General features: G+C 41.7%; 2 protein-coding genes, 2 long non-coding RNA genes and 1 pseudogene across 4 annotated transcripts; 2 read left to right on the plus strand and 3 right to left on the minus strand.

Annotated features, from left to right (window-relative positions):
• Positions 1-7270: 7270 nt before the first annotated feature.
• LOC118550512 (uncharacterized) lies at positions 7271-10764 on the minus strand. The gene is made up of 2 exons (XR_013447031.1): positions 9673-10764; positions 7271-9144 (listed from the first exon to the last, which is right to left on the minus strand). It is a non-coding gene; the product is annotated as an uncharacterized LOC118550512 (long non-coding RNA).
• Positions 10765-143986, plus strand: WWTR1 (WW domain containing transcription regulator 1). The gene is made up of 7 exons (XM_036115647.2): positions 10765-11046; positions 11476-11909; positions 89323-89459; positions 119260-119462; positions 134607-134740; positions 135879-135991; positions 140523-143986. Exons 2-7 carry the CDS (start codon positions 11479-11481, stop codon positions 140705-140707), a joined length of 1203 nt encoding a protein of 400 aa, XP_035971540.1. The 5' UTR covers positions 10765-11046; positions 11476-11478; the 3' UTR covers positions 140708-143986.
• A 15891-nt stretch (positions 143987-159877) lies between these two features.
• Positions 159878-185374, minus strand: TM4SF4 (transmembrane 4 L six family member 4). Its single transcript, XM_036115644.2, has 5 exons — positions 185002-185374; positions 184194-184283; positions 173690-173826; positions 164783-164972; positions 159878-160510 (listed from the first exon to the last, which is right to left on the minus strand). The coding sequence occupies exons 1-5, from the start codon at positions 185173-185175 to the stop codon at positions 160493-160495; spliced, it is 609 nt and encodes a 202-aa protein (XP_035971537.1). The 5' UTR covers positions 185176-185374; the 3' UTR covers positions 159878-160492.
• An 815-nt stretch (positions 185375-186189) lies between these two features.
• Positions 186190-189654, plus strand: LOC118550507 (uncharacterized). The gene is made up of 2 exons (XR_004924598.2): positions 186190-186340; positions 188683-189654. It is a non-coding gene; the product is annotated as an uncharacterized LOC118550507 (long non-coding RNA).
• A 15971-nt stretch (positions 189655-205625) lies between these two features.
• Positions 205626-207041, minus strand: LOC118550504 (elongation factor 1-alpha 1 pseudogene; annotated as a pseudogene).
• Between the last annotated feature and the right edge of the window lie 46615 nt (positions 207042-253656).

A 253656-nucleotide genomic window follows, 5' to 3' on the forward strand; every position in this document is an offset into this window, starting at 1 on the left:
TGGAGGCTGTAAAGGTTGGCCTCCAAACTTATTTGGCCAAGCTGTCCAGAAAGTCAAAGGGAGGATTCATTAGCAAGAATGAAATTTCCCACCAGATTGTGTCTGTCCTTTGAGCCAAACAGACTGAAACTTACTTCTTGGCAGTCTCTTTGTGGGGTGTTCAAACACTAACACAAAAAAGTTTTGAAAGCCCTGTGATGTCTTTTGGTGAGTAGAGTGTCTATAGGAGCTTATGTGGAGGAATCAATGTAACTGTTGCTCCTGAGTTGTCAGATAATTCATCAAAAGGGTCCCCCTCTATTAGGGATGAATTTTGTTCCAAGAATGGAATCCATCACTTCTAACTCAAGACCTTAGCTTGTGATGTGACATAATGAAGCACTCAGGTCTAGTGATAGAGAAGAGATTTTCTCTTCTTGAAGAGATAGATTTCTCCCTTGAGAATGTGTTTCAATCAACATCACAACTTTGTCCTTTCTCATTGAAAGGTCTACGTTGCCATATTTAATTAGTTAAGGCAGCCTTGTAATAATTTTTTTAAAAGATTTTATTTATTCATTTAAGAGAGAGAGAGACAGACAGAGCACAAGCAGGGGGAGAGGCAGAGAGGGAGAAACAGGCTCCATGCTGAGCCGGGAGCCTGATGTGGGGGCTCCATCCCAGGACCTGGAAATCATGACCCAAGCCAAAGGCAGACGCCCAACCATCTGAGCCACCCAGGCACCCCTGTCTTGTAATAATTACAAGAGAAGTGGAAGACTAAAATTCTAGAGGCTTTTTTCCTTGAAGGCCATTAACCAGTTTTATTTTTATAGATGCAATGCCAACCAGCCAAAGTCTAAATTATTATGATCTCTAATATTGAACTCCTGGCCCTGCAATCTACACAAGGGAACAGCCTCGACTGACACTTTCACAGATAGTAGTCATGGATTTTTTTTTTTTTTTTTTTTTTTTTTTTTTTAGTAAAGTGGTAGCTAAATCTCAGGGATCTTCTCATTCACTTTTTCTTTGCCATTTTGTCAAGGTGTTTTAAGTAAAACTCTTCTCAAGTATCTGCAGATTATTTTCTCTTCTGTGAAACACAATTTTGACAGGTGGGAGGAAATAAATAGAATGAATGTCTCTTGCCTGAAATCTCTGCTCAAAAAGTGGGAGATGATGATTTAATAGAATTACAATGTGCAGCCTCTAGGTTAGTGCCCAGGTAGCCCTAAAATTGTTTAGCTGTCAAGAGCATCATGTGGTTCCTCCAAGGATTTTGTTGTGGTTCATTTCTAAAAGGCAAACAGCTGAAAGACTTGTGTTCATGCTAAGAAACACCAAGCATATGAACTCAGGCAGTTATTCCATCTCTGGGGTTCTCTGCCTGGGCCTTCTTTTCTGGGAGCTTCCTGTCTTCCCTTTAGGGTTATGCTCATTGTACTTATTCTTGACCTTGATCATCCTCCTCCTCCACCATCAAAAGTGATTGGTCCAAAGATGGACACCTGATTCAAACTAAACCAATCAGAGACCTTTCCCTGGGGATTTAGACCTGAGGCAAAAGTCCGTTTCTCTTTTAGGAGGAACTGCTTGTAGGGGCACCTGGGTGGTTCAGTCAGTTAACGTCTGCCTTTGGCTTAGGTTGTGATCCCAGGGTCCTGGGATCAAGCCCTACGTGGGGCTCCCTTCTCAGCAGGGAGTATGCTTCTCTCTCTCCTTCTCCCCCCACTTGTGCTCGCTCTCACCCACTCTCTTTCTCTCTCAAATAAATAAAATCATTTAAAAAAAGAAAAAGAGGAACTGCTTGTAATATGTGAAATTGTGAGGCATAGAAAACGATGTACCATGTAGATTGAAGAGCAGAAAAGGCTCATTTGTCCAGAAACAATGAAGCAGATAACATAGAGAGAAGCAGAGACAAGAGACAGAGAGGCAGAGGGAAAGAGAAGGAGAGGGAGGGAGGTATGCACTTCCTTATGTTCCATGCAGTATCCTTATAACTGCTCCCTTTGGCTTATGTGAACAAAATTTTTTACCTGCATCCAAGAGGAGTCTTAACTACTTTTCCTCCCACTTCTCGAGGATGTATGATACAGAAAATGTGAATTTGCCCAACCAAGTAGTCCTGAAGTCACAGGATATGTATTGACCCTTCAAGAGCCTCCTCTTGCTGCTATTGTAGAACAAATCTGCCTGCTTTCTGTGTTCTCCTTCTCCGACACCAGTCCTCTAAGGGTCTAGAAAGACTCAACTTGAGGACCAGGACACACTGAAATTTTGGGGCTCCCAAGGATGGCTGTGGTGCCTAGCCATCATTTGTAATATATTTTTTTCCTCTAACAAAACACATTCTGAGTTTCAAATGACCAATTTATAAAATAACTCTAGAAATAAAACCCTTAAAAAAAAAGTTGGGACTGACTGCTCCATATTAATTAGTAGTGAGGCTTCACATGACAGAAGGGTTCTTTAATACACGCAAGTACTCCATTAATCAGAGTTTGATTGCATTTTAAGTATGCTCCAACACATTTGAGTTTTCATTTATTTAATGAGAGGGAGGAGACAACTAGAATTTAAATTTTAGGAGCCTCTGTGCACTGAATGGCCATTAGATGACAAAGCAATTGTGAAATGTTATTAGAGGGATAGGTCAATGGAAGAAAAAGAACTAAAAATACCCTCTCTCTCTCTCTCTCTTTCTGAGGGACAGAATTCTGGAATCTCACAAAGGAGGAAGCAATTAAGACTCTGATTCAGTTAAGAAGTTATGAGAGAAATAGGGGAGCCTGGGTGGCTCAGTCGGTTGAACATCCAACTCTTGATTTTTGGCTCAGGTCATGATCTCAGGGTCATGAGATTAAGCCCCACATTGGGCTCTGCACTCAGCAGGAAGCTTGCTTGAGATTCTCTCCCTCTCCCTCTGCCCCTGTACCCCCCTCTAAAATAAATAAATAAATCTTAAAAAAAAAAAAAGAAATGAATGAAATGGGGTCCCTGGGTGCTAAGATGGTTAAGCATCTGCCTTTGGCTCAGGTCATGATTTTAGGGTCCTGGGATTGAGCCTCACATCAGGCTCCCAGCTCAGTGGGGAGTCTGCTTCTCCCTCTCCCTCTGCCTCTCCCCCTGCTTGTGCTCTCTAGCTCTCATAAATAAAATCTTTAAAAAAAAAGTTATGAAAGAAATATAATATGAAAGCCTAGAGGCACTACAGGGTTTGAGTTCTGGCTCTCTTGTTATAAGTTGATGACATTTGGCAAGGCACAAAGTTTTCTGAACCTTGTTTTCTTCTGTATAATAGGATGCCTAGTAATGCTTGTCTGCCAATTCTCAGAGTTACTGTAAGATTCATGTATAATTGTACAGGTGAAATTGTTTTATAGTCTGTAAAATATATAAATATTATTTAATATTACCATGATAATTGAAGTACTAACAACTTTTAATTATTATGACTAGGTGGAAATGTCTATGGTCAAATGGTCCAATTAGGACTTATGTGGCAGACACTACATGAGAATAAATTCACTCTTTAAGATTATCTGTAAATATATATCTTTAAAGAAAACTTTTGTCATTTTTAAGTGTGACTTGAACCTATGTCCATCAGGTCAGTGCTCTTGTGGAGCAGAATTTGAGTCCTGGGCCCTCTCTCCATCCCACATTGGTTTGACTGCTCCTCTCCTCTTCTTGGCTCCAAAAGGCATTGACCTTTTCTGACCAGGCATGAAAGGTGGCCTCCCTTGAGTCTGGACAATGCTGAGACAGAGGGATAAGAGTAGAGCTTGTATATCCTGGGCTCCTGTCAACGTGACAAATAAGACCAGAGAAGGGCAGTGGCTTGAACAGCTGGTGTAACCAGATCTGGGACTTATTTGGGTAGAGGGAGGAGTTCAATGACATCGTCAACCAATGACTATCCTATCAGGTGGCAGACTCTTTCAAGTTTAGCTTGAAAGATCACTTCTGTGTTGCATGCAGTGGGCACTCAAACAATATATATATTTCTTGAATATATAAATAATGCTGAGAACCTTGAAATTTACCTCCAAACACTGCTAATTAGTTCTCTCATCATACCCAAAATGATATTAATAATATGGTTTGGGCTTCTGAGAGTGATGATTCAATTTCTCTATCATGTAGATTTACACAGATCTAAGTACATAGAAACATTTAACTTTTTTATTTTTACATTTTATTTTTTAGCATTTAGGTATTATTTTTAGTATCTTTTCATTCATTTTTTTTCCCCATGTTTTTGAACAAAGTTGTAATTATAGTTTTCATAGATACTTGTTTTCAGATATATTTCTTCAAAAATAATAAAAATTATCTTTTTCACATTGGTACATTATCTACAGAAGTTCTATTTCATATTTTAAAAAATATTTTATTTCTTTTTTTTTTTTTTTTAAAGGGGGGCAGTTTGTTAAGTGTCTGGGTGGCTCAGTTGGTTAAGCGTCTGCCTTTGGCTCAGGTCATGATCTCAGCGTCTTGGGATGGAGCCCCACATCAGGCTCCCAGCTCTGCGGGAAGCCTGCTTCTCCCTCTCCCACTCCCCCTGTTTGTGTTCCTTCTCTGGCTCTCTCTCTCTCTCTGTCAAATAAATAAAATCTTAAAAAAATAAAAAAGATTTTATTTATTTATTTTAGAGAGAGAGCTTGCATGCGTGGAGGGAGGGGGCAGAGGGAGAGTGAGAGGGAGAGAATCTCAAGCAGACTCTGCATTTAGTGAAGAGCTCGAAGCAGGGCTTGATCTCAGGACCCTAAGATCATGACCTGAGCTGAAACCAAGAGTCAGCCGCTTAACCAACTGAGCCACCCAGGCACCCTCAGAAGTACTATTTCAGATAGCTACCAAAAACTTCATTAGGTATTAAGCTTTCACAAATACTTAGCCAATCTCTTGTTAAATATTTAGGATACTTCTAATTAAGATTATGTTGCAATTGGCAATATAGCTTTGCAATATAGCTTGATAGCTAACCTCTATTTTTCTTTTCTATTTTTCTTTTTTATTTATTTGACAGAGAGAGACAGCGAGAGAGGGAACATAAGCAGGGGGAGTGGGAGAGGGAGAAGCAGGCTTCCCGCCGAGTAGGGAGCCCGATGTGGGGCTCGATCCCAGGACCCTGGGATTATGACCTGAGCCGAAGGCAGACGCTCAACGACTGAGCCACCCAGGCGCCCCTCTATTTTTCTTTTCTAAGAAAATATGTAGGCAAAAATACTAGAGGACAGACCACTTGCACACAGTACTCAAGTAAAGACTAAATCTCAGAAATCCCCCTTTCCTCTAGTCCAACTGCATTGCTGAAGCAAGAGATAACATAAGGCAGAACAGTCCCATCCATCATCATCATTATCAAAATTATCTTCCTTATGATCATGCCAGTGATGTATTTATTAGGAACACTAGAGTGAAGCCTGACAATGAGACCTGTACCTGCAAAGAATAATATTGTGCAAAAATGTGTGGCAGGACCAACTCATTGTGATTTAAGTATTTGTAAACTTGCTGTGCCCTGGACATTTTGCTAGGCATTTGGGATGCAGTAAATTATGAATACACAAGTGTCACATTTGATTTGTCAAGGAACTGGTCAACGCTGATCCTCCTAGTGAAATAAAGATTAATCTTATGCAACAGTTTTCTGGACTCTTTATTATTCAAACCCTTATCTGTTCAAGGTCCTGGTCTGTTTAGTTCCTCTTCAGTTGCTAATGGTGATCCTGCTCTGAGAATTTTCTCCAGACTAGTTCAGCAAGCCCAGGCCGGTTCTGCCTCAAGGGCTTCTGGGCTGGATCCTCTAACAACTTACCCACCCCACCAAGTTTCTGACCATTCGTCTCAGCAGGAACCAGTCACCCACACCAAGTCAGCAATTCAGAGGGGTAGGGCTGACGAAAGCAGCTTGTGGCTTTCCTGAGGCAAATATGGCAGATGACAAAGTCAAGACAACAGCCATTGGGCTGGGTGACCACCGGTACTGAACCCAGCTGTGTAGGGAACACCTTGTTAGGTGTGGGGAAAAACAGGAAGAAAACGAAGCCCTCTTAGACCTGTCCTCAAAGAGCTTGCAATTCTCTTAGGGAGCTGATTCCATATGAAGTCCCAAAACTGTAACGAATGGTAAGAGGCTACCTTACAAACTGTTAGGAGTATGCCAGTGGGTGCTAAAAGAAGAATGGGCAAAATCATGTAAGGATCATCATGCCCTCAATAAGGAATTATGGGCTTCAAAGGAGCATTTCCATAAAGACATGTAGGATTCTTCTAGCCCCAGGAGGCAAGAGATAACTGAGGTAAAAGTTAGAATATAAGACAGTGTTTTATATGATTATGTGTCAAAGAAACAGACAAGAAAACCAAAAGACAAGAATAATATGAATTTAGGGGAGAGAGACTAATGGAGGCTTGACAATGGAATATGGAGGGTAGTTTTGAGCAGGGTTCAAATAGAGATATATGTAGTGAAGGAATAGGCTAAATATGCTTGGGTCAGAGCCTGGCTGGAGTGGATGAAGACACATTTGTGTAAGAATCAAGGTCAGAAAGCAATGAAGATGGCAGTTTGTTGCAAGTCCTTGGGTGCTAGATTGATAGCTCTGACCTTTATTCATGTGGGCAGTTGTTAAAATCTTGTGAGCCAGGGAATGACACCATGAAAATAGGAGGCCAGAAAGGAGAGACTGGAGGCAGAGAAACCAGGTAGGAGGCCACTGCAAGCATTTTGAGATAAGGTCTTGTTGTGGGAGCAGGAAGGGAAGGATGGTTTTGAGGGACACCAGGATAAAGAATCACTTGCTATTGCTTGGATGGAGACACAGAGGGAGGAGGGATGGATGGCTCAGGGAAGCTTTCAGTAGGAAGTGTGCTGAGGGGAAGATTAGGAAGCCGGAATCAACTTCTAGTGGAAAGTCTTTGCAAGTGGAGAAAAATTTACTTACTCTCAATTGATTATCTTATAAAAACTGTGGAGTTTCCCTATGAGATAGGCATGCAGGAGGTAGCACACTGATTTAAAATGACAATACCAGGGAGCAAATGGTGACTCGCGCAGGATGGGAGAATAGAAAGAGCACTCTGATCTAGGATAAATCCTAGGCTGAATCGGAGGGTTTTTTCATGAATTCATTGTATGTACTTAGACAAAATGCTCTGGAGTTCACTGGGCCAGATTCCTTATCTGTAAAATGGGGATATAAAATATATTATCTATTCTTTGGGCCTCCATGAGGCTTAAATCACTGTCATTTGAGTGCCTTAGTATGTAACAGAATTTGTGTTAAGAACTTTATTTGCATTTTCTTTTTTAATCCTTAGAATGTTCATTCTGCATTAAAAAAAATGCCAAAATTTAGTGGCTTAACCCAATAGCCATTTTATTTGCTCACAGTTCTGCAATCTGGGCTGGGCTAGGCTCTGTGGTTCTTTTATTCATCTAGATGGTAGTCACTAATGTGTTTGCAGTCAGCTGATGGGCCGCTAGGGGCTGGGCTCAGCTCAGAAGTAGGGTGGCTGGACTTCTCCCTCTCTCCACATATCTCAGGGCCTCTCCCTCTCCATGTGGTTTTCTCCAGCAGGGTAGTTGGACTTATCTAGGGACTTAGGTGTTCCAAAAGTACAAAAATAGAAACTTCCACACCTTCTTAGGGGTTAAGGTGGGGGTGGGGTGGGGTTGGGGGAGCTAGCACATATTCAATGCTGTATTTTCCTGGTTAAGGCAAGTCACCGGCCTAGTCCAGATTTACACTGGAAGGGACTCCATAAGGGAGGGTGGTCCGCTGAAAAGCAGCAATGTCACGGACTACCACAATATTATCACCAACTTGTAATGAATAATCTGTGACTTAGGGAAGCTAAGTTACTTGCCCAATGAAAAGAGTAGAGCTAGGCACTTCAAAACTTGTGTTCTATCATGGGTCAATGGATAAAATTTGTAGTGTTTTAACCTAGAACCCCGTGAAGTGGGTACTGTTATTGCACCTAATTTACAAAGGAGGAACCGGGGAATAGAGAGCTCAGGTATTTTGCTCCAGAGCTTATACATTTAGTCACTACACCGTGCGGCCTCACGTGGGTAGTACATGACACATACAAGGCAGCTGTAAACGTTATGGCATCTGAAGCTGCTGTTTTCGAAGGACGGAGCAAATGTCTTCAACCATCCACCATCACATCACACAGGCTACTTGGGAACTGGGGGTTTTCCCTTTGAGTTATCCTGTGATCTGGGCAATTTCCTTTTCAGGCATCAACTTCTCTGTCTTTCACCATCTATTTCTTGAAGCTTGGCAAGGAATGAAGACAGCATCCTTGCCCATCCGATCCCAATCCTGATTCTCACTGGCTGATTCTCATGGCTCCCTCAGCATTTTCTTCTTCTCTGGTAGCTGCCAGATACTCCTTACAAAGCGGGCCCTTCCTTCTTGGGTGAGGAGCTTCCTGGAGTAGGGCTGGACTCAAGTTTCCATCCTTTAATCATCAAGTTAGCCTTGCAGCTTCTGATTAGTAACCACTTGGTCCTGCTACTTCCTCTAGTTCCATAGCTAATTTCCCCATTGTCATAACTGTGGTGGCTTTTGACGATAGCTTGCTGATACTATTTCCAGTGGAGTGACGTGTCGCTTCCCCCTTCCTTCTGCTGGTCCTATGGGCAGAGGGTTTTGCTGCATGGGAAATCCGGGGTTCCAGAGTCTCTGGAGAGGAGCTTATGCTCTGCTTATCTTTGAAGGTGACCCATGTGGCTGTCTTTCTCTAAGGCAGCCCTGATTTTTCCTCTGTGGGGAGTCTGGAATCAGAGCACACCCTCAAGTATAGATAATGGGGTGACAGGTGCCTCATTTTGGTGGGCTCTGTTCTATTGTGGGCATGACAGGGAGTAGCCATTCAGGGAGTGGCCCCGAAATACTCCCTGGCCTTTTCCAAGGCAAAACTATGGGGTGGTCTTGTTTTTTCCTGTAAACTTTTCTCCTTCAAAGTAACTCCAGATTTTGACTTTATTTCACCCTTATAAAAATAGTGAGGTGCAATACTTGCACTTAATACAATTCTATTTTATTTAACAGAGAGGTATGTGGGTGGGCTGGGTGCTGTTCAAAGTGTTTTACAGATCTTTCCCGATTTAGGTAGGATGAGGTCCTGATAAATCCACTGTAAATTGAAAACACCGTAAGTTGAAAATGCATTTAATACCGAACATCACAGTTTAGCCTAACCTATCTTAAATGTGCTCAGAACACTTACATTAACCTACAGTTGGGCAAAATCATCTAACATAAAGCCTATTTTATAATAAAGTGTTGGATATCTCAAGTAATTTATTGACTACTGCTGAAAGTGAAAGGCAATTGTTATATGGTTACAGAATAGCTGTAAGTGTAAGCTGTTTACCCTTCTGATGGCAGGGCTGACCGGGAGCTGTGGCTGCCGCGGCCCAGGCCCAGCATCAAGAGAATATGGCACGGCATATCACTAGCCTGGGGAAAGGTCAAAATTTAAAATTCCAAGTAAAGTTTGAATGTATATCCCTTTTGCACCATCCTGAAGTGGAAAAATCGTTAAGTCCAACCACTGTTAAGTCCCGACTGTGTGTACATATATTGCCTCATTTGACTTATTTCGAAAAACTTCTGTTTGAATCAAATAGCATGGGCAGGGGCTTTGTGAAACGTGACTTACCTCGCAGCCGCTTTCCCTTTCCCTCCAGCGGAGAGGGGACAAGGGAAAAAGGAATTGAGCTGCTCCGAAGGCCAAGGCTGCCTCCCACTTCCCGCAGCTGTCTTGCCAAGCTAGATCTAGGGGCTGGGGATCTCCACCCCTCTCCTAGATCCAGCCGGTGGGAGGGTGGGTGGTTTTTTCCGGGTCACTGGCGCACCCTCTCCTCTCCCAGCCACCTGCTCTGGTTCCATGCCGGCTCCAGGCTCTCTGGAGGGCGTCAGGGACATTCCAATCCTCCCACAACCCGCGCGGATGTCGCGGGGGAGGGGGGCGCGATTGCTCTCCCTTTCCAGTACCCAGCTTTGACCAGGTTTCTTCTCAAGTTCTAGTGACCCGAGTCACGCAAGGAGACTAAAGATTGATGAATGGTGTCAAGGTTGTTTGTTTACAACGCACCCACTGGCGAAGCTGCAGCTCTAGTGACAGAGGCACTTTCTGGGCACCGTCTGCGCTCTAGCAGACAACTGCAAGCCAAACAGCCAAGATGCCTCCTCGCCAGACCAAATATGGTCACAAGCGCTAAGCAGCCTCCCGTGGAAAGGCTGGCCTGTCTCCCTGCGCCAGGGCGGACCCGAGCCCGCCCTCAGGCGGAACCTCGGATCGGCGCGGCGCTCTGGGCGCTCCGGGCCTCGGCACCAAGCACGAAGGGAGGGCGCGGCAGCCAGGACCGGCCCTTCCTCGGCCTGCGCCGCTCACTCGCGTGCCCTCCGCCGCCCCCAGCCTCAGTTTCGGTCCACAAGCCCTTGATTAAACAGGCGCAGGCCACTTTCCCTTTGATCCCGCCCTAAGTCCGCGGTAAACTCAAAGGAATGCAGGTCCAGGGCTCCGCGGGAAAGGCCCGCACGACCGGGAGGAGTGGATGGGGGGCACCCGTCTCCTCTTACCCAGCAAAGTACCTATCACGCCCAGGGCTCTCTAGAGCCGAGGTGGGGGAGGAGAAGGAGGAGGAGAAGGAAGGGGAGGGACGAGCGGCGGCAGGCAGGCTCAGGACTTGAAGGTTATGCATAATTCAACAGCTCAACTTTCGGGCCCGCCTCTTTTCTGGGAGTGGGAGTTCGCTCCAAACTTTGTTTATGGGACAGTCCGGGAGCCGCGGCGGCCTCGCTGTCTGCTTCTCCTCCGCCTCCTTCTCGCGGAGCACGAACGCCTGAGGCCAGTTCGGGGGATGTGAGAGCCGAAGCCCCTCGGCTGCCAGGCACCAAGTCGGGATTTGCCAGCCGGACCCCGGCTACAGCCCTGCGAGCTCGGGACGCACCGAGCGACTGAGGCCCGACGGCGAGTTCGGGCGGGACGGCGGCCGCCGCACGCCCAGACTCGGCTTCGCTGCGCGCCCAGGTAGAGCCCGCTGGAGCGCGCCCGCTCACCCCGTTCCACCCCAGGGCGCCTGGGCTCCTCGGGCTTCCGGAGTCGCGATGTCGTGGAGCTGGCTTGGGTTGAGACTTTGGGGGGGGGCTGCCTGCCCGGGAAAGTTGCGACCTGTCCTTCGCCACCAGCAGTTCAGCCACCTCCCGAGTGCAGTTACTCCCCCCCCCCCCCCGCCCTTCCTTGTCGTCCTCCTCCCGGCAACTTACTTGCTTCAAGAAAGTTGCATAATTCTCCAGGCCAGGAGGGACCCCTCCCCCATCCGGTTGGCCTTACCGCTGCGTGTCTGGGATCCTGAGGCGGACACCTATCTGTCGCCTCTTTTTCTTTTGTTTCTGTTCTGCCCCCGGACCCCTTCCTGCGACTTTAAATAAAAGGCTGATCTGACCTTTCTCTTTGCAGAAGATGAATCCGGCCTCGGTGCCCCCCCCGCTCCCGCCACCCGGGCAGCAAGTGATCCACGTCACGCAGGACCTAGACACGGACCTCGAAGCCCTCTTCAACTCGGTCATGAACCCCAAGCCCAGCTCGTGGCGGAAGAAGATCCTGCCCGAGTCGTTCTTCAAAGAGCCTGACTCTGGCTCGCACTCGCGCCAGTCGAGCACCGACTCGTCCGGCGGCCACCCCGGGCCCCGGCTGGCTAGCGGCGCCCAACACGTCCGCTCGCACTCGTCGCCCGCGTCCCTGCAGCTGGGCACCGGCGCGGGTGCTGCAGGCAGTCCAGCGCAGCAGCATGCGCACCTCCGCCAGCAGTCTTACGATGTGACCGACGAGCTGCCGCTGCCCCCGGGCTGGGAGATGACCTTCACGGCCACTGGCCAGAGGTACTTCCTCAAGTAAGTCAGCCTGAAGTCAGGGGGCACAGTCACGGTGCCCAGGGTGCGCATGCTTGTTGGGGTGCGCGCGCGCGGTGTGGGTCCTTCCACGTTTGTTTCCGAAAGATCTGGGAAGATGGAAGTAGGGAGTGAGTGTCTGGGTGTTGGAATGGTAAAGGATCAGAAGAAGAGCATCTGGTGAGGTTCTTCCAGGGTCCTGGAATTTCCAAGAGATTGGGGACCTGGAAACTCGTAGAAGTAGGAGGAAAAAAAAAAGTAGTTTTGGGGTGATTCTCATGAAACACATAGGTGACTTTGCCCTGAATCTGGAATAGTGACTTCTGGGCACAAACCCTTACGCCCTTACCTGTCCACTCCAACTTAGATGCCCCAGAGCCTGGTCCATTGGGATGTGACATGGAGATAAATTCTAGAACATTTTTGAGGCTTGGGAAGGAGGGGACTCTTGGTAGTGTAGGTGGTCTGCAGTCTCTCCATTCTTAGGAAAAGCAAGCTAGAAAAGTGAACACTGCCTGGTAGGCCTTTCTGCTCCCAGCTGAGTGATGTAATGACCACACAGCACAGTGATGTAATTAGCAACTCCGTGGTGAAGTAGTTGTGGGCTGGAAAATCAATTGTGTGGAAATTGGGTCAGGAGTTATATTATGTCGCAGTTAGTAACCTAAAATACCAACGGATCAGGAGCCTGTTTTGTTGTTACTCTTCCCTTTCACATTGTTAGGGCTTTTCTGATGTGATGATTTTTACATTAGACTGTAAGGGAAAATACATTCACAGACATAAAGACGATTGTTTCAGTTGTGGTACCCTAAGATAATTATGTTCCAGAGGAGAAACGCGCTGGAACTTGAAACATAACCAGTGAGGTCAAGGGGGGTCAGGCTATTGATGGCCTGGCTGGAGGTTGTGCCAGCAGCTGGTCCACTTGGTTCCGGATTGCCTGCACTGACTGGCCATTCATTGCCATGGAAAGAAACTTCTCTTCTTAGAACCTGCCTTAGACTTTATTTTAAAGCCGAAATTGCTTTGATGGAGAAGCCTTAGTTTAAAACTTACGCTAGGACGTTATGTGCTCTTTTAAAAGTATAATCAAGCCTTTCTTTGGCACTAGTATTTGATTGCTGTCAGTTGGATCTTCTAACAAATACACAGTAATGGATGAGGTTTGCTACAGTCAACTCTTTGACTCATACTGGTGACCAGTTATTGCTTCCCCATCCCAATGCTGTTGACATCTTGTGCAAGGAGGAGTTCTTTATTTTGTTTCTGGGGTTGGTGTGATGCTGAGAAGCACTTGTCCTGAAACAGACTTGATGGTCATTCCACAACTGGCCTTCCCCCAGGCTTTGAGTGTTAGTGTGGACGTGTACTCGATGCTTTGACTTCCTAATGGCTGGTGGAATTCAAGTATGTGATGTAATAACATGACATTTTTCTAAATGTGATGATACTGTTCTGAAGGCTGACATTAGTTTCTATGGTACATAAAGCTCCAAAATGATCTTGTATTAAGGTTACTTAGGTAAGTGCGGTTTTGAATATTTATTGTGACTTTTCTAGAAATGGACTTAGTAATAAATGCAAATAGAAAAATGGTCCAATAATTTACAGTAATTTAGGGTTATCTTTTTTGGTCCCAAATGACTTAAACTGTGCTTATGAATATATACTTGCACAAGTATATGATATATGATCAGTATAACTGTGGTTATTAAAAATATGAAATAAGAGGCTTGCCTAATATTGGAGGAAAGCTAGGAAAAAAAGGACCCCCCCAAAAGCAAAAAAATTCCCTTCTATGCACAAGTGCATAATGATGGAATGATTGAAACTAGGGCAAAAATGGAAGTTAGTTTTGGGTTTAGAGAAAGTTGCTCAGATTCATTTGTCCATCCGCCCAACTACAACCACCCTGCAGCCCAAAGCAGAGTACATCTTCTTTCACTTTGGGTAGTCAGTGAAGACCACAGCTGAAAAAATGGGTAGGTAGTAGTCTAGCCTGATTTGATGCGGCCCCTGGAAACTTTCTGGCCAAGTTTAAATTAAGTCATTGTGACTATTGTCTTTCAGGACAAGCAATCTGCCAGGAGTTGTCTGAGCTTTTCGGGGTGCTTTGTTTAAAGTTGGAGTAAGTTAAATGTTGTATGTCATACTTCGTTGCATAGCCACCAAAGGCAACGTATTTTGATGGATTAAATAGAACCTTGAAAAATAGTGGCAACTGACCCTGAATTGATTGTCATAAAATCTATTTTGCTCCATCATCTGTGAAATGGGGCTAACAGTGGCATCCATCCTATCATTGTTTCTGTCAGTCAAGGCTTTTATAAATGAGAAATTAAAAGGATTTCAGATTGGACCAGGGTCAGGTTTGATTTTTTTGTTTTGTTTTTTTTTTTTGGCTAGAAAACCCAAGGCCAGGGAAGGGTGACCGTGTGACTTTGGGAAAGTCATGTGGTTATTTAATGGTAGACCCTGGACTGGACCTCTCCTCTGTTGACAACTACTTACAGAGCACTTTTCCATTTTCCTCACTCCTACCTTTATCCCCCCTGTCACTTCCCCAGCTGAACAATGAGTTTTATGGGAAACAAAGCCGGGCCATTAAGAAGCTTTAAAAAGCTTTTTGTGATTTTCTTAGGTAAGATTGTTCCTATGTATATGATGTAATGACTTTCTGCTACCTCTTAAAGGGGACCTTTTCTGAGCGGTCACACCTTTCATTGCAGTGTTTCTTTAGGGTAGCATACACAAGTGGAGAGGGTTGATGTGAAAACACACGGCCCCTGAAAATTACTGCCCTGTTCCTGCTGCTCTTTAAAGCTCATAAATCAGGCTGGGGGCATGTAGGTGTTGGGCTCTTAGCCACCTGGCACACTGACTTTGACCACTGATCACATTAAAAATTAAAAAAGAAATTCTGGGTATAAATGGGATACATATTTATTACACATAAACCAGAAAACAGAATTATAAAGAAGAAAACAGTTTGGCTTCAGTAGGACTTTATATTCTTACAGAAAAATTTTATATGAGTAACATTCTATAAGAAAAAATACTTTATTCCCATTCCTTTTTTTTTTTTTTTCTTTTTGAAGATTTTATTTATTTATTTGACAGAGAGAGCAAGAGAGCACAAGCAGGCAGAGGGGCAGGGGGAGACGGAGAATCAGACTACCCGCTGAGTAGGGAGTCCGATGCAGGACTCGATCCCCCGACCCTGGGATCATGACCTGAGCTGAAGGCAGACGCTTAACCGACTGAACCACCCAGGAGCCTGTTATCCCCACTATTAAATATAATTTCAGTGATAACATTTGCTTGCCACTCCCAGTTTTTAGTAATAATTTTGGTGTTTTCCCTTTTCTGAAAAGTGTCATAGAAAATTATTTTTGTCAAAGTGATCTTTGCACTCAGTAACAAGTCCAATAGTACAGAAGGACTTTTGTTGAAAAACAATGGTTTCCTTCACCTCCTCAAGGCTCACAGAGGGAGCCTTTTAGGTTTTATTTTAACTGTTTCTGTATTTAATTCTTAGATTGTTACTTCCTTAACCCTACCTAGTATGCTTTTACCACACTTTTTCGATTTATCGACTTTTAACTTCTGATTGAAAATGAGAATGTAGCTCCTTAAACTTTTTTCTCCCCCAAATTTAATATTTTTTTTATTTTTAGTTTGTCTGTTAGATCACCTTTGTTATTCTTTGTCAACTTATTTCTTGATTCCCCCTTTTGCAAGTCAAGGAGGTTTGGGGGCTACCTGTTCTACAATTCATTCTGTCCATGACACCTTAACGGTCCAGGCCCTGAACCCGTAACCAATAAAAGTTTTGTGCTTTGCTCTTAACTTGACCTTCTTATTCATAAATTATTATTAAAGTTGAAAATCTAGAGACAACATTTACATTATTACATTTCTATAAATATAATTCGTTGCCTTTTATATTAAGGTTAAAGTTTAGACTTCCTACATTCAGTCTCGTGTCAGGACTCCTGGGCAATCAAAGGAGGATATATCCAGCACCAAAGTTGAATGGATTCTTTCTTTCCATCAAACTCCTTTTCTGTTCGTTTTAAAGATTTTATTTTTTATTTTAGCGATAGAGAGCGAGTGTGCAAGTGGGGGGGGTGGAGCAGAGGGAGAGAGAATCTCAAGCACTGAGCACAGAGTTGGATGCGGCTCCATCCCACGACCCTGAGATCGTGACCTGAGCTGACTGAACCACCCAGGCACCCCTCAAACTCTTAACCAGTTGTTTAAATTTGTGGCATCATGGTGTGGGGGCAGGAGTACAGGTTTTAGCATCACATAATTCTAATCCCATCCCTGCCACTCACCTGATACGTGTGTGGCAGGGATGGGACCTTCATAATTGGACCTTGACTTTCTGAAACATTTTTTCAAGTATTTCTAATTGCCTTCTTATTTGTTTATATATTATTTGCCTCTCAGAATTTTTTAGGCTCCAAATTCCATCAGTTCTATCAAGTCTTGTTTCCCTAAGCTTTTATGCCCAGATTCCTTTATCTTTCTATGCCATTCTGGATTCTGATTGTTCTCTAGGCCTCCAACAGAGCTGTCATCCTGGCACTTCTCTTTACTTCTCTCCATGGCCGGAAGTAGCATCATTTCCATTTCCTTTTCTCATGTCTTCCTCTTTTGATTTATGCCCTCATTTTGCTGGAGTACATGCTTGGGTAACTTTTTTTTTTAAGATTTATTTATTTATTTGAGAGAGAGAGAGAGGGACGGAGAGGGAGGGAGAGAGAGAACAAGGGGGGAGGTGGAGGCAGGAGGAGAGGGAGAAGCAGACTCCCTGCTGTGCAGGGAGCCCAATGCGGGGCTCAGTCTCAGGACCCCAGTGTGGGCCTCAGTCTCAGGACCCCGGGATCATGACCTGAGCCTAAGGCAGACACTTAACCGACTGAGCCACCCAGGTGCCCATGCTTGAGTAACTTAAGAAGTGTTTATGGGAGGTAAAATGTTCAAATACTTTTTAATTTGAAAATATTTATTTTCTTAAAAAAGAACTGACTTTTTTTTTTTAATTTACCTTTGGGTGGCAATATAATGTAGTTGTTTTCATGAAGGGCCTTTTGTCCTTAAATATTGTCAGCTGCCTTGGTTTCCTTGTCTGTAAAACACCTGTTAGTAAGAGTAATACCTATTTCATGATATTTGAAAGACTAGATGAGATAACATATTTGAAGTGTCTGGCACATAGCAGAATTTCAGTACAAGTTCATTCTTGCCTCCAGTTGCCTCTTTGTCCACACACATACCCTTTCTACCTGGCCAAAATCAGATGCAGAAACCTTGACAATAGAATGAAAGTTGGTTGTGACTCTTGGTTATAGTTATGGCTCTGAATGACAACCTGAATCTGGAATTGTAAGTCAGCTTTTTAAATTTAAAATAAAGACTGAGTCAATTTTCCTGTTAAAAAACTTAAATAGGAATGCCCACTGTGGGTGCCCCGTGACTTAAGCTTCTTGGGCAGAGGATACGGCATCTCTTCTGAAGAGGGTCTACTTTTCGGTGTTTTGGAATCTGGCTCATAGCTACTAGTTGGGCCCATTTTGTGTGTAAGGGGGGAGGGATCAAGAAGTGGAGAGAGAAGAGGAGGGGAGTAAGTGACATCTGTTGATGACCTGCCCTGTGCCAGACGAGGCAGAGAGCTGAGTCAGTGCTTTCCAGAGAGTCAACCCCAGTATCACCTGTGGAGTACACTCCCGACACGTGTGTGTGAAACTTCCTTTTTTTTTTTAATAACCCTAAGTACTTTCACATATATTCTTTTTTTTTTTTTAACCCTCACAGTGACCCTGTGAATAGGTACATATTATTATCTCATTTTGTTCTTGAGGAAACTGAGGCTCAGTGAAGTTGAGTAAGTGGCCCAGGGTCATGTATCAGGTGAGTGGCAGGGATGTGATTAGAATTATGTGATTCTAAAACCTGTACTCCTGCCCCTGCACCATGATGCCTCATGCCAATTACGTGCCCGTAATTAGGCCCTGTAATTAGGTCTCCTTGGTGACCAGATAACTCTGGAGTGGTGGATGGAGCATTGGAGTTTGCTTCTGAGCTCCGTCTGGGTGGTCAAATTTGGAGCTCTGGGTGCTGGAGAGAGAGAGGTGATGAGAAAAACAAACCAGAAGTGGATAGTATATCCACAGTGCCTATTTATATTTTATTCATGTCAAGGTTTCCACCTTTAATAAATGTGTATCATTTTATAGGGAACACAGATGTGACAGGGAAGGCAGATGACCTAATGGATGTCAGGATCAGGTACACTGACGAGGGCTTGTTAAGAGGGTTAATTAAATAATGTTAGTAAAGTAGTTGCAGGGGAAGAAAAGAGCCAGGTTGCTTCTCATTGCCTTTATCATTGCAGAGATTGATGAGAAATAAATTGCTGTAGAGGTTTGAGGCAGTATTGAGTCCTGGTTTTTGTTTGTTGACCAGTTAGGACTTGTAGGAATTACAGCCTTATATATCATTCTCTCCTTTCTCTTCCTTCTTTTCCTTCCTTCTTTATTTATGTATCTAATCACAGGAGAGGGTGATGGAAGTAAAAGAATCAACCAATCCAGGGGCACCTGGGTGGCTCAGTTGTTTAAGCGTCTGCCTTCAGCTCAGGTCATGATTCCAGGGTCCTGGGATGGAGTATCACATTGGGCTCTGTGCAGCGGGGAGTCTGCTTCTCCCTCTGCCGTTCCCTCTGCTCATGCTCTCTGTCTTTCTCTCAAATGAATAAATAAAATCTTAAAAAAAAAAAAAAAATCAACCAGTCCAGGGGATGGTTTTCTTTTAGAAAGGTGGTTTGAAAGACAGGACTGAAGTAATTAGCTTATTAATGAAGGGCAGATTCTGAGAGGGTGGCCCTTTCACTGGTCTGAGGGTGACTGTGCATGTTTTAGTGCATTGAAATATCAGGAGAGCAGGGTTTTCCAAACTGTATTCTTTGGAACCCCAGTCCATTCAGATGCTTTGTGAACATGGGGGTTTCTGGACCAGGAAGTTTGGGATATGTTGCATGCTCTATCCCTCTCTTGGAATTTCACAATATACATTAAGGACTCCAAAGTCACTTATCAGAAAAACTGGTTTATTTTTGTTTAAGCCAGTATTTCACAAACACATGTGATTTGAACATTTTTATTCCAACTATCGTCTGTTGCCATCCACTCAGGAATGTTTTACAGACCGTACTTTGGGAAACCTTTTCTGTGCCTTTTTATAGTTGAGATTTTTTTTTTAAAAAGATTTTACTTACTTACTTGACAGAGAGAGACACAGCGAGAGCAGGAACACAAGCAGGGGGAGTGGGAGAGGGAGAAGCAGGCTTCCCGCCGAGCAGGGAGCCCGATGCGGGGCTCGATCCCAGGACCCTGGGATCATGACCTGAGCGAAGGCAGACACTGAACGACTGAACCACCCAGGCGCCTATAGTTGAGATTTTTATATCTGAATCAAGTTAAAGTTTTTTTTTTTTTTCAGTGTGCTTTGTGGATACGTAGTATATTTTCATTTATATCTCTTGATTTAATAGTTAATTATTAATGCTTGGAAATAAAAAGTCCTAAATATCAAACAAGTGGGATATAACAGAAGAAAACCAACAATTACAATACCTAGTGATAATAGCATAATCCTGATTTTACTTTTAAAGGTGTGTGTGTGTATGTGCTAGAAGGATAGATACCGAAATGTTTTCGATGGTCATTTCTGGAATTCTGGATGATTTTTCTTGTTTACTTTCTGCCTTTCTGTATTTCCAGATGTCCTTCAATAAACATATGTTTCTTTTCTTTTCTTCTTCTTTTTTTTTTTAGATTTTATTTATTTGACAGAGAGAGCGAGAGAGCACAAGCAGGGGGACCAGTAGGGGGAGAGGGAGAAGCAGGCTTCCCGCCGAGCAGGGAGCCCCACGCGGGGCTCGATCCCAGGACCCTGGGATCGCGACCTGAGCTGAAGGCAGCCACTCAACCATATGAGCCACCCAGGCGCCCCATATATTTCTTTTTAAATTGGAGGGTGGGAGAGTTATAAAAACTTCAGGAGAAAGAAAGCAAAGAAGCATGTAAAGATGAAGTCGTAGCGGCGCCTGGCTGGCTCAGTCGATGGAGCTTGCGACTCTTGATCTCAGGGTTGTGAGTCCGAGCCCCACATGGGGTGTAGAGATTACTTAAAATAAAATCTTAAAAACAAACAAAAAAAAGGTGGAGTCGTAGATTTGGGTAGGTGTGGTAGGGTGTGGGGAAATCTCTCAGCCATAGCTCAGTAACTGAAGCCTGGAGCTTATCTTACTAAATGGATGCTCTTTGGGAACTGCTTGTGTTTTTCTTGTTTGGGGTTATTTTTTTTTAGGAATGAACTGACACAGTAATTGCTAAACTCTTAACCCAGAATTCTCCATTAAAGTCACCTCAGGATAAGAGGTAGGATTATGGCAGATCCTTAGGTCACACGAGTTTCCTTCAGCGTATTCTTTATTTGCATGCCCTCCTTCCTGGACTTCTAATGTTCCATCCAGGCACAGCAGATGATAAATAAGAAAGGGAGACATGGCTGGCACAGTAAGCACTGCTGACAGTTTATTTATTACTGTTACTGGTCCCAGTTGAGATGGCGGTGGCAGGGATGTGTGTGCGATCTCCCGAGACCTTTCCTTTATGCCACCAGAAGGATCGTTAGCTGTTTCAGCATCGACAATGAAAAATCACCAGCCTCTCTTGTGTGCTAGCCCTGTGCAGTATGCTGTGAGGGGAGAAATGTGTGGCAGGTTTCCCCAACCTCAGGCAGCTGATGGTCTAGCTGGGGAGACAAGGAGAACACAGACGAAATCAGGCTAAATAGCGGCCTCTGGGCCCTCTGTGGCCGTAGAGCCTAGAGCAGCTGCTCGCTCTGTGTTGGAAGCTCTTGGGAGGGGTGTCATAATAAGGCAATCGTTTCTGTTATGGTTACAGGTCTGAAACTTGCAGCCGTGCTGAACGTCTCTTAGTTCTCTCGTTGGCTGTCTTCCCGCTGGCCCCAGGAACTTGGCACAATCTGTTACCTGTGCCTGGAACATTATTTTCCTGCTTCTTGCCTGGTTAACTCCTATGCTGCTTTCAGGCATCAGCTTCGATGCCACCCCTGCAGGAGGTTTTCCCTGACTCACAGGCCCCCCACACTAGTGCCATATTTCTATTTAGTTATTTGTCTTTTTCACTATATCATCACCTCCATGAGGGCAAGATTGATATTTGTCTTGCTCATCATTGTATAAGTTGAGCACAGTGCCTGGCAAATAGGTGCGTGCTTGATAAGGAAGGACTCCTCTAATACTTTCTGGTGGCCATCTGCATTGCAGGCTCGTGCACTAGAATTCCTCATGGGACTCTGCCATGCTTGGGAATATAATTGCATCATGTCTGTGCCCCTTGGACTACAAGTTTAGAATCCTAGCTCCGCATACTGTGATGCGGTGGAGAAGGTGGACAGCGGGGGAGTGGTTCTTCAGAGAAGTCTCTGTAAAGGTGGTTGGACATACATGGAGCCTTGAAAAATGGGAGGAATGCGGTGAGCAAAGAGGCCTTCTAGGAAAGAGGGGTAGGAAGAGAAGTTCAGGGGCAGAAGTGCTCAGGGTGTGTTTTTGAGGCCCAGAAACATTTGGCCTGACTTGGGTTGAAAGTAAGTGATGTTTGGTGGATGACCTGTGCATCCCATTGAGGCTCTGGAATCTCAGCTAGGATGGGCATTACTGACCTTTTTGCTAGTCAGTGTCAATTTTCTCATCCCCTAATTTTGAGATACACCAGTCCTGGCTTTATTCAAATGTAGCACAAGACCCCACCATTGCCTCCTATGTTGAGATATTCCTAGTTCTTTAAGGAACTAAGGATTTTATACTGATTTAAGAATCTGAAATAATAGAACCTTTCGTAACAATTCATTCGCCCATCTGTCCCTCCATAGATCTATCCATCTGTCATATATTCAATTTAGCATATGCTGTTCCACAGTAGTGGGTGGTCTTTGCTTTCCAAGTTAGTAGGATATGAGGCTACGCTTGAGTCGGGCCCACCCCCACTGAATCTGCCATTTCTGCTTATAAACGAATAGCTTGCGGGTCTGGCTGATTCCAGAATACTTTCTTGTGGTTCTGGATAGTTTCTCAGTTTTCTCTGAGACTGATCAACTGGGCAGAGGCAAAATGGAGATTCCAGAAGCAGTTATTCCACCGAAGCCCACCTAGGTCCTGTTCCCTGAGGGGGCCTGGCTGAGCAGCTCAGGACCTCCCTCTCAAGCACATCCTTCCTGAACTGTTAGGGAAGCCTATCGAGAGCCTTTGCACACGAAGTCACAATGCTCAGTCACGTGTTAATGTTTTCAGATAACTTCTTTAAATTAAAAAAAAAAAGTTTTTGACTAGGTAGTAAATACACATAAATGATAAAAAATATTCAAATAGTACCAAAGCGCATACTGTGAGAAGTTTCACCCTACCCTAATCCTCTGGTCCCCTCCCTAGAGCACCAGTTTCTTTTGTCTTTCCAAAGAAACTCTATGTGAGTGTAAGCATGTGTATGCATATACCCACTTAAACTGTTTTCAGTACAATGCAAATGGTAGTGTACTATACATACTCAGCTGCAACTTTTTTCACTTAGTATTTCTTGGTGGTTATTTTTCCGTACGTATGTATCTGTTTTCTTTCTTTAATGACTATAGTATTCTATCGTATGGATGTAGCATAATTTTTTTTAACTGATCCCTTATTGATGGGACATTTAAGATTGTTTCCGATTTTCTCTTTTTAAAAGATTTTATTTATTTACTTGACAGAGACACAGCGAGAGAGGGAACACAAGCCGGGGGAGTGGGAGAGGGAGAAGCCGGCTTCCCGCGGAGCAGGGACCCCGATGCGGGACTCGATCCTAGGACCCTGGGACCATGACCTGAGCAAAGGCAGACACTTAACGACTGAGCCACCCAGGCACCCCGATTTTCTCTTTTTAATTATAAAAATAATATATGCCCAAACACTACTGGAGGAATGAAATTGGAATGAAGATGGAAAAATAAGTTCTTCTGATCTTCCCTGGATCCCTGGTTATAGAGAACGATTGTTAACACTTTATCCAGAGATACTCTACACAAAGAGCAGCAGTATGGCCCCTATCTAATTAATTACCTATTTAGCTTGCTTGTTATCTAATTTATCTATCATCTACTATCCTAACTATTAATCATTATACCCACCCTTCTTATACAAGGGTGGTGCATGGTCTGGCAAATGCACGCTGGCCAGTTAGATGGATGCCCTACCGATTAGAATGAATGGTATCCCAGCGTGAAGTGGCTGATCAAGTATCTCAGTGCGACTCAAAGTGGGGTCTCTGAACTGACACTAGTGTACAGATGTATGTAACTCACCTGTTACAGACTAGATACAGAAGTCAAGAATGTTTAGAGACTTGTATACAAAATGATACTGCTTCGACATCTAAGCACGTGATCAGTGGGATTGTCTGATGGAACACGGTAACTTGGGTGTGCCACATTTGTGTGATGAGTCATGTGTGGCCCAAGCTATGTACAAGGCATCTACAATAGGACCACATACTGATCTTGACAGATTTTGAAAATAGAAAAACACTGATCCCTTTCCACAGATAGTTTGAGAGACGCTGATATGTTTCTCTTTTTTTTCTGTTTTTTCTCTTCTTTTCTCTTTTCTTCTTTCTTCTCATCCACCATCCATTTACCTAAGTATCATTTTATTTTTCCATCCATCCTTACAACTGCCTTTTGTATCAACCAACCAGTTTATTATACCTCTCATTAACTTCACAAAAATAATTAATCTAAGATGTTGGATATTGAGTCCTAATATGAAAACAAATTCTGTGGCACAAAGAATGATTATCATCTATTTTCTAGTACATAATATATTTTATGTCTTTTTGGCCACTGTGCTCATTGTTTTAAAAATATGCTTTGGCACACTTCAATTCTGAACACTGTGGGTAATCCCAAATCCTGTTCTTTCTTGTGACTAATCTACCTGCAAGCACTGTCAGCTACAGACTCAGTGCAAAACATGGTGAATGGAGAAAAATACACATGCTGGATAATTTAGTAAAAATACATATTCCTTTGGGGTGGCTTTTCTGCAAATACTGTGATACTGAATATTTGTCTTTCTCTCAGTTTGCTCATGAAAAACAGTTCGTGGCCTAGGGTTCAGAGGTTGAGGATGCCATTGATAACCCATCAGAAAGTAGAAAATGCAAACAAATGATAAATGTAATTAAAATGAACAGACATAACCTTTTTTTTTTTTTTTTTTTTTAAAGATTTTTACTTATTTATTTGACAGAGAGAGACACAGGGAGAGAGGGAACACAAGCAGGGGGAGTGGCAGAGGGAGAGAAGCAGGCTCCCCACTGAGCAGGGAGCCCCATGCAGGGCTGGATCCCAGGACCCTGGGATCATGACCTGAGCAGAAGGCAGACGCTTAACGACTGAGCCACCCAGGCTCAGACATAACTCTTATTGACTTGATTTTACTTTTAGGTTTATTTTTAAAAACTGGCTTTAAAAAAATTTTTTTATCTATTTGAGAGAGAGAGTAGGAACAGGGGGAGGAGCAGAGGGACAAGCAGACTTCCCGCTGACATGGGGCTCCAGCCCAGGACCCTGAGATTATGACCTGAGCCGAAACCAAGAGTTGGATGCTCACCTGACTGAGCCACCCAGGCACCCTTAAAAGCTGTTTTTTTTTTTTTAAATAAAAAATGAAGCAGAACTGAAGGATATAAAATGAAAAGTAAAAGTACTCCACCCACTAGTTTTACTCCTCGATGTAACCACTATTCACAATTGCTTGTATATTTTCCAATTTTCCAGGCATTTTATTATGCATTACATGACTTCATTTATAATGGCATCAGTTGGTTGTTTTGGTATTGTGGGAAGCACAGCGTAGGTGGTCTTTGTTCCTTGCTGACCCTCACATAACCTCAGGACTGAGTATAGCTATGGATTAAATTATGGAGAACTAGATGTGATGCCTGATGGAGAGGTCTCAGGATGAAAAGCTTTGTTGGTGTAACTGTGGTTCAGAGCCTGGGATTTAGCTTTGTGGTTCAGGAGGTTGATGTCTTTGGTGCTCCAAAACTGATCAGGTTTTCAAAGACTTTCTGCTGCGGGCCATACTGGGATGAAATGGGGGTAGACATTCTAGCTACAGTTTCAGAATTCAGGAGCAGTGACTTGAATAATCTCCCACTCTGGAATGAAGGAACTCATCAGAGTGATTTAATGGCTGGGAAATTGCTTGGGTGGTTTTAGCAAAGGGAAGAAGTGAAACCATTTAAGGGATATTAAGGAAGTAATTTGACAGGCTTTGGCAATGGATTAAATATGGGGAGTGAGGAAAAGAGGTGAGAAGGAAGATTTGCAAGTTGCTGGCTGTCCCTGGCACGAACAGAGGTGCCTGTAATTGTGACAAGTGGGAAGTAAGTTTAGAATAGGTGGAGAAAATTTTTAACATGTTGAGTTTGAGGTGAATTTCAGATATCCAAGGGAGATATATGTATATTTGCAGACCTTTCTCTCTAATTAGAATTACAGATATATTATTTGTAATATTTGTAATTATTTGTAATTTGTAATTATTACATATAATTATTCTAATCCAGGTGTGGATGAGATCCCGGAGAGAGAGGTTACAGATCGAGTGAGAAAAGTCCAGACTCTGTAAAGGATAGACAGCCAGAGAGGTTGGAGGAAAGGCAGAAAATAGTACAAGAAATCCAGGGAGGAAATTGTCTGTAAGAAAGAGGAACGGTTAAATTCTGTGTCATGTTTCTTAGAGCTCTAGGAAGATGAGAACTGACAGATTTTCAGTGAATGGATTTTTCCACTGAGGCCGCTTTCTTTCCCCAGGGTAGAGCAAAAGCTGGGGCCTGGGGTACTAATTCTACAATCTAGTTTTTGAAGAGGGAGAAAATGAAGAAAAGAAGCATGCAGTTAGATGAGGGGCATCCCCCAAATTCCCGTATACTCTACCACATCCCTGCTAAGGAGCATGGTTCTCTCACTGTGCAGATCCAGTGCCATATGGAAAGACCACACATTTGCTTATTCAAACATCCTGTTAAAACAAGGTTTGAAATCAGTGTTTTATAACTGACTGAGATAAGTTAAAAGACTTGGGTAAAAATATTACTCTAATTGTTATGATAATCCCTTGCCATGAGGAAAATTACAGTCTCCAGTCCTGACTGTGGTAAAACCTTTGCCACGGTTTGTAGCACACAGGACTGTTATTGCTGGGACGTGTCATACTTAATGGTGGCCATAAAAATAGCAGATTATGGTTGGTGAGTATCAGTTAAAAATTTGTGGTTCAGAATATTATGGAACTGTTGTTACAGATAAACGTTTATCTCTCCTATCTTTTGTTTCTCCATTTTCCGGAACTGATTCTGGTACCTGGCAAAGGGGATTCCGAAATTAATGCAGGTAAATGCGAGGCCAGTTTACCCTTTCACAATGTAAGGTAAATAAAACATGTTTGATTGTATCAAACTGGTTTGAGTTGGAGTTTGGGTTTGGATACATTTTGTAGTCAAAAGACCATTCTGGGGGCACCTGGGTGGCTCAGTCAGTTGGATGGCTGCCTTTGGCTAGGTCATGATCCCGGGGTCCTGGGATTGACCCCCCACATCGGGCTCCTGGCTCGGCGGAGAGCCTGCTTCTCCCTCTCCCTCTGCCGCTCCCCCTGCTTGTGTTCTCTCTTTCTCTGACAAAAAAAAAAAAAAAAAGGCCATTCTGCTGCCTTCTGCTAATTTGGGAGTACCTGGTAGCCTTATTACTGGTTTGGGATTTGTATAAACATGTAAAGTTAGTAGCTGGGATTAAGAATCATAAAAGAAGCAACGAACTTTGGTGCTGTTTATAAAAGTACTTAATGTTTTCTGAAGACACATTTTCTAGTGCAACTGTTTCCACTTTCATGGGTCTTTGTTTTATGTACTGTGTGAAATACTAGCCTATGCATATAGAACTTTTGGCAAATACGAATTCCTCTTAAGTAATTATACCATCCAACATGTATTTGTCTTTTTGTGCATTTTAACATAAAATCCAACCATAAATATATGTTGTAGAAAAACTTGAAGGAAGGAAAGGCAGGAAGAGAGAAAGGATGAGCTACTTAAAGGTAAAGCTCTACCCGAGTGTATTTTACAAATATAATTGCTTCTTTACTTAGGCTTTTAAAGTTTAGTTATCTGTGGTCTAAAAAAATTAAATTTGAATTTATTGATGTTGCATTTCTGTGTTAGGATAGCAAGGGCTATGCTTTGGGCTTTGGAAAGCGGAGTTCTCAGCAAAGGTCCAAGGGCTGTAAACCCATACAGTAGACAGTGGATCCATTGTTCTCTGTATTTGTCTGTTGCTTACATTTTAATAACTATTGAGCAGTCAGTGATTATTAACAGATATTTAACAGTAGGAGCAGATTAGATCGTAGGGTCAATAATTATGGACAACTTGGAGTGTCAACATGAAAGAAATGATTTTAAAGGTTAGATCCAGAATTGTTGAAACTTTTGCCTGAAACTTCGTCAGGTGAGCAGTGCAGAGGATGGACCAGCACAGCCTTTTTAAATTATTAGCCATGGTGAAGTGAGTCAGGTTTTGCCACGGTGCTTTTCATTTAACCTAATAGTTGGCCAGCCCTAGTTAATTAGTTGAAAACCATTACAGGACGCAGATTTCCCAGTTGCACATGCATTGGAATGTCCAGCTCATCCCGTGTGTGGATCAGAGGGCCCATGGTGTGGCTAATTAAAGTCATTGTCTATACTCCCCTTAAAGCAAAGCATTAGAAACAAAGTTGAAGAGTTCTCTGAAGGTCCTTCTGAGCCCTGGTCAACATCCTGGTTGACTGGTATGTATCTCTTCGGAGTCTAGTTTCCAGAGCTGTTGAAAAAGAGTATTATACATTTCCAAGTGAGCATGGAGGTGTAAACTGATGCCACAGGGTTGCTTCAGCTGAAGTGAAAGATCGTACTTACTGACACTTATTACAAATGGGTTTTTAAAACAATGTCTGTTTTGTACAGTGAGAGTAAAGTCTGCCAAGTGTAGAACAAAAAAGTTATATTGTGGAATAAGATAAAAGGACACTGCATAATAAATAATGTCTCATACCATTAAAATATAAGGTTTCCTTCCCAAAATGTAAGTATGAGCTTCTAAATGGATGTTTTAAAAGTCTGATTTTTCTTTGATTTGCCTAGTGACTTGATACATAAAGAGATTATGGGTTTGAATGTGTACAGATCTAGACTACTACAATAAATAATACACATGTATAGCATGCAAAAGAGAAATAAAACTCAAATGGCATTGTGTTTTAGTGATACCATAGAAATTGGTTTTTTATTACAATAGGTTGAAAGTAGCACATTGGAAGTAAGCAAAACGTTTTCATTTGTCAGTTTCTAAGACTAGAATAACATATCTGATCCAAAGTGTATTGGTTCTAACCTTTATTCATAGACAGAATCATTGGTTTATGAAAATCAATGAGGAAACATAAGCAGAGGGGTAAGCTGTAGAAACACTGAATAAATCCTTTAAGATGTGAGTGTGTGGATCTGATAAGTAGTTCAGATTGTTTGCTCTTGCCCTGAATGGATTTTGAACATGAGGAGAGATTGCATGGAATTAAAAATTGGTGTTTTTTTTGTTTTTTTGTTTTTTTTTTGAAACTCCTGATCCTTCTAGAGAGGCATTTTTCTGAATATAAGGAGGACCAAAAATATTGCTTAAAGGGATTTTGTAAGAAAAATAGGCACAGTTCTTGAACAAAGTGGGCTACCCAAATAAGGGAGATCTAAGGAGTCATGTTAGTGCCTCTGTACAGGTGTAAATTTCAAAGGTGAACTTTTGGGGAGGCGGTTTGTTTAGCGGAGGGAAAGCTAATGGGATAGGTTGAACAAGTGTCCAGAAAGATAAGGGTTTATAAGACACATTGAGATGTTTGTAGATGTTCTTTCCTATAGAACATGGCCAGAAATACTGCCTGAGTAGTTTATAGGAGGATAGAAGAGGTAATTTTAGTCTACTCAGAATAAAAATGAAGAATGATTTGTTCATTTTAAAGATGTTTTGAAGAGGGGCCCTTGGAGACCACCAATAGATCTTTTTTGGATGGGCTGACTTGAAAGCAGAGAGAATGTAACCTGGTGTCTTTAAGTGGCATGTGTGGTGACCCTAAGATAAACTATCTGATTTCATTTAGACTTGGCTGGACGTGCAGTGATACCCAGACCTCTGTTTGAGCTAGTGCCCCAGTGTTTCTGCTCTCAAGCCTGATGGTGGAGTGGCTGGCTTCGATTTGCTTCCTGCCTGAATTAAAAACCTGTTTGTTTCGCCCATCATCTGGCTGGGCCTTACCCATAATTCCTGCACTTTTGATTATGGGGGTTATTATAGGACAAGAGCTTCTTTGTAAAAGAGCATGTTTAATACTCTGGGGTCTAGCGTGACTAGCGGATATAAATTGTATGGAAGCAATTAAACTCGAAGGAAATGTCATGTGGGCTGAATTTAAACGTACAGGCTTGTGGCATTGATTTTTTTTTTTTTTTAACTTACACAGAAAAGGGTGGAGAGAGAAAAATAAAGGAAGAGAAAAGAGCAATGAGCCAAGAGAGTGAGGGAAACACACACAGAGACAAGAGAAACGACTCATTTTGAACATTTGGTTAAAAATCCAAAGTCCAGAGCCAGTATTATGCTAATGCCATTGCCCTTCATATGAACTCTTTTAAAATTACAAACGTCAAGGAATTATATACTGCCCTCTACTTGGGACTTGTATCCCTTTCCAGGCAGTCACCTTCATGTCAAGGCATACGTGGATGTAACTGAGCAGTGATTTTTTTGGAATATGTTAATAAACAGGCCTGAAGGCAGCCCATTATGATCATGAAGGTGCTTCTCTCTCTAGTTTTCTATTTTATGCTCAGGGCCTTTGCATAGTTCATACAGACCGGCTTGTCTTTGGACTTGCTGATGACGAGTAGCGTGTCATTTCTCTCACTGGCCTAGAATGTCTTCTAACATTTCAGCCAACCCCATCTCCTCTCTAACACCTTATTGGACCAACCAGCTAGAAAAGATCACCTGCTACTCCAGATCCCCAGACTAATTTGATCTGTCTGAATAATTTGGCCCTTGATCTTTTCTCTTGTCCCATTAAAATGTCATATAAGGCTTGTCGTTGAATGAATGTGTTTATTTCATTTCCCTAACGAGTCAGCTCTTAGAATATGGACCTGGTGTTGTATTGTCCTTCATGCCTAGCACATATTGGTACCAGGAAATATTTGTTGAGATCAGTACTGATGTTGAGCATGCTGTTAAAATAATCAAAATGTTACCGGGTCGTCAAAGGCAGAAATGGATGCTTTTAGATTAGATGTAATAGTACAACAAGTTTGACATGAATTTGAGCGTTGGAAATAATAAGCAACCCTTGATGTTTTGCCCCAACAGAAAGTGCTTATGCTTTATTTTCATTCTTTAATCTGTGAACTCTTTTTTTTTTTAAAGATTTTATTTATTTATTTGAGAGAGACAATGAGAGACAGAGAGCATGAGAGGGAAGAGGGTCAGAGGGAGAAGCAGACTCCCTGCTGAGCAGGGAGCCCGATGCGGGACTCAATCCAGGGACTCCAGGATCATGACCTGAGCCGAAGGCAGTCGCTTAACCAACTGAGCCACCCAGGCGCCCCTAATCTGTGAACTCTTAAGGACAAAAAAGAAATCTCACCTTGCCTGTAACTCTCCAGTACCTGGGGCAATGCCTGGCACACAGATGAGTTCAGATAGTATTTGCTGAAAGAAATAGAAATGATTTTTTATTTCTTCATTATTTAAGTCATCTGGTACTTCTTTCCTATGCAATAAGCCAATTAATATTTATTGAGAACGTACTGTGTGGCAGATGCTGGTACTGTGCCCACCATAGTGGGTACACATACGGTATATTAGACTTTGGAATATATTTTGTTTTCTGTATTTATCAGTCTTACTATAAATTCTAAGAAATCACTTCCTCAAACTGAACAATGATGATCCAAGAGAGCAAAAGTTGCTGAGAATAATTCAGTATATTTATCTATTCCTAGATTATTTCCACATTGCACTCAGTGCTGGATATATGCCCCTCCCCGCCCCCCTTAAATAATCGTAAGATTGTAACCTTTCCAAACAGAGCTGGAGAGGTAGACTGTTTAGGTTTCAAAGAACTTTTCAGGATGCAAAGTAAATAGGGGAATTTGAGATATCAACAAAACTGTAATTAAGCAGATTAACTGTGTCAATAGTGAGTACAAAGATGTCAGAGGAGCTAGTTGGTTGCAGTTATTTAAACACAGCCTCAAGTTCATTCCTAGTGGTATCACCATCATCCACAAACAAACTTGAAAGGAAGCTTAGCCAGATAAACCCAGGAGAATCATTTCTCCTGGGAACATCACATTCTAAATCATACATCCATTATTAATATATTTTAAGATTTGGCTTGGGGTCTTTTATTCTTTACATGCTCCTTAAGGTCACACAGAACCAGAATTTAATATTACCATCTTTTCAGATCTCTGAAGAGTGGAAAATGAGCCCCCTTCTGACTAGAATAAAGGGAGGAAGAATTTAAAATTATAAACCAGCTTTACTTTATTCATAGACGATAGTATATTTACATGCAACAGTATCTATTGTTTCTTTTCTTTTTTTTTTTTTAAGATTTTATTTATTTATTTGACAGAGAGAGACACAGTGAGAGAGGGAACACAAGCAGGGGAAGTGGAAGAGGGGGAAGCAGGCCTCCCGCCGAGCAGGGAGCCCGACGCGGGGCTCGATCCCAGGACTCTGGGATCATGACCTGAGCCGAAGGCAGATGCTTAACGACTGAGCCACCCAGGTGCCCCTCTATTTTTCCTTTTAAAAAATTACCCAAGTTATACTTAAACACATTCTTGTGTTTTGAGAAATTCAGCCAAAGTGACAGTCTCTCTTACTCTCTATTCCCGATCCTGCCTGTCCCCTCAGAGTGTGAGCCCCCTTCCCAGTTCATGGTCTGTCCTTCAGACATACATACTTCTGCATGTACAAACCTGGTTCAGGTATTTTTTACATGTTACTTTAACATTCTTTTTTTTTTCCTACTTAAAAGCATGCTTTTCTGTAACAGTAGCTAGATATCTATCTTAATATTTATTATCCCATCGTATGTTTGGGATACAACCTTGTCCAGGTTATTGACCCATTCTAATAGTGGGACTGTGATGTTATTTAAACCTCATCTGAAAGACCTAGTATAAATTGAATTCTCACTTCATTTGAATTTTTTTATCATTTGTGAAGGGAGATTTTTTAAAGTAATTATCCAAGGATATGAGACTCAAGTCCAGTTACTAAAAATAGACTGCATTTGTATGATAGTTTAAACGTCTTCCAAGTATGGGCACTATATCCCTTGTGAGTATGCACAAGCGGGGTCCCCGTTGGGGGGACACCACACATTTATCACAACCCCCTGAAGTTGAGGGTAGAATGGAGCCCTGTTCTGATTCGGACCATCCAGGGCTCTTTAGTCAAGACCTCCCCTGCAGAATGTGTTTCTCCCTCCTGTGCAGAAAAGGCATGGGTCCCTCCTTTCTGTCGTCTTCACGCTCTGCCCAGAGCTTCCTGGCCAGCATTGTCAAAGCATTCGGGCTTTGACCTTAGAGTCTTTGATTTAAATTGTGAGGAATAGGCGCCTGGGTGGCTCAGTCATTAAGCGTCTGCCTTCGGCTCTGGTCATGATCCCAGGGTCCTGGGATTGAGCCCCGCATCGGGCTCCCTGCTCAGCGGGAAGCCTGCTTCTCCCTCTCCCACTCCCCCTGCTTGTGTTCCCTCTCTTGCTGTGACTCTCTCTCTCTGTCAAATAAAATCTTAAAAAAAATTAAAATTAAAAAAAAAAAATAAATTGTGAGGAACAGGCATGGTGAGGAGATACCGTGGCCAGGCCCGGAGGGTGAGCCACCAGGAAGCAGGGTAGGGAAGAGCCTCAGTGGTTCCCAGTTCTGAGGCACTTCTGGAAAGGGCAGCCCTGCGGGTGAAGGGTGAATGCCAGCCGAGCCTTACCTCAGGGCACTGGCTGCTTTTTAACAGGAGAATTGCAGGCTTGCGTGTGGAACACCAGCCTGTCTAGTCCAGGGTCTTTCACTTGCTGCTTTGGCTGCCCACCAGGCATGTTTGTTCAACCATTTATTATGCATGGATTTTGGCAGAGAATAGTCATTGTTCTGTTTTCTGGCCTATTTCTCCCTGGAGGCCCACCCTCCAGGGCAGGGAGCATGTTTTATTCTTCCTAGAACTTAGAATCTAGGGATGAATAAATGGGGGAAAGTGAGTGAAAAAGGACGCTTGGTGGGAGATAATGAGGTTTTTCCATGTTGCTGTTGTCATCTTCAGAAGCTGGGTTATAGAATGCTTGATACGCATTTGCATTCTTTGTATAGCACTTACTCAGTCCCAGGCATTGTTCTAAGCCCTGTCCACATTTAATTCTCCCAACAACTGTTTGACAGAAACACTATTTTTTAAAAACATTTTATTTATTTATTTGAGAGAGAGAGAGAAAGAGAGAGATGCACACACATACACACACACACAAGTGGGAGCGGCAGGCAGAAGGAGAAGCAGACTCCCCGCTGAGCAGGGAGCCCGATGGGGGACTTGATCCCAGGACCCTGGGATCATGACCTGAGCCGAAGGCAGACGCTTCACTGACTGAGCCACCCAGGTTCCCCAGAAACACTATTTTTATTCCCACTTTACTGAGGAAACTGAGGCACAGAGCATTTAAGTAACCTGACAAGGCACAGCTAGTAAGGATTGAAGCCCAGGCGGTCTGGGCCCAGAGTCAGTGCCCTGGCTGTCCCTCTTTGTCTTCCACAAGTCTCGACATGGTTGGGTTTTGTTTTTCCCCTGCTTGTCTCCCTTCCGCTCCATTCCTATCGCCCCTACCCTCGTGTGTGTCTTGATAGCTCATTTGCAGATTACAACACACTGGCCCTCTGACCTCAGTCCCTTGCACGCTGTAGCCAGGCTTGTCTTCTGTGAAGACAGCTCTCATCCTGTTGCTTCAGAATGCTCCCTGGCATCCTGTCCTGTCGGGGCTGATCTCCTGCCTATGTTCCCATTCTCCTTGTATTGAGACTGTAGTGTTACTCAAACCTCATCTGAAAGACCCGGTATAAACTGAATTGCTTGCTTGGCAGCTCCTGTCTCACTTCCCTGGAGTGCCCTCACCTCTCTTCTCCAGCCCTCCATCCAGTGCATTCCATCCTGAAGGCCCATCTCAGGTCTCGCCTCCTGCCTGACTACTCAACTCCTGTGGTCTTCACCTCTTCTGAAGCCAGTGCTACCAGTAGGCTGTTGGCTATAGCTTCATTGTTCCAGGCTTGAAAAGGCCCAACCACATTTAAGCTCCCAGTGTCCCTGGCCTGGCCCCGAACCGAGTACCTAGGGGACAGTGAACAGTGGTACTGGAAAGCAGAGCCACTGATTTAGACCCTAATATTGGGCTTTCTGCTAGGTTTCCTTACTTTTAGAAGAGGAACTTGAAGGAGATAATAGCTAAGGGCTCTTTTAATTTGCTTAACATGACACTTATTTTTAAAACAGCTTTATTGAGATATAAATTATATACCATATATTTCATCCATTTGAAATATACAAGGCAGTGGTTTTTAGTATATTCGTAGTATGTGCAGTCGTAACCACAGTCAATTTTAGAACATTCTCATCACCACAAAGAGAATCTCTCACTAGCTAGCTATTAGCTATCATCCCCTACCCCCTGAACACACACACACACACACGGGCTCTCACGCACGCGTGCCTTTATCCTCCCCAGCCTTAAGCAGCCACTAATCTACTTTCTGTCTCTATAGGTTTGCCTCCTTGATATTTCATATAAATGGAGTTATATATTGTGTGACTAGTTTCTTTTACTTGGCATAGTGTTTTCAAGGTTTATTTATCCATGTTGTAGCACCTACCTGTACTCTGTTCCTTTTTTAAGGGTGACTATACTTTATTGCGTGTATACACCACATTTTGTTTATCTGGTTCTCAGTTGATGAGCATTTGGGTTGTTGCCCCCTTTTGGCTAATGATACTTATTTTTCAGGGGAAAATGGTCTTCCCTGCGGCGGTTCCTACAGTTGCCAACTGCAGTTTTCCTCTGTTGCTTTGAAAGCAGAAATCTGGGTCTGCCGTCTGTGTCTGCGCAGTGTGGCAGCCAGGTGGGCAGATACTGGGTCATCGGTGGCAGGAAGCCGTCATAAGGAGTACTCGTGAGCTTGTTTTTTGTCCCTCGTACTCGTGAGCTTTGTAGTCAGACATTCTGGCTTGAATCATGGCTCTGCCACTTAATGAGCTTGCATAATTTCAGCAAGCTCCAGTTTCCTTGTTTGTAAAATGGAAACTACCTTGCCTGTTCCTTAGAGTCAGGGTCACACTAGAAAGGGTATGGAGCCTGGGGCAACTCAACCAGTGCAGAAGGATGTCATTATGCCTAGAAAAATAAATAAGTAAATAAGCAAAAATCATAGTTATAAAAAATAAGTGCTTCCAGTTGCCAATTTTCAGCAGGGTGCAGCGCCTTGCAGCCTTCCGGCCGAGCATGGAGCCCAGGGCCATCACTCCATCTGCAGTCACCAGGGTGGACCTGCTTAGTCTTGTGGGAACAATTAAAAGTCTTCCCTGGCGTGTCTTAATGACCTTTTTTGCTTGTGGGTCTAGATTTGTACTCCCATCACGATTTCATCAGGCCATCTGAGAAGAATAACCATTGGGCGTGAGACCTTTTTAGGCTTTACCTGAAGCTTGTTGTCTCAGAATGTAGCATATATTTGGAGTTTGTGCATGAAGACTGAAAATGCCTTTTTTGGTAACTGGGTGAATAAGGGATAAAATGTTGATATGATCCAGACTTAACTTGGAGGGTGGTGTTCATAATAATATCACTGATTTGGCTGAGTTCTGTTAATTAAGAATCAAGGAGTCCTACCATTCTAGATTTTAGGCATGGCCTGCCTCCACACCCAGAATCACAAAAATATTTTTTATTGTTTTATTTATTTTTCATTTTTTAAAAAGATTTTATTTATTTATTTGTCAGAGAGAGAGAGAGAAAGCACAAGCAGGCAGAGGGAGAGGGAGCAGCAGGTGCCCTGCTGAGCAAGGAGCCCGATGCGGGACTTGATCCCAGGACCCTGGGATCATGACCTGAGCTGAAGGCAGACGCTTAACTGACTGAGCCACCCAGGTGTCCGTTTTATTGTTTTAAATAAGTAGGTTTTAGAAACACATGATTCTTACATTTACAACAGTAGGTCTTTTGAGAGAATTTGGAACGTACGTCATTTTCCTCATCCGAACTTAGCTTCTGCCCCTGTGAGTTTGGTGGGAGGTAGAAAAAATCGATTGTAGGGATATATGAAGCTTCACTCCCCAACTTCCGTCCTGGCCCCAGGTGCATGGGGACAGGTCTAGTCTGAACTGTGCACAGCAACTGTGAACAGGTTGGCATTTCCAGGCTGACATGATGACCACATTTTGTGTGGGAGATCTTGACAAAAGAATATTTGTTTCCGGGGGACTGACGCCCCTTTTTTCCCATTAAGTCTGACCTTTTCATCATTAGATTGTGACTGTTCTCAGAGTTAAGTAGAGCTTAGAAACAAGGAAGGAATGAGTAAAGGAAATTGAGTACAAAAAAATGCAGACTGTGCAAAAAAAAAAAAAAGGACATCATTCCTGGGTGACTACAGGCCCTGTGTCTGCATCATGATCCTGGAAAAGGAGAGTGTAAACATCTGGGTCACTAGTGTTGTGACTCTGTTCCCTGTTGGTCTCAGGGCTCAGGTGCCCTGAGGTACGTGCACTCTGCCATTTGCCGGCCCAACAAGGGCAGAAGGGCTTGGGCACAGGGCTGGGGCCTCACGTGAAGCCACAGGACTTGGCCGTGCCTTTCTGGCTCCTGGCTGCCTGGATTAGTACAGTAAGCTGAGCTGGCTTGAGCTGGTCTAGAGGAAGTACATGAAGAAATGCTGACCACCCATCCCCAAATAGAGCATATGTGTCTATGAGAGTGGAGATAGTAAGTGACCTCTGGAAATTTTAGCTATTTGTGTTTGACTGTGGGTCTGAGAGAAGTTGCTGCCATTTTTTTGTCCTGTGTAGAAAACCTTTTTTCTGTCTCTTTCTGTTCATGGCTACAGCATGAGTATGGTTCACTTAAGTATTAGAATATTACTTTTTGCAGACATAATTTATAATGGTAATTAGAAATTTTTTTAAAAAGGAAAGAAAGGCCCACAGAAAATCTCTTCACTCTAACTTCATGTTTTTTCCTATGTGCTTGTGTATGTGGTTTTTGTATTGTTAAATATTTTCGTCAAATATTCCAGTGTAGATGGGTTGGCTGCTTTGAAAAAAAAAATTTTTTTTTTTTTTTAAGATTTTATTTATTTATTTGACAGAGAGAGAACACAAGCAGGGGGAGTGGGAGAGGGAGAAGCAGGCTTCTTGCTGAAGCAGGGAGCCTGATGTGGGGCTCGATCCCAGGACCCTGGGACCATGAGCTGAGCCGAAGGCAGACGCTTAATGACTGAGCCACCCGGGCACCCCGAAAAGTTGTTTTTCTTTTTTTTTTTTTTTTTTTTAAAGATTTTTTTTATTTATTTATTTGAGAGAGAGAGAGAGAATGAGAGACAGAGAGCACGAGAGGGAAGAGGGTCAGAGGGAGAAGCAGACCCCCCGCTGAGCAGGGAGCCCGATGTGGGACTCGATCCCGGGACTCCAGGATCATGACCTGAGCCGAAGGCAGTCGCTTAAACAACTGAGCCACCCAGGCGCCCAGTTATTTTTCTTTTTTAATTAACTCTGATATGTGTTGTTACCCAATTTAAAACTTACAGGAGCTTTTAATGCATTATTCAGGGTCAGTCTTTTGTCTAAAATAAAAGATACTTCTCAAAGATTATTGTGTTAGGAAGGTTATCTTCTGGCTTTGTTTCAGACCTTACCGAAACGCTGGACAACAAGTTACTGGTATTTGGAAAACAGAAGAGAGACACTGTTTTCTTCAGATTCAGCAATGACAAAGCATAGGCATGATGTTGGGGAAACCACAGGGTGCCATGGGAAGAGTCTTTAGTCCTAGACATTCAAGTCCTAGTTGGGATTAGCTTGGTTTAGCAGGTTACCTAACCTAAGAAATATCGAACTTGATTTTAGATGATCTCTGAGGTCCATCTCTGTAAGGATGTAAATATCCTAAATAAATAGGTAAGGAGTAAAAAATATAAGTATTTTTGTGAGCCCGAGGGACTCTGCTCTAAGATCAAAGACAAATTCTTCAGTTTGATTGTGAGAGAATCTTATTGAACAGCATGATTTATTTAAATACAGGGCTAAGGCTTTCCTAAGTCTTCAGACTTGAAAGTGCTAGAGTAGTTGGGGAATACTTTTTTCCTTTTAAAGCTTTTGCACAATTAAGAAAGAATGTTTTTCTTTTAATCTTCCCTTAAAATATTTGATGGATATCACTGCTAGAAGAATGATCTGTAAGTATCATCAGATTAAAATTTTCCCTTGTGCTAAAGCCTGGAATAGTTGGACTTGGTCTCGATAGTCATTTTTCCAAACTTCCAAAAGCTCACCTGCATTTCCTGTTGGTAGGGATACATACACTGTATCGTGTGGAAAAAGAGACCTTGGAGGGAAGAATTAACCTCTCATACAAAGCAATGAACAATACCAGGAATCAAAATTTGAATAAAGTGGAGGCTATTTGTTAAAACAGTGTTTGTTCATTTTAGCTTTCCTGTTGCAAAGCGGAGTGCCCAAACTGGCTTAATAGTGGGGTTTTTATGCCTTTAGAATTTTTTTCAGAGTAATACTTCCTTTAAAAAAAAAATCCTTCACAGCCTACACTATAGGAAGAATGGGGAAAGACCCACCTTAGAGAGCTTTGTCCATGGATAACAAACTTTGTGGTTCGTAGGCCACATAGAATGGATGTCTCTGGTTGGTTTCATGCAGATTTTGACCAGTTTGATTTTGGGATATCTTCTGTAGCCACAGCTTACTCTGTTCGGCTGTCACCACCTCTCCCTAGTTCCTGGCTCTTCTGGCGTATCAAAGAGGGGCGAGGAAGGGCTAGGTTTAAGGTGGCAGGCATACTTTCTTTTGTCTCAAGCTTCCTCATCCCCAGGAGAATAAAGAATAGTTTTTCCTGTCAACAGTTGGTGTTTCTTTGCTCATTGCATTTCATTGCTCTGTATAAATTCAGGGCTGACTACCCCATATGACACCCCACGTGGCTGAAAATGGGGAGGGTGTTTTCCAGGAAATTTGGATTATGGTTGGAAAAGGAATAGGAATAGATGATGGGTAGTCAGCAACAGATGTTTACACCAGGTAGGGCTGTCAGATAAAATACGGATGTCCAATTAAATTTGAATTTCAGATAAACAGTGGGTAAGTTTCTAATATAAGTATGTCCCAAATATTGTGTGAGATGAATTGTTATCAGAATTTCAGAAATAATCGGGCATTTTGCATTTTTATTTGCCAAATCTGGCGACCCTAAGCCACTAAGACACTTCTCCTGTCCCATTTCATGTTTTTTGTTAGCCTCTAGCTTATCTGGCCTAAATTTGCTTTGGAGAGGTGCTGGGAGTGGCCCAGTGGCAGGATATTACACTAGTGTGAACTAAGAGAGGGCAGGGTAGGGCATAAATAAAGTATTGGCCAAGCAGCTGCTTGGTGGCCTCAGGACAGAGTAGGTGTTCAACTACCTGTTCACTATAGGACAAGGTTGGGCGACACCTTGTTTTTGATACTATTCTTGGATGCACCCCTGTGTTCTCTGGATTTCATCATCCCATCTGAACACCCATTCAATATGGGCAGTGTTCCAACTGATGCTCCTAATGGGCAGACACCCGCAGTACCTTTTCTTGAAATTTGGAAACAGAGGAGTAGAATTTTATATCTAACCAATAATACTGAGTCTGCTTTTAGATTTTTCATGTGAGTTATTTAAGTAAAATAAAATTATTTTCATTTGTATGCTAAACATCTTATTGGTTCTGGTCAATGTTTTTTGTTTTTGTTTTTATTTTTTACACACTATGCAATATGTATATTATTGTATACAAACATTCTCTTTAACTTATGGCTCGAACAAGAGAAGTTATTAGCTTTGTTTTTTGTATAGTGACTGATTTTAACTAGGTGGATTTTAGGGGAGAAAAAACCCATACAAACTATGATCATGACTCATAAAGGATACTTATCTGAGATGGCCTGCCCCTGGATGTTGCATTACTGACTGCTGGTTTTTTTGGCACCCTTCTTGGAGGCTCTGTTATTAGTTAGTAGGCTCCAGTAATGTATGTGGAGGATTGACAGAGTGGGATTGATTTATTTACAATTGTTTGCCAATGAAAACGTCACATGCGCAATTTCTCCAATTTAAGGCCTGTCACATACCTTGGTTTGACTCCGAAAGCCATCCTGTGATGTTTTTATTTCTTGGGCCCTGCAGGAAAACTCATTTGTCATGAGTAACAATGACTTTACAGTCATTATTATAGTTGCAGCACATTTATTGCTAAGAATGGTTTATGAGTGTCACCTTAATCCATGAGCTCAACTGGGTGTCAGACATCTAGGAAGGGAGGGACTTGGTGGGTACTTAAATGGGAAACTAGGGTGCCGTATGGGGGTGTATTAGTGATTAAGGAGGTGGCATTTGGTTTGAGTCAGGGCTTTTAGTGCTGTGCTTAGAACAATTCGTGTCGTCCTTATGAGAAAACTCTTATTTGCATGTGATCCTAATTTCTGCTTCATTAAAAACAAACAGTCAACCCGAGTCACTATAACTCTGTCACAGAAGGCAGGGATAAAACAGGGCAGACTTGTCTATTTCACTAACAACAATTTTTCCTGAGAAGAGAATTCCTATGAAAAATTGAGTGGTTATGATTTATTTTACTAATTTTCGTAAGAAACAGAACAAGCCAGTTCCTTCTCTTTAGCACAGACGCTGGTATTTTAGAAGGATGTGGCAAACTGGATCTTGTGTGACCCACAGTTCCAAGGTGATAACCCAGTTACTTGGAGGGCTTGGCAGGCACTGACTGTTCACATGGCCATGAACGTGGCACAGAATGTAGAGTCCTATCTCTGGCTAGTGTGAGTGAGTGTGGACCAGTCAGGACTATCCCAATTGAAAGTGACAGATGTCCAACTCCTACTAGCTGGTACATGTACCAAGTGAGGCCAAGGTCGACTCCAGATCCAGGGTCTGCCTAGGTATCACTTGGACTCGTCTCTGTTTCCTTGGCATCTCTCTTCCCTGTGACCACATCTCTTCTCCTGTTGGCAGGAGTGTGATCTCAGGCAGAGCGAAGTTTCCCATATCCCAGGTGGGCAACTCAAAGGGAAGAGAGGGCTTCCTTCTACCCTAGCTTCAGTGTATGCCAGTATCTGCTCATCTGCCATCCCCCAAGCCCAGTGAAGCAGGGCACAGGATTGGTCACCAAGGAACACATAGTTGGAATGGAGGAAGAGCAGCTTCTCAGTGGAAGTGGTCATGGTGGTGGTGGTGGGGTGAAAGGTTCTTTGGCCAGAAGAGGGAAAGACATGCCAGGCAGACAGTAACCATTTGTATTTGCTGTAGTGGGAGATAAGGACCCTGGCTTTAACCATGTAGTCTAACTGGGGAGATAACAAGTGTACATGGGCGAGAGCGTGGTGTCACCCAAACTACATAAAGGTAATGAAGAGATGCAGAGGAATGAACTGCATGAACTGTGGTCATTCAGAGAGGACTGTGAAATTTTAGCGTTGTATGCAACTTCCTGTCTGCCTTAAGTAGTAGCCCTCCAGTTCATCAGGATTTTATTTCTTTTCTCTGTGGGCTCTTAGAAGATGATTAGTCCTGAAAGCAATTATATAATTTCTATTTCTACAGGTCTGCATTTACCTGTAGAAATTGTTCTCTTCTGTTCAAGTAAGGTGTCAGAATGCAAGTTCATGAAGGTGAACTTATTCAATGGATATAAGCTTTCATTCATAAAAAAGACAGCATATTTTGCAAACATAAATGGTTTGAAATGCCTTTCACAACTAATGGCGTCATAGCATGACTTTTAGTGACTGTTCAATATCCCATTTGTTGGTTGTACCCTAATTTATTCAGCCCCCATTGCTGATTATTTTTATTGCTTTTTTAAAAAAGATTTTATTTTTTTATTTGAGAGAGAGAGTGAAAGAGAGCATGGGTCAGAGGGAGAAGCCGACTCCCCACTGAGGAGGGAGCCCAGTGTGGGAGTGGATCCTGGGACTCCAGGATCATGACCTGAACCGAAGGCAGTCGCTTAACCGACTGAGCCAACCAGGTGCCCTATTGCTGATTATTTAGATTGTTTCCCATTTTCACACTTTAAGCCACGTGAAAACATTCTTACAGATTTTTAAGGTACATCCATGATTGCATCATTAGAATTAATTCTTAGAAATGCAGTTACTGGACCCAAAGCTACTATTGCTATGGATCTTAAGGGACTAGTGGGGAAAGGATGATGATCAACTCAGAACCATTTTCATTGGTTATTGAATCAAGTGCATTAATTCTTTATTTTCTTCGCTATGTGGGAAAATGGAATATGGAAGTAAATCCCAAAAGATTGTTATCATTATTTTTATATTATTCATATTTTATATTATGCTGTTGATATACATTCATTATTTAATATCCCTAATAAATTGACAGTTGGTTGTATTTTTTTGGTTTTTGAAAAATAAGTCTCTTATTCACATAATAGCCACCTTGATAGAAAAGATACTAGCACTTGGGAAAATAATAACAGCATCATCCCAAATTTGCTCTCACCAACCTAGCTGTAACTAATACTTCATTGTTAGGGAAACATAAGACTGGGCTAAAACAAGCCCCTTGCTGCTTTTGAAGTGAACAGTTTTATATTCACGAAGAAGTTGTTATTACTGATCATGTCATAAGATGGAGGGGGTAGTGAGTAGCAGATAGAGCTATTATTTTTGCAGGCAGAGGGTGTGGGAATTGGATTCATGATTTCTACCAAAGTGGTTTTTTTTAGGTAAAGGTGAGTGAGCGAGAGTTGAAAGAATAAAAATGAGGAACGTTAAATGATTGATTAAGACATTTTGACTCTTTGGGATCCAGAGAAAACATCCTTATAGTTCCAACAAAGAACCAAATACCAATTTTGAAACTCTGCCAACAACATGTTGAAATGATAGTAGAGGAATTCAAAGAGTTTAATGTCAGGTCACTGGTCTGTCTGCTGTGTAAAACTTTTTGAGAACACCTGCAATTTGTAACATCAGACAATAGGACATACATAGTTCTCTAAAAATAGATCTGCAGTGTAATGGAGCATAGACCATACAGTATGACCTATGCCTTCTACTGAATTTATTTGAACTTCTTCCTCTCTTTGGTTTTTGTTCTTCTTACATTTTTTTCTGTCATCTTTGGCAAAAGATGGCCGGTGAAAGGAATTGCACCTGGTTACTTTGGGGAACACATCAAGAGAGCTGGGAAGCCTGGTTGCTAGTCTCCAGACAGTGCTGGCCATGGGGAGCTATAGCAGGCGAGTGTGGGGCCGTGGGCTTTCTCTGTGGGGCCTTAGTTCTTACAGCACTTGCCACCAGCATTAGTCACTTCTGTTTGGGTACTGTGGTTTTCTGCTTCCTTCCAATAACATTACTTGAGTTAAAAAAAAAATCACAGAAATACAGTTGCACAAAGACTTCTGTGATTAGAATTGCTGTCTGGAATTTTAAAAAGTAGACAGTGAAGAAGCAAACTTGAGCTTGAGAAGTTTCAAAACAAGAACCATTTCTTCATAGGAGAGGCCTTGAAGCTGTCGGGCTAGTGTTTTTTTTTGTCCTTATTAAAACGCCATATTTAGTATACCTGAAAATAGTTCAAGCAAGGCGAAAGGCAAGGTAGAAAGGCATGTCATTCTGTGACATTTTCAGGATCATAAAGTTAGAATGGCAGCAAATTTGTTTTCGGGGATCTGTGGTTCATTCAGCCAAAATTCATCCGAGTTCCTACCAAGGGTGACATGGATTTTTTTATGAGGCTCCAGGTTTCTGGTTCTTTGTTTGCGCTCTCTCTGCCTGTGTCATTCGGAGCAAACAGAGTAGTCGGAAGGCACTGAGATCCTTATGTAAAAGGGTGATGTGTGTGGTCTCTGCAGCCTGGAGATTCGGTTTATTCCTGGATGCACGGGGGTAGACGTAGCTGTAATTTTTTGCAAGGGCAGTGCTGTTAGTGGAATTAGACAGATGGGATTTGAACTGGATCTTGGGGTGTGGATAGGTAGGATCTAGATAAAAATAATGTAGACGTTCATTTCAGCTCCTCCGGCAACCTCCTCTGTCTGTCGAGTCCTTAAGAAGCTGCTCTGTGTCACAGGTGGGGGTGTCGGTGTGGTGCAGGAAGGGTGTGAGACACCCTGATGAGCAGTTGCATGAGACCTTCTTTAAGGCATTTGGAGCTGAGTTTGAAAGCAGCTGATCCCTGAATACTTTTCTTTCATCCAGATTTGTCAATCCAGCTAAGCTCTGCAGTTAGACTTACTATCATCTTGGAAGGTGAATTCTGTTGCTTCAGTTTGAGGGCTGACCAAACAGGTTCATAAAGAAAATCCAGTTACATCCTTGGGTGTCATGGCACTGAGGTTGGGATGTCCACGCATGACCTTGTGCCTCAGTTTACACGCTAATGTTGTGCTGCCATTTGTGAGTACCTCTTTAAAAACACAGAGAAACCAAGTTACTCTAAACTGTCTTTAGAGGAGTTGGTCTGGTGAAGTGGATGAGGATATAAGTTCAAGAGTCAGAATGTTTGGCTTCAGTTCTTGACTCTGCCTTTCAAGAACAATGTGACCCTGGGCACATTGCTTAATTTCCTTGTGTCTCCATTTCTTCATCTCTAAGCAGAGATGGTAAACAAAAGCACCTATCCAACAAGGCTGATGCCAGGATTAATAAAACCGGTCTATGTAAAGTACTAGGTAAGTGCTCAAGAGTGCCATACGGTGGAGCCCAGGACCAAAAAAAAATCAAAGTGTAGATGTTAAGTGGAGCCAAGTCCCTAACTGGACACCTAAGGGAAGATGCGGTGATAGAATCCTCGAAGCTTTCAAAGGACCACCAATTTGGAAAACAAAATTGAGAAATCAAATCCCTGATAATCTTGAGAGAACCATACCATTGGTGTGATATGATTGGCAGATTTCACCTATTTTGAGGATTAACCAGCAGCCCGAGCAGGCCGTATTGCTGGGTCATCTTTGGGCGATAAAGGTGAAGTGTGGGCTTCCCTTTGGTAGTCAGTTCAAGCTTGAACAAAAGCACCTTTGACTGCTGCAGTAGAGTGTGGGAATTGAGCACATCATCGAGTACTATACACCTAATTTTAATAATACTGCTGAAAAACACTGTCACGTAGGAACTCCTGTCAATTGGTGTGAAGAGTTTGAGGGGAAGCAGTGCTATTTTCCATCCTTGGAGAAGTTGCAGGGGGCCCCAGATACTGCCTTCAGGAGAGCCCCTGCTCTGTACCACAGGGTACAGCCTCGGAGAGGTGTGACTGACAGTGAATTTCATCTCTTCCTGAAAGGTGCCGTGAAAACAGAGCAGGGCTGTACCTCTTTGCCATTGTTTCTGTCTGTCTCCCAGCAGGATGAGGTCATGACAGAATGGCAGGTTTATCTTGGATTTCCTTGTTTGGCCAGCAGCCTAAGCATCGCTGGGTTTAATGTCTCTGGGTATCGCATAGATATCAATGGCTTGGAGGCCGTGTTGGCTCCTGCAATGCCTCCTTCTGGAGCCTGGTGGCACTTGGGGGGAGGGGGCGAAGGAAAGGGGGCAGGTTTGTATTTCTCAGGTCAAATCTCACCTCTGCGCTTTATAGGGTTTCTCTGCTCTGCACTCCTGAATCCTCCTGTCCTTGCCTTTCACTGATACTCCTCACACCTGACATGAAATATCCCTTGATTTTTTTTGCCATTGTCTGTGAGCTCCAGATGTGTGGGGACCACATCTTTGTACTCCACTGGTTCAGAGCACTTTCTGGAGCCTGACTTACCTGGCTTCCAGCCCTGGCTCTGCCATTTTCTGGCTGTGCGACCTTGGGTAAGTTATCTAGCTTCTTGCCTGCCTTGGGTGTCATCGTGAGGATTAGAGATAAACATGTATGGGGCCTCTGGCACCAAGACTGGCACAGATGGATGCTTCCAGAGGTCGGTCCACCCACTCCCAGCTTGGTACTAGCGCCTAAGTGTCTGCTGACCCCCTAGCACGCCCGGACGTATCTGTCGGCTGCATGACATTGTAGCCCCAGGCTTGTGGCCAACTTGGGCAGGCAGCCTACTGGCTCGAGGAGCCCCTCATACCATTCTTCAGTGCCTGAAAGAACGTGCCTACAACGGACACAGACTTTATCTTTCGAATCTCTTGTTTCAGTCCATCCCTGAGAACTTAATAGTAGCCTTTATAAAGTAACTCTTAAGAATTATTTAAAAAATAATTATAGTGTTATTTAATGAGGGGGGAAATCACCCATAACCCACCATTTGAATATCCATTGTCCACGTGGTATATATCCTTACAGGTTTTTCTGTGTACATGTATCGTCATAATAGTTATTTTCATTTATCCAGTGGTGGAATATTCTACGTATATTTTCATCTCCATGGGAGAGGTTTTTAGAGTTCATGAATAATATTGCTATGATTTATGGAATTTTAAAGGGCTTCCAATAAATCCTTTGTTAGATTGAGGCCAGCAAGAAATATGAAAGCGCCTAATCCGTGGAAACCCATTAGCCTCTAGTAGTTGTGAACTTGAAGAAACACAGTGGAGTTGCATTGTGCGTGCATCAGATGAGGGGACAGAGGAAGTGAAGATGGGTTGCATAGTGTTCTACTCTGGCGCGTGGGATGTATGCCCTGGAGTGAGTGTGAAATGAGATGTGAGTCTGCTTTTCCTTCTGCTCATCTTGGTTCCAAGGAGACCCTCGGCGTGTGACCACAATATGGTGCCTAAATGCAAGACAGTTATCTTCCCGGTTGTCTGTCCTAAAGCTGGAGGGAAAACTGGGTGTGCTGGCTTTATTAAGAGATAGAATGTTTAAAAATGGCACAGCAAACTGAAATGTTCAGTTAGATTTTCAAAAACAGTTTTCCTACATCAGTTTTGCCTTTGCTTGGTGACTTTAGAGCCTCATGCCCTTACTAGACTCATTTCTGGCCTATATGTATAAAGCAACACTTCCTCCCTCTTTCCTTCTTTCTCCTCCTTCCACACTGAGCTGCTGCTATGTGCTGGGACTGTGGAGGGTAATAAATCAATTCATGGCTTTTGCCCTGAATAATTGACAGCGAGTTTTAGAGAGAAATATGAAAATGGCTAATCATAATACATGGCAATTGAAGGAAATTCATTAAAGGAGATGACAGCCATCTTATTGGGGAAGTACAGAGGAGGGAACACTTTGTCCCAGCCATGGAATTACATGGGGCCACAGAGGAGGGTGCTTCCTGAGCTGGGTTTTTAAGGATCGGGTAGTTTTGATAGGCAAAAAAGAGAGGTGGGGAGAGGGCCCTCTTGGTTGAAGGAAAAGTAAGAGACCTTGTAGAAGCTTGAAAGCAGAGCCATTTGAGGAATAGAGTTCATGGATAAATCTGAGATGACATGGGAAAAACAGTCAAAATGGCAGTTGGGGAGTGCAAGACAGTGTAGCTTCCACTGAACGGTGTGGATGTTTATGCTTATTTGAACCCTGTTGGAATATTCCTGGTTTGTTTTATGAAGGGATGTCTCTCACTGAGGATATTGACTCAGGGACATTTCCTTTTACAGTCAGGATGGCCTCCATCAGACTAATATTGTTCTCGGGCCTTTTTGTTTTGTTTTGTTATCTTGGATAAACAGAGAGAGGCTGATTCATTTTTCTAGAAAAACAGGATGCACTAAAATACTGCAAGTGACAATGAAATAGACATGCTCACGTACAATAATATTTATAAAGGGACCAAACAATATGTGTAGCAGATACCTCCATGGTGTGGCTGATCTCCTTCTTCCATCTCGATTGCCTTGGGTCCTTGGCCAAGTTGCTTGTTTCATTGGGTCTCAAGTGTCTTAACATCAAACCAGGACCAATAACACCTACTAAGCAGGCATGTCATGAGGCATGAGTATAAAGTGCTAGGAACAGTGCTGGGCACATAGTAGCCACTCCAGCAAAGCTTAATAATCTTTACACTGGCTATAAAAGCCATATTCATGGTAGGAGTAGTATTTTCACAGTGATTTTAGAAAGACTTCATATTATAAAAGTAGAATAGTGTCATCAATTCCTATGTACTCCATCATCACCCCACTTGAGCAGTTATCAGCATTATGCCATTTTTTTTTTTTAAGATTTTATTTAAGTGTGCATGCATGGGGGGGGCGGGAGGGAGAGGGAGAAGCAGACTCCCTGCTGAGCAGGGAGCCATACACCGGGCTTGATCCTAGGAGGCCGAGATCATGATTTGAGCCTAAGGGAGCTGCTTAACTGACTGAGCCACCCAGGTGCCCCAGCATTCTTGTTCATCAGTCTGTTTTCTCTCTTAAAAATATTTTAAAGTTTTTAATGGTCAGTTGCCAGCTAAATTATTTTAAAGCAAATTCCAGATAGGTTATAATTTTGCACATAAGAGTCTGAGAAATCAGTGGGCCAAAGAAGAAACTCTTAAAAATGGCAGACTCAGTGTCTAAGTTTCCCAGCTGAGTTTTAGGTGTTTCTACATTAAATGAGAAGATATTTGCATCTTTTTTTTTGAAAACATATCCTTGCTTTCCATTTCTTAATGTCTTCTAATAGCAAAAGAAATGATAATAACCTAGAAGTCTTAGAAACAAGCCAAGGCTTTATGACATCTTTGATACTGAGGTTCTAGGTGGCTAATTATTCTAAGAAAAAAACATGCATAGACAGAGGAAGTCAGTCATGGCAGAAAACCTGAATGGTCATAAATTTCATATTTTGGGGGCAGTTGAATCCTGGTGGGTTTTGTTTTTGTTTGTTTATTTGTTGTTTATGTTGAGTGGGTTCCGTAGGGTGCTCTGGTATTGGTAAGATTCCCGGAATATATAAATATAAATGACAGCAGTTTTTTTTTTTTTTTTTTTTTCTTAATTCCCCTTCACCCATTTTGTCAACCCTCCCCACATCCCCTTTGGCAACCACCAGTTTGTTCTCTATATTTATGAGTCTGCTTCTTCTTTGTTGTTGTTTGGCTTGTTCATTTGTTTTGTTTTTTAGATTCCACATGTAAGTGAAATCATGTGGTGTTTGTCTTTCTCTGACTTATTTCACTTAACACAATACCTTCTAGGTCCATCTATGTTGTCATGAATGGCAATATCTCATTTTTTTTTTTTGTGGCTGAGTAATATTCCATTTTATATATACTATATCTTTTTTGTCCATTTATCTATTGATGGGCACTTAGGTTGCTTGCAGATATTTTATTCAAGAGTTGCACTTTGAAAGTAAAAGTTTTGTTTATTTCATTTAGTGTATTTCACATACTAGTCTGCACATAAAACAGTAGGTTTAGGTGCATGTACAAAGCATTTTTTATAATGGAAGATTTCAAACGTAATGTAATACTATTAGATTGGTATAATGAACACTCCCCCCCCCCCACCCCCCGTATCCATCACCTAAGCTGTCACTCTGATGTCTCCTTTTGAAAGATGTTCATGTTGTTTGTAAAAGACTTCTGGGTTAAAATGGCCTTATTAATTTGAAAAAAGGCGTAGAACCAAATTATATTACACTAGATTGAAAGAAATTCTTAGTCATCAATGCTGTTGCCTTTGAGAAGTATGTCAGTGATAGCTCTCAGGAGAACTGATTTTTTCCGGATGGAATAAAAGTAAAATCTGATGTTTGAAAGCAGTTCAAGAAAGACCCCTTCAAAAGACACGTAAGCAAGAATAAGTTTGGAAGACAATACTGAAATACTAGCAGTGGGTTCTCTTGGTGGATTTGCCTTTTTTTTCCCCCCCATCCATTCACCTTTCTCTCTCCTTTTTGTTTCTCTGTACTTTACAGTTTTTTTTCACCATGAGCCTAGATTATTTGATTGCTAAAAAAGTAGTACAAGAGTGTATATTACCAAAGTAAAAGTAGGCGTACATAGAATAGAGACTAGCTGTATTGAGGTGAGTATGTCGGGGTAAGGTAGATACTTTTTTTTTTTTTTTTAAAGATTTTATTTATTTATTTGAGAGAGAGAGTGAGTACGAGAGGGGGGAGCGGGAGAGGGAGAAGCAGACTCCCCACTGAGCAGGGAGCCCGATGCGGGACTCGATCCCGGGACTCCAGGATCATGACCTGAGCTGAAGGCAGTCGCCCAACCAACTGAGCCACCCAGGCGCCCAGGTAGATACTTTTTCTTAACTACTAAATTTTTACCCTTTGTCTTACTGCTTATCTCCAGCCCTGTACTTGGTCCCTGCTCTTGCCTGTTTGCTTGTTACTGATGGTGGAGAGTGATGCTTGCCTTCATGACATCATCTCCTTAGGCCAAGTGGGAGGACCGTTAACCCTGCTTCCCAGGCCAGTCCCCTAAGCTGTGTTTCCTTTTCATACTTGATTCTGTTCTGTCCTCGGCCCTCCCATTTCCCGATTTGCCTTCTGCTCTGGCTTCAAGAGATGGGTATTGGGAAAGGCTAGGAGATGGCGGATGCTGGGAGACAGGACATTTAGCTGAATGCCTGGGACAGGGGCCTCAGAGAGCCGGCTTAGTTCCTTCTTCTATTCTGAAAGCATACAAATGCATCTCTGCGCTGCCGCCAGCCTACCCACCCCGACTTGACAGAATCAAAATGATTTTCGTGTCTGCTTTAGAACTATTATCTATTCTGAAGTTAACTATAAGAGAAATAATTTAGTTACAGAGGACCCTAGACAGGCTTAAGTAAAACAAGTAGTTAAAGAAACAAAACATTGAAGATTGTGTAGGAGGAGGTGTTCCGGGGGATTCGTGGGGGTGGGATCGGAGTGGAGAGACATGAGGAAGGGGTTGAGAAGAGCCATTTATTGATACAAACTCGGTGATTGTGGACCTCTGACCTCTGGAATGACAAATGGTGGGGGAAGCAACTCCACTATTTTCCTGCTAATTTACTCATCACACTGAATATCCTGCTGGTGGAGAAATTCACTGTTACAGCCTCATATCCTCTTCCATAGGAAATACTTAGCGACCTGAGGTATTAGAATCTCTTTTATGGCACTTCCCTGAAAAGAAGGTATTACTCAATTGGCAGGCAACTGGCGTTTCTAAGGGACTTATTCAAACCCTGTTTACTGTGTACTTGCCTATACAGAGTGACGGGAGAAAATAATTATTAACAGTGTATTTCTCTTAAGGATCCTAAGTTTTCCAGTGCAAAGTAAAATGATCCAACTGCCAAGGTGTATATTGGTAGGTGTTTTGTTTTTGTCTGTAATGGGTTCAAGTTAATCCATGTGAACATTTGCCTAGCGCCTGTTGCAACAAAACAATGGGTATTGATCAGAGCTCATTGAAACACAGAATGAATTTACCTCAAACTCTTGATCTTTGATCTAGATTTGGAGTAGCACCAAGCTTTAGTTAATGTGGCTATCAGGCCACGGTTCAGGTGTGGCAAGGAAGTTTCCAACAAAAGCATTTCTCTTTGATCATTTGGCGTTCGATTATTGAACTTCTAGTCTCGAATGTAGTCCATGTGGCAACCTCTCCGGTATTTCAGATAGTATATACGAATATGTGATAGCAGATGGCAAATATTTCAGCTTTGCCCGCTACATGGTCTCCTTGCATCTACTCATCTCTGCCATGGTAGCATGAAAACATTCAGGGACAAAACATAAATGCCCTGGTGTAGCCATATTCCAATAAAACTTAATTTACCCAAACAAGCTGCCAACTGGACTTGACCTGTAGGCTGTAGTTAGCCAACCCCTGGCATAGGTCATTGTCTACTGCGGAGCCTTTATTGGTTCTGCACACATTTTACCTTAACCTGCATTAGTAATTTTCTTTCCTTCTTTTTAAAAAGATTTTATTTATTTATTTGAGAGAGAGAGAGAGTGAGCGAGAGAGAAAGCACAAGCCAGGGGGAGAGGCAGAGGGAGAAGCAGGCTCCCTGCTGAGTAGGGACCCGGAAGCGAGGCTCGATCCCAGGACCCTGGGATCATGACCTGAGCCGAAGGCAGACGCTTAACCGACTGAGCCACCCAGGCACCCATGCATTAGTAGTTTTCTTACTGGCAAAGTTCAGGCCTTTTGGCTCTTTGTAATCCCTTGGATGTGGTATAGGTAGGAGAGTTTTGTTGGCAAAGGAGTGAACGGTGACCGAAGGGCTGCTTGTTTCAGGCATTGGCAACTTTAGTGTCCTTATGGATGGCTGAGCTCTTCCAGACTTCTGGCGTCCTGTCCCCTCTCCCTGCCCTGCTTGGAAAGGGAGAAAAGAGGCCCTTTAAGCTTTGTGTCCATCCCTTGTCTCTGTCTTTCTTAGCCAGCCTTCCCCTACTTTGAGCAACTACTATTTACAACTCAAAGAATTCTTTATTTATACAGTGTTGGAGACTGTTTACCCATGTTGAACTAACATTAGGTTTCTTTAAATGTACTGTTAAAACGGAGAGTGGCCGTTTGTAACTTTAGGAGCATAACAGCTGGGGTCATGATGTAAGAGAACATAGACACCCTTAAAGTTATTTCCAAAGGCCCTGGGAATGGGATTTTCCTACTTTATGCATTGCAAGGCAGTCTTTTGTATATTGGTGGAGGAAAGTAATGTGAAACAAAATCCAACAAAAGATTCATTACATCTTAAATATCATTTGCGACACTGAGCAGGTATGAATTGGGTACTTTATTTTCATCCAGAAAACTGGCCAACTTGAAAATTTTAGCATGGACATTGTAATTTTCAATTTTTAGAAGATGCATAGTATATAAGGGCAGTTTTCACATTTTAGTATTCGAAGATTAGCATCCCAGAGGAAGAGAAAAATGTTTTCAGTTCCAGATAGTAAACATTCTTTTTTTTTTCCCTTAGTGTAAATTCATTTTTGCTAATCTAGCTAATTTTTTTGGTTTTTGTTTCTTTCTCCCTGAATCCTTCATTGTAAAAAGTGAACCACTGGAGTCCTTTGAATTCAGTTGGGGAAAATGATACAGACAAACTTGTGAGTGAAGCATTGCTTTTAACTTCACTGGAAGTGAGGCAGATGCGGACCTTGGAAAAGGAAGGTTATTATTTCCTCTGTGGAAACTTTTATCTTTGTTTTCTGAGTAACTGGTAAAAACAATAGTTTGCTGTGGAGTTTCAGTAATCAAAGAAGAGGAAATAGCATGTGAGTGACTACAGCTGGTTGGCGGACTCATTCGGAAGGTGAAATCTACCAAAGTCACATTAACTATCTCCTCGTCCAAGGGTCGGCAGACGTTTTCTGTACAGGGCCAGATCGCAAGATGTTTTAGACTCTGCCGGCCACCTCGTCTCTGTCCCAACTATCCAGCTCTGCTGTTGTAGAACGAAATCAGTCATAGGCAATATATAAATGAGGGTGGCTATGTGCCGGTTAAGACTTTTATTTGTGGACACAGATATTTGAATTTTCTTTTCTTTTTTTTTTTTTTTTTTAAGATTTTATTCATCCATTTGAGAGAGAGAGAGAGAGCATGAGTGGGGAAGAGGGGCAGAGGGAGCAGAGCAGGGAGCCTGATGCGGGCCTCCATCCCAAGACCCAGAGATCCTGACCCGAGCCGAAGGCAGACGCTTAACCGACTGAGCCACCGAGGCGCCCCAGATATCTGAATTTTCATGTGTCACAAAATATTATTTGACTTTTCTTTTCTTTCAATTATTTAACAATGTCAAAACCATTCCTGGCGGGTGCCTGGGTGGCTCAGTTGGTTAAGCGACTGCCTTCGGCTCAGGTCATGATCCTGGAGTCCCGGGATCGAGTCCCGCATCGGGCTCCCTGCTCGGCGGGGAGTCTGCTTCTCCCTCTGACCCTCCTCCCTCTCATGCTCTCTGTCTCTCATTCTCTCTCTCTCAAATAAATAAATAAAATCTTTAAAAAAAATAAAAAAAAAAAAAAAAAACCATTCCTGGCTCGCTGACTGTGCAGAAACAGGGTGGGTGGGCTTTGGCTGCCAGCCATGATTTGCTGACCCCTATGCTGGTGAATCTGCATGATAATTTCTGGAAGGGGCTGAGAGGGTGTAGTAGTGAACACATTGCATATTCATACTTTTAGGAGATAGTCTGATGTGATTAGTTAACACAAATTTGTGAAGAAAATCCCTGGTGGAATGTGGATAACTTTTTAGGAGTCTGGTGTCCTTGTCCTTGTTCAACTAATACAAAGTCCAGGAAATTTGGGGCCTGATGCCCATCTGGTACATGGTAAGGTTGGAGCAAATGACATCTAAGGCTTCATGGGATCTTAACATTTTAGACCCTTTATCACTTGTGTTTCAGTTATTTTTTCCTGATAATTCTTACAATTTACCTGCCTAAAAATTATTTAAATATTTCTTGAGAAATAGATATGCTCCGGGGCGCCTGGGTGGCTCAGTTGGTTAAGCGCCTGCCTTCGGCTCCTAGGATCGAGCCCCGAGTCAGGCTCCTTGCTCAGTGGGGAGTCTGCTTCTCCCTCTGCCTGTGGGCCCCCCGCCCTCAGCTCATGCTCCCTCTCTGTCTCTCTCAAATAAATAACAATCTTGGTGTTCCAACTGTACAGGGCGCGGCAGCAGCGGTGGTGGTTGTGTATGTAGAGGGGGATGGAGGGCGATGTCAGAACACAAAAATGTGTGTTTTGGTATTCCAAATGAATAATTTTTCTATATTGTATAAAATAGAAAAATAGTCTTTCTTATAGTTTAAAAAACAATACATTGGAAAACATTTATTAAAAATAATAAAATTGTGAATAACTCAAAATTCAACAAAAATATCAGATACCAATATTTGCACTGTTACTTCAGTTCCTCATTTATTCATTGGTGCAGCATGTATTTTGTGAGCACCTACTATGTGCCAGCAGGCACTGGAGTAGGCACTGAGGACCAAATTGTTCACCTTTATATACACACACACACACACACACACACACACATAATTTTTTTTAAGACTATATTTATTTGACACAGAGAGAGCACGCACAAGCAGGGGGAGCGGCAGGCAGAGGGAGAGGGAGAAGCAGGCTCCCCGCCGAGCAGGGAGCCCCATGCGGGGCTTGATCCCAGAGTCCTGGGATTATGACCCGAGCTGAAGGCAGACGCTTAACCGACTGAGCCACCCAAGCACCCCTTGTTGGCCCTTATAAAGCTTAGGTTCTTTTTTTTTTTTTTTTTTAAGATTTTGTTTATTTGAGAGAGAGCACAAGTCGAGATGGGGGGTGCAGAGGGAGAGGGAGAAGCAGGCTCTCCTTCTGAGCAGGGAGCTCCATGCAGGGCTCGATCCTAGGACTCTGGGATTTTGACCTGAGCCGAAGGCAGATGCTTACCCGACTGAGCCACTCAGGCGCCCCTCTTTTTTTTAATTCATTTTTTTTAAATTTATTTATTTATTTATTTTTTTTTTTTTAAAGATTTTATTTATTTATTTGAGAGAGAGAGAATGAGAGACAACACATGAGAGGGGGGAGGGTCAGAGGCAGAAGCAGACTCCCTGCCGAGCAGGGAGCCCGATGCGGGACTCGATCCAGGGACTCCAGGATCATGACCTGAGCCGAAGGCAGTTGCTTAACCAACTGAGCCACCCAGGCGCCCCTTCATTTTTTTTTTTTTTTAGACTATAAAGCTTATATTCTAATGGAATCTTCTGTTAAAGATGATGAGTGGGTGGTTTTATTTCTACTTTTCACAAGAGTCTGCTTACTCACTACTTGTTTTTCAAGTTTTTTTGTTTCAGTTATCTTGGCAAATCTCTGAGTAATGTTTTTGAATTATCAGAGGAAATTTTACAGTCACACAGGTCTTTGTTGACTTTCCTAGTCTCCTAAAGTTGTTAATCATTGAAGATAACTCTGATCCTTCAATGACAGAAAATGAATTCATTCTTTTAAGTTATGTTAGCTAATTTGGAAAGCACTTCAGTTAACTTAAAACTTTAGGGAGGGTTGATCAAATAGGTCTTTTAGAAAGTCACTGTCAAATTCTCAAAGGACTCTTAAGTTAATCCATACAATCAGACTTCTAAGCAATAATAGTGAATTTATATTTGTGGTACACAGTACTCCTTATAAAAATATTCCACATGCATTTATTCAATGAAGACCAAAAAAAAAAAAAAAAAAAAAATTGGGAGCAGAATAAAAGCAACCGGAAATACTTAGTAGTACCTGTTAAAGCTTTCTCATGGCTTTGCCTTGATGTCACAAATTTTGTTTATTTTTATGAGAGGGTGGTGTTCTTGGACTTTACAACTAAAGAAAAAAAACATTATAATAATAGCGTGATAATAATAAAAATAATGAATAACCCAAATACAGTGAAAGCTGTCACTCCCCATCACTTCCCTCTAGACCACTCCCCTTTTGTTCTTCTGGTCAGAGTGGTCATTCTCAGTTTTTCTAATAAAATAAAGTTAAATCTGGCCTCAGACATTTCATACATTCATTGGCCACTCCTTGGGATTCTGCTCACTTTAACCGTACCATCTAGTTAATTCCTGAGAAGTCTCATGCTAAAAGATCCCTGCTACCTAAGCATTCCCTGACCTTCCTGGGGACAGAAGGCTCCCCTTGTTTATATGCCTCTATGTTCCACTTCTTCAGAACAGCTGTAATTATTTGTCATTATCTGACGGTAAGCTACATGAAGGTGTAGACTTATCGCCTGTCTCTCTGTGCCCAGCACTCGCTATGCATGGACTTACGTATATATGTCCATCCTCCCCTCACAGAGGAGACTTTTGAGGCACAGAAACCTAAGTAACTTGCCCAAAGGTTCATCTCTATCTGTGTTGGAGCTGGAATGCCAACCCAGGTTTGTGTGACCCCAGAGCCTGCCTCTCGCCTGAGCACTTCAGTTAGAGAATTACCACTTTTAGCTGCTACTCATGTGATTTAGTGAGAAATCTTGGTGTTTTCTCATCCTGTGGTTCTGTGTGTCTTTTGTGGGTCTCAGTCTTTCATGAAATATATGTAATTACTTGCTGACTAGATTTGTTCAATTACTGTTTGAGGAGATGCCTTGGAAAAACCAGAGGATATACCAGATACTTCCTTGTCTTTAAACAGCTTAAAGGTGGGTGAGACAGGAAAATTTATATGCACGAAATAATTAATATGTGACCAATGACAGTGTCTGTCTGTCTCTACACCTGTCTGATCTTTTCCCCCAATACCTCAGGGATACTGTACAGGCCATTGAGTTAAGGAAGGGAGTCCAGAACAGGAACTGGTGATAAGAAAGCAGCTTTATGGAGTGGTTGAGGCTTGATAGGGTCTCTACGGCATGGCCTTTCTCAACATTTCAGTTGGGAAAAGGTTTAAGCAGCTGTATGGAGACGAGTCCCCAGTGTAAACCCCAGCTTACATCTCTCTTCTGAGCTCCAGGCCCTTATGTGCATTTGTCCATTAGGCGTGTCCACTTGTGTGTGCCACGGTCACCTCAAAGGCAACATGTCCAAAGTGGACACTCCCCAACATGCTTCTCTTCCATTGTTCTGGAGCTTGCACATGTTGCCCATGCCGGAACTTCACCTAGCATTTCTTCCTCACCCATCACATCCAGTCCTTCTGCATGAATTTCCCTGTACTTGTTCCTAGTCTAGGGCACCAGCATCTCTTGCTCAGGCTTCTGCAGTACTTTTCTAACTGATTTCCCTGCTGGTGGATGGCCTTACTCTCTGATTCATTTCCCATGCTGGAGTCAGAGTCATTTTCTTAAAAGACAAGTGTCAGTATCATGCCGTCTGCTTTGAAGTCCTCGTTTGGCTTTAGGATGAAGTCAGATGCCATCACCAAGCTTACAAGGCCCTTGTGACCTAGCTCCTACTTCCTAGCCATATTGAATTTCTTACAGTTCTTCCTACTTTCTAGCCATATTGAACTTCACACAGTTCTTATTATATTCTGTCCAGTCTCTGGACCTTTGCAGTGCTGTTGCCTCTGTCTGAATTACTTGTCTCTTCAGTCAGTGATCCTTTCCTCCTCCATTGTGTAGGCTCGAAAGCCTTTCTGTGAACTCGAATACCCTGAAATCTAGTGAATAAGGTGACCCTGAGCCTCAGCAACTCCAGCCTTCATTGACATTTCCTCATCTGTACCTGGTGGGTGAGAATGCAGAACTTACAGCCTCAGCCTCTGTGTGGGCCTTTCCCTGTGCCTGATGTCTCTTGGCACCTGTCCTCACACCTGCCTTCTGGCCTGCCAGGGTGTCTGATCTAGGAAACATGGGGGGAGGAGGGTGTGAGGGTGGGTCAGTGGCTTCAGCAGGAAGGGCAGCACGTGGAGGCCCAGGAGGCTTGGGCTTGCCTGACATCTGCCCCCCGACACTCCTTACACAGAAGCACGGAGCAGCTGGTCAGCATGTGGGCTGGAAGGAATGGGGCTAGGCTAGGGACTAGGGATTAAGGCAACCCTTGTAGCAGCAACTGTGACAGAGGGAGCACCTGGCGCTCCTGGAAGTCCCAGGGCTCGCTCTTTGACCTCTTCCTTCACTTCCTGCATTTTCTGATTTACAGCTCAAAGTTGAGGAGTTGGAACGGAGACTGGCTTCTCTTTTAGCGAAGGAGCTCCTCTGGATGAGGAGTAGAGAGGCACGCCTATTCTGGTGCCCTTGCAAAGACGTGTGGTAAACCCCTTCCCAAGCTGCCCTGAAACTTACACACGGTGAGCCGTGATGAGGGGCCCATCCTAGGGAGCAGGGTCTCAGCCACGGTCTAGCGGCGTGATTTTACACAAATTATTTAACTTCCAATCCTGTTTCTTCACCTGGAAAGTGGGAATGATAATACTTAATCTTCCAGGGTTGGAGCACGAAATAAGCATTAGGAGGATCAAAAGCAAAAATGCTTCCCATGTTAGGAAATGTGCAAATACTTTGCATATGTTATTTATAGCATTATTACTATAGCAATATGATTATTACGGCTTATAAAGTTTAGAAAAAAATCTGCCCATGAATATGTTTCATGAACTTACTCTCTCTAATTATCCCTGTGTATTATGAATGCCACATAAAACCCATGACTGTGGCAGAATACCATCACTGACCTTGGTTGTGGGAAATGTGTTCCTTACTGAGATGTGTACTGCTTCACATGCTGTTTATATGACATTCATGTGGCACCAGTGAAGCATTTTACCATGGCAGCATTTTTTTTTCATTGACATTATCTCATAATCCAATCATTATTAGGGGAAAATGTCAGTTGATTTTCTGCATTGCTAAGAACATGAACAAAGAAAACTGTGTAACACAAAACTTTCTATGTGGAAGGGAGAAGTCGAATCGCTCTCATGATTTCATCAGTGGGGCAGTTCACAGCTTTAGGGCAAGCTGATGAGCTACACCACTTCACAGTTAACCAGAGAAAGAAGAAACAGCGGAGCATAATGGGGGGCGGGGAGTGTAATTAGAGTAGAGAACAGAAGGAAAAACCCTTCACAATTCAATTATCAGGATTATTATGAAGGAACTGTCTTTTGAATTGTTTTTAAGCAAAAGAAATCACAAAACAGTATTTTTATGTGACCGTTTCTCATTGCATTTGAGGTTTGCATGCCAAAAGTTCTTCATAAATCTTCATTAAGATGTCAGAATTCCTTGTGAAGCCTGTCTTCATTTGCATTCCCTTGTACAGTTAACAAAAGACCCTCTATGTCTCCACCCAGCTTGATTTCAGTCATGAACTCCATTTTCCTTTTATTATTTCATAGAATCTAGTTACTTGACTGAACTTAGTAAATCATTCTTGAGGACTTGGCAAGCCAGCAGAGTGGTAGTGATGAGGGCAGTGTGTGAGGGTGGGGACCCAGAGGGGCAGGTCGCCAGTGACATTGGCTCCTCTGGCTAAGAAGAACCAAGTTATTGACTCAGAGACTCTTGTCGGATTTTAAAAATGCTTGCCCGAAGTTAATAGGTTTTGCAGTTTGAGAATAGATTTCTACAGCTGAAGCCTGGAGTTGGATGAAGCCGGGCAATAATAATAATTCTATTAATAAAATAATATATAATAAAATAATTATTAATAATAACTATTTAAAGTTAGCCATTTCTCATAAATTATCTAAACATCAGCATGGTTGATTTAAGCAAGGAAGAAAATATGACACTCTTATTTAAGGAGTTTCGTGGTCCTTTAAAAGTTGTGTTACAGTCGTGCGCCGGTGCTGGAGTTGAAGTGTGTGCTGAGATCTTGTGCTTCATACCTTTGAAGTCTGTGAGATTGAGTCAGGAGGTCTCCAGGCATTTAGGACACTGTGCCTGCTGGGATTTCAGAGTTTCCCAGGGCTCCGAGTGAAACGACGGAGGGAAGGTTGCTGCTACTGAAAGCATCGTCCCGTCTTGAGCTGCCTTAGTTCACAGCCTTTGCTTATCCTTTAATCCAAATCCTTAGCTCATCCCCAAATAGTTGTTAGCAAAAGTATATGCAAATACTCATTCAAGAATATGACAGGTATATCCTTTTACACTGTGACTTTGGGAATGAAAAATTCTAACTGGACTTTGCCTTGACTTTTCCTAACATTCCTGCTGAACCCTACATAGATGCAGTTTTCTCCTGTGGGAAAACTTTTTAATTTTTCCCTCGCCCCCTCCCCCCTCCCCCCAGCACTATTCTAGTGCCTACAAAATGCATACTGATAATTTTTCTGGTGGAGCCTGGTTTGTGGTTGTTAGAGGTGAATGTGAAGATTAGATGTGGGCCAGGCTCCAAAGGAGTTTAAAATCTGATAGAAATGAGACCCACCACAACCACTAGTATAAATCTCTCTGGATAAATGTAGCTGCAAGTATAATGCACCTCATCTCTCACATCCTGCTGACCTTGAATTCTCTCTGTATTGAGACATCCACACCATTCCATATGCTTACATGGATGCTTACTTGCCATCCTGCCTTTAGGACTGTTTGCTGAGTGTTATAAACATGCATGTCTTATTTCTCAAGTAGACTGGAGGATTCTTAAAAGGTACACAAAGGAGGGGCGGCTGGGTACACAAGGAACAGGATCTTGTTTAAAAAAAAAAAAAAACTACAAAAAAAATTTTTTTTCATATCCTAGGTCATGCCTTTTTGTTTCCAGTGACATTATAGGATGAAGAATTGGGGCATGTATTGGTTTGGGGGTATTTGGGCTGGTTAACTAGATAAGTATTAGGTATTAACTATGGGAAAGTTCTCAAGGGAGGATTGACCTTGCAGTTTTAAGAAAAGGAGAAATAATCATCTCTGGTCCTTTTCTGATTGCTTCTTTTGAAGCAGTGTACCCACCTCTTAAATCTATATATTTTTGGGTTCAGAAATGTTGATTAATTAGAACCTGAGCAGGCTCTGTGTTTTACTGAGATAATGTGATTTTTTTTTTTTTTTTTTTTGGCCTAAAACATCAGTCCTTTATTTTGCTCAGATCTGCAGTTTGGACACAGCTAAGCAGAAATAGCTCATCTCTGCTCCATATAGTGCCAGTTGGAGAGGCTTGATTGGGGGCTCAGGGAATCATTTTCAAGGCAACTCACTCCCATGGCTAGTGTTGGCTGTCAGCTGGGTATATCAGTTCCTTTCCTTTTGGTTCTCGGTTGACTGCTTGAACTTCCTTATGGCATGGTGACTGGGTTCAAAGAGTGAGTATTCCAAGAGACAGAAAGTGGAAGCTGTGAGTTTCTTAAAACTTAAGCTTGGAAACTGGCACCATATTCTTTTGGTCAAGCAGTTTATAATGGGAATTTTAAATAGGCAGTTTCATAACTTAGGGAAATATTTCATTTGAACCTCATTTAATGTATCAAATGGGTACTCTCCAGGTTGGCTCCTGCCTTGGGGAAGGTGGCCTTATTTCTACCAAGGAATAAAGGAAGGAGTCAAGTTCATGAGGTATAGTTAATGCTTATTAGAGGTGAATAGAAGGTCAGGGACAGAGGATGGGGTCCTAGCTTGAGCTTCTTAGAGGGATGAAGAGGGTACACTTGTGTTAGGAGTGGGGTAAGGAAGTTGGCAGGCTGGCTTCTCTTTTCCCTTTTGGCCCTGTGACTTTATTAGCATAGCTAATACTTACACAGTGCTTACTATGTACTAGGCACTTTACATATATTAACTCAATTATATTCCCATAGGAGACTGTTACAGGTAGACTTAGAGTACTGCTATTGATTCTTAATAATGACATTACTTTTTGAAGATACTACTATTAATAATCTCTTTTCCTATTTTATTACTCTGTATAATATATACCTTGTTGCTATTTAAAGATTATTCTAGGATATTTTGAAAATTCTTAGAATTTTGATGTTTTTGAACACATACCTAAATCCTTCCTTGTATTATTATAGTTTCTGTTAACACTAGAATAGATATTATCTTGGTGTATTTTGCATTTAAGTTAAAAAAATCTGATTTAATGAGAATCTGAGTATTTTAGTTTGGGATATTACCAACACTGTCAGAGTTGGCAGGGTCTTCCCTTGATTAAGTCTTATTTCCACTCAACACCATTTAATAGTATTGAGATTGAGTATAATGAGCACCAGTGCGGGACTGTCCCCTCTTTTCAGCCAAGGTCAGCTGGCAGCCAGCATACACTGTTTCTTTATTTTGGAAAGGTTTGCTTGGGCAAAGACTCACTCTTTTAACCAAATCCTGCTTTTCATCTGTTTTTGATGGCAATGGACCATATTTCCCAGCCATTTGCAAACAGTGCCTGTCTGGCGGGATTTCCTGGACACAGAGCCTTGACAACCATTGCGGGCCAACTTTTTTTTTTGAACTTCAGTGATTAACCTGGTTATTTGTTCTGTATTTTCTGCCATGGGAACCAATAGGCTTATCCTTTTGAAACTAGTAAAAGGTCTAAGAATAATCCATTTGCTAATTAGAGCCATTGTCTTTCCCACCCTACTAACTTTGTTGAATGAAATCTTCCTTCCAATACCAAGCTTTTAATCTACAAGTCCATACTATTCAGAGTGATGTTAATTTCTGAACGAGATTCCTATGGTAGACCTTGGTCATTGCAGTTTTGGAATTCTTACCTTATATTATGACATTAACCAAACATGGCAGGAACGGAACATCAGTGGAGTGTGACTGAAAATTGGTTGGTCAGTTAAAGGTAATTTTATAGTGCAAATATCATTAAAATGCTCTTATATACAAACTAATTTAAAAGTCCATATGTAATGAGTTATCCTCAATAATAGGGTGATCATTTTTTTTTTTCACTCTATAAAAATAAGCAAAAACTAAAACTTGGTTGTGGCCACTCCCACCATGATAATGCTGGTCCTCAAAAAGGAGAACAAAGCCCTCTTAACAATGGAAAACTGGACAAAAAGGAGAACAAAGCCCTCAACAATGGAAAACTGGAGAGGTCCACAGGTCTGGCACCCAGAAAACAATACTCATGCCCAAGTCACATTCTCTTTCTTCTGTGGGGTGGGTTGAGATGCTCTGTGAGATGAATGTCATCCTGGTGCTTCTTTATGTCTCTTGGGAATGTGGCACAATGAAGCAGATGACAAATTAACAAGGAGGTTAGATTAGATGGTTTCTAAGGTTTTTTCCATTTCTTCTTCTTCTTTTAAAAGTAGGCTCCATGCCCGATGTGGAGCTTGAACTCAGGACTCTGAGATCAAGACTGGATGCTCTACCACCTGAACCAGCCAGGCCCCTTGGTTTTTCCATTTCTTAACATCCTAGGTGTGTATGGAATGATGCATACATTTTTGTCTCCTAGGAATAAGTTCTTTGACCATAGTGAAAATGAAAGGAAAAAGGTACTTTGATTTTAAAAGTTGTATTTGAAAATAGCTTTTGAGAAGTGCAGCCTTTCTGATAAGTGATGAATTGCTGGATACTAATAATAAAACCATTTATTCAGTGGAGGGAGCCTGCCCCAAAGATACCTGCAAATCTGGTCTGTTTCAGAGGCTCCCTGAGGGCTTTAGGTAACACAAGCAATTCGAGGAACATGGGAGTTTATTGGGAAAACAGAGATGCTGCATGATTTATGGTTGTTGTAGTCGATGACTAGAGAGTTGCCAGAGATATCTGGGATGTATTTTGGGTGAATATTAAAGAATCCTGATATTTTAATTATCAATATATTTACTCAAGTTGTACAAAGCTTGATGGGAATGGGGCAGCTGATCTGTGTTTGGAACATCTTTGCAAGACCCTTTTTTGAAAACAGTGATACTATGGTCTGCATTTGGAAGTATAACTGTTAGTCCTTATATATGGAAAAGTCTATTTAAATGTATTTTTTCCTCAAGGGCTCAAAAGTTAAATATAAGAGTCCTGGCTTTGATAGTCCTAAGTGTCACTATAATGCCAAGAATTTATCAACATTTTATTCATTTTTGTTAATTAAAAAAGCTAACTTCTTGTATATACAAAATTATAGGGACAATATAGGCAAAAAATGTCATGAAGCCTTACCAGCATCCCCCCCTCCGAGGTCGGATCTACCACTGAAGGTCACGGTGATTAAAAACATCATCTCTATTTTATTTTGCTGGGAAAAAAGAAATTCCTGAATGGTTCTGCTCCCAGCAGCTTTCCCCTTTCAGTGGAGTTTTAGCTCCTTGAAGAAGTCTGGAAGAAAGCCTGCCAGTTGGGCGGTAAAAGAGAACAAAAATGTGGAAAACATAAATTTATCTAAATGCAGGGTTTAGAAATTCAGCTCTGTGGCACAAAGGCTGTAGCTACAGTTTGGGTTACTTCTCTTGAACTGCAGCCCAACTTCAGACGCTGTATAATGGCTGTCAACTGCTTTTCTCCCCCTTGCTGCTCAGCGTTGGAATCACATTCCTTAGTGAGAGGGAGCGCTTCCCGCCTTCCTATTTTCCTCTCTCTCTCTCTCTGTGTCCTTCTGTGTCTCTCTGTCTCTGTCTGTCTTTTAATACCTCACCCACCTCCCCAGGTATTACTGGACCTAAGAATGTTCATGTCCAAGTAGGGAGGCGGCCGGGGACGGCCGGTAGGGGACCTGAGGCTGTGGTCACCACTGTGGATGGCCCCACGAACCAGGCGGGAGACAACATGCTCCGTGTAAGCAGAGCACAGGGGCGGGAACCCCGCCGCCTGCATTTGTTTGGAAAGTGATGTCTTGCTCCGTACAGAGCCCATGGGGGAGTTCTTGGACTCTGCTGGGCTTAATTCTTAAAAATATTTATTTTCTTTTAATTTTGGATTCAGATTCTTAAGATTCTGAGTATCTTCTTTTTTTTTCTTCCAAGGGACACTAACAAGAAGATTAAAGAAAATTTCAGGAGTGCTTGGCTTTGGCGCCAGGCAGACCTGGGTCTGAATTCCTACACTATTTATGAGCTGTGGGGCTTCAGGCAAGTCTCTTGTCAGCTTTTCGAACCTCTGTTTCCTCATTCATAAAGTGGGATAATAATTTCTCCTTGCGGGATTATTGTATTAAATGAGATAATGGTGCAAGTGAAATTCTTGAGATTCTATAGGAGACCAACAGCTGGGTGGTAGCTAGTACTCATAGCTTCAAGAAGATGCTCTTGAGTTGTCTTCTTGACTTTGGTGTTGTGCTGTGATTTTTGCCCTGTTCGCTTCTCATCCGACATGCTACTGAGATGAAGCATCTCTTGGGAGAACTTGCCATGATGGCTGTCCTGGTCCACTATAGGTCAGGCGCCAGCACCTGCGTGAGGCACTGTCACATGTTCTGGGACCATCGTTGTGCCCGAGATGGACCAACAGCACCCACCCGAAGGCATGGACTCTTGAATACAGATGCTGATTATTTTCAGTTAAACAGGTACAGAAAAATCTGTATCTACAATAGCATTGATAAGGGGGGCTTATTACTTTAGGGAAAATAATCACTCACTTTCCAGAAACACTTGTGACAAACTTATTTTTCAAAGGATGCTCTCTCTCTGCATTTAAAATGTGATTTTAAAAACCAGCATAAACTTGCAATAGGACAAAGTAAAGTACACTTGTGTCCACGTCTTCCCAGCATCTTTCTCAGGGCAGTCTGTGATTATTCCCAGCACTTAATATTTTATATTTTCTTTTTCTTTTTTTTTTTTAAATTTATTTATTTAAGTAATCTTTACCCCCAACGTGGGGCTCAAACTGAGATCAAGAGTCACACGCTTTCCCTACTGAGCCAGCCAGCCACCCGCTATTTTATATTTTCAACTAAGCTTCAGGATACTTATGCTGATATTCATGAGTACATTCAGATGCTATTTTAGTTTTTCTCTCTCCTTCATGGTGGATCCTGGAGGCATGGAGAATTCTAGGAAGCGGAATGCAGTAGTCATTGCTGTCGGCATGCAACAGAGGGAAAATCATTGAGTCTTTTTGATCCTGTTTCCTCATCAGTAAAATACTAACACCAGCATTGCTTACCTAACAGAGTTATTGGGAAACCCAATAATAATAGCAAATATTTATAAACAATTGTGATGTGCAGGCATTAGGGCTAAAAGCCTTACCTGCCTTAGTAACTTTAATTTCAAGAAGGCTTTGTGGGGCGAATACTCTTGTCCTAATAATAATAGTGATAATGGTAGCTAATGCTTATTGATGGCTTTCTACCTGCCAGACTTTGTTTTAACGTCTTTGTATGTCATGGGTATTGATGGGATTTGGAGTCATGGAGCACTTAAATAACTTGCTCAAGTTTATGCAAGTATTAAGTATAGGAGTTAGGAATAGAACACAGTCTGGTCCCAGATCTCTTTTCAACATTAAAAATTTTTTTTAAATTAAAAGTGGTTTCCAGTTTTATTGAGCTATAATTGACATACACCATTGTGTAAATTTAAGGAGTGCAACGTAATGATTTGATAGATGTATAGCAAAATGATGACCTCACTAAGTTTAGTTAACATCTGTCACCTTACAGTTAAACATTTTTTTTCTTGTTCTGAGAACTTTAAAGATCTCTCTACCAACTTTCAAATGTACAATATGGTCGTGTTGGCTGTAGTCACCATACTCCGCATCCCAGTGACTTGTTTAACTTATAACTAGAAGTCTATACTTTTTGACCACCTTCAGTTGTTTTCCCTCACCCCTTCCAAACCTGTGAACCAGCATTGGATATCTCCATTTTACAGATAAAGAAACCCAAGAAATAAAGAGAGGCTGAGTAACGTGACCAAGGCCAGCTCGTAAGTGGCAGAGCTGAGCTTCAGCCAGATCCTTTCTAGCTCCACTGCCCACACCGTTGCCTGCTCTGCGTTACAGCCCGAAGGCTGAGGCTGTGGGATTAGACACTGCTCCGAGGGCCTTTTGCCCTCTGTTGTCCTAACCACAGAGAGAATGCGTAAGAGGGGCAGGTCCCCCTCCAAAGCCCGTTGCACTACCTGTTGCCTTGTGGATTAAAATCCACAACTGCTTGGTTCCCAGGGTTGGGGAACTACAGAGAAGTGGGCTCTCCTTTTCGAAGGTGATCTAGGTGCTGTCCTGGTAGCAGGTTACAGATCACCTGTGGTGCTAGGTTCTGGGGGTCCGGCAAGGGTATTAGAAGTACCCGGAGCTAATTCCCCAATGGAGAATGATCCAGAAGGATAAAACAGAATTCCTGAAGGCTGCTGTGTTATGAATGGCAGCATCTGAGGGAGCAGGGCAGGGATGTGATGGCTTGTCTTTGGAAAACATCCAGAGAATTTTCAGGTTTCAGAACAGATTTGAGTATTTCCTTTAGGACACTAACCATCCCTTCCCCTAATTACTGTCATAACTGGAGTTGAGAGGGAAGTGTGCTATTTGACTTTGTTTACAAAGAATGAGAATTCTAGGTCCACTAAACTAATGGTGTCTCCCCAGGCTCTACCAATTTATGAAGAACTTTGAAAGTTAATTGGGGAACAAGTCTACTGAAATTTATTATGATAACTCGAGACCAAAAGGATTTGGGGAGGATTTTATTGTTAAAGAGAGGAGGAATATCACAAAACTTGATATTTTTGACATTTTAGTATACAAAATTTCAAACATGCAAGTAGAGAAAACAGTATTAAAGACTCATCATATACCCCTTACCTAGATTTAAGAGTGATTAACATTTGCCACATTTGTTTCATATGTTTTTTAGTGAAAAGTATTTTCAAGCAAATAACTGATATATTTTAATCTTGGATGCTTCAATAAGTATCTCTAAGATATAAAGACATTTTCTTACATAACAAAATTACCATTTTCATACCTAACAAAATTAACATTGATTTAGTCTTTCCTTTTCATTTTGAACATTTTTAAACCTGAAATAGTGTTTAGAAAGTGTATTCTTCCTTCATCTAGATTCAGTGATTCTTAACATTTTGCCACCTTTCATCTGTGTATATTCTTTTATTTCTTTACTTTTTACTAAACCATTTAAAAGCAAGGTACAGGTAACATGAGATTTTACCCTAAATACTTCATCATTCATCTCCTAAGAATAAGGACATTCTTTTAGACAATAACAAATACCATGTTTACACCCAAGAAAATTAACTTTAGTTGAATAATATAACCTAATATGCAGCCCTTACTGAAATTCTCCTAGTTGCAGGTACCCACACCCATGCCTGATTCAGGATCCAGTCAGGGTTCACATACTGCCTTTTAGTTGTTCTGTCCCTCTTTTGATTCAGAACAGTGTCCCTCTCCCCCTTACAATTCTGTTTCTTTTTCACAGCATCTTAAACCAATATCCCCCATGGGTTCCTAATGATGACATTAGGTTAACAATTTTGACAACACAACATAAATCATTTTGTGAATTTATTATTGCATCATATCAAGATACATACCATAATTTCTTAATATCATCTAATACCCAGTTCGTACTCAAATTTTTTCAATTATCCCAGGTGTGATTTTTTTTTGCACTGGTTTGTTCAAACGAAATATTGTGCACTATATATTTTTTTAGATTTATTTATTCATTTTAGAGAGAGAGAGCAGGGGAGAGGAGCAAAGGGAGAGGGAGAGAGACTAAACAGACTCCATGCTGAGCGCAGGGCTCCGGGTGGGGCTCGATCCCACAACCTGAGACCACGACCTGAGACCACCACCCAAGTGGAAACTAAGAGTAGGTTGCTCAATCAACTGCACCACCCAGGCACCCCTATTGTGCACTGTTTTTTTAAAAAACAAAGTCAAAAATTAAACCTAATCCTAGTCCTTGTAGACACCTTAGGCTAACTCTTACGCTTCTGCTAGGTGGTAACGATATCCCTTTTTCTTTTATAGAAATTACTTTTAAAAATTGAAGTAATTTCTCTTAATTACTTTTTTTTTTTTAAAGATTTTATTTATTTGACAGAGAGAGAGAGAGAGCGAGAGCAGGAACACAAGCAGGGGGAGTGGGAGAGGGAGAAGCAGGCTTCCTGCGGAGCAGGGAGCCCGATGTGGGGCTCGATCCCAGGACCCTGGGATCAGGACCTGAGCCGAAGGCAGACGCTAAACGACTGAGCCACCCAGGCACCCTTCTTAATTACTTTTTAAAAAAGATTTTATTTATTTAAGGGTAGGGAAGAGAGAGAGCACAAGCAGGGTTTGGGGCAGAGGGAGAGAGACAAGCAGACTCCCTACTGATCGGGGCCGCAATCCCAGGACCCTGAGATCGTGACCTGAGCTGAAGTCAGATGCTTCATCAGACTGAGCCACCCAAGCACCCCTCTCTTAATTACTTTTAAAAAAATAGGTGTAATTTTTGTAGAAAAGTATACAGATCCTAAGTGTAGTGCTTGATGAATTTTTGCAAATTTTTACAACAGCAGCTTTCAAGAAACAGGACATACTCAGTTCCAAGAAACACCCTTCCTGTTCTCTTCCAGACCCCCCTGTCACCCCCTGAAAGTGCCAGTCTCCTGATGTCCAGTGTCATAGTTTGGTTTCGTTTGCCTGTTGAAAATCACCTCTACTTCTCTGAAAAATGGAGCATAAATTAGAGAAGCCATAAAAGATGCGTATATTTTATTTTATTTTTTATTTTTTATTTTATTTTTTTTTAAAGATTTATTTATTTGACAGAGAGAGACACAGAGAGAGGGGGAACACAAGCAGGGGGAGTGGGAGAGGGAGAAGCAGGCTTCCCGCGGAGCAGGGAGCCCGATGTGGGGCTCGATCCCAGGACCCTGGGATCATGACCTGAGCCGAAGGCAGACGCTTAACCGACTGAGCCACCCAGGCGCCCCAAGATGCGTATATTTTAGTTAGGAGTTATGAAAGCCCACCTTCAATCAAAGATATTTTAAATGATATACTGTATATATTTTCACACAAAATAATTCCCATAACAATATTTTACATAATAGTTTCATTCAGTTGGTTCCCGGATGGGATTTCATCCAAAACCCTAAAGGTTAAGTTATCAATAGAACTCAAAGGGCATTTTGTTTCCATTTGTGTAAGTCGTTTAATGTTTTTTAAGTCCACGCATATGTTAACAATGGAGGCGGTCAATTACAGGGGAGCTTAGCAAGGCATTCTTAGAGTTCTCCTCAGTTGTGAGCAGTGTCAAGGCAAATTCAGGAAAAGAGCAACTCTCTTTACTGAAGGAAATTATTTTAATTAGTAACTCTCAAAGGATAATAAACAGTCAAATAATTCTGAAATCTGGCTTTGGGACAAGTCATTACAATGAGCATGCAGTTAAAAAAAAGAAAGAAAACTACAATGAGGGCATGTATAATCAATTAAATGCAAGTAATTACATTATGAGGGCTTCATGACAATTTTATGGTACATTAACAAAGTGGAAAAGCATGCATCCTGCATTCTAGTAAGAAAGTCCGCAGATGGTGCAGTGTGAGCCAGCCTCCTGACCGGACGTTGGTGTTCATGGTCTTCTAGACTCTAGGCTGTTGGGCCCTGCAGCTGCTAATAGGTAACTTTCTAATGGGTTGAAATGGACGGGGAGAGATGGAGGCCCGCTGGTTTGTAGTGTCTGTCAAGTGATAGTGATGTTTTCTTAGATCACTGGGATGCCCCATGTAAATCGGGTCCCGTGGGTCCTGCCTGCTGCCTCAGCATCTGAGTGTGACTCTGCTCTGTGTGCCTGGAGTTTTTTAAGTGGGGATAGGAATTTACCTTCACTGGTGTGGTTTTCAGTGTGGCATGCCCTAGTGACATGAGTTGCGAAGTGACTTGCTAAAGTTAGAAAGTGAGATTGAACAGCTGGGTTGATGGCCGAGTACTAGGTTCCCACCAGTTGTTTCAAGGGGATGGAGAGGAGCCACCCTGAGTGCTTTGCTGCAGCTGTGACCCTGAGCCAAGGGAAACTACATTTTGAAAGCACACTAAGAATAGACACCCAGAAGCTCCCAATTTGAAAGTAAGGAGGAAGGTTAACAGCTTCTGGGTGCAAACAACTCCATTTACTTTTTAAACACAGAAGTTTAGTTTTAAGCTTCCATTTATGGGAATGCATACATATATGTATATATGTATATATTTTCATATATAAAAGCTTGAAATTAAACTTGTGTTAAACACACACACACACACACACACACACACACACACTTGTCTGTATCCATGCGAGTATATGCCTTTGTCTTCATCTCTAATCTCTGTGACTCTGATTTGGATAAACTTTGTCATTAGGATGTTTGGGATCAGGGCTTCATAGCAACATACTAACAATTGCCCAGTGACTCTTTGTAGGAACTGCCTGGAGTTTTTCACTTCTGGTCATTTGGGTATAAAAATACTGCTGTAATGTCTGAAGCATATCGTGTGTGTTCAGACTGTGCTGCTGAACTGAATTGGAAGTGTGCCTGCAATAAATACCACAAATGGTATATTCCATTTCCTAAAATGTATTCTACAGCATGTTAATAAATTAAAAAAAAAAGATTACACCTAAAATAAATCAGAGAAATGTTGGATTAAGCTTATTCAAATCCAGGGCCTTTTATAATGATGCATGTAATGTGAATTTTAGGAAGGAAATAGAACATTCGGTGTTTCCCAGACTTAATTGGTAACAACTCTTGGGTGCGGGTGTGGGGGACGATGATCTTCTAGGACTAAAATCCTGACTTGAGGCTACCCTGCCCATAACCCTATCTCCTCACAGACAGTGTGACTGAGCCCGAAAGCCTTTGTTACCTGAGAAGTAGGTTTGAGGTTGAAATGCCAGATGATGTCCTTCCATGCAGTGATGAGATTGGCAGATTCAAGTGTCTTTCCCCCTAATTACCTCACAGTGACTTAGTACCCACTACCCCAGTGTAGCACACACTTTCACCTTTTAGTCAAAATAATTGTTGTATTATGTTGTATTACTGGAATTTATATTAGAAGAAACATTTCATTTGGGTTAGGAGTTACATTCATTTAAAATGACTTTCTGAGAAAAGGTTCATGTTTGCATAGTCACACACATAATAAATATGATGTTAATACAGAAGTGCAGGAAAATGTACAAATGTTAGTTATCATATAATGTCAGAAAGGATAGAGACCTTTTAGTACCTGAAATGTAATCAAGAAGAAAATGATAGAAACTTGACTTTTTGTGACTATCTAAATGAACTATATTTTCTTCATTTGCTCCAAAATGTTCCTTTGAACATTTTTTTTTCAACATCTTCCTACAAAAGGAGGCTAAGCCAGGCAAGTGAGCTTTCGTCTGAGAAATTCTGATAAAATTACTGTATGTGTTGAATTATAGTCATAGTCAATTATAAAGACTAGGAACCTAACATTGTAGAATGAACACTTTTATGGAACATCAACCCTATTCAAATATTTTTCCCAGTAATCAACATTAATAAAAACTAAGGACAAGTCAGATTGAAGCTGTTATTGGCAGAGACTGGTTTCTGAAGGAACAGACTTTAAGGAGGGAGGCCCTTTAAAATCATGCCGCCCCCCCTCCCCCGCCCAGCTCTGGCTCAGCTTTCCAGCAGTGCTCATGGCAGGTGCATTCAGTTGCTACCTTTGCATCTCCAAATCTGTCTTCAGGGTCCATTTACCTCTTCCTTTTAAGTCCATTTACCTCTTCCTTTTAGCAGAGAGTTTGGCTTCTGCTTTGTATTTGGTTTAGGTTTTTATTTTTATTTTTTTTAATATTAATTTGAGAGAGAGAGTGAATGAGAGCGCACAAGCAGAGGTAGCAAGAGGCTGAGGGAGAAGCAGGCTCCCCGCCAAGCAGGGAGCCTCACTCAGCACTCGATTCTGGGACTCCAGGATCATGACCTGAGCCGAAGGCAGACGTTTCACTGATTGAGCCACCCAGGTGCCCCGGTTTATGTTTTTAAAGTAGTATTTGTATTTCTTCCTCTCCTTTCACCCTAGCATCAACTCCAGGATCACATGGAGCTAATTTGTTTTACTGTCACGAGAATCCCTTTCCTTGACAGGAAGGGCCTGATTAAAACCAGGCAGTTAAAAGGTCAGCTTGGCAGGCAAGTTTGCACACGACAGTACGTGACTCGAGGGCTTCAGGAGGGACGAGGGGATGGTGGTGTGTTATTGAAGCAAGAGGGGGATGAATCTATCTTGCGGGGCCCTTTCCTCCAAAGGACTGAGTCTGCAGGAGATGTGCTTCCAGGACAGAGTCAAGCTCACAGCAGCACTGAGTGTCCTTACTCTTTTCTTTCCTTCCTAATGTTCTGACTTAATCCACGTCAGCCTTTTTGGTTCACAAGGCATGTTGTGGAAAAAGCCCCAGACCCAACCATGAGAACAAGATTGGACTCTCTAGTGTACCTTATAGAACCTCAAGGAATCTGTTAAGTCATTTAACGTCTCTCAACTCAGTTTCTGGGTCTTAAAAATAGAGATGAATAAATCTGTTATGTGAAGATCAAAATAAGATAATTTTTGAAGCTAGTAAATGCTATATAAATGTCAGTTGTTACCATCGGACATTATTATTGCCATCATTATTGTGAATATTATGAGGTATGGCTAGTATGAATTATTTTCATGACTGTCAGTATTAATGAATATTAATACCAGTTCATTCATTCATTCCACACACATTTATCGAGCGTCTATTATATGCCAGAGGTGGTGTACTTTCAGGGCCCATGGTGGGTGGCACCTGATAGAGGCTCAGTCGGTTTGCTGAATGGAATAGGGATGAACTAATCATTTTCATCTTCTAGAAGATGATGTAGCACTCTCTAGCATTCATGTCCCGGAAGGCGGGGGAGGGGGGGGCAAGTAAAGAACAAATCTTCTGGGATGAGCTTTTTGAATATTTTGTAGATAAAGATATATCAGATATGCATAAGATTCATGTGATACAGACACTGAGAAGTAAAATGCTTTGCTAAAGGAAGCCCATTAGATATATTCATCCATTCCTTTCTTTTTTTCGTCATTTATTCCATGAGTAGTTTTTTAATTCTCTGCTGTGTTATCAGACCTTCTACACTCATTATTCCACAGGGGGAACTACTGAGAAGTTGAAGGCATATTTAGAGTCTCCATCAATTTCAGTGGCATTTTAAGAAGCCTCGTGGAAAGGAAGAATCTAAATGTATCCTGTAAAGAAAATTACATTTCCTCTGACAATGTAGTGATGTGTATCCTGCTCGTGCCTTGCGGAGTTCCTCTCCGAGTCAATGGGCAATTGCGTAAAGGGTTTGCAGGCAGGAAGTGCGTTGCAGTGGGATGAGAAGGAGGCTTGTGGTTGGTCATTAAACTAAATTTAAACCCTTATTTGGAGTGAATATATAATCAACATGGGGCTTAAAAATGAAAAATACAGCCGCAAGGGTAAGTTTCTTCCTTTAAAAAAAAAAAGGAAAAATTCAGGAATCACAAGAAGAAAACAAACAGTTATGTGAGTTATGCATTCTCTTTCATAAGAACAACCAAAGATCGTTTCATTCTGATCTTTCTAGGTATAACAAATGCCTCTCCCCTCTGAGTTAGGTAGATGGCAGCAATAACAGCACTGCAGCTGGGAGTCTCCAAAGCAGACAGGTGCTGGATATAAGGTGCCTCAGATTGTCCTGTGAAGTGTAGATGGTGCTCAGGATGATAGGGCCCGCTTGATCTGCCCAAGGAGAGAGCCGCTCCCGTCTGTTGTCATCTCATTCAGCTTCTCCCCCTTGCTCAAACACCTGCCAGAGACAGCCCTAAAATATTGCTTAATTATAGAATGTTCGTTGATCCTCTTTATCCCTTCCTTCTACTGCCTTCCCCCCTCTCTTGTGCCACTCTCTGGTTCAGAGCCTTTAGGCTAAGCACTCATGGGAGTATTACGATGGCGCCTTTTCCAACTCACAGTTAAGGGACTGACAGGATTTTCAACCCTGCACTCTTAGCTGCGGAATTATTCTCAGAGGCTGTAATTAGCAGTTGTAGTTTCAAATATGGAATGCCACATTATTTTTTAAGCAGGAGGTGAGTTCATTTGGGGGGAGGATAGCTTTTCTCATTCCCTTTTTCTGATTGAAGAAAATCATGCTTATTGTCTAAAATGTAGAAAATGCAAAGAAATCTAAAGATTTGAATAAAGCCTGCTTTCCCCTCATTCATATGTACATATATTAACCAAAACGGGATCATGTTCACATAGCAATGTATTGTGAACATCTTTCCATTTAAACAAATACAGATCTATGTCATTTATGATGTCTGTTCGGTGTTCTATTATCTGACTGAACCATAATTTATTTAACCACTTACTGCATTTAAGATACAAACACAACTACAGTGGGCATCTCTGCTCATACATTTTGCATACTTTCTGTATTGATTTGGAGTTATGTTTGTGATTAACAGGGACATGAAAGGAGATTGCTTATTTATCTCTAACATTAAAGAAATCTGAGGTAAGGCAGTCAAGTGCTGGTTTGGTGGCTCCACATGCATTTATCTTTTTTCTACTTTTTTTGTCCTTACTGTATGGCTTTCATTCCTCATGTTTCAAAAGGGCTGCTATAGCTCTGGCCATCATGTTCACATTCCAAGCTGGAGGAAACAGCAAGGTGGGAAGCAGAAGAGTCTCTCTCTTCCATTTGAAGAACTTCCCCAGGATTCCACTTAGCACTTCTGTTTGTTGTCTAGAACTTAGTCTCATGATACCTAGCACCTGGAAGAAGGGGAAAGCAGATACTCAGAGGCAGGCAGCCACCTCTGCCCTATCTATCACATTGTTTCCTTGGTATAAACTTTGTGGAAGAGGAATTGCCCTATCAAAGCTTTTTCAAGGAACTTGTTACATGTTGACCAACTGCCCTCCAGAAAGATGGTACCAGTTTAAGTGTAGTAATATGCGAGGGTGACCTTTAGTGAGGCTGTGGTTCTTTTGTAAGCATTTTATGGACATGTTAAAAGGTATTTTCCTGGGGCTCCTGAGTGGCGCAGTCAGTTAAGCATCCAGCTCTTGGTTTCGGCTCAGGTCATGATCTTGGGGTCCTGGGATTGAGCCCCCATCGGGCTCCATGCTCAGCATGGAGTCTGCTTGAGATTCTCTCTCTCTTTCTGTCCCTCCCGCTTGTGCTGTCTGTCTTTCTAAAATAAATAAATCTTTAAAAAAGAAATAAAAGGTATTTTCCTGAAGCTGTGTTTTTTCTTTTGTTTAAATCACACATTCTGCAGAGGGCGATATGCAGATTTTTGGTATATTTACAATTTTTTCTTCAAAATGTATTATCTGTATAAGTAGACCATTTATTCCAAATATTGGAAGGACATTTGCCTGAGAACTTAAATGTTTTTCACATGTATTTCCTCAACTTCTAACTTACTTGTAGGTTGAATTAATAAACTAACCAAACTAAGGTGGCTCTCCCTGTTTGAAAAATCTCCTGGCCAGTTTAAGTAAAAAGCATTAGTGAGAAAGCTGCGCTGCCCAAGTCAATGTTTAAACATAAATGTTTGATTTCATTTATGCTGTGGTGTGGCCATCAGCAGCTCAGAAAATAAAGGACTCATCTGCCTCTGGTTTTCTCCTCTTGGGTGGGGTCAATTCTCTCCTTCAGTGAGAGGATATTAAGGGTCACCATTATTGCCAAATTGTTATTGCTTTTGTTTAGATGTTACCAAATCTAGTGTCACTTTGTTTTTTGATTTGGTTATTCAGACTGGTTATCAAAGCTTTTTTCCCATCTTTTTTTTTTTTTTTTTAAGATTTTATTTAACAGAGAGAGACACAGCCAGAGAGGGAACACAAGCAGGGGGAGTGGGAGAGGGAGAAGCAGACTCCCCGCTGAGCAGGGAGCCCGATGCGGGGCTTGATCCCAGCACCCTGGGATCATGACCTGAGCCGAAGGCAGCTGCTTAACCGACTGAGCCACCCAGGTGCCCCAGATGTTTATTTTATATGAGAAATAATGCCAGCTACTTTAGTGAAGAACAGTGGGGTTTGGATGGGGAAATAAGTCATGAAAAATTGAAACAGATACATGTTTCTGTTCTTTGTTAAGTAAAAATTAAAGCAATAGTCTATTTTTTTATTAAACCTCCACCTGTGGGTACAAGGTTAACTCTATCTGGAGTTTGCATAAACATGTTTTGTATAAAACTATAGTACGTTTTAGGCTAAATTTGTTTTTCCATTTGTGGAGTCACAGAAGCTTCAGGTCTTCTTGCATTTCTATAACTGATCTGTACCTATATTTTGGGGTGAACCGTGGGGGCGAACGATTGTCACCTTGTAAATGATTACAAAACTAAATTGGCCTAAAATTTCCTGAGCGTTGCTGTTAGGAAAAAATGGAAAGCCATCAGATATTATTTTTCTAGTGTTCGATCTTATCTTGCTTTTCACTTCAAGCTAAAGTCCGTGGGCAGAAAGTCTTGTGTGCTGACATGGGATGCCCATCACCACCGGAAGTGCCTCCCTGACGAAGACACTACAGCACTGTTAGCTCTGGCTTTTTCTTACACTGGATCTGAGAGTTGATATTATTACAATGCAAAGCAAGCAAACAAACAAAGAAAAACCAAACCAAAACAAAGGTGGAGGAACCACCCGAGGCCTGGGGGTTAACTAGTTCTTTTGTCTTTTGAAAATATTTTTTCTCTAAATCAGTTATTAGTCACTGTATGTGAAATCAAGTATATCTATAGTTTTTAGAGTGAATTGATGTTCACTATTATTTCCCCCATTTTCTTGGGTTCATTGTACCATAGTATGTTTGCTGATGTTTGTGCATTTGAATTCCTCAGATCCCTTTCAACCATTGGGATAGATTTTCATAAGGGATAAAGGGGGAGTTAATATGTATAGTGTCATGGGGCACCTGGGTGGCTCAGTTGGTTAAGCGACCAACTCTTGGTTTCGGCTCCAGTCGTGATCTCGTGGGTCGTGGGATTGAGTTCTGCGCCATGTTCTGCCCCTCACGTGCATGTGCACTCTCTTTCAAATAAATAAATCTTAAAAAAAAAATATTTAGAGTGCCATCTCTGTGTGGCACTGTGCAGGTGCTTTATTTTTGTTATTTGATGGACTATTCAAAACAACCTCATGAAATGGATATTTTTATGCCCATTTTACAGTGGAGGACACTGAGGCCTGGAGATGCTAGGTGAAATTACAGTGTTCCCTTAGCTGTTTAATAGCAGAGGCAAAGTTCAAGAATACCATGGAATGTTCTGCCTCATTTGGGTGATACTTTCAACCAAAGATGCCAAGAAATACATGTGAAAGGATATGTGGGCTGAGTTTATTTTTTTTTTAATTTTTATTTATTTGACAGAGAGAGAGAGAGCACAAGTAGGTAGAACGGCAGGCAGAGGGTGAGGGAGAAGCAGACTCCCCGCTGAGCAGGGAGCCCAATGTAGGGTTCGATCCCAGCACCCTGGTATCATGACCTCAGCTGAAGGCAGACGCTTAACCGACTGAACCACCCAGGCGCCCCCGGGGGCTGGGTTTAAAACACGAAACCTAAGTAGTGTTGCCCGGTGATTTTCTAGGTCTCCAGTGGTCCTCTCCCCTCCCTGCCTCTGAAGCTTAAGTCAGTCTCTTTTAATGCCTCAGTTTTTGTCTTCCATCCTCCAAATCATTTCTTGCAAAATTGGGACGCTGGCTCTGAAAAGCACTCCAGTGTTTCTCCAGATGGGGGTGGGGTCCAGGCCAGTCTCTTCTCCTGTGCCAGCTGGGTCATGTCTCCCAAGCACGTGCACACAGTGGCTCCGATGACCGGAGCCCAGTGTGGCTCATCCTCTTCTCAGAACTTAGAAAAACAAAACCAACACAAAGGAATTGAATCTCTTCGCCTGAATAGAAGCGAAGCTAGACGAATCCAGAAGAATTTTTGGTTTTGAGGAGGCTTTGCCCTCTTCTTTTGGGCAAGTGACATTTAATTCAGTTGTCCCCATTAGAAAGAAGAGAAAGGAGGGCATTTGCAGTTCAGCTGAGCTGTTTTCTGTCCAGAGTGGCTTCGGAGCAGGCAAGCGGTCCATCATCTAAGACACTGGAAGAACAACTGGAAAAACAACACGTCGAAACATGTGCTGGGCACGGAGAGCCTGGAAAAACAATTTTCAAAGTATTTTAGTATTTAAAGTAACTCAGTGGGCTTAAAAACAAACTTCTTTTAAAAAATGATTGCGAGATTAAAGCTGCTCCCCAGATGTCAGACCCAGCTGATATGGGGAGCGTATCGAACACATAGCTATCGAGACAGAATGTCAGGCTCTGGACCATTTGTAATAACAATAAAAACAGGATTTGTGCTCTGTTAACCTCCACACCATTCCTTATTTCTTGGCCACTACCTCCCCGCCAATTTGATTGCCAGCTCCTAGGGCCCACACTGGATCGTCTGCTGATAGGTCCATGTTGGCGCGGAAGATGACAAGGCACTTAGGGCTGTATGCCTGTTTAAGTGGCACGAATTCGACACTACACGCAAATCCCAACATAAGTACTTGGGGACAGCATCACTTCATCTGGAGCTTGGCTGTAGAAACAGTACCATGTCTTAACCCTGGAGGGAAGTGGCTGTCTTGGACTTTTCCTGAAAGTACACAAAGCCTAGTTAGACTGCACATCATGTGCCATTTAAAGGATTTTCAGTTGTTCCTTTCACCACACCCCACATTTCCACATTCTCCAAAACTGATTCTGGGAACTGAGTCCCCATGGAAGTCCCTGTTGTAAGCGCTTGTCGAATGAATAAATGGATGAACGCATTCTACTGCCTGTTGATAATTCTAGAATTCACCATTCATAAAGAACCTCGTCCTTTCTCCACTTCTCATTCCCACCCCGTTTTTGTTTGTGAAAAAGGGGAAAGTGGGAAAATACACTTGGTATCTGGAAATAAAACATAGTGAAATAAACTCTTACATTGTCGTTTGGTTTCCACAGGAGAAATTTAGCGTGATTTATAAATCTTTTAAGAGCAGTATTGATCCTGGGGCGCCTGGGTGGCTCAGTCATTAAGCGTCTGCCTTCAGCTCGGGTCATGATCCCAGGGTCCTGGGATCGAGCCCCGCATCTGGCTCCCTGCTCAGCGGGAAGCCTGCTTCTCCCTCTCCCACTCCCCCTGCTTGTGTTCCCTCTCTTGCTGTGTCTCTCTCTGTCAAATAAATAAATAAATAAATAAATAAAATCTTTAAAAAAAAAAAAAAGGAGCACTATTGATCCTGACATGAGAAGAGGCAAAAATGCTAAGTGTTGATAATAAAATCGCAGAGAAGCCAAACTTCTTTAATAGGGCTCTTCGCCTACGGCAAACAAGCAAACAAAATCCCAGTCCTTCTCTTTTTCTTCTTGCTTTTTTAGGGCACAGGAAAAATAAGGTTAAGGAAGAGTTTGGTTCGGGGCGCCTGGGTGGCTCAGTCGGTTAAGCGTCTGCCTTCGGCTCAGGTCATGATCCCAGGGTCCTGGGATGGAGTCCTGCATCAGGCTCCCTGCTCGGCGGGAAGCCTGCTTCTCCCTCTGCCTGCCGCTTCTCCTGCTTGTGCTCTCTCTCTCTCTCTCTCTGACAAATAAATAAAAAATAAAATCTTAAAAACAAAAAAAAAAGGAAGAGTTTGGTTCAGTTTGCAGAGGTGAAGGCAGGTTTGCCCGTGTTGGGCGATGTCGGGGTACCTCTAACACAGTGGCTCACCGTCTGAGGTGAGGTGGCTGTGTCCCACCCTGGGCCTGTGTTGCTGAGTCACTGGCTTCCCAAAGTGGTTTTCTCCGGGAGGGGCACATTCATCGTGTCCCCTTCCTCCCCACCCCGGCAGCAGTGCTCTGTAGGAACGTAAGACCCCGTGGGAACTGTGCATGTGACAGCCTCAAGTGGGCTCACACTGCACTGTGGGGCTGACGGCAGCGCTCCTTGACTCAGCTCCTGCCCCGACGGAGCGGGTTTGGGACCGAGTCTGCAGAAAAGGCGGCAGTGCTCGCTCGGTGAAGAGGATTTGAGGAGATAGATCGCCGCAGCTGGCTGCAACGGAAGTGCTAGGGGACCTTGTGTGCTGCCGCGGCCACCACTGCTGCTAATTTAAACAAGGGGAGGCTTCTTGGCACGGCCGTGATGGAAGTCGAGGATTAGAGCCTGGTAGTTAAAAATACAGTCCCTGCCATTCATTCAGAATTCCAGAGGACTCAGAAATGTTGTTGAATTGGCAAGTGAATGGTGGAGACCGGAAACATGCACCAAAATAATGCTTCTGGTCTTGTGTCATCTTTTATTAGAGGATCCTAAAAAATCCCCTATTTATCTATGAGTTATTATGCCTGCGTCATAGACTGCAGCGATGTTTGATGAGCTGCCTAAGTGAAAATCTGACCAGAACCTTTCAACTATAAATTCCTTGTGGTTTCAAAGAAGGATGAGCTTTCTCATGAGGCACACTTCCATTATGTGAACAGTCACCTTTATTGTATGGCATGAGGGTGTCTTTATGGCTTTGGGATTTAATCTGGGAATGATACAAATGCTTCGCTAATGGATATGTCAGCGATGTACCTTTGCAGCCTAACTTTTTACCTCTTTGTATCTTTTATTCTAATGCGTTGGACCAGCAAGAGATGGTACTGTTCAGGATTTGGGCAGAACAGAAGAAGAATTGTAACCAACTACAGTGTTATGAAAGCTGCTTTGTAAAGGCAAAGAATCACCGATTAGGGTGACAGTAGGAAGGATGAAAACCTGGGAAGGAGTTGGGTGGCTTTGGAAATGAAATAAAACATCTGTTCAGCCAGGTGAAATGCCAGCACTTTATTTCCGATTGTCAGTGTATTATAGTTCAGAAGCCTGCTCCCCATTATCCAACTGGACTGATAGGGTTGAGCATCGGGGAACAGCTTACTGGATGGCTACTAATCAGGTTGAGTTGCCAGTTGAGAAGTGGGCTGTGAGCTGTCCCGCAGTGGGGCTCAGGGGCTCACATGTGATCAGTTTCCGCTACGTTCTGGTTTTAGGGGACAGCAGAGGAAGTAACTTGGAGAGAATGTACATCTGGGCCTGGGAGAATTAGTAAGTGCGCACGCCCAGCTGTCTTTGTTCTCATTGTTAAGATCCACCTCTGGTGTCTGTCGGAAGAGCTAAGTACCACTGGCAAAAAAACAAAAGGCGCCACTCAAAGAAATGCAAGATATGAGTAAGATATGATGTGTCATTTCCTAGGCCTCGAAATTTAAATAAGAACACACTGCCAGCATGTTGAATGTAATTGAGACACAGGCAGCATTTATTCCCGAAATACAACAAAAAAGTAAACCAGTGTTTTGCCTCTTTGTATTTTTAATTCTAACTGGGGAATATTTTCAGAACTTTAACGTGAGTCTTGGACAAGTCTTCTTGCCATCTGGCACAGGATTAAATATTGGCATAGAGTTTGTTGTCTGCTGACAATGGATCAAACTCACTTGGCAAGCCCCCTCTGGGAAATTATCAACCTCACGGAAATCTGTTTCAATTTCCATTTTTAACACTGATGGGTTTAATTCGACTGGTTCACCACAACAAGTTGCAAAGTTCATTTAGCACTTTTTAAGCAAATAATCCTCAGTGTATGTACATTTGTGATCACATTAAAGAGGGTGGTGAATTGGTCTGGTAAATCAGAAAACATTTTAGTGTCTTGGTTAAGTGTCTGCCTTCGGCTCAGGTCATGATCCTGAGGTCCTGGGATCGAGTCCTGAGTCGGGTTCCCTGTTCAGCCTCTCCCTCTGCCTGCCGCTTCCCCTGCTTGTGTGCTCTCTCTCTCTCTGTCAAATAAATAAAAATCTTAAAAAAAATAAATAAAAAAAGACAGTTTACTTATGCCCTAAATTGGGTTTGTGACTATTATGGGGGTTGCAAGGGTATTGTTTTGCAAATGCTTACTATGTACAGAGCACTTTGCTATGCCCCATAGGGTCATTTCTGTCATCGAAAGAGCTTATGTTCCATTGGAAGAGAAATATTAGCACCCCCCAAAAAGAGAGAGTGAAGGGAGAACTTGAAGAGAGCCTGGGATTGTCACGGGACTGGAACCAAGTGGCATTGAATGTGAATTAAGTTTTGAATCAGTCGGCCTTGGTTTTATAACCCCAGGCTGCCTTTAAATTCCCATTTCATTGGTGTGGTTCTCTTTAACTGCCTAGCTCGTTTGTGGTGGAAAAGAAGAGGCCGGTTGGAGGCTACTTCTAAGTCCCGTCCTAACAGCTCTGTTGCTGGCAGCGAGCCCTGAGTAATGTCTGACGCTAATGTGAAACTCGAATATATTAAAGCAGTGAGGGTGGAGAGGAGGGGGAGTAAAATGGCAAACACTTATATTGAAAGATGAAATCTTTGCCCATAGAAATAGGCGAGCCGCTTATGTTGCTAAGAACTCTAAATTTTTTCAAAAGCAAGCACTCAGAATCATTTCTATTTTTATATCTTTGTATGCTTCCAGCAATACAAAATGTATTACATAGACCTTCTCTATTTCAGAAAGTCTTTGTTGTGTGGCTTCCTTCCATAAAGTTAGTGTAATAGGTCATGGGCTGGAGGATAAATTCATCCAAAAACGCCAGGCCTTTTCCTGGGCTGTAAGAAGCCGGTGGGTTCTATTTTTACAGATAAGATTTTATCTCTGCTTTTAACGGTTCTGCTGCTAGTCAGGGTTTTATATTTACAAAATGCTTTTTATTTTTATACCTGCCTAGCGCATTGTGCGCAATAGGTGTACAGTTCATGCTGGTGAGTAAACTTGAACCCACGTTGTCAGCCTTGGGCTTGTGGTGGCCTTCTATACATTCACTGCTGGGGAGGTGAGCTTGGGAAGCCCTGTGAACTGGTCGTGAAATCTGCACGTGACTTTGGCTGTCATTATTTTCCCTGAAGAGACCCATTTTACCCTTGCAACAAGAAACCGGTGCGTTTGTTAGCTTCTTTTACTCCTATCTCGTGGATCTGGGTGCTGAGACCAGGATGGGCGAAGTGGCTTGTCCAACAGGGTCACATAGGGTCAGAGGTAACATTAAAACTCAGACATGTGTGGGCACCTGGGTGGCTCAGTAGGCTAAGCATTTGCCTTCGGCTCAGGTCATGATCTCTGGGTCCTGGGATCAAGCCCCGTGTCAGGTGACCTGCTCAGTGGGGAGCCTGCTTCTCCCTCTCCCTCTGCCACTCCCCCTGCTCATACTTGCTCTCTCTGTCAAATAAATAAATACGATCTTTAAAAAACAACAACAACAAAAAACCCTCAGGTATGTGTGACGCAAGACTTTGAACTTTCCAGAACACGCAGTGTCGCACCAGTAGGTTGTGTGTCTGGAAGATGCCGATGTGAGTAGTACTTTTATTTCACAGGCAGACCAAGGACCCACGGGTGACTTGGATCCCAGCTGTCCTTGGGATATGAGTCTAGGGGTGGGATGGAGAGCGGATTGTCAGAAGGGGTGGGGGAAGGGACGAAGGTTGGAGGAAAACCAGAAAGACTGGAGGAGGGGAAACCTGGAGGCCCTTGTGCTCATGCTTCAAGGTGAAAGGTCACGCAGGAGGCTGGAGGGGAGGAAATAGGAACTAAGTTAATGATCCCCTGGAGGCTAATGGGAGGGACCAGGTGGAGAGGGGCGGGAGACCTGGAGGGTGGCGAGAGACCAGGAGGGTGGCGAGGCTGCCTTCTCTTCTGCTCATTTCAACGACTTTTCAACCTCACAGAATTTCCCTAGTAAATAAAATGGCTTTCTAAATCTATGTCTCTATTGAAGAACATATTAATTCAAGAAGGAAAAATTATTTCACACAACAGTTTTTCAGCCAAACATCTTAGAGAAGTGTCGACCTTTCCTGCCCCTGAGCGAAAGCTGCAGTTCCTAAACAGCTGAAGCTCTTTTCCGACCTGGACACTTCTCTGAGCAGAGGCTCCCGATGTGGCTGGAGGTGAGGAGTTGGTTTGTTCTTTCTGCGACTGTGGAATGAGACAGTCTGGGAAATGGTGGTCAAAGGGGCCGCCAAAGAAAGAGAAGACCATTCCCATTATCTTTGTTACAGGCACCCAGGGTCTCCCTGTGAAACCCTTAGAAGCTTTATTTATTTTATTTTTTTTTTATTTTTAGCCCAGGAAAGAGGCCTTTTGGTGTCAGGAAAAGTTTTCCTTTTCCTTCGGAACTGGTGTTCTTTTTCCTTATAAACAACATGGGGCCAGGTGATTGATTCCATTTCCTTAGTTCTTTCTTTGCCCCACGACAGTGACAAGCCCAGGCTACAGTTTATCTTCAATCACATTTTAGTACCCTGTGACCTGCATGACCATGCATCATTTTCCTTTTTGTCATGTTGTATCTTCCTGAGTATTTTTGTTTTTACTGCTTATGAAAACAACACATAGTCACTGTTAAAAACCTGGGAAGTACAAGAGAGTTTTGATAAGAAAAAAAAAAAAAAGCACCAGTGGGCCTATTATTTTCATGTATCACCGTCAATAGTTTGTTATCTTTTTTCCTTTTTTGTTCCATTTTCTAATACAAGAATGGTACAGCATATGTATTCATCGAACACACATACGTAGGCAGATTGAAGACACACACACACACATAAATTTTCAGGAGAGAGGAGACTTTTAGAAACAGCAGAGACATTGGGTTGAGGTAAGACTCGGCAGCAAGGGAGTGAAATCGGGGAAGAGGTGGGAGCAGCAGGGCAGTGGGGATTCATCCAACTCAACTGCGGGTCCTGGCAGACAGCAAGGTTACACTGAGAAATCCGAGAAAGGAAATGAGTCAGTAACTCAGAGGGAGTGGAGATGAGACAGCAGTGTGAAAGAGCCAGTGGTTCAGCCTGCCTTCGGGAACGGGGCGACAGCCGCGAAATGATTTGAACAATAGCAGAATGTAGCTTTCAAATCCAATCATGAGCGATGTATCAAGTTCTTGTGAGCAATGCCCTTGCTTTTGGCATTCAGACTGGGAGCCACCCTGGACATCTAGGAGCCGAGCGTTAGAGCAAAGCTGCTGTCGGGTCGACGGGTGGGTGTGCAGAGGCTGGGAATTCCAGTGGCTTTCTGCTCAGAGTTGTTTCTGAGCAATGAGAACTGCTCACTTAAGACTCCCTCTTGTACTCTAGTCTTTGGGGAATACCGTGAGTGACACTTTTAATTAACAAATCTGCTGGGAACAAAACTGCTTTCAAAGCGTTGGCTGGGCATGGGCTTTGAAGGGTGGGCCGAGGAGGCTCCCACGGTCCTGGGGGAGTTCTAGGACTTGGAAGCCGCGGCTGAGTTGTACCTCTTTGGGGCCAGACCTCTCTGAGATGGGGCCAGAGGGTCCTCCCAGAACGCCCCAGCACTCTGTTCTGGGGGATGGAGGCTAGCCAGCTGTGGAGACGTCCTTAGGCAAGCTGGGCTCACTTACCACTTGGGGTGCGGGCCTCTCTGCTCTCCCCAGATTCAGGGGGCCACAACCCACTGGTTCAGAATGAGAGAGGAGAGTGGGGACCAGCATTTGGGAATGCATTGCCCCGGCCCCTGTGTCATTCCTACCACTGACCAGTAGCTGTGTGTCGGACCCCAGCAGACGTGCATCACTCTCTCTCACTGCGGCTGTGCTCTTGCTGCTTCTGCCGAAGCATCGAGATCCATGGTATCAGAGGGTCTAAGAAAGGCTCGTGAAAGAGAGAAGGATTCCTTTCCTTCCGGTACCATGTGAAAAGTATGTAGGACAGACCTACCTAGGAAAAACATGTTTTAATAATGTAGGTCCTGAAGGAATGTTAGTCAAAGGGTTTCTTAGCTCTAATTACTTTGCTAAAGGGAGTTTACTTAACTCTGACATCCTCATCAATTGGTTCCTGACTCTGAAGGACGATGACAAATCCCCTGAGGCTGGTGATGAGTTTCCACTTGACCAGAAGTTGACAAAAGGATTTTATGAAAGCTTTCAACAGAATTATAATCGTTAAACTGAAGGTGTAACTAAGACTATTGTTCCTTTCTTTTTCAACTTTTTGTGCGTGAGTAAGTGATTGTCATCTCTTTAGTTCAGTCTTTCCCCCCTATTTGTGTTTTTCTGAACAGGACAGTCTTGGTTTTAACATTTTTATTCTTCCCCGTTCATTTTGGATTATGTTTTGAAGACTCTTGATAGCTTTTCCTGTATGGAAACGCAACAGTTAAACTTAGTTACGCTTCCTTTACCAAGCCTTTTTTTTTTTTTTTTTAAATCACACTCATTTAAAGGCCTTCCTTGGGAAAACATCCAAATTTTCACTCAAGGCAGTGGATGAGTTCCCCGTGCAATAACTTGCTGTCTAGGATAAAGAAATCTGAAGAAGTTTAGCAGCGGCAGCATTCAAATGCGAGGAAACAGATGCAAAAGAAAAGAAAAATACAACTCCAGCGAGGGAGATTGCACTGATTTAGGATTAAATTAAATGATAGTAATGGTGGTTTGCTATGCTAAAGATTCAAAGGGAGCCATTGTTGTTCAAAATTAAGGTGTGTTTAACTGAAAGAACAATCATGCTCCTTTTCATATGGATCTAGAAGGGTCTGTAGTGTGTGGGGGTTGACAGCGACTATTGCTTTGGGAGAGGCAAACCTAGTTGCAGGGCTTAGAACAAAAGGCTGACATTTAGTTTCTGCTATCAGAGTTTGTTGTCTTTGATAACTATAGAGAGAACTCCGATACAGTTCGTAAAACAAAGTTACGGCACCAGATGATTATGCTCATCTTTAAAAGAAAAATATAGGAAAATCTCAGAAAAGAGTTTATGGCATGGGGTACGTAAAGCACCAGGAATGACGTATGATTTGGTTTGGGAGGAGGCAGACAAAGCTGGAGGTCCTGTCCATCTTTCTAAGGACATATGGAAACTCTGGACAGAAGCTTATGTTGGGCCAGTTTCTCTGAGATTAAGTCACAATAACAAATACTGGAAGTTGTGTATGACCAAAAGTCTAATCATGTCTTTTGCCCTCAGAAACCTTCATGCCTTGACATTTGGGTTTCTCCATAATCTATCTTCCTATACTTAATTCCTGCTATTCTGTATACTCTAGCTACACAGTTGTTAACCTTGCTGAGTCGAACATAAGCTTCTTGAGGGTTTTCTGTATTACCTGTGTGGACCTCACAGTGCCTTCCTTGCTCTTAGTAAGAGCTCAGTCATGTCATGTTTACGAGGTTGGTTTCGAGAGCCCTGTCTTTGGCTGAGCCCGGCAGAGGTGTCCTCGTTATGTCAGTTATATGATCCGGGGAGCGTAGGAGGGTTGGCCGGGCAGGAGAGCAGGGTCCTGCTTTGGGAGAGGAGTTCCCGCCATGGCATCCCAGTGATTGAATGGCAGGGAAGCATCTGAGGAGCTGGGGAGTCAAGGCTCCTTGGCTGGGAGGAGATACACTGGTGGGGCAGAAAACCTTTAAGAGGGGTTTTTGCATCTAGGGGCGGCTGGGACAACTAAGTCATGTGCTTGTATTCAGAGAGTCCCTGCCGGGGCCCTTGGATGGAGGGGTATGTGGGCAAGGGTGACCTTGGATGAAAATAAACAGTGTGTCAGCCATGTGTAAGCAGATCCTACGGGAAGAAGAGCCAGCGTCAGCGTCATTTAACTGTTATTGGTGATGGTGATAATGATAATCATGCTGACAATTAAAAAGATAATTGTTTTCCTTCTTTTAGTCACATAGAAAAAATCACCACATGGCAAGACCCTAGGAAGGCGATGAATCAGCCTCTGAATCCTATGAACCTCCACCCTGCGGCCACTTCCACCCCAGCACCCCAGAGGTCCATGGCCGTGTCTCAGCCGAATCTCGGTAAGCCCAAAGCATCCACTTGGAGCTGAATGAACAGGTGTTTAACCCAGAGGCTCTGGAGCTCAGAAGCAGCTCTGGTTGTCTCGGTGTCGACTTGTGCACCCAGATAGTTCTTGAGTTCTTGGGGTGCATTACCCTTCTGCCACCTTTGCCTTTTTTCATGGCGTCCTTGCTACCAGTTCACATTATTGCTACCTAGGTTCACACTGTGGTTCCAGCATCTCCTTCAGTTGCCTCAGTGGAGTGTTTTTAAAAATCACTTAGGCCTCCTCTCTTCATCCAGGCTAAGGCAAGTACACACCTCCATTCTGTGAATTGGGTTCCTGAAGACTGCCAAAGGTGCAGATCTGATCTCAAATCCCTTTCTTTCCTTCTTTTATTATTATTATTTTGCATAATGTGTGATTGACACCAGGCTAAGTGCTTTCATGCCTTATCTCATTCAACTCACAACAACCCTACAAGAAGTGTGATAGCATTCCCATTTTACAGATGAGGAAGCTTTCTCAAGGTCATACAGCTTGTGGATAGCAGAGTTTGGAGTTTGAACTGAGGCTGCTGTGGTTTAGAAGGCATTCAGCCTTTACCTAATCTGCAGAGGGCTTCTCGAGATACCTGCCCCAGGACAATGCAGCTTACTCTTCACCTCATTTAGAATGTTTAAGTGTGATTTTAGAATTGAGAAAAGATTATTTTCTGCTAATTGCCTTTACTAAAGAAGAACTGAAATTCTGCCCACTAGAGATGATCTGATGTGAATTAATACACTGCAACAATGTAAGTAATCAGCTTCTATTGTAGTCATTCCCCCTGGACTCCCCTTCCAAAGGCTAAGAATAAAGGGTACTTTTAAAGTTTTACAAAAGACGGTGCCGTTTTCAGGTAACATTTCCATTTAAGATCAGATATCCAGATACTGCTTTATACACAGAATAGTTACTTTTAGAGTGAAAAGAATCTCCTGTTGGATTTTTCAGGAATGAACAGGGTAAAAATGGAAGCATTATTCCCAGACACCTTCCCTCACTCTGTGACTTAGCCAAAGTGAGTATGAACTCAAGTAAACCCGAGTCAGCTTCAAGTAAATATATTGTCTGTTCTTCCAGGAAGTCTGGATCTACCATTTTAAAGCTTGCAGATGTAAAATATATCCAGAAGCAAACAACTTGGAATAACTTCTGTCGTGTCCCATATCTAACAGGCAGATCAAGGAAAATGGTACCAATGCTTCTACCAGCAGTGGTAAACCGAAACTTCCCATGACTCATTTGTCCCAAATATATAAGAGCTCAAATAGAAAGCAGTTGCAAGCTTAGTAAAGAAACCACAAATTAGGTAGCATTAGATGAGTTTCAAGGTTTCTTTTAGCCATTTAATTTTCATTAAAAATTCTAAAGACTGATTATTAAAGTATTAACTTTTATAATCCATTATAATTGGAAAAAAAGTCTTCATGGACTTCGTTTAAAAAAATGCAAACACTTCTTCGAAGCATTGTTCAAAAAGTAAGTTTTTGCCGGATCCCCATTCCTGGAGTTCTCTAGTGCCTCCGGTCGGGGGATGCGTATCTTCCCATGAATGCTAGCATCCTCGACCTACTGTTCTGCACCTCTCCTCTTCTGCTTTGGTATCTGTACATACAGAGCTGCCTTATTCTTGTAAAAGATTTCCTAATCGTCTCAACATAGTGATATGCCATGATTAGTGTATTTAACTGGCAACCCCCATCTGATGGATATTTAGGTTGTTACTAGTGTGTTGCTAGTATACACAGTACTGGAATGAATATCCTTGTTTATGCTGTACTTGCCTTCATTTTTAAAAGTTGTGCAGCAAGTACAAAGTGGACTAATTAAATTAAAAGGAACTTGAATGCTTGAAACTTAACACTGAAGGCACATGCGAGTCGGCCTGTGCACGAGGGCCAGCCCCTTCCCTGCAAAAGCACAATTATTGGTAAAGTATATCTAAAGAATTTGGAATCTGAATGTCGGTACCATGTTTACTTGTTGCTGAGTTATACTTTCCAGATTTCTAATAAATCGAAGCAGTCAATTTCTCAAGGCACATTCCGGGTTTTTTCCTAACACTATTTGAATATTTGTCCATTACAAAAAGTGTTCCTAGCCTATAGAGAATCACAGATGTGTCCCAAGGATAGACAGATAACAATGCCAAGTGAGCACCAAAGACTGGGGCTAATTTAGAAAGTCACAATGTGGTCCTAATAATGAGTGATTTATTCAGAATATGTTATTTCAGGCTATATAGCTCTACTGTAGTTTATACTCTTATTATCAATTTTTAAAACTATAAAAAGCAGGTCCTTCTACTTCTTCAATCTGAATTTTGGTCTTTTCAATAGAATATGGCTAACGACTAAGTGAACTTAAGTGGTATGTCTCCTTTACAGGGAGGTGTTTAGGTACAGGTGAGAATGTCAAAATGCAGTTAATATTATTATTATAGTATATAATATATATGTAATATTACTATAACATCTATTATTATTACAAGATGATAAAATTAGTACCTTTAAATAGCTAATTGTATATGTTTCTAGAGCTGTGATATAATCTATGATATTGCTAAATACATTCAGAAGTAAATCTTTTTTTTTTTTTGGATTCTATGTTTTACTGTAGGTTAGGTTCATGGATTTGGGAATCAGACTGTCAGAATTTGAAACCTGGCTTTGCCCATTACTAGCGTTGATGACCCTGTTAAGTTACTTAATTTTGCCTTAGTTTCCTTATATGTAAAATGAAGATTATTATTATAGTATGAAGAGATTATATGAGCTTATATATGTAAAGAGCATAGATCTGGTGCCTGGCACATAACAAGCTATAATTGTTTTATTCTTATTATTGACATTATTCTTTGTGGAAAGAAAAGTTTTATATTTTCTTTTTTTTTTTTTTTTTAAGATTTTATTTATTTATTTGACAGAGAGAGACACAGCGAGAGAGGGAACACAAATAGGGGGAGTGGGAGAGGGAGAAGCAGGCTTCCCGCCAAGCAGGAGCCCGATGCGGGGCTCGATCCCAGGACCCTGGGATCATGACCTGAGCCGAAGGCAGACGCTTAATGACTGAGCCACCCAGGCGCCCTGAAAAGTTTTATATTTTATTCAGTGTTAGATTTGAAGATAATTTCATTGTTCATCCTAAAAGCTCTCAAGAAAAAAAAGATTTATTTTGGGCGAGTTAGAGCGCAAAGTGCTTTAAATTAGGAACACTGTGTTTATTACTTTCAGTGAGTATAGCGCCCCCTGGTGGAAATATTTCAGCGCGTGCCCCCCTTTCCCCCCAAGAAGCTTATCAGTGAATACCTTATTTTTTCAGTGGATCTATTCCTGAAATGTAGCTTGTAAGTCAAATCGTATTTTAACTGGCAGAGAAGAGACCTACTCTTAAAGGTGTCCTTAAGTGAGTGACTTGTAAAAATGGAGTAAACTTTTGTTTGTTACTGCATCAGTATCCAGTGAAAGCCATCTATGTGGGATGGCAGATTTGTTGTGTATCTAAACTCACTAATTTTTCAAATGCCTAAGTAAAATGAGATAGACTCTGCAGGGGAAAAATGAAAAAAAAATTTTTTTTTTAATTTTTATTTCAAATAACATCTCTGGCTTGGTCTAGTTTTTAACTGAGATTTTTGCTTTTGTATTTGCCAAATCAGGTTTTCTGTCAGGTTTTATCCTACTTGATTCTGTCTGAGCAGATTGGTGACCTTTGTGTCTCAGTCTCTAGAGATGCCCAGTGAATGGAAGAAGAAAGGAAGACCTTGGAGAACATCAGAGAGTTAAGAGGAGAGATGATCTCTGGGTGGAAGCCGTATTGCTTGGGGCTGACAACTTGCTTAGAGTCCTCGATTTTATGTAACAGTGAAGGGGGAAAATGACTGTACATGTGAAAGTTGATTTTTTTTCAAACCGGGTAGGACCTTGTATCTTTTAAGTGGGTTGTTGTCTCATTAATCACCATTAATACCCACTGGATTTTTTTGAAGGAGGGGGGAAATGAAACAAACGGGGAGAAAAGGACTCTACACAGGCCCTATTCTAATATATAGGACAGTGGGCTTGGGGGAAAGTGGGGCCTGCTAAGGAAATAGGGTGTTAGGGCGGTAGGGGAGGGGTAGGGTGGAGGCAGGGGACCTTTTTGTCTGGTGGTTCATGGAAGAACTTGGAGTCAGAGCTGAGTTTCTCTTGGCTTAGACATTTACTAGTTTTGTGTGTGATCAACCTCTCTGAGTCTCGTTTTCCTTTTTTGTAAAGTGGTGATGATGACAGCAAACATACCTGGCTATCTCCTAAACGTTGTCTTGAGTATGTGGGTACTTGGCATATAGAAGGCCCCCAAAAGAAGTATATTGTTATAACTGTTCTTGTTAGCTGGTAGCTTGATTTTTCCTCACTATTCTGGCCCCTGTGTACTCGGGAGGAAGAGCTTGTGGTGTGTGCACACTTAGAAAGCCATCCTCCTCCTCCCTCAGGAAAACCCAGCCACGGTGCCCATAACTTGTATCATTTGGGACTTTTGCTTACATGTTGCAAAAATAAGTTGGTGGACCCCAGACAGCAGTCCAGGCATGTGCTCGGGACCCGGCTCTTTCTCCATCAGATCATTAACAGGGAGTTTGTGACGAGCAGGCACACTCAAGTTCTACGTGAGGGACATTTCTGCCCCTACAAGTGTGACAGTGGCAAGGTTTTCCCGTTTCTCAGCACACACGTACTGGAATCCTGCAGCAACTTAAAATATCCCCCTATTTTAAAATGTTATTGCCGAGAGAAAGTGACATGCAGTTTTGCCCTTTTGGTGATAATCCTAGTGATCAGAAACCACGGTGTGCTGGGCTCCTGTCACACATTCACAGACCTCTTTGTTGGCATGAGGCCCCGACCTGGGATGCCAGTATCCTCCCAGACAGAACAGGAAAAATAAAGACGGTATAACAACTTCACCAGACTGCCAGCCCGAGCCGGTTCAGAAACTTTTGGTAAAGTGCAGCCAGAGAGTATTTTTAATGCTATAGGAATTTTAAAAATATCACACACACACACACACACACACACACACACACACACACACACACACACACTTTCCCATTTGAAGATGTGCTGTCCACTAGGAATTTTAAAAATATCTCACACACACACACACACACACGCACACACACACACACACACACACTTTCCCCTTTGAAGATGTGCCGTCCACCAGGCCAGAGTCTAAGTCGTCCTGGTCTGCCTTGATCTGTACCTCAAATTATAAACACATGTGTGTATGTTTTTTTTCTTTTTTGCAGGGCATGCTTTTCAAGACAAGATGGAAAATCTTGTCTGTGCTCAGTTTGGTAAATTGGCTTATTCTTCCCTCTAGGAAGTACACAAAGGCACTTAAAAACATTTCATCAAAAAATAAAATAGCCAAGGGATGCTGCAGCCTAGTATTGCTTAAAGCATGTGGAAAGATATCCTAAGGTTTGCTAAAAGTCAGATTTATATGTAGGCTATCTTTTTTCTCCCCCTAATCAAATTTACGTGGCAGACACCTCTAGCTACTGTGATTTTTCCAGCTCTGATACTCTCTCTACTTTTTGAACTTTTGTGGTTCTGCAGCATAAATTAGCCTGATGTGCATAAGCACACACACACACACACAGACCCAAAGACAAACTGAGAAAGCTTCACACTTTACAGGTGGAGGTAGAGTGATAGGGCTTTGGTAGGAATGTGGTGGTAGAACGTAAGTGTATACGGCAGGGAGGGAAGACTGGTGGGCACGGGGAAAAAGGGAAGGGGTTCTGGTTAAAAAGGCTTTTTTTTTTTTTTCTTGATTAGAAAAAGAAGAAACCGTTTTCTAAATACTGTAGAAATCATTATTTTCGCCTTAGATTTGCAGGAAGCCATCAGTTGTCAAAATTCACTCTATCTAATCAACATTCTTGAAGACTGTTCTTTGGAGTTTCCAAAAAGAGATTCATTACAGTTTTTTTTTTTTCTTTGAAGGCTTTTAAAGATATATGAAATGGGGGCTAAAAACATTATTAAATCAACTGATTGAATTTCTTTCATGCAATAAAGTGAGATGTAATAGTTTATAAAGAAGTGAACTTTGGGTTTCCATGTGTATATTCCATTTATCTTAATGTGGACGAAGCTCTTATCTAGATCGGTTCAGTTGACCTTGAACAACGCAGAGGGGTTGGGGAGTAGCCCCCCTGCACCGTCAAAAATCTGCATATAACTTTGATTCCCCCCAAACTTAACTACTAATAGCCTACTGTTGACTGGAAACCTTACCGTTAATACAGAACAGTCAACTAACGCATATTTTGTATACGTATTATATACTGTATTCTTACAATAAAGTAAGCTAGAGAAGATAAAATGTTGAGAAAATACATTTACAGTACTATACTGTAAATCAGCATATAAGTAAATCCATACAGTTCAAACCCATGTTGTTCAATGGTCAACTGTATTCGTCTGGATGAAGTAAGATTAGGTGGTAAATAGTTGTAGATTTTATAATGTGAAATTTAGAAATGTAGGTGGAAAACCTCCTCCTTGATAGAAAGCCTCAAGAGCCCTAAAAAAATGTTTGATGCCACAATTTTCCTAAGAAAATATTCTCCAAGATAAAATTCCTGTGTAGTATGCTAGATGCACACTTTGGAAAATTGTGTACACAAAGTGGATTATTTATAATATAGCCTCCTCCCCCAAATAAATGCCTGCAATACAGCAATAAATATATTTGTAACCATTAAAATAATAGTTATAAGGACTATGTGGCACATGGAAAACTTTATTATTTCAGTCTAATTTTATAAAGCAGAAAAAATTGTTTATACTATGACTATAATTTTGTTTTTTTAGAAAAGACTGTTTAGATTCTCCTTTCCCACAGACTTTGCTCTCCATCTGTGTGTTTCTAGCCCCTAGCCAAGTGCATGACGCATCACAGGTGCACCACTTTGTAGAGTTAAGGTATTAAGTAAGTCAGTTACGTATTTTTGAGTGTTAATAGTGGTTATAGTAAGCCTTTTTGATTGGGGATGATTCCCTTTATTTTCTCTTTAATGTGGTTATATTACTTTTACAGTAGCCTAAAGGGAAAAAAAGAAAAAAAAAAAGAACCGTTGATGTCTTGAGCTTTTTATAGAGGGAGAGGAGGATGGGGTGTTGGGAAGAAGGCTCCAGGCCCCATGTGCAGTCCAGACAAAACCAGGAATCTTCAAGCTTCTGCAGTTGATTGAGTCTGCCGGCAGCGAGTAAGTTATTCCCTAGTCCGTAAGATCAATGTTTCTCCCAGCGGGGATCCACATCTAGTACTGGTAAGATCCTCTGGGGCATTTGTTAACCAGTCATCCAGTCACCCGATTGCTCCTTAAAGAAGTCTGGGGCTGCTGCTGGAATAATGCCTGGGCCCCTACCTCTGGGAAATCCTGTTTCAGATGATGGAGGTTGGGGTCTTGGAAGGAGGGCTATTTTCAAGTGCCCAGATGACTCTGGTCATCAGCCAGGGGTTAGCATAGTGATTGGAGAATGCCGTCCTACTGAATGGCAGAAACCCACTCAGGTTATCCATTCTTTAACCTGAGTTATCTGAAAAGAAGTCTGAATTTGCTCACCAACTTTTTGACTGGGTTCTTGGTCCAAAATAGACGTTTATTATGGCATTGGGGTTTGTGGTTTATGACCCTTGCTGGGGTTAGTGCACACGTGAGCACTGGGTACCTGATGGCCAAAGCCACTTTCCGGAGAGTTTTGACCCCAGTCATACCATGTAAACTTCAAAAACGAGGGAAAACATTGCTGTTTGGGAATCCAGGTTATTGAACTGTGTTGTCAACATTCACATGGTAAGTGTGTAAGCTCACCTTGAACTTTGCTTGCAGAGAATCAGGCCTCTGCAGGCCTAAAGTCCTGAAAAATTCCAGAGAGGCACCCCATACCCCAAAGAAGAGCAGAGTCTCTTAGGAAGGAGGTAAAAGCCATATCAAGCTTTCCTTAAGTTCCTTCTTTGTGGGAACTACCTCCCTTATTTATTTACTTTTAATGTATTCTAATTTCTTCACCAAGCTGTGGGCCTCTGTTGAGAGTTTTAAAAATAATTCGGACAGTTTTAGTAGTATCTGCTGGCTGACTTCCAATTGTTTGCCCTCAGGAACTTCCTTGTTGTAGGGAATTTCACCCAGTTAGTTTGAGGTGAAGGGATTCTGGGATGGTTTGTCCCTTGGCCACTTGTTCCAAGTTATTAAGTGCTGAGTGACATTTGGACACTATTCTTTGATCTCCTCTTTGGGGCGCCTGGTGATGTCCCTGCCTGTGTGTGATCATCACCTCCCCCACCCCATATCAACTGGAAGATTGATTTCTTCTTCCTTTCTGGAAGTCTAAATTTATTCCCTCGGTGTTCTGCAGTTGCTGGTGGTCAGGGACAGCTGTTCCACCACGCTTGACTCTGGATAATTCTCTGTGATGAAGTCAGCAAAATAATACTGTAAGAGAAGCCAATAAAACAAAAACCTTCATGGTCTTTTCTCCTTAAGTGCTGAAGAAAGGAAGATCATCCCTTCTCCTTGGTTTAAAAAAAAAAAAAAAAAAAGGGCAGGAAAAGATAAGATCCTAAACATATTTGAGGTAACAAGATTCAAGAATGTTCTTTCCCCCCGTATTATATAATTACTATTTGGTCATTATAGAACAGCTGAAAAACACTGTAATCTGATCATTCAAAATCACCCTAATGTTTTCTCATGTATTTGTCTTTTTTCAATATAAATGTGAGCAAAAAAAAGTTGGAAAACCTTCTGTATTCTTTTTTTGTAGCCTGTTTTTCCATTTAACATATCATGAGCATCTTTCCATTTCACTTAATATTTTTCTACAATATTTTTTGATTAGCTGTTTTTATTGGAATAGTAACACACACACACACGGCAAAAAATTCAAACAGTTCCAAAGAATATTCATGAGAAGTAAGTCTCTTTCACACCAGGAACCCCCAGCCCTTCTCTCCTCTTCCTTGAAACCCTGCTACCAGCTTCCTGAGTATTCTGGAAATACTCTACATACATATGTATGCTTGGGTGTATATGTCTTTTTTAAGCTTAACATATCCTAGAGAGCTTTCTAAATTGGTACTTAGAGATGTATTCATTCTTTGCCAGGATTATGTAATATTCCAGTCTATTGATATACCAAATTTATTTAAACAGTCCTTTATCTTGGGTCTTTAGATTCTTTTCTGATTGTTTGCTGTTATTAAGCAATGCTACAGTGTGCATCCCTGTACATAAATCCTTGTGTCTTGTGCTGTTATGTATAAGATAATTTTGCAGAGGTGGACTTCCTGGATCTAAAAATTAAGTGCATTTGAAGTTTTAATAGATATTCTACTTCCCTCCAAAAAGGTTATACCATTTTACACCCCTGCCAACAGTGTATCAAAATGCTCCTTTTCTTCTACTGTGGCCAATGATGTCCATTATCAGGCTTATTAGTCTTTATAATTCTGATAGGTACGGACTAGATTCTCATTGTTTATGAATGGACTTGGGCATATTTCTGTTTACAAACCATTACATCATGTTAATGGCTATACAATATTCTATAGGTTGACTATACTATAATTTATTTAACCAGTTCTTCTACTGAGAGACCTACGGGTTGAGGCTATTTTTCTACCATTATAAGTGATGTTGCAGTCAATACTCTTGTTCATAAATTTTTGTGCCTTCCTTTAGCTTCCTCATTTTTTTCAGTTTCTTTGGAATGTTTGTTAGTCAAGTATAGGAGTTCCTTAAAAAATACAATTTTCACATGGTTTGCTTTTATCAAACTAAACAAGTAATTGTCTGCAGATTCACTGGCGGTGTTGCTGGGGGGTGGGGGGGGGATTGTTTGGGGCACAAGTTTTGTGTGCAATAAATGATTTAAAGTTGTCATAAAGAGTTTATTTTTCACCAGGCACCTAGTGTTCCCACTAGCTTGGTTTTTCAGCTTGCATATCCATATGTTTTTGACTAAGCCATAAATGGAAGTTTCATTTGAAGTTATTTTTTGCTTCCCAGTACATGTCATGCATTTCATTCCATATTATTTTAGTCCTTTTCCTTTCCAGTGTGCTATTTCTCAGACACTAGTGAAGAGTGAGTTGTGAGTTTTCAGTTTTGCCAAGAGTTACATATTTGCAGAACTAGAAGAAAAGAAAGTAAAAAATATTTTTTAATGTGGGTGACTTAGTCCTGGCTCACAAGACTTTTCATTTAGCTGCTTCAAAGCTCACACTTTAAATATCAAGAAAAATATTCCATTTCTACCCCTGTCAACTGCCATAATGCCTGAATTAATTAGAATGGAGCTCTAATCTCTCCCCAGATGGAATTGGATCATCCCAGCCTAATAAAATGAACGCTCAGGGCAGCCGCAAATGGGAAGGCTTCTGAACTCCTCGCCTCCACCGCATATGTAGTTTTTCTGTTGCTACTGTCTTGAGATGCTGCAATTGAGGGTTATTCCTCTGGAGACCCTGCTTCTCTAGTCTACTGCATGTCTCAATCATTTGTGTATCTCTTGTCCTCTGTCTCTGCCCTAGTTTTATTTATTTATTTTTTTTAAAGATAATTTGACAGAGAGAGAGAGAGCACAAGCAGGGGGAGCAGCAGAGGGGGAGGGAGAAGCGGGCTCCCTCCCGGGATGCTGGGACCATGACCTGAGCTGAAGGCAGCCGCTTAACCGACTGAGCCACCTAGGCGCTCCTACCTGAGTTTTAAATGCAAAACTTCTCCCCCTGCAATTTGAAGGAATCCCAGGGCCCAAACCATATTAAAATAGATGGCTTCGGCCTGACGCATTTCTTCCATGTGCCTGCATTCGCTACTGCCTTCTCCAGACTCAACTTCGCCCTTCACGATTATCCATTTTTTCTTCTGTCAAGAAGGCCAACGTGGAATGGTTTCTTCAGCTCCAGTTCTGGGAAGTGAGGGCCTATCACTGAAGGGCCTCTAAGCTTTACAGTCAGTTAACTCTTGAAGCTCAGACTCCCTCTAAGAAAACTTGTAATTCTTTAGTCCGGTTTCTTGTCGTCAGGCACGGTTGTCCAGAACCGTTTCTTCTAAAAGACTGTTCCAACCAGTCCTATATAGAGCAATTCCTTGTCCTGTCTTCCCTGCTGTCTGTTTTATTGAATGTGAGATTTTCTCCTTTTTTAAAAAATTTGAGATATATATATAATTAACGTAACATTCTATTAGCTTCAGTTGTACAACATAATGGTTTGATACATGCACATACTGCTCACCACAGTAAATCTAGTTAACATCCATCACCACACATAGTTACAAAATTCTTTTTCTTGTGATGAGGATGTTCAAGATCTACTCTGTTAGAAAGTTCAAATATACAGTACAGTACTGCTAAGTCTAGTCACCATGCTATACATTACATCCCCATGACTAATTTATTTTATAACCGGAAGTCGGTACCTACTGACGAACTTCACCCTGAATTACTTCTAAGTAACAGGTGGGGTCTGGGGTGGAGGTGGGGAGGCTGGGAGGAACAGTGAGCTTGAGGGACGGGAATCCTTAGCACCTATTACAACTGGGGTTCTCTCCCTGTCAAACTCTGGTCAGTTCTCAAAACCATTGTTTAGTGGGGGTTTCCTCAAAGATAAAAATGTTACAATACAATGGCTCATACAGGACGCAGTTTCTCCTGACCCTGCCAGACTGAGAATTTTCAGTCTCCAGGGAGTTTAGGGTGTGTATAGGGAAGTTTTTCTTTCTTGTTTTTCTTGTTTTTTTTTTTTTTTAATACATCACTTTTTATTTTCAAATAATCTTACAGAAGAGTTTCTAGTACAAGGAACTCCCATATACCCTTTGTCCAGATTTGCCTTTGTTAATTGTTTATGATTTGCCACATTTGCTTATCTCACTTTCTCTGTATGAATATATATCTTTTCCTTTTTTTCCCCCCTGAACCTTTTGAGATTAAGTTGGAGACATCATGCTCTTTTACCCCTAAATACTTCAGAGTGTGTTTTCTAAAAGGACATGTTCTTACGCAAGCACAGTATAGGTATCCAAATCAGGAAATTTAACACTGGGACAATAGTATTGTCAAATCCACATCCGTGTTTGAAAATTTCTTCATTTTGCCACAACAGTGTCCCTTCTGGCGATTTTGGCTTCTGGTTCAGGATCTATCAAGGACCATGCACTGCATTTAGTTGTCCTGTTTATTTAATCTCTTTTTACCTGGAATGATTCCTGGGCCCTTGTGTTTTCGGATTGTGACATCTTTGAAGGGTATAGGCCAGTTATTTTGTAGATCATATTTTAATTTGGATTTGTCTGGTGTTGCCTCATGGTTTAGATTTAGGTTATACATTTTTGGCAAGAAGACACATGATGTCAGTTTGTCCCAGTATGGACGATGTTGGCTTTGATGCCTTGGTTAAGGTAGTGTCTGTGGAAGAAGCGGGGAGAGCAGCGTTTGCTTGGGTCAACTGACTTCTCTACTGAGTATGTTCCACAAAGTCAATGCAATATGATGAGACCTTGTTTGGTCCACCAGGCCTCTGGAAGGTGTGGCCTTAGATCAAGTAAACCCTTCTTGAGATGGTGAGCAAATGTCATTGCCAGCATGCTCAGTTAAGCTTCACAGAACATTATTTAATTAACCAATAATAGTCTCTATACCTCAATACACAGAGATAGTTTTTTTTTTATAAAGATTTTTATTTATTTATTTGACAGAGAAAGAGCACAAGCAGGGGGAGCAGCAAGCAGAGGGAGAAGCAGGCTCCCTCTGCAGGCCAGGGAGCCTGATGCAGGACTCGATCCCAGGACCCTGGGATCATCACCTGAGCTGAAGGCAGACGCTTAACTGACTGAGCCACCCAGGCGTCCCAGAGATATAGTTTTAAAATGAAACAGTGATGCTTGCATTCATTTATTCCCTATTCCTGCCTCTTACAAAACACATAATTCGAAAGGATGCATATAAATAATTGAGTTAAGTTGTGGTAAAGAGAGACCGAGGCTGAGAAAATAGTAAAGCAAGGGAGAAGAATGGATACCCACAGGCCCTATGTGGTTGTTAGAGGTGCATGCACATTTGGCTTTGAGATTTGGGGGCTCTTGCAAAGAGCAAGATATGTTCAGTTATGGGAGTCAAAGCATTTATGAGGTAAAGGTTCGCCTGGTGTTGAGGAGAAACGTAGTTTTTTCATATATAGATGCCAAACAGGGAGTTCTCCCTTAAGTTCCCTGTAAACGATCCAGACACTGTGCTCTAGGTGACAGTCCTCAAAAAATCTCACAACAGTGAACACCAGGAGTTTTAGAGGTTTTTCCTATAACCTCCCTAAACACCGGGTCATGGCATGATCTCAGAGCACCAGCCAGGAATATCTGAAGACCAAACAAGGGTACACCGCATACCCAGTTGGATTCAGGAGAGACTTTGGAGAATCCAGAGTTGTAGCTTTATTTGTTGTTGTGTGTGTTTTATTTATATATATATATATATATATATATATTTTTTTTTTTTTTTTTTTTTTTTAAAGATTTTATTTATTTATTTGACAGAGAGAGACACAGCAAGAGAGGGAACACAAGCAGGGGGGAGTGGGAGGGAGAGAAGCAGGCTTCCCGCCGAACAAGGAGCCCGATGTGGGGCTCGATCCCAGGACCCTGGGATCATGACATGAGCCGAAGGCAGACGCTTAATGACCGACCCACCCAGGTGCCCCTATTTATATTTGTTTTTAAGAATAAAACCCCTTTGGCACACCATCCCAAATAAAACTTAGAGGTGTAGGTGTTGGTTTTGTCTTGCTCAGGATCAGAATCTCCTCTTGGAAGTTTTTAAAAGCAGAGCTGCTTTGGTTTCTAGCTCCCCTTACCCCCACTCCAAAGCTTATTCCTTTCTTCCTCAAGGGTGGTCCTGAACACCTCACAGGGCTGAGAGACAATAGCCCAGAGACACTAATCCCAAGGAGGGTACCCCCCCAACTTTTCCATCTCTGGATTTCATCAGAATTTTTAACTTTACCATAGTGTATGAAACGCCCTGGTGGTTTCCCATGTAGTCTGAGCAGTGAGCCAAAAGGAGATTTCTATCACTCTGGAGTAGAGGTCAACTGCCCTGCTCACCACAGCCATGAGGCCCCAGGGGCCCTGGTCCCTGCCCCTCCGACTCTGCTCAGCCCTGTGGGCCACCCTGTTGCACAAGTATCCAAACCCACTCCAGACTCCCACCTTAAGATCTTGCATTTACTGATCCTCAGCCTAGAATGGCCTCCACCCTGATTTCTGCACTTGATTTAAATTTCTTAGATCACACGTCGCCTCCTCAGAGAGGCCTTCCTTAGTTCCACATTTGTTTGTACAAAGCCCTTATCCCTAGAATTATACTATATTTTAGCTGTTGTCTGTCTCGCTACTAGACTATTACCTCTCAAAGGGCCAGGAACTTTCCATCTTGTTCATCAGTCTTTCCCTCTAGCACCTGGAAACAGTGCCTTGTATCTGTCTGGGACAGATATTTGGTGAGTAAATAATTAAACAAACTGTAGAACACTGGAAAGAAAAAGTCACCTATTGTCCTAACATCCAAACACCACCATTACTAATTCTTTAATACTTTTTCATTCCAAAGGTAATTAACTTTTGGAGGGTCACAAGAAATCCTATAAGATCTAGGGGTACAGTCCTCAAAATGCACACAGACACACGTTCCCAAAATTTGACATATAATTTTACCAGATTTCCTAATCCTGCTATCCCTGGTTAAATTCTTTTCTTTTCTTCCCCCCTGAGTAGTCCTGGCCTGATGTAAAGCACCCACCCGCCTCACATCATTCTCTTTGCTAATCTGATTGCTAAAAAATGGCTCTTAACTTTCATTTGCATTTCTGTGATTCCTTGTGAGGCTGATCATTTTTCCATGTTTGATTTCTAATTGCTTATTCTATTTCATAAATTGTTCAGGTTCGTTGACTATTTCTTGGAGTGTCTGTTGTATGAGCTCTTTAAGATGTTTACTAAAGAATAAAGATGTTTACTAAAATGGTACATTATAGAAAGAAAACAGATTAAAAATTAGCCTTCCACACGGACAGCTTTTTCTCCGCCTCTGGTGGAACACAGCTGTAGATTCATTTTCTGTTATTTTGCTTGGGTTGCCACACTGGGCACCTGGAGTAGTTTTAAAATCATTCAGGAAAGTGAACCAATAAAAAGCTACAATAAACTCTCTCCTGACTAATGAAAATAAATGCATGAATCAGAATTTCCATTTCCTGCTAGGATAAAAGTGTACCTATTGTCTGAAGATAATAAAACAGTTTTGGTTTTGCTATTGCCAGGCCATCGTATTAAATTCAAAGACACAAAGATAACTTTGTGGAGCAGAACAGTGAAGCACCCAATTTCCTCTTTTTCCCAGTTAGGTCATTATTTGCCTAAGTTCACTAGCTTCATAGATGTGCTTCCTGTCACAGGCCACTTTTGATCAGTCTTGTGATATCCCATAAATCAGATGGAATCTGAGCAGCATATGCTGGTGCTAGGCGGAAGAAATATGGTTTCTTTACAGCAAAAGGATCCAGAAGAAATCAGCATGCTAACTTGTTCTGGATATATTACATCTAGCATGTTCTGGATATATTAAAATGATGAAAACTGATGTCTAAATCTTTTAAATGCCAATAAAATATGCATTTTAGGTCATGCATTTGCTAGGAAAACATAAACACCAGTGTTCCAGGCATTTCCATCATGGATCCGAGGAGAGCGGAGTTGCACACTGGTTTGTCACCTACATTACTGTGTAGATGAGCAGACAGGATAGCAAGTAGGAAAATCATCTTCTGGTACTAAAAATTCAGGGTTTCCTGTGAAGTAACTGCAGCTTGGGTTGCAAGTCTAAAACTAAAAGAACCGGGGGTATCTGGAAAACCTAAGGTCCACCTGTTAGATTTGGGGGCACCTGTAAGTTGTTTTAAGGCCTGAAACAAGGAGGTCAGGAAAGTGTGGCTGCATGCACATACATCCCTGAGCTCTGTGCCTTATCAGCTGAGCCAGCTGAGAAATTGCCTTGTGGTTATTCTCACCCAGAATTGGAATAAAGGGCTCAGTGTGAAGTTGGGATAGTACAACTTCTTGGTTTAATACTTTACAGATTTTTGGAACCAAATGCACCCTGCAGTGAAAAGTTGCTTTTTTTTTTTTTTTTTTTTTTTTTGCTGACCTTGTTGGACGGCTAATACTGTTTCTGGGAAATAAGAGAAACAAGCGGCTCATTGTTGGCAGGAGCTGAGAGAGACACAAGAAGGGCGAGAGATGTGTATGCAGCCCTTTTTTCCTCTTCATTGTATCGTGACTGAGTCAAGGCTGGACTGCGGCTGGGTTTTTCTTCCTACCTCTGTAGACATGTGTTTTCCATCAGACAGGGCTGCGTGACACCTGACATTGGCCAGTTCACATGAGTTAAGCCATGTACGGCCCATAAACAGAGAGGAAAAGACCCACAGCTGCACTCAGACACTCTTGACACTGAAATATTTTTGAAGCCTTGTGTGGCTGGGTCTGCACGTATGTCAGAAACGATTTACACCTGTATGTTTTGGCTTCTTCCAGTTGCATCTCATTGCTTTCTGAAAGCCGCTGTTGGTCAGAAGGTCAGTATTGCCTGATGGCGGTACCTCTTCCTGTTTAAACCTTCCTGAATTATGAAATGTAACTTTTTAAAAAAAGATTTTATTTATTTGACAGAGAGAGAGCACGCAAGCAGGGCGAGTGGCAGGCAGAGGGAGAAGCAGGCTTCCCGCTGAGCAGGGAGCCAGATGCGGGACTCGATCTCAGGACCCTGGGATCATGACCTGAGCCCGAAGACAGATGCTTAACCCACTGAGCCACCGAGGAGCCTCTGAAATGTAACTTTTAAAAGTTACCTGACTTACCTTTTTTTTTTTTTTTTTTAAAGACTGAAGAAGAAAGCCCTATACCATTTTCTGTAAAACCAGATCACACCAACAGGGTGTCATCCTAACATGTGATTCATGGTGATTTCAGCATTTTATTTATTTATTTATTTATTTATTTATTTATTTATTTATAATATATTTTTTAAGATTTTATTTATTTATTTGACACAGAGAGAGACAGTGGGAGAGGGAACACAAGCAGGGGGAGTGGGAGAAGCAGGCTCCCCGCCGAGCAGGGAGCCCGATGCTGGGTTCGATCCCAGGACCCTGGGATCATGACCTGAGCCAAAGCAGACGCTTAACGACTGAGCCACCCAGGCGCCCCTGATTTCAGCATTCTATAGTAGTAAAAAAGTTCATTACACTAGTCTGCATTAGACTTTTTCATGAAATAGGTAAAAGGAAACACATCCTCGTCACTGAATTTAACTCAGTAAATACTTTTTGATCACTGAGGGTGAGCAGAACAGGGCAGCGATTGGTGATCAGTGCAGCTGCTGCCAAGCCCCGGCATTCTAGCACATCCCCTGGGCTTCCTACCTTTGTCACAGTCTCTGCCTGTGATTGTGCTGAGTCATTTATCCTTCCAAGGATCATCTTTAATTGGTCTCAGTCATTAGTTTTAAATTGTGTCCCAAGGTCCCAAGCCAGGATTTTAGGGGGATGTGAAGAGAAGCTAAACTTAGTATCCAGACTCCAAAAGCTGTGTCTGTTCAGATTTTAAAAATTTGTTTAGTATTTTCATACAAGAGTTGAGAAATGCCTGTAGGAAAAGCAGAGTGAAAGCAAGACCAAGAGGATTCAGAGAAGAGAGTCAAAGAAGCTGCCATTTAAGTGCTCCCTGACCTACTGGCACCAGCTCAGGCTCTAGGCTTGCTTTGAACTGAACCCCTGCATAGGAGGGTCGCCTCTGCTTCATGCCATACATTGACTCTAGGGAAGGATCCTACTGCTAAAGAAAAGTTTGAGAACCCTAGTCTAAATGGACTAAGGTCTCTTTCGGCTTGAACTTCTATGCTGATGGTACAAAGTAGGGTGAATACATGGCCCCATCTATAATGAGCACTGTGGGGAAATTGAGTTTGTAAACCACTAATGATAAAACAGAGCAAAATGAAATGGATGCCGAGCAGAGAACTATATTCTGGAAGTAAAGAGAAAACAGTCACAAAAATCTGGTATTCATCAAATACTCACTTGTAGAATTATGGGAGTAATGGTTACTATCAGTTTCTGACCCAGAAAGCCTGAAACTGAGTCTAGTATTTCATGTCTGTGCATTAGTAAGGCAGATCTGAAGCGCACCAAGTTATTTTTGTTCTGTGTTTATAAAGAAAATCCATATCATTGGGGTTGGTTCTAAGGGGTTGGGGGAGACTTGGCTCCTTCTCAGGTCTTATTTATAAAGAGCACAAATCCAGCTCTCAGGAAGATGAGAATTAGTTCAAATCACAGAAAAGAATAGTATAGTTCAGTGTTTCTTAAAAGAGCTGCTCTTCAGCAACCAAGAATCCAACAGGAAAGATTTCCTGACATTCAGACTCAATCAAGTGCATGCTTATGAGTGATGCAGTGCAATGTCATAAATAGTGCTCGATCTCCTTAAAAAGTTACAGAGTGAGTGGGGGAGGAATGTTTCCTCTCTGATTATTAGGTAATATGGGTACAGAAGGACAGTCAGCTAGTTGTAATCCATGGAGGACACACTGAGAGCTGGTCCAGACTGCCTGACTGTGGTTCTAAATATCGAATAGCTCCTTCATATTGGCACTGGTTCTCTTTCTAAGGGGACACATTAGAATGGACACAGGAAACTTGGGAGGGGGGTGGTTTCCTACTGCCATGGGTCGTGACAGTCACAGGCCTAGGGTGACCAAACCGCCCATCTGCCTGGGACTCTCCCATCCTGGCGTTAGCCCTGATATCCCGTGTTCCAGGAAAGCCCTCAGTCTCTGTCAGACCAGGACAGTTGGTTGCCCTTTCAGCATTTACAGAGTGGGCACAGAAAATGAAGTGATGGTTAAGCTTTCAATTCTGACAGTCATGATTCAGGAGCCCTTATACCCCCTCTTATAGGGTACTTAGGTTTCTGGAAGGTGTTTCTTATGCAATCTATAGAAGCTTATTAGCCCTGACATCAAATTGAGGAAGTTTCCTAGATCCCAAATCAAGTGTATTCCCAAGGTGTGTATTTAAATGTTGCATATTCACCTGTTTTGAGGAAACTGCAACCAGGTATTCACAGCAATAAGTCAGCCTATTTGACGCTTTCCCCGCTCTGAAGGGATGATGTTGGAAGGCTTCTTTGGGATATTTAATGTTATTTTATCACAGAAGCAAGTAAAAAAAGAAATCCCTAAAATATAGGTTATTTTGAATATATGGAAGTAAAGTTAATGTAACAAGGTTTTATTCATCACCTGTGAAAACTGACAAGTTAAACCATCTTTGAAACTCTCTTGTTAAATCAGCATTTGCTTATGCTTTTTGTGTGTGTGTGTGTGTGGTGCCCCTCCACCACCCCGCAGGGTCCTGGGACACTGTGCGAGATGGGGGAGGTACTGGTTTTTTATTTTTTGTAGAGGTGGTCACTGTCCTCCAGGAGTGGCAGTCTTTTATAACCTTTACTTTCCCTGTGTTTTGTTTTTCTTTGTTTTTACATTACTTTTTATCTTGAACTGCAGTAGGTAGCTCTAGGCAAGTAAAAAAACCACTTTGTTCAATATTCACCAGGCTGCTATGTTCCTTTCTCTGGCTCCATGTTCTACACATCTGCTTAGATGACTTTTAAAGGGCTTAGCACATAGTAAGAGCTTAATAAATACTAATTCGTCTTCAATTCAGTTCAAATTCAATACTGCCAAGACATGTGCTGAGTTGCAGTTGACCAGCATTTCCCAGTGTTCCTGCTCAGGAGAACACTAGTCTTCCAAGTTTGAGAAGTCCTACATTTTCTGTCTTCTTCTTGGAAAGTCTTACTGTCTGTGAGAGCCTTAAAGGCTCTGAGGAAGCCTGCAATAAAATGAATTCTTTTAACTTTGTGTAGCCCAACATTTCCCAATCTTATTTGACCATGGGACCCCTCTGGAAGCAGCTATTATTATATTTTTATTCTAGCCTAATATCTATTTGCTCCCATGTTTTTTTTGGACTATTTGTCCATTTTTTATATACCCTATAAAATGTGTCCATTTTTATGTACCCTATAAAAATGAATTAGTGGTGAGTATGGAAAAGACAGTGTCTTGCACAGTTACTGGTATTTATTGAAAACATGGTTACTATATACACACAGGTTTTTTTTTTAGAACAGTTTCAGATTTACAGAAAAATTGAAAAGATGGGTTCCCATATACACTCATCAATTTCTCATATTATTAACATCTTACATTAGTATGCTACATTTGTTACAATTGATGAACCAATATTGATACAGGGATTTCTTTAGTTTTTACGTAGTGTCTTTTTCCGTTCCACGGTCCTATGCGGAATACCACATTACCTTTACTTGTCTTGACCATGACAGTTTCTTAGACTGTCCTTGTTTTGATGCCCTTGATAGTTTTGAGGAGCACTGCTTAGGAATTTTGAGGATTCCCCCCTGTTGGAATTTGTCTGATGTTTTTCTCTGATTAGACTTGGGATGATGGGCTTTGGGAGGAAGTGCTCTTTTTGTCATATCTTATCAAGGGTCATGCTATCACTATGGCTTATCATTGTTGAGGTTGACCTTGATCAGCTGGCTGATACACAGGAGTTCTCCCCTGTAAAGTTACTGTTCCCCCCCCCCACCCATTCAATACCGTGCTCTCTGGGAGGAGGTCACTATACACAATCCATTGTTAAGGAGTGGAAGTTTTGCTCCCCCTCCTTGAGGACAGTGTATCTACATTAAATTATTTGGAATTCTTCCATTCAGGAGATTTGTCTCTTCACCCTCCATTTATTTATATATTCAGCCATTTGTTTATATGAGTGTGAACTCATGGATATAATATTTTTATGCAACTAATGAACCATAGTCCGTAACACATGACACTTTCTCCATTATTGGTAGAACAGAAGCACAGTTGGGGAGTGGGTGCTGGGGCTGGAAAAAGTCATGGAGTGCTTACAGAGGCCTTCTCGCTCACTTAAATGGATTTTTGCCTTTGACATGTTGACAAAACCATGTATTTTTAAAAGTTCAACTTACGGTGCCTGGGTGGCTCAGTCGTTAAGCGTCTGCTTTCGGCTCAGGTCATGATCCCGGGGTCCTGGGATCGAGCCCCGCATCGGGCTCCCTGCTCAGCGGGAAGCCTGCTTCTCCCTCTCCCACTCCCCCTGCTTGTGTTCCCTCTTTCTGTCAAATAAATAAAATCTTAAAAAAAAAAAAAAAGGTTCAACTTAAAGTGCCAGGTATAGTGCTCTCTCAGCGGAGAAGTTTGTCCGGAGGAGAAAGGAGGCTGAGAATGAGAGGAGAAATGCATACCAGCCACAGGCATTCCTCTTTTCCCTCCCAGACTCACATGTGAATTGGGGAGAAGGATTTGAAGGGAATAAAGTAATTTCTGTGTCTTTCTAGGGCTTTGGGGTGGCTTCTAGCCATCAGCACACTGGTTGTTCTTTCCATAACCTACTCCGAGCCAGCTCTGTCCAGGCCTGTGATGGGTTTCATATTTGAACCTAACCCCTTAAGGTTTTGTTTCTTCACTTGGCATTGTGTGTGTGTGTGTGTTTCTGTATGTCTTTGTGTGTCTGTGCTGTGTAACCAATCCTGTTTTAAAAACAAGGGAAGCAAGCCCAGGACACAAGAATAGCAAGTCACTGAACCTCTCTGAGGCCAAAAAGACGTTTGTCAAACATTCCAGGAGGCGCACTGGGCAGCCACTGATTCACTGGCCTCCCTCATCGTCTGCAGCTCCTGGCTTGAAGAAGCTGCCAAAGCACTTTATGAGTTGTTGCTCCCCATTCCCTTGTGCTGCAAAAGGCAAAAAGTTCAGGAGTGAAGCCTTTACCTTTTTTTTTTTACATATTTGTTTCTTAGGTAACAAGTGATGTATGGGCTTAGAACTGAGTTCATGGACCTTCCTGTCCTGAGCCTACTCTTGGGTCTTCGTAGAAGTGACCAAGTGTGTTTGCTGGAACAGTCCCGAGGGTACATCAGTGGACATGGTCTGGGGCAGCATTAACCAAAGGGTTATAGTCAACATGGATAATCACCCCCCCACCACACCCCTTTCCTGTGTTGACTGTTGGTTCCACCAAGGACACAGTCATGGAATCAAAAGGGTGTTCGGATCTCAGATGCTATGGAGTTTGTTTGACTCTGTGTTTTCTTTTATACTGAATAATAGCAGCGAAATGTTTCTGACCACATAGCTGCAGAGCATGGTTTTATTGATTTCCAGAGACAGAAGAGAAAGCCAATTATTGAAGGGGAAAAAAAAAGGAAAAGGAGATGAAAACAATGAAAAAGATAAATGTGGATTTAAATTTAAATTCTAACTCTCTTGGAAGGAAAAAAAAAGATTCTCTGCTTTAGTTTTGATGCATTCCTGCTTCAATGGAGAAATCTTCTGTTTGGGTTATTCCTTTCTGTGGGGACTGGCAAAAGTCTAGAGCTGATGAGGTCTTTAGCCTTTTTGAGGCATTTCATGGCAACCTGCCCTCAACTGGTTTAGCCTCAGAAACGGCATTTGGGATACATGGCCTATTGTTCTGTCCCTAAAATGTTCTGGCATATTATTCCAAGAAGTGTTATATTCGTTGCAGATTTACATGTTTTACCTTCCCGTGCTCTCCCGAGGACCTCCTCTCTGTTTATCTCTGTCTTGGGCCTTCCCTGCCCCCATTTTCTCCGAGTAGCTAGCAAAAGCAGTGGTTTTAAAGAACCTCAACCGTCAGTAACGTTCATGAGCCGCAAGCTCAGAGAAGAAGGTTCAGTAATAGCTGGAAATCAGATGACTAGAGGGAGCAGAGTGGCAGGTTGAATCATGGGCACCTCAGTGGACCCAGGACACCTGGCTTCTAGGCTCCTAGCCATTTTATGACCAAGACCAAATTTACTCTTCCTTTGGGTATTGATTTTTGTCATTTCTACAAGGAGGAGTTGTACCAGGCGGGCTCTCAGCTTTCATGATCTTGATTACAGTCTTAAGCCATATTTGTTGCTTATCAGATCATTTTTGGGGTTACCTCCTTGCCCTCCCATCAAGAAAATACTGAGTTTGATGCATACATGACCACGTTTTTATGTTTTTTACCTCTGTATTTTTATGTTTTATATAAGTAATAAACGCACATAGGAAAGCTTCAAATGGTACAGAAGAAGAAAAGGAAGATCTCCTCCCATCCCTGACACCTGCTTTCCTCCCCAGGGGCGCCCACTGTTACTAGTCTCTTGTATATCCTCCTAGAGAGAATTGCTCTCTATGTATAATATACCCTTCCTTTCTAACTACAAGCAATAGCATGTCCGTACATAGAATTCTATCCCTTGGGTTTTTTTTTTTTTCCTCTCTGATGTTTCCTAGAGATTGTTCCATTTAAGTACCTACAGAGCTCCCTCATTCTCGGGCATGGTTATCGAGAATTTCTGAACAGATGGATCATGATCTCTCATCGGTGGACCCAATTTTTAGTCTTTTTGCTATTATACATAATACCGTGGTGAATCTTCTCATAACAAAGTTCTGTGGGTGTGTGTGCGCTCTCCTTTGAAAACAAAACTATTGTCTAAGTTCCATTCTTTTCTAGTCTCTATAGGTAGTAACTAGAGATGGTGCAGTCTGCATGATCAAATTGAAATGAAGTGAAGGAAAGCAACATTGCCCTCATTCCTCCCTATCCATGTCTCTGTGAGGGCTGGTGTTTTGAAGACTAGCAAGGGTGTGGTGTTAGAACAGTTCCTCTCCAAGTCTCCAACTCCCCCAGATAAGGAGGCAGACGCTAATAAAATCTGCCGAGCAGTATTTGCTTGTTGTGTGGCATCCATCGTGAGTAAACCCGGTGCAGGTTTTGTACACCAACAGGGCAGGCTCTCCACGTCCCTGAAGGTAGTCTTGCTCCGATGTATTTGTCACCTCATTAAGTTACCAGAACCAAGTCAGTTTTTTTTTTTTAATTTTATTTTATTATGTTGTGTTAGTCACCATACATTACGTCATTAGTTTTTAATGTTGTGTTCCATGGTTCATTGTTTGCGTATAACACCCAGTGCTCCATTCAGGACATGCCCTCCTTAATACCCATCACCGTGGTAACCCATCCCCCCACCACCCTCCCCTCTAGAACCCTCAGTTTGTTTCTCAGAGTCCATAGTCTCTCATGGTTTGTCTCCCCCTCCGATTCCCCCCCCTTCAATTTTCCCTTCCTACTATCTTGTTTCAGAGGTACAGGTCTGTGATTCATTAGTCTTACGCAATTCACAGCGCTCACCATAGCACATACCCTCCCCAATGTCCATCACCCAGCCACCCCATCCCTCCCACCCCCCACCATTCCAGCATCCCTCAGGTTGTTTCCTGAGATTAAGAATTCCTCATATCAGTAAGATCATATGATACTTGTCTTTCTCTGATTGACTTATTTCGCTTAGCATAATACCCTCTAGTTCCATCCACGTTGCAAATGGCAGGATTTTTTTAATGGCTGTGTAATATTCCATTGTGTGTGTGTGTGTGTGTGTGTGTGTGTGTGTGTGTGTGTGTATACCACATCTTCTTTATCCATTCATCTGTTGATGGACATCTTGGCTCTTTCCATAGTTTGGCTATTGTGGACATTGCTGCTATAAACATTGGGGTGCACGTACCCCTTCGGGTCACTACATTTGTATCTTTGAGGTAAATACTCAGTAGTGCAATTGCTGGGTCGTAGGGTAGCTCTATTTTCAACTTTTTGAGGAACCTCCATACTGTTTTCCAGAGTGGCTGCACCAGCTTGCATTCCCACCAATAGTGTAGGAGGGTTCCCCTTTCTCTGCATCCCCGCTAACATCTGTCGTTTCCTGACTTGTTAATTTTAGCCATTCTGACTGGTGTGAGGTGGTATCTCATTGAGGTTTTAATTTGGATTTCCCTGATGCCAAGTGATGTTGAGCACTTTTTCCACGTATCTGTTGGCCATTTGGATGTCTTCTTTGGAAAAATGTCTGTTCTTGTCTTCTGCCCATTTCTTGATTGGATTATTTGTTCTTTGGGTGTTGAGTTTGATAAGTTGTTCTTTTTTTTTTTTTAAGATTTTTTATTTATTTATTTGAGAGAGAGTGAGAGAGAGAGAGAGCACAAGAGGGGGGAGCGGGAGAGGGAGAAGCAGACTCCCTGCTGAGCAGGGAGCCCGATGCGGGACTCGATCCCGGGACTCCAGGATCATGACCTGAGCCGAAGGCAGTCGCTTAACCAACTGAGCCACCCAGGCGCCCTGATAAGTTCTTTATAGATTTTGGATACTAGCCCTTTATCTGATATGTCATTTGTAAATATCAGCTCCCATTCTGTTGGTTGTCTTTTGGTTTTGTTGACTGTTTCCTTTGCTGTGCAAAAGCTTTTTATCTTGATGAAGTCCCAATGGTTCATTTTTGCCCTTGCTTCCCTTGCCTTTGGCGATGTTTCTAGGAAGAAGTTGCTGCGGCTGAGGTCGAAGAGGTTGCTGCCTGTGTTCTGGATTCCTGTCTCACATTTAGGTCTTTCATCCATTTTGAGTGTATTTTTATGTGTGGTGTAAGGAAATGGTCCAGTTTCATTCTTCTGCATGTGGCTGTCCAATTTTCCCAACACCATTTGTTGAAGAGACTGTCTTTTTTCCATTGGACATTCTTTCCTGCTTTGTCGAAGATTAGTTGACTGTCCATATCTGGGCTCTCTATTCTGTTCCATTGATCTATGTGCCTGTTTTTTGTGCCAGTACCATACTGTCTTGATGATTACAGCTTTGTAATAGAGCTTGAAGTCTGGAATTGTGATGCCACCAGCTTTGCTTTGCTTTTTTCAACATTCTTCTGGCTATTCAGGGTCTTTTCTGGTTCCATACAAATTTTAGGATTATTTGTTCCATTTCTTTGAAAAAAGTGGATTGTATTTTGATAGGGATTGCATTAAATGTGTAGATTGCTCTAGGTAGCATTGACATTTTCACAGTATTTGTTCTTCCAGTCCATGAGCATGGAATGTTTTTCCATTTCTTAGCTTCTTCCTCAATTTCTTTCATGAGTATTTTATAGTTTTCTGAGTACAGATTCTTTGCCTCTTTGGTTAGATCTATTCCTAGGTATTTTATGGTTTTGGGTGCAATTGTAAATGGGATCGACTCCTTAATTTCTCTTTCTTCTGTCTTGTTGTTGGTGTATAGAAATGCAACTGATTTCTGTGCATTGATTTTATATCCTGCCACTTTACTGAATTCCTGTATGAGTTCTAGAGGTTTTGGGGTGGAGTCTTGGGTTTACCACATAAAGTATCATATCATCTGCAAAGAGTGAAAGTTTGACTTCTTCTTTGCCGATTCGGATGCCTTTTATTCCCTTTTGTTGTCTGATTGCTGTGGCTAGGACTTCTAGTACTATGTTGAACAGCAGTGGTGATAGTGGATATCCGTGCCATAGAACTGAGTCAGTTTTAAAAATTAATAACCTCTGTGCTGCCAACAAACAACCTAACTTTTTTTAAGCTTCTTTTTCCTAATCTGGGGATTTCTGATATTGGAAATATTTCAGTTTACAGATTTCTCTTAGAGACCCAGTTGGGCATCTTTTTTGGTCTACAGCAGTTTTGTCTGACTGCTAAAAACTTCCTTTTTCAGAAGTTCAGAAATGGCTGTCCCTGGAAATAATCACTATTCTTCCATCTAAGCTTCCTTCTGGCCTGAAAGAGGCCTTATGAATTAAGCCCTTCTGGATATCTGGACCTTGTCTGACTTTAATCTGTATTTAAGAGCACTTTTTTTCTGGTGATACCGTGTGCGCACAATCCCTGCCCTCCTACCCAGGCCTTCCAATAGAGACTGTAAAATGCTCTAACCATTTCTGGAATGTCATTTGAAAAATGAAACACTCATTTCAGTAATTTTGCATCAATTAGGACTGTGCTTTTTTTTTTTTTTTCCTGTTCTCAAACTTGAGAACATAAGAGATAGCCAACTGGTTTCATTCATTCGCCTCATCTACTGGGTTTCCCCGTGTGCCAGGAATGCTAGCAGGAGGTGCGCGTTCCTTGTGGTGGGCTGGATTCCGAAAGGAAAGCCTGCACCGGTGAGGCAGATCCCAAACATTCTCACCTCCCGCTCAGGAGCTCGTTACTGAGCAGACAGTTGTCAATCCACCCAGACCCGCCTTGAACGCTTCCTGTTTGTAACGGGAGCGGCTTTGGGCCCCGGGCCCTGTTTTGATGACCTGCTGTGTAAGTGGTAACTTTCTTGCTCTTGAAGGCAAACCACGTTCAGAGGGTTGCTCTCAGTTTCAGCAGCTGTTCTGTTGTTCAGTGTAAGGCGTGACCGAGGGCGGCCAAGGACAGTTGAAAGAGCCAGTGGACGGGATGTCTGGAGGCCTCCCTGGCTTCGGTGGTTCTGCCTGCCCCTAATCAGAGCACACCCCTTTACCTCTCTTAGGTTTCAGTCGCTCTCCCGTAAAATAAAGGGATGGACTAGATCATTTCTAAGAATCCTGACAAAGCCTAACATTCTGGCATTCCACAGCTCCACATATAAATTCACCTCATTTCTTCACACATTCCTTCCAACAGCCTGTTAATTCCTGTGAGGGCAGGAGCTATTTATCCAATGACAAGCCCAGTGGCTGGCACACAGGAAATGCGGTAAAGATTTGAGGGAGTTATAAATAATTTTTTTAAAAAAGAATGTTTTTACCCTACCTCTACCCCCGTCCAGAGGAAGTTCCTGCCGTGAACTCAGTTAATCATTCCTCAAGGAAACCAGTTTGTCTACAGAAAATCCTGTGTTGGTGCTCGCTTTTGAGTGCGTGCGCGTGCGTGTTTGTGTGCGTGTGTGTGTGTGAATGGGGTGTACATGTACATTTAATATATAGTCGATGAGGCTACTTTAAAATTCATTTAAGAAAATTCTTACTTATAAAACATGTTTCCACATGATGTCCATGTCTTCCAAATGCAAGATGTAAAATATTTAACTTTTAGACTTTAAATAAGGTACACCAATGATTTTCTTTTTTAAAGACAGTGATACCAAACATAGCAAAAATTGAGAGTTTTTCCTCAGAAATGGAGTATATAAAACTATATATTGTCTTGGGCCCCGATGTAAGAGCAAATAGACAGAAAATTGTGGTTTTCTTTATTATAGGATATTGCCTAGGCAGAAGTTAAGCAAATTTGACTGGTAAACTGTTTTAAGGAAAACTAGCACTTTTTAAAAATGTTTTTGTGTGTGTGTGTGTGGGAATGCCAATTATAGAATTCATTAAAGGATTTTAAAATTCTTTCCTCAAGTGAAGTACCATGCTAAAATTTAAGATGTTGGTAAGTGCAGATAAAAAAAAAAAGAAAGAAAATCCTTAAAAAGTTTAAAACACTTCTAGAATGTTTTATCCAATCACAAATATGATTATCATTTTTTAAAAGATTTGTTTATTTGAGAGAGAGCGAGGGCAGGAGGGAGGGGCAGAGGGAGAGAGAGTGTTAAGAAGACTCTATACTGAGCGTGGAGTTCCATGCGGGACTCGATCTCAGGACCCTGAGATCTCAACCTGAGCTAAAACTAAGAGTTGGACGCTTAACTGACTGCGCCATGATGATCCTTTTTTTTTTAAGATTTCATTTATTTATTTGAGAGAGAGAGAGAGAGAGAGTGCATGTGCACATGGGCAGGGGGAGGGGCAGAGGGAGAAGCAGACTCCCCGCTGAGCAGGGAGCCCCATGTGGGGCTCCATCCCAGGACCCTGGGATCATGACCTGAGCCGAAGGCAGACGCTTAACCGACTGAGCCACCCAGGCGCCCCCATGATTATCATTTTTATGTAATTTCTTTCACACTAATTTTTCCCTTTGCAGAGAAGCAGACTCCCCGCTGAGCAGGGAGCCCCATGTGGGGCTCCATCCCAGGACCCTGGGATCATGACCTGAGCCGAAGGCAGACGCTTAACCGACTGAGCCACCCAGGCGCCCCCATGATTATCATTTTTATGTAATTTCTTTCACACTAATTTTTCCCTTTGCATAAACTAAAACATCTTTTCCTCAATCAGGTGTTTGTTTCTGAGCTTAGCTCATGCTCCTTTGGGGTACCCTTTTTTAACAAAGCATCAGTGGGGTCCTGCTTCTGTGTAGATCCCTGGTCTAGGTACTGTGTTTTAACGTCCTGCTTGTCAGTCACTCATCATTCTAGGTATTACCGTGCACTGCTGTGTATCTATAATCTCATGCCCTCCTTAGCTCTGACATGAACACGCAGGTTGTCTAGAAAGTGCACACACACCCAGATGTCCTGCTGAAATTACATCATATGTTGTGGTAACCTTTTGTGGAATTCACTTTTGACCACTATGTTCTTAAAGGCTTAAAATGTGCTCTAGACACAGGGAAGGTGTGAAATAATTTTTAACAGAGCACAAAATGCCAAGACTGGATGAGTCAGGAGTGGGGCCAGTGTCTGAGCCTCCATGAATTGAATTAAGGTAATAATTACTTAAACAGTAATGATTAACAGGAAAGTACTTTGGAAGGAATCTCGGGAATCTATACTCCAAAGCACAGAGCATTCTGATGGCCTCTTTTTGATAAGGTATTGTAGGACCTGTTCATTAATCTCCTGCGTGGTCTTCCTTCCTATAGTGATGAATCACCAGCACCAGCAGCAAATGGCACCCACCACCCTGAGCCAGCAGAACCACCCTACTCAGAACCCCCCAGCAGGGCTCATGAGCATGCCCAATGCTCTGACCACTCAGCAGCAGCAGCAGCAGAAGCTCCGGCTTCAGAGGATCCAGATGGAGAGAGAGAGGATCAGAATGCGCCAAGAGGAGCTCATGAGGCAGGTACGGCCTTCTGTGGTGCCTGCTGGAGGCTCCATGACCTTGGGTGCCAAGGCTCGGGGGTAGGTAGCTGCGGGCCATCAGGGTAAATCTTCCTCTAGAAGCATTAAAGACCCAAAGCCTACTCCAAACCATACGAGTAGAATCTCGGTTTTTCTCCCAGAATCTGCCTGCCTTGTCTTCAGAGCCAAACATATGAGTATGAGGACTAGCTATGTTAGCATGGCTGCCTTTGGGTTCTACTGCTGATCTTTAGAAGGGGAGGAAGACCCTGTTCCAATTATCTATTGCTGTGTAACGTCATCCCAAAAACGTAGTGGCTTAAAACAGTAGCCCATTTTATTATATCATACATTTCTGTGGGCTGGGAATTTGGGCGGCGCTCAGGTGGCCTGTTCTTCTGGCTTCCGTGGTGTTGATGAAGACCACTTTAGTAGTATTCAGCTGGTGGGTGGGTTGGTCTGGAGGGTCCAAGATGGCTCTACTCAAGTGTGTGGCATCATGGTAAGGATTGCTGGAAAACTGGGCTTGGTTGGGACTGAAACCTGGAGCATCTATATTTGGCATCTCTAGCTAGCACAGCAGTCTCACTAGTGGGACATATTGCCTAGCAGCTTGGGTCTCCCAGAGAGGATGTTCCAAGAAACAAGAAGTAGAAGCCGCCGGTGTCTTAGGATCTGGTTCTGGAAACTGTCACAGAGTCACTTCTTCCATATGCTCTTAATCAAAGAAATCACAGATTCGCCCTAGATTAAAGCGGATAGCAGAAGGGATGTTCCATGGACAAAGTGACAAAGAATTTGCAACCATCTTTGGTCCACCATGGAGCATGAGAAAGAGTTAGGGAAAACTGAAGGAGAATGAGAAAGGAAAATGTTTGCATGCGGGCTCTGATAGAGTCGCTGTTGGTCAGGTGCCTGTGTGCCATACTGCATTCATTCATTCAGTCAGTCAGTCCATCAGGGGACAGAATGTTGAGCTGCGTGTCCTCTGTGGGTGAGGGTTGATGCAGCACTCCAAAAATTAATAAAACAGAATCCCTTCAGGAACCCACAGTTTTCTGCCTCCCTCAGTGGCTTGGTCTGTGCAAGAACAGAATTATTTCTTCTGTGTTGCTAAACTAATGTAGGCCATGTTTTTAGGTCTCATCAGTTTTGCTGGCTACATTTTAGGGAGGAAAGCTTCAGTTTATTGTTCTAATTCTTGAGACTTTGCTTTGTGACTCACATGAAGTAAGATACGTGAGTAGCTTCTCTTTCACTAGTTTAAGGAAATAAGTAGTTTTAACGTCTCAGAGAGCTTTCTTGCAAGAGCCTGAGGTGTTCCACTAAATGCTACTTTTTCTTTTAGTCACATCTCATACTTTCAAAAATATACATTGATTTCTATAAATGAATAATGTATTTCTCATCAAATAAATTCTAGGATATAAAGTGTCTATCCTGCGTGAGGTTTTAAAAACATGGTGAGTTAAAATAATTCCTTAGACATAGCCTTTGACAATGAGGGAAGTGAATGTCAATTGTGCTTTGTCGTTCAGTGGAACTATCCTGAATTTGAGGAATACAGCTTTATAATATAACTACAGTTGTGCCTTTTTCCCTGAGGATTTATGTCTGAACGTTCATGGTTATTTTAGGGTAACAGTTGTTTATACTGTTTTTAGATATACAGTATCATGTTTCTTAACAGGAAATAATTATATTATTTTTTATCTTAGGATAACAATTCCATTTGGAATATTAATTTTCTGTTTCATAATATCTATAGAGTAAATGTAACAGTATTATAATAGCATTTATGACTTTTCTCTTAGTTTTATATTTAAATGAGCTTTAATGCGTTTTATTTTTCCTTGCACAAAGCTACAGACTGTTCTGTAAAGAATAATTTGTTTCTTAGTTTCTGCCACTTTCTGTGTTTCTTTTTCTTGCCCCACCTCCTTCTTTCCCACAGAAAGTATTTCTGCAAAGGGGTGGGGGAAAGTGCCCCGAATTGTTTCCTTTATTCCAACCATAGGTGCCTTTGAACCAGAATGTGGTATTGATGGTTCATATTACAGAAATGCCAACCAAGTTTATTAAATGCTGATCCCTGGAGGCTGTGGAACTTGGAGCATTTTGCTGCATCATATTGTGCAATCCTACTGTATAGGACAGTGGGAGAAAATGTCCAGATTTGCTCACAGAGGCTCCCATAGTTCAGCTTTGACTGTGTGTGTGTGTGTGTGTGTGTGTGTGTGTGTGTGTAGTTAGGAGGAGGAGAAGGGAATGGAATGGATGGTTCTGATGTCTTTTTATTTTCCTTATAGAATACAGGAAAAAAAGGTCTAAAGGGACTTCTTCATCATGGAAAGTTTTTCCCCCCATCCAGAAGCAACCTGCTCCTCAGTGTCAAAGATACTATTTAAGGCCATATGGTAAATAGTATTAGAGTGTTCTCTGATAGTTTTCTGGGGCATTTGCCAAGATGCCTGGTTGTTCAGGTGTGGATTATGTCTATCATCTTAGTGGTTTTTTTACTTCCCTTTTTTTTTTTTTTTTGGGTGATTTTCTGCCTCACTGTTTGCACTTAAGCCAGGGACAGGGAAATGGACTATCAGTAAAGGTGATATTTGGCTAACCTGTTTAGCTGCCTTTTAGAATCTAGTAGAAAACAGGAATAAGGGTAGAGGAAATGGTCCTGATGAAGTCTGAAGATTTTTTTTTAAAGATTTATTTAGGGGCACCTGGGTGGCTCAGTTGGTCAAGCATCTGCCTTAGCTCAGGTCATGATCCCAGGGTCATGGGATCAAGCCCCAAATCGGGCTCCCTGCTCAGCAGGGAGTATGCTTCTCCCTCTTCCTCTGCTCTTTCCCCTGATCAAATAAATAAATAAAATCTTAAAAAAATTTTTTTAATAAGATTTATTTATTTATTTTGAGAGAGAGAGAGAACACGCGTGTGTGCTTGTGTGTGCGTGAGCTGGGGGGAGGGGCAGAGGCAGAGGGAGAGAAGCAGACTCCCCGCTGAGCACAGAGCCCAAAGGGGGCTCAATCCCACAACCCTAAGATCATGACATGAGCCGAAATAAAGAGGCAGATGCTCAACCGACTGAGCCATCCTGGCGCCCCATGATGAGGTCTGAAGATTATCTGTAGACTTCCATTTCTTCTTCCTGTCCCACTCCCATGCCCACCGTGGTCAACAAGTACCTGAATCTCCTTAGCTCACTGGGCAGTCTGTAAGGAGCATGGCTCTCCTCTTGCTCACAAGGGGGCCCTAGCCATGCAGGCTGTGTTCTCAGGGTCCCCGCCTTGCAGGCAACCTTGACCTGCCTGCAGTTCCATCAAGAGAGAATTTCCAGGAGGCCCCATCCTATTTCTATCTCTGTAGTGGGAAGAGAGGTTGGGAAAATTTAATGAGTAGGTGAATTTGTTGCCTAATTCTTGGGAAATCATCACCATTCTGAAAATTGTTATCATCCTTAAATATATAATAAATGTGAAAGCTCCTTATAAATGAAATACCATGTAAAAATTTGGTTTTATCCCTCCGTCTTCCTTTTCCTTCTTCCATGCCATCATCTCTCCAGGCGTGTCATCTGACGATGTTGCATTGTGGGGAAAGAAGCTCCTCAGTATTGCATAAGCTGACGTACACTGCATAATGCCAGGGGCTCACATGTTAACTCGTGGTCACTGAAATCATGTAGAATATCAACAAATGGATGTAAGGAAAGTTTGATTACAGATCTGAGGTGAACCTTCATTATTTCAGGATGGAAAATTACTTTTTTCATTCTTTTCTTTGTCTCCTCATTCACTTATCCAACCAACATATATGTGGTGAAAAATAACAAACAAAAAGATAAATGGGACTTGGCCGCCTTCGGATAACTTGTATCTTACCAGACAAGCAAAATGATGAAATCAGGATGGTTACAACTAATCCAAATGTGTGGCCAGAAGAGTAAATTCAGACTCTTCCCTCTTTCCATCTTTGGCTTTCATTCCTGGAGCAGAGACCAGACACACCACAGCACAGAGTTCTGTGAAGCGAGCAGAAGGTACTTCTTTTTTTCTCTTCAGTGGGCCCTCGGGCCAAAAAGTTGTTGAAGAATCTGCAACATTAGGATCAAAGGGCCAGTGAGGTTTTTGGTATCTCCTTCAATTAGGAGTCTTCTGAAGTAGGAGAGTTCCATTAAAAATGGTCCCTACAAGTTAGCATTGGCTGCTGTAGCCAAGTTGAACTTCTTGTGTCTGATGAGTTATCTCGGGTTGTGGCAGGTGCTCCAAGCTCAGGGGCGCCCCGAACAAGCTCAGGAGAATTCCAGCTGGGTCTGCAATACACAGTCTTTTAGGAAAGTGGAAGTTTCCCTGCTTTCCACAGGCATCCATCGCAGACATTGTGGAAAATGAATTTTTGTGAAAGACAGTCTCGGTTGTCCGTGATAATGAGAGTTTTATCTTTGTGAAATTTCCCAAACCTGGAGAGGCAGCTTCAAGTTCCTAAGAGAAATGGCAACTCGAGAAAAGAAAGCAGTCTCAGTTGAAGGTGTGCCTCCTGGTATCCTCGTAGTTTTTAAAAAGAAATTTGAATTCAGTTTGTGACAATTTTTTCTTTTGATTTAGAAAAATAAAGTTTTTTTTTAAAAGAGTGGAATTGTTTTATTTTATTTTTTTTTAAGTTTTTATTTATTTATTTGACAGAGAAGGAGTGAGAGCACAAGCAGGGGGAGCGGCAGAGGGAGAGGGAGAAGCAGACTCTCCGCTGAGCAGGGAGCCCAACATGGGGCTCGATCCCACAACCCTGGGATCATGACCTGAGCTGAAGGCAGATGCTCAACCGACTGAGCCACCCAGGTGCCCCAGAAAAATAAAGTTTTTAATTTATAAAAATATAATTGGGTAGGGTTTTGTTTTGTTTTTTTCTGATTGAGATGAAAGAAGCATTTGCTAAGTGAAAGAAGCCAGGTCTTTATGATTCCATTTATATGACATTCTGAAAAAAGGCAAAACTATAGGAACAGAGAATACGTACGTGGGCGCCAGGCTTTGGGGTCGGCAGGGGCTGCCTGCAAAGGGGCAGCACTAGGGAATTCGCGGGGTAGTGGCACTGTTCTGTATCTTGATTGGGGTGGCTGTTTCACAACCCCGTGGATTTGTCAAAACTCAGAAATGTACACTACAAAGAGTGGGTTTTACTGTATATCAGCTAAAATAATAAGAAAGTAAAATTATCACACAAGAAAGACAAAACAAATTCATTGTAAAACAATGTTTAAAATACTCAAAACCAAGAACGTAATAATCACTTAGAGTCTTACCTCAAGAGAGTGGCTGTGAAGATGTTGGTGATTTCTCTCCAGTCTTTGTATGTATCTGTGTGTATGCTTTGTTTTTAAAACAAAATTGGTAGCGTATCATACTTCTGTTTTATTATCTCTTCTTCTTAATATATTGGGACATCATGTATTTATTCTGTATCAGCCATGGAAATTGTGCCGTGACTTTGAATGTATCTATTGTAAGCTGCCTGGGATCCTTCCTACAACAGGGCTGGACATAATTTTTAAAATACCATGAACCAGACATGCCCACAATGACTGTAGAATATTCTGCTGTTACAGCTTAAAAATCAACACAGTATTTGCTCAGTATCATAAAGGGCATGTTTGCGACTTTACCCAATGGAATGGAAAATTTTGGTAACTGGTAAGAAATTGAGAAAGAGGCTTCTCAGTCACTATTTACTCATCTAAAAGAACAATTCCTTGACATGAAAACAGAGTGACGGCTTTAACTGAGCAGAGTATTTCTTTTCATGCGTATTATTCATTTAATTAGGAAGCTGGGGGGCCTTCTGCCTTGAAGATTTTAACCTCAAGGACTTCCCGTCAGCCCCCAAGGCCTGGAAGATTCCTAAGTGAAGAAGTCTTAGCTCCTCCTTGCCCCTTCTCAGGGCCTGTCTTGTTGAGAAACCATTATTATTCTTAGACAGATTCAGCCCTGCTTTTACCCTGGCCCTTAATTGGGGCTCCGTGGACAGGAGAATGCAGCTTGTCAAGCAAAACTGCTGACTAAGCCTGGCCTCTAGTTGCCAGGGCAACAGGATGAGGACAGAGGGTTTGGGCGGGAGGCCTCGGAATTCTTTTGGCAGGTCTCACAGATTTCTGTTAGGCCTGACATCCACTATGGGGTCCGGCTGGCCAGCTGGCCGGCCTCGAGCAGCCATTCCTGACCGTGGGCCCAGGGGGGACACGCCCGGCTGTGAGCAGCGCTGCTCTGGGGGAAGAATCTGGAGTCTGGTTTTTATCATGCGAAGAATAGCTATTTAGAGAGGTTAAAAAGTGTCGTGTTAAAGCAGACCATGAAGCATAAATGGTGGCTATTTCATAAAGAGTCTTTCCTTCGGACGCTATAATTTAACTTCTTGAAAAGCTTTTCATAGAATTAGGTTTCAGGGTTGACTGGGACATAGAGGTCATGTCATCCAACCAATATGTAACTCCATCTATGGTAGGCTGGCTATGTAAGTTCATTCATTGATTTGTTCAACAAATCAACAAATGCCTCAGGTACTAAATACACAGCAGGGAGTGGACAGACTTGGTCTGTACTCTCCAGCAAACTTCAATTCTAGCTTCCGTCAAGTCCCAGAAATAATCCATTTTCTAAAATGTCTTGGTGCTCCCATGTCGTTGAGGAATAATACAAGGACCCTTTTTTAAAATGTTGTAAATTGAACACATTTTTCAAATAGAGGGTCACCATGTTTGCACAAAGGAAAAGCAACTTCATATTTCTGATCTTCATAAGATCACCAAGGTATGAAGAAACACCATTTCAAAATCCATTCAACTATTTTTTTTTTTTTTAAGTGAAGAGAGAATATCTAAATTGTGAAGTTTCCCTTAATGTGATTCTAAGGGATAACAGATTATAGAATAACACAAGATTGTGATACACATCCTGAATTGAAAGAGCAACAAACAGGCCATGGATAATCATTATGGACTCAACAAATGTCTTCCCTCAGAGTGTTCGAGTTTCGACTATTCTTTCATACCAGTGGTCTGGCAGCTGAGCATGTATGATGAGGTATTTGAAAAAGGGAGGCTCCAGGAAATGTGACAATGAATTTCTAGAATCTCTTGGCACAGAGTTAAAAAGAAATTTACATTGGGAATTTTTTCCCCCCAGTAAAGAAGGTACACAGTTTAGTGTTTTGCCTCTGAAGTCCCCAAGGGTTTTGGCAGAGACAGCAACTTTCCTGCACCAGAGTAACTATTTCAATGTTAGGATTTCAAAATACTGTCTTTATTTGATTTGATTTTTTTTCATTTGTTTCTACTCACCCCACCCTTTATAATTAAAACAGTCCAATCCTCCAGTTCTGTGGAACCCCTGGCCACACACGCTTCCATCAGGCCGGCTTCCATCAGGCCGAGCGCCCTCAGAAGGGTTATTGTCATTCCGCTTCTCTTTGAAGTACATTCCAGTGAGGGCAGGAGCCGGCTGGTTGCAGGCGCTCCCTCAGCCAAGGACAGATGGGGCTGCAGGACGCTTTCAACTGCTGTGTGCTTTCTCACCTCCTCTGTTGATTTATTCCACGGGCAGGCTGCAGGCCGGCGGGGAGCTGGAAGGAAAGGAGGTTTGAGGTTTGCCTCCAGGGACATCTTCAACTTACAAATCAGCATTTGTCTTTCACATCCCTCTCGCTATTTTACACCCCACCCCCTTCCCCAGCTGCTAGGGAAGGGGTTTGTTGTTTTGTTTTTGGGGGGTTTTTTTTTGTTTGTTTTTAACCCACATATAATTATTCGTTTCAGAGACCTAGATGGACAACCACAAACTCTGAAAGAGATTCTCAAGCCCTTATTTTGCAACAGTCTTTCCACCCTCAGCTTGGATAGAGAAAAAAAAATACACTTGTGGCAGGGGACGGGAGGGGTGGGGTTACTAGGGGCAGCTTTCCAGATCTTTCTGAAACCGGTCTTTAAAATCTGAACTTACAACTGTGCTTGATGTGTTGTGAATTCCCAGGGCACTAACTCCACCCATATACATTGAAAAGGACCATAGAATATGTCCAATTCAATCTTTTTCCCAATTGGGCAAGGGAAACTGTGTTCAGGACAGCTAAACAGGCTATGTCATCCGGTCCTCCTCCATACCGCCCGAAGGAAGAGGGTTGGTATTTCCATTTGATAGCTGGGAAAATAGGCTCAGAGAAATGAGATAACTTACCCCAAGTCCCACAGCCAGTAGGTGAAAGAGCCAAAAATTTGAGGTCTTCTGACCTCAACCCTTGATTTTCCTCTCTCTGCCACAGTCAGTGTGGTGGTTAGGAGAACAGACTCTGGAGCCAGATTTTGGGAAGAAGTTTGCTTAACTTCTCTGTGCTTCAGTTTCCTCATCTGTAAAATGGAGACGGTTGGGTTGTCATGAGGATGAAATGCTAAAGTGCTTAGAACAGTGCTTCCCCCATAGTGATATGCAAGCTTTAGCTGACAGCTCTGGCTCCTAAAACATACAACACTATCAGTAACTCATTCTGCTGACTGCCTCTTTGGACCAGGTTCTTTATAATAAGCTTTTAAATCTTTATAACAGCCCAGCAAGGTGAGTTTTACAAGCTGTCTGTTTTTTTTTTTCCCCCCAGATAAATAAACCAGCAAGGAAGATTAAGAATTTAGCCCAAGATGTTATAGGTAGGGGGTAACTGAGCTGGGATTTGAACTCCAATCTTTCTGATTCCAGGGATGCTTTTTCTCCTGTGCCAAGCTCTGGACATGTCTAATAGCATTTAACCTTCCACAACTGCTTGAGAATTCCAGTGGCCAGTAGCCCAGAAAATTGAGAGAGCCAGTTCCATCACTCAACAGGACTACTAACTAGAAAACCCTTCATCAGATCTGCCTCAAATCCACGGTAGAAGGAATCTATCTTCCTTCTTCCATGTGATACTCCATTAATAGTTTGAGAACCAAGGTATACCCCTCATGTCTCTCTTCTGGTTAAACAGTTCCCTGCTTCTTCATAAGACATGACACCTGGATCCCTTCCAACCTGATTTTTCTCCTCTGGTCACTCTTTGCAAAGTGTAGAACAGAGACCTGGATGCCGCCTTGCCTGTGGGGGTTGACTAGAGGTAGGCAAGTCTATTGGAATAGCTAGAGAAGCAATGCTGATCTGCTACTTGAAATGGAACAGAGGTTTGGAGCATGGGGATATCAAGAGATAGAACCCACAAGGCTTGGTCGTTGTTCACATCTGTCTCCCTCTCTAGAATCCTCCATGAGGTAGGGCACTATCTGTGTTCATTGCTATATCCCTGCTGCCAAGAGCAGTACCTGGCACCTGGTAGTTTCTATAGTATTTTTTAAAAAAATAAATACAAGTACAAAAATGAGTTGTTATGGGGGCTGAGGGAGTCAGTGGACTTGGATTTTTGCACTGGTGTAGGTGGTGATAGCATTAAGAGAAAGCTTGAAGTTGGTAGGAAGAGATGCTTTGTGACCAGATGAGGAGTGGATTGTGAGACGTGGGGTATCCTACCCCAGCTGGACACCTTTATTTAGGAGTCCAGAGCCAGGAGAGGGGGAAGCTCGTGGCTTGCTATGGTTCTTGTGGTCAGGGAAGGCATTCTGGAAAAGGTGGTACAACAGAACTTGTAAGGGTGGGTGAGATACGGCTAGATGAAGAGGGCCCCAAAATAGGAGGAGTCTAGGAAACTGAAAGCTTGTTTGGGAAGACAGGGTGGGGGGACCCTGGGAAGGCATCTGTGAGTAGAACTACTGGACTAGAGTGGAAGTGGGAGACGAGAGTCAGACCCAGGGGCTCAGATGTGCCTCTAGCTTAGCATCTGTTCTGCCTAGACTAGGGGGAGCTGGCGCCCTGGCAACGGTTAGAGCAGTTGCCACACCCACTCTCTGAGTCTAGTCCTAGACCAGCGGGGGCTGACTGAGCCTCTGTTTCCACATCCGTTTGCTTAGTCCAGTGCCACCGTCTTCTGTCTGTAGTTTAGCCATTTCACCTTCATCAGTCTTGACTGCTGCTTCTTGGTCAGACCAAAGTCAGGCATGTAGGGCAGCCAAAATCATCCTGAGCCTAGGATTTAATTTCATACCTAAATTTAGTTTTTTTTTTTTTTTTTTTTTAAAGATTTTATTTATTTATTTGAGAGAGAGGATGAGAGGAGAGAGAGAGCACATGAGAGGGGGGAGGGTCAGAGGGAGAAGCAGACTCCCTGCCGAGCAGGGAGCCCGATGTGGGACTTGATCCCGGGACTCCAGGATCATGACCCGAGCCGAAGGCAGTTGCTCAACCAACTGAGCCACCCAGGCGCCCTAAATTTAGTTTTTATTTTTGAAAAAGTCCTCCCTTGTTTGGATTCGGACATGTTAGTGATGTTAGTCCTTTTATTTCCAACTCTGGGTTTTGTACTGCTCTTTTTCTCCTTCAATTCATGAGCAGAAATAGGAAAGTATTTTCATTCAAAAAAAAGGTACTTCTAAATATGGAACTATTACATTATAAAATATAATTAAGGGAAGTGAAACTTCTCACTGTTCTCCCTGTATATTAAAATCTAATTCTATGTTATATACAAAAAAAAAAATCTTACAGACCTGTCCTTATTTAAAAAAAGAAAAAGAGGGCGCCTGGGTGGCTCAGTTGGTTAAGCGACTGCCTTCGGCTCAGGTCATGATCCTGGAGTCCCTGGATCGAGTCCCGCATCGGGCTCACTGCTTGGCAGGGAGTCTGCTTCGTCCTCTGACCCTATCCCCTCTCATGTGTTCTCTCTCTCTCTCATTCTCTCTCTCAAATAAATAAATAAAATCTTTAAAAAAAAAAAAATAAATAAAAAATAAAAAATAAAAAATAAAAAAAATAAAAAAAGAAAAAGAAGAAAAGAAAATTGTTTTCTTAGCTTTGCTGACTCATCATGATGAATTTCACACTTGGATTTAATCCTTCCAAGGTGAGAGTTGACCAGGAAGAAATGTCAAACCACTCAGTATGGATCAGTTTCTCATGATAATGCGACTTCTAAGATTGTTTGGTTTTGTTTTGCTTTTGTTTTCTGGGATTGGAATACAGAACATGGGATGATAATATTACTTAGTTCACATTTATTAAATGATTGCGTGTGTAGATGCTGTCATTATCCCCACTTTATAAATGAGGAACAGAGGGGGCCCCGCCTGGGTGGCTCAGTTGGTTAAGCATCTGCCTTCAGCTCAGGTCATGATCTCAGGGTTGTGGGATCGAGCCCCGAGTTGGGCTCCCTGCTCAGCAGGGAGTCTGCTTCTCCCTCTCCCTCTGCCCTTCCCCCCTGCTTGTGCTTTCTTTCTCCATCACTCTTTCTCAAATAAATAAAAAATCTTAAAAAAATAAAATAAATGAGGAACAGAGAGTTTAACTGGCTGGGAGATGGCAGAGCCAGGGTTCACATCCAAGCATCTGGCCCCAGATTCCCTGATTCTGACCACTCTGCCCTCCTGCTTATCTTCTGTCTTAGGAGCAGGGAAGAGAGCAGTGGGATCATTACACGAGGATGGAGTTTGTGCCTGGCTAATTGAGATGTATACATAGGGTGTTATTTTAATTATATTTGTGGTTGAAGATGAGGATTGAATGCTCTTAGTGTATTTTTTTCTTTTATTACTAATCCCCACTTAAAATACTCCTATTTGAATTCCAGTAATACTTTTCATTTATTCATTGGGCAAGTATTTATTGAGTACCTACTGTATGCCTAGACTATTGTAGGCAGTGAGGATATAGTTGTGAACATGACACATAAGATTCCTTCCTTTGTGGAATTTCCTAACATTCTAATGGGAGACACAGACAAAAATACTTAAGTTGCTATGAAGAAAATTTAATGCAATCTCTGAGGAGATAGCGTTTGTAGGAGGCAGACATTAAGTGAGGTATGAATTCGGGAAGATCCGAGGTGTATGTTCCAAGCAGAGGGAACACTTGTGCAGATGCCGGCAGTGGGAGGAACAGCAGGAAAGGGGTGAGTGAGGAGAGCATGTCAGAGATGAAGGAGGGGAGGTGGACAGGGCTGTCACATAGGGATTTGTGGGCCACCATCCAGATGGGTGCAGCCAGGGGGCCACCATGATCTTCCTGTTGGTGGCTGTGTGGAATGATTTGTAACCCAAGAATAATCTTGGAGTGAGTGTTGCTCCCTATGATAACTTTCTAACTCACACTAGTCTGATTTATATTCCAAGGTTATTATTCAGGTACATTCAACACCCTTTCTGTATCCTTTCTCATTTGTTAGTCATTAAAAGGTGGGAAATGATAATGTGAGCCCCCTCCAGAGAGAACATAGCATTGCCTCTTCCTGTGACATGGGGTCAAGCCTTCAAAATAGTTGGGGGAAATAACGATGCTGAGGAATGGAACTTCAGCTATCTTTAATTTAAAATAGCGGGAACAGATGTGAATTGGCAGATGGCACAGTGAAACATTTTCCCCAATATGGTGTAGGTTCTTTCAGCTTTGGTTATTCTAGTCTTCTGAATTTTATTTATATATTTAACCACACACAAGCTTTCTCTTAAAAATATATGTTGTATCTATTTGAAATATGCCAGGAGTAATTTAAATGAAGAGGAAAGTTTAGAACTATATATTTTATAGCTCATTTCTGATATTTTTACTTATAATTTTAAACATTTTACTTTCATCTTGTATGTTATTATAGATGACAAAAAATTAATATATATATAGTGTGTGTGTTTGTGTGTATGTGCATCTGTATCTTTTTATACAGTGAAGTTCCAGAAATAATTCTTATTGTATTTAAATTCAGACTACCTGGATATTAGAAATTCAGTTAGTATTCTTTTTTTTTTTTTTTTTTTAAGATTTTATTTATTTGACAGAGAGAGACACAGCGAGAGAGGGAACACAAGCAGGGGGAGTGGGAGAGGGAGAAGCAGGCTTCCCGCAGAGCAGGGAGCCCGATGTGGGGCTCGATCCCAGGACCCTGGGATCATGACCCGAGCTGAAGGCAGACTCTTAACGACTGAGCCACCCAGGCGCCCCCAGAAATTCAGTTAGTATTCTTAAGACTTACGGTGAAAAAATTTTGTCAGATATAAGGAAATGCAGCAATCTCTTCCACTTTTATGTTTAAAAGAGCATCTGTTTAGAGGAGCATAGGAGAAGGGAGGGAAGAATAAGACAAGACGAAATCAGAGAGAGAGACAAACCGTAAGAGATTCTTCATCATAGGAAACAAACTGAGGGTTGCTGGAGGGGAGGGGGGTGGGGGGGATGGGGTTACTGTGTGATGGACATTAAGGAGGGCACGTGATCCAATGAGCACTGGGTGTTATATAAGACTGATGAATCATTGAACTCTACCTCTGAAACTAATAATACGCTATATGTTAATTAATTGAATTTAAATAAAGTAAAGGAAACAAAAAAAGCATCTATTCAGAAAGTATTACTGGAATTCAATGAAGATTATTGCCCAAAGGATCTCTGCAGTTACCGTTTATAAAGAACTAGAAATTATATCATTGACTAGATGTTTTCAGACTGTGGTTTGTGTATGTGCGTGTGCTTGGTGGACTCCAGGCTTCTCCCACCGGTTCAGTCCCTGTCGTTCTTCTGTATGAGGCCTTCAGGTGACCTTTGGTTGGAGAATAAGGTTTCTAATGCACACTGCCTGCCATATAAAAACATCTATCAGGAAATAATTTAATTTTTCTAGACTTATTCAGAAGGTAGTTTGAAGATTGAAATTATGGACTAAAATTACCTCTAAAAAAATATCCCGTTGTTGTTGTTGTTGTTGTTGTTGTTGTTGTTTGCTTTTTATGGATAACTGAAGAAAATTTGTTAAGTATTCTGGTTATTTGCAACTTGGATGAAGAGAAGTGAGCCAGAAGCCCTTCCTAGACAGGATGTTTATTTCATTACAAATTAACAATGCAGCTTCTTATCAATCAGGAGTCTCACGTTTTGTAAGAGTCATGCTACCATAACTCCTCATAACAGTACAATGAACTCTAGTAACCGAAAGTTTTTATTGCCGATGACTTCACTAGACTTGTCTAGACAGCAGTTACTCTCTAAAATCATAGCATGTTAGGGCTGGAAGAGATCTAACAGAGATACCGTAATTTAAATGGCTTAAATATTCTGTTTGCCATTGTAGCCATGGTTTTGGGGTTTGAGGGATGGGAAGACCAATGACTTCAGGCTGGAAAGTGGGAAACTGATAGGCATAAATATAGGAAGGGCCTAACTTGGGTTTTGGATGCAAGTATAAACATACAAAAGTATTCTTCTCTGGAAAGAGCAGCAGATTTGAAAGGAATTTGATGTCTGCTCATGTTTGTCAAAATGGGAGAGACTCCCTGGAGGTTTTACCTAGAGAAAGTAATTGCAGTCCAGTTCATAACCTTTTGGATTGACTCTCTTTGGCAAAGTCATGCCAGCCAAAACAAAATAATTCTAGCATTCTGATTTTTGCTAATGAAATCCATATGCTATCAGTTTGTTGTTAGTGGGATTTGGATTGGCTCTGCATGGTTCCCCACCCTTCAGCCGTTTTAATCAGGTCAACAAAATGACTAGTCAAATAGAAAAACCGATGGACTAACAAACTTTTTCACTGGTTGTTTTGTTCTCCTGGCTATTGATATAGAACTGCCAGCTATGATCTGATGGAGAGCCTGACTCTGTAATTCGCCGGCTTTATGGGCCTGTTAGTGGCAAAGAGCAGAATGTACTTGCTAGGCCAAAGGAGTTCAGCTGCTTTGATTGATTTAGATTTGGTCTGAGCACCTGGGATAAAAATGTCTTGGAAGAAAGTGTCTTGACACCTTTATGTGACTTGGGTATTTAAACACTTGGATGGGTAGGACAGTTGCTACGTAAGTGTCCTGAGGTAGATACTAGCTGAGCTTCTCATTAACTCTGTGAATGTCAGAAAGTGACTTATGCCTGGAAGACTTTCTCCGGAGAAAGAACAGTAATGATTTCCTGATGATTTTGACTGATTGGGAACACACATGAAGTGCTTTGTGTTTGGTGAAAAGGTTTCATGTGAAATACACTTTGCTCTGATCCTTGTGACAATGAGTGAATAACTTGCCCTCCCTGTGACTGTCATATTTCTATAGGAAGCCGCCCTCTGTAGACAGCTCCCCATGGAAGCCGAGACTCTGGCCACCGTTCAGGCTGCTGTCAACCCGCCAGCCATGACCCCAGACATGAGATCCATCACTAATAATAGCTCTGATCCTTTCCTCAATGGGTAAGCTAACATTTTGGAGCCCCTGACTTATTTTTTGCTTGCTGTCTTACGTGGTCTAGAGTATAATGGGCCTTTGTTTATGTTGGGGAAAGGTGGGGAGCTGGGAGGTTGGGGTGGGGATCGAGGGAAGCTGTCCATTTCCTGATGTTGGTAACTGTACTACGATTGTGTAAGATGTCCTTGGGGAAGCTGGGTGAATGGCACACGGGAACTCCGTACACTTTTCACATCTTTTCTGTGGGTCTAAAATTGTTTTACAATAAAAAATGTAATTAAAACAAAGAGGTATTTTTGAAGTATGAAACATATGAGCAAGAACGAAAAGATAATTTAGCCAGAAATATGTTCATGAGTAGAAGTAGTCAAACCTTAATTGTAGCTTTTTAAACCCTAATAAAGGGCAGTTGTCGATTTCCTGTGTCCTTTCTGCCCTTGCAGAAGCCTGTAGCAAACAAACAAATACAATTATGAAAGTTAGTAAAAAAGAGAGGTAAAAACCAACAGTAACTGAAATAATGAAGAAAGGGAATTTTTTAAATTGTTGATTTAGAAGTATTACAAATACACAGAAAAATAATAAAGAATAACATAAGATTTACCCAGGTATCCAACACCCAGATTTGCCATACTTCCATAGATCTTGTTTTTTTTTTTTTTTAGAGTATTATAGTTAATATTTAAACCATCCCCACCACCACTGAAATGTTTCTCTTTTTCCCTCCCTAGTGGGAGCCACTGTTCAGCAATTGGTGTGTGTCCATCACACGTATTTTTATACTTCCGATTACTTGTTAATGTGTGCATTCATAAGCAATATTCAACACTGTTTTCTTTTTTAAAAATTTACATAAATGGTATCATAGTCTATGTGCAGCACAGTTTTCAAATTATTATTTTGAGATAAAAAGGAAATCAGCGTCAACTTACTGTGAATGGCCAGTTTTATTTGCCTGGTCTTTACATCTCGCTGACATTGGTATGCATGTTGGAAAATTAAAGAGTCGGCCTCCCTCCATTCCCTGGAAAGTTGAGCAGCATGACAGAAGGAGACCAGTTTAGGGGTTTCATGACTGTGTTTTGATTTTGGAATTTCTTGATGTGGGCTCGCGTTGAAGTCTCTCTGTCCTTCACTCCCCAGAGGGCCCTATCATTCGAGGGAGCAGAGCACGGACAGCGGCCTGGGGTTAGGCTGCTACAGTGTGCCGACGACTCCGGAGGACTTCCTCAGCAACGTGGACGAGATGGACACAGGTGGGAGCAAAGCCTGCAAGTCCTTGCAGTGTGTTTGCCTTTTTATATCGTCCCTTCAGTCATCGCAGTTCTTAAGTCCAACCAGAAACACTTCATCTCAACAATAACAGAAAATGACACCTGAAAAGCCACCCAAACCCCAGACACTATTAATAAATTCCAGTCCCTTCTTCTTAGTTTATACAAATATAGTTTTATACACAGGCGCAGGATTTTAAATTCTTTCTCTCCTCCCTCCCTCCTCCTCTCTCTCTTTCTTTCTTTCCTTTGTCCTTGCCTCATATAGCCGCTGCTCACTGTTGCATTCCTGCCATTGTCTCCTGCCATTCTTCCACAGTGGAATATTTATACTGTTCTCCTTTCAGTTATAATGTATGGGCCACTTTTTCTCTTGAGAAGTGGGATGGGTTTATAGTTCTACCCGCATGCAATTTTTTTCATGTCATTCGCTGCATTTGGGAAGCAATTGGCAGCGGGCATTTGGAAAGTTAAGCCACTCAGAAGATTCTAAATTGTCAGCTCCCAAGCAAGTCCCAACATGATAACGATGTCTTCCCTCAGCAATTAAAGAGAAGAGTCAGGGTACTTTTGACCTAGTCCCCGGCCTGCCCCCCTTTAGGCCAGGCCCCGGCTGGCTTCTGGTCCTGTCTCCTCTTCAAGTAGTGAGGCCACCAATTGCAAAGCCAGATTGGGTCTTCTTAGCCACAGCCAGATTTAATTATAAAGTCCTAAACCCCCAGAGGATAGTCTAGAACCAAAAATAAATGATGACTGAGGGGTCCACTATTTGTAAGTATTCATGCAAGTTTCTGCTGTCATCACTGATGACAGAAAAGTAATTGTCCTGTGATGAAAAGAAGTCCTTTTGGGGCGCCTGCGTGGCTCAGCCGTTAAGCGTCTGCCTTCGGCTCAGGTCATGATCCCAGGGTCCTGGGATTGAACCCCGCATTGGGATTCCTGTTCAGCAGGAAGCCTGCTTCTCCCTCTCCCATTCCCCCTGCTTGTGCTCTCTCTCTCTCTCTCTCAGTCAAATAAGTAAATAAAATCTTTAAAAAAAGAAAAGAAAAGAAGTCCTTTCCCCAATGCCATTGTCCACAGTGCCTGTGTGTGTTACACTGTGTTCTTAGATGACTGTCATCTGTATCATAGTCTCTGAAGCTAAACCACTGGTCAGACCAGAGTCAAGAGTCAGCCAGGCGTCTTAGGAGTGCAGTAGGTTGGAGCGGCTGCTTTGGGGTCTCTCTGCAGGTCGTCATTGATGTGTTTAGAGGATAGCACAGACTGTCTTGTGAGGAGTCACACGGGAGTAGTTTGAAATGTTTGTTTTGTTATTCGTCGATTTATTACTTCAGTTTCCTCCCTCCCTCCCGTCTCCCTCCCTCACTTTCTTCATCGCTCTCTTTATTTTTTGGTGTGAGATTAATTTTGTCCTCTTTGGAACAGCCTTATGAAATGGCTCCTTCCTATATTTAATAATTGTTAGCTTTCATCTTTTGAACACTGGGAAGCCAGTAAAGATAAAAAACAAAAGTTAAATAAAAAAAGACTCAGGAGATCTAAATCTAAGCCTGACCATTAAAAAAAAAAAGATGAATTCTATTCTACGGCTTTTTTTTTTTTTAAAGATTTTATTTATTTATTTATTTATCAGAGAGAGAGAGAGAGAGAGAGAGAGAGAGAGCACAAGCAGAGTGTGGGGCAGAGGGAGAGGGAGAAGCAGGCTCCCCGCTGAGCAGGGAGCCCGACGTGGGACTCGATCCCAGGGCCCTGGGATCATGACCTGAGCTGAAGGCAGATGCTTAACGACTGAGCCACCCAGGTGTCCCTATAGCTTTTAAAAATAGCCTCAAAGTAGGGAATATTTTGAAGCCAAAATGTAGAATGAAGTGGTATTCTGGAAAGAACATAGTCTTTGTAGACAGGCAACCTAAATTGAATCTCTGTTTCTCCACTTCTTGGTAGTGACTTTGGGAAAGTGATAGAACCTGCCAAGGCCTTGGATTTCTCATCTATAAGTGGGAGTAACATGCTTACTTCATGGAGTTGTGGGGAGTCATGAGATCACAGAGTTTGGCCCAAAGTTCTCTTCCCCCACTTCTGGGAGGCTGAAGTAATGGACAAATTGAACTTGATAAATGCTAGGCTTCCAAGTTAACCTGGTTAAGTGAGTGTCAGCCTGCGGAGTTTAGGATCATTCTGTGAAGTCTTTCTAGGAAGTAGGCATGAACCTTCTCAAGGAAAGAAAAGTAATACAGTAATAAGATGAGGAAAAGCTGGGGGGTGGGCACAGCTCCAGTGTGGCTAGAAAAGGTCTATTAGATTCACTGACCACATGCTGAATGGAAACAAGCCAGCTAAGCACACTCCCTTTGCAAATCACACATGGAAACAACAGCTGGATATGGTGTGGACTAGAGTAAAGGGAATAGCAAGAGCAAAGGTTGGGAAGTCATCCACTCTTTCAGAATATTCTGCAATAATCATACCCTTTTAAGAATTGCCTGGATTTTTATCTCTCCTGCTTTTTAATGGGTAAAACTGTTAAAGACCAAAAAGATCACTATGCTATTGCAAAGTTGATCCAAAGAGAGATATTTTAAGATTGTTAACCTTAACAAAGAGTCTTATAACTAGTTCTCCTCATGCTTTCCATGTCTGAGGAGAAAGGATAAGAGAAATTCTTTAAAACAGATTTTGTTTGGCTAAAAAAAAAAAAAGTGTTCTTGAGTTATTAGAAAATGTGTATGGGAAATCAATAGAGATGAATGGTTCTAACTGGAGGTGAGGAAAAAAGACACCCAGCACTTGAGATCAGATAGTTTTTCAGGGCAGATACTTTTTTTCAGCCTCATTTCCATCTGTTACATTCTAGTGGGTAGTGAAAGTTATTTGGGATTTCCTCAACATCAAGTTTGATGTTGAGGTCATGTCAAACTTGATTTAATTTTCCAAATTACTGCCTTTTGCAATGAAAATCCTCTAAAATATTTCCAAGAGTCACTGATACTGTATGGGTTGCAGAAGAGCCGTTAAGCTTTGCTATCACCAAAATGCAAGTCTGATTATGTTTCCCTCATCACTTGGAAAGATGTAATTTTTGTCCTTGGAAAATGCATTTGGTTAAAATGAATTTTCTCTGCTTTTGCTCAGAATAATGAAATTTCTATGCACAAGTTCAGGAAGGCTACCATACTTAAAAGACACAAAAGCTAATTTAACAAGTTTCTTAGAAATGATTTCTAGGGTGGAAGCTGGCCTTAGTTACCAATGCTCCTCAGTCTCTGAGGTATATTTTAAACCTTCAGAAAATTGATCAGGGCTATTTGAATTAGACAGTTGTTCTGATATTGGGTAATCAAGAATGATTGAGTTCCTAGGTTTTTCTTTCTTTTAGCACAATCAACATTTATTGTATTTTTGTATTTATATAAGTTTGTATGTATGAGTGATGCCCAGAACCGCGGATGTGTGGCAGACAGTCTATGGTGCTTTACTCCAGTACGTGAAGAAGGTACCTATAATCCCAGTTTCAGATGGGTACACTGAGGGTCAGACAAGTTATGTGTGTCTAAGGTCACACAGCTAAAAAGCCCAGTCCACTGGCACAAGGGTCAGTATGTTTTCTCCTACACTATTATTCATAAAGAACATATATTCTTCATGTCATATCCCAGACATCTCATTTTCCTAGAACAGCATTTTCTCACCTGTGTTCTGTGGACTCCACTTCCATTAGGATATAAATTCTGCCAGAATAGGATTGGATGATTAAGTGGGTTGAGGTAATAGTGGCCTAAACAAAATAAAACAGATCTCATTACAACAAGACTTCTTAGAACCTTCATATGCTCACATACATTGTGACTCGTACACATGGTAAGAAAAGTAGATAGTTGTGGGGTGCCAGGTATATGTGTGTGTGTGTGTGTGTGTGTGTGTGTGTGTGTGTGTGTGTGTAGGGTGATCTGCAGAATTCCCTTTAGAAAATACTTTGAAAATGATCCCTAGAGCCATCAATGAAGATAGCTTTTTAATAACGTGGTTAAAGGAAACTCCTCACTACTGTCTTTGAACATAAAGAGGGATGACATAGGTAAATATAAGCTTCACAATGAAATCCTAAAAGTATAGCTCTGTGTGATAAGGTATTTATTACAGGGAAAGACTCTCTACTCTTTCACAAAATAGCTCTTCATGCATCCGTCATGGGAAGGCGCAGATCACAGGTTGGATCCACAGTGCCTTCGCATGCTTCTTTCCTATCTCCTGGGGTTATCCATTCTGGGACCTGTCTACCCAGGACAAATAAAGATTCACCCGGCATCTCTGCATCTCATATGAGTGAGCATCACCAACTCAGTTTCGGGAACGTGGTAGCTGAAATTTTTCACAGAGATGAACTATTTTAGACCAGCAGCAATAGAATCTTCTGTTTAAATGGAAGCACTGTGGAAATGAAGGTGAGCATTGGGTCAATTCTTCAAGAGCTTAACAAACGGAATTAAAATGGTCATCTTCTGTTCTGTTCTAGGGGAAAACGCAGGACAGACACCCATGAACATCAATCCTCAGCAGACCCGCTTCCCTGATTTTCTTGATTGTCTCCCAGGAACAAATGTTGACCTAGGAACTTTGGAGTCTGAAGATCTGATCCCCCTCTTCAATGATGTAGAGTCTGCGCTGAACAAAAGCGAGCCCTTTCTAACCTGGCTGTAATTACTACCATTGTAACTTGGATGCAGCCATGACCTGACATTTCCTGGGCCTCTTGGCAAAAACCAATGGAGCAGAGTCAGTGTGCAGGTGTACCCCATTCTGCCTCCGTGACTCCATGCTCCCTCCTTCCCATGCGGCCAGTTTCATCATTGCCTGGATTCGATTGACAGTAACTTAAGTTAAACAGATAAATGCTCTATTTTCAGTTTCTGCAGGCCTGCATTCCCGTGATTTGCTATGCAGCGTTCTTCTGCAGAACTGAGGATGCAGAATTCCTTCTCTATTTTTCTCTCTGCTGCCCCATGACTAAGCTTGATGGGTGTTAGTTGAAATTTATGCATCAAATTGATTATAAACCATAAAAGCTGACCACAGGCAGTGACTTGTGACAGGCGGCTCGGTCCAGGAAATGTACACAAAATTAGACCTGATTGACGGTTTCAAAAACTGTGTTGATGACAGTAGTACCGGATGCTTTAAAAAAATATTTAACGCGAGCTTTAAAAATCATTGTATGGAGAGTACATCTCTGCTGTATGGAATACAATGCAGTTTTGAATCCATGCTGGTTCTGATGGTTCTTTTTACTCTGTATCTGCAAAGGCACACGTGGTCCTATTGTAGTTTGTCCTTCATCATTACTTTACTGCGTAGCATCTAGACAACTCGTCCTTCCAGTAGGAGAGGGGCAGGAATGTGAGTCACAGTTCCTACCCTACAGATCTTATGAAAGAGACCAGTTTGGTACTAATTATGAGCATTTATTAAACAAAACTTTTTTTTTTTAATTACAAGTTGGATTTTTTTTTAATTGCAACTTAGAATTTGATGTTTATTTTATAAAGCACTATAATTTTGTAGCTGATGACAAAGGGCAGCCAAATGTTTTTGATAAATCAGTGGCGACTGTATTTTTTTGCCTTTTGAAACCGTTCTGAAAACATCAGGACGACCTAGCTTTCAACCCGACAGCACACACAGTAAACTGTTGCTTTTTTAATGCTGAAGCCTTATCAGTTTTGCTTTCCAGATTTCAAGCGTTTAAAAGAATCTTATCTATGAAACTGTTTGAAGGATGAAGCAGATCTCTGACTGACGTGTAAAAAAAAAAAAAAAAAAAAAAACCCCTCTGAAGGGTGTACGGTGGAGACTTGTGTTTCTGAATTCAGTAAAATTGATTCCTAAGTATATTATCCTAACCCTGTTTGCTACAGTTGGTATAAAAAGGCATGAAATATGTACTCAATACCTCTTATGTAACCAAAAACATTTTTTTATTAGCTTTTAAGGACTGAGAGAGAGCATCAGGTTCACCCGGCGTGCACTCTGCCTGCATTACCCATGAAGTCCTCAATCGTTGAATATTTTGAGCTGACATTATTTATAATCTATGAATTTAATATCTTTCTTGAAAGACATTAATAATTCAGGTCTCTGAGAGGAACCTTCAATTCCCAAGGGGGCTTATCTATTGGGGATCTTAAATAAGATCCTTTTCCATCTACCAGAATAGAGACAGGCAGAATACATTTTATCTGGTTGGAAAGAAGGCAAGTGAAAAGGTCAGAGATGAAGTAGTAAAGTCACGGTCGATAGTGGAAGGATACTAGTTGGGAAATGGAAACAGACAAGTGATAGTACCCCAAAAGCAAGACGAGCAGGATGGTAGGAGAGGTGCCCAAAAGAACAAAGCAACGATTTTCTACTACAGCTTTTATACCAAAAGACTCTGTTGTAGAAGAAAGGGCTTCGGTGCACTTTATGGGGAAGGAGGAGGGGCAGGGCTGGTGTCGCCCTGTCCAAGCTGACGCTGAGCGTGTCTGTGGGCAAGAGCATAAGCCTGCTGTGCTTCCAACACAGGGAAGTGATTTCTTTTTCCTGAAGGACCCATGGTATATGTTCTGATTCCTTTTCTCTCTCTAAGCGCTCTGAGAGAGATCGGGGTAGATGTTTTGTGTTTGCTACTAAATAAGGGAGCACTATTTCTTTTTCTCTTTTGTGAGCAATAATTGCAAAAAGAGTTGTACATTCTTTCTAAGAAAAACAAAAAACAAAAAACAAGGGACCTAACAAAACTGAGCAGTGTTACTGTATTTTTTAAAAATATTTTTATAGACTCCTTTTCAGGTTATTAAGTGTAAAAGAAACAGATACCCCTCTTTTTTAAAGTAGTTAAAACATCGGTGATTTGTATTATCAATTTTTAGAAGTAATTTCCTAGTAAGCTGTGGCATTATAAAACACTAGAAGATTTTTTTTTTAGTGAAATTAGTTGAAACATTTATTAATGAACATAACAAATATTTTTCCAGAATGAAATATGAACCATGACTATGTGTTTACTAATAGACAAAGCCAGATGTAATTTTTTTGTTACGTTTTTAAGGCCATAAAATTTGGCCTTTGTTAAAGAACACTAAAGCTAGAAATCTGGAAGTAAGAACAACTTTTGAAAGGGTTTTTCCTATTATTGTAAGTGTAAAAACCCCTGCCGAATTCATGATAAGGTGCTATTTATATTTCTTATTATAAAAGAACTGCCAGGATATCTCTTCTTTTCAATCCTAAGTCAGTAAATTTCAACATGTCATCTGATAACTTTGCCATGGAAAAGGCATATTAAAAATTGAAATGGAAAAACAATTTCAGAGATCTTTCATGCAAGGTATCGATATCCTGACAGAACACATATTCTTGAAGTAAATACATTGTCAAAACCTGTTTGCAATTCTACTAAGTCCAAGTAATTGTTAGTGTTTCACCAGAGTATTTAGGATGTGAGATGCCATTTCTTTCACTGATTGTACAACATGCGGGAAGCACGTAAGACAGAGTAAAACATTTAGTGCAGGGGGTTGCTCTTGACCCCGGCGTGGTAGAAAAGCTCTCTGTAGAAGGTGAGAGAAGTGTTGCTAATTATAAGTTGTGTTCTTAACAACAAAATTAGAAAGTAACTTCTGAAAGTACAACTTTTATGAAAAAAATAAGCTGTTAAAAAAAGGAAATTGTAGATTAATTTAATTGGGAAAATGGGCGATTGACAGAGACCGTTTCCCTAACACACTACATCATTTATGTGCTAGTACTTTTAACTTTTTAAACAAATTTACTTCTGCGTTTTGTAATATGACATATGTGTGTTTATTTTTAATTTAGAACGGTCCGCCTGCAGAAGGTATGCCGCCAAATCAATCATATCAAACCATTTTACCTGGAGTTTGGTACTGGTTTTTACTTCTCTGATTCTGTATAAGAAAAATAAATACAATTGAATTTCCACTTGGAGCCTTTGTCTTTTCATTATTTGTGTGTGTTCCTTTTACTCAAGGCTTGGGTGGTACTGAAGAAGGGCTTATGTAACTCTCCTGGCAGACAATGAAAGAAAGACAATTTTGTGGGCCAACATTGTTTGGGCTCAAATGTCTGGTCTTCAATATCCTAAATATCCACAGAATCCTGGTTTCCCCTTTATTTGAAGCAACCCACTGAGGTTTTTTTTTTTCTTTTAGTGTGTGTATATATATAATTTACATCTTATACATATGATTAATATATGATTTTTTTTTTAATCACACTATCCTCCCAACACCCTCACAGATTCGACTGAGATGTCAGAACTGTAGGATTCTCAGTCTTTCCTGTGTTGTTAACGTTATAGCGTGGCTTCTTGTTATCTAAGAACAGCTTATTCATTCTGAATTTGGGCTTGTGACAGTGTATTTTCTCTGTCCATTGAGTCCCCTGATTCTCACTGTTGTCATATCTTTGTCCACTCCACAGAAACATTAGGTGAGAGCACTGAGTAAAGAGTGTTTTCAAGCAGGAGCTAAACAACAGAAGAGATGCTGGTGGGAACAGCTTACCAACATTCCGGAGCCTTAAGTCTCACGCATTTGTTTTTAAAAAAATTTTTTTAATTCCAGGATAATTAATGTACAGTGTTACATTAGTTTCAGGTATACAGTGTAGTGGTTCAACAATTCTCTAACTCAGTACTCATCACGATAAGTGTACTCTTAATCCCCATCACCTATTTCCTTCATCCCCTCACCCACCTCCCCTCTGATAACCATCAGTTTGTTCTCTATAGTTAAGAGTCTGTTTTTTTGTTTGCCTCTTTTTTCTTTGTTTTGTATTTTAATTTCCACATATAAATGAAATCATATGGTGTTTGTCTTTCTCCGACTTATTTCACTTAGCATTATACCCTCTAGATCCATCCATGTTGTAGCAAATGGCAAGATTTCATTCTTTTTTATGGCTGAGTAATATTCTAGTGTGTGTGTATACCACCATTTCTTTATCCATTTCATCTATGGACACTTGGGCTGCTTCCATAATTTGGCTGTTGTAAATCATGCTGTAATAAACATAGGGGTGCATACATCTTTTCAAATTAGTGTCTTCATAATTCTTTGGGTAAATACCCGGTAGTGGGATTACTGGATCATAGGGTAGTTCTATTTTTTATTTTTTGAGGAAGCTTCATAGTGTTTTCCACAGTGGCTGTACCAGTTTGCATTCCCATCAACAGTGCACGAGGCTTCCTTTTTCTCCACATGCTCACCAACACTTGTTTTTGTGTTGATTTTAGCCATTCTGACAGGTGTGAGGTGATACCTCATTGTGGTTTTGATTTGCATTTCCCTGATAATGAGTGATGTTGGGCATCTTTTCATGTGGCTGTTGGCCATCTGTATGTTTTCTTTGGAGAAATGTGTGTTCATGTCTTCTACCCATTTTAGTTGGATTATTCATTTTTTTGCTGTTGAGTTGTATAAGTTCTTTCTATATTTTGAATACTAACCCCTTATCAGATGTATCATTTGCAGATGATCTTCTCCCATTCAGTAGCTTGTCTTACTTTTGTTGATTGTTGTCTTTGCTGTGCAGAAGCTTTTTATTTTGATGTAGTCTCATGCATTCTTTTTAAAAACCGTATCTCATCATCACTGCCAATATAACATGCACTGCTTGTTGAAAATGTTATAAATACCAACATGTATAAGGTAAAAAGTGAAACTTCTCTATCCCCCAAGTCTCACACTTTAAAAAAATGTATAAGATTTTTTTCCTATAAGTTGAATTTTTTTAACAACAAAATAATGATACATGCTATTTTTAAGCTTTCACTTTTTCTCCCTCTTTTTTTCAAAGATTTTATTTATCTGACAGAGACACAGCGAGAGAGGGAACACAAACAGGGGGAGTGGGAGAGGGAGAAGCAGGCTTCCCGCGGAGCAGGGAGCCCGATGCGGGGCTCGATCCCAGGACCCTGGGACCATGACCTGAGCCGAAGGCAGACGCTTAATGACTGAGCCACCCAGGTGCCCCTCATTTTTTCTCTTAATAATAATAATGATATTACTAATAGTTACTGATCATTTACTATGTGCCAAGCACCACGCAAAAACACTGGATATGTATTATCTAATTTAATCTGCATAGTGACCCTATCATTTCAATATTATCCTTACTTTATAGATGAAGAATTTAAGAGGTTAAATCTTTTGCATGAGGTTACACAGTAAGCAACAAATATATCCAATGTCTCATGGGTATCTTTCCATGCCAGGACATAGAGTTGTATACTGGATTATTTTTAACAACTAATATTTTATATGGATGTCCCCTATTGCTAGCCAGTTTTTAGTTTTTGCCTTTATAGACAGTGCTACAGTAACCAGCCCATTCTCGTGTGAATATGGCTGGAGGATAAATTCCAAGAAAAAATCATTACATCATGTGATCTTAAATTTTGATAGATTCTGTTAAATATTTTTGAAAGGAAGGACTGTACCAATTTATACTTCCAATAACAACCAATGCAAAGGCCTGTCTCACCACTGCCAATCTGGAGCTGAATATTGCATCTTAGTTTTGTTTTGTTTTGAAGATTGAGGAGTTTTCCTATAAACATGCAATTTCAAAAATAAAAATAATCAAATCTGATTTGAATAAACATTAACATTTTGGGTTTTTTTCCCCCCACTGTACATTCCATAAAATATTTGGGAAGATATGTAGAATATATGAAGTTCAAAAATTGAATGAAAAATGTATTTCCTATCAATAAATATAATACAAATTAGTCTCTTCTGTTTTTCTTCCAGCTTTATCAAGATATAATTGACATACTGTATAAGTTTAAGGTGTACGGTGTAGTGATTTTATGTATATATATATATTGGAAAATGATTACCACAATAAGGTTAGTTAATACATGTATCTCCTCACATAGCTACTTTTTTTTTTTTTTGTGGTGAGAACTTTTGACTAACTCTTAAGTCTGTATAGATAGAAAATACCGTACTGTTACAGCCTGTATTTCCTTTTTTTTTCCAGTTTGTATTTCTTGAATTAATCGTGAAATTGATATTTTCATAATACTGCTGTCTATAGTGAGTGATGTCAGTTCTCCACCCATATCACCTTAGATTCCTTTTTACTGTTTTGTGTACCCCATCTCCCACCCTGGTGTGTTTTGGCTTCCAACAGCTAATATCTGTGACTTTTAAAAAGGATCGCAGTCACTTTGCTCCCACACGTGCAGAGAGCTAGATGCATAGGAATTCACATTCTACAATACAACCTTTAGCCAATGACAGGTGGGTATGTAACTTACATTTCAAAGTCTCCTGTGGGATCAGGCACAGACTGCCTTCTACAGGACTTGGCCTGAGAGCACACGCTTGCTTTGTTTCCTCCCTTTCCCTGTCCTGTTTACCCCACTCTCTTACCAGTTTCCCTTGTAAATACTCAATTCCTTGAAAAATCCTCTCTTAAATAGTACTTCTTTAGTAAATGACTTGTACATGAGTCCTTGATCAGGGTCTGCTTCTGAGAACCAGACCTAAGCTAGTATCTGGAATATACAACAAACTTGCATGTTAATGAGAAAAACAGTCCCATAGAAATATGGGCCAAGGATATGAATTGAAAATGTATAGGACAGGGAACTGGGTGCCAAATAGCTTGCCAACTTCATTACTAATCAGGAAAATGGAGGGGTGCCTGGGTGGCTCAGATTGTTGAGCGTCTGCCTTCGGCTCAGGTCATGGTCCCGGAGTCCTGGGGTCGTGGTCCTGGGATCGAGCCCCGCATCGGGCTCCTGGCTCAGCGGGGAGCCTGCTTCTCCCTCTCCCTCTGCCTCTCCCCCTGCTCGTGCTCTCTCTCTATCTCTGTGTCTCAAATGAATAAAAAAAAAAAAACACTACTAATCGGGAAAATGGAAATTAGATAGTAGTGATCTACCATTTCATTTCTATCAAACTGCAAAATGAAAAAGACTGAGGACACCACGTGTTAGCTAGGATATGGGGAAACGGGAACTCTTAATGCACTGTTGGGGGGCTGCATAAGTTGATAAAGGCACGAAGGGGGCCACTTGGTCTGTTTTGCTGACCACTATATCCCCATTGTATTCCCCAAGTAAGTGAGTAGTTTCAGCAGGGACAGACAGGGAAGAAGGGCTGGCTGCAAAATAGGGGATGAGGAACTTCCTAGAGGATTTGGTTGAGTAAACAAATCTGTCACCAATCAATGGGGTGACAGGCATTGCCACCAAACTGGCTCACAGCTGGACTTGTACATTTAGAGTGTATCCAAGTTCCCTTTTTTTTTCTTTTAGGATTGCAATCTTGAAAATTCATTGATTTGTATTTTCAATTAAAAAATTATAGCTGCCGAATTTAGGATTTTTTTCCTTAGGACACAGGTTTTTAAAAATTACAATCAATATTGTGTGGATATCAAAGCTCCTGGATATAAAATTTACTTATCTTCCATTGAGGACACATATGAAGGTATTATATATGTAAGGTTAAAATCTAGATAATTTCTTTTTTTTAAAGATTTTATTTATTTATTTGAGAGAGAGAATGAGAGAGAGAGCATGAGAGGGGTGAGGGTCAGAGGGAGAAGCAGACTCCCTGCTGAGCAGGGAGCCTGATGCGGGACTCGATCCCGGAACTCCAGGATCATGACCTGAGCCGAAGGCAGTCGCTTAACCAACTGAGCCCCCCAGGCGCCCCTAGATAATTTCTGATATCTGCCTTGTTGCCCAGAATAGTTTAATATATGCAATGGATTAAAATGAATATAAAATTAAGATCAGACACATTATGTCATGTTAGAAAGACTTTCTGGACGACTTTCTGGTCACTAGAGCTAGGTGGGCTGTGAATTCTGGCCCTAAAACAGAATGGATTTATTCCAGTTATGCCTCGAAAGGTCTGGTACATTAGGGTCCTCAAAGCAGAACTCCTTATAACTTTCTCTGGAATGCCCCCAAATTTCAAGATTCACCAAAACAGCCAATGCATTTTATTTTTTCACTGACTCGGATGGCTTTGAGAAACTGATCAAAGCTTTAGGTGTTGTTCATAGTAAGTTGCTCCCATACACATTTTACAGTTAATTCCAGATGGCTCATAGACTCACTGAAACTCTTCCATTGGCCTTAGAATTTGCGATTCTTTCCTATAGGCTGTCCTTTGAAATAGGTCCCTTGTAGTACTTAAAAGTGTGAGATGATAAAGCCTTAACTGTAGTTCACAGAGATATATAAGTTGTGTTTAGAAATAATAATTTGCAGGGGTCACAGAGTTTACCATCAAGTTTTATATGTCCTAAATGGACCCTTCTGCTTGTAAGACAATAGGTCATATTAGAAATTGAACAAAGTGATGCATGCCTCCTATGTTTGCAGTTTGAGGACCAGAAATAGGGTGACCAAGTGTCCTGGTTTGCTTGGGACAGAAGGGTTTCCGAAGACTCAGGACTTTCAGTATTAAAATTGGGGAAGTCGCAGCAAACTGGGAAAGTTGGAAAGTATGCATCATGTGCTCATTGGCAGGACCGGCTACATAATTTGTGGGACCCAGTGCAGAATGAAAACATGGGGCCTTGCTCAAATGTATTAAGAATTGACAGTAGAGCATTAAACTGTGGGGCTCCTGTGAGGGTGGGGCCCTCTGTAATTGCACAGGACATGTCCTGAAGCCAGCCCCATTCATTGCAATCCTGCAAATCAAAGGATTTCCTGTGCTAGTATATCTCTCTGTAAGAATAAGAAAGAAGAGGCCGACGTAAAAAAAAAAAAGGGGGGGGGGTAATTACAAAACTGGGAGCTCAGTGTAGGGAATGAAGAAGAGGAGTGAACAACCTCAAATAAGACATGGAGTGTGAGCCTTAGCTTCGAGGAGTTTCCCAGGCATTTCAGGGAAATGGCATACACGAAAGCCCCAAATTTTGAGTGCTGAGAAGGTCCATGTCTTTGGAGGGAGAGTGTAGGAAGGCCATGAGGCAGGAGGTGAGTAAATAAATAAAACAGATGGAGATAATCCTCGAAGGGGCTCGAATGCTTTGTTCCAGAGTTGGACTTTAGCCTGTATAATGGAAGCCATGGAGAGTTTTCCAATAGTAGAATGACCTAAGGAAAACAGGTGGAAAAGTGAAGATGAATTGGAATGGAGAGAAGTTGGTGGCCCTCTCTGAGGACAAGGGCCTATTTGGTGCCATGAGGATAGGAAGAAATTGATATCATGGCCTCTGCCTCCAGGAAGATAATACCCTACTATGTATTTAGCATCAATGTGTGCTGGCAGAGTTGAGGAGCGAGAGAGATTGCTTGGGGCTCGCTGGTGAGGAGGTAGGACAGGGGGAGCAGGGATGTGGCACTGGTAAATGAAGGCATGGGAGCACAGATGGAAAACAATATACATGTTGACAACCCACTGTGTTCCAGGAACTGGGTGTCACTATTTCCTCCGAGTGTGTATCTGTGTGTTTATGGCGGTACCCTGACACTTTTAGAGTCATTTAGGCAGAATTGAAATCTTTATAATATTGAGTCTTTCTATTCAATTCAATCTGTTTTCTTAACATCCTCAAAGAATGAGAGTTGAAGATGGGTAGACAAAAAAAACAAACAAACTCCCCTAAAACCTCAGTCTTGGAAGTCAGGCGCTAAGGCCAGCTCTATCAGAAATGACAGATACACACTTGACCCTTGAACAACACATGGAATTGGGGGCGCCAACCCCCAATGCAGTTAAAAATCTGCAGAAAACTTTTGACTCCCCCAAAACTTAACTACTAATAGCCTACTGTTGACCGGGAGCCTTCCCAATAGCAAAAACAGCAAATTAATGCATTATTTCATATGTTATATGTATTCTCACATAATGTAAGCTAGAGAAAAGAAAACATTATTAAAGAAAATCATAAGGAAGAGAAAACACATTTACAGTACAGTACTGTATTTATTAAAAACAAGCAGACCATGTATAAGTGGACCCAGGCAGTTCAAACTTGTACTGTTCAAGGGTCAATTGTAATTGTAATCTCTGGAAATCCACTTAACTTTCCTGGGTATCATTTCTTATTTTCCTTAGCTATAAAATGCTCATTTTCTCCTGGCACTAAAATCCTCCCATTCTATAATCTTTCTTAGTGTTTGAACAGATTTTCTACATTGAGGAGATAGGTGGATTTGTGTCATGTACACAAGAACACACTCTTTTTCTTACAGCATTTTTTGAGAATCCAATAGTTATAATAGACTGGAGAATGAGAAACTGATATTTTAACTATGACTCTAATCCCCCAAAGTGGTATAATTTCAGCAAGCACGTTCATCACTGCCCAACCAGGGGGCCTGACATTTCCACCATTGAGATTTAGGGACTATTCCAGAAAAAGGTACCACTCAAGTACCTTACTTGGGTAATGATGATGTGACTAACTGGTCTATAAATGGAGAAAACTAATTTACAGGATTAGCAAGTGATTAATAATCAGTAATCCCGGGGCACCTGGGTGGCTCAGTTGGTTAAGTGTCTGTCTTCAGCTCAGGTCACGATCCCGGAGTCTGGGATCAAGCCCTGCATCGGGCTCCCTGCTCAGTGGGGAGCCTGCTTCTCCCTCTGCCACGGCCCCTGCTCCTTCTCTCTCTCTCAAGTAAATAAATACAATCTTTAAAAAAAAATCAGTAATCCCTTACACTTTGGGAAGAGAATCCATTTATGGAATTAGCATAGAGTAAAATAAGAGTTTGAGAGAATAAGAGGGAAGCCCTAACAGGGAAGGGTGAGGTCCAGCGCATTCCATGCAGCATTGCCAGTCCTGGAGAGGTGGGTGTGTGAGCATTAAGAAAGGGCATGTGTGGGCAGTCTCCTTTACAAATTTGCCGGGGGCTTCATTCCTCCAACAGTTAAGGAGTTCCATACCACGCAGCTATTAATTAACACAGTGGCCTTAGCCAAGTCTCTTACAGTTTTTCTTTACATGTAAAATTGGCTATTATAATAAAAGTGGGGGAGCAGTGAGAGAGAGGCGAAGATTCAGAAAACTGACTTATATAGAATACCCAGTAAATAAATAAATGGTGGTCAATAAATGTTCATTTCCTCCCTTTTTGTGAGCTTTTCCCTCTCTTCTTCCCAGGCCCTGTTTTTCTCCACAGCACTTACCACCATATAACAGTAAGAGATAATTCACTTCTTCATTGTCTCTTCCCATTAGCCTATCAGTGCCGCGAGAACAGGGATTTTTGTTTCTTTTATGACTAGCACCTTGATGGATGCCCGGTAGACTGTTGAAAAATATTTTCAAAATATTTGTTGAATGGAAGAATATGTTTGTGAGAATATTGTTTTTCACACTGCAGCCCTTCCTTTGGACAGTGCCATTTTTGTTGACTTGTTTGCTCACACTTGTGGGTCTTAAATTGATGAGGCTTTTGGAAAATATTTCTTTATGGGGAGATACTTAGAAAGATGGCCGGCCAAACCTGTCTTCTGAGAAACTGCCCACTGAGTGAGCCGTGCGCTGAGCCGCCACTAGAGGGCAGCAGCTGGCTCTGCCAGGGCGTGGTGACCAGCCCCTCTCTCAATCCCCGCCCCCCCGCCCCTCCCCCTAATCACCGTGCAGACTGTCTAAGGGATGGGGTGTCACGAAGGGGAATTAGAAAGACGGGAGACTGCAGTTTTTGTTTCCTCTTTGCACTCATTTATATATACACGTTGCCAGGAAGATCTGTGGCTTTTGGGTGAGAATGAGGGTTTTTTTTTAAAGTACAGAGCAAAAAAAAAAAAAAGAAAGAAAAAGAAAACAAAAGAAAAATTAAGGCATTCTCAGAATAAGATTCATAGTGGAGTCAGTGGATCACCTGCCTCAGAATATCCTAAGATGTTAGTGTAAAATGTGAATTTCTCTGACTTTCCTGAATCTGAAGGAGAGTGAGGGCTGGGAATTTGCATTTACTTAGCAAGCTTCCAGGTGATTCTGGCTCACTCTAAAGTTTGAGGACCACCACACCTGGTGAGTAGTCTCCAAACTTTTTATCATGAAATGTATATATGTTTGCCTGTTTATTTCCTTATTTATAAGCTATATGCATAGATGATTGTTCTAATGTATTGTGTATATTGGAAAACATTCACAAAAATAGAAAATTTGAAAGGATGAAAGATCATATACATTAAAGTTTATGTATGAACTTCCCATGCCACATTTTGAATGAGAGGATGAGTATAACTCATGCAGATGAAATGTTATTTAACTGATCCTCAGGGTAATTGTTATGGCACAACACTCATTTTCTCAAGTTTATGGCCCCAACGTCAATGGGCATGAGACAGCATGATTATCTGTAGAGGTTTTATTTCTGTTTCAATGGTATCACTGGGCATTCTCCCTCTCCCTCCCCACAAACTTCACATTTGCTTCTCAGGAAAGTTGTCATATTTACCCTCTTCCTTAACCTGATGTCCCAAGTGCAAATTTGGGGTGGGAAACCGAGTATAGACTGGTCAGTGTGTTGGTATCTTATAGCCCAGCAATGCCCAGGTAATTCATGAACACACACACACACACACACATACACACCTGGGGCTACATTAAGACTGAAAAAGTTGCAAAATCCTCTCCTATGAAACCCTGCCTACAAAAAGCTTTAAATTTAATGATTTGACTCTACTTCTGGCTCTTAACCTTTCTGGAGTCATGGATTCTTTGAGAATCTAATGAAATCTATGAGCTTTCTCCCCAGGGCAGGGAAAAAAAGTACTCCTCTGACTATATATACCATTTCCGAGCGTGTGGAAACTTTTGGAGTTCTCAACATGTGTACTCTGAGCCAGCAGCATCAGCATTTCTTGGGAACTTACTTGAGATGCCCCACGCCCAAGCCTACTGAATCAGAAACTCTGGGGTGGGAATAAGCCCTCCAGGTATTTCTGATGAATACTCAAGTTCGAGAACACTCCAGAGCAGAGGTTCTCGAACCGGCTTCCTTATTAGAATCACCTGGTGATTTTTTTTTTTAGTTTTTGGAAACCACCAATGCCTGGGCTCCAACCTCCTTTAATTAAATCAGTATTTTTCTGGAGGTGGGGCTTGGACACTGGGATTTTTAAAAGCTCTCCAACGGAGCTAAGCTTTGTGGATCGAGATGTTAATAACTCAGGCTACTACTGACGATCCCCTAACTAGAGCATGATAGCACTAGAGAAGAACTTAGCCACAGCCTGACTCATCACTTTCATTTACTGAGGAGGACGCTGAGAAGTTTTCCATGCTGCACAGTTACTGAATGTCTAGGCACCCGGTTCTCTTCCCCCTGTCCCAGGAAGTGCCACACACCGAAAGAGTGATCCCAAAACACTCCTGAAGAAGCCTGGCTAGAGAAGACACATGTAGTTAAAAGTGGACTAGATCACAGCATATTCAGCTACAGATCATTGACATCAGCTTCCAGTGGTTTCTCCTCCTTGGCTCAACATCTGCCATTGATTTTCATTGAACTCAGTTCATTAAGCTCTCTTCAGAAGGAGCTGAAGCTCTGCCTGGCCAGTGGAAAGGAGCAGAGCTGACGTGGGGCCGCAGCAGAGCCTTCTTCCCCTTGAGAGGTGGGAGGATGGGGCAGGGGAGTGTGCCAGGGGCTGGGAGGCAGCCGGGAGTCCTGGGTTTAATGGCAGCCTTGCCACTGACTCACTCCGTGACCTTGGGCTTCTTGCTCAAGCTCTTCATGCCTCAGTTTCTTCACTTCTCAATAAGGACGATAATAATAGCACAACTACCCCATGGGTTGTGACTACTAAAGGGGTTTGACGCATGTCAAGACTGATTTCCACATCGGGTCGCATGTTCTGCCAGTGTAAGCTCGCAGTGGGTGGCAGCACCAGTGAGTGGTGACTGGAGGGGGGGATGGGGGGTAGCCGCCTTGCTTGCTGCGGGTGAGGCAGAGAGCTCAGGAACCTGCCTTTTCTTTCCTCTTCGTTTTTAACCCTGAGGATTATAGAAATCTGCCTCTGCATTCCGGCTTTTTCTACACAGAGGGGATAATGTCAGCGAGTAGAAAGAAAAAGCAGAGGAGTGAGCAATGGGGGGGGTTTGGGGGGTGCCGGGGGGAGGGAGGGAAGGGACATCAACTGGGTGTGGTTGTCTTCATATAGGTGCTTTGAAAGATTATATAAAAATGCTGATTTTGATTATGATATTTTAATTGATCATTTGCACTAATTCAGGTTAACATGAATGAATGAACAGGAGAAATTGTGACATTTAAAAAAATAACAAAATGCTCATGCTTTCAGTTCCACATAGGAACTTGAGATTAGCATCACAAAGCCTCCCTTCTTGGATGCTGTTAGGAAATTAGTGAGGTTTAGAGCACCGTGGGTGAGAGTGGGACTCTTACCTTCAAACAGGCAGATGATCTGGGTTTAGATCCCAGATTTTTCATTTGCTGTTTATGGGGCTCTGGGAAAGTTTATTTTTTCTAAGCCTCATTTTCTTCTTTCTTACACGCAAGGAGCTAATCATAGTTTCTGTATAATAAAGTTGTGTCAGGTTAAAAAAAAAACCAGACTTAGATAAGGAAAAACTTTATTCAAAAGGACTATTGCAACATGAGAATCTCCAATCTCAGGAATCTGCAGGCGTCTCAGAAACAAACAGAAAAGGCTTTTCTTTTCCAGGCTGGGCTAAGCAGAGCTTGGCAGCGATGGGACATTGGGCAAGCACATGGCATGCTTGCCGGGGTCTGACAGGAAATGTGTCTCCCTGTGGTCAGCCGATTCCCCGGATAAGCTAATAAAGGGACACTTCCGTGCTTGCTCAGGCTTGGGGGCAAGCGGAGGTCAGGGGCCTGGGGGAGGAGAGAAGCCTCCCTGAAGTCTGGTGAAGACAGAGCAGCATGTGAGGCAAGGGCAGTCGTGAGCACTTGGTCAGTTGTTTTGAGGACCAAGTGAAATCATGCATGTATATTACTTACCAAGGTTTCTGGGTATTACCAGTAAGTGCTGGGGTTATTTATTTTTTTTAAAGATTTTATTTATTTATTTGTCAGAGAGAGAGAGAGCACAAGCAGGGGGAGCGGCAGAGGGAGAAGCAGGCTCCCCACCCAACAGGGAGCCCCATGTGGAACTCCATCCCAGGACTCTGGGATCATGACCTGAGCCGAAGGCAGATGCTTAACCAACTGAGCCACCTAGGCGCCCTGGGGTTATTTTTTATGACAAAAGCTTGATTTTCAGCTTGAGAGTGGCTTTTTCTTTGTTCTGAGCAGAATAATTCAGTCACACCTCCATGACAATGATAATACCCTCCAGAGCACAGTTACTGTGTTCCAGGCCCAGGGTTGGGGAGAGGTCTGAACTTTGATAAGATGGAGTTTCTGAGCTCAAGGCGTTCTCAGTCCAGAGGGAAAGAAGGAAGTGTTATGTGGTATAACACGGAAGGGCAACCATTCTGACGTATACAGGATACCATGGGAGAATTGGGGAGGGGCTATCAATTAACTGTGGGGACTATCGGGAAGGAAGAAGCTGGACAAGATGAGCCCTGAATGGAATCTGGAAGGAGAAGAAGCATTTACCCTGATGAGCAGGAGGGAATGAGCATTCCTATACACACAGAACAGCGTATGCAAGAACAGGGTCTGAAAGAGTGTGTGGGGCCAAAGACAAGGATCCCCAGGTTCTGGGCAGAGCGATGCTGGGTCTGCAGGGGCCGGTAGGGGCTGGGTGATGAAAGCCACTGAAAGGGTAGGGGCGTGGTAGGTTCTGTAGTTAGGACAGTCCTCTAGGGTCATTCTCAATTCTGTGTCTGCTTAAATGCAGATAACGGCACTCTCCGAGGCCAGGGTTCCAGGAGAGCCATGCATGGAGGACTGGAAGGGCTCAGGCCGGAACTGTTGCTTTGAGAAGCCCGTGAAACATTCAGAAACAGATATTTAGGCACGCCTGGGTGGCTCAGTCAGTGAAGTCTCTGACTCTTGGTTTTGGCTCAAGTCATGATCTCACGGTCTTGGGATCAAGTCCCACGTGGGGCTCTGGGCTCAATGCAAAGTCTGCTTGTCCGTGTCCCTCCCCCTCCGCTTCTCCCCCTGCTTGTGTGCTCTTGATCTCTCTCAAATAAATAAATAAAATCTTTAAAAAAAAACCCCCCAAACCCAAAAGAGATATTTAGCAGACAGGGCAGTGGTCTGGGCTGGAGATAAAGACACAGGAGTCATGAACATAGTCATTAGAACCACAGTGGTGAAGATTATCTAGGAGAGTATTTAGACCAAACAGAGTAGTGCTCTGAAGCCAGAACTCGAACATTTAAGGAGCAGAGCACCTTCTTTTAAATGTGTATATGTCACTTTGGTGATAGGTAAATATTTGTTTATGCACATATGTTTACATACAACCAGTAATTACTAAGCACTTTCTACATGCAAAACACCATGTTGGCTTCCAGGAAAAAGAACTGATGGTTCTTCTCAAGCAGCACATAATCCAAACCAGTGATTATCAACTATGGGTGAGTTTGTCCCCCAAGGGGATATCTGGCAATATCTGGAGATATTTTTGGTTGTCAAAACTGAGGAGGGAAGGTTGCTAGTAGCATCTCCTAAGTAGAGGTCAGGGAAGCTGCTAAACATCCTTCAGGGCCCAGGACCGCTCTCCCCACTTTGATAAAGAATTATCTGGTACCAAATGTCAATTGTGTAGAAATTGAGAAACCCTGATCTACACTAAAACAGCACACGTACACACACACGAAAACAAAAAAAAAAAAACACCCATTCCTTTCTCTCAGCTGGAGATGGTGGCTTTGTAATGTGTCAACTTGGCTAAGCCCAACTATATTTGCCGAAGTCACTTATTGTATGTTTCCTACTGGGGCACCCGCAAGAACAACTCTTGCAAACTTTGGAGGGCCGAAGGGAGGCAGCAGCGTTTTGTAGCTCGTACAAACTCATCTCATTGACGCAAAGCAGCATCCGGGCCCTACAACTGCCCTACAGCCTTCCCCAGTATCTCCTCCAGCTTCACTGACCCTTCGGGTGGGTAGGATGTGTTTAGCTCCATGACAAAGGGCCCCAGCTTCTGGGGCTGCAGCTCAGGTGGGTTCCAGCTTGTTCTTGCTCTCTCACACTCTATATCCATCTCTTCTTTCTGCTGGCCTGCCCTGTGGACCTCAAGCTCCAGCCTCAGCCCCAAAGACAACACTAGCTAGCTAGCTCCCGCAATTACAAAGGGCAAATCCTTGTGATATGGATTTATATTTATATATCCCTCTACTGACACAACAAATTTATTGATTGCCTACTATGTCCTAGGGCCCCTATTATGCACTGGAGGTGCAGACTTGAATCAGATACTGTCCTTGCCTCAAAGAATTTGTAATCTAAAGTGTGAAGACATAAGTCATGTATTTGTGAAATCAACACAAAGTTGGCAACTCCCAGAGAGAAGTTTCTAGACAGTCTTATGACCAAATGTGTGTGTGTGTGTGTGTGTAGGAGCATCAACCAAGGGAGGGGCCCATACATCTTTACCCTTTGTTTTCTGTCTCTTCCTTTTAATCCCTTTAATCCATGGTAAGCATTTTTCTTTAATTTTATGTTAATTGGATTTGAAAAATGGCCTTTTGTGTGAAAGCTTGTCAAAGAATTGTTTTAATTCTTCATCTATAAAATAATGAGATCAGATTTGATGATGACTATAATTTCTTCATTTTCAAGTTCTGAATCAGTGAAAATCCCTAAATAAGCAATCGATGCCCTTTTATCTACATTCTTATTTCCTTGTCAGAGAACATAGGTGAGTCAGTCCTAATGGCCTGATGTCTCTGAACCTCTGGAACATCATTACCTGTGTCACCCTTTAGGATTTAATGTATAAGGCATCATATTAATATTAATCGGTAGAGCGTGAGTTCCCAATGGGCTGTAATGGGGTCTGACTTATTTTTATCCTTGGTGCCTGTCAGTCTGTAGTCTAAGTCAATGGTTGCTCAAACTGGCTGGTTTTTAGCATCACCTGGTAGGCTTTTAAAACTAAATAACAAAAGACAGGTTTTTATGCCTTATACCTAGATTTTCAGATGCAGTAAGTCGAGGCTGGGGCACAGGAATCATAATAGGACATTTTTTAGGTGATTCTGATGATCATGGTTGAGAACCAACATTCTACATTGACTTGAAACTCTGTGTGTGTGTGTGTGATCTTAAGTGCTTATCTGCTCGCCTTTCTTCCTTCTGCCCATTACGTGCCAGATGGGGTCTTGACCTGATCCCAGACTTCTCCCTGTAGTGAGGGCAGAATCACAGCCTGTAACCTTCATGTCTTCAGTGCCCAGGCCCCATGGCCAGCACTCAGGAGGTGATTGTTAATCGCTTTCCTGACGACTGTGAGAAACGTAGTTTTAGCGTGCCTGACCCACATAGTGCAGCCTCTCAGCTTGGCAGGTCCAGAAGTGAGGCTCTTCTGAGACCCTTTTAATTGTACGTTAGTCATGTTGACAATTCAACGGGCCTCGTTGTTTCACCTTGGGGAACTTCGAATTTCTTGGCTGATGGGTTGCCTTTCAGCAGTAGGGAAATGGAGACTTAGAAAGTAACTCTCCCAGGATCCCCAAGCTGGTGTGTGGTAGAACTGGGGTTTGAACTCAAATCAACAGAATGGATTGGACTCCTTATTAGTGCCTGACTCATAAAACCAAACTTAATGTCTTAATATAACACATGGAATTAATGATACCTATTACCTTAATCCTGGTCATACGCTGACAAAAATTATCACGGAAGCCAACTTTTCTAAAACACTGTTTTTTGTTTCATCAAAAGAAGCCATTTGTAGAGAAGAAGAAAAAAAGTGTGGAAGTCATTCAGTCTTTTCTCCTCCCTCCCAAACACACACAATCTTTATTATATCACCTTTGCAAACATAAGCAGGCTCAAAAGACTAGTCATAAGTAATTCAAATGCAATAGGCCAAAAACACCAAATAAAATTATTTATGATACATCAGTCATTCTGTTTTTTCTCATAAATCTTGAAAACAAAAACTGGTCTTAGTTTCTCATTTTTGATATGCTTTCCTCCGTTGAATTATGTAAAACTTCCAAAGATATAAACATCTCTATATACAAAGAAGCAGTATGGCAGTGTGTGTAACCTGACACATTTTTCCCTCAAAACAAATCATGATAACTCTGCTTTGAACCTGTTCTTCAATTCTAGAAGGAAGCGAGTCTGAAAGATATATAAACCTAACTTAAGTGGCCGAACAATTTTTTATTTGAAAATAGCATAAAAATCTGAGTTGAGCTAAGTTGCTTGGAAAGTGGAAGGAATAACTGCTCTCCCTAAGCTTTGTCAGTTAGGACGCAGATAGGAATTGCCAACCCCAGGAAGAATAAGTCTAATATAATATAATTCTAATAAGAATAAGTCTAATGTAATGTCCTACATGCCGTCGAGTTAGAGCAGCTCATCAAGGAGATTTAAACTGGTCCGTCTCCCTAGAAGGTAGAAAAGTTAATTATGACATCATTCTTTTTTTTTTTTTTTTTTGCTTTCTTCTCTCCTTCCCTTCGCCCTCCCCATCACCCCTCTTCTTCCTGATTACTCCTGCCCCATATTGGTTACCTATTGAATATTTTCAATACTTTTCTGACTGTTTCAGGTCTTTCATCCATCACTTACCTGTGTTTAGGTTACAGGCTTCATTTTATTTTGCATCATTTATTATTATTATTATTTTTAAGATTTTTATTTATTTGAGAGACAGCATGAGCGGGGCGGGGAGGGGCAGAGGGAGAGGGAGAAGGAGACTCCCCACTGATGCAGACTTGATCCCAGGACGCTGGGATCATGACCTGAGCTGAAGGCAGACACTTAACCGACTGAGCCACCCAGGTGCCCCACATCATATATTATTAAAAAATTTTTTGATAAGAGGCACAGAACTCAAGTGATGTATACAAAGTCACAACTAATAAGTAGAGGAGCGAGGATCTGAACCCAGGGAGGTTGACCTCGGAGACTGCGCTCCTTGCTCCTCTCCTTGACGCTCCGCTGCCTCACCAATGTTTCTATCAGTAAATAACAATCGGTACAATGTGCTGAGCCTTCTAACTGTTGGTATGCATGCATATTTATCACCCCATGTCAGACACGCAGCAACCTCAGGAAGTAGGTGTAACAAGCACGTTCTGCAGACAAAGAAACGGTTGCGTGCAACAGACTTGGCCAAGACTGCACAGCCGGCACCCAACCCAGGTCTCACAGTTTGTATTTAAGGCATGTTTCCATCTATTACCTCATGGAAGGCCTGTGCCAGGCTCAGGAATCTCTCAGTAAATACTTTCTGCTTGAATGCGGTAGCTCTGCACACTCTCTGGAAAAGGTCTGCAAGAGGCGGTCGGGGTAACTAAGACTCGGGAAGTGAGGAAGCTTGCTGGGGTCACTCAGCGAGGAGGTTGTGGAACTAGGCTGTGAGCCCAAGTCCCCCCACAGTGTGCCTCGGCGGCAGGGGGTGGGGGGGGGTGCGATGCTGACCAGCTGTAGGAGAGGCAAGCCGCCAACAAGAAAGGAATCCTCAGCAGACCGATTGTTAAAAAATGCAGCTCTCATGGGCACTGAAATATCTGGTAGTGAAGTTTCATGATTATCTGCACATTACTTCCCAGTGGTTCAGAAAGAGAGAGCAAGCAGATGTGAACAGTTTGCGGATCCTAGGTGAAAATATATAGGTGTTCATTGTACTGTTCCTTTAAATTTTATGTAGATTTGAAGTTTTCTAAATAAAAAGTTGGAGAAGAAGGGAGGGAGGGAGGGTAGAAGGGAAGAGGGGAGGGAGGGGGGAGGAAGGGAGGGAGGGAGGGGAATGCAGGAGGTGTACATTCGTCCTCAGATTCTCCGGTTCGCATGCACGGACAACTGTGGAGTCCTTCTACTGTCTTCTGACTATCAAGTGATTTATTCATTGAAATTGCTAAACTAGGGGCGCCTGGGTGGCTCAGTCGTTAAGCGTCTGCCTTCGGCTCAGGTCATGATCCCAGGGTCCTGGGATCGAGCCCCGCGTCGGGCTCCCTGCTCGGCGGGAGGCCTGCTTCTCCCTCTCCCACTCCCCCTGCTTGTGTTCCCTCTCTCGCTGTGTCTCTGTCAAATAAATAAATAAAATCTTAAAAAAAAAAAAAGAAATTGCTAAACTACACGGGCGCCTGGGTAGCTCAGTCAGTTAAGCAACTGCCTTTGGCTCAGGTCATGATCCCAGGGTCCTGGGATCGAGCCCAGCATTGGGCTCCTTGCTCAGCAGGGAGCCTACTTCTTCCTCTACCTCTGCTGCTCCCCCTGCTTGTGCTCTCTCTCTCTAATAAATAAATAAAATCTTAAAAAAATAAAAAAATAAAATTGCTAAACTACAGTCTCTGTATAGATGACACTCACTGACAAGATTCTGTGTGCTGGCACCTATGGGTATGTTTTAAAATTTATAGATAATCCTCAAATTGAATAAACTATCTTCTATTCAAAAGGCAGCTGTATTTGTCATAAATCTTGCAATGAAAATTTGCTTCTTAATTAAATATATGATTCTCTTCTGTGTAGGCAGAAAAGGAAATAATGAAAGTATTTGAAATGAGCTGATTTAGCAAGCATGAATTCATTTTGGATGAATTACAACATTTAGATGCTCAATATTCTTAACTGCTATTTTGAAAATAATTTTGATGGATTGCTAACTGGTAGTTTTCTTTCCTTCTCATTTGTGTTTAAAGACCAAAACATTTAAATACAACACAATAGAATTGAAAATTTATAGCACAGGGTCGCCTGAATGGCATGATCGGTTAAATGTCCTACTCTTGGTTTCAGCTCAGGTTGTGATCTCAGGGTCGTGAGATCAAGCTCCATGTCAGGCATCTGTGCTCAGCATGGAGTCTGCTTGAGATTCTCTCTCCCTCTGCCCCCCCCCAAAATAAATAAATCTTTGGGGGAAAAAAAGAAAATTTATAGAACAAAAAATTCAATAGTCAGTGAAACTTATTTGTTATATACTCATTTTACACTTGATTTTGGGGACCTTTTTATTTATATTTTGTATATTTTAAAATTTATGATTGTTAAACTTTTTTTTTTGAATAATATAAGCTAGAAGGAAGGAAAAAAGTCAAAGTCTTCTTACTGATCATTTGAGTTGAGTTGGATTTCCTTTAGGTCTTTTTAAAACTCATAGCGTTTGTTTTTTCTTATGTACATATATGTTTATTCTATATACTTTTTTTGGTATCTTGCTCTTTTTATTTTTATCTTTTTTTGAAAGATTTTATTTTTAAGTAATCTCTATACCTAGTGTGGGGCTTGAAACTACAACCCAGAGATAAAGAGTCACATGCTCTTCCAACTGAGCCAGCCAGGCACCCCTATGTCTTGCTCTTTTAAAATAACACTATCCCATAAGCATTTTCAGTATTATTATAGTTTTAAAAATATTTTTAAGGTAGGGGGAATAAAAACGATAACAAAATAACTCTGAGAGGGTATAGAAGAAATCAGGTGGAAACTGCGGGAACTGGGTGGATAGAAGACAGGGCAGGACACAGGTTTTCCAACTGAATGCCTTTGTATATTTCTGACACAGAGTTTTTGACCTATATACATATAATGCTTGTTAGAAATTTAGAGAAAATGATTTGAATCATTTAAAATTGGGGCATAATATTATCTTAAGTAGATGGACCACAGTTCATATTTATTTACATAGTTCTTTCTTATGGAACGCTCAAGTTCTGTTTAGTTTTTTCCTCATACACCAATTTGTGTTTTTAAATATTGCCATGTGTGCTTGAACAATTGCCTGATTTGGCTTGGTCACTACTTGAAATAATTGCACCGTCTTACTGTCCACAGGTTTATTTTTGTTTTTTATATTGTTGATAATTTACAATCACATTTGGAGACTAAATCCTCAGTGATTTCCTTTTATCCCCCCTACTTGAGAACCATTTCTCTCTTCTATATCAGCAATCTCATCAAAATATAGGTTTTTGCCAGGGAAAAGACAACGCCCTGACATGAGTTTCACATATTTCTTGGCAACTTTATTTTTATTTATTTATTTATTTATTTATTTATTTATTTATTTATTTAAATATTTATTTATTTGAGAGAGAGAGAGAGCGCACATGCACATGAGCTGGGGGGAGGGGCAGAGGGAGAGGGAGAAGCAGACTCCCTGCTGAGCAGGTAGCCTGACTGGACTTAGGGCTCTATCCCAGGGCCCTGGGATCATGACCTGAGCCAGAGGCCGATGCTTAACTGATTGAGCCCCCTGGGTACCCAATTCTTGGCAACTTTAACCCACTGTCTAGATCTACTTAGGGAACAGTGAGAATATTTTAGGCTGGACCATGACGTGTATTTGTTGTCAATATGTGCTTATGACAAATGTCCAATTCCTGGGGATCTTCATATAAATAATAATGAATATTATTATTGTAAAAGCCTACATGTATTTGGAGTCCTCTTTCTCCAGGACTGTGGTCAACTGTGTGTGAGACTGAAAAGTCTGGTCACCTTCAGCCTGTGTATATTAACACGCACAGAGAGCAGAACCGGGTTCTTGGCCACACAAAGTCTCTGCTCCCCTGAGCCGATAGAGAGGGCCGCCTGGCCTTTCCAGCCTGGGTTTCTACAGCTGCCACCCTCCCCACCCGCTCTCCATCAGCATTGCTGGCCTGCCCTGGCTTCTTGCACGTTGAGAAGAAAGCGCCAGGACCTCAACTTACCCCACAGCAGCCACAACACTGACAGTCCCCACACAAGGTCCCCAGGAGGCCGTTGACCACCTGGATGACACAGAGAAGCATCTGGATCCCTCCTACGACCAGCAGGATGGAGAAGAGGGTCAGATTCCAGGGCACCACGTTGACAGGCTCGTGGCACTTGCTCCATAAGCCCTCATCATTGAGGTAATCCCTGTCGGGGACATGGAATTGAGAAAGGAGACATTTGTAAAATGTATGCAGTACCCTGGGCTAGAAAGATACTGTCACGATTTTCCTTTTACAATACTTTCCATCCCAAACATAAGCTCCATGAGAAAAATATCCCATAATAGGTGCCTGGGTGGCTCAGTTGGTTGGGTGTCTGCCTTCGGCTCAGGTCATGATCCCGGAGTCCCAGGATTGGGTCCTGCATCGGGCTCCGGGCTCAGCAGGGAGTCTGCTTCTCCCTCTGACCCTCCCCCCTCTCATGCTCTCTCTCTCTCTCTCATTCTCACTCTCAAATAAATAAATAAAATCTTAAAAACAGAAAAATGTCCCGTAATAACAATTTTAAAAACAACACCTAACATTTTTATTAAGTATGTACTATGTACCAGCCAGACCCTGTTCTAAACGTTGTACACATATCCACTCATTTCTTCCTATAGAAACCTTATGGTTCTTTTCTTCCATATCACAAATAAGGACATAGAGGCACAGAGAGGTTAAGCGACTTGCCCCTAGGTCACACAGCTACTAAGTGACAGAGCGACTTCTGTGAGCTGACCAAAAGAATGGATGAATCCAGTATCTACTATGGGGCCAGGAAAATGAAGACACTGCAGGAGCGGACTCTCACCACTGTTCATGGCCATTATCTTCCCTATTGTTAGGGACCATTTGGACTTTTGACAAATTTTCTGTCAAGTGTACTGGCCCTCTGAAGCCATGTAAAGTATAATTGTGTCACATAGCTTAGTTTTGAAAGGCCCAATTCTAGCCAAATTGTGAATTTGACTCAACTGTATTTTTGTTAACATGCAAAGATTTAGTTAGTGCCTTAAAATTCCTTAATTCCTTCCTTAAAAAAGGAAGAAATCATCTGCTGCCTTAATACATAGTTTATAAAACTTTGAAATAGGAGAAACTGCAATATATTTGTAATATATATATATATTAGGAGTTCACTACAATATAAGGGGCATTGTATCTTGAAGGAGAAATATGAAGTATATTATCTTTAAGACAAAAACAAGAGTAAAGTAGGTAAATGTTGTGGATTATTATAATTTCTTCTCACATTCTTAGAGCTACAAATTGATCTCTCCCTCTTCCTTTATGTATCTTCTATCCTTTCAAGGGCTCAGTGGGAAACTCCATCTGGCTACTAAATTAACATCTCCCTTATTGTTTCCAGATCTTTTTGATGACTCCTCTTTCTGACAAATTCTCCAGGGCATCAGTACTCATTTTAAATACATTCTGTATTAAGATTTTCAAAAATCTTTGGAATGATGGAAGATACTCTGGAGTTTAATAGAGCAGAAGGAATAAAAGAAAGAAGGGGCACTTTACTCTTGATTTCAAAATTAGACATTGCATTGTTTGTAGCATTGATTTACCTTTCCATAATTCCATAGCTGTGGGACTTGCATACTTACTGTAAAGTGGGAATAACATCAAATCATAGGATTGCTGTGACAATTACATGAATTAATACTAGTGAAGTGCTTAGAACAGCGCCTAGCGTGTAGTAAGTGCTCAATAAACACTAGTATTGTTATTATTTTACTTAATCTGAGCAGTGTGGTCTAAAGGAACGAGCTGGTATTTTGGATTCAGTTGGGCCTGGGTTTGAAGCATTCTTCTTACTAGCTGTGTATTCCTCATACAAGTCTTACCCCCCACACTTAGCATCAGTTCTTCGTTTATAAAATGGGCTGAGAACAACCTCACAATTGTGAAGACTCATGAAGATAATACACCTTATGTATTGTTGTATAAAACTTCCTTTTTTAATTACTTATTTTTAAAAACTCATCTTTCTGTTCTGCATGTTTCTATGTAGCCCTTTCTGTCTTTACAATTTTCCAACTTGATTATAGACAGTCATAAAGGCACAATAATTTCCAGGCACATTCTATAAAGCAGAGATTCTAAGAAGTACTTGGCAATGCCCAGTTCTTTCCCTCGGCAAGAGTCTCTGCAGAGATGGGACGACAGTGCCTCCTGGCGGTGAGATTGGCAAAACGCTCATGGGGGCTCTTGAAAGCAAGGGTTCAGTTTGGGTACCTGGAGAAATCCTCTCAGTCCCACCCCTGCTGCTGCCTCCCCGCTCACAAACCACCACGAATACCCATTCCAGACCCTTCTACTCTCCTCCCAGACTCTCAGGCTTCGAGTCTCTGAGATGCTGGCAATGACTGCTGGGTGCAACTCTCCAACCCCAGGAGAGAGGGGGCCCTAATTTTTCATGGCCCCAGTTGCTAATCATGTTTCTGCATTCTGTGTAGCAAGGAGAGCCGAGGCAGTTTAAAGCCACTTAACTGGAGTTTTCAAGCATCTCATTATTGGGAAGGGCATTTCCTCCTGAGGTGCAGCAATCCCATCCACATCCTGATAGAAAGCGATGGATTTCCTGAAACTCACTTCTTGTGAGCAACAAAGGTAGTGGATGGAAGGAACGGGGAGCCCAAATGCGTTGCCCGGTGTGCTCTGCCTGGCTTATTCAGCGGTGTGCTCTGCCTGGCTTATTCAGCGGCCACGGCCTCCAGAACAGACTCCCTGATGCTCCTCCTGCCCTTCGCTGGCTTTGGTAGCCCTCCTGTGCTTCTCAGCACTCCGTGTCCCTCTGGAACAGAGAACCCCCAAGACCCTGTGCTGCCATTGTCTGTCCGTGTGCCTGTCTTCTTTCCAGGCCCATACACCCACAGGAGCAGAGACCATGTCCCCTAAGTCTGCCCCCGGCTCTAGCACAGGGAGTCGTCCGTCACCACCAGCAGCTGTCGTGTCCTGGTCCTGCCCATGTGCTGGGCCCTGGGCTAGCTGCTCCACAGCATCTTCCCCAATCCCGCAAGGAGAGGCTATTTTACTGGAACAGTGCCGGGCATAGAGTAGCCTTCATGAAATATTCACTGAATGAACGAACATACACAGATTAAGAACCTAGGTCTAGTAAAGGGAGGTGCCGGGATTTGATCTTGGGCTGTCTGACTCCACAGCCAGTGTTCTTCATCATTACACAAACCCCCTCTGCTTGAGTAATTATATCCCTTCGGTATATTTGCAGTATGATTTATTTGTGAAATTTGATTTACACAATATATTTATAATAGCATGTCAATTAAGATTTACCTATACCATGGTAAAGAGAATATTCTCTTTGCACCTTCATGTGGCTGGTTAGAAGTTAAAGCACAAAATCATTATAAAAGCATAACATTTCAGAAAGTTCTAATGCATAATAATGAATTCTGTTCACAGTCATGAGTTCTATTCATGAAAATGAATAATAAGGCTGAATGTTTAGCAAATAGCAAGTGGCAGTAATTGTGCCAAGTGCTTTCTGGACATCAGGTTATTTCATTCTTGCCTGCACCTGTGAAGTAGAGCTTGCTGATACCCCCACCCACCCCCCACCCCCAACCGAGGAAGAGCTGAGAAGATTCATGGATTGCCAAAGATCACACCACTGGTATGTGGCAGAGGTGGGACTGGTCCCCAAGTCCAGTCAGGCCAAGGGCAAAGCTGCTTTAACATCCCTGAGTGTTGCCTGCTCCACGGAACATTGTGTGGCTTTCGGCTCTAGGGTATGTGTTCAAGAGCAGCTCAGGGAGTTCCTTGCTGATGAGTAATCTTTGAAGTACAAATGCAGATGGTCTCAACTGAAAGTCCAGGCTGAACATTTATTGTATTCACTTCCATGTTTTGGTGTGAGAGAGCTCGCCTCACCTCACCTTCCCTGGGGAGCAGGGAGCGTTGCAGCCCGACGGGGGAGTACTGTCCTTGGCCATGTCCCTTGTCCCTCCCCCACTGCTACCCGTCCTTGGCCTTTCCTCTGGCTCTCTCTCCTGTAGTTGCCCCCATGCCCTGTGCAAGCTGCTTCCCTATCAGCAGCTCAGGGTCAAGGTAGAGGGAGCCAATTGTCTCAGAAAGGAAGACCTTGGATGGGAGGAGGTCCTACATCAAAGGAAGCCAGGAGGGTGTATCTCAAAATGTCCTAGGTTTCTTTTTCCTTCTAGAATGCTTCTCGAGTATGGTTCTCATGACAGAAAAAGTTAACTGTCTTTGCTCTTTTAATATGATTGCTAACAAACATTTCTGAAGGAAAAAAAAAAAAAACAGGCTACATTCTATGGCATGGCATTGAAGAGTCCTGAATTTTGTGCCCCAGGTTGGAAATCTCAGAGTCCACCTTAATAACCCTCTGCCCTGTCTCCTCATACTTCATCCTGATGATTTCATCTCAGATGGTCTCTGAAATCTACGTCCTTCTTTTGAGCCCCAATTCCACTGCCTTGCAGGTGTTTATAATCTTATCTGGATCCAACCTCCTACTTTTCTCTCTTCAGTACTGGGCCCTTGTTCATCCTCCATATCACTGTCATCACGATCGTCCTAGAAATCCCAAGTGGTGGTGGCATGTCCTGCTTGAAGTCCTCTGCTGGTCCCTGAGGTCCCAAAGTTCTGGCCTGCCTGTCCATTGCACCCCCATGTGGTGTCCCCTTCTGTTGCTCTCCACCACGTTCAGCCTGAGCTTCAGACTCACAGTGATCGGACATTCTCTGAGCATGTCGGCCTGTCCCGTGATTAATGTCTTAGGACCTGCTCTTCTCTCTGCCTGAAATGTGCTTCTCCTCCTTCTCTTAAGGCACACCTTTGCTCATCTCTCCAAACCAGCCCTTATCACCTCCTCAGAAAAGTTTCCCTCACACTCCTCCATTTCATCCCTCTCTGCACTGTGAGGGTCTGGCCGGTGTGGGCCCCCTAACTAGCCCTGTGCTCACTGGGGCAGGGGCCACATGTCTCTCCTTCCCTGCTCCATGTCTGGGACACCCCTCAGCACAAAGTAGCATACCGGCCAAGTATTTGTTTGCTTTTTAAATTTTCCTTCTACTGATGACTAGCTATGGAGCTCTGGGCCGATTAACCTTTTTGAATTTCATTTTTTCTACTCCAGGGATAAGAATTCTCCTCAGATTTATTAGGAAGATTAAGTGAGATAATGCATGCAAAACCACTTAGCCCCTAAACATGGAGAAGGAGAAGGAGGAGGGGGAAGTGGGGGAGGAGGAGAGAGAAAAGAAAGAAAGAAAGAGAGAGGAAAAGAAAGAAAGGAAAGGAAAGGAAAAGAAGGAAGGAAGGAAGGAAGGAAAAAGAGAAAGAAAAAGAAAGAGAAAGAGAAAGAAAAGGAAGGAAGGAAGAAGGGAAGGTAGGAGTGGTAGTGGCTGCCACTGCCCTTTGGTGATGAGGAAAGAGTGACAGCTGTCCTGGGTCCTTTCGTTGCAGCCCCAACATGCAAGTGATTAATCTGTGCTCCTCACTGGTAACTGTGCATGTGTGTCAGGTCTGCAGCTATAATAGCAACTGCTACAGTGCTCATGCCCTGGAATCCCCTGGATAAGAAGTAGCCACGGAGGCAGAGGCCCCTGAACTATGCTACGTGGAATCTATAAAGCAGATAGTGCAAATCATTATCACTTGTGTTCTAGAAAAGACAGTGTGACTTGGACTCAGAAAGATTGGAGTTGAGCTTCCGTCATTAAGGAACAGCCTATCTCCGGGCAAGCCTCTTGTCCTCTGTGGGCTCAGCTATCTTCCCTCTGAAGGAGAGTTAATCCCCCAGGCTTTTTGTAAGGATCGAATGAAACATGTGGGCAAAAGCACTTTGTTAACCAAAAAACACCAAGTGACAGAGGTTCAGTTATTGTCATAAGAAACTCAGGATGAGCCCCTGCAGGCCGAGGGAAGGTTTGGAGCTGGCGTGGGTGATAAGGTCGTAAAGGGATGTGAGTTCTGGCCTCAGAAGATAGGACACAGGATGTAGGAGACAATGGAATGCTGAAGAAAGCCTGCCAGGTGGCAGAGAGAATGCAGTGTGACACGCTCCACCTAGACAGCCCCCCCCCTCCCCCGAAAGCCCTTCCTGTGCCAATCATGGCTTATTTCCAGCCTTGTACAGAGGGAGGACGTGCAACTTCTGTGGGATTAAATTCCGAAGTCAGGGCGTGAGGATGAAAAACCCATCCGTGGATAGTCTCTTAAATATCCTATAAATCACCTGGGAAGTGTGGTATCCATGGCTTTGTAATAAACCCCTACCCAGTGATATTTAATCACATTACAGTTTGAAGCCTCAATGCAGACCTCGTGGTATGCAAACCTCTCTCCTCTCAGATAATTATCAAAGCCCTGCCGTGCCCAGAGGAGGGTGGAGAATTCTGAAATGCCCCAGCTTGCCTGCCACGTCGACTCTACTCCATTTTTATTATTAAACCTCATCGATCTGGTACCAGTTCATGAGCGGGTCAGTTGGGAGGAGAAGACACGGTAACATACAGGAAAGCATCCATCACAGAGTAACGTGCAATAGATGGCAGGGATGTGCATGAAAACTTGCTTCACCAGCAGGACAGAGGACTTTGAAAAGTACTTTCCTGTCCTTCCCCCACACTGGCATTTCCTGCAGTGGCCCACAGACCAGCTGTCATTCTCCTGACCTTGGGCATCCGTCCCATTCCCTCCCAAGCGGGGAGCGGCTGCGCCCGAGGAGGGTGTGAGGGCCTAAGGCCATCGCGCTGCCTTGGGGTGGTACTATAGGGCTGCAGGCCCAGTGCTGTGTTTCCTTTCTCCCTCCTTTGTTTTGGACATAGACTTATTCTAATTGATTTTATGTTCGTCATTCACGTAACAATAAATAGAAAAGCATGTTTAATACGGCACTGAGGCTGTGGATGGAGATAAGAGGAGAGGGGGCCTTGAAAGGAGACAATCTGGAATTTCATAAATACACCCCTACGGAGGGAGAGAGTGAGCTATCAGGGGAGGAACCTCAAGAAATGAGTCCTGTGTCCAATTTCTATGCCCATGCACGCCAACCCCACAGCCGTTGGACATTTCCAACAGTCCTCTGCAGGAAAAGGGGGCTTTTCCACAATATGATCAATACCTTTGGGAATCCTTGCATGTGATGAGGATACTAGAGGCCTGCACCCCTGTTTAACTCTAGAGTACGGTAGGGATGCTCTCTTACGTGAGACCCTTGTGACCCGTATCATCACAGAACCAGTGCCCTCCAGCTCCCCGTCGGAAGCCTGCTCTTGAGGTTCTTTAGACTCTCATTGTAAATTAATACATAGAGTTAATAAATTGGTGTTCCGATTTCTTTAGGCACGGACCCATCCTCCCCGTGTAGGAGGACCCCACAACCGTGTTTCCTGACCACCTCAGCGTGTCAGTCACTGTGCCAGGCAGCGATGAACAAAACAGAAATTGTCCCAAGCCCTCCCGGAGGTCGGAGGCTGGTGCAGCTGGAAATGTCCTGTATCTGTGAGTGTCAATGCAGTTGCCGCTAGACACATGTAGCTGCTGGTACTTGAAATTTGGCTAGTGTGATTGTGGAATTTCTAACTTTATTTCATGTAAATGAATTTAAGTTTGAACAGGTATATCCGACTACTGGCTACTGCGTTGGATGGTGCAGTCTGTGGGCAGAAGGCTGTGTAATGTAGAAAGACTAGACCTCAAAGTCAGAAGACAGGAGTTTGAGCCCTGCCTCTGCCCTCACCTAGCCGTGTAAGTTTGAGCAAGCTGAACTTAGTAAGCTTGCCTTGGCAGGGAGTAATGACCTCTTGGGGTTGCTGTGGGGATTAAATTATAAATTCGTGGGGAAAGAAGCTCTTTATCAACTACAAAGTTCCATGAAAATACGAAGTGTTGGGCGCCTGGGTGGCTCAGTTGGTTAAGCGACTGCCTTCGGCTCAGGTCATGATCCCGGAGTCCTGGGATCGAGTCCCACATCAGGCTCCCAGCTCAGCAGGGAGCCTGCTTCTCCCTCTGACCCTATCCCCTCTCATGCTGTTTCTCTCTCTCTGTCAAATAAATAAATAAACAAAATCTTAAAAAAAAAAAAAAAAAATTAAAAAAAAAAAAGAAAATACGAAGTGTTATTATAATGAGTTCTATTGACATTAACTCTCATGAAGAATCTACAGTATCTTCAATGTCATTTTCCATAAATGCTCACCTTAAAAGATTAACATAACATAATAAAATAAAAAAAAATGCTATCGGGGCGCCTGGGTGGCTCAGTCAGTTAAGCGGCTGCCTTCGGCTCAGGTCATGATCCCAGGGTCCTGGGATCGAGCCCCGCATCGGGCTCCCTGCTCAGCGGGAAGTCTGTTTCTCCCTCTGCCTGCCGCTTCCCCTGCTTGTGCTCTCTCTCTCTCTGTCAAATAAATAAATAAAATATTAAAAAAAAATGCTATCAAACTTAAAAAAAAAAGATTGTTTAGTCATAGAGCATTTGGGGTATTAGTGAAAGCCTTTGAGCTCTGTTACTGAGTAGTCATTCTCGTTTTCTATCCTAAGATTTTTAATGGATGCCACCACTTTGTTTACTAATATTTTTAGTTGCCTTGTGTTGCTGGTCATAAATGTTTGGGTGTCTGTAACGGGACAGCAAATCTCCTTCTCCCAGGCCAGCTGAAACACCTTCTCTTGTTATTTCTCCTGGTGTCTGTCAAAAACACAATTAGAAGTGAGATCTTGGGCAACTTCACTCCACCCACACTCCAGTTCTGCCTCAGAGAAGCAATGCACCTGAGACTTTTCAAATGAAGGTGACAGGACCTGTGCAGGATCCCCCTTGGGCCATTTACCTGCCCATGCCCCTTGTGGGGACATGGGGCATTGCAGGATGTACCTTACCCGTCCTGGAAGGGGTAGCCCCACGTGCTATTGTCCATGAGACACTTAGGACCCCTGTTGATTGAGATGGCCGAGGTGACAAATGAATATCCAGCACCCAAGAATCCAATCACAGCAAATATTGTGGAGGTGAACATCTGAAAGAGAAGGAGAGAGATAGGTTCTTAAGTGTTCCCGAGGTTACCCCAGCACACCTCACCGGCTCTTGTTGAACATGGGGACTCCAGGGAAGTTAGGGGGTAAGAGCCAGTCTTCACAGTAGGTGGGGCCTGTGGGGTCTCCCAGAAGGAAGTTTGGTATCTTGTGTCTCCTTCTTCTCCCGCATCCCCATATCTTTTTTTACTTATTCACTGATGCCCGCAGTGCTAGTAACTGGTTGATTCCTTTGAACCATGGTTTTTAACCTTGTTAAGAAAAGACTCTCCTCCTATTCTCCCTCCTTCTCAGGGATAATATGAAAGACCAGCCTATTTAAACAGATTTTTTTTTTTTTAAAGATTTTATTTATTTGGGCGCCTGGGTGGCTCAGTCGTTAAGCGTCTGCCTTCGGCTCAGGTCATGATCCCGGGGTCCTGGGATCGAGCCCCGCATCGGGCTCCTTGCTCCGCGGGAAGCCTGCTTCTCCTTCTCCCACTCCCCCTGCTTGTGTTCCCTCTCTTGCTGTGTCTCTGTCAAATAAAATAAACTCTTTTTAAAAAAAGATTTCATTCATTTATTGGAAATGATCTTAAAAGTTATCTGGTCTAGTCATCTCGCTTAAGCTAAGCCACGGCAGGGTCCTATGTGGCTGGCAGGTTCCGCTCATGAGAAAGAGCAGAGGTCCTGGAATTCTCCTACTGGTCCCAGTTCCATTTCTCAAGGTCAAAGAGATTAAGCCCAACTTTTCTTCCATGTGGTAGCAGCCTTTAAAATAGCTGAAGATATTTTATATTTCATATACACATATTTTATATGTTACATCTCTCCACTCCTTCTACCCTCTGAAAGTTTTCTCTTCTTTGGGTTAAACAAGCCCCCAAATTAAAGTTCTTTTAAATATTTTTATACGACAGGGATTAATTAGTAAGACAGAGATGGCACTAGCATCTTTCTTTTTGTAATTATAAAAGCAAAATAGAATTATAGAATATGAAAGGCAGGAAAATTCCTAAAGCCCATCCAGGCTAACTCCCTCCTATAGATGAAAACAATCAGGCTCAGAAATGCCATGTCCAGTCTAAATAGTCATTAGAGAGTAGCATGGAAACATTAATAATTTTGGAAATGGAGGTGGAAGATGACCACCTCTCTTACATTGGTCACATGATGGTGTAGTGCAAAGCACAAAAGTTTAAACGTAGGCAGGCCCAGGCTCCAGTCACAGCTTTGCAGCTTATCTTTGTGTGATGACTCTGCATAAGGGATGCGTCCTCAGAATCCTAGTTTTCTTATCTATGAAATGGACATGATAAAGCCTGCCCAAAGGTCAGTTGTGAAAATTAGATGTGATAACCTAAGTTAAATGGCAGGTACTTTCCTTCCCCGCCCCCCACCCCCTTCTGTGTATTACTAGCAATCTTATCACAGAATATATTTGGGCAGGGGGTGGGGCAGGGGTGGGCTTGGGGTGGAGAGGACTGGATGGTACCTGGACAGTTGGAATCTATGTAATAATGGAGTTCCACTGTAGCCTCTATTTGTTTTCATATCGTATATTAATGTATTTTTGGTGCAAATTTCCAAGGCTGAGCTCTGCCCCATGTGCCTCACGAAGCCTTGTCTGACTTCCTATGGCAAACTGACCGACCCTTCTTTCATCTCTTACCCCAGTACTCTGGACTGTATGAACTTCTAACACAGCACAACGCCCACAGCACATTCATGTATAGCCTTTTATGTCTGTCTTCCCCTGAACCAGAGCATAAGCTCCTTGCAGTCATGGACAACAAATTATTTGAAGATAGATAGGACATTGCTCTACCTACCACCAGCTATCTGGTTTTTCTTCTTCCTGCCTTTTCTAAGGCACTGAATAACTACTTGCTGGATGTTTACAAAGACGATGGTTTCATGTTACTCATTATTTAAATTTTCCCCTTAATTTTTGTTTCTAGTCCATTCTCACCATTAGGAACATTTGTGAATATAATCTAGGTCAGAAGTAAATGAAACTGTTGGTCAGTTTATCATGTTAGAACAGGCACTATCTTTTCCAAAGGATGTCTAGTTGAATGACTTTGGAAATTGCTGGGTTATATCAAGTTAAATGTGTTTCATTCCTATTTTACTCCTAAATATCTTTCTGACATGCTAAAGTCTGTGAGCCTCCAAGAAGAGGATTCACTATGTATTCTGGAATATACACAAACTTATTAGCTCTCAGATCACCCCTGAAAAGTGAGGGAATTGCCTTAGAGCTGAGTCCTCATTTTATCTACCAGGCAATAGGGTACTTCCTCCAACACTTTATTTTGAACAACTGAGTACTGCAGGGGGAAGACATTAGTCAGAAACAACCCAACTAATGTTAGCTGACAGAATTGTTTAAAAAAGTTTTCTGAACACAGATGTATTAATTATTCTAGGAAGGTTGACCTCATCATTTCTAGTTCTAAATGTTATAGTTAACAAACCTTTTAAAGGGCATTCTGAATGAGCATACCTAGTGTTTACAATTGTGGGGATCATTACTTATAATTGCAAGAGAAGTGTTCAAATACTGCCTTTGTCTTTCGTGAATTGGTATTTGTGACTAAGTGAAATTTCCACTGACAGCATCATACCTGGATACAAAAATGTTGTATCCAAACTTAATGGAAGAGAAGAGAAGATGTACTATGGGAAATATTTGACATTGATGTCAAAAAAACATGGATTTAAAACTTAATGAGTGGGGGAAAAGTCTTATTTCAAAATCAATGTATTAAAATTTTATAGAATGTGATTAAAATATGTGTACGTCATTCAAAGTTTGTATATTAATGTCAGTCAAAGAGGTTTTTTTTTTTTGAAACTTCTTTATGGGAAAATAGGAGATAGTTCTATATTCAGTTTCGCCTTATGTTTGGGTTTATATGGTGATTTGCAGAGTTTTCCAATCTCATTGGAATCGATACCTTTTTTTCCATGAGTTCTTGCAAGAACACACTTTGGGAAATGCTGATCTAATTCTTAGTGACAGTTTATCTGCCTGGTTCTCTGTCTCTGAGCTTCTTCCATGCTCCAATCAAATCGCTGTTCAGTTAGTCACGGCCGATACCACTCTAGGAATGGCCAGAATATTCTAGTACTGCAACTGAAGACTTACACTCCGGGCTCTTAGTCAGGAATCACTAAACTACTGACTAAGAATACAAGAGTATCTAAAATTGCTGTAATGAAAAAGAAAGATTGCATTTCCAGGAAGACAGTTTGGAAGTCTGAAGAGACCTGTGTCCTAGCCCTCAGCATTATGGAGGCCCCCACCTCTCTGGCCTCAGCTTCCTGTGGTAAACAGAAGAAGGCGGGAGGGCAGCTCTAGAAGGTCCCCTCAGCTAAAACAACCCAGGATTTCAACATCTGCTGACTGGTAGGGAGAGGAGAAATCTGACTCATGCTGTTCCTGCTGTGTAAGCTGAGTAAAGGATTTTAGATATCACTCCTGGAACATTTTAGCAGGCAAATATTTAAAGATACAGAAAGTGAGTACAAATGCACACATTCTTAGTGTTAGGCAAGTCTGAGTAAATGAAAAACCAGGTTAACATAAAATATCAATTAGATGATATGCCCTTTATGAGGAGCTTCCATTATAAGGCCCTCTAGATCAGTACTGTCCCATGGAATTTTAACGAGAGCCATATACGTAATTTAACACTTTCCAGTAACTATCATTTATAAAGGAAAAACAAAAACAAACAAAACCCCCAAAACCAAAAACACTGAGATTAATGTTAATATATTTTCTTTAACTCAACATATTCAAAAATTATCATATCAATATCTAATCAGTATAAAAATTACTAATGAGATAGCTTCCATTTTTTGTACTAATTCTTTGAAATCCGGTGTGTATTGTTTACTTACGGTACACCTTAATTTAGGTTAGCCCACATTCCACTGCTTAACGGCCACATGGGAACAGTGGCTACACGATACTGGACAGCATAGTCTAGAATATTTGAAAAGCTGATTTTTGGTGGTAAAAGTTTAAAAAAAATGCATGGGTATAGTCTACACTGAATTTATGATTATGGTTACTCTCAGGGAGGAGGGAAATATGATAGAAGAGAGGAACACAGTGACTCTCAATTGAATCAATAATGTTTTATTTCTTTATAAAACTATCTGAAGGAAACATGGCATCAGGTTACAACTTCAGAAAGCTACAGGTGGCATGTTCTGATTTTGTATCCAAATTTGAAATACCTTATGTTAAAATAAAGAAAACAACCCAAACTGATTTTTCATAACTTTTCCAGAATGGATGAACCACATGAAGCAAAGTATATTTTATGTCACTTTGCTTTAAGTAATTTCACATTCGGAAGTCTTAAAACATAATCAAATTCACTACTCAGAGATATTATCAGTCTTAAAACCACTATGGAATAACTTTATCATGGGTTTCATGATAAAAAACTTTTCATGTTAAAAGTAAAGTTGTTGGGACGCCTGGGTGGCTCAGTCGGTTAAGCATCTGCCTTCGGCTCAGGTCATGATCCCAGGGTCCTGGGATCGAGCCCCACATCGGGCTCCCTGCTCAGCGGGAAGCCTGCTTCTCCCTCTGCCTGCCGCTTCCCCTGCTTGTGCTCGCTCTCTCTCTGACAAATAAATAAATAAAATATTTAAAAGTAAAGTTACTGAACCTCTGAAACTAATAATATACTATATGCTAATTAATTGGGAAAAAAAAGTAAAGTATTGAGAGCAAGTTGACTATGTGAGGGTAGACACTCTAAATTGGTGTTATGTAAAGTAAACAGGCAAAAGGCTGGAAAATCTCTGGAAGGAGACACAAAATTGGGACTAGAGGTAACCTCTAGAGAGAGGAGTTGCCAGACTTTACAGTCAGAAATGTGTCATTTTTGTACTATGGTAGTGCTTTCCCTGGTCTAGATGAATAGACAGTAAAGACGGCGCACTACTGTGTAGTGGTCAAGGGCGCGGGTTACAGGCAGACTCATCTGGGTCTGAGTCTTTGTTCCTCCCTTATGACGTCAGCAAGTTAATCTTTCTAAGACCTCCATTTCCTCTTCTGTAAAATAAGGCTCAAAAATAAGTACCTGCTCAGGGAGATCATAATATGTAAGATAGCCTAATCAATAGTAAACAGGGAATCCAAAGTACACACCTCTACACGATCAGATAACCCCCGGTTGGGGTAGGCTATTAGATAATGCCTAGTACTTCACTGATAAGATATCAGATACCAGATAATATATATATATATATATATATATATATATATATATATATATATATAATAATATATCTGGTATCTTATAAGATATAAGATATAAGATACCAGAAACTTCTTTTGCCTACTTCTAAGTTTTGGATAATTTCCCATGACATTAACAAGCAGTCTGTCAGTGTCATTATTATATTGTAATATTTTTATTATCATATCCTCACACACTCTTACTTTCCACAAATACTGAGAACATAACACTGGGCAGAAAAATAACAGGCCGACTCTCCGCACACACATTCTGTTCACATTGCTAAAGAAATGTGTTTATGTATATGCTGGAAATACTTCCCTGGAAAAGGAAGATAAAAATGCCCTCGAATTCACCATGTGTCAGCTTTAAAACCTTCCTCTCTGTCAGGTTCTAGAGCAGAGGACGTGGGATCGGACCCCGGCTCTGCCACTGGCCACGGTGTGTTCTTGGTCAGCCGTGTGCCTAGGCTGCTGGACCAGATGGGAGCGGCACTGGCGCCTGGGAAGGGAAGACACCTGGGAGGCTTGCGGACAGAGCTTTTAGAGACTTGGGTAGGAGCAACGTGTTGGGGAAACATTTCTGATGGGCGTGAAGGTTCCTCCCTAACAATTATTCTGAGATATACAGAGATGACCCGAAGCACTTTTTCTCTCAGGATGTTAATGTTCTGTATTTTCTGCCTTGGCCAGGCTTGCGAAGGGGAGAGGACTGGGTGGGGGTGGGGGGGTTGTGGCCATCAGAAACTTAACTTGTATGAACCTCAGTTTCCTTATTTACAAAACAGGGAGTTTAATGCCTAACTCAAAGCGTTAGTGTTAGAGAGTTGGGCCTGATAAAGTTTGGAAATCACCTGAAATCCCTCGTGAGCGTTCATTTGCTTCACTCATTCAACAAGCATTTACGGAGGATCTATGTGTCCTCACTACCCAGCCACTTAATGCTTGCATCATCTTCCCCCCTTCTGGGTACACTAATGCTTGCATCATCTTCCCCCCTTCTGGGTACACTAATGCTTGCATCATCTTCCCCCACCCTTGGACTGTCCTCATGAAGGGACATGCGTGCATTATCCATTTCATAGCAGAGGATTTTGAAACATAAAAAACATTTAGTGAAGAAATAGGATTCCATATTTTATTTCTTCTCTCAAGATAATCTATTATTTCAAAAGAACTATCTTTCTTGAATCCTCCTCAAACTGGCTGTCATTCCAAAGAATGCGGAGGTGATGCCACTCAGGAAGTATTCACTGCAGAAGTGTCCCTAGGGGGCACTGGTGAGCCGGGCACGGAAGAAGTGCTGACTCTCCATTGAATAGACTAAGAAGTGACAAGATCCTCCTTGGCAACAGGTCAGTCAACCATCTGGCCCTGCCTGTGGGTGGGGTGCCCCTTTATCTACCTGATATGCTTTAAGGATGCTGAAATGCCTGCCTGTCCCTAATAACTCCTTTATCAATGTACCTTCAGTTCTATTACTAGATATTCCTTTGAGTCAAGGCCAAGGTCTTCAAAAGGCTCTTATTAAAGCACAGACTTAACATGAATGAGTGGATAAAATTAATTAAGCTGTTCTATGGACTCCGAGAGTTGTTTGTTGTTGTTGTTTTTTAAGGATTAGGGGCCCTGAGACCCTGACCAGCCACAGATAAACTGCCAGGAGGCCACTGAGAACCTCTTACAGGGGAGGAAGAGGTTGAGACCCCAAAACAAACCCAGGTTTGGGTTTTCAAAGCCCATTTTGGAACTCACTCTCGTCTCACAGTTTTTGCCCCCTTTCTCGGTTCTCATGTAGCTTAATTTTTTTTTTTTTTTTAAGATTTTATTTATTTGAGAGAGAGAGAGAGAGCATGAGTGGTGGGGGGAGGGAGAAGTAGGCTCCCCTCTGATGCGGGACTCGATCCCCAGACTCTGGGATCACGACCTGAGCTGAAGGCAGACGTTTAACTAACTGAGCCACCCAGGCGCCCCTTATGTAGCTTAATTTATTTAAAAGAGTGCAGGCTTCTGGCTTGCTCTACCTCAGAGGAGAGCTGGCCTCCATCTTCTAGTTTGACCATGAAACTACCGGTTTCAGCTCAAGATTTTTTTCCAGCTCATTGTCTTGCTTTATCTCTACAACCACCATATCCTGCTTCTACTATAGATCATTATGCCCTGGTTTTACACCCAGGGAAAGGGAAGAGAATGATGCAGCTGACTTCTGAAAAGTATTCCCGAAAGATGTGTAGCAAAGAAGGGTGGGGGGTGCCAGGAAACAAATGAGAGCAAGGTTGTGGAGACGGGGACAGGATGTAGATAGCCCCACAGCCCTTGGCCTAGTGTGTGTCTGCCTCATAGGAATTTGTATCCAGCTGGATTTTCTAAACAGTGTTCCACAGAAGCCCAGTGTTCTTTAGACACCCGGACGGGAAAGCCACAAGCCTTTGGAAAAATAATCCGAATCTTCAGCATTAGAGTACTGAGCGAAATATGCTGCAGCTTCTTCCTTTTTGTCTGACAAAATGTTTGTGGATTCCTTTCTTTAAAAATGATGATTCCTTAGTGCTCCAGAGCCTCAGACCGTTAAGGAAACAGAGCCCTGCAGCAGGAACATGAGCTCAGCGGCCCTTAGGGACAGGGCAGGGACTCAAAATGAAGCACTCAGCCGTGCCCACTGCAGGCCATCGTTGTGTCAAAATGCAGGCCCAGGTCAATTTTTAATTTTTTGGAAAAGAAGTAGGATATCTAAATACTTCTGTAAAATCTCTCTATTTTTAAAAGTTGACAGCTGATTAAGAACCAAACCCAAACCAAGAAATTCCACTGGCCTCCTAGAGGGTGGCTGTCCCTGGTCCAGGGGGGCTATGGCTGTTTGCCTTGTCTTACATCGGGCAGAGCTGGTCCTTTGATGGGCACCGCCCCTGTGCCCAAAAGCCAGTCGTTTGGAGGAGTCATCCTCAACCCAAGCCAAGGGCACATCCTACATGGGGGGTTAGGGAGCCCAGACAGACAACTCGAATTGGGCAGACCAAATGTTTCAGATTTTATGAACTCAACTGTGCTTGAAAAAACATGACTTTTCTGCCTTTCCTTGGAACCTCACTTAAATCTAATTAAAAAACAAGTTATGTACAATACTTTGAATATGATTTCACTTTTCCTTGTGGTTATGTATAAACCTAAAAACAAAAAAAATAAACAAAACGCCTTGTTTTAATTCTGAGCCTTCTATTCAGCACCAGAGAGAGAGAAAGCACAAGCGGGGGAGGTAGCAGGCAGAGGGAGAGGGAGAAACAGGCTCCCCACGGAGTAGGGAGCCTGACATGGGGCTCCATCCCAGGACCCTGGGATCATGACCTGAGGCGAAGGCAGACGCTTAACCGACTGAGCCACCCAGGTGCCCCCGAGCTGTTAGATTTCTAGGCAATGACTTATTTTCCTTTTCATCCAATTCCTTGACTGCCAATTTTTTTCAAATTCTCATCGTCAACGTATTCTCCAAAAGGAGAAAACAGGATTATATTTCAAACGGCAAATGAGTTATAGATGTCTTTCTTTCCTTTATAATTAATTATATAAAAATACCATATATAAAACACATGTTACATAACTATATCAAATAAATTGTGGCTAATTTTTACATCTCTTTGCTTTTAAATGTTATAATAATCAATGCTAAAAAAATGATCAGTGCTTACTTGGGACTCATGATGGTGTTAAGAAGGTAAGAACATTCTCTTTGAATGATCTTTGGACATAAAAAACTATAATTGTATGCCCAGTGCCCTAGCTTCAACCCTTCATAGGTGCTCAATAAATATTTTTTGATTGAACAAATATTTTTTGATTGAACAAATAAGCAAATAATAATGGGAAAGAAATGTTAGAAATGATTCTATTTCGGAACATATGGCTACACCTTTTCCTTTAGAAGTTAAGGTAAGCTTGTATAATTATCATTGAGTTTCACAAATCTCCTAGATGGACAGTTGAGCCTTGGGGAATTTAGAGCAAGAACCAGCCTTATTTCTCAGCCAGCCAGGAATTCCAGTTCAGCCTTCTTCATTTTTGCCATATCAGTGTACCCAAACTCTTAATATTTTTCTTTAAGTCAACTCTCTATTTTATTCATTTATATCACCACTATGAGTGGAGAGCTAGAATCATTAACAAAGATAATACAGTACTATTGAATTTTTAGTTAATGTTGCTTGCGTTCCTGGAGCCTGAAACGTGTTCTCCCTTTGTCAGAAAGGGAGATTTTGAGGGATTTGGGATGGTAAAGACTTATTTCCATCAAAATTTGAGTTTCTCTTGATAAAATCAAAAGGATTGAAGGAGAATTGACAAGGGAATGACTTTCTATGTTATTCACAGATAGAGCACACCTGTGGGCCAGCACAGCTTGTCCCATACTTGGGAAATTCTGATCTAATTCAACTTCCTCATTTTACAGATGAGTAAAAGGGAGGCAGAGGGCAGTACAGTGACTTGCCCAGGTGCAGAAATGGGACCCGACCCCACTTCCCAGGCTGGCGCGGTGATGCCAAATCTCTCTAGCTCACCTACTAAAAGATGCTTGAAACAAGAAACGGAAGTCCTGAGGCAAAATCTGGGCACCTTGACAGTGAAGCTGGCAGTGGGGTGAATGGGGAATTTAGGGGACTCTTGGGGAGGGGCTGGTATCATCTGTCATGCTGCCCCCCCACCCCCACCCCACTCCCTTTACAGATGAGACAACGCAGGGCCAGAGAAGGGAAATGACTTGCCCAGGGTCTCAAGGCCTCTCGGTGACAGAGGGAGAGCTGCAGCCCCCGGCCCTGCCTTCCATGCCTGCCTCCTTTACATGGCACCACTCCAGTTTTCCAGCGCTGACGTCCCTGCCCGTTTGCAAAAGCTATAACGATACTCACACCCTGTAGGTATCAGGGCTATGGTAGTTCAAATTTTATTATTATTGTTACTTTGCACCAGCAAGACGTCCCTATTTATCCGTGCCCCAGCTGCCTCCAGAGCTGGTGACTGCCTGGGGCTGGTGACTCGGCCCCATTCCCACGGTGCCCCGCACAAGGGGCCAGTGCACCCGAAGTCACTGCGGCGGCGCCGCCGGGTACTCACCGCGAAGCGCTTCCCACAGCTCTCGTTGCCACAGCACCCACAGCAGTCATTGTTCTTCAGGCCCAAGAACACCAGCGCAGGGAAGATCATCTGCCAGCGAGAGAAGCACCTCAGACCGGGGCTGACGCGGGGAGGGAGAGCCTGCGCCTGCCGGGCTGCGTGCGGAGCCACGTCCGTGCTGTGGGACTCGGGGGCTGAAGGCTATGGCGAGAACTGCCAGAGCTCCACCGAGTAGCCAAGTACGACGGACTCTGTGGGGTCCGTAAGGCCTAACTGCAGTTCGGTGAGGCCAGATTTCAAGATCTGACACCCTGAGTTTCCATTTACCTGGTGGGTTAGGACAGCAATAAGAAACTTGTCCTCAGTTGTTAGGAAAAGTGAGTCTCTCTCTAAACTCTCCTGGAAACGAGGGGTAAATAGATCATTAGTGAATGAGTGGAAGAAGAATCCACCGACACCTGCTTCTCTTGGTGGTTTTCAGTCAGTTTGCCAGAAAGTGTGTATCTACGGTCCCCAGCACTATCTTGTCAGAATATAGAATCCAGGTAGCCCTCAGCTTGGTTGGTGGAATTCAATTGACCCATGAGAACTGCCAGCCCAATCTTGGGAATTCATTACTTAGTAAATTTAGTGGACATGTCCGTGTCAGGACCTAATGGAGAAGGAAAAGGACTAAAGCACTGACTTCTCATCATGCAAAGCTTGGGCTCTTGTTAGCAACTAAATTATCTTCTTGTTCAAAAAGTACCCAATTTTAAAAGGATTCGGCAAAAAATCAATGGGAGGGTTTTAAGGCTTCCCTACTCACCAACACCCCGCTTCCTAATATTCCTCCGAAAAACCAGACCTCGTCAGAAAGGTGCTCGTTGTTGTCTATCACTTTTCCTCCAGGAAAAAATAACAGGATGTTAGCCAAAAAGCCAAACAAGGCGAGGGGGATGAGGGTGCCCCCCAGGCACTTGGCACAGCCCCCACTGCACATGTTGGGGGAGTATAATATAGGTCTGCGATCAGAGGCCCCTCACTGTCGCCTTCACGGGGTCTCTTCAAAGTTATCGGCCAGAGCGTCCTAGTAATTATCCCCAAGTCAGTCCGTATTTTGGAGCCGAGAACCAAATCAGCCTGTGAGCTGTGTCCTTGGAGTTGCTTCTGCTTCTCAAATGTGGCAGAACCTTGATGGCGATGGACATTTATACATTCTCCCTGACCTGAAGTCCTTTTTTTTTTTTCACTCCATAAATGAGATTACGTTCAGAGCAATGATTTTGCCATGGAGACCAATAACCTCTGTTAATGATCCACCAGCACAGGCAGGACACTCACATTGTTGCAATCGAACATCGGGCTGGAACAAACAGCATTTAGAACTACTGCACCTTTAATCTGACAATGGTCCTGCCCAGCTATAGAAATATTTCTCCCAGGCTCTTTATAATCACTGGGTAATTGAGTTACATCCTAAAATCATGTCTCTCCAGTACTTAATGGTCTACAGTGTGTGTCTTTTTCTCTTCCACCGAAAGCCTGGAATGTAAAAGAATTATCCCAAAGAGCTTCTGTTTCCCTCGATACAAAAATAGCAATTTGATGGTCTAGTTGGGTATCACTGAGTTCAGCCCTATAGGAACTTTTAAAAGGACAAAACTATTATTGATGGTTATTAATTAATGATTATTAATTTTATTGCCTGACTGCTGTATTTCTGTACTTGTTGCTTCAGTAAGTTCTATCTTCTCCCTTACCTGGTATGATGGAATTAGCAAAAACAGTTTTACCAATCAGCTTGTTAAGTCACATCCTCCACGTAGGAACAGAAACCTCTTCTTCACAAATGGTGAGGGACAGGGAAAGTCGGTGTTGGGGAGAGGAGAGGAAAGGTACCGATAAATCAGTCAAGGGGAGGCTGAGTGGACGAAGTTGGAAGAACCATTAGAAAGTACCGGGGGCTGTAAGGTAGATCTCTATTGGAAATTTTGCCAGTTGCCAGAGGCATGATTCGGTTACTCATTTGCTTTGTGTCACTTAGGAAGGCCTCTGCCATGCCTAGACCCAGCTCTATGGTACTCAAGGACCTAGTTTGGTGCTGGTCGTCGATGGACTGTGGGGCAGAAGAGGGAGCCTGCTAGCTCTTCGTGGAGAGTCTAGAGGTGAGATTTAACAACAATAGGGAGCATTTTATAGAGGGTCAAATTTTAGCTAAATAAAAAGCAAGTAGTGGGACGCCTGGGTGGCTCAGTCGTTAAGCGTCTGCCTTCGGCTCAGGTCATGGTCCCAGGGTCCTGGGATCGAGCCCCACATCAGGCTCCCTGCTCGGCGGGAAGCCTGCTTCTCCCTCTCCCACTCCCCCTGCTTGTGCTCTCTCTGTCTCTCTGACAAATAAATAAAATCTTTAAAAAAAAAAAAAAAAAAAAGCAAGTAGCATCATGATCATGGTGAGAGCAGCTACCCTGCAGTGGAGTTGTCCACCCACTCCCAGGGGGGCAGGGGGCTGCCTTCCCCCGAGGCTCAGGGATGACTGGCCAGGGAGGCTGTGGACAGGACTCTGGAGAAGTCGGGCTGGATGGATGCTGAGTTTCCTTCTAAAGATTCTTTGAACTGTGTATTGGTTGCTCTATAGAGAGACTTTCTGAGATCTCAGGGTTGGGGTGAGAAGAAAAACAGCAAATGTTTCTTGAGCAGGCATAATATACTAAGCACAAAGGAGCGCTTTAAATGCTTCTCATCCTCCGTGAAGAAGATATCAGGCCCCTCTACGGGCAAAGACACTCGGGCTGAGACAGATGAAGTACATTTTGCTAGGTTATCCCTGAATAATAAGGCAAGGAGCTAAGATTGTCAATCACGACGCTATGTTGTCAAAACCGGGGCTGTGGTCTCCCAAATAGGTTTAGAAATTGAAAAAAGATGATCTTTTCAATATAAACAACAGAATGTCACTATGTGCAAGTATATGGAAACAGTGGGACATACTTCCTTCTGAAGAACAATTTTGATTTTTTCTCTTTATTACGAATAGGTATTTATTTAGGTAAAAAAGTCAGATATACAGAGAAATGGAAGGAAGAAAAGGGAACCAACTGTGTTCCCACCACCAGCAGATGAGGACTGTCACCACTTTGCTGGCAGGTGCTTTCCAACACTCCAAGCAGGTGCAAATGAGCTTTGTTTATAAACCACCAGTTTTGATAGGGAGTCTTGAGAATATTCCCACAGAGGAAGATAAGGTTCCAGAAATGTAAGGCTTGAATTAATCATCATAGATGCCACCTTGAAGATGCTCCCCCACTGGGATCTGGACAGCTTCTTTCTTTTGTCAGGGCCTTGGGCCCCTAGAATTTCCCGTCACGGCATTTCAATAACACTGTTCAACAGAGCCCTGATGTCCTAGACTTTACAGAATAGCAACTGGATTTGCCAGCCTACCCTATCTGAGAGAAGAGATGAAAGTAAAGGGTACTGTGCACCACACTTCAGTTTCCTTCCACAATTTTTTTTCCAATAAAAATTAGAAGGATTTTTTTAAGGGGGGGAGAGGCAGGGAGAGAGAGGGGAGACAGAATCTTAAGCAGACTCCACACCCAGCGGGGCTCGATCCCACGACCCTGAGATCATGACCTGAGCAAAATCAAGAGTCAGACCTTTAACTGACTGAGCCACCCAGGCGCCCCAAAATTAGAAGGATTTTTAATTTCCAAGAGTTTTGAGAAGGCAACTAATGCAACGCAAGTTGGAACATCTAATAAATTTAACAACAAGCCAAAGTGATTTCGTTACATAAATTAACCCATTTATTATAGGCTACTATTGTTTCAAATGGTGGAGCTTCTACTGGTCTTTCAACTCCTCCGGTCCTCTGATGGCCGACTCTATGGCAGAAGTGATGTTGTAGGTCCAGGCACCACGGGCTACCATTTTCATTGCAGGAACCACCATGTCAGATCCCCACAGCTCGTCTTTTCCTCCTGGTTTTGCCACAGAAGGAGCAAGTGTACTTGGCGTGCTGGTTTACTTCAACTTTCTTTCCCATTTTCCTGAGGGTGGCCCCATAACGGGTCCCGTATTTCCCACTGATTCTGACCTACTTGCTGGGTTTAGCCATGTCGCCGCAAACTAGGTCTCAGCCCAGAGAGTCCTTCCACAATTTTTAAGAAGTTTTGGTACATAACTGTGAGGGAGAGGCCTGAGGTAATTTATTTCCTGTGTGGAGAAGGCGAAACACTGAGAGTCACTCTTCTGGAATGCTCTGGCCATCCAAAACTTGGAGGGTGACTAACTCATTTATTGTTCAACTATGAATCGTGCCTTCAGACCTGCAAGCAGGAAGTGGAGCACCTAATCTGGAGAAAGGGGGAAGTAGGGGAGGGAGGCAGGAAGGGATAAGGGTCACCAACAGACTGCTCTAGGCACTAGGAAAAAAATGTTGTTGAGATTCTGGCAATTGTTCTTGTGATACCCACGCTTGATGGTTTGTTGCTTGCTCTCTGTTTAGCAGTGAAGCCTTTAAACCGAAAAGGCTAGAGCCCTCTTTTTCAGAGAAGCAAGGAGGAGGAAGCTGAGCCTGAGCCCCATTTTGGATCCAGTCTTGTAAGAAGACCTCAGCAATGAGAGCAGCTGGCAGCTCTGGAAGGGACAGAAAAGACAGTAGTGATCCTTGCAGAAAGAAAAGAAGAATGCAAACATGGTGGCCGTTCTGGACTTCACCTTCTGGGAGGTGTGACTGCAGGAGATTCAGGGGTTCCTCTCTGTGATGCAGGCACTCTGTTCCTGAGACAATGAGCACAGGAGTAAGAGATATTTTCCAGGGTGCTCTGACCACCTGGGGGTGTATGCACACTACTTAGGTGAAGCTTGCTACTGTTTCTCAGCCTGCTAAACTTCTTTGCCTACAAAGGATGAAGAATCATCAATTCAGTGCAATGCAATGCCAACAATAAGTGAGTTTGAAGCACCCACAATGTGTCCACCAACGTACCAATGCTCTTCTAATGAACCAAAAAAAAAAAAAAAAAAAAAAATCTGACTTACGTTCTGCCCTCACTGGTATTACAACCTCTTACTTGCAACAAGAGACAATGGAAATTGTGCATAGAGAATATAAGAATTAACTGCTTCTTAGCAGAAGAACTAGAATAGGCTTTTCTCTTTTCCTGAAAATGGATCACTCTCATTTATTCATCTAGAACATCAGGGAGAAGATGAGGGGCCTTGACACTCATATTCAGGTGTTATAAAATTTTGACTTCTATCTTTGCTTGCTTAGATTACTGGAATAGCTTCTTAAAAGTGATTTCCAACAGGAGGAAAAAATAATAGAAAATATTAGTGGGCATTACATGTAACAAGAATTAGATCCATTTTATGAAACTTCTGTAATGTGCATATAGATAATGGGTAATAATGCAACATGTTTTGTTTACTACAGGTCTCCAATGAATAAATAAAAGTCAAAAGTAAGAGTCAATGCAAATCTGATCGAATATGCTCTTGCTTGAAGCCCTCAGAAGCTTCCCATGGCCCTCATAGCTTAAACCCAGCCCTCCCTGATTTGCCTTCCTGCCAAGTCAAGTTGACCGTCTTCTTACTTTCTTCTCTCCCCTCTTCATCTACTTCCCTCTTCTATACCTCCAGGACTCAGCTCAGCTGTCACTCCTTCCAAGAAGCCTTGTTTTACCAGAAAAGTGTTTCACAATCAAGATATGTCTGTACATATCTAGATAATACAAAGTTAAATAGATTTCTGAATGGTATAACTTTTTAGGGCTTTTAATTGGCAAATGCACTTGTAATTATTGAAGGAAAGTTAGGAAATGCAGTGTCCAGTGTTTCCAGAACTTCAGTGTGCACAGAGTGGTTCATCCTGAAGGACTAGGGTTCTCCAGCACATCCTGGGGAAACTTGGAGTTTCCGTATTTCTCAAGTGTTTGTGAAGGAATCTGTGTTAGCAGGGAGAAGGCAAGTGGTCATTTGAGGGAAAGGAAGTGTAACAGGAGTGAAAGTTGAAGATGGGATAAAGCGTGATTTGGGGGAGCTGGATGCACCCTCAGGGTAGTGAGCTGGGAGCAGGGTTGGGAGCCGGGTGGGCCTCTGTTGAATGGGAGATAGCTGGCCCGTAGGAAGGCCGTAGCTAATCTTAGGTGGAACAGTAAACTCTAGTCCTTCATGCTTGGGTCATTTCAACATGAGTGTTCCAAAGGGGGCCACTGTCCTGGTTGGGATTGGACTATACAAGGTCCAAATGTCCTGGAGAACTAGATGACACGGAGCCCACTCTCAGTCTTCTCTTTCTCAGAATCTGACGAAGGTTGTCATCCAAGCTTTCCAGGAGCCAACTTTTACAGAGCTCTTGCTATGTGCCAAGCCCTGGTCTAAGGGCTTTCTGTTGCTACTCATTTAATCCAGTAAGGTAGGTATTGTAATTGTTGTCCCTACTTTAGAGGTGAGGAAACCAAAACAACTAGTAAGTGTTGTTCTAGTTATCCATCAATGTATCATAAAGCACCTCAAAACTTTGTATTCGAAATAGCAACCATTTTTTTTATATATTGTGATTTTGTAGGACAGGAATCAACTTGGTGATTCTTTTGTCCCAGGTAGTATTGACTGGGGTTATTTGCTCTTATGCAGCTGAGGGCTGCATTGCATTGGTCTGTAGGGTCCATGCAGGCTCGGCTCACCTGCCAGGTGCCTTCATGGGAAGGGCTGTAAGGCTGGGCTTGTCGGGGCCCCTGTCTTCCCCCCTCCCCTCCCTGCCCCCGCCGTTGTCTCAGGTTCTCCCTGTGGTCTCTGTAGCAGAAGAGTCTGATTTTACCTGATGGCTTCAGGCTCTAAGAGACAAGAATTGGAAGCCATGTTTCTTAAGGCCCGGGCCAGAAACTGGGACAGATCTCCTTTTATCATACCCCCTTGGTCAGTGGAAGGGGCATAGACCTCACGTGTCCATGAAAAAGATTATCAGAGACTTTGTGGCCATCTGTAACCTGCCACAATGGTAAAGATAGGGTTTGAACCCAGGAATTCTGGCTCCAGAGACAGTGTTTTGTTGTTGTTGTTGTTTTTTTTAAGATTTTATTTATTTATTTGAGAGAGAGGGAGAGCACCGAGGGAGAGTGAGAGGGAGAAGCAGACTCCCCGCTGAGCGGAGAGCTCAATGTGGGACTCGATCCCAGGACCCTGGGATCATGACCTGAGCTGAAGGCAGACGCTTAACTGACTGAGCCCCGCAGGCGCCCCAGAGACTGTGCTCTTAACTACCACACTGTAATGCCTCAATGACCCAAACCGGCATCTACTCTTACGTCAACACGGGAAGGCTGCCTGCAAGGATTTAACTTCAAATGAAGGGCTTTTCTTAGCTCCAGGCTGAATAATCTGGGTAATTCCCTCTATTTTATATGGGTAGACACAGCCTGAGTTGAGATTTGGACTTGGGGATCTTGCAGGTGCCATCAACACCTAGAAGTCAGTATCTCTGGTTGTTTTCACAATCAGGATGAATGAAGGTGCACAAACCGTTCCCCCTGGTTCAAACGGGGTGTGGTGCTGTGTGACCCTCTCTGACATAGGCTTCAGTACAGAAGGACGCAGCTTGACCTCTCCAAGAAGCGTGAGCCCTGGCTGATAAATCTGTCCGAGAGATCTGCCCAAATATGGATTGGTTTTAGCATTGTTTCATGTCTCTATGGTTATAGGTAGAAAATTAACTTTCAGCAGGATCTCAGCCGCCACCCACTCTCCGTAAAGTGGAACATCGAAAACTGAGGCTCCTCATCCTCTTTTTAAAATGAAATACACTCACGGGTTCTAAAGTAGACTAAGTTTAGAAATTCATGTTATGGTTTTTAAAAGGCAGGGACATTTTAACACGTTTGTTCTTTTATATCTATACACCTGGCTTTATAAAATTATACGTTATTCTTTTGGTCTGTACCTTTGGATAGGTATTTCCCCAATAATTTTTAGTATTATGTTTCCTCAAGTCATATTTGCTGTTAAAATATTCACATACATATTAGAAAGCAAAAACAAAAACAGAAAGAAATGAAATTTGGAAAATTATATTGAGAGCATTGGCCGAAAGCATTTGTCAGGTCAATGAGCTAAAATCATGTCAATTTTAGCTTTCATACATTTATTCTTTTAGCATCTTTATTACGCCCTTATGTATCAGGCACTGGAAAAATGTTAAATGGACAGAGCTGCTAAGAAAAGGAAGATAGATACTAATAATATTAAGAATAGGAAACAAGTCTAGTACTTATTACAAGCTAGCCATATATTTCTCATAGCAACTGTATTAAGAGGGTTCTATTACAATCTGCATTTTACTGATGAGGAAATCGAGATACAGAGAGTAACTTGGCCAAGATCTTTTTTTTTTTTAAAGATTTTATTTATTTATTTGACAGAGAGAGACACAGCAAGAGAGGGAACACAATCAGGGTGAGTGGGAGAGGGAGAAGCAGACTCCCTGCTGAGCAGGGAGCCCGATGCGGGGCTCGATCCCAGGACCCTGGGATCGTGACCTAAGCCGAAGGCAGACACTTAACGACTGAGCCATCCAGGCATCCCAAGATCTTTCAATTAGTAGCAACAGCTAGGATTGGATCCCATGTAGCCTTGTTCTAGAACAAACAAAAAAGGTCTGTGCGCTCAACCCCTATGCAATGTTGCCTCTTGCTAATCAGAGCGTCTCAGAACCATGTAATAACCAACTGTGACCTGTGCCGTGGCACTGAGGAAGCCATGAAAGTGTCTCTAGTAACGGGGGGACTCAGGTGGGGGAGGGAAGGCTCCTCTGAGAAGGTAATGCTTCCTTGAAAATTTGTTCGTTGTCAGGAATACATTTTAATAAAATTATGTAGTTAAGATTTCTTGTACACTTGTTACATGCTAGATAGGACTTTAATGCTTTCATCATTAACTCATTTTATCTCAACTAGGTCCCTCTGAGGTGTATAGTAGAGTAACTGCCTCTTCTATGTAGGGGAGAAAACTGAGGCTCGGAGGTGTCCGGAGCTTGCTGAAGCCCATACAGCTAGAAAGCATCAAGTCAGCTTTGAACCCAAGCCTACACACTGCTCATCTTAATGAAAGGAAAAGACAGTGCTGGGGGAAATGGGAGCACTCACGTCCCACTGCCCAAAGATGCTCGCACTGACTTTAAGGACTGATGCCAAGCTGTAAAAGGATGAGCAAAGAGAGCAAAAATTGTGGGTAAGATCAGGTTCTGAGGCAGTGAAAACATTAAAACTAAGCTTTCTGTTTGTTTGTTTGTTTTTTAAGATTTTATTCATTCATTTGACAGAGAGAGACACAGTGATAGAAGGAACACAAGCAGGGGGAGTGGGAGAGGGAGAAGCAGGCTTCCCGCCGAGCAGGGAGCCCGATGTGGGGCTTGATCCCAGGACCCTGGGACCATGACCTGAGCCGAAGGCAGACGCTCAATGACTGAGCCACCCAGGCGCCCCTGTTTGTTTGTTTCTTAAATATTTTTTATTGTGGTAAAATATATGTAACTTAAAACACACCATTTTAGCCATTTTTAAGTACACAGCTCAGTGGTATAAGTACATTCGCATTATTGTGCAACCATCATCACCTTTTCCAGAAATTTTTAATCACTAAAAATAAGTCTTAAAAGACAGAACTTAAAGGCTGATCATATCAGTGAGCTTTCGTGCAGGTCAGTTTTAACTTTCACACATTCATTATTTCTTTCTTAGCCTGTTTATTGAGCTCTTACGTATCAGGCACAAGCACGCTAACCAAAAACAGTCGATGTTTGGGCGGATCTCTTAAAGGTGTAGGCAGCTGGTGTGATACATGCTTACTCTGTGCTGATTCCAGCCGCCTTCCCCTGTCAGTGGTGCAGTCCAGCAGCCTGAGTTCAAGCAGAAACCTCACTCACTTGAAATCGAATGACCAGCTCCAAACCACAGAAAGTCAAAGCTAAAATGCACTGTTTTCTTTTCATAGACTTTGAAGACTGAACTACAATTGCAAAAAAAATTTTTTTAATAAAAAATAAAAAATAAAAAACCTTCCCACCTAACTATAGTGGTTAAACCTAGAAGGTACAGAAGACATCCTAGAGGTCCTTGGTGGTCTTCAGAGTACCCACTATGGCTTGAGGCATATTGCAGAGGCTCAGTATTTTTTTTTTAATTGAGGTTAGTATTACTGCGATTACCCATGTGTATATCGAAGCTTTTAGCAGAGTTATAGACCAGGGCTTCTCTAACTTTAATGTGTATGTGAATTATCTGCTCTCTTGCTAAAATGCAGATTCAGATTTAGAAGGTCTGGGGTATGGCTTGAGATGCTGCTTTCTAACAAGCTTCCAGGTGATGCTGGTGGTCCTATCCTAGGACATCCATAGGGGTCCTAGGATCATACACTGAAGCTGTACACATTTATTAGTATATTTATTTGGGGCCAAATAGATGTCCTCCCTTTGACTTCGCACTGGCTTTGGCCTTTGTGGGGTATTTCAGACAGTTGCTATTTGCTCTAGTAAACTTCTGTTCTCGAGACCCCCAGTTGGGGCTTTCAGCAGGTTCTGGGGTTGGAAGAGAGCTCTCATCATTCTGGCTTGTGCTGTTTTCTGCATGCTTTAAGGCAGTAGTTCTCAAAATCTGAGCCCCTTAAAATTCATGCTGAGGACCACTAGGAGGGCCCTCCTATACTCAGCGGTCTGTCTTCCCGCCTTACTCATGCATTCCCTACCGCATTCCACGGCTGTTATTCCAACTCTTTTCCACATTCTTTGAGCACTGTCCTCTCCCCCTACGCCCCACTCCTTTGCACCCTGTCATCTCTCCTCCCACTTTGTGGAAATGGAGGCCCCAGTTTCTCCATCCATCTTCCTTTTAGGCTTATGGTATTTTTATGCCAACACTCCCTCTTCAACCCATATCTTATCCTTATTTATTATCCATTCGTTTCTATGATCTTTCTCATCAGAAAGTTAATTTCTTCACCTGTGCTTTTTCAAAAACACTTTGCAGGGAAACAGAGCTTGTATAGAAACCTTGGATTAGAACTTGCAGTTCTGTCGATTACACGTGCTACATGGCCCCTGGTAGGTGTGGACATCATACTTACTTGGACCAATTATTATTATTATTTTTTTTTTACTTGGACCAATTATTGAACAACCAAATGTTAAAATCAATATTCATCCAAAATTGCGGCCAAAGCCAAAGATTAGCTTTATAAAATAAACATGAGGGATAGAAGAATGAATGTGAAACTTGACCAACAAACTTAATGATCATCACAATTGCATTATTTGAACTTTTAATAGACTGAAGTTAGAAGTCTGGCTAGATCAGTAAGTACTCAACACTGTCGGCTCCTGGATTTCTGCTGCCGCAACCAGTATGCTGCACGTTTTTTGGCACCAAATAGCTGCTCATTTTAACTGAAGCTAGTGGAGAAACAAGATATTCAGTAACACTTCACTTTTATCTAATACTTACTTTTTTTCTTCATGCCATTTCTTTTTTCAAAATAAAAATTGTATATCTATAAGGGGTGCAAAGGATGATTTTATATACAACATAGTGAAATGATTACTATAGTCAAGCTAATGAACATATCTTCTCCTCACATAGTTACCTTTTTGGGTTTTTTTTGGTCATGAGAGCACTGAAATATACTCTCTTTGCAAAATTTCCAGTATTCAGTACAGTATTATTATTATTATTATTATTTTAAAGATTTTATTTGTTTGACAGAGAGAGACACAGCGAGAGAGGGAACACAAGCAGGGGGAGCGGGAGAGGGAGAAGCAGGCTTCCCGCCGAGCAGGGAGCCCGATGCGGGGCTCGATCCCAGGACCCTGGGACCATGACCTGAGCCGAAGGCAGACACTTAACGACTGAGCCACCCAGGCGCCCCTCAGTACAGTATTATTAACTATAGTCATTATATTGTCCATTAGGTCTCTATTCTTCCTACCCAACTGCAAAATCTCTCTATTTTCTCCACTTCCCCAGCCCCTGGTAACCACCATCCTACCCACTGCTTCTATGTATTCAATATGTAGATCCTATGTATAAGCGAGCTCATGCAGCTTTTTCTTTCTGTGCCTGGCTTATTTCATAAGCACAATGTCCTCCGGGTTCATCCACATTGTTGTAAATGACAAGATCTTTTCTTTTTTAAGGCTGAATAATATTTCATTATATATATATTTACAAAATATGGAATCATAGCATTACCCTGTCTGGATCGAAGGTGATTTATCATAGATGTCATTGTATGACTTTGGAGTTTCTCCTGCCCATCACATTTTGAAGTGGTTAAAGTTATTCTTAGGCTTTTAATACATCCCCCTAATATGTAAAGACTTTCCAAATGGGACTTTTCCTTGAAAGGTGTATGGCTTAAATGGAATTTAAATAACTACGAGTGAAATGCAATTCTGAAAAGTTATTTTATTTAATGTCATGAAAGTTAACACACCAATCTGTTCCACCAAGGTTAGCATTATTGCATAAACTGTCAGTTGATTTCCCTATTGATCTGTTTAGTAGTTCTTTTTTTTTTTAATTTTTAAAGATTTTATTTATTTATTTGTCAGAGAAGAGAGAGAGCACAAGCAGGGGGAGCAGAGGGAGAAGCAGACTCCCTGCTGAGCAAGGAGCCTGATGCGGATCTCGATCCCAGAACCCTGGGATCATGACCTGAGCGGAAGGCAGACACTTAACGGACTGAGCCACCCAGGCATCGCTGTTTAGTAGTTATTAGTAATTGCTTTTGTATATAAAATAAACAACTTCCACAATCATGAGTATTTTGACATTTTACCCTTACAGTCGTAAATATATACACTTACGTCGTAGCTGTCCAACAGAACGTGAATGAAACGAGCACATGAGGAGACTCTCCATTCTAAGTTACAGCTGGAAGGTTTACCTATATTTAGAAGTGAATATTCAGGTATAAGATATCTAAATGAAAGGACATGCTGTGGCAGATAGTTTTTTCTAAAGATGACTATACCAATATGTATTCCATCCCCCATACTCTTCTCATAACCTGAGAAAGATAAGTCAGATCTATGTTTCTTCCCCTTGAAACTGGGTGGAGGTGACACTGAGGCCAAGTCATAAAAGGCAATATGACCTGTGCCTGGTTGTCTCTCTAGGGACTCTTGCCCTGGGATCCCATCTACTGTGTTGTAAGGAAGCCTCCCTGTGAACACTCTGGCTAACAGCTATGTGCCGTGCTCACAACCAGCATGTACTGCCAGACACATGTTTGAATAAGCTTTTGATGATTCTGGGCCTGTCTTCCAGCTGAGGCCCCAGACATCATGAAGCAGAAACACCAGAAGCTATCCCCCTATGCTCTGCCTGAATTCCTGACCTATAGAAAGTAGGAGATAGAATATATAATATTGCTTTAAACCACTAAGTTTTTCTTTTCTTATTTATTTATTTTTAAAGATTTTATTTATTTATTTGACAGAGAGAGAGAGAGAGCAAGAGAGCATGAGCAGGGGGAGGGGCAGAGGAAGAGAGAGAAGCAGACTCCCTGCTGAGCAGGGAGCCCCACGTAGGACTCCATCCCAGGACCCTGGGATCATGACCTGAGCCGAAGGGAGACACTTAACCAACTGAGCCACCCAGGTGCCCCTATTTTTTATTTTATTTTTTTAAGGTTTTATTTATTTATTAGAGAGAGAGCGTGCATATTCATGCGAGCACAAGCAAGGGGAGCGGCAGCGGGAGAGGGACAAGCAGACCCCCACTGAGTGGGGATCCCAAGGCGCCTCTCAATCCCAGGACCCAGAGATCATGACCCAAGACAAAGTCAGACATTTAACTGACTGAGCCACCCAGGCGCCCCTGAATTACTTTTTTATTTTTATTTTTTAGTATGTCCCAGGCAGTTTCTGGGAGATACTCATACTAAAAAATCACTTGTTGTTTATGCAAAATTTGAATTTAACTGGGCATCCTGTATTTTTATTTGCTATCCGGCAACCCTACCTGCAGTATGAATCTATGTGGAATCTGCACTGTCACATTCATTGAATACCTGCACCACTGGGGAAGCCACAAATGCAACTGCCGACCCAGGTATTCAGCTTACCCGAAGCTGAGGACCAAGCAGAAAAACAGACAGTGGCTGACTGCAGCTGGGACTGAACGTCCTTCCCCCTGTGGCTCGCAAGTTCTCTCTGATCCCCAGGCCCATTTCTCTGATTGTTTCAATTAGAGCTGATAAATGGCTGCAGAAAGCTATTTTTAAATGCAAAGAATACTCTGAAAAATATTATGTCTTTACTTTCTTTTGGTTTTACTATGCAACTGACCATCATGTATCTTAAGACTACTTCTGATAAAACTGCTATTCATCTGCAGTCATACTATTAAACGAAGACTCTTTCTCCTTAAATTTCTATGTATGAGCAAAGGTGATGTTGTGGGGCTCCACATTTTAAAACAGTTCTTTTTCTTTAAATTTTTTTTCTTTCCAGTAAAGAAAAGCAAATGAAACGAGATGATGTCTAGGGATTTGCTTCAAAATAGCCACTGGCGTGGCTGGGTGTAGAACCAAAGCATTGGCCAGGGCTGGGAATTTGGTGGCTGGGACATTGGTGATGGCTACTTGGGGTTTGCCTTCCTATTCTTTCTACTTTTATCCATGTTTGAAGTTTTCCAGGATAGAGAGTTAGAAGGAAGGAAGGAGCTGTATAAACATATAACATAGCTAAGACTAATTCATGCTGTAGAATCAGAGACTGATACAAGTGCAAAGTCATCTAGCCCAAACAGTTATATTGTAGATGACATAAGGGAGGTCAGGTGACATAGTGACTAAATCAAGAGCCACACATGCAACACTTGAACAGAAGCCTTTGAATCCCATGTTAGTTTTTCACACAGGTCACACTACACTGTATTCTTTAATCTTTCCTGTCTCATATATCATCATTTTACAATCATAAAATGTTTGGAAGTTATTTTTAAACAATTATGTTCCCTTGACTCTCAATGGGAATGCATGAATTCATTTTTCTTCTCTAGAGGAAGCTTTAAGAAAGTTTATCAACACTTGAATATAATATAATAAAACACACAGACACACTAATAAATAATGAGTGATCAAAATGATCTAAAAGGACAAGTGGTTTCAGAAACTCAAATAGAACCAGGACTAAAGTTAGTAGTAGTCAACAAATTCATATACCCTAGAAAGTGGCAGGATAATAAGGAAAAAAGTTGCCCACGACATCTAGAATGGATTTGACTTTCACAGCTAGATGTCAATACTATTACAAGGTGGTCTGATGCGCATGGCATCATTTTGTTCTCCTATTGGACAGAAACAATCTTACAGATATCTATATCAAATGAGGTCAATTTCAGACCATGACTGAGACAAAAATAAGGTCACTGTGTAACAAAAAAACACTAAGCATCCCCCTTGCTCCCTGACTGGGTGACTCTCTAGTCTGTCCTCCTTCCAGAGAAGACCTGTTGGGATGTCCAACCGTAGAACTGTCTCCATTTTCTGACTATCCAGAGGAAGCCCCTGCTTCCTTAGACCCTCCCCCAAATTACCCAACTGAAGCTCAAATTCTTTACTAGCTTCTTTCTGATAGAGATGCTCCAGGTTCCTCCATGTGTGTGTGTTCCCCTCACAGCAACTTGTAAAAAAAAACCCAACTTGCTCAAGGTATTCCCAGTGTCTTTGTCTGAAGAACACTGATAAAAGCAGAGCCAATGATCTGTTAGTGCCATTTCTTACATGAGACAATAAACAATGTCCTCAGAAATGCTTATCTTTTGGGACGCCTGGGTGGCTCAGTCAGTTAAGCGTCTGCCTTCGGCTCAGGTCATGATCCTAGGGTCCTGGGATTGAGTCCTGCTTCGGGCTCTGTGGGGAGCCTGCTTTTCCCTCTCCCTCTGTCTGCCACTCCCCCTGCTCGTGTGCGCGCACGCTTTCTCTCTGACAAATAAATAAATAAAATCTTAAAAAAAAAAAAAAGAAATACGTATCTTTTTGCTCTTTAGAGAGTGCATGTGAGTGTTCATTTGTGGAGTATTTGGGGAGGGCAGTAGTAAAGAAGGGCTAACTTTATGGTGCTTTCTTGTGTCAGTATCTTTCAGACTGAAAATCAGTAATTACTGACAATTAAGAGTGCCCAGAGTATTTTCAGGTGTGATAATGTATTTTAGTTGTGTGTTGGTTTTTGTTTGTTTGTTTGTTTGTTTTTAAGCACTTATCTTTTAGAGATAGACCCTGAAATCCATCCAGGAGAGAGGGGAAGTGGGTGGAGGTGTGGATGGAAAGACTGGTCATGAGTTGATAATAATCAAAGCTGGGGGATGAGTATAACAGTTCATTATGGTGTTTTCTTTACCTTTAAAATTTTCCATAATAAAAAATAAGAATAAAAAGATTCCTGGAGTCCAGTTGCACATCTGTGTTTCCAGTTTGGGGAGCCCCAAGGCTAAATGAGGCTGTGTCTGAATATGTTGAGAATCAGGGTATTGGAATTTAGTAGAGGATTCCAGAGTTATATGTAGGTGTGGAGGTGAGGCAAGGACACTTTTGAAAGATGTTGTCCAAAGGCGTTTGGATTTTCAGGGAGATTTTAAACCAAACGGACGACTACAACTGTAACATCCATCAGACAGGGTTGGGTAGCCAGGGATGAGGCAGCTGGGAAGGAATGTGAGATGTGAGAACAACACAGCAAGAAGGTCTGGAATGGTAAGTGAGAGTTCAAACCTAGAAATGTCCCTTTAGTTGAGCCTTGCATGCTTCAGGTCATACCTACTGCTGTGGAAGGGGTTCTGAAAGGTTACATTGTACCTGCTTGAGTCACAGATTCCAATCATTTCACTTTTCTTAAGTTGGATATCCAGATCTCCAAGGTCTGCCAGTTACAAATCAAACACTATGTTTTTGAAAATAAATTTTTAAAATTTCTCTCCATATAAATGGGTTTGCCTTCTTTTACCGCTAAATAGTTCTGGAAAGAGGAACGATTCATTCACTCAAAGGATATTGTTGAGCACCTGGTATGTACGGGGCACAGACCTACATGCTGGAGATAAATGGCACCTGACTCTATAGAGTTTAGGGTCTAATGAGGAAGAGAGAAATGAGTCTAACGATCTTTCAAATATAAAGATAAAATTAAGGTAAGTGCTTTGAAGAAGTACAAGGAGTTATTAAAGCCTATGACTTATCCTAGTTGGCAGAATTATCTGTGGAAGTGACCTCTTTGGAAGCTGGGATTACTGGGAAAATGGAAGGTTATAGGGCAGTGCCAAGAAATGAGACTAAGAGCAGGCTGTTGGTCTGACTGACCAAAAGCCTTGGTTTTTACTCAGAAGACAAGTCAATGAGTGCAAAGTGACATGTTCACCTGGGGGATGAAATTTGTGGGTACAAAGAGTCCTACAGTGACAAAACCATCTTAGCTAACAAAAAAAGATCATGATCTGATGCATTCACTGAATTTGCCCTTCACTGAGGAGCCAATTTCAGTGGTAGGAACTCAGACGCCTGAGGCATGTGGTGAATGATTCCTGTCACACACTCGGATGAAAAACTATCAGCTGAAAAGAATAAAATCATACAAGTAAATATCTTGTGTTTTTATCCACATGGAACTCATGTATTGTGTTCATTGGCAGCTTATCTCCAAAGATGTTCAGCATCAACTAATTCCTTCCCTTTGTGTATATATGTGCTACTTCCCCATTGAAAGGTCGAGTCTGTTCCTCTTCTTCCTTAAATCTGGACTGCTGTGTGGTTGCTTCATCATCAGAAAGTGGCAGAAGAGACTCTGGACCATTTCTAGGCTCAGGCTGTAAGATCTCTGACAGCTTCTGCTTTCTTTTTCTTGGGACCTTGAGCCACCCTGTAAGAAGTCTAGCTAGACTGCTCTGAGAGAAAGGTGCCATGGGGAGAGCCACTGAGATACCAGATGAGGGTGTGAAGAAACCATGTTGACCACCCAGCCCGGACAGGAGAGGACTCAGTTGTTCACTTACCATTATTACATAAAAACAAGCCAACTAGGTTGACCCAACCCACGAAACCATGACAATCAATAATACATTATTTTAAGACACTGTGTTTTGGCAATAGGTAACCAGAAATCACTTTTTTTTTTTTAAAGATTTTATTTATTTATTTGACAGAGAGAGACACAGCGAGAGAGGGAACACAAGCAGGGGGAGTGGGAGAGGGAGAAGCAGGCTTCCCGCTGAGCAGGGAGCCCGATGCGGGGCTCGATCCCAGGACCCTGGGATCATGACCTGAGCCGAAGGCAGACGCTTAACGACTGAGCACCCCAGAAATCACCTTTAACTCCCAGTCCCTACAAGGAGTATAGCTGGTGCTCTACAAATGCTTGTTAGGTCAAATTTGAGTTGAAATGTCTTTTGTAGAATCTCCCAGATCCCTCTAAATTTCACTGCAGCTTTTAGTAAGGGGTAATGGGGAAAGTTAGCAGAATGGGGTGAGTTGTCTTGCACACACTCCTATGGGATATGTGTGAAATGACAGTGGTCAAGGCAATATTCATATTTACTGAGTCTCTGTGATGAGCCAGGGACAGTATCGTGCACTCAACGTGAACTATCCCATGTCATTCTCAAAGCAACCATTCAAAGGAGGTGATATAATCTTCCTCATTTTATTTTTATTATTTTTTTTTAAGATTTTACTTATTTCTTTGAGAGAGAGAGCACAAAGGGAGAGAGAGAGAAGCAGACTCCTCGTTGAGCAGGAAGCCCAACGTGGGGCTCGATCCTAGGACCCTGAGATCACAACCCGAGCCAAAGGCAGAGGTTTAATTGACTGAGCCACTCAGGTGCCCCTAATTTCGCCATTTTAGAGATGAAAAAACTGAGGCCACAAAGTTGCTGAGTGGCAGAGCCTGATGGATCCATTTGATTTCAGTGCCAGTTACCTTGCCTAAAATGTGCACTTTCATCTGGAGGGAATTCATTGGAAGTTACTGAAAAGTTCCTCTGATGCAGTGGCAGATTCTTGGCAATTGTCCCTTGGAGCCTGAGCCTGACCTACTCTTCTTCCTGTGAGTGTGGGGAACGGTGTATTTGAAGGTGGAGGGGATATGATAATGGCTGTATTGGAGTTCACCCCTGCTCCCGGGGATAACAGCCAGGCACCGGCCCCTCCTTGCTATCCACAGAAACGCTCTCTGGCATTAAGTATCACCCGCGTCAGAGCTCCAGGAAGCTCTATCTGAAAGCTAGAACATTCCCAGATCTTGGAGGAGGCCAAGAGAAACAGTCATGAAGTATGGAGAGGGGAGGAGACCAGCGGAAAAATGATCTGCCACATTCTTTCAGACCTCCAACCAGGCAGGAGGCTCCACTCCCTGAACACCACTCCTAAACTTCCCAGGCGGCGCAGTCTCCTCCCTGGGCCCAGAGGCTTCCCTGAGGCAGGGAGGGAGGCGAAGGCATCCAGGTGAAAAGCTCTGGTTCCATCAATCTTCCCCTTAGCTTTAGGTGCTGATAACTATCTTGGCAATACTTCGGATAAGCTTTCTGAAACCTCAGCATTCTTCAGCACAGAACTGGCTGTCATCCTACTTTAGGGCTTGCAGAAGGTTGTGTGTTGATATGCTTATGATATTCTTAAGACGTCTTCTTCCTCCCCAGGCAGTTTTTTCCTTTCTGAGGGCTTAGCCTCCTTCTTCCTGCTTTTAGTCATCTTTTCTCCTCTCTCCACAATTAGGTTCAGGAAAGAAAAACACAGAGAGACTCTGTTCCATCTTGTGGAGTTGAGAATCTCCTTGGGAAGAATCTTGAAAGAAGGAACCCAATGTTTGTTGACTGAATTAAGTAATGTGTTGCTCATCTGGAAAGAGAAGTAAAACTAGCATCAAAAGGGCTTAAAACACCACTGCACACCAGGGAAACTAGTACTGAACATCTCCTGGGCCCCAAGTATTATACTAAGCACGTTAGCTCAGTTCTCACAAAAATTCTGTGAGCTGTTACTTTATTTCCATTTTACAGATTAAGAAACTGAGGATCAATAAGTTAAATAATTTCTAAGTAGCTTTTGGTAGTTCTTTAATCATCTTTTCAATCTATTATATGTGGTTGCTGTATATTCTAGTTTTCCATTTCTTCTCTACTAATTTTGGTTACTTATATTTGCTAGGTAATGGTTCATTTCCTACAGATATTTAAACTTGCTACCATAGGAGCGGCTGGATGGCTCAGTCAGTTAAGCATCCGATTCTTGATCTTCGCTCAGGTCTTGATCACAGGGTCATGAGTTCAAGCTTTGCATCGGGCTCCATGCTGACTGTGGAGCCTGCCGAAAAAAAAGTTGCTGCCATAGTTTTACACCTTGTATTTACTTTGGCTTTGTTTTTAACTTTGCAAATCAACTTAATTGCAACATAATTTGCATATGACAAAATATGCTTATATATCTTTTTAAACTATTTAATCCATACATTATGACAAAGGTCTACACAAATGTCTACATCTGTATTGTCTATATTGGCGCAATCATATATAGTACTTTTCCATAACCCCAGAAGTTTCTTTTTGCTTCTCTGCAGTCAACCCCCACCATCTGGCCCTGGGCAACCACTGATCTGCTCTCTGTCACTTTATTTTTTTTAAAGATTTTATTTATTTATTTGACAGAGAGAGACACAGCGAGAGAGAGGGAACACAAGCAGGGGAGTGGGGGAGGGAGAAGTAGGCTTCCCGCCGAGCAGGGAGCCCGATGCGGGGCTCGATCCCAGGACCCTGGGACCATGTCCTGAGCTGAAGGCAGACGCTTAACGACTGAGCCACACAGGCACTCCTCTCTGTCACTTTAAATATGCTTTGTCTTCTCTAGACTTTCATATAAATGCGATATACTATATGCCCTCTTTTGTTTGCAATTTGTTTGTTTTGGTGAGTTTAATGGTTTTAGATTCATCCACGTTGTTGCATGTATCAGACGTTTGTTTCTTTTTATTGCCAAGTGGCATTCCATTGAATGAATACACCACAATGTTTATCATTGTCTTGTGGTTTTCAGCTTTTGACTTCTATGAATATGTTATGTACTCATAACAAATCACCACAAAACTTAGTGATCTATTTTTTTTTTTTAATTTTTTTCCTCATTAAACTTTTGTTTTAATGGCTCTCAAAATTCTGTGACAGATTTTTGGTCAAGTTGTTTCCATTAAAAAGTACTGATTTTAAAAACTAATAACTTAAAACTGCTACACACAAAAAAACCCCGAAATGGTCCACAAAATAGTCTCCTTTCCTTCTGAAGATTTTATGACCCATTGTTATCATGAATGAGTCTTTTACTATTAAACTTAAATGGCCAACTGACACGAACAGTTCTGAGGCCGTGCTTCCACCACTGATTAAGACTGGGGGGGTGCAGGTATTGGGGATACTACTCATTCAAAGCCTTCTGAGCTTTCTGGGCAGACTTGGTGACCATGCCAGCTCCAGCTGCCGTCTTGTCCACTGCTTTGATGGCACCCACAGCAACCGTCTGTCCCATGTCATGAACAGCAAAACGGCTCAGAGGAGGAGAGTCAGAGAAGCTCTCAACACTCATAGGCTTGCCAGGAACCATATCAACAATGGCAGCATCACCAGATTTCAAGAACTTGGGACCAGCTTCCAGCTTTTTTCCAGAACGATGATCTATCTTCTCCTTCAGCTCAGCAAACTTGCAAGCAATGTGAGCTGTGTGACAATCCAGCACAGGTGCATATCCTGCACTGATTTGGCCTGGAGGGTTCAGGATAATCACCTGAGCCATGAAGCCAGCTGCTTCCACTGGTGGGTCATTTTTGCTGTCACCAGCCACATTGCCACGACGAACATCTTTGACAGTACGTTCTTGACATTGAAGCCCATTGTCCCCAGGAAGAGCCACACTCAAAGCTTCACGGAGCATTTCAACAGACTTTACTTCACTTGTAACATTGACTGGAGCAAAGGTGACCATCATGCCAGGTTTAAGGACACAAGTCTCCACTTGGCCCACAGGGACAGTACCAATACCACCAATTTTGTAGACGTCCTAGAGAGGCAGACATAAGGGCTTGTCAGTTGGACGAGCTGGTGGCAGATTGCAACCCAGAGCTTCAAGCAGTGTGGTTCCACTGGCATTCCCATCTTTACGGGTGATTTTCCATCCCTTGAATCAAGGCATGTTAGCACTTGGCTCCAGCATGTTGTCACTATTCCAACCAGAAATTGGCACAAATGCTACTGTGTCGGGGTTGTAGCCAATTTTCTTGATGTAGGTGCTGACTTCCGTAACGATTTCCTCGTATCTCTTCTGGCTGTAGGGTGGCTCAGTGGAATCCATTTTATTAACACCAACAATTAGTTGTTTTACACCCAGTGTGTAAGCTAGAAGGGCGTGCTCACGGGTCTGCCCATTCTTGGAGATAACCGGCCTCAAATTCACCAACACCAACAGCAACAATCAGGACAGCACAATCAGCCTGAGATGTGCCTGGAATCCTGTTTTTGATAAAGTCTCTGTGTCCTGAGGCTTCAATGATGGTCACATAATACTTGCTGGTCTCAAATTTCCACACGGAGATATCAATGGTGATACCATGTTCACGCTCAGCTTTCCATTTATCCAAGACGCAGGCATACTTGAAGGACCCCTTTCCCATCTCAGCAGCCTCCTTCTCAAAGTTTTCTATAGTTCTTTTGTCAATCCCACCACATTGGTAGATCAGATGACCAGCAGTGGTAGACTTGCCCGAATCTACGGGTCCAATGATGACGATGTTGATGTGAGTCTTTTCCTTTCCCATTTTGGTTTAGGTTGAGCAGTGGTTTTCACATCTGTGTTCTGGCAGCAAACCCGTTGTGAAAAAGAAAACTTAGTGATTTAAAAAGGAAATATTATTATATCACAGTTTCTATGGGTCAGGAGTTTGGGTCTAGGTCAGCTGGGTGCTTCTGCCTCCAGGTCTCCCACAAATCTGTAAGCAAGGTGTTGGCCAGGCTGCTCATTCTCCTCTTCATGGTGTTTGGCAGGATTCCATTTCTTGAGGGCTATTGGACTGAGAGCCTCAGTTCCTCTCTGGCTGTTGGTCAGGGGCCTCCCTCAATTTCTTGTCATATGGGTCTCTTCAAAGAGAAGCTCATAATGTGCCCAAGGGCTTCATCAGAATGAGTGAGGAAGAGAGTAAGAGAGAGCAAAAATATGAAAACCAGTCTTTTTGAGCCTAATCTCAGAAGTGGCATCCCCTCACTTTTGCCATAATCTCTTTGTGAGAGATAAGTCACTAGCTTCAGCTCACACTCAAGGGGAGGGTGTTCATAAAGGCATGAATTCTAGGAGGTGGAGATCATTGGGATCCATGTGAGAGGTTGCCTTCCACAGACTGTTATGAACAGTTGTGTACAAGTCTTTGTGTGGACATGTTTTCATTTCTCTTGGTTAAATACCTAGAAATAGAATTGCTAGGTCATATGGACACCTTGTAAGAAATTGTCAGATAATTTTCTCGGGTGGCTGTATCATATTACACTCCTATCAGCAGTGTGTGAGAGTCCTAGCAACTCTACAAGCTTGACAACACCTCGTACTGTGAGTCTTTTCAATTTTGGCCACGGAATGGATATGAAGTGGTATACTTTTGTGGTTTTAATTTGCATTTCCCTGATGATTAATGATTTGAGCACCTTTTTATGTGCTTATTGGCCAATTGTATATATCTTCTTTTATCTATTCAAATCTTTTGCTCATTTTCTATTCAGTTGTCTTCTTATTGCTAAATTGCAAGAATTATTTGTGTAGTCAAGGTCCAAGTCATATATATATATTATATATATAACATATATATAACATACACACACACACACACACACACAGTGTTTGTGTATGTATACATATACACAAACATACATATACAAATGCATATATGTATTTGTTCTGGAAAATTAAAAGGACAAAGTTACCACTCCCGAGGCTGGAGGACTTCTCCAGGTTATTAACATGGTTAGAGGACTTTTTTGGTAGCTTCCCTTTATAGCCCTGAGGACAGCCCTCTGAGCCACCAGAGCGTGTAGCGGAAAGTCTCAGTCTAAAGTAAATTGGGGGTTACCTTTGGGCTGCTAGTCCAGCCAGGGGTCAAGTCTTTTAGGACTCTCGCTGACTCTACTCCTGACTCATGGGCTTCTATCAGGCAAACTGCTTCTGTGTCACAGTTTACTCCTCTATAAAATAGCAGTATCATGCCTGAGAGTCTGAGGCACAATTAATCTCTGAAATCATTCATTTTGAGAGTGAGCAAGCTAGTACACGTGGAGATTAAAAGGTAGTTATGCTTTGTTGGTTTGATTTTTATTTCTTGTTTAATCATCATTTAACCACAGGGCATTTTTTATATTCACCAACTGATTTTGTGTCTTAGTCATCCTTCACAAAAACATCATTAGATAGAATCACATGGAAGGGAAAGAGGAGGCAGAAGGGGGAAGGGGTGAAGAAGAAGTGAGGAGGAGGTCCCTAAGGAGCTATGTGACTTAGTGGAGTCACAGAGTAAGTGAGGATTGAAGGGGAGGGCAGACTGTAACCTGGAAGTTTCAGTCTCCTTGGCAGGAATACTGCACTTGTCTTCCTGGAGCCTGGTAGCCTCACCACACAGTAGCTGACAGAAAAGTTCAGCTATTCAGGTCAGGTGCTTCCTTAGAATGGGTAGCTGGAAAATTCTGGAAGCCTTTCCATTTCCTATGTCTCACTCCTGAAGCTTGGCACCAGGGTTGCACTGCTTTAAACAACTATTAAATCAAATAATAATTCTAGTCGCCATTTTTTTGGGAAACCTAAGTGTCTCTGTTCTATCTTTTAGAATCCTCCCCCTACCCACAGGCCTTCTCGAACTGCTTCCTCCTTTGGCTCCTGCTTCCCTAGTTAGAACCTTAATAATACCTGGTTAACACCTAGTTTATGGCACTTAATCGGTTTCCTCCAGATGGCAGAGTTCTTTATGCATTTCAAGTCATTATGTATGGAGTATGGTCACCACAAATCTCTGTCCTTCCAAAGAATATTAACCAGGATTTATTGGGTTCTCACTAAGTCTCAGTCATTGTTCCAAGTGCTTAATATGGATTACAATATTTAGTTACCATGACGACCCTAAGAGGTAGATATTATTATACCCTTTATATAGATGAGGAAAAAGGCACAGAAACTTGCCCAGCCGTGGGAGGTGGGAGGCTGGGATTCAAGCCCAGCCAGTCTGATTCCAGAGTCTTTAGTCTGCTGTTAACACCCTGCCTTCCCAATACAGGGCAAGCCCCTGTGTCACCGTCACTGAGTTATATAAATACCTATGGAATTACATTCAATGAGAATTTGTGGAGAAGTAGGCAGACCATTTGTAACCACTATATATTTTTACTTTCTAGTGATTGAGCCCTGATTTCAGGAAAATATCTGCAAATGAAACATGCAGGGAAATGACAGAGGTGAGAAGGGCCAAGAAAGAACTCTGAAGCTTCGAGGCTGAAATCTGGCTTCGAGTCCCACCCATGAAACTTTGCAGGTTGGAGTCCTTGGATGAGGAATTTAGGCTGCTAGAGCTTCACTTTTGTCATCTGTCAAAAAGAACTAATATTTATACCCACTTCAAAATATTTCCTTTCATTTAAAATAAAATTATAGAAGCTTTGCATTTAAAAATTATTTTAAAAAATGGAATGGAAAAATGAAAACACATCCTCCTGATTGAAAATATAATTCCAATTCCAAGAATAGTGACTTGTGAGTCTTCAGCCGGTTTTTTGTTTTACACATCAGATCTCTGGCTCAGTTTCCAACTTAGCAATTAGACCCAGAGTTCAGATGTCAACAGCAGTTTTATTTTAGTGGGGCCATCTGAAAATGAGTTTTTCTAACTCCCATCTAACAATCAGTCTTTTAGTTTTAATTTATTTAATCAGAGTCATGTTTAAAGAAAACTATGCTCATATAGAAAAGACCCACTATCCATTTGCCCCCTTCTGGAAGAAAGTCATCTTCTTGAAAATACTTTCTTTGGCCATGGATCTCCAGCAGAATTTTCCCCTGTGAGAGAGGGATCAAAGAGTAAAAAAGCTGTAACTTTAAAAAATATATATATATCTTATTCATTTATTTGAGAGAGAGAGATAGGGGGAGAGAGCACAAGCTGGGAGAAGAGGGAGAAGCAGGTTCCCCTCTGAGCAGGGAACCCCATGTGGGGCTCAAACCCAGGACCCTTGAGATCATGACCCAAGCCAAGGCAGACGCTTAACCGACTGAGTCACTCAGGTGCCCTGAAAAGCTGTAACTTTTAAACATTGGAGATCACTGAATAAAAAAAATTGTTAGGACCAAAATGGTATCCTTTCTACAACAACAAAATTTATTTTTCTTCAATTTGTTTTCTCCACCAGGAAAGTGATCATATCAGGAACCGTGAAGTATTAAAGGGAAAGTATATTTAAACTATCATGAAGTAGAAATATTTATTCATGGTCTGGCATGGACAACCAATTTGTGCCTGAGGAAGTTAAGAGGACATGTAGTCCGGGGCGACTGGGTGGCTCAGTCGTTAAGCGTCTGCCTTCGGCTCAGGTCATGATCCCAGGGTCTTGGGATCGAGCCCTGCGTCGGGCTCCCTGCTCAGCGGGGAGCCTGCTTCTCCCTCTCCCACTCCCTCTGCTTGTGTTCCCTCTCTTGCTGTGTCTCTCTGTCAAATATATAAATAAAATCTTAAAAAAAAAAAAACCCACGATTAAAAAAAAAAAGAGCACATGTAGTCCCACAAACAGTACTGAAGAACAGACAGTAGTAAGTTCTTAAGAAGTGTTAGAAGATGATGAACAAAATGTAACTGATGTGGCAGGGTGCCTCTTTTCCAGCTTGGAGTTGTGAGCTTCCCTCACCTATCAAAGTGGGAAGCAGTTTATACTTTTAGTTTTATGATCTCTCATGCCTGAAGGTTTTCCCAGGTCCTCTCTCTCTCTCTCTCTCGGTCTGACTCTGTCTCTCCCTCTTTCTCCTCTTGCTAATAGCCAAATGTGAATCCATACAAAAAGAGCAAATACACACTAGACAATTTCAAGCCTTTCCTCACCGAGGCTTGAAATTAATGATGGAGATGACACCGGTCCTATCCCAGCCATCCTCCAGCAGGGCATACACACATAGACACACAACTTTAGAATGCATACACAGTGACATCTCAGCATCAGTCCCTTTTATCAAAGAGAATTCTCCTACATGTGGTGTATTGCAAGCCCTTTAAACTACTGATTGCCTCGATTATATTAATCAGACAAAGGATGCAGTCAAGTCCAATACAGTCCATGCACACAGAAAAGGTCCAGGGAGAAAATGTGCAAATGACTTTGGACAAGGAATTGGACTGCTTTATTTGTAATAAATTTCATATACTTTGTGTTATGGGAGATTTAGGTCATTTTCAAGATAAATTTTCAATATAGGCAATTTTCATCTAACATGATGACTTTAGAAATCAATCTGCCACTTGACCCTCAAAAAACCCTCCTATGTCCCACCTCTCCATCCTCCCAGTAATGCCTTGACATTTCTCTGCCTGCTTGTTGCTCGTCTCCCAAGGATATGGCCTCATGCCATGAATGAGGGTGAATGCTGGTCCTCTCATTCCCATTTCAACTCCCTTTCAATCAAAATGTGTCCCCATGGTGCAAAGCATTACATTTCTGTGAAGGCATTTATTTGCCTTAGTGGTATGGGTTTGACCTGTTTGTAAGCAAAGTTTTAATTTAAAAAAAAATTTTTTTTTTAAAGATTTTATTTATTTATTTGAGAGAGAGAGAATGAGAGAGAGCGAGCACATGAAATGGGGGAGGGTCCGAGGGAGAAGCAGACTCCCTGCCGAGCAGGGAGCCCGATGCGTGACTCGATCCAGGGACTCCAGGATCATGACCTGAGCCGAAGGCAGTCGCTTAACCAACTGAGCCACCCAGGCGCCCCTAAAAAATTTTTTAAAGAGCTTGTGAGGCCATCAAATAAGAACTTAATCCACAGGAAACAGATTTTAAGTACTCAAAAGAGAGAGTTAAAATGGAACAGTGTTTTCGACCTGTGTTTAAAGTCTGCACTTAGAGATTAGTGACTTTAACTAGAAGTTTAGGATCATTGTCATTGCAGAGATCAGAGCACAAGTAATCATCTTCTTATATGGGCTCAGCATGAGGCAAGGCGAGAGACTACAACACTGGTCAGTGCTTGTTATTTGCACAGTTAGGACTGGAGAACCAGAGAAGAGAGTTGGGGAAGCCAACTTCATCAAGACTACATCTTCTATTCCGATCACACAGCTTTTTGGAAGGAAAAACAAATGTACCCACCTCATTTTACCTCTTCAGCCCTACAAAACCTCAGGCTACATTGCTACTCTTTCCCTTTACAAATCTCCATGGTGGAAAATACTTTAGATACCAGTTAGGCCTACGAACACATAGGCAATGACACTGTAGGGAGAGATGTATGTTTTACTGCTGCTAAAAATAAGGCGAGCAAGCCACACCTCAAGATGACTAGGAACCGTGGAGTTTTATCATCTCTGTGTTTTCTAAGAAAAGTCAATTACTTCCATCTCTTTAATTGCCTAATTGTAGCCTTCACTTATTACTGAAGGTTGCATGTACAAATGTCATGGTTTGAATGGAAAAGATGGTTTGAATGGAAAAACCTTTCTAATTAAGACCTGAGAGAAAAATGTGTCTAAAACACAGAGGGGCACAACTGGGAACCTCCAGATCCCAAAGAGTTGCTTAAGCTAAAACTTTAGCTTATTATTATTATTGAGTGATTTGAATGCAGTTATAAAAGCTAAAGTCTTTATTGTGGGGACATGGGGGCAATGGTACTGCTTTTTAAAAAAAGTTTTTATTTCAATTCAATTTAATAAATATATATTGTATTATTAGTTTCAGAGGTAGAATTTAGTGATTTATCACTGAATAACTCCTGGTGCTCATTACTTCAAGTGCCCTTCTTAATGCCTATCCCACAATTACCTCACCCCCCCCCAACACCTCCCCTCCAGCAACCATCAGTTTGTTTTCTATAGTTAAGAGTCTCTTATGGTTTGTCTCCCTCTGTTTTCATCTTATTTTATTTTTCCTTCCCTTCCCCTATGATCATCTGTTTCGTTTCTTAAATTCCACATATCAGTGAAATCATATGGTATTTGCCTTTCTCTGATTGACTTATTTCAGTTAGCATAATACCCTCTAGTTCCATCCACGTTATTGCAAATGGCAAGATTTCAATCCTTTTCATGGCTGAGTAATATTCCATTTTATATATATATTCTACATAAAATTCTAAATTATCTTTGATCCTATTACTCCTGGTTGAGAAGTTTGAATGTGCCATTGAACAGAATCAAAGTAGACATATTAAAACTTCAAGATGCAAGGATTTTTTGGGGAGGGGGCTTCATATTTTTTGATAGTGGAATCTTCCTATCACATTTATTCTGTGTTCCTTCCAAAGAAACATCCATAAAACATTAAAAATGTAGTGAAACTATGGTTACACTCATCAAAACAAGCATACAGAATTACTACCATGTATTTTCAGTACCTTAAGGAAATTTATTGTATGTGGCAGGTTTCAATTATATGTAGCATAGGCCACTGACTATGAGCTAGTCATATACCTGCCTGCCAACTAATTATAAGTCATAATTTCTAGAGCTAAAAATCTGTGTACCAGAGCCGGAACCTTTGTGACATTGTAGCATTCTTATTTTGGAAGTGCCATGATTTGATCTATAATGATGAAACTATGTGTGACTCATGCGCTAGAAAGTAGCCACCTCTCCTCTCCTGTGTAGAAGTCTGTTACATGGTAGAGTACACACAAGGGACTAGGAAGAATCAATGGAAAAATTAAATGAGTCAACAACATCTATGAGAAAAGATAGAAAGAGTTGAGATGATTAGATTCAGAGACGAGAAGGCTAAATAGGAAGTTCAACTTTATGAGGGATCTACCATTTTGTTGTTGTCTATACTGGGATAGTCACTTTGTTTTTGCAGAACTGTGTGCCTCTGGAAAGCCATGGCTCAAGGAAACCATCATCTTGCTCTGCGGTATTATAGACGCAGATTCTTACGGCTGTGCTGTATTGTGATATCAAGAGCCAAGAATGATGGGGGCCTTAATGTGCAAGAGTAGATACGAAGCCATCTACTGGCTTGAATAATGATTTTGTAGTGACTTAATGGATTCCATGTCTAAGTTTGGGTTGTTTCATGTTCGTTACCATCAGTATTACTGAATGCCTACTAAGTGCATAGCATTTGGGAAATACCATACTGTCATTTAGCCATCCATTAAACATATTGAAGGAGTATACAAAATGCCAACATTTGTTGAGTATTTTTATGTTTTTAAAATTTTATATGTAGTAACCCATTTAATAATTGTAATTACCTTGTGGAGTTGGTGCTATTATTATTCCCATTTTATAGATGTAAAACTAGAAAGCTAAATACCTAAAATAACTACATTACTTAAAAAGGCTAAATTACATCCCTAAACTCATATAAATAGTAAATGGCATAATCTGGATTCAGACCCAGGTATTCTAGATCTAATGTTGTTTTTTTTTTTAAGAATTATTTATTATTTTAGAGAGAGAGTGGAGGGAGGGGCAGAGGGAAAGGGAGAGAGAGAAGACTCAAGCAGACTCCCCTCTGAGTGCAGAGCCCATTGTGGGTCTCCATCTCACAACCCTGAGATTATGACCTGAGCTGAAACCAAGAGTCAGATGCTTAACCCACTGAGCCACCCAGTGACCCCTAACACTTGTACTCTTATCTACTCAGCTATATATGATTTTTAAAAAATATATATATATAGATAGGGCGCCTGGGTGGCTCAGTTGGTTAAGCGACGGCCTACGGCTCAGGTCATGATCCCGGAGTCCTGGGATTAAGTCCCGCATGGAGCTCCAGACTCAGCGGGGAGGCTGCTTCTTCCTCTGACCCTCTCCCCTCTCACTCTCTCTCTCTCAAATAAATAAATAAATAAATAAAATCTTAAAAAAAACTTTAAAAAGTATAGTCATTTAAAACTTTACAAACAGAATTTGATAAAATGTAGATGAATTGTAAATGTTCTGAAAGCAGATACTAATTAATAATTAATTCATATTAAATTTATATATATTGTTTTTATTAAATTTATAATATTTAATTATAATACAAATTATATATTTATATATCACATATAAAATATGATATAATACAAAATAATTTAATAATAATATTTATTAATAATTTATGATAATAAATTTATAAATCAATAAATTTAATAAAATAAATTAATAAAAATAATTTATTAAATTATTAAAAATAATTAATAATTGCTATGAGGAAAGAATCTGTGAATTCTCTTTTTCATAACCAACAATTAACTCTTTCTTTCTTTCTTTCTCTTTTTTCCCAATAACCTTTGTGATTCTTGTTTTACTTGTGAGACACAGTCTTAGTGTTTTGAAACAAAACATCCTACCCTCTTCTCTAATTATGTTAAAGGGTGCTCATTCTCTCTCTCTCTGTCAAATAAATAAATAAAATCTTTTAAAAAATCAGAAGATTGTATATATTGTTCATTATTACATATAAAAATGGAAAAAAATTGAAAACACAAGCTTAAAAGATACATACCATATTTGTGATAGCATTCACTCTGGGAAGGGAAGAAGGGAATTAGGAGTACAGAAAAGTTCAAGGGGATGTAACTGTATTCATGAATACAGTTCTCTAGTTATGTTAAAGGGTGGCAATGTCTATCACTGCAAAGGTCATTGAACTTGGAATTATCATGGACTTGGTGGAGACGCCTCTGGCTCTACTGTAAACCATAGGAGGCACATGACTTCCTGGAATAATAAGGTCTAGAGATAAGGCCTCAGAAGAACATCCTTATAGACAGGAATTCAAAATGGTCATAATAAATTGTGAGATTGCTCAGTACTATCTCCTTTTAGAGATCCTTTCACTCTCCTACTATAGTAGTCTGTGAATTTTACCCAGCTTGACTTCCTTGAGCTGTTAAAGCAGTATCAAGGGGAAAAAACGCAAACCATATAAAACACAAGCAGATGTCCAAAAAAACCAGAAATCCACATTGTGTTGTATATGTTTAAGTTCCTTGTTTGCTTTAGGAATGAAATAAAATTTCATGAATACAGTTACATCCCCTTGAACTTTTCTGTACTCCTAATTCCCTTCTTCCCTTCCCAGAGTGAATGCTATCACAAATATGGTATGTATCTTTTAAGCTTGTGTTTTCAATTTTTTTCCATTTTTATATGTAATAATGAACAATATATACAATCTTCTGATTTTTTAAAAGATTTTATTTATTTATTTGACAGAGAGAGAGAGAGAATGAGCACAAACAGGGGCATCGGCAGGCAGAGGCAGAGGGAGAAGCAGACTCCCCACTGAGCAGGGAGCCCGATGCAGGACTCGATCCCAGGACCCTGGGATCATGACCTGAGCCGAAGGCAGACACTTAACTGACTGAGCCACCCAGGCACCCCAATAATCTTCTGATTTTTAACACTTTACATAAATATTATATTATACATCTCTCTTTGCACTTCCTTTTTTTAATATTACTCATCATGATGATATAATAGAGTTCATTCATTTTAACTGCTATATGAGATTACCACATGAATAAAACACATTTTATTAATGCATTTCCTTGACCATGGAAATATATAATACACCTAATTTATCTCTTTTTAAAAAAAAATTGTGTTTATAAACAACTCTGCCCTGATTTTTTATCCTTTTGCACACATGAGGGAACTTTTCTAGAGTATATAGTTAGAAATGGGTATGCTGGGGAATAAGATATGTGCAATTTAAGTCTTATTAAAAATTGGCAAATGGTTATTTAAAGTGGCTGATCTAATTTACACTCCCATCATAAATATATGAAAATTCCTGTTTACCCACCAGTACTGAGATTTTTAAGATTTTGTCAGTCTGATGGATATAAAATGGTATCTCAGAACCAAACTTCATTTTAAAGTGAATATAAAACCACCATAGAATCAGCACTATCAATTATATTTACAAAGTACTATGAGGCAAGAAATTAGAATTTCCATCCCGTCTTGCTCAGATTTTCCCATGCTTTGCATTCTGATGATTTTTGGCAAACTATACAGAGATATATTAATTCTCTGCTAAGAACATGTGTAAGTGACTATTCGGCTAGAAGTAGTAGTAAATAACACAGGATAGAACTTAAAATTTTTCAGATGGAATAAAGTAAAATATGTTCATTGCAGAAACATTAGAAAATGCAGAATGCAAAGAAGAGGAAAATAGAAAACCTTCCATCCAAAATAGGCACTGAGAGCATTTGTCAGGTGTTGTTTTTTTTTTTTTCCTAGCCATATAAATACATGGCAAGGTTGTTTCTTTTTTTCCCTCACAAAATTTGTGTCCTGAGCATGTTCTTTTTAAATGTATATTTTCAACTGAACAATGAATGTATTGCGAGCATTTCCCATTTCATTAAGTTGTTTTATAAAACATTGTCTTTAATGACTTCATACTTCTCCCTCAGGTGAAGGTAACATATTTTATGAAATACATCCCCTAGTTTTAGACATCTCTGCTTTTTCTTTAGGATAAGTTTCTAGAAGTGGTATTCCTGGGTTAAAGGCATGAATGGTTTAAAGAAGGAGTCAGCAAACATTTTCTGCAAAGAGCCAGTAAATATTTTAGGGTTTGTGGGACATACGTCTCCGTCATAGCTATTGTAATGTGAAAGCAACCACAGATAATACGTAAATGAATGAGCACAGCTGTGTTCCAATAAAGCTTTATCATTAACACTGAAATTCGAATTCTGTGTAATTTTCACATGTCACAAAAAGTTTTTTTTTTCAATTTTTTAAACCATTTAAAAATGTAGAAACCATTCTTAGCTTGTGGGCTGTTACAGAGACAGTGGTGGCTGTGGCTTCCCAAAGATCTTGGTCTCAGATTCTGTTAGAATATTAGAGCTGGGTGAACCCTTACGAATGAATTAGTACAACTTCTTCTTTTTAAATATCAGAAAATGAGGGCTAGAGAGTGTAAGCAATTGACTAAGTTGTCTGCATTATTCATGTACACATAGAGCATCAATACTACATGTCAAAAGAAAATAATTTCATTACCTAATTGGAAAGAACAACAATCCCAAAACATTTAAACAGATATTTCCAACTGAATAAAGGGTGCCCAGGATTTCTGTTATGTCTTACAACCATATATGAATCTACAATTATCTCAAGGAAAATTTCAATAAAAAAAGAGATATGTTTAAGCAAAAGAAAATCAAATTTTCTAGAAGCCACATCCTGCTGTAGGAAGAAATCAGGAAACAATCTTTCCTTCTAAATAGCATTTCAAAACGTTTCATTAGCAATCATTTAATTTCTTGATATAGAAAGCAATGCCTGTAAGAGTTAACGACATAGACATCATAATACCAAAGCCAGTGCCAAACAAATTCACATGTACTTAGAAATAAATATGCCATAGAGCTTGCCATGTTCTTTATACATGCAGCTTTATGAAGTCTGTTACAAGGAAGTTTTATAGCTAACTCTTTTTTTTTTTTTTTAAGATTTTATTTATTGGGCTCCCTGGGTGGCTCAGTGGGTTAAGCGTCTGCCTTCGGCTCAGGTCATGATCCCAGGGTCCCGGGATCGAGCCCCGTGTTTGGGGCTCCCTGCTCAATGGGGAGCCTGCTTCTCCCTCTCCCTCTGCTTGATGCTCCCCCTGCTTGTGTTCTCTCTCTCTCTCTGTCAAATAAAAAAAAAAAAAAAATATATATATATATATATATATATATAAAGATTTATTTTTTTGAGGTGGTGGGAGGAGCAGGGGAGAGGGACAAGCAGACTCTGCCCCCAGTCTGGATCCCAACATGGGGCTTGATCCCAGGACCCTGAGATCATGATCTGAGCCAAAACCAAGAGTCAGACGCTTACCCGCCTGAGCCACTCAGGCACCCCACAGCTAACTCTTGTCATGAAGGATAAACCTGTTCAATGAGGGCCACGCTTAGGGCTCTTGGAGGCAGCAGGGATATCTCTGCACTGTCTCTGCTAGGATACCGCAGTCCAGTCACAACACTGCTTTGCACTGCAACAGAATACCCTGTGACCAGTCATGTCTATAATGGGGCCCAACCCAACTCCAAACCATCTGTAATGGAAATAAAATATCAGATACCTTATCACTTTGGGTGAGTCTCTTATAGAACACATAGGCCTGTACTGGAGCTCCTAATGGTCAAAAAATTTTGGAATTTTAAAATAATAGATCAAGGTAGGAAAAGGGCTGTGGGGTTGGGGACTTCTTAGCATCCAGCAGCACAGATTTCACTCTATCCCCTGCTTTCTAATGTACGTCTCTCTGTTCAACTGTGCCCGTCATTCCCCCAGTCCAGACAACCTCGGTTTTGTTTTCTCCAGAACAGTGCTGTCCAATTGCACTTTCTATAATGATGGAAAGGTTCTGTACCATCTATTAAGAGAGTCACCAGCTACATGAGTCTTTTGAGCACCTGAAAGGTGGCTGGTGGGACTGAGGATGTTTAAATTTTTTGATTCTATATCATTTTAGTTAGTTAAAATTTCAGTTCAATTAGCCACATCTGGCTATTGGCTACCCCATTAGATAGCGTAGCTCGAGAGAATTAACCTCCAGCTGAAGTGGGGTAAATTCAGTTTCTGAGGTGCTTACACAGCTTTGCTCCCATCTTGCTTATTTCAGCCTTGCCCCTTTGCCCCACCTCCGGAGACACCTGGTGACACGTGTTTGTGGGAATTTGGGAGATTCTGTGTTGTAAATTGCCTGGGTTCTCAGATTTCCTACTGCAGGCTCAGTATCATGGGTGGAATTTTGTCCTTCCGAATTTCCTAGGTTGAAGTCCTTCCGCTTGTATCTCAGAATGTGACCTTATTTAGAAATAGGGTCTTTGTAGAGGTAATTCTTTAAGATGAGGTCATTAGCGTGGGCCCTAATCCAATATGGCTGGTGTCCATCTAGAAAGGACATGGACACAGGGAAAATACCATGTGAGGATGAAGGCAGAGATTGGGTAATGCCTCCACCAGACAAGGAACACAAAGATTGCCAGGAAACGCCCAGAACCTGGGGGAGGGGCATGGAACAGATTCTCCTTCACAGCCCTCAGAAGGAACCCACCCTGCCCACACACCCAGGCTGGATTTTGGGCCTCCAGGGCTGTGCGGAATAAATTTATGTTATTCAAGCCACCCACTTTTTGGCACCCTGTCACAGCAGCCCTAGGAAACTAAGACCCTCGGGGTTCAGTTTTTTCCTCCCTGCCCCTCGTCCTGCTTTAGAGCTTTCCTGCTTTTGTTGCATTTGTTTCTTCTCCCGTTCGCCACATCTCTGTGGACATAGGCCTGAAAAAAACAAAAACCTTCACTGCCACGGAAATGAGGATTTAGGAGGGGTAAGACTAGATGTGTCCATTCGCCATTTTTCCTGAAAGTCTGGATTTTAAAAATTCTTTTCCCTCCACCCTCCCAGTTTTGGATTAAAAATATTCTTACCTGAAAGCATAAGCCCTTCTTTCCCCCCTTAGTATTTCCTTAGAGAAACAAGATGCCCTTGTTGAGAAAACAAATTAAAATTTCTCCCAAGGGGCTCAGTGCTGGTTGGCGGAAGAAAAGCAAATCATTTTTAGTGGAGACATGTCTCCACTAACATCTTTACTTTGTTTAAAATAGATGAAGGAAGTCAAAACTCCAGATGCATGGGGGTGGAGGGGAAGTGGGAGAGAGTGGAATATTCATATTTTTGCCTAGAGAAGATGCTATATCACCCAGGAAGGAGGTTTGGACCTATAAATCTGATAAACGATTGCTGCAGTGTCTGTTCAGACAGCAATTACACAAAGTTGGGAGTCAGGAAGAAAAGCAAGAATGTGACAAGGCATGTATTTATAAACTATTCGATGGAGGCAGGTTGAATAAGAAATAAATGAGTGGCTCAGATTCCATGTTGGGGATTTCAACAATCACAGCAATAAGGATTTCCCAGGTTGGAATGAACTGCTGTTCTTATTTTACATTTTATTTTGTTTTATTATTTTATTTTTTTAAAGATTTATTTATTTGAGAGAGAGAGCATGAGCAGGGAGAGGGGAAGAGGGAGAGACTCTTCAAGCAGACTCCCCGCTGAGCGTGACCCATGAGATCATGACCTGAGCCAAAACCCATGAGTCAGACGCTTAACTGACCTAGGCGCCCCTTATTTTACATTTTAAAAATGAAAATTCATGAGGGATTAAAGACAATTTTCTTCCTTGCTCCCATTTCCCATGCAGCCAACTTTTTTTTTTTTTGCCAATTTTGTTTAAATGAATACCATTATCTTTTATACCAACTTCTGAATAATAGTAATACTAAAAAGTTATTATTTATTGAACATTAATATGTGACAACATTTCAGCTATCTACTGCTGAGTAACAAAGCACCTCAGACGTAATGGTTTCAAACAACATGAATTATTATTTCTCACGATTTGACTATTGGATGGGCAGTCATTCTGCTGGGCCTGCCTGGAACTTCCCCTGTGGTTGCATTCAGCTGGCCGACTGGCAGGGGGCTAGGCTCAGCTGAGGCTCTTGACCAGGGCATCTCAGGTCTTCGGGTGGCTAACTCGGGCTTCCTCCTAGCATAGCAGTCCAAGGGGAATCGTTTTAATAGCAAAAAAAGTGGAAACTGCCAGTCCTCTTATGGCTGGGGCTTAGAAGTCCCAGCATATCATTTTCACTGCAGTCTGTCCAACTGAAGTAAGTCACACTGAAAATTTTGGTTGATTGCCATACTTGCTGAAGGTCATCTCTGTAATGAGATCTCAGTAGATTCACTATAAATTTATGTGTCAATTCTTGTTATTCTTAATAGGGGAAAAAGCATTTTGAGTTCAATAATTATGGAGATTTTTAGAAGTATACTTAAAAAGTGTGTCAGCCAAATTAATAGTTTTCACAGCAATAACTAAACATGCCACTTACATCCCATCAGAGTTTTAGAAAAAAGTGCCTTCATGCAAATTATAGAAACTAGAAAAATAAAACCACCAGGACAGCCCCGATTTAAGGGGAGGGGAAATAGACAGCTCTACCTGGGGGCAAGGAGAGGATGATGTGTACAGGGGTGGGAGGGATTATTTGGAGGCTGTCTGCCCCAGACCCGCACTGCACTACTTGCTTTATATGTGTTATCACGATTAGTCCTCACGATAACTCTATCAGATAATTATTCTTATTGCCACTTAGTAGTGACAGACCTGACACTACTTGTCTCAAATTGTTTAATGCCCAACCAAAGCCAGGGCTTGCCCCAGACCAAATACCTTGCCCTTTCACCAATTTTGAATGTGACAAGAACTCCAGCTTTAGTTAGAGAGCCATGGGTCTGAATCGGACTCTATTACTTGCTTGCAGAATCTCTTAGCTTTTAGTCGAGAGCACGTCATCTGTGAAGTGGGAACCGTAGGGTCTTGCTTAAAGGGTTCTGGCAATATAACATATAAACCAAAAATATAGTTGAAAGAACTGGAATATTAGGAAAGAAGGCCAGTGGTTTTAAAAATGAGGCTTCAGGGATCAAGAATACTTTCATATGCCTTTCATTAGCATTTCTGTTATGAATCATAGGCATTGTTTATAAAAAGGACAAATAAAAATTGAGAGTGGTTTAGAAAGCCTGCTCCAGTTATCTATTGCTCAGTATTAAGCCACTCCAAATTTCCATGGCTTAAAACAATAGTTTATTATTCCTCACAGGTCTGTGGATTTACTGGGTTAAGAATTCCTTAAAGATTTATTACCGTGGTTGTCTTTGGAAAATACAATCTGCCACAAAATGCTGTCTAGATTCCTCATTATTAACATCCCGAAGTGGCCTTTTTATGAACCCTCTCCTTGTTGTCTCACCTCAGTTATCTTGGCAGATTCCACCGCCTGTAATATCTTCGACCAGGAAAGCCTGAGAATCGTGAGGTGTCCTCCTGGGTTCCGATATCACCGCGACCAATCTATTTCAGATGCCTACAGAGATTCATGGAAAAGCCTGGTTGACTGACTTCTACTTCAGAAATCTGCTCCCAATGCCCAGTGTGTCCTTGGGGAAATCCCTTAGCCTTCTTGAACTTCAGCTTGTTTCTCTGGAAACCTGGGAAGGGGAGGTTGGACTAGATGATCTCTAAAGGACTTTTCCATAGCCGACATTCTATGATTTTTTTTATTTTTTATTTTATTTATTTATTTATTTATTTTTAAAGATTTTATTTATTTATTTGACAGAGAGAGACACAGCGAGAGAGGGAACACAAGCAGGGGGAGTGGGAGATGGAGAAGCAGGTTTCCCGGAGAGCAGAGAGCCTGACGCGGGGCTTGATCCCAGGACCCTGGGATCACGACCTGAGCCGAAGGCAGACGCTTAACGACTGAGCCACCCAGGCATCCCTCTATGATTTTTTTTTTTAAATTGTTAGGCAACACTGGGTGATGTACGGAAGCATTGAATCGCTATATTGTACACCGGAAACTAATATGACTCTGTTTGTTAGCTACACTGGAATTTAAATAAAGACTTAAAAAAATCACTAGACACTATGCAAGATATTTCACAATCTAATTTTTGCAGGATTCTCAAAGGTTAGGAAAATATATACTGACAATAATACCCTACCACAACAACATACACACAGTATAAATTGGGGTCTTGGGTTTGTCTGGCACCTGAACAACTTTGTAATTTGTGCTACTTTAATTTGATAGAAAATATCAGAATAACATATATGAGGAAATAAGATGACTTATAATGGTCTCCTTCCAATTCTAAAGTCTCAGTTCCATGTAAGTCTGACTTACATCAGAGACTATTTTCAAGAATCTTTAAAAATACTAAATTGAGGAGGACACGTGTCGTGATGAGCACCGGGTGTTATACGTAACTAATGAATCATCGAACACTACGTCAAAAACTAACTATGTACTATACAGTGGCTAACTGAACATAATAAAAAAATAAAAAATAAAAATAAAAAAATACTAAATTATAATCAGTTTTACAGAGCTGCAGCACAAGAATCATATAGCATTGTCCCTTCCGTGCCACAAGCCATTTTGTAGGTGGGAAATAGGGAACTAGACAGAGACATTTCAGGAACGTGAGGTCTGGGTATGTTTAGGAGAGAATCATCAAAATAATGATGAGCTTAGAAATGACAGTAAAGGAGTGGTTGAAGCAACTGGAATGCTGGCTTGGAGAATTTAGGGAACTATACTGTCATCAAAGATTTATTTTTATTTTTATTTATTTATTTTTTAAAGATTTTATTTGACAGAGAGAGAGAGTGAGAGGGAACACAAGCAGGGGGAGTGGGAGAGGGAGAAGCAGGCTTCCCGCTGAGCTGGGAGCCGGATGCGGGGCTCCATCCCAGGACCCTGGGATCATGACCTGAGCTGAAGGCAGACGCTTAATGACTGAGCCACCCAGGTGCCCCTGTCATCAAAGATTTAAAGGGATGTCATCTGTTGGGAAAGACATTTTGAGTAGCTTCACCTGACAGAACTAGGTAGAAGTTACTAAGTTCAATGTAAAGACTTGAGGTCAACATAAGACAGTTTCCAATCATTACAGCCCATATTCAGGGCTGATGCTCCTGAAACAGTGAAGTTTCCATTACTCGAAATGCTTATACAGAAGTCAGATCAGTCTCGGGCAAACTACTGAAGTACAGGGTTGACATGGGCATGGATGACTCCAGGAGGGTTTTAAACTTCAGAGTTCTGTCTTTTTTCTTTCAATGACATTCTAAGTTTCCCGATAGTGCTAAGATTCTACCAAGCAGCACATGGGAAAAATTGTTCTAACAAAGGTTCATGCCAATGTCTCAGAAAAACATTAAGATTCCAGTTGCTGAGTGTTCAAAGTCCTGGAATAGACGGTGCACAAAAGAGGAAGGATGAATAATTCATCAGCTTATGAAAAAATGTTCAGCCCCACTGGTAATAAAAAAATGCAAATTTAAATATCCACAAGATATCATTTTTCATTTATTAAATTGGTGAAGGTAAGAATAATAATACACTATTTTTTTAAAAATAATATACTATTTTGATGAAGGTACAGTGAGTGGTCTCAACATGACTGGTGAAAAATATTTTTTTATTTTTTATTGTTTTACAAGATTTTATTTGTTTGAGAGAGAGAGCTCATGCAAGCGTGCACGCAAGCGCATGAGTTGAGGGGGGAGAGGGGCCGAGGGAGAGGGAGAAGCAGACTCCCCCCTGAGCAGGGAGACTGAAGTGGGGCTCTCGATTCCAGGGCCCTAAGATCATGACCTGAGCCGAAGGCAGACACGTAACCATTTGAGCCACCCAGGCGCCCCAAAAATATAATTTGTTTAGCCTTTCCAAGAAGCAGATTAACAATGTGTATCTGAAGCTTTCAAAATCTTGAAGCCACTCTATATGAATATTTTGTCATATTACAGAATTATTATTATTATTTTTTTTTTTTAAAGATTTTATTTATTTATTTGAGAGAGAGAGCATGAGAAGGGGGAGGGTCAGAGGGAGAAGCAGACTCCCCGCGGAGCAGGGAGCCGGATGTGGGACTCGATCCCGGGACTCCAGGACCATGACCTGAGCGGAAGGCAGTGGCTTAACCAACTGAGCCACCCAGGCGCCCTATTATTATTTTTTTGTAAAGATTTTTTAAAATTTATTTATTTGACAGAGAGAGAGTACAAACGGGGAGCGGCAGGCAGCGGGAGAGGGAGAAGCAGGCTCCCCACTGAGCAGGGAGCCCGACGTGGGGCTCAATCCCAGGACCCTGAGATTATGACCTGAGCTGAAGTCAGACGCTTAAAGATTGAGCCACCCAGGCGCCCCAGAATTATTATTATTATTAGATGTAATTATGGTGTTATAGTTAAGGTAAAAAACAAAAAGCCTTTTTATATTTTAGAATACATATTGAGGTATTTACAGAGGAAATGATGTCTAGAATTTGTTTCAAAATTATGCACTGGAGAGTGGATGTGTTTGCATAAGAGTGCAGATGAAAAACGGGAAATGGTGACATGGGGATTCATTTTGCTATTTTCTCCATTCTTTATGTGTGTACAAATTTCCATAATAAAAAGCAAAAACAACAATAATCAAACCATTTCACATCCTCTGACCTAAATACTTTTCCATTTAGGAATATATCCTGATGAAGTAATCTGAATGGCATACAAAGTTTTATGCGTGAAAGTGGTTTCTAAATGCTCCCAGGTTCACTATTCTGCAGCATCCCTCACCGCTGTAAACCTGTGGTATCTCATCGCTGTCACGATTAAAACCAAAAACTTGAACCCATCTGCATGGTTTTGGATCATCTGGCCTCCGCTTACCTTAGCTTACCAGGTGCCCCAAAGCACTCTGGGACCCACCACTTTGGGCTTCTCTCAGGGAATACCCCCTCTCCCGCCCATCATTCTCCTTTAGGTCAACTCGTACTCCTACTTCAGAGCCCAGGTCAGTACTGCTTGTTCGGGGAGGTATTGCTGCCCTCCCCAGATGGGGTTAGGCCCTCTGTCATAGGCTTTCACAGCACAATGTATTCCTCTTTTGTAGCCCTTACTTCAATTCAAATGAAGTAACTGATTAGATAATTACATACTAGCTGCTTAATGACCTCCCACCCCCATCAATGACCTCCACCCTCTTCCTGTGTCTTCTAGAATTCCCCAGTATAGCAGGAATTCAATAATTACGGATTGAATCCATTAACTCATAAAAGTAATATCAACCTAATTCGGCCAACCAAACTCTGTGATTAACTTTAACTCCTTGGTTATATTTCTGAGCGTTAAAATGGAATGGCAGATTTTTAACTTTCCAAAGGCAATGGTAGGATGAGAAGCTTAATTTAGGAAAGGCGCCTCCTGCTCGTTTCTAGACTTCTGATGGTAAATATATTTGAAAACTAGTGGGGGCCTCCTTTGCCTTATGAGAAAACCACATCTCCAATGTCCCCCAAACAGAAATCACCTTCATTCGATAGGCCCACTTGGCACAGCGGCGCTGACAGAGTAGAGAAGAACTTCAAAATGCCACTACCTTGTCAGGTCATACGTGCCTGAGAGAGATGCAGTGATTAGGAGTGAAAAAGAGAGAACTTCAAATTGTACAGTGTGAGTCTGGCTTTTATTTCATTAGCTCAGGAATATATGTTCTAGGAGAAGCTGCATTCTCTTAGGGCTTCTGGTCTAAGATAATGAGGTCAACAAATTTTACTGAAGGGGAGATGTTCCTGTTCATTAGGTAATGAGTGGGATTTTGCCATGCTCTATATTAAATTAATTTAATTTCCAGAGCTAAAGAGTCTGCTTCCTGGCTAGCTCACTTTCATAAACTAGACAATGGAAATAGGAGGCAATAGAAAACATGTCATCTCTACCTTCTACTGCAATTCCTGCTGGTTCACATAGGCATGCTGGCTCATCTTTTTGAGTCCAGGCCAGAATGCCCCTCAATCTGGGTTTGTCTGATTGTGCCTCACAATTAGATTCAGATGAAACAGTTCTTCGCACAAATTCTATATAGATGCTGGCATGAGACACATGATGTCATTTAGGTCTCTACCCCCATCTCCCACGCCACTACACACATGCTTTAAAAATAGACAACACTCAAGCAACTCTGTAAGGCTAAGCCTTTGGGAATTCTAATGGACAACTTTTTATTCCTTTATATTCTGACTCGGCCAGATACTCAAAGATTATGTTCATTTCTGAATAAACAAAGATCTGGGCTCATCACTGGCTTAGCTTTTTCAATTAAACACCGTAAACCTTGGCTAGAGACCCTGGACATGCTCACCATAAAGGCTCCAAAGCACTTTTAAAAACTTCCCTGAATAGGGAGTCAATACTTTGTTTGGAAGAATTGCCCAAAGTTTGCACAGAGGAAAATATAAGACAAAGAAAAAAGATGCATGGACAGATGGACATTCTCAACATAGAGCAATTTTCTTGTTTATCAGAGTGATGCTATTTGCACACATGCATGCATTCATTCATTCATTCATTCATTCAAACAAATAATTACTGAGCCAAGCACTGTTCTAAGTGCTGGGTTCTAGCTATGAACTGAACCAACAAACCATCCTTCTCCTCCAACTCTAACAAAAATTTTGCTTCTTTTTAAAAAAAGTAAATGTTTGTGACAGATTAAAGATGCTTCCTTTTGAAAATGAATCATTGCTATTTCTGTACTTAGAGAGATAAATAAGTACATAGAAAAAAAAGCTCCTGGAAGGATATGTCAGAAAGTTCGTGCTTGTTAGCTTTTTCCATGAAGTTGTTTTCAGTATTCATGCTTACCTCACTGGAGTTTTTCTGTTTTTCCTGTGCTGCCATGTTTCTGTGTGGCCATGAACTTGTATAGTTTTGTTATCTGAACAACAATAAAGCTCTGCCCCAGGCGAGGTCTCTAAAGCCCGGGTGTGCTGACCTGAGGCTGAGTGGTGTGGATTAAAGGAAAACCCTGGTATTCACAGGGGGCTGAGGGTACAAGAGCTAGCTTTGAAGCAAGGGCTTTCTCGGAGGTCCTGTGGAAGTAGAGAGAAAAGGAAGGGTGCAGAGAGAGACAAATACCCTCAGGCTCTAGTTTAGGTGAATACTACAGAATGTCACTTAAGTTTTTATTTCAATTTGTCAATCTTTATCTTTATCTTTGTTGAACAACTGAAAGCATGAAGATATCCTAGTTTAGCTATGTACTTACTCACTTTATGAGAAAATTCTAGTATGGAGTAGGGAGAGAAGATGTAACCACATTACTCCCTAGGGCTCAGTTCCATTTACCCTCCCAGAAACCCCATGAGAGAGAGTCAGGAGATTCATGGAGAACTGATAGGGGCCTGAGCTGAGCACGTCCAGAGAAATTTCAAGTATGTGTCCTCATCAGATACAAAGGAGAGCCAGCATGAAAAGAGGAGAGTCAGTGTGGAGATCATTGATTTGAACTGTTAGCTTACCTTGGAAGGTGTCTCAGTGAACAAGTGCACCTGAGGAGGTACCCTGAGCACTTGCGTTGGGCAGGACCCCAGGCTGAGTGCTGGGGTGTATGGTGCGGAGGCGTGTGCCCTGCCCTCGTGGAACTTCCGTTCCTGGTAAAGGGACAGACGATGCATGGGTATGACACAAATAAACAATTGTGAATGTTTAAATATGGGAGCCAAGCGAGAGACAAGGAACTACTGAGCGCCATCAAGGAGGCCTCCGAAGCAAGACCATCAAGGTGAGATGAGAGTTGGATTAAAGGGTGCAAATGAGCAGCATTTGCATGTGAACCACCAGGAAGTGCAGTACAGTTGAGAGATGACTTTCGATTCTGCAGAAAGATCCTGATGTTGCCTCCTATTTCCATTTTTTAGATTCTGAAAGCAAGCTGGCCAGGAAGTTCTCTCTTAGTAAAAAGTTGAGAAAGGGGAGAAGAAATTTTGTTTTAAACTCCTATTAGTACTGTTTTAATTCATTGAAAGAATTCAAATCAAGCTTACTAATCCAAATCTGGTTGCCCCTTCCATTATTTGAAGCAGCCACAATGTGCCGTGAGACATCTAATGTTGGGTTTTTACATGGGAACAAGGGCTTCTCCATCCATCAGCAGTTGCTATGGGGATCCATCCCAGATGGTTCTTCTCCACCTCATGGACAAATGAAAGCAGCTGTGCTGTTTTATTTTTTCTTCCCCATACCCACCTCTACGTAAGTTCCTTGGTATCTTTGAATATTTGGGAGTTCATCATGCAAACACTAATTTATTTGATCACAAATAGGATCCAGGTCCTTTATCAGAAAAACTGTCACTAGGCTGATGACCAGAAAATAATAATTGCTTCCGGGTTCTCTTTGTAATATTTTATCACAGTTCCATAAAGGGATCCAAGTTAAGTCTACACAGAATAGAATTTAAGAGGACTCATGGTTGTAAGGATTTTATAAAGATGCTGGAAAAGCAGAATCATAGAATAACATCACACAAAGAGATACTCTGTGCAGTAGCACTGCATCGGATGATCCATTTACGGGGTACTGCCATGTGTCAGGCCTGGGACTGAACACTTTACATGCATCTTTTCATTGATGCCCAGACTGAGCATTCCCATTTCACAGAGAAAAAAAACTGAAATTCAGAGAGGAGCCATGGCCCACAGACACACTGCCAGCAAGCGACCAGGGAGCATGGGCTTTCTACTCCCAAGCCCGAAGCCACTCTTAATCACTATGAAATGCTGCTTTTCTTCCCATTTTAATTCACTGAAAGAATTAGATGTTTCATAGAAAAGCCACACAGCTCATCTGCTGCTCACTTCTCAATCCTTGGCATTCCGTGAAGAAACCCACTTTCTTTTTCTTTTTCTTTTTTTAAGATTTTATTTATTTATTTGACAGAGAGAGAGACAGCGAGAGAGGGAACACAAGCAGGGGGAGTGGGAGAGAGAGAAGCAGGCTTCCCGCAGAGCAGGGAGCCTGATGCGGGGCTCGATCCCAGGACCCTGGGATCATGATCTGAGCCGAAGGCAGACGCCTAACGACTGAACCACCCAGGGGCCCCAGAAACCCACTTTCTATTGGCATTCATGAAATGCCATACAATGATGACTGTAGAAATTCTTCAGCTCAAGTGAGAAGTAAGGAAAAGAATACCTGGGGTAAATACTGAAGCATGAAATGATGATGATGATGATGATGCCTGCTGGCATTTAAAACATATAATCAACAAAGAAGAACATATATAAATATTTACAAATATTGTCATTCATCACTTTTCAGTATCTGCAACAAGCAGATATAATATCATAAGAAATATAAAGGTTTGGCCATTCCCAGAAAAAAAATTTTTAATTAAGAACGCATGCTCAAAATGACAAGTAAATATTAACATATTTAATATTTTAAAATTTATTTCAAGTTAACAAAAGCAGATTACGGTAACAAAGGAAAGAAGGACATGAATATTTCAGAATGGAAATATAGATGATTAATAAACCCATAAAAATGGCTAACCTTGAAGATAACCAAAGAAATGCAAATTAAAATAAATAACTCCACACCTTAATTTCCTTATCAAATTGGCAAGGATGAAAAAATTGATAACACCACAGCTTGTAAGAATATGGTGAAATGGGATGATTTATTCCTCATGGGAAAGGAACTGATATAATTTTTCTAGAAAGTAACCTGAGGATATGTTTCATTAGCCCCCAAATGTAGCAGCTACATAAGGGATTATTACGTACTAACATATTATTTAAAAACAATATTAAATGACATAAATGCCATAATATTAAGTGAAAAAGATCATATTACAAAAAGATCGGTTTTGTGCTGAAAACACTTTACATAAGTATGTGGAAACCAGACCGGAAGTAGAAGCTGAAAAGGTGAGAGGGATTATCCAGGAGCCATGGAGTGACAGAGATGCTATTGTTCCCAGGAGCCTGGCTTCTTCTCTGTCCCAGTCCCATTTTCTCAGCCTAATTACATCTGAGACATCCTGATCCAACCAGGATCTTCCCAGGCTCCCTTCCCTGACTTGAAAAACTCTTGCAAGCCCCTCTAGCCAGGGCTCTATGTCCTTCCTGCTCGTGAATCCCAAACATCTTTATTTTTCGTCTTAAATAATTTTCCTATTAAAAAATGTGTAGTCAATACATGCACAATCTTCAAAGTTGACATTAAAAATTTTTTTTAAAGGCTGCATCTTCTTCCCAAGTTCCATGGTTTGGCTGTCCCTGGGTGAGGAAGGGCCACGGTTTTTCTCCTCACCCCCACCACAGGCTCCGTGAGGCAACCTGCTCTCCACAGCCCGCCCCTTCTAGAGCCCTGCCCCTCTCAGTTAGAACAAGGCTTCATAAAATGAATTCTGCAGCCTGAGAAAGAAGAAATGAAAGTTAACCTATAATCCTGCTACTCAGAGATGAGCACAGTTAACATTTTGTGCAGATCTTTCCAGATTTATTTTGTCATAGCCAAGCCTCTTGGAAAGCTGGTCTTCCCTCACTGTCTCCCCTTCCTCCTCTCTTCGTCCTCAATCTGCAGAGAAACGGCTGGAGGCTCTCCCCCACCTTCCTGGGCAAAGTAAAAAATTACCCCCCTTTGCAACATTCAATGGATAATTTTTCTACTGGAGCTCTCTGCGGTGTTTATATTGACTCCTCAGGCAACTCAACTTGCTTAGTTTATAAAACTCTCGTCTCTCCTGGTTCTCTTTTAACCTCTCTGACTCTCAAGGCCTTTTCATCCACTGCCCATCTCTTAAAACAGGAACACAGCTCCATCTTTGGCCAAATACTCTCCTCTCTCTGCAGGCCCTCCTTGGGCAATCTAAAACAAATTTTCATTTCAAATCATTGTCTCCAGCCTGACCTGTGATTCAGCTCGGGTGCTACCACCCAGGGGCATAAATACACTCAGCAGACACTAGAGAAAAGAACAAAGACTTTGGAATAAGGTGTGTCTGGGTTTAAAACCCAGATCTGCCCTTTATTACCTGTGTAAATGATGGCAAATGGTTTAATGTCTCTATAACTCAGTTTACTCATTTATAAAATGGGCATGATGATAGCAATTCTCTCATTAGGATGTTGTGTGGATTAAACGGTCCATGTAAAGCACTAGTATTGGGTAAATGTGTGACAGATTTAGTCACCATTATTGTGTTGTTCCAAAGGCATTTCAAACTCATCATCATCTAAAACTGAGTTCAGTGAATGACATTCCTCCTATCCAATCCCCCAAGCCCGAGACTTACAGGTCCTCTTCCTACAGTGAGAATGACATATACAGATTCCCGGGTCCCACCCCAGGCTCATTGCATCAGAATCTCAGGGAAGGGGCTGGGAATTTTGTATGTCTATCAGTCTCTGATTCTCGGCAGAGAAGAAGGGGAAATTTCTTTATATTCCTCCCTTTCCTTCCCCATCTCATACCAATATTACCTACAGATTACTTCTTTCTATCCCTGCCACTACGGTCTTAATTCAAGCCTGAATTCATCTCCAGCCTGAAGCTGGTCTAGGCTTAACCCTAACCCCAGTAGGTGCACCACGGAGTGTGATGGGAAGTGGTCATCAGAGAGTCTCTCTCTCATTCTCGTGAGAGGCTCAGCCACACCCACCCTCCTCAGGAACAAGCACCACTCTGAACCTCTCAGGTCCAGTGGATACCCTGACCTTACTGTTCCCACTCTCCCTTTCTGAGCCTGGCCCCAGCCCCTGAACTCCTCGACTCACTACCGGGAGTCCTATGAAGTAAGGATGGATGTGTTAGTAGCAGGCCCTCTGACTTCCAAGTACGTGACTGCCCTCAGGTTCTGCTCTGCTCACGTGTGGCTGCCTGCCTGTTTGGACAACCATAGACTCAACCCGCATCCCTTTGAGGTTGCTTTCGAGACCCATCTCTGCAGCTTTGTGACACCTCCCCCTCTCCTCTGTCCCCACCAACTAGTGGACCCAACTGCCTCCCCTTCACTGGAAAAGTGCTTTCAATATGCTGTTAGTGAGAACAAAAATAAAGATACAAATTTATATACAATTAAAGTACTGTTGAGAAAGGAAAAAGACTGTATTTAGCTTGTAAAAATATTAAATAAAATTCCATTGCCTTCGGTGATATATCAGTATGTGAAGTGGTTTCCTATGGGTGATGGGATTTCACAAAGTTTATATATTGGGTATTTATTTGTTTTGTAGTTAAGAATACGAAGTGAAAAATAAATGAGGTGGGGTGGCCCATTGAAATCCCCTTAGTTTGTCCTGCCTTCCATCCCTCACCCTCATTTCCAGCTCAGAACTAGGCTTTATAACTCCTGCCTCAAGAAATTTGGACAAAGATATCCACCTTTTATGACTGAAAAACCTAAAGGAATGAGATCATGTAAGGTCAGTGGTTCTCAAACTTCACTGTGCAATAGGATCACCTGGAGGGCTTGTCAAAACACAGATACCTGGGTTTTAAAAAGGGGGGAGGGAAGAATATACATACATATTTGTAGTCCTGTATATATCTGGAAACAAATGAAAATCTGTTATTGTTGGTTACCACCAGGGAATGGCCAGAAATGGCGGGAGCATGACTCGGGCTTTTCACCATATACCCTCTTGTACTTTTTTTTTTTAAGATTTTATTTTTAAGTAATCTCTATACCCAACGTGGGGCTTAAATTTACAACCCTGAGATTAAGAGTCACATACTCTACCGACTGAAACAGCCAGGCACCCTAGCCTTCTTATATTTTTAAATGCATATCATGTGACTATATTACTTCAAAAATATAAAATTTTATTTTAGGTATATAAATATAATTATATAATATTTTATATATAATATTATATATTATATATTATAATATATAATATTATATATTATATATAATATTATATATATTATATATTATATATAATATTATATATATTATATAATATTATATATAATATAATAAATTAATTATATAATATAATTATAATATAATTATTAATTAATATATAACATGTCTATAAATAATTGAGTGGCGTGGATCTTTAGGAACACTGACTCCAGCCAATTTTGTCACTTAACTTAGTCATATATGTTTTTTGTTTTTCTTTCCTGGACACTAGGTCTGTGACTTTAGCAAACGGCAGATTGCCCAAGTATCTGCTGAACTTGTGTAAAGGGTGGGCAGAGCCATGAGAAGGGAAGAACTCCCAGGAATTTTAGTCATGAATTTAAAACAATGAATGCCCACTACACACTTCTCACAGTATTTGAGTGTCTGACACATGATAGCTCATGATCCTCCATCATGAGACTTGATCTCATGAGACCTGATAAGGGCATGAACTGTTTGAAAACTGCATTTCCTTCCTAGTTGGAAAACATCGCTAAGGAAAACTGATTCATAACTATGAACATCCTCTTGAATGATGAGATTCACTATGAATTCAGAATCATGGAGCAAAACATTGCCTTTTGGTTTGGTCTATTTTTTAATAGCGTTTTGATGTCAAATTGACATACGATAAGCTACCTGTATTTTAAATGTACAATCTGATAAGTCTTGATACATGTATACATCCATGGAAACACTACCACAATCAGGATAACAAACATTTCCATTACCAGCCCCCCAAATCTCCTTCTGTCCTTTTGTCATCCCTCCCCTACATCCCTCACCGAGAATCTGCTTTCAGTAAGTATATTAGTTTGCATTTTCTAGAATTTTGTAAAGATGTTTCACAGAGTATATGTACTTTTTAATCTGGCTTCTTTAACTCAGCATAATGATTTTGAGATTTATCCATGTTGCGTATATCAAGAGTTCATTCTTGTTGCTGTATGTTCCATCATATAGTAAGCCAGGGATGGTCTATCCCCTCATCTGCTGATGGACATTGGGTTGTTTCTGACAAACCACTGCTATAATTTTATTTCCTCAAAACCAACTCACAAGTCATTCTTTCTCCCCATTTTACAGATGAAGGAATGGAGACTCAGAGAGGCCAAGATGTACACACAGAGTTGGAGCACAGCATCTTAAATTGTTAGAATGTTTGAGCTGACTGGGTCATTAGGACACCTCTCTCTCATTTGAAAATCTGTTTGGTGTTGAGGTTCGAATTGTGATCAACAAGAATTAGGCTTTTCTCCTTATTTAGAGCGAAGTCAGCAGGTGCTTGTCTGCTAGCTAAATGCTGACACCCTTTTACTGAAATTCATTAACATGCTTAACATGCTTTTCCCATAGGGAAATATTTGGGGATGTTCTGTCAACCCAAGGTGACCCTCTCTTCCCCTAGAAGAAGCAGCATGCTGGATCTGCCTCGTACAGACTTATAAGAGCTGATTGTGAAGCTTGCAGAAGTTAAACATTGCTGGTATAAAAATTCAGTAAAGAAATGTACCTCTACCTGGGACGCACAGATTTCCTTTGCTCCCTCAGGTCCCAGCTTCCCTGACCGCCCAAGTCTGGTTCAGATGCCCTTCCTATGGGCATCATGTGTCTCCCTCATAGGACCATCATTGTCAGGTCAAGGGGGAGGAAACTGTTTATGTCCCATTCACAGTTAAATCCCAAGCCCTCAACAAATGCTTAGGGAATGAATGGATGAATGAATGGCCTCTGAGGCAATGAAGGAAAAAAAACCAACTGAGTGTGTGAGGGCCAGGAGGAGCTCTGCCAACCTTCTCTTCATTGGTCTTCACACAACTGTATGAGATAGGAATAATTATTCCTATTTTACAAGCTCAGGGAGTTAAATGATGTTAGAATCCAATCCTGGCAGATCCAGAAAACTCTCTCCACAACATCCCTCTGTCCCTCCACAATATCAGCGTTTCCCCAACGCAAAGGCATTGGCTGATAATTACCATGGCCAGTCACAGGCATTTTTATCATCTGATTCCAGCTTCACAAACCACACAAAGAAGAAGATGGTGTCACCATTTGCAGATCAGGAAATGAGGACCACCAGAGGTGAAGTGAGTTGTTGAAAAGTGCTATAAGTTTTCAAAAATGAAAAATCACTGTGAGCTGGAGTAGGTTGCGAAGATGTTATGGTGGACTGGAGTTGATATTTGGAGAAAGGGTAGTACTCAAATGGAATTAAAATCATCAGGAGCAGGACTTCCAGTCAGGGAAAGAGAAGTAGGGCATGAGTGAGGACAGATGGTGAGGAGGCCAGGTGACAACAGTGAGAGTTAGTGATGAAGAGTTAGGAGGACACAAAGGTGCAGAAGTTGGTTGGGCCATGTTATGGAAAGCATAGAAGAAGAATATCTCCAAAGTCATATTTTAAAGCTAATTGGAATCATTTTGTAGAAATGACTGGATGAAGGGTGTATTTGATCTCTCCTTTCCTTTAAACATAGGATTTATATGTGATTTATCTGACTGTCTGGAACATTTAACTTAAGCTAATTTTTGTTTTCCTTCATAGGGATCATGACTCATGTATCCGAGTTTCCACTTTTGAGAGACAGAAACCGTGAGAAATGTAAAGTGCTATGAACCTTTGAACTCTGCTATTTCAGGGCGGAGCAGGACGTACCATTCCTCTCTGTGGAAGAAGACTTTCTGACTTCTTGTCGTTGAGAAAACATTGGAGTCAAATGTGATTTGTGGAGCAAGACCTTCTGAAGAAATCAAATGGCTTATGAAGGAAATTGTGTTTCCCTCATTCTCCTTAATCGCTTCCAAACTCAGCTCAGAAACTCTCAGCAAGGATTAGCAATGTGCTCCCACGATTAATATATTTTTTTTCCCTTATATCTGGCCTTTTTTCCAAAACCTTTTTTGGTCAATGTTTTCAAAGCAGGATTTCGTGGGATTCCTGCCTGCTTTTCATTGGCATACTTTCTCTCATTCTCTTTATTTCCATGGGAGATCTGACACAGGGAGGCAGAACTGCCCGCCACTTGCTCTTTAATTAATGAGGGACCTGGGGTACGTGATCTACATCTACTGTAGGTTGAGAGTTCAGCCTTGCAGAGACAGAAGTTGACCAGTATTTCTCCATCTCCTCTTGTGATAGAGCCATGCATCATGGGAAGCTTTAACGGCGGGGGGGTGGGGGGGGGTGGGATGTTTTAAATGCAGTAGGGTCTGAGAGCAGGTAGGAGCTGAGCATTTGTGCTCCTGAGGCCTGACTTCCATGGAGGGGCTCCCAGAAATTTCAGTCCCTGTGCCTTACACTCATTCCTGCCCTGATTATAGTGACTATATAGCTTATCATACAGACCGGGACATTTTTAAGAATAAAAGAGAAAAGCAAAAAAGAATAAAAGAGATTGCTAAAAATAATTAAAGTTATACAGTCTTAAAATTTTTTTTGAATTACGGATTAGTTTTATTATAATACTGAACTTATAAAGTAGTTCTACTCACAAGTGTTTTAACAAATATATATTTTGCAGAAATATAGACATTTTCCATTTCATTCTATTGTGGTACAGAATACACATTTAGGCAATTAAAAATAAAAGGTCCATCAAACATTTCTTCATGTAAGTCAAAATAGTCCCAAATACAATCATGGAATTTTAAAATTAAACCTTGTAAACCATTTAAATTCTCATTGTTTATTTTGTTCAATTCCTCCCTTGCTGTTGTATGGCTTAATTTCAAGATCTTCTTGTTTGCCAGCTTCTTTGTTTGCAAGCTCAATAATTGCAATTTGCTAGAACATAAAAGCTGAAGTTTTGGAGTGCTCCACTCATCAAACACCTTGATTAAAGATTTTCAGAGGCACCTGGGTGGCTCAGTCGGTTAAGCGTCTGCCTGTGGCTCAGGTCATGATCTCAGGGTCCTGGGATCGAGCCCCGCATCAGGCTCTCCGCTCAGCGGGGAGTCTGTTTCTCCCTCTCCTTCTGCCTCTCCCCCTCCTTGTGTGCTCTCTCTCTGTCAAATAAATAAATAAACAAATAAATCTTTTAAGATTTTCAACTGATTTTGAGCAAAATGCAACCAAAATTTAAAGGATATATTTACAAAAAGTGTTCAATGCCGTTACAGGGCACTTGCGCTTAGTTTGTTGAGTTAGAAATTTGTGCTTGAAAGACTCCAGTGTTTCTAGAATGTAATTAATGTTGGACAGCAAAGAATAAATTCACATACTGCCATACTCAAGTATTTTCTTGCTTCAACATCAGTGTCTCCATGGAAATTATGTAGTTCAGTTATTTTATCTGTGTCTTTGTAAAAATATTTGTAAATGTTGACAACACAGCTTCTGTTACAACTGCTAGACTATCACAGCTTGTTTGAATGTATTTACGAATCATGTGCCTAGCAATCAATTCCGGTACACTTCTGCTCTGCAGTTTCCATTTAGTAAGTGAATTGGTTTTTTCCACAATTCTGTCTACCACCAAAATTTGTAAACATATTGTGGCTACAGAAACAAATAATTTAATCCTTAGTGTTGAAATCTGTAACTGAATTTCTAAGAGCATTCACAATAATTTCAGATGTTTCATTTCCAACAAAATAAAATGCTAAAAGTTCTACTTTGATTCCAGGAAAAATTGGATGAAAACCTTCAACTATTAGAGTTAACTGGATTTTTATGTCAATCACCTGATGACATTGATATAAAATTGGCATCATTTAGTAGTTTGGCTAGTTCTTTGTTTTGTTTTAAAGATTTTATTTATTTATTTATTTATTTATTTATTTGAGAGAGAGCGAGAGTGAGGGAGCACAAGCTGGGGCGGGGGGTTAGTGGCAGAGGGAGAGGGAGAAGTAGACTCTACGCTGAACCGGGAGCCCGATAGGGGGCTCGATCCCAGGATCCTGGGATCATGACCTGAGCCAAAGGCAGACACTTAACCAACTGAACCACCTGGGCTCCCCAGTTTGGCAAGTTCTTTTATATTAATGGAGCGGAACCATTTTCAGCTCTCACATTACAAGCTTATGTACATGAAGAAACTTGGAATTAAAGAAGAGCAAAATCACAGGGGCGCCTGTGTGGCTCAGTCGTTAAGCATCTGCCTTCAGCTCAGGTCATGATCCCAGGGTCCTGGGATCGAGCTCCGCATAGGGCTCCCTGCTCGGCCCCCGCCTGCTTCTCCCTCTCCCACTCCCACTGCTTGTGTTCCCTCCCTCGCTATCTCTCTCTCTGTCAAATAAATAAATAAAATCTTAAAAAAAAAAAAAGAAGAAGAGCAAAATTCCAATAGAAAAAGGATTTAAGGATTTGATCTAAATCAAAAGGCATGCTTCAGAAGGGGTTGCACAAATATGCCTTCTCACGCTGCACCTGCTCAACAGTTGTATTCAATGCCAATCTTCTTAAATTAACGATTAACTTTTGAAGTAGAATCTGATGACTTTTCAGGAGGTTTTTTATCTCCTTACTTTCAAGTGGCCAGTGCTATCACTGTTGTCCCATAATTGATGGTAGACGTTCATGTTTTGTGCAAGTTTCACTTTCTTAACTTTCTTGTGAAGTGGAAATTTTGTGCTTCTGTTTCCATTCAACTCATTTCCTTGAGGCAATTGTTATTGAAAGGGTTTACTGAAAAATAAAAAAGTATTGTCAAACAATTAAATAAACAGTTGTGGATTTACCCCATTCAGTAAAAGGCAAAGGCATCACGGCCTTCCTATGACACAGAGTTCTAGACAGGACTGCTTACGTTCTATTTCCTGCACGAAATCTGTACATACCTAACCCGTAATTTGACATGTTTTCCATTAATCTGGTAACTCGGTGACTTGGTGGCTTTGTACATCTACAGAGAATGTCACAAGCTGATACACCAAGTGTCTGGCAGGGTCAGCAACACAGAATATTTCTCTCACCATCACCTGAGACCAGAAGGAGTTATTTGTCACTAGCAGCTCACGACGCTACACTTCATTATTTCAGTGAGGGCCCTGTATGGCGGCCATGAAAAGGAAACATCAGCCACATTGCTTCTGGAAAGTTGAGAAAAGAGAAATGGGTTACTGCTGGTTTCTTTCAGATTTTACCATATGTTAAAGTGAAAATTCAACATCGCCCAAGCATCTCGTACACTATTCAATGAGAAGCTGGAAATACAAAGTGGCCGTCTGCCCAACCCATTCTGGCTCGTTCTAACACCACTACTAATAAAAAACACTTCATTAAAAAATCAAGTATTTGAGACAAATGCTACACCAAGGGAATGCTGAGAATATAGATGCAAACTGGGACTCTCCTGAGCAAATTGGGACATGCAATCTCCCTAGCCCGACTGATAGTTTCTAGTTGGATTTGGCTACATGACACTGTCATCTTCCTGAGTTGTCATCTTCCTGAGTTGTCATCTTCCTGAGTTGTCATTAAATAAACCCTTCTATGTCTTTATTCTTTTTAAAAAATTTTTATTTTATTATGTTATGTTAATCACCATACATTGCATCATTAGTTTTTGATGTAGTGTTCCATGATTCATTGTTTGCATATAACACCCAGTGGTCCATTCAGTACGTGCCCTCTTTAATACCCATCACCAGGCTAACCCAAGCCCCACCCCACTCCCCTCTAGAACCCTCAGTCTGTTTCTCAGGGTCCATAGTCTCTCATGGTTCGTCTCCCCCTCCGATTCCCCCCCTTCATTTTTCCCTTCCTACTATCTTTTTTAAAAATTTTTTTAAACATATAATGTATTATTTGTTTCAGAGGTACAGATCTGTGATTCAACAGTCTTACACAATTCACAGCGCTCACCATAGCACATACCCTCCCCAATGTCTATCACCCAGCCACCCCACCCACCCCTCACCACTCCAGCAACCCTCAGTTTGTTTCCTGAGATTAAGAATTCCTCCTATCAGTGAGGTCATATGATACATGTCTTTCTCTGATTGCTATGTCTTTATTCTTAAAGTAAAACTATTCACTGACTTTTGAGTTTATTTAACTTCTGGAACAGGAGCATTATTACTTTATTTAAAAATTTTTTTTTTAATTTTATATATTTATTTGACAGAGAGTACAAGCAGGTGGAGCAGCAGGGAGAGGGAGAAACAGGCTCCCCGCTGAGCAGAGAGTCCGACGTGGGGCTCGATCCCAAGACCCCGAGATCATGACCTGAGCTGAAAGCAGATGCTTAACTGACTGAGCCACCCAGGCGCCCCAGCATTATTATTTTATTACTATGCTTGGCCTCACACTCCGAAAAAAATCCTGGTTCCTACCTGGCGCACAAGGTCTTGTGTAAGAGCCCCTGCCCTGGACCTTCAGCCTCATCTTTTTCTCTTTCTACATCACCACACTCTGCCATGCTTGACTTCTTTCAGTTCCTCAACTATGCCAAATCTTCTCTGTTCTCAGAGCCCTGGGAGGCTGCTCCCTCTGCTTAGTATGCCCTTCCTCCCACAATCCCCAGCTTGGCTCCATGTCTTCCTGCAGATGATCTCGGCTTAAGCATCACCTCTCTGGAGCATTCCTCCCTGGCTGCCTACCTAGAGGAGGTCACCCTTGGTTTTTCTCAATCTCAGCCCATTATTTGTCTCCTTCATAGCACTTGTTGCTTTTTGTTGCAGTTGGTTTCTTCATTGGCTTATTTATTTTATTAACAACCCCTACCATGAGAATGTAAGACCGTTCATCTTTGTGTCCTCAGAGCTGAAAAGGGTGTCTGGCACCAGGCACTGAATAAAGATTTGTTGAATGAATGAATAACATATATTAATATTGCATTTAAGGGGCAAAATACATACCAAAAAATTTACAAACAGTTGGGTCAAATGTAATATATATGGAAATGTCGATCGCAATATCAAGTTTCTAAAAATGTTTAATTTTTCTAGTGATTTCTATTATATATTTAGCAAGTTAGCCCCAAGGGCACCACTCTGCTCATGGGAGAGGCACCTCTTCAATCCTCCAAGTCTGCAAACAGAAGGGCAGGGTCTGATCTGCTCAAGTCCCACTTGCTGAGATGGTGCTAGGGACCTTAGTCTCCCTCTAAGCACTCGGGGTTTAGACACTATGGGAAAGTAGGAATTTAAGTCCATAAACTTCCTTTCACCTTTATACCTCCATAAACCTGGCCTTGTGTAGAACTGTGGTTTTCAAACAGGTGGCTGAAGCGGCTTTGTTAAATGCAAGCATTTGTCATGTTGTTTTCATAAGCCGCAACCACTGATGAATTTATTTGCATTATTTGGTACACATGCTCCATTCCTCCCAGGATTTCTGCCCTGCAAATGTTCTGGTTTCTGGAAAAATGTACTCTAACTCTATTATGCCTTCTGTAAAATAAGATGAACATCTCCTTATATTTTAACATTTAAAAAGATAGCCCCTTCAATTTGGTTTTAAAGTATGCTAATGCCCTTAGTTCCAATTCATGTCAGAATCAGGAGTAGGTCATTTGCAAAATAGTTTTAAGGCACTGCATTGTTTTCCAGGTACTCACTCCTTCTGCAAAAGGCTTCTTTACAAATAAAAGATTCCATGTATGATTTTGGTTAAGGGAGGTGCACAGGGTGTGAGAAAGTAGAGAGAACTATGTAACTGTCTATGAATGAGGTGTGACTAGAGGCGAAAAAACTAGTACCTCAAGTCACACACAAAAACCACCAGGCTCATGATTATAGTCCATATGTTTTCAGCTCTCAGCAATAACTTTGCATGCTTAAGTATTCAACATTTAAGGGAGTAATTGGAGAGTTTATAGGATATCCATACTCTGGATCTATAATATAACGTTAAACTCCATATTGTAGAAAAATATTTAATGACACCAAAAACTAATATATTAAGAGAACAGATATCTAAACTATTGTTTTAAAGTCTTCACAGAAAGGGAGGTCATTACAAGGACGAAGGTCTGTCAGGTCTGGGTAAATGAATACCCAGAGTACGGCTGGTAATCCGGTTAGGGCTGGCCACAAAAACCAGGATATTGCTCCGCCCCCTTCCTGTCAATAATCCATTATGTCAGTAATACGTCAGAATTGACACGTTAGCTTCTACTATTTGCCATACTTGTTTTAGATAGCTTGTAGTTAAATAAAATAAAAAGACAAAGCCCTGAGCTGTGGGGCCCACTGACAACCAGTTTAAAAGAGAGAATTCCTCCTCCATGAATCTCTGTAGGATTCACCCTGTGTCACACAGCCAGTTAGACTTTTTTCCTTTTTTCACATTATTATTAGACACATACTAAGCTCTGGCAGTGCCCAGCGGCAGCTGCTTGCTGACCCATGTTTCAGGGGCCACTGTCTTTTCTGGCTTCGCTCCCCTCCCTTCACCTTTCAAATAAACGACGTGCATCTGAACCCCTGATTCAGGTCTCTTCTGGGGACCCAAACTAAGACACAAAGCTTATCTTATTTAGTTTTTATAATGCTCTGTGCGGTTGGTGTTAAAAACTCCATTTTGCAGGTGAGAACACCAAGGTACGGAACTGAGTCAAGATAGGGAACGGTAGCGAAAATTCTTGTCAGGTAGACGTGTGCTTTTTTTTTTTTTAGATCCCTTGCTCTAGTTCTGGCTCAGGGTAATAACCAGCACCTAACTCCTAACTTGAGAGGCTATAACCGGGGGTGGCTGCTGGCTGGCAAGCATGGCTGATACTGGTTGGCGGGGAGCAAGCACGGGCGGCACATGAAGGGGCTACTCTTTTCCATGGCCTGCGGCTCCTGCCTTCATGCTCCTGCCTGTCTCCTCTTCTCATCATACCGTTCGCAAACGTCACGTCAGTCACTCCTTAGAGACATTAAACCTTTTAAGATGTGCAACTTTTCTCTTAAAAAGTGCAACTTTTGGAAATTCCATTCAGGGGCAGGTACCAGATCCCCTGGACATATCTCATCTGTCTCCAAATAAAACACTCGCAACTCTCCCTGCTCAAATGGATTGATTGGCTTATGGCTTTCCAGTTCCTCTCAGTTGTCTGCTATCTACCTTCTCTTGTTCCTCGGCTTATTGACAACTGGGAAAATGCACACCCTTACTGACTGATGGGGACCAAGAGCAGAGGATAGAGAAACACATTTGGCTCCGATATATTTTTCCTTCTTTCCTCCTTACACATCCAAGGAACTTTTGCTCTGAACATCTTGCTGTGGGTGAGTGTAGGAATTGGTTAGGTAGGCTCTCCTGGACATGTCTCACCAGGGCCTCTCACCCCTCCCCACTGAACGCCACCTCACCCCCACACCACATAGGGCAGAGTAACACCTTAAGACACAGTCAGTAGATATTTCAAATAGTGTTTATTACTTTTTTTTTGTAGTGGTTAAATTTCATGATTTTTATAATCTGTTCTTCCTAAGAGCTTCAAAACATTGGGTACATCTAAATAAGGTGACAAAATGACTCCCTCACAGTCCTTTACCCACAATCAAAGTACCTTGGAGGCAATACTCATAGGAAAAGTGCCTGAGGCCCTGGAAAATTGAACAGTTTCCTATAATTTCTTCAGTGTTAAGTAATTCAAATATTTTGGAATGATAAACTAATTTGGAGATAATTGCACCATTATAACTAAATGGATCTGTCATCTAAACATACATTGTATTTTCCATGCATTTAGGCCTTTGTTATCCAATATTATTCTACTATGTCTCAAAATCAAACACACATACACATGTACAAATAACACACACATACATATATATAAACACATAAATAAATAGCTTAGAGGAAATATTTCTGAGATCAAACAATTACAGCCATAACTATATAAAATGATTTGGAGATTGTCATTTTTGTAGGTAGTCTAAGAAAATCATATTAGCTGATAGGTAATACTCAAGCATAAGAAATGGTGCTGTGTACTAAAGACTACAGATAGATCTTTAGCAAGTTCTTAAATTTTAACTTTTATGGAAAAGTCTAAGGAAAAGGACAAATAGAATGATTTTCACATTGAAAAGATGTCAAAGGGAGAAGAGCCATTTGGTTAATCATTCAGAGCCTTCCAGAATAAATGTATTCATCAGTGGGGCCCCAGGATGAGCCCATTGATGAGCATAAGTATTTCTCGATAGTGTGTTTGAATTTTCAAAAACCCCATTAATTATTTTCATGTTGCTCAGGGGAAATCAGAGTCTGATGGAACTGGTTTGTACTAACTAAACTTACAAGAGCCTGATTGATAACAACAGGTTGCCAATTAACTAATTTGAAGTGGAAAAAAAATAGAGCTATTAGGAGGTCTGGAATTTTAATATACTCAGGACAATATTTTCTCTTATTTGTAGGGAAGTCTGCCTGGGAAGTTAGATTACTATGACAAAGTGCTTGGTAAAAACAAAGTCAGAATAAAGGGAGCTGGATCATCTTAATGAGAAGTGCTATTATAAACAATCAATGAAAATTGAAACAATATGGATAAAATGTCTATGTCTTTTTCAGAGGCACAGATTGTATATTCTCAGTGGAATTTTACAACTTCTCTTTTTAATAATTCTGGTGGTAATACTCAAGTCCTCATAGAAAAACTCACCTCTAAACTGCACTTTAAAGGTCATTTGTCGCTGATTCATTTGCTAGAGCTAACTATTTTGGTTTGGCTTGACTCTAATTTATTTTATAGCCAAGTCCTGCCAGTGCAATTAAGAGAGGTTTCCCTCATAATATTTTTCTATCAGCTTGTACTTCTTTCTTTAAACACTGTTATCTACTTCCCCTGCCAATGACCTTTACCTTTATGTCATTTGAGTCATTATGCTATAGACTGGATGCTTTGGAAATGCAATTGCAACGTGTTGGATCCACTTTGGTGGCGCTCATGTCTTTGACATGACTAGCGAACAAGTTGGGAATTGAAGAACAAGACTTCTGCCTTGTGGATCCTCCGCCACTTTTCCTGATTATAAGAATCAAGTTAAGGAGGGATACTGAACAAGCTGTACTTCCCACATTTTCTATGAACAGAATTTGAGAGTTCAATTTTATGGTTGAACTTATTAGCGATAATAGATTTATCAGGGACAAGATAGCACGTTCTTTCTTTTCATCTTCATATCTTTTGCATCTATCAGTGTCTGTAGAGAATAAGCATCAGGAAACAATTTTCCATGGATTTCTCACATTTCTGCACATCTTTTGTTTAGAGGCATTGTTGGGAGTGTTTTCTTCAACAGCATTAAGCAGATGTGCTTACTGTTCAGTATAAAAGACCAGACCTGGGGCACCTCAGTGGCTCAGTTGGTTGGGCGACTGCCTTTGGCTTGGGTCGTGGTCTCGGGGTCCTGGGACCGAGCCCCACAATGGGCTCCCCCCTCAGCAGTGAGTTTGCTTCTCCCTCTCCCTCTGCAATCTCCCTCTCCTTTTGTGATCTCTGTCACATCAATAAATAAAATCTTAAAAAAAAAAAAAAAAGACCAAACCTGGTTTCCTTGAGCTTAGAGTTGCTCAAATGCAGACGCTGGCTACTGCTACTGCTGTAAGTAACGAAGTCCTTTGTCTCTGACCCAGGAGTTTCACGACTTCTGCCAGCTTCTAAACTGTGGCAAGTTAACTTGTTAATTTGAAAGTAGGGTAAAATCTCATACTCTTCACAGTTCTTGAGAATAAGTGCTCAAAAGAGAAAGTGTGTTGAATGAATTAATTAAAAAAAAAATGTTTAGGGAACTTAATACTCTTCTGACTAATCAACAGTTACCCAGGAAAGAGCCCAAGAACCTCTCTTGGCAAGGAGCTATTTCACAATTTATTTTCATTAAAGTACCAGTGTGTGTTAGTCAGCCTGTGTTTACCTTAGATATCAATGTTGACTTAAAACTCTTGGCAGCAGTATGTTTGGACTTGGCTAAACATTGAGTTGTATAATGGGAACTGATTACTTAAGCATTACCTACTCATAGAGGAACTACAGACTTTGGATAGTCTCTACTTGCTTCTGCATCAGCGTCCTTAATGGATGAGGCCATGATTTTGGTACAGAGGGCTGAAATTTTAATCTCTCTTTCTAAAAATAACAACTAATTGTCTTTAGAATGACACTTTCATTTGGAACACAAAATACTGACGCTGGTGTTTATTTTTCCATTTGCTTTAGAGGTAGATTTGTTTTTCTTTCTGCTTTAGAATGCCTGGCAAAGCTGAGCCTGGAAACCCTCTACCAAAAAGAAGTGATCTAGTCTTTCTCCATGGCAGATGGCCAAGCTACTGCCAGCCCTGCCAGTTAATCACGACTCCAAGAGCTTGAGCAGAAGGCTGGTGTCAGGCAGCTGCGGATTAGGGGAGCAAACCACTTTCTGAAGGCAAATCAGTGACTTAAGGCCAATCATCATTCATACCTATCTTAGAAACTGTCTAGCATGCGAGGGGGCAAAAAGTGCTCGGATCCAGGAGCCATAGGTTTGCTTGTAGACTTGCCCATTTTTTTGTGATCCTGGGCCAGTCATGTGACCTCTCTGATTCTGAGTTTTCCCAGTTGCAAAATGGTAACAATAATACCCGCTCTGCCTATATCACTACACTCATTTGAGCATCAAATGAAGTAGCTCAGTTCTGATCGGTAAGTGTAACAATCGTATAGTCCTTTTCTCAACATCTTGGTTATGAATTTAGAAGGGATTTAAAGACCAAAAAGGTGTACATAAATGGAGGTGTTATTAGTAAGGAGTATGCCTACCATATTTCTTTTGAGTTCTTGCTTCACTTTTTTTGCCCTGAGCAAAATGTCCCTGTAGAGAATCAAACTAATATAGCCTTGAATACTATGCACACATGATTGAGCTATTTAGATCATGGCAACACGGACTTGTTTCTTGGGCACTTTTTATGGGATAAACCGGATCAAAGCATTCAAAGCAGAATCAAACCAGCGTTTGATAAAGATGTAGATGCTGCGATTTCTCTCTGACTCATTGGGTTTTCTTATAAAAGTTAAAACTTGGGCAATTACCCTTGACCCAATTTGCCCCCGTGAGACCCTGAACAGGATGAAGAGAGGCTATCTAACAGCTTGTCTGTTTCGGTCACGAATCAGCTCCCAGGGTGCAGAGAGACTTTTCCCCATTCCCAGAGAAGAGGGACTGATTACACAGGGAGCTGGGCTTTGTGGTAGCAGGTCACCATTGCCGTGATCAAAAGTTGTGTGTTTTGACACCAAATGGAAGAAGAAGAGTTAACACGGTATTCATTGTTTAGTTTTTATTGTATTGCATACCAAAATAATATTTAAGACCAGTTTTCATGGAAATATGGAACAAAATTCATAAATACACGTTCACAGAGACACAAAAGTGACAGAAGAAGTAAATATTCCTTTTTTATGACTTAAAAAACAACATGCAGAAAATAAGTCATTTCCTTTTGATGTTAGCAATCACTCCTAAATGTGATATATTTGTCCTAATGTAAAATTTTGGTGATACTGAGGAAAATAGAAATGGAACAACTTCCAGAGGACTATTCTTCAAACTTCAAATTTCATCTTTAGGTCATCTGTTAGTAGGTTATTGCCATTTTACAGTGTTGCCTTGTTAAATTGTAATCACCAGTTTCAGAAAGGTTGTTTTTTTTTTTTTAATAAGATGATTGTTTTCCAAATGGATCTATGGCTTAGCTATAAGATAAAGTGGTGAATTATTTACATAAAGATATATTATCTCCGATTGTGATTCACTTGTAACTGGCTATCGAAAGTATCTTTATGGTACTGAGGCTGCCAAATGTGCCTAATCTAGTGAAGATATGATGATGCCCTTAAACACTCAGTAAATAACACAGCATCTCTATTATGATTTTATTTCTACTTCCAATATATGCCATATATTTTTGACACAAGGCCCTTCAATTGATCATCTTCTTGACCACCCACATCCATTTTCAAAATAAATAGTTAATCTTGGCTGGTCTTTTAACAATGAAAGACCAGCAAATATTTGAGCAGATACAACTAGAGGATATCCTCATTGGCAGGCAAATCAATCCAGCCGGAAAAGGTGCATAAAGAGCAAAAAAAAAAAAAAAAAAAAAATCATGTTTTAAGTGTTTTTCTGCCAGATGTAATGTTTATTGTTATCTTCTGTTACATAATATCATCGATATTGGTAAAAGACATTTTAGGACAAACTCGGGTGCACAGCACTCATCGCTTTAGATGAACCTGGAAGAATATGAATTTGCTGATACACTAATCTACCTTAATTTGTTTGCATTTATTTAACATAAACATGGAATACCTTTGTTTTTTCTTTTGGACAGGTAAAACTTCTAAATATTTTTGTGATGGAAAAATTCCAACATAGACAAAGCTAGAATAGTAGGATAAAACTTCATGCACTCAACATGCAGCTTCAGTAACTATTAATGAGTGGCCAGTCTCATTTCATTTCAAAATACCTCAGCGTGTTTCTCTAAAAGACACATATAAATCTTAAAATAATAACCATTCACATAAAATGGGACATGGTTTCAGTGTCAGTAGAGTTTGGTGGCCTATAGGCTTGAAGAGCAAGGAATGTGCACTGGGACTTAACAATTACGCCCACAAATATTTGTAGGTTTAAATATTTATTCCAAAACAGAAGGACCACTGTATTCCCTGATAGTTATACTATTCCAATTAGTTGGCACCTGCAAAGCCATTTCTAACATCCTTTCATCACTATTTGTGGGTGGATGGATGATATGTTTTGGTTAAAGCAAACTTGGGGAACTTTTGCTGTTCTCATGGAGGCTGGTAGGGCAGGCAGGGAAAGAAGCTCCGACATGCTCCAGATGCAGAGAAAACTCTACTTTTCTCAAGCTCTGTACCAGGTTCCAGCCCGGGACACTTCTTCCTGAATGTGCTGTCAGTGACTTTGCCTTTCTCTGGCCCCAGTGTCTTGTACGACAAAGAGAAAAAGACATAGAGGAGACCCCATCCTCTATAAATGTAGGGTGGACTTCTTTTGTGTTTGCACAACTCATCAGAGCTTACAAAGTATTTCGAAGATGGTATCATCTTTGACCATCACCATAATGGCTAGGTTGGTATTATTGTGCTTATTTTATGGTGAGTGAATTAAGATATTTATCAAGGTCATGTAGGAGATGAAGCTGGGGCCCGAGTCCTCTGGAAGGTATGTGGTTGTTTGCTTTTTTCTGGGCTGTCTCTGAACAAAGCTTTTATTTTTATTTTTAATTTTTAAAAAGATTTTTTATTTAATAAAAGCAAAGAGAGTGAGTGAGAGAGAGAGAGCATGAGCGGGGTGAGGGGAAGAGGGAGAAGCAGACTCCCCCCTGAGCAGGGAGCCCGATGTGGGGCTTGATCCCAGGACTCCAGGATCATTACCTGAGCCAAAGGCAGATGCTTAACCAGCTGAGCCACCCAGGCACCCCTTTATTTTTATTTTTTAAATAAAGTCTGAAATTATAAAGGATAAAGGAAGGAGTGTAGAATGAGTTTACAGTGAAGCAACTTGAACAAGGCAATAGTAGACCTCCTCTTTGTTTTCTCATGGAGGGATGGGTCTTATTGGGGTGATCTCTATGTTAACAGTAGAAATGGAGTCAGTGTGTTGATCCCAGACTAAAACAAGTGTTCTTTGTAAGGGTCTAGGGATAGAATTCAGCAGTCCATGGGCTTGGATGAAGAAAAAATATTTTAAAAAATTTTCTTGAGCCTCTAGCAGTCTCCAGAATTATAAATGTAGATTTATTTATTTATTTATTTATTGCAAAAGAGAGAGAGAGAGAGAGAGCAGGCTAGTAGTTGGGGGGGGGCAGAGGGAGAGAGAGAATCTTAAGCAGGCTCCACACTCACCACGGAGCTTGACTCAGGGCTCAATCTCACAATTCTGAGATCATGACTTGAGCTGAAACCAAGAGTCTGATGCTTTAACCGACTGAGCCACCCAGGCACCCTTAAATGTAGATTATAATCATCATAATTATTAACTGTTCTTGTGAGTCTGCCACCAAGAGAAATAAAAGATTTGTTCCTATCATATTACAATTGTTGTAGATATCTTGAAAATCCTTTATACTCATCACTACTTCAAAATATGGTAGCTGTGAGACTTGCAGCTGGATCTTATTATTTAATGTGTTAATAAAGACACATTTTTTATTTATTTTTTAAAGATTTTATTTCTTTATTTATTTGAGAGAGTAAGAGAGCACAAGCAAGGGTGGACGAGGGGCAGAGGGAGAGGGAGAAGTAGGCTCCTCGCTGAGCTGGGAGCCTGATGCCAGGCTCGATCCCAGGACCCTGGGATTGTGATCTGAGCCAAAGACAGATGTTTAACCAACTGAGCCACCCAGGCACCCCTATTTTATTCTTTTATTATGAGACACATCATTTTATTATGAAGTTTTAAAAGCCATTTTGTAAGTGTAGTTCTATATAATTATCTATTTAAGTGTACTCATATGTATTTTATTTTACGCATTTAAAAACAATACTTTGAGAAGGGGTATAGGTATCACCATGTTGTCACAGGAGTTCAACAAATAAAATTTTTTAATACTGGCTTTAAAAGGACATTCACTAAAAATCTTAAATTATTCCCAGAGAACAAAATTTTCAAAACGTTTTTTAGGGAAGGAATTAAGTTGAGGCAACAATTCCTCAATCTCGTTGTCTCTTCTATTTCTCTACTTGGCCCATCGAACTCCTGACAAACAGCACATGTGCAATAAACATTCATAGAGAATGACACTCCTTTGTCTTCTTGGAGAAATGAGCAGACTGCTAAAAACACACTGAGTTTAGTTCATGGGACACTTCCAAAAAGGGGAGATGGTTTAAGATGGAGAGTAAAGTAGAAGGGGAAGGAATACCTGCATAAAGGAATTAGCCGAGACAAGATCTTACCTTGAACAAGACTTTCTGCATTGAGTCTGAAAACCACATTTGTCTTCATATGGAAAACCATGCCATGAACTAACCTTTCTGCATTTTCTCAACCAGTGGTAATCAAATTTTGCATGAAATAATTAAATAATTTTATTTTCAGTGGGCAAGCACTAAATTTTAGGTTAAATCTGTTCACATATGGGAAGATATTTGTTGCAGTAACATCTCCTAATATATGCTATTCTCAGGAAACCATTATATTACAATTCTTTTTTTTTTTTTTTTAGATTTTATTTATTTGAGAGAGAGAGACAGAGATAGTGAGAGAGAGAGCACAAGTGGGGAGGAGAGGGAGAAGCAGGCTCCCCACAGAGCAGGGAGCCCAATGCAGGACTCGATCCCAGGACCCTGGGATCGTGACCTGAGCCGAAGGCAGACGCTTAACCAACTGAGCCACCCAGGCGCCCCATTATATTACAATTCTTAATCTAGGCACAGAAGTGGGAAAAGTTCTAAGCATTTGACTAGCATATTTTGATGATTCATATATATCAGGAGGAATTCAAAACTTCCATATGATTTTTCTGGTAGAACTCTCTTAATAGTGTCCGTCTTTACTTTGCTACTAGCGATCATTTTGTTTGGCTTGCTATTTCTTCTGACATATATTCCAACTGGGCAGAATCTTTGAGAAATTAGCTGACCATTAAGAGCAATATGTAGAGCATGATGTTTAGAAACAGCAACAGGCAGAGCAAATGTATGGTTGCTTCCCTTACAGCTTATATTCTTATGGTGCCAAACTCTGTGGTACATAAAATAGACGATATTTCTTATGACCCCAAACATTTGCCCTGGCGGATTCATCTCCCATGAATGTTATTCTGTTCTCATTTGCTTTCTGCAACCTCAAGATCTGACAAGTCATCATTTCTTAGAAAAACTTACCCTGACCCCTCCTCTCATTCCAGGTTGGGTTACCTGCCTCTCTGTACCATTAAAGTCCTCTGCCCATCTTCTAGGTCAGGAACTACTCTCACATCCCTCTACCCGTACCTTCCCACTCTGTACT

Source organism: Halichoerus grypus, chromosome 1, assembly GCF_964656455.1.
Source record: "Halichoerus grypus chromosome 1, mHalGry1.hap1.1, whole genome shotgun sequence".
Lineage (NCBI taxonomy): Eukaryota > Metazoa > Chordata > Mammalia > Carnivora > Phocidae > Halichoerus > Halichoerus grypus.

Excerpts from the sequence above, each read along its gene's own strand:
- WWTR1 (XM_036115647.2), top strand. The coding sequence starts at position 11,479 with ATGAATCCGGCCTCGGTGCCCCCCCCGCTCCCGCCACCCGGGCAGCAA. Across the intron at positions 11,910-89,322 it reads GGCCAGAGGTACTTCCTCAA|TCACATAGAAAAAATCACCA; the intron begins GTAAGTCAGCCT and ends TCCTTCTTTTAG. Across the intron at positions 89,460-119,259 it reads CGTGTCTCAGCCGAATCTCG|TGATGAATCACCAGCACCAG; the intron begins GTAAGCCCAAAG and ends TCCTTCCTATAG.
- TM4SF4 (XM_036115644.2), bottom strand. The coding sequence starts at position 185,175 with ATGTGCAGTGGGGGCTGTGCCAAGTGCCTGGGGGGCACCCTCATCCCC. Across the intron at positions 184,284-185,001 it reads TATTAGGAAGCGGGGTGTTG|ATGATCTTCCCTGCGCTGGT; the intron begins GTGAGTAGGGAA and ends TCTCGCTGGCAG. Across the intron at positions 164,973-173,689 it reads GGCTACCCCTTCCAGGACGG|GGATTACCTCAATGATGAGG; the intron begins GTAAGGTACATC and ends TGTCCCCGACAG.